Here is a 211894-nt window from a genome sequence, read left to right as displayed (position 1 = left end):
TCTATGCTCATGAATAAAAGGAGTTTTATGTTAGTGTTCTGTGCTGTGTAACAAGTTATCACAAACTTAGTGGTTTAAAACAACACACATTTTATTATCTTAGTTTCTGGAAGTTGGAGTCCAGACATGGCTTAGCTGGAATCACATGTTGCATTTTGTTGTCATGTCTCTTTAGGTCCTTCATCCTATAATAGTTCTTATGCATGTCCTTGACTTTCAAGAACTTGATACTTTTCAAAATTTCTGGCTAGTGATTTTGAAGAATATCCCTCAGTTTGAGATATTTCCTAAGATTCATACTACGCATTTCTAATATCACAGAAGTAATGCTGTGCTCTTTTTACTGCATTGTACTAGGTGCTACGCATTTTTTATTTGTCTCAATACTTGTGATATTAGCTGTAATCACTCACAAAAAGTGAGGTCTGCCAAGTTTGTCTACTGTAGTTACTTTTCCCTTTTGTAATCAGTATTTTGTAGAGAGAACTTTGAGACAATGTAAATGATCCATTCCTTATCAAACTTTCACAAACTAGTTTTAACATTAATTGATGTTGCTTGGCTAGATTAATTATAACTATGGTGGTTGCCAAATGGTCGTTTTCTAATGCCATTATTCCAACTGCATTCATCAATTGCTACCCTGCTCTAAAGAGAAGCTTTTTCTTTTCCCTGTTTATTCTTTTAACCAGTGTGGACTCATGAATTCCTACTTTATTCGATGGATTATAATGTTACCATTATTTATTTTTGATATACAAAGTGCCTCAAGATTAGCCAGCAGAGGGCTCTTCAAGATGTTTTCTGTACCTGTTTGACGGGTCCCCATCATTCTTTGAACACTTCCTTACTTTTGGCAAGTGAGATCTTCCAGACTTAACCTGCCCCAGTCCTAGAGTTAGTCATTTCACGAAGAGCCCTGGTTCCTTTTAGAGAATAGTATTTAGAATAGAGATGCAGAAGCTAGATGTACTCATGCTATTGAGGTGTCACAACCCTATCGTCTTCAGTGTTTCCTTATGTGATCAACTCCTCTACATGTAACTCATCTGTTGCTGCTACCCTCCCAACCACATACACCACACATACCTCATCCTCACCCTGCTTTTCTGACACCTCACACAAGGCCTACCTAAATTGATCTCAACTAATGGCTTCTAAACTAAATTGTGAATGGATAAAAGAAGGAAAAAAAGGGATCTGGCTCTGTTATTGCCTGCTTCCTTCTTTGATGGATTACGTTTTTAAAACTTCCCTTCCCCTCAGACTCTTCTTTTTCTTTCTAATTGTCAAGAGATTGCACATTGTTTTTATATTCTTGGATTGTTTCCTTTAAATATTTCAACAAATACTCAAGGAGCCCTTGTTATCTTAATCTATCTGGGTCTAAAGTTGGAATAGCAAGGGATACCATTATTATCCCAACATACTTTTTTTAAATGTTTATTTATCCTGGGGAAGGGGGAGAGAGAGGGAGAGAAAGAGAATTCCAAGCAGGCTCCGCATTGTCAGTTCAGAGCCCAACATGAGGCTGGAACTCACAAACTGAGATCACAACTTGAGCCGAAATCAAGAGTCAGACACCTAACCAACTGAGCTATCCTGGTGCCCCTTAACCTATTTGGTTTTTAAGATCTGGATGGCTTGTCATAACTCTGTGTGAAATTTTATTTGGTTCCTTGAGATCACATACTGAGTCAGGATAGCAAGGGTTACTCATGCTTAAAATTACTTTTTGATCAACTAGTATCTGTAACTTTACCCAACTGGATGAGATCTTTAGTGTGCTTAACTACCATCTTCCCCTGAATCTTCTTTTAATATTTAAAAATGTTTTATTCTAGTTTACTTTAAAATTTTATATCATGTATAAATATTTTCCAGCAAGCATTTGAATTTGTACATTTTATGAACATTTGCTTTTCTCTATATCTTTTTTCTCATGTCTTCCCATTTAGATTCTTTCTTTTTGATTGAGTAAATCCTTGATTAACATTTTCCAAGAAAGTGGTGAAATTTCTGAGAATGCCACCACATGGCTGGGCTCAATGTCCTCCCTTTCTCCTAACAATATTGTTTTACTGCCTCTTGGATACTATATGACAGATGAAAATTCTTTTGTCAATCTGATTTTTTTCCTTTATAAACATATTATTATTATTATTATTATTATTATTATTATTAGCTACTTATTTGCAGAGTTATCAAACTGTGGCCTGAAGTAGGTACTTCTATTTTTTTCCTTTCTAGGTCTTGCTTTCTGGAACTCCTATTAAATAGTTGTTATAGCTCATTCATTAGTCCAGAAAATATCTATTGTGCATCAGCTCCGTGTCGGTCACTGAGCTAGACGTTTAGTAGTGAATAAAATACAATTCTTTACCTTCATACAGCTTACAATATGTTGATCATTTGGATTTATTCTGCTTTCAACTCTTCCCACATATCTTGCATTGTTTTAACTTTCTTACACGTGTTATGATTGAGCACTTGTAAAGTTACTTTATTTGAATTATCTTGATGTTTTAGCTTTACATTTGTGCTCACGGCTACTTTTTACATCCTTTGTTCTAATTTCATTCTCAAAGTGAATCCTAAAAGTGCCTTCAAGAGATGAAAATGGAGCATACTTAAGCACTTTGGTGCAAATTATACACATCTACATATCTCATAAGCATGTGCTCATACTTTAACAGAAGAAGCTACAAGATAAGTTCTTTGTAAAGAAAAAATCACTCTCAGAACTTTCTGTATTCTCTGCCATGTCCTCCTTTCTTCATTGGAATTCCCAAGGTTAAAAAGGCAACATGAAGAAACCTATTATTTGAGTACATTTATGTGCTGAGTACTGCACCTTCACAACAATCTGAGATCGATATTATCAAAGAAGTTTGCTCAAGTAGCTGGTCACTCATGGAATAAGGGACAGAGCAAGAACGAAAGTCCAAGTCTATCCAGTTCCATTTTGCATTGCATACACAGCAGCTACAGAATTGGGAGACCCATAGATGTAGGACTTACCAGTACCTCATTTTTATTGCCAGATAATATTCTATCATATGGATTTATCACTATTTTACTTACCTGCTCACATGTTGTACACTTGGGTTATTTTCATTTTTTAGCTACTATCAATAATGCTGATATGAACATTCATGTATAAGGTTTTGTGTAGACATATTTTCATTTTCTTGGACATATACTCAGGTGTAAAACTGCTGTCATATGGTAACTCTAATTAACCTTTTGAGAAGCTTCCACTGTTTTCTTTGCAAAGTGTCAATACTACTTAAATCCCCACCAGCAATATATGGGCATTCCAATTTCTCCACCTGCTCCTTCTCAACACCTGCTGTCATCTTTTTGATTCTAGCTATCCTCGTGGGAGTGAAGTGGCATTCATTCCATTGTAGTTTTGATTCGAATTTCCCTGACGGCTAATAAAGACTTTTTTCATGTGTTTATTGACCACTCCTATGTCTTTGGAGAAATGTCTACTCAATCCTTTGCCCAGTTTTATTTTATTTTATTTTTTTAATTTTTAAATTTTTATTTATTTTTGAGAGACACAGAGAGACAGAGCACAAGTGGGGGAGGGGCAGAAAGAGCCTGAGACACAGAATCCGAAGCAGGCTCCAGGCCGTCAGCACAGAGCCCGACGCGGGCTCGAACCCACAGACTGTGAGATCATGACCTGAGCTGAAGTCGGACGCTCAACCGACTGAGCCACCCAGGCGCCCCTCCTTTGCCCAGTTTTAAATTGGGATGTCTTTTTATTATTGAATTGTAAGTTCTTTATACAAGTCCTTTATCAGATAGATTACTTGCAAAAATTTTCTCCCACCGAGTTGTCTTTTCCTTGTTGATAGTGTACTTTAAAGCACAAAATTTTTAATTTTGATGAAGTTCAATTTTACTTTTTTTCTTTGGTTGCTTTTGCTATTGGTGTCATATCTAAGAAACAATGGCTTACTCCAAGGTCACAAAGATTTACCCCTACATTTTCTTCTAAGTTTTATGAGTTGGCACTTACATTCAAGTTTGTGATCCATTTTGAAATAACGTTTGTATATGGTGTGAGGCAGAGGCTCAACTTCATTCTTTTGCATGTAGATATCTAGTTGTCCCTGCACAGTTTATTGAAAATTCTTTCCCCTTTGAGTTGTTTTGACACCCTTGTCAAGAATCAATTTACCATATATTATTTATATGTTGTAACACATGGTCTTGATTACTGTAGCTCTCTATGGGGAAGAGTATTTTAATAGCCTTTTTAGGTAATTGTGGATTCTTATTTAAGACAACACTAAAATCGGACAAGTGGTAGTTTCCTAAAGGTCAACTGCAGTATAGAATCTGAAATCTTATAAACTTTTCATACTCTGTTGGATCTTTAGATCATCTGGAAAATATTTGTTGTGAAGATTTCCAAATGTGGACATATTTCATTACACACTATCAAAAGTAACCATTGTTAAGTCAACACTGATTTCATTAGGAAAGTATTGGGAAGCTGTCATGTTACTGGTGTTAATAGGCAAGTTTTACCCAAATTCCAATTTTCTCTTGAAAACTCAAATTTTCGCATTAACAAGTACTATTATTCTTTGGCCAAATCCTCAAGTCTAAATACCCCTGGTTTGCCTGCCAGTCACTCTTTCAAAGTAGAAATGATGCGCAGTGAAAAAGTGCCTAGTTCATTTTCACTTAAGTGTTTTTTCTTCGAACAACCATTGCACTTCATTCTGTAGCAAAAGTTTTATGTGTTTCTCATTTTGCCTACTGATATTAAGGACATGTATTGAAGGGTCAAGATTAAGTAAAAATTAACTTATGACTTCAGCAAAGACATTTAAATGAAATATTCTTTTTTTTTAACTGTGGTGTTAGACTGAAGGACAGGACCACCATGTACAGTTTGGTGCTACAGCTTCAACTTGTGCTAAGACCCATCAATCATTTTGCCTCATCAGTAAAACTTTCAACACAGAGAAAAAGGCAAGTATTATCTTAGGATTATAGAATATATAGTATTATTTGACCTTGTGGGGCCCCTGAAAGCCCTATGTACATTCAGTGTCTGTGGTCCATTTCCAGAACCACTGACCTCATCAATAGATCCAGGTAACGACCGTCAAAAAGACAACCAGAACTGTGTCCCCTCATGGAACTAGACACCACCACCAAGGACTCATTCTCATCAAACACCTAGACTCTGACCAAGCCTTTAACTAACCATTTAAGGCATATTCAAGAGAGAAACACGTAAAATGGCACCTAAGGGAAATAATTAGCAAAATCTTGAATGTGAGAAACATTTTTTTTAAGATTTATTTTTGAGAGGGACAGTGCAAGTGGGGGAGGAGCAGAGAGAAAGGGAGGCATAGAATCTGAAGCAGCTCCAGGCTCCCAGCTGTGAGCACAGAGCCCAAGGTGGGGCTCAAACTCACAAACCGTGAAATCATGACCCGAGCTGAAGTCAGACGCTTAATGGACTAGAGCCACCCAGGTACTCCTGGAATACTTTTTAGAACAAATGATCAGATTCTTCGAAAAATGAATTGGGGGTGCCTGGGTGGCTCAGTTGGTTGGGCAACCAACTCTTAGTTTCAGTTCACCTGAAACATGATCTCGCAGTTCTTGAGTTTCAGCCCCACGGGGGGGGGGGGGGGGGGGGGGCCCTCTGTGCTGACAGTGTAGGGCTTGCTTTGGGATTCTCTCTCCTCCCCGCTCTGCCCCTCCCCTGCTAGTACACACAAACTCCTTCTCTCCCTCTCAAAATAAATAAATTGAAAAAGAAATGAATTGGTTGGCGGTGGTGGTGGGGAGTGGTTGAAGCCTATATATATCAAGAGACTTTAAAGACAAATAAAGATTAAATTACTTATACACTGCAGTTGTAAAGATAAATCAAACAACTGCAATATATAAATAAATCTTACCTGGGTCCTGACTCAACCAAACCGTAAAAAAATTTTTTTGGAGAACATTTTCTGAAATTGAGAAACTTAATTTTTGAGGTGTGAAGATATCAGTTCTCACACTTTAGAAACATACCAAGACATTTATAATTAAAATGAAAGAAAAGTTCCATGGATGCAGATTGCACAGAAATTCCAAGGAAAAGGGGCACCTGGTGGCTCAGTTGGTTGAGCGTCTGACTACGGTTCTATGATCTCATAGCTTGTGAGTTCGAGCCCCACGTCCGGCTCTGTGCTGCCAGCTGAGCCTGCAGCCTGCTTTGGACTGTCTGCCTCTCTCTGCCCTCCCCCACTCACTCTGTCTCTCTCTAAAATAAACATTAAAAAAGTTTTTCAAAAAAAGAAATCCCAAAGGGGGGGGGGGGGGACACCAGGGAGCTAAATGTAGGGTAGGGCAGCACACGAAAGCAAGCACGGTTACTGTGGAGTGTGTAGCTTTTCTGAATAACCATGTCCTCTCCCTCCCTGCTCTCTGTTCGTTACCACTAAGGCAGAATCATGGAATCCAGTTAGAAATTCTACTTTGAGGAATTTCCAGAGTGCAGAAGAAAAATATATTCCAGAGGTTCAAAACCATAGCTTGGGATTTTCCCTAAAAGGCTCACAGATTGTCTAATACTAGAAATATTCTGTGGTACACATACTTATTGAGCACCTATATTCTATACTACAAACTCCAACAAGGCACTAAGGGAAACACAAAAATAAATAAGACAGCTCGCGGTTGGTAACAGACCAAGTTTTGAGAGCCTCACATTGGTTGGGAGGTTTCACTCCAGTACATAATTACTGAACAATTAATTAAGTGCCAGTTGTGACTGATCTGAGGATCCAGGTTCCCCAAATACAGGTACCTTTGTGAAATCTAGCTGGGAAACAATGAGAGCAGAAGGATCATAAAAATGCCCACACATGGATTCATCCTTTTCTGCAAATAACTACTTGATCTCTGAGTGATAAATGACTATTTATTGGGTACACTTGCTTTGATTGTCTGCTTAAACACATAAGACTATATATATCACTGTGATCTATCTTCCTCAAGAGAAAGTTTGGTATTGTAGAAAAACATTTAAAAATTCATGTTTTGTTTTTTTTCAGTATACGTATCACAAATTATGAACTATGCAAGGTGCTGGGTGATATAGTAGTGAAAAATCCTAAAGGTCCTTTCCTCTGTGAAATGTACAATCTAATGGGGTATATATCTATAAAACAACAGCCCAATTTAAGGCTGGGAAACAAGGGTAATTTTTATATTTTTCTTTACATTTTAAAATATTTACAATACAATGAACATGCATTACTTTAAAAGTAATGAAGGCTCATAGATCCCCAGATAGATGAAGGCAAATTATCAGAGAACATCTATGTAAGACGTTTTAGGAAGTAATTTGGGGGACACCTGGGTGGCTCAGTTGGTTAAGCATCCGACTCCTGACTCTTGATTTCAGCTCAGGTCATGATCACAGTCCTGAGATCCGGCCTCGTGATGGACTCTGCTCCCTCTCCGTCTGCCCCTCCCCTGCTCATTTGCACTCTCTCTCTCAAAAAAAAAAAGTAATTTGGCAAAGAGATGAGCTCTGTTCTCAGCAGAATGACACTGAGAAGAAAATGCTAAAGAGATTATGCAAATGACACTTTCAGACCAGAGTAATAATGACGAAATTCAGTAATCTAAGGAAAGATCATACTTCTTTGGAATGAGAAATGTGGTCTTCGGGTAAACTGTTACTTTCCAGAATTAACAACAAAAAAAGGTTATCGGATAGATTTAGTTTGGAAAAGCAACCAGGAACTGGTACAGAAATCAATCATCACTATGCTTAAAAGTCAACATAACACAGGGCTCAAGAGCATACTCAAAAGCCAGTTTCCCGGGTTTGAATCCTAGTGCTGCTGCTACATTCTAATTATAAGAATCTTAGGAAAGTTACTTTATCTAATGCTTTTATTTTCTAATTGGTAAAACAAGATAATAACCTATATTTCATAAGATTGTTTTAAGGATTAAATGGGTGTAAGTACTTTAATATAAAGCAGTTAGAGTAATGCCTGGCACATATTATGTGCTACATAAACACTGGTTACTATTAACATCTTATGAAAATAATCAACGTAAAACTAAATTTCAAAAGATAACCCATATCTCCATTTTCTGACATAACAAGAAACAGATTGAAAAGAGAGAGAGAGAGAGAGAGAGAGAGAGAGAGAGGAGGAAACCAAGACCACATTAAACAATACACAGGACAGAAGATGAAAGGCGTACAAAATGGTTCATTTAAAAAAGCTGATACTCTGTAATTAAAAAAACACTATGAAAACATGGATAATTTTTCAGAATGATTGAACTCAGTAAACATCTGTAAACAAGAATAAATTTATTTAATTTCTTTTAAAGATTTAATGATATACAAAATGTATATAGTATAATATCTTTAATACACTTTTTCTTTCTTCCCCTCCCCCCCCATTAATATTAAACACTATTTAAACAGCTCATCTCTTCTTGCCTTGTCTGTATCTATGAGATACACTACTGAATACAAGTAAGATTTACACTGCTCCTTCCTAAATAAAAATTAAAATTAGTACCTAGGAAACAAAGAGAAAAAAATCAAAGCGTAAAACTTTAGTCAGATGAAAGCTTGTCTTGTTGTTGAGTATTCAACAGTATCTGGGGCAGTTAAAGTACATTTTATTGGCATAAAGTTACATTGCAATCTCCCGACATCACATAATGATAATCCAACTCAATTTCTTAAATAAGTACCACAAACAATACTCATGTTCAGGTGTTCCTACACAATTTTAAATAGAAGCAAGAATTTACGTTTACATTCTGATTTGGTGTACTGTCAATAAGATCTTTGGAGAAGTGTGTAGCTTCCAGGTTGTCACTACAGTTACAGATAGGAAAAAAGCACTTAAACTTTTTTTACAAGGTAACTTCTCTTGAACAACGAGTTAAGTTTCTCCTCTGATATATTTAGGTTAGACCAGTCTACCATGGCTTTCTTCTACTTAACAATGACTTGAAAAAACAATGTTAAAAAAAAAATAACACTAATACTTTTGCACAATTTGGGTTCTATTTAACAAAAAAAAAATTGGCTCCATCTTTAAATATGGAGCCTAATCCTGATTCATAAAGTCCCTCTTTGAAAATAGTTTTCAGCTCAGGCTTCTTGTATCCCTATGGATCTAGAGTAACAAATCATCTCCTTTTCCATGGCCAACAAGCATCTAGTTGGGGACTAGTGACATCATCACTCAACACACTAAAACATACTGAGGAAGACGTCTGCCATTTAACCAAAAGGCTGGGTGATTTCTTCATTTCACTAGCTGAATGGCAGGAAACCAGCTGCCAATAAAATCTACACTGACACTTAACTTTGGTTAATGGTATTGCACCACATGAGAGAGGGTGTCACCCTCATCAGAACAAAGTCAAATGAAATCTTCTGCTAAAAGAGCCCTTTAAAAAGTTATAAATACTAATTTTCCTTTACCTTTAAAATTTAACAGCTGCCAGCTGTATCCTATAGGGAGCTCCTGACTGACTAGTTTAATCAGGTCAAAAGAATACCGACCTTTTAACAGTGCCATAATCAGCATATTCATTTGCACACATTTTTCTCTATTACCAAACAATTTCCTCCTGAAGGAAAAATGACAAGGTAACATTTTTGTGAGGTGTAGGCAAAAAAAACCACAATGATTCAGTAATATTATAACATCAGACGAATAGAATTAGTTGATTCTGATTCTTTGGTGGAATTTCCAGGCTGAAGAGTCAAATCTGAAGGTTCATCCTGAGGAAATATAATTTTATCAGGTGTATAGTCATTCCTCTTCAGATCTATATTCACACCCCCAACAAAAAAAGAAGAAAAAAGTCAGTATTTCTTAGAAATGAAAAGTTAAGAACATTTTCTAAATCAATTTTCCTCTAAATGTGCCACATCTATTTTCTAGGAGGTAGTTTTTAATTAAAAAGTCACAAAATATATACACATAAAAATGAAATCATTCATTCATTCAACATATAAGTATTCTGCTCTGAGCAAGAGTCAATAACTCATGTAAGAGTGGCAACACAGCAATAAGCAAGGCAGACAGGTATGGTTCCTGCTCTCATGGAACTTATATTCTTGTAGATGAAGAAAAATAAATAGAAAAATAACAGAATTATTATTAGTAACAAATGCTTTGAAGCAAACAGTCTGGTGAGAGCCAGACAAGAGATAGTATAAGCTGATTCTTTTATTAGACAAGGCTGGGCTGAAGAGGCACAGGAGGTAATATTTGAGTAAAGACCTCAATATTGAGAAATGACCTATCAAAGCTCTGAGCAGAGGGAAGTTTAACTGCAGACCATAAAAAGGAAATGAACTTGGCATTTTTGAAGAATGGCAAGAAGACAGCATGGCTTGTACGTAGTGAATGAGGGGAAGACTAGTAGCAAATGGGGTCAAGCAACAGTTAAAGACCAAGGGTTATCAAAATATAGCCAGTGAGCCAAATCTCACTTGCTGCCTGTTTTTGTAAATGGTTTTACTGGAATACAGCTATGCTCATTTGTTTACAGATGTTCTGTGGCTATTTCCGCACTACCATCGTACAGCCAGGTAGCTGAGACATAGGCCATATGGTCCACAAAGCCTAAAATATTTACTACCTTGTCTTTTACAGCAAAGTTTGTTGACCCCTGATTTATGGGATGCAAGCTATGGTAAGGAGTACAGATTACAATGAAAATCTGGGGGCGACTGGGTGGCTCAGTCGGTTGAGCATCCGACTTTGGCTCAGGTCATGATCTCGCCGTCTGTGAGTTCGAGCCCTGCGTCGGGCTCTGTGCTGACAGCTCAGAGCCTGGAGCCTGCTTCAGATGCTGTGTCTCCCTCTCTCTCTGCCCCTCCCCTGCTCATGCTCTGTCTCTCTCTGTCAAAAATAAATAAACATTAAAAAAAAATTGTTAAAAAGAAAATCTGTTGGAAGGTATTAAGCAATATTAAGGAAGGAACATAATCAAATTTAAGTGTCTATTCTGACTGTCATGTGAAGTCTTGTTAGGGGCATTTGGCAAGAACACATGGAAGAAAGAAGTGGTGGCAACAAAGATTAAGAGAAATGGATAAATTCTAGGAAGATTTCAGAGCAGAGCAGACAGAGTTCAAAAGACTGGGAATGCAAGGTGAGAGAAAAAAACCAATTAACTTTTAGGTTTTGGTCTAAGCAACTGAGTAAACACTGGTTTACTCAGGGTAAAGCTGAGCTGGAAATGATGGGTGGGAAATGAGAGTCAAGAGTTGTGGAATGGATATACTACCTATAAAGATACTTTAGGGTAACCCAGTAGAGATGCAAGAAACTGAATATAGAAACAGGAGCTCAGGAAAGACAGTAAGTCTTCATTCAGTTAAACATGGTACTATCAGTATGCAGATTACACTTATAGCTATCGGATAGGATGAAATCATTTTGGGAATTATAGACAATAGTTGCAGAATTGGAAAACAATGCAGTAATACCAAGTTTAACTTAAAACTAACCACAGTCATGCACATATCCTTATGCTTTTATCTCCATATAAAATAGAGCTCAGAATATGAACTCTCAGCTGAGAATATGAACTGTTCATTTTGAGTGATAGCCTATATTCAACGATCCAAATACATATTTGCTATTGTATGAGTACATTTTGATAAATTTTAAATTTAAAAGACTGTGCCAGTGTGGCCTTAGGGAATGCAAATTAATTTGTAGTTGTATTGTACACCAAGAACAATGGAGAGAGGTATAACCATGGACAAATTATCTGACTTCTAAAATGTTCTGGAAAATGACAGATTTGGGTTGGAATGTTTTTTTTTTTTAATTTTTAAATTTTTTTCTTTTAACGTTTTATTTATTTTTGAGACAGAGAGAGACAGAGCATGAACGGGGGAGGGTCAGAGAGAGAGGGAGACACAGAATCGGAAGTAGGCTCCAGGCTCTGAGCCATCAGCCCAGAGCCCAGACACGGGGCTCGAACTCACGGACCGCGAGATCGTGACCTGAGCTGAAGTCGGACGCTTAACCGACTGAGCCACCCAGGCGCCCCGGGTTGGAATGTTTTTAAGGTCTCTTCCAAGCTACGAAATCCTGACTACATTAGTAATTTAAAAATTAATTTAAAAAATAGATATACTACTTGAAACATTATTAGATCCAAAACCAAATAAACATTATATCTGGGCTACCTATTAATAAATTCACCACTGTTATGTTCTAGTTCTGGCTAAAATGGACTAAGGATATTCAACTCTATCTCTCCCACTGATTAGAAGTAAAAACCCTTCACATAAGCATAAAGTCACTATCTCAGGCTCCTGAAAAGTTAAGAGCAGACATATTGAGGAAGGGGATGAAAACCTGAAGAATGGCCTAGCCTAGATTGGTGGTGAGTTTCCTGGGTTTTTTTCCCCCCCTCTCTTATTTTTCAAGTTTAGACTTACAGATAGCTGGCTTGATCTCAGAAATGGATAGTGAGCATGGAGAGAAAAAGCTCTAAGACTTTCTGACCAGAAGATCAGGAAGGGGGACTCTGTGGGATGGAGAATGTTGAGGGGAATGCCCTCTTTTTGCTCCTCTGGCCCTTACCTACAAGTCCCAGTCATGAAGAGGCACTTTTGAGGTGGTGGCACCTGGGCAAGCACCTACAATTCCAAGAGAAAACCTTTTTCTGGGACTACAAGAACTAAAAATAGGTATCTTTAAGAGCCAAAAAAAATTTTTTCCCTCTTTTTTCCTTACCATTTAGCATCAGAAATGGACTCAGTTGAAGGAAATGTGTGACAGCATAGGGAAGCCACAATCCTGACTTTCCAGGCAAAGTACCTTATCCATCCCCTGTACCCCCCACCCCTGTCCCGCTCTAACCAAAAAAAAAAAAAAAAAAAAAAAAAAGGGCCTTGAAAATCACAAAATATGGAATCATGGAAAGGAGGAAAATGGAGAGAGGGATACCCTAAATTTGTGTATGAAATCCCAAGTTCACCTTTGAGTGGCAAATATGTGAAAAGACAGCATAGGATGGGCTTTGAGGACTAAACTACGTGCTGACCTCCACTCAGTTTCCAGACTTGACCATGTTTGACACAGTGAGGCTGACCTAAGTAATACTGCAAAAGCTTTGAAAACTAAACTGACATTGGAATCACAGCTATAAAAGGTAGACTAGGACTTGTAAATTGAGCTTAAATGAGCTGTCTACTAACACAAATAAACAAAAATCAACATTCTCTAGAGGATTTTTAGTAAGAATGAGAATCTCCTCGTCAAAATATCTAGGACACATTCTAAAATTACCAGATACAAAGAACTAGAAACATCTCAAAGAAAAAGACAAGTGATGCCAACCTTAAGATTATTCTGATGGAATGATACAAGACTTTAAACCAGCTATTACGACCATATTCCATGAAGTAGTGCAAACAAACTTGAGATGAATGAAAAAAACAAGTTTTCAGCAGAGAAATAATCAGTATAAAAGAACCAAAAGGAAGTTTATAGGACTGAAAAACATAACTGAAACAACAAATCCAGTGTGCGGGCTTAAAAGCAGAATGAAGAAATGAAGAGTAAGGGAAAAGTCTGTGAACTTGACAGAGCAATAGAAATTATTCAATCTAAACAACAGACAAAAAATAATTTTTAAGGAAATAACCAGAGACTCAAGTCCCTGAGAAACAATATAAACATGTCTAATATTCTTTTTTTTTAATGTTTATTTATTTCTGAGACAGAGAGAGACAGAGCATGAGTGGGGGAGGGGCAGAGAGAGAGGGAGACACAGAATCAGAAGAAGGCTCCAGGCTCTGAGCTGTCAGCACAGAGCCCGACGTGGGGCTCCAGCTTACAAACCGTGAGATCATGACCTGAGCCAAAGCCAGTTGCTCAACCGACTGAGCCACCCAGGTGCCCAAAAATGTCTAATATTCTTATTATGTGAGCCTCAAAAAGAGATGAAAAGGGACTGATGCAGAACAAATATTTGAAGAACAGCTAAAAACTTCCTCAATTTGATAAAAATCATAAATTTACAAATTCAAGAAGCTAAGCAAACCTGAACCAAGATAAACTCAGAAAAACCTACAACTAGACATCTCATAATCAAACTGCTGAAAATCCAAATTTTGAAACAAGCTAGATTATAATGATACATCACATATAGGGGAAGAACAATTCAAATGACTGTGGAATTTTCATCAGAGATAACAGAGGCCAGAAAACAGCAAACATTTTCTATGCCCTGAAAGAAATATCAACCTAAAATTCTAGATCCAGTAAAAAATAGCCTTCGAGAATGAAGGCAAAATATACACATTCTTGATAAGAAGAACTAAGAGCAACCACTAAAAAAAATAAACATAAAGATAAAACAATACGAAAACAGAGTGGGGGGGGGTGGAAAAAGAAGGCATTAATCAGAAAAACAGTACAACAGAAGATCTGTATCTAATCACATCAATAATTATGTAAAATGTAAAGGGTCTGAAACACTAGTTAAAAATGGAAATTGTTAAGTAAAAAAAAAAAAAAACAAAAAACCACAAAAAAACAAATTAAACCTATGACCCAACTATATGCTGTCTGCAAGCAGCCCACTTCAAATATAATTAACATATATATAAGGGGCTCCTGGGTGGCTCAGTCGGTTGAGCGTCTGACTTTGGCTCAGGTCATGATCTCATGGTTCACGGGTTAAGAGTTCCATGTTGGGCTGTGTGCTGACAGCTCAGTCTGGAGCCAGATTTGGATTCTATATCTCCCTCTCTCTCTGCCCCTTCCCTGTTTGCATGCTCCTGCTAAAAAAAAGAAGAAAGAAAGAAAGAAAAAGAAAGAAGAAAGAGAGAGAGAGAGAGAGAGAGAGAGAAAGGAAGGAAGGAAGGAAGGAAGGAAGGAAGGAAGGAAGAAAAGAAAGAAAGAAAGAAAGAAAGAAAGAAAGGAAGGAAGGAAGGAAGGAAGGAAGGAAGAAATTTATTTATAGAAGTAAACTTTTTGTTAGAAAAGGCCTCAAATCAATAATCCAAGTATTTCCCCCCCCCCCCCAGGTTCATTTCTTATTATTATTTCTTTTTATTTTATTTTTTGTTAAAATTTACATCCCAATTAGTTAGCATATAGTGCAACAATGATTTCAGGAGTAGATTCCTTAGTGCCTCTTACCCATTTAGCCCATCCCCCCCTCCTACGACCCCTCCAGTAACCCTCAGTTTGTTCTCCATATTTATGAGTCTCTTCTGTTTTGTCCCCCTCCCTGTTTTTATATTATTTTTGTTTCCCTTCCCTTATGTTGATCTGTTTTGTCTCTTAAAGTCCTCATATGAGTGACATCATATGATTTTTGTCTAATTTCACTTAGCATAATACCCTCCAGTTCCATCCACGTAGTTGCAAATGGCAAGATTTCATTCTTTTTGATTGCTGAGTAATACTCCATTGTATGTATATATACCACATTTTCTTTATCCATTCATCCATCGATGGACATTTGGGGTCTTTCCATACTTTGGCTATTGTGGATAGTGCTCTATAAACATGGGGGTGCATGTGTCCCTTCGAAACAGCACACCTGTATCCCTTGGATAAATGCCTAGTAGTGCAATTGCTGGGTCTTAGGGTAGTTCTATTTTTAGTTTTTTGAGGAACCTCCATACTGTTTTCCAGAGTGGCTGCACCAGCTTGCATTCCCAAATAATCCAAGTTTTTACTTTAACAAAGAACAAATGACCCAAAGCAAGCAGAAAGACAGAATAAAGAGAATAAATCAATGAAATTGAAAACAGAAAGTAGAGTAAAACAATGTAAAGAAAAGCTGGTTCTCTCAAAGTATCAAAAGAACTAATAAACCTTAGCCAGAATGGCCAAGAAACAAAAAACAAATTATCATAAGAAAGGACTCACGAGATCCCAGACATTGAACAAATTAGTATATAAATAACCCTATGCCCATAAATTTGACAACTTAAGTAAAACAAACCAATTCCTTGAAAGACACGAAACTCACTAAAACTCAGTTTAAAAAATGGATGACCCTTCGGGGGTGCCTGGGTGGCTCAATCAGTTGAGCGTCCGACTTTGGCTCGGGTCATGATCTCGCAATTCGTGAGTTTGAGCCCCACATCGGGCTCTGTGCTGACAGCTCAGAGCCTGGAGCCTGCTTCAAATTCTCTGTCTCCCTCTCTCTCTGCCCCTCCCGTGGTCTCTGTCTCTCAAAAATGAATAAACATTAAATAAATAAATAATAAAAAAATGGATGACCCCAACAATCCTACATCAATTAACATATTAAACTGTTCCTTAAAAACCATCTGACAAAGAACTTCGGACTGAGAGAGTTTTACTTGACAATTCTATCAAACATTTAAAATGAGAAAAGTATCGATTCTATATAATTTGTTCCTCGAAAAAGAAGAGGTGTGAACATTTCTAACTTATTTTTAAGGTTAATATTATATACCAATATTAAGGTTATATTATATACCAAAAGAAGAGAAAGATAGTACAAGGAAAAAAAAAATACAAACATAGACCAATATTCTTCATGAACACAGATGCAAAAAGCCTCAACAACATATGAATAAAATGAGTCCAACAATACATAAAAAAGGGTAATATATCATGACAAAATAGTCTGTCCTGAATGCATGACTGGTTCAACATTTCAAAAATCGAGGCAATACAATGTACTATTAACCTATTAAAGAAGAAAACACAAATGACCATATAAACACATGCAGACAAAATATCTGACAAAATTTAATACCCATTCAGGAGAAGCACTTTCAAGAAACAAGAAGTGAAGAAAATTTTCTCAACCTAATAAAGTACATCTAAAAAACTCTTACAAGCTAGCATCATGTTAATGGTGGAAGACCGAAGGCTTTCCCTTTAAGATCAGGAACAAAGCAGATTCTACTTTCACTATTCCTTTCACTATTCAACACTGTATGAGAATTCCTTGCCAGTGCAAAAAGTCAAGAAAAAAGAAATAAAAGGCATATAGGTTGAAAAGGAATATAACTGTCTCTACTATCTATACAGAAAATTCCAGTAAGTTTACAAAACAAAACAAAAACAATTCCTAGAATTACGTTAGTTTAGTTGTAGGATACAAGGTCAACAAAAAACAAAAACAAAAAAACCTCCAAACAATAACAACAAAACTCAAACCAAACAAAAAAATAAACAAAAATTAAAAAAAAAAACCCCAAACCAAAGAAAAAACCCAAGGTCAATAAAGAAAGAAAAAAAAAACAAACACAAAAATTAATGGTCTTTCTGTACATTAACAATCAACAATTAAAAACAGTGGCATTGGGGCATCTGGGTGGCTCAGTCCATTGGGTGTCCGACTTCGGCTCAGGTCTTGCTGTTTGTGAGTTCGAGCTCTGCGTCAGGCTCTGTGCTGACAGCTCAGAGCCTGGAGCCTGCTTCTGATTCTGTCTTCCTCATAAATAAACATTAAAAAAAAAAAAAGTAGCATTTACATGCTTACTATGTGCCTGGCACTGTTCTAGGTACTTCACAAATACTAATTCATTTAATTCTAAAAAACAAAACAAAACAAAAAACCTATCTCTATAATGTAGGTATTTTCTGGACCCATGCAACCTGGCTCCTAACTCCAACCTCTTAACTACTGAGTTATCTATCAGTCATAATGACAGGGACATTAAAAAACACAGCTCAAGGGTTAAGTCTCAGGCAGAGACTTTTTTAAAAAAATTTTTAATGTTTATTTTTCAGAGAGAGAGAGAGAGAGAGAGAGAGAGAGAGCGCATGAGCAGTGGAAGGGCAGAGAAAGAGAGGGAGACACAGAATCAGAAGCAGGCTCTAGGCTCCAAGCTGTCAGCACAGAGCCCAACGCAGGGCTCGAATTCACAAATTGCGAGATTGTGACCTGAGCCGAAGTTGGACGCTTAACAGCTCAACCGAATGAGCCACCCAGGCACCCCTCAGGAAGCTGTAATTTTTAAAAAGTTTCACAGGGAGGCTGATACACACCAAAGAATGAGAACCACTGGTTTGTGCTATAGCTTAGATTCAATAACTTGTAATTTTTCAAATGTATAAATGAAATTACAATCCTGAGAGAATATATCTGAAGTTCTTGTTCCTGCTTCATGGGAATACTCCTCCAAGTCTTTGCCAGGCTAACTTTAAAGTCTATTTAACCTTCAGTTTTAGGCAATCTGTCAGTTCCTCAGGTAGCACTCCCTGACCTCTTACCTGCTTACCTGTTCTATTTCTTCTGTTTGGCATTAACGACAGTCCTACCTGTTAATCCTGTCAGTATCTAAGATTTGACTAAATTCCATTGAGGTCAGGGATCATGTTTGTCTGGTTCACAATTGTACTGTTAACATCTAGCACAATTCTTGGCAGCGAGCAGACACATAATAAATGTATTAAATTAATGAACTTTGTATTTTTAAAAGCAATTAAAGAAAACATAGATCCATTTATTAAATAATGTGTATTTATGCCCTCAGCTTTATGAAGAATTGTAGTAACCAAATGTGCTAACAATTTATACATTATACTAAGAAAATGTTTACCTGGAAGTTTAAGCTTTCTACAACAAGAATTACAGTGATGTTTTGCTCTAAAGTTTTTTATTGCATCTTCACCTAGATTTGCTGGGCCAAAAACCATATCACAGGATCTGTGGAATTGGTAGTTAAAAAAAGAAAAAAGAAAAAAAAAAAAAAAAAGACAGTTTATGCAAATAGAAATGTAGAATTTGAAATTATAAAAATATCTTCATGAAATTATTAAAACTTATTACCTCTTTTCTTCTGCTTTTATCACAGATGGATCAGTCAAATTTTCACCCACACCTTTATATGTATATATAAAAAAAGATAATTTATATCATATAATTGATACAAACATTGACATTTGCATAATAAAAAGTTATGAGAGATTTTATAGCATCAATTATTATGCAATGTTAAATTATTCAAGAGTATAGGTTTTCTCTCTTGGTATTTCGTAACTTGTGACCTTAACACTGCACCTAGGACAAACACAGCTCCCGCACCAGGAATAAAAGTTAATTGTCAGAGTTGGGAGATAGGCAGGTGGACTCCTGATGGCACTTCCTTTTGATGCAACAGGGACAAAGCTGGAAAACAAACAGTTTATGTAAACAGTTTACATGATCTCCCCCTTTTTCACCTTATTAGCAAAGAACATTTTGGAACACGAAGGCATAATTTATAGGCCATTTTTAAAGTGTTTCCCATTTTTAAAAATCATATACTACCACATTTATCTTCTTGCAAAATATTCAGGTTACATAAAGAATAAGATTGTGAACATCTTCCTTTACTTCCATTCCTCCCCAGAGGTACTAAAAGTGTAATTAAATATTTTCAGTCTTTCTTACCTATTTACTCATATAAAAGAATACCTAATTGACCTACTACTCATCAGATTGGTAAAGATTAAGAATATTTAGTACTGGAGAGTCCGCAGAGAAATGGGAACTCATATACAGTGCTAAGTATGTGTTCCTATAACCTTTTGGAAAAATAACCCAGTGGCTGTTAAAATTGCATTCATGTCTTCTTACTAAGCCAATTCAGAAATCTACTTAATGGAAATGAAAGTAGCAGTACATGAGTATATTTGTTGCAGCACTGTTTACAGTAGCAAAAAAAAAAGAAAAAAAGGGGGGGTAAATCATGCCACCCCTCCATACTATAGGTTATCATGCATGCATCTATTAAAAGCAGTAACTCAGATTTATCAGTAATGACCCAAAAGATGTCCATGATATATTGTTAGGTAGACAAAAACAAATCTCACACACACACTCTCACACACACACACACACACACACACACACACACACACACACACGAGGCATCATCCCAGTTGGAGGAAAATCACAACACAAAAGATTAAAAATAAGGAAAAAAAACCCCTCTATTTGTGTACAGTATTTGTCTTCACCAAAGTTAGAGAAATAATAAAATGGGAAAACTTTTTAATATATTTTCATATTGTTTGTGGTAATCGTGTAAAATATTTTTTTAATGTTTATTTTTGAAAGAGAGAATGCGAGTGAGCAGAGGATGGGTAGAGAGAGAAGGAGAAAGAATCCCAAGCAGGCTCTACACTATCCATGCAGAGCCCGTGGGGCTCAAACTCATGAACCATGAAATCATGACTTGAGCCAAAATCAAGAGTCAGATGCTCAACCAACTGAGCCACCCAGGCGCCCCTTGTGTAAAACAGCTCTATGAAAAATGGCTCCAGGAACACATTAATGTAATAATGTAATGTAAAGAACATTAAAACTACTTTGTTTACTGAAAATAAGTCCCATCTTTTATTTTCATTTATTTAAAGTTTATTTTTGAGAAAGAGGGAGAGAGAGAGAGAGAGAGTCAGGTGCTAGCAGAGGAGGGACAGAGAGAGAGGGAGACTGAATCAGAAGCAGGCTCCAGGCTCTGAGCTGTCAGCACAGAGCCCGACGCGGGGCTCAAACTCAAAGACTGCGAGATCATGACCTGAGCCCAAGTTGGAGGTTTAACCAACTAAGCTACCTAGGCGCCCTTATTTTCATTTATTTATTTTTTTTAAATAAGCTCTATGTTCAACATGGGGCTTGAACTCACGACCGTGAGATCAAGAGTTGCATGCCCTACTGACTGAGCCAGTCAGGCACCCCAACTCCCATCTTTTAAATTAGGAATTCAGATAAAATCTGTTTGGCTTTACCTCCTATGCATGTTTGAAGATAATTAAATGACACTATTTAAGAATATACTTAAAGATCTTTTTTACTTAATTGGATTGACCTAATAATACAGATCAGTCTTCACTTTATATACTATTAAATCATTTATGTAAAATGATGAACTACTGAAAAAAGGGTAGCTATTTTTACAGATTTTCTTTCTTCAGCTTGATTCCATGCCATTTGCTTTTCAGCAAAATCCTTTATATCTGTGACTATATGTAACAAAAGAAGTCATCAAGTGATAAACATTCTAAATAACTCTTCTTATGTATAGATTTTGAAATCTGCTCTATGTTGACATTTGAAATTAAGGCTGCTCTTTCGGGAAAAAAATCATGGAAGTTATAATAAGAAAGTACAACTCAGAGCGGGCAACCTGCTCAGTTTTATTTTCCTCTGACCCTGCAGACAGACAATACTCTAAGCAAATGTGCCCTCTCCAAGCCACAATTTCCATTTTTTTCTTTTCCACATATGACAGATTCTGTCTACAAAAATGGTTATGATCAGTTTTTCCTTCCTTGTATAGATGCTACTCCACCCAAGTGCTGGAATCCATTCCCCACTTCTTGAACTGGGCTATCTTTATTATCTGCCTTGATGAGTAAAATGTGGAGGAAGAGATGTGGGCCAGTTCTGGAACTAATCTTAAGAGTTTCTGCTTTTTCTCTGGAGGAAGCTAGCTGCTATGTAAAAATCTAACTACCTGAAACTACCATGTTATGACAAAGGTCACAGATAACTAGCCACATGGAGAGATCACTTGGTGGAGAAATGAGGGATTCAGATGTCAGTGAACAGAAACCTCAGACATTTGACTCTAGTCATGTTGTTCAAGCTTATTCTCCAGCCATTTGAACCTTCTGAGGAGACAGCAGAGATAAGCCATCCCCACCATGTCCCATCCAAATTCCTGAACCAAAGAACTGGAAACAAATAAAATGATAGTTTTAATCCCTAAATATTTAGGTAGTTTAGTTCACAATAATAGATAACATAAACACCAAGAACAGGAACACATGCTACTGTTTTAAATAAACAGTATAGTTTTAAAAGACTAAAACTACATATACATCTAAGAGTAGAATAGTGGATTGCATGTGTTTCTGCTCATCAAAAAAATATATATATTATGTAAGTAATAATCAAGGAAGCAAGATCCCACTATTCAGGGCCCTGATGGCTATATGCTAAGGCTGTTATTGACTTGCTTTTTTAACAGCTTTTACTAACCTGAGGTTTTACCTATCTATAAGTTAGAAGATGACCGTATATCATTCATAACACATGAACAGGTGAGAACCTACTGTACAATTTTACTTTAGCAATACTTTAATAAATTTACCTTGTAAATCAAGTACCAATAGCTCCCCTCTTGTATATTCATATGTCCAGTGGCTAAAGGCCAGCATGATTTCTTCCAGTGTATTAGTTGGTATAATCTCATCACCATTATTATTGTTGTATTTTCTAAATTCTCCAGTCATACATTCTTCCACAGCAAACCACTGTCCTGCTGAATGGCAATACAGCAGGAAAACTTCAAGGAACCTTATGAAAAACAGTTATAGATATTACTAGTAGTTTTGTTAATAAAATTCTAATTGAGCTTTTAAATGGGTAAATAATTAAATATTCAGCATTAATAACGAAGGTCAAAAGACAATGGTATCCAGATAAAACTGCAAGATCTCAGAAAAATTTCAAGATTTACCTTGGAGAATATGGTATGGATTTGGGTTTCATTTGGTTGAAGGCAAATGTGAGCTTTTGTGCTGCTCTCTGTTGCTGAATTTCCTACAGAACAACAACAAAAAAATACACCAAAAAAATCCCCTTGCTGAACACTGAAACTAAGAGGTTTTTTGGTTTAACATACTTTAGAAGACAAAACATGAACTCCAAATAATGTTCTACTGTTACGCATTCACTAGCACTTACTCTGAGACAGAGATGCAGAACTGTATCTTCCTTATAAATACTTGACCATGTGTTGACCACCTCAGGAAGAAAAGATTTGATAATATAAAGATGACCTGATTTGAGGATATCATGTTCTGACCAGGTACACTGTACTTTGACAGCTCTCCGTAAACCTCCTCCCATCTCCTCTTTACTTAAAAACTCTATTTTGGCACAGAGGCCAAGCTGTGACCAAGACGACATGCTGTTATTCAGTATACTGGGTGAACTCTCTTCCAAGCGATACACTGTGACAGGCTCACCTGCAAGATGAACGGACACAATTTGGGGTCAAATTATGACCCTTTAAAATGACAAAGTAGAATAAAAATTGGCAGGTATCTTGTTAAGATTAAGTAAGAAACAGAAAATGAACTGGACAAAGTTGTAATTTTATAAAGGAAGTTTAAGGGCAACAAATACTCAGAAATCAAGAATCTACTAATATTTCTAAATTTATGTATATTAGTAATAATAAGCATTTTTGAAATTATGATCATTTTCAAGAAAAACTTTAAGAAAGCAACTGTTCCACAAAATTTGTGATGTCAACTTATCTATGCTTTCTATACTAAACAATGGGTTAAGATCCTTTCTTAATTAGAATACACTATTACTTCTGGATATGCCGAAAATACAGAAATCTAATATTTCTGATCACTCCTTCTTCTATTTAAACTATACCTGACTCTTGCTAATTAAAATTTATATGAAATTGACACTTCTCAACGTGACCCTTCCTTCTATTACCACCCATGTTCTACATCACAGCTAAAAATCACACTATTAATAAAAGGTTTATTTTCTCCTTCATTTCTTTACTATTTGGATTTACCTCTTGGAGGCACAGGTGTAAATGGAATGCTCTGGGATAATCTCATCAAATTATTTCTTTCCACAGCTGCACAAAAATGAGAGAAAAATAATGAAATCCTTTCTAAAAGCTCAAAATAGTTAGATTTTGTTTTTAATAATACTGACCTGAGTAATAGTAATTTGTATCCATAACTGGTTTAAATGGAGAAGCGAGACCTAAAATGGCAAATAAACAAATGAAACCCTTTTAAAAGTACTAATGTGGTATAAAAATTTTTGCTCATTCTCATATAATCATCCTAAGTTCCCTTCATATAAGCTCTCTTCACTGAACAGAAAAAACAAATAGTAAAATACACTCATCATGTGCTTGCTCTATTATCCTTTTTCATTGTGCCAGATTAGTCCTAACTGTGCACTCAGATACCTGGAAGGGAAAAAGCACGTGACATTTCACACTCTCCTGTCATAAGCTGCGCTTTTCCCACACCCTCCACCCCCACTCAAAAAGGAAAAGATCTTTTAGTTTAGGAGCTGGAGCTTGTAACCAAGTAACCATTTTAGTGGGCTGACCATAAGAAGATGAACTTCTGGAATGTGAAACATACCCAAAAGCCCTTCCTCCATATTTAAATGTATTTGAGGATTTGACTTTTTAACTGTAATGAGAAGACTGGAGAATCAATTGAATTTGCCATGTGTTAAGTTTACAGAATATTAATGAAAAAGACCTTACTGTCTTGAGAAGAAAATCAGTCAATAGTTTTAATACTATGTAGGAAGTATAAAATATACACATTATATATATATTATAGGACTATATATACACATGTATATATGATGTATATATGTATGTATATATGTATATATGATGTATATATACATCATAGGACTATAGAGGAGGGGTACTAAATGCCTTCTGCTTGCAGAAAGGTTGAAGGATGTCTCAGAGAAAGAGAAGGGGAAAAAGAATAGTCTGGAAGACAGTGGTGTGGTCAGGGCAACATTTTCAGACACGGAACTGTTAAAGCACATGCTACACTTGAGAAACTGCAAGTTTTTTAGTATGAACAGAAACAGCAGTTTTCAAAACTAATTTTATACACATAAATATATATCACGTATAATAGATATAAATAAATTTATAATAAACATATATCAGAATCACCTGTGGGGCTTTTTCACTGTGCACCTACCCAGATTTCACTTCAAAAAATTCTGTAGGTGTGTGTCAGCGTAAAGTGATTCTCCGTAAGTACTTGGACATGTAACCAGGACTGCAAACTAACGAGCAAGAGTACAGGCACGCCTGTAGGAGGTAAAGCTACAGAATCAGGGAATACCAAATAGTTAGGAGCCAAATATGCCATGCTAAGAAAGGACACGATTTTACCCAATGACAGTGAGGAAAATGTAAAGCAGAGGAGGATCAGTTTGGTGGAAGAATAGAAGACAGACTAGAAGGGAGATTAAGTGGCACAACTCTAAAAACCTATGGGACAGTAACAACTAAATGTGAACACATACATACCCTACCACCTACAAATTCCAGTCCTAAGTACATGCCCAATAAAAAACAAATACATATGTTTACCAAACAACATGAATAAGACTACTCATAATGGCACTCATGGTTCATAATAATCATACAATGGAAGCTACTGAAATGCCTATCAAATAACAGAATGGATACATTCAATAGATTCATATAAGGAAATACTATATAGTAATGAGAATGTGCAAACTACCACTATACACAAAAATATTGATGAATCTTATAAACATATGTTAGGAGGAAAAAGCCAGACACAAAGTACATACTTTATGATTCCATTTATATATTCCATAAACAGAGACAAAACTATACATGTGTTATTCAGGGGCAGAGGTTAAAACACAAGGACACGAGGAGCTGGGATACTGGCAATATTCTGTTTTGTGACCTGGGTGCTGATTACAGGGGCATAGTTGCTTAGGGAGAATTCACTGAGAGGCTTATCTCTACCTTTTTTGTATGCATGTTATATATACTTCCAATAAAAGGTTTAAAAAATGATGAAGTGTGAACTGATAACAGCAGAATAATGTATAGTGGAAGATGGAGTCTTAATATTTAAGAAGTAAATACAACAGGACTTTGTGAGTGCAAGGTCAAGGGGGTCAAGAATAACTCCTCAGATTTTACCTAGTAGACTGAAAGAGTATCATTCACTAAAACAGGGTATACAAGGGAAAGAGCAGACTAGGTCACAGGGACGAAGGGGGGTAGGATGACAGTAAAGATGTATCATTCACATGGTGAGTTCATGTATATGTGAAACTACTATATTGAAGAGAAACTAGGTGAACAAAGAACTTTTTACCACCTTGGCTCTTTCAAACACAAAGTCTGAAGTTTCTTAGCTAGAATAATGTGGTATTTGCTATAACATAACATCATATATAATCCTCATTTTTTTGCATTAAATCTACCATATGGACTCACCATTTAACGTTCCTTCTTCAGATGGCCTAAAGAAAACACAAAAAATACAAGTTGTGACACAATCTTTGTTTTGGCTACCATACACTTTGTAAAATTATGATTATTTAATATAACGTGATTAAAGTAATTCTGAGATCTAGATTCACTTTTGTTTGAATATATGCCATTTCCCTTAAAGCCAATGCCAAATTCATATATGGATATAAATATATGTTTAATCTGTACTAAAAATCTCTTTCCAGCTCTTACCTTCTACCTAATATAAATATTTTATTATAGGAAGTATTTTGACCCTAGCATCATCCCTTTGCTGTTGATAAACTACTCTTTTCTCAGCACCCAAAAAGTGCTGACCAACTCCACCTTTCTGGGTACTTCTATGGCTCAACATTCTGTAAGACAAGGTTCTCTTGTTAGCTGAGTTAACATCAACTTCAGGTACCTATTCTGTATTTACATCCTATGGTTTTGGTTATAAAACACAGTATACTCTGAAGAGATCTGATTACAGCTTGATCTTCCAAGTGCCATACAAGGCCCAGAGCACCCAAAGAACTTGAACACTGCATACCCATGTGGCACCTGGTTTATTTTCTTCTCTATATATTCACATATATTTCTGATGCACAGAAAGCAATAGGGGAAACACTGTGGTTCCTTCTCAAATAGTCCATATCAGAAAGTAACTCTCCCATGCTGTGCTGACTGCTCAGAGCTCAGAGCCTGGAGCCTGTTTCCGATTCTCTTCCTGTGTCTCCCTCTCTTCTGCAACACCCATCCCCGGCCCCCCCACTCACTTTCTGTCTTTCTTTCCTTCAAAAATAAACAAACATAAAAAAAAAGATGACTTTTTCTTTTGTAAACGTCCTCTGGAATCCTAAAATATAGTAATCATAGCATTGCCATAATGATAGTATAACTATATAAAATTGTAATTTTATTTATTTATTTATTTATTTATTTATTTATTTTTAATATATGAAATTTATTGTCAAATTGGTTTCCATACAACACCCAGTGCTCATCCCAAAAGGTGCCCTCCTCAATACCCATTAAAATTGTAATTTTAAATGTATATATTAACTCATAATAAATGAGTTCCCCCAATCTCTTCTATGTAAAGACAAGAGATGTTAAAATAAATAATCATCACTCACAGATAAAAGAGTGTTTTAAAAGATGGTACAAAGAACAGAAAAAAACCCCAATAACTATGATACTTTTCAGGTTAACGATGAGAAAAGGCTTACTTACATTTCTCTGTTTGATGGTCTATCTTGTAACCAATCCTTTAGTCAAAAACAAACACAAACAAAAATTAAAGAAAAAAATCTCTCTAGAAGAAGCATAACTGTTTGTTTAACCCTGTTTTGTTTCCTATAGTCTGAAAAATTAATGTGAAGTCCTTATTTTATACAACTAAAAAAATAATAAATGGATATAATTACCATAAGACCATTCCACAAGGTAGAATAAAGAATTTCATGAGTGCTATTTCCTACAACATAATTACACTCTGGCTAGTTTCTTTACTTCTGATGACAACTTTATATTCTTATACATTTGTTTCTATGACTCTAAATAGTATGTGCTCATTGAAAAAGAAAAACACAACGAAGTAGAAAGAGTAAAATTAAAATCATGCATACTGTAAACAAATCACTAAAAACATATAAGCATATCTCATTGAAGTCTTTTTCTGTATACGTGCATATTGTTTTTATTCTGTATTTTTGCCATTTAATTATAACTCTATAATTATATTCTCATCCAGTTTAGTAATTCTCTGTTTGGCTGTGCCTAATCTATGTTATTATAACCCCCACTGAGTTACTTTTTATTCTAGATTTTTATGTAATTTTTCAGGACTTTCTGAGTAGTATCTTTTCTTTTTTTCATATTTGTAATACCTTCTCTTTTATGGTTTTAGTCACCTTAATCATATTATTTTATAACTTGTAACCAGTAATTCTAGTATCTCAAGTTGGTAGAGGTTTATTAATACTGTTTGTGTAACTTGAATCCCAGAAGTTCTGTAATTTCGCATTGTCAGGTCATCTTCAATGGAACTTACTTTGTGGCAAAATTGTGCAGGGTGTGTCCTTCCAAAAAGGAGGAATTGTTACTGTGAAACTGTGTTCACTAACCCCCTTTCCTCACTGAAATAATTTTTTTAATAACATGACTTTCCATAATATAATCTATCTCCTTATAGCAGAATGTAAATAAAATGTTCTTGATGATCCAGGCTAATTATGAATACTGATTTCTATACTTGACTATAAAGGACCAATTTTTCTACTTTCTCCCAAGTTATTTATCTTGATGCCAGAGTATGCTTTTAAAGAGTATTTGCGGGGAACCTGGGTGGCTCAGTCGGTTAAGTGTCCGACTTCGACTCAGGTCATGACCTCACAGTTTGTGAGTTCGAGCCTCGCATCAGGCTCTGTGCTGACAGCTCGGAGCCTGAAGCCTTCTTCGGATTCTGTATTTTCCTCTCTCTCTGGCTCTCCCCAACTCATGCTCTATCTCTCTCTCAATAATAAATAAACTTTAAAAAAAAATTTAAAGAGTATTTGTAAAATCAAATACTACCTCAATTGGCTGGGAATGACTACATACAACCAGTTTCAATACAAACAGAGATTCCTACCTTTCTTTTGAATAAATTTTTCTGTAAAATTTCCTAACTATTATGCAGACAGTAATCTCTCTGACATTGGCCACAGCAACACTTTTTTTAGATGCATCTTCTGAGACAAGGGAAATAAAAGCAAAAATAAACTACTGGGACTACATCAGAAAGTGTCTGCACAGTGAAGGAAACAATCAACAAAACTAAAAGGCAACCTACAGAATAGAAGAATATGTTTGCAAAAAACATATCTGATAAAGGGTTAGCATCCAAAATATATAAAGAACTTATACAACTCAATACCCAAACAACAAATAATGCAGTTAAAAGATGGGCAAAAGACATAAACAGATTTCTCCAAAGAAGACATCCAGATGGCAAACAGACACATGAAAAGAGGCTCAACATCACTCATCAGGGAAATACAAATCAAACCTACAATGACACAGCACCTCACATCTATAAGAATGGTCAAAATCAAAAACAGAAGAAACAACCAGTGCTGGTGAAGATGTAGAGAAAAAAGAACACTCTTCCACCACTGGTGGGAATGAAAACTGGTAGAGCCACTGTGGAAAACAGTTTGGAGGTTCCTCAAAAAGTTAAAAACAGAACTACCCTATGATGCAGTAATTGCACTACTGGGTATCTACCCAAAAATACAAAAACACTAACTCAAAGGAATACATGCACTCCTGTGTTTATTGCAGCATTATTTATAACAGCCAAACAATGGAAGGAGCTCAAGTGTCTAGTGATAGATGAATGCATGAAGAAGACGAGGTATAAATATAAATATAAATATAAATATAAATATAAATATAAATACACCACGGAATATTATTTAGCAATAAAAAAGAACAAAACTGCCACTCTGGAAAACAGTATGGAGGTTCCCCAAAAAATTAAAAATAGAACTACCCTACAACCCAGCAATTGCACTATTAGGTATTTATCCAAGGGATACAGGTGTGCTGTTTTAAAGGGGCACGTGCATCCCAATGTTTATAGCAGCACTATCAACAATAGCCAAAGTATGGAAAGAGCCCAAATGTCCATCAATGGAGGAATGGATAAAGAAGATGTTATATATATATACATATACATACACACATACAATGGAGTACTCAGCAATCAAAAAGAATGAAATCCTGCCATTTGCAACTACGTGGATGGAACTGGAGGGTATTATGCTAAGTGAAATTAGTCAGAGAAAGACACATATCTTATGACTTCATGCATATGAGAAATTTAAGACACAGAACAGATGAACACAAGGAAAGGGAAGCAAAAATAATATAAAAACAAGGAGGGGAAGAAAACATAAGAGACTCTTAAATATGGAGAACAGAGGGTTACTGGTGGGGTTGTGGGGGGGGGGATGCGCTAAATGGGTAAGGGGCATTAAAGAATCCACTCCTGAAATCATTGTTGCACTATATGCTAACTAACTTGGATGTAAAATAAAAAAATAAAATAAAATAAAAAAAGAATAAAACCTTGCCATTTGCAACTACATGGATGGAACTAGAGTGTAGTATGCCAAGTGAAATAAGTCAGTCAGAGAAAGACAAATACCATTATGATTTGTTTCACTCATATGTGGAACAAAACAAATGAGCAAAGGAAAAACAAAACAAAACAAAACAAAACAAAGAGAGAGAGAGAGAGAGAGACAAACCAAGAAACAGATTCAACTATAGAGAACAAACTGATGGTTACCAGATGGAAGGTAGTGGGAGGATAGGGTAACTAGGGGGTGGGGATTAAAGACTACATTTATCATGATGAAAAACATAACATGATAAAAACAAAAAAACATAGACACACATATACATACATACAAACAAATTCTTAACTATTCACACTACAGGAAGAAACTCTTTTCAAAGAATAAATTGCTAATATTCTAAGAATAAATGCACTAATGTCAGTTTTCTAAGGTAAAAATTTTTGAAAGCTAAATAGAACCTCAAATAAAATATCACCATCTTTTTTTAGTTCTTCTTTAATAAATATATATTTTAAAATACACATTTGTTAACTGAAATGTACAAACCGGTAGTAAAGCTGCTTTGGAATCTACTTCATGAGTTTCTTCTGTGGATGGCCTTCTATTGCTAGTTTCCACTTAAAGAAAATTAAAAAAAAAATTAGTTATACAACTAAAATGTTTTGATACCAACCAACCAAACACGAAGTGTTTCAACACACAGTGTAACTTTCATAAACTAACTTATCCTCTCCCCAACACTGCTGAACATTAATAGTTAACATGAGGCCCACAGGCCTCTTGGCAGGACACCAAAATTATTCAATTTATTTTTGTAAAAAAGCAGTAAGAAATAAGAGTCTGAAGGAAAAAGTCTTAGTCTTCCTATTTCCAAATTTCTTGTGTATTCATTCTATCATGGATATTTTTTGTGTATGTGTGTACAATCACCATTTTTTTTAACCATAAAAAGTAGAATAATATATATTTTAGGGTTTTTGTTGTTGGTTTAACTTTAAGCTTGGAGATCTTTCCAATCACAGAAAATTTCTCTATTCTATTTTGATGCTACACTGAACGTCATACTATGGCTGTACAGTAATTGTAGAGAATAACAACCAAACTCCTACTAACGGACATTTGGTATGATTTCAATCTCTTGCCATTCTAACATTGCAATTAATCATCTTATACATATTAATAGTCTTATACATACACTGTTTTACAATAATGGAAAAAATAGTTCATCTTTTCTGCCACGACTTAAAATGGCATCTGTCATATTTTGTTATTTTATCCTAAATAAATTTTAGAATTAAGCCTATTTTTAAAAAGTCAGGATGTTAAATTATTTTTTTAATTTTTTTTTAATGTTTATTCATTTTTGAGAGAGGGAGACAGAGTGCTATCAGGGGTGGAGCAGAGAGAGAGGGAGACACAACCTGAAGCAGGCTCCAGGTTCCAAGCTGTCAGCACAGAGCTTGACACAGGACTCGAACTCATGAACCATGAGATCATGATCTGAGCCGAAGCCGGATGCTTAACTGACTGAACCACCCAGGTGCCCCAAGGATGTTAAATTTTAAAGTAACTTATAATTCACAACTTTATGCACAGTAAAGAAAAACCTCAGAATGAATGAATGGTGATGGGAAATCTTAGAATGAAATTTGCATTCTAAGTGTAGAGGCCAAAAAAACCAGACTGAAGTACATTAGAAGAGTCTGGGCAAAACTTTTTCTAGATGATGAAACTGATAGCATTACGTATCTGAGTATCTTGAGGAAATGTAGCCCAACAGCAGAGAATCTACTGTTGATCTACCCAAAATTATAACTATATGGTGGGAAAGAATAAATGTGTGTGCATGGGCATGCGTGTGTTTGTGTCTTCTGGGAACAGGAGGAAGAGGAAAAGTTTGATCCTTGTCTTCTTTAGTGGGAGGTCAATAATTATTGTTTAAAACTGAAATACGAGGATGCAAAATTAGAAGTGTGTTAACTTCAGAAATAACATCCATGTTACTGAAAATAATTCTTTTTCTTCTGTCCTAACCATTCTACCATATCTTTTTATTTTATTTTTCAGTGAGAATACTAAACAGGGACGCCTGGGTGGCTCAGATATCTGACTTTGGCCCAGGTCATGATCTCATGGTTGGTGAGTTTGAGCCCGCGTCGGGCTTTGCGGATAGCTCAGAGCCTGGAGCCTGCTTCAAATTCTGTGTCTCCCTCTCTCTCTGACCCTCCCCTGGCTCATGCTCTCTCTCAAAAAAATAAAATAAATAAATAAATTTTTAAAAAGAGGATATTAAATAGGAATGAAAACAGCCAGAATCCTTGCCTTGGTTCCCCATCTGGCTTTCAACATATTATTATGAAAGAGAATATCTGTGATAATTTTCTGTAGATAACCCTTTATTCAGATTAAGGAGACTCTATTCTAACTTTAGGAAGAGTTTTAATTATGAATGGATACTGAATTTCATCAAATGCCTTTTCTGCAGCTACTGAGATGAACAAATGATTCTTCTCCTCTGTTACTATCATGCATCAATTTCATATATATATATATTCATGCATCAATTTTATATATATATATATATATATATATATATGTATATTCCCCTCCACCCCCAGGTAAGCTCTACACCCAACCCGGGCTTGAACTCACAACCCTGAGATCAAGAGTCACATGCTCTACTGACTGAGCCAGCCAGGTGCCCCTCATCAATTATATTTCTGATGTTAATGTTAAACCAACTTGCACTCCTGGAATATATCCAACGTGATACTGCTGTATACAAACAGAGAATGAAAGGGGAGATGATGGTGAGGGGGACATGGTAGTGATGTTTTTCTTAAGGAATCTTATAAAGGCTACATGTACATTAATGAAACGTTGACTAATAAATTTATATGCACATATAACCAACTCATAAAAAAGTATGTTATGGAAACATCCCCAGTCCATTTAATTCTCAAGTTAAAAATTGAAGGTGCAGAGCAAAATGTATGGTATGTTACTTTCTGTGTAAAAAATAAAAGGAAAGACTACCGTCACATACTATGTGTGTGAAACTCTACAGGATAAATAAAAATAACAGTGGTTACATACAGGGCTGGAATGAGAGGGAGACTTATTTTCAAAGTGCTTGTATGTGTATGTATTTCAATTTTGAACCAAATAAATGTATTAACTACTAGAAAAAAAATTTTTTTAAGTTTATTTATTTATTTTTTGAGATACAGTTGAGTGGGGGAGGGGCAGAGAGAGAGGGAGAGAGGAATCCCAAGCAGGCTCCACACCGCCAGCATGGAACCTGATGCGGGGCTCAAACTCATGAACCTAGAGATCATGACCTGAGCTGAACCAAGAGTCAGACATTTAACCAACTGAGCCACCCAAGCACCCCTGTATTAGCTATTTTAAAAGTTAAATTAAAAAAATATGTTGACTAAATGATAATACTGATTAAAATAGATTTATAAAAAGCAAGTCTTTATATTTCATCTTTAGGACTAAACAATTTGTAAAAAATATCAGAATACTAGAATTGTGTGTTTTATTCAAGGTTGCAGCAACAATGATGGACCAGAATCGTCATTCTCTGACTCCCAAAACATTCACTGCTTAGGTGTGTGACATACGTAATAATACATTTAAAGCTTAAGTGAATATGTTTGGTAACATAATTCACATAGTCAGAGAACTTACCTTGTTCTGAAGGAAGAGGAATAGAAGTTTTGTGACACTCAGTAAATCCAGCATGAGAACTCACGTGTTTCAAAGTGTTTTCAGAAGGAATATCATTCTGCATATTACACATATACATAATTTAAAAATAATCAAACTGAATTTCAAATAAATGTTCTAAGTAGTATAAGAGACTCTGTTTCTATTTAGCTCAATATACTTTAATCTACCTAGTCACCAAAGGGTATATTACAGGTTACAGTTAATTTTCTTCAATGACCTTCTCAAAAAACTGCATCAAAATATCCTACTTGCTTATTGTTCATAAATCCATCTGAATGGATCCTTTTTCATAGTAATATGATTTCATTAAAAACTTGGGAGAAAATAAAATATTTATCAGTTCACCCAAAAAAGAAAAAGCTATTTTACACTAATATTGATAGATTATAACAATTTGGAAGGTGGAAGAGTGGTTTTTTTGGGAAACCTCAGTAGGTTTCTTGTTGATTATATGAGCTGTTCATATAACCAAAGATCTATCTGCTCATTATTTGTCACATTTCAATTTTTTCCAAATTTGTTTTGACTTATCTATGATTTCCATTTTTTTGGTACTTCTATCTTTTCTCATCCTTCGTTTAATATCACCTCTTCCTCATGTTTAGAAAGCCCTCCTGGTTTTACTGACTTGGTATTACTATTTTCTTAAGTTTATGATTTGAGCTTTTACATTTAAAGCTAGAATTCATCTGGGCTTATGAAGTGACATGAGAACATAAACAGGCTTTTCCAAACGTGTACTCAATTATCCAATTTGTATTTACTGACAAGGCATTTCCCTTATCGTCAATTTCTAATCCAACTCTTCTTATTAAATTCTTATTTGTAAACAAGTTACTTTGTAGTCACTAAAATGTTTAGCTAAATATTCATGTTTCAACTGTTCTACCTGTGTAATATTTTATAGTCTAATTCTCCCTCATTTTCTTCTTTTTCCCTATATATTTTCCCAGATGAACTAACAAACTACATTAAAATAATGTGGGGACAACCCAATACATTCACACTGTTTTCTCTTTTCAACTATAAACAATTCACATTATGCAACTTTAAAATATTTCCAAACCTCTACCACCTCTCAGAAAGAATGAATTTAAAAATGTTACTACCAAAATAAACTATTACTTTCATTTAAAAAATTACTTGTATCTCAAGAAAAGTAAGTTTTTCTACCTTTGATGCTCTGCACTCTTCATATACAGCTGATTTATACAGCCAAGTGAGAGGGCTAACATTTTTTCTGTAGTTACAGAGCAACTCCAATTTCCTTTCTGATTTTAGTTGTTTCTTTTGGAACCAGTTCTAGCTATTTATTTGCTTAAGTATTTTCCACCTATGACACAAGTTCTAGTATAGGATTGATGGTGGGCTTCAAGGTATTTGTAAAACCCCATATACCTTAATAGATAAAATTTTGTATATGTCCATTTTTTGGGGAAGAGGGTCTACAGTTTTCATTTGATTTTCAAAGGGGTATATAACCCACAAAAGTTCAAGAACTCAAAGTCTCAGACCATCATGGGCTAGAACTCATTATTCTATTATTACAGTCTAAGTTCTTTTCCTCTAAGTTAATTACTCAAAATTGTTTAATTCAAAACACAGCCACAGAAACTTGTAATTTCTTCTTACTTTTACCAGGAAGTTATCTGCTCACTTCAAAATTTTCAGCGCACTCTTGCTTTAAGTTCATTTAAACTCACTGTTAAAAGGCAAAATCTGTGGGGGAAACCTTGTCAGGTACCCTTTCCCATTAAGAAATATCCATTTATCCTAAATGACTTCCTATGTATATCAAGTGCTTCTTTATAGCAAAACGATGCCACCAGAATGTGCTGATGTAATTTTTTTTCAACTGCCATTGTGGTACTTATGAAGATAGTTTAAAAGTTCAGTGATACATATTAGACAATGACAGCCTAAGTCAGAGTAATTGTTACTTGGATTGAAAGAAACAGATAACTAAAAAAATATTTAGGAAACAAAACAAGTTAGACTTGGCTGTTGATTGGAAGAGAGACAGAGCAGTGCAGTTTTGCTCTCTAAACTAAAATGCTGATGTTATTAACAGAGGCAGGAAATACAGAAGAACAAATATATCTGCTGAGCAAGAAGATGATGAATTTGAGTTTCTGACTGCTGAGTTTGACAACTATAAGAGTCCCAACTAGTTAGCTCTAACCTTTTACTGTGGTGTCATGTCAATGCTCTAGTCAGAATCTCTCCAAAGATTTACTTTCCCTACATCTCTTCCCAGCCTTCAGTTTTCCTGTCTAAAATCCAAATGCAGATATGGCTATAATAAAATTCATGCTATTTTCAACTCTATAGCTAAGAAATCATATTCTTGGTTTCCTCTTGACTCCTTAATCACTTTACACAATAGTTACTCTAAACCTTCTCTTTCTCAAGTACTCCCTTGTGGTTTCCATTAGTCTTACTGGAAAAACAAATGCCTTAAAAGATTCAACAAACTCCCCAGATTACTTTTTTATTCTCTTTAAGTTTTAAAAAAACTTTGTGTGATTTATATACAATGAAGCACACAGATTCTTAAAGAGTAAGTTAGAGAAAAGTTTTAGCATTCTTTCTCTCCAACCCAAAATATTTGTGTGACAATTCTCTTCTATCAGTCAGTCCTCCCATCTGAAAAAAGTTATACTTTTTATCTTAAGATTATCATCTAAGTGATCGATTTCACTCCATCTAGGTCTTTTTGCTTTTTTAAATTATAATTCCCAGTCAGTTCTTCCTCCCTGTAAGAAACTCAAAGATAAAACAAGAGATACAACTTAAAAAAAAAACCACTGGTTTCCCTACTGGTTCCTTTCCCTCATTTTAAGACTCTATCATTATGGGTATTTATGAAAGCAACAGTTAAGAAGTAACTTTTCACTCACTGTTCTATACATTTAAACAGTTACTTAACAAATATTTATTGAGTATCTTACACCTGCACATAACAGTGTAGTTAGGTATATTCAGCTTTTTACTGATTGCTAGATTCCTTGACAGACATGGTTATGTTCTAATAAACGTCTGGGCCTGGGAAAGAGTTGAGCTCTGTATTTAGTGAATGAGAAACGTATAGGGAGAAGCATGTAGAAAAAGAGAAATGTTAAATTGGTGTTTTTATGTTCATTAATATAAGTGCAAACTATTTGTATACTTTTCAGATTCGATTGTTTCTTCTTTTTAAATGATGTATGATTTAAATATTTGGGATCATCATGTTGGTGATGGTTTCTGCTAAAACTGCATTTTTATTGGAACGTTTAATTCTATTTTGAACTAAACCCCCAAATAGCAAAATAAAATTGAATTGTGCTGTAATAAAGATTTACTTACAGATAACATTTCTTTTATTTTGTTTGATGTTTCTTTGAACTTCTGTAAATAATCTATGCTATCTCTGTGTCCTTAAAGAGAAAAAAAAAGATTACAACAAAAATATTTACTTTTTATCAAAATAACGTCATTGCTTAAAGTCTATATAAACAAGTGATTCATATTGCTTTCCAAGTAGTTTTGAGGGCTCTGAAGTTTCCTATAGATCTTTTGATAAATACTAAAAATATCTGTCAAGAAGCTGGAGAAGATGAGTAATTCAGTTTACAGTAACAGCAAAAGCCTAAGGGCCTTCTAAAAGAATCCAACATGTGATATGAATTGCTTGAAATTTAAAAAGAGGGAAGCGATCATTTCTACTATTAATAAATATAAAAATACATGGGGTGCTTGGGGGGCTCAGTTGGTTAAGCATCCAACTCTTGGTTTCGGCTCAGGTCATGATCTCATGGTTCGTGAGTTCGAGACCCACACCAGGCTCTGCACTAACAGCACAGAGCCTGCCTGGGATTCTCACTCTCCTTCTCTCTCTGCCGCTTCTCTGCTCTGTCTCTCAAAATAAATAAACTTAAAAAAGAAAGTTAAAAAAAAAAAAAAACTACATATATGTTATACATATATATCCAAACTATATATACACAAATCATATATAAATATATAGATAACTAAATATATCCATCCCAATGGCAATATACTAACAGACTAAAAATGTGCTTTTACAGAATACATTGGGATAGATTTTATGTAGGCAAAGTTGTCTCTATAAATCCAGAGTAAACTGTATATAACCTAGCAGTAGAGATCAGTATGGTCTGTACCTAGATAACTTACAGGGTTGGCCTCCATGTGGAGATTTTACATGGACATATCATATTCTTTGACTAATCTCAATACATGTTCCACGACTAGGTAAATTTCTAAGCTGGGAAAGCTCAAATAAGTATTAAGACAAGGTTAGGATGCCACCCGATGAAAAAATTCAAACCTGAAGAGACAGAGGGCATCACTCATGCCTCAGAACACTCTGGTCATGTCCACAAACGACCCAAGTTATTTTTTTAAGAAAATTTTTAAAAATACTTTAATAAGCTAACAGGAAGACTCTTAGAACACTATATTCTCCCAAATGCAAGGAAACGTTAGCTCTATGAAGTATTCCCTCTTCATCTTTTCCTTCCATATGATACACTGTCAACATTTAAATATGCTTAGGTCTCTCCATCATTAAAAATAAAACAAGTAAGGGTCGCCTGGGTGGCTCAGTCAGTTGAGTGTCTGACTTCAGCTCAGGTCATGATCTCACGGTTTGTGGGTTTAAGCCACACATCAGGCTCTATGCTGACAGCTTGGAGCCTGCTTCGGATTCTGTGTCTCCCATTCTCTCTGCTCCTCCCCTGCTCACGCTGCCTCTCTCTCTCAAATAAACATTAAAAATAATTAAAAATAAACAAAACAAATAAAAAACCTTACACAAAAACCACATTATGAGTTCTTTCTTTTTATATTTATAGTAAGTTTGTTTTTTTTTTAATCTTCTTTTTTAATGTTTATTTTTTGAAGGAGAGAGACACAGAGCGTGAGCAGGGGACGGGCAGAGAGAGAGGGAGACACAGAATTCAAAGTAGGCTCCAGGCTCTGAGCTGTCAACACAGCCTGACGCGGGGTTCAAACCCACGGGCTGTGAGATCATGACCTGAGCTGAAGTTGGACACTCAACCAACTGAGCCACCCAGGCGCTCTGCCTTAATAGTAAGCTTTTAATTGCCCATCCCATCTGTAGTCTCCCTCTTTACATTTCCTCCTCTCATTCACACTTTATTTCAATATAATCTGGCTTCTGCCTCAACTGCTTCACTGAAACAGATTTCACAAAGGTCATTAATTTATTATTACTGCCAAAATAAATACATTTTCAGTCCTTATTTTACTTCAGCTAGCTGACGTGTTAAGAATGAGTCATTCCTGGGGCGCCTGGGTGGCTCAGTCAGTTAAGCGTCTGACTTCAGCTCAGGTCATGATCTCACGGTCCGTGAGTTCGAGCCCCGCATCGGGCTCTGTGCTGACAGCTCAGAGCCTGGAGCCTGCTTCAAATTCTGTGTCTCCCTCTCTCTCTGACCCTCCCCTGTTCATGCTCTGTCTCTGTCTCAAAAATAAAAAATAAAAACATTAAAAAAAAAAAAAAAAAAAAAAGAATGAGTCATTCCTTTCTGAAATGCTCTTCTCTCTGGGTATGTAAATGGGTCGACCATAAATCCTCCACTTTCCAAGCAGAGTCCTGGTTTTCCCTATTGCCCTAATGTAATTTACTGTACCCTGTCACTCTCAAAAGTGTACTAGTTGGGCTGAAAAATTATATGGTCACCCTATTTATAAGACACTGATCTTTTCCAGTTATTTCTATCTAGCCTCCTCTGTACCTTTCCATTATTCCCCTAATATTTAACGTTTATGAATAACTCAGGTTCTGTCAACTAGTTAACTGAATTCAATAGAAGAGTCTCAAATTCAAAAGAGCCCAAGTAAGTTTTACATACAACTGTTATTATAGTAAATTCACCAAAGAAGAATGTGCCAATAGAACTATTACAGCTCAATTTCAACCTATTTCCCCGACTTGATTCCTTTTAGAAATTTTAGAACTATACTCTATGAAAAGTAGTCCACTTATCATACAAGTTCATAGTTTTATTAATTAGCTACTTATTTTTATTTCTAAGGTGATAATTATAATTTTTAATGTTTATTTATATTTGAGAGAGACAGAGCATGAACGGGGGGAAGGGCAGAGAGAGAGGGAGACACAGAATCTGAAGCAGGCTCCAGTCTCCGAGCTGTCAGCACAGAGCCCAATGCGGTTCAAACTCATGAACCGTGAGATCATGACCTGAGCTGAAGTCAGAGGCCCAACCAGCTGAGCCACCCAGGCACCCCAGGTGATAACTAAAAAATAAATAATATTTATATACAAATGTTAGTTTGCCAAACTTACCTACAAATGCTCCAAATTCTACATTATCTCCTTCTGCAGCTTTAGAGCAAATAGTTTCTTGATCTTTGGTTACAGTTTCTGAGTGGCTTTTACAACTTGGCTGGGAAGGTGTACTAACAAAAAATTTGGTTGGTGGGGATGACAGATGTGGTATGCTATTAGATGAACTGCCTAATTTTTTATTTTTACTGAACATTTTTAACATTTCTACCCCATGTGGTCTCTGTCGCAGTTCTGGAGGAGAAATAGCACTTGGGAATAAGGCACCACAAGAGGAACCAGCCTCTGGGAAATTGAATTCTTTTCTCTGGGGTATTACAGGTAAATCCTGACCAAATATGTTACATTGGGTATCTTTTTCATCTTTCATAAAAATATTACAAAGAAAAGGATTAGTACTTTCAAGACCACCTTGAGGAAGAGAGGAGCTAAGTGTATTTACAACACTATGCTTTTTCCATACAGAAGGTCTTATAGGACCATCATCAATAAGGTTTTGAGCCAAATGTTTGGAAATACTCAATTCTCGTGTGATTTCATTGTGAACTTTGCTAGCTTCTGAAGCTTTCTGGGCAGTGAGTGTTTTTAATGTATCTACAGTCAGGGCTGAAAGATCTTGCAAATGGCCAATTTGAGAATCTAATGACTGTAATGATCTTTTTATATAGTTGACACGATCTCCAACTTCTTTAATTTGAATGCACATCTGCTCCACCCTGTAGGAGAAACACAGGCTTTTTATAAATGTTAAAAATTAATGTTTGAGAGATTCTTTCTGTAATCTCAATAAATGCCAATGGTAAAAAGAAATTTTACATGTACTCACACAAGGTAAGATATAAAATATGATTATTTATTTATAAAAGGCACACTTAATGTTTAAGAAGGATCCACTGCTAATTCTACTATAGTAAAATGCAAGATTTCATAAAACATTTTTGTTCCATAGGCTATTTATTATGATTTCTGCACATTAAAGTAACACACACACAAATATGTATAAAGCTACATATATAAAGAACTAACATTACCATCTGCTTCCAGAATGTAGCAAAGCCAATGGGAAAAAAAATGCTTTAAAACAATAAGGATAGTTTCACTTTTCTCCACTGACTCTTCACTGTCCTCTATAACAAGGTCAAAAAATAACAAGAAATTGACTTACACTAAGTATTAGAAGAACTGAATTGTCTTCCAATATGTAAAACTATTATTAAGTTTACTTATTTGACAAACATAAATTGAACAATGGGCATGTAGAAGACATAAAAAAAACCCACTCTGACATATCAATTATAATTAAAAAGCTTCTGAACCTTTCAAAAGTGACACGAATTCTCTCTTCACTCCCAGAATGGAATTTGTCATCTTTTTCATTAAAATACATCTCAACACACTGCTCTTCAAAGTCATGTAGTTTCTTTTGATCTTCTTCTGTTAAAAAAAGTTCTAAGCAGGGAAAAGAACAAAAAAATCAATGAAGACTATCAAGATATCAAATTGCAGTCATGGGTCTTATGAATTATTCAGGGTTCATAAGACTATATCCATCATCTATATACTTATTCTCTTTTTACTGTAGTGTTTCTAAAGCACTGGACAGATATTTCCTTTTTTTTTTTTTCTTTAGCAGAATAGTTTCAGGTACCTCGTCCTCTTCTGATTTTCATTTTCCTATTAAATACTCTTAACCCTATCTATCTTTCTCTTTATACCTCCCCCTCATTTATGTAGGTAGAGGAATTTAAGAACCAATTTAGTAGAGCAGAAAACCATTGTAAAATTAAAAGCAAAGTTTGGTATGATTAGTCTCATGTAGTATACAGAATAAAAGTATTATTGTTCACAGAGCAGCAAAAACGGTTTATAGAACAGCAAATGTTATGGTTTCCATTATCATTTTAATGAAAACAAACAGACATACCACACTCAAAAGGAAGTTTAGTACTAAATTCAGTTTTATAGACATTGTAGTATACTCAAAATTCTTTTATGTTCAGACATATTCAACAGAAGTTTTTATAGTAACATTAGCCAATTAAGTCTTCTGAACAAAGTTAACACTTAGCCTTCAGTGTAGTACTGATAAGTGATAAAACACAAATATTTGCCTTAATATATTTTACTTACTTGGCCCATCTGAAGTCTTATCTTTTTTTCTTCTTTTACATATGCAGCAGAACAGAGAAACTATATGGCTGAGAATGATAAGTGGTGGAGGCAGAACTGGTTTCTCATGATAAGCCATAATAAAATGATAACGCTGGTACTTCCATACAATATTGGAAATTGCCTTTACTTGTAAATACACATTACTTGAATAACAAAGGAAAAAAAATAAAACAAACATAGTTAATCATACTTTAAAGTTTTAAATACTAGATATTTTGTTATAATTCTGTTCTAAACAAGGATTCCAAAGAGTACTCTACCATACATAAACTAAAAGGCAAATGAGAAACTGGAAAAAATATATGCAGTAAGCATAAGGCACAAGTTTGATACTGTTGAAGGTCTTAATTATCAACTCCCAGAAAAATAAGCAGAAAATATGATCCTAAAATTTTAAAATTATATATAAATGACAAAACCATAATAAAATAATAAATCTTAGTAGAAGCAAAGTAAGCACAAACAAAAACAATATACTTTTATGTACTATCAAACTAGCAACCATTAAAGATAACAATACCTAGTGTTGGCAGAGATTTGAGGATGCAAGTCTACTTTAGTTTAAATGCAGAAAGTCCTAAAAATGCATATATCAAACAGCTCTACTTTTAGGAAAACATACTTAAGGATGGATAAAAATTTAACCACATGGTTTTTGAGAACAAAAAAATTATAGACAAACTCAACAATGTAACATATTGGTTGAAAAATTAGGGTCTATCATGGAATATCAGATATTCCTGAAACTGGAGTGGGGTGCCTGGGTAGCTTCGTCAGTTAAACGTCCCACTCTTGATTTTAGCTCAGGTCGTGATCTAACTGCTTGTGAGTTTAAGTCCCATATCTGGCTTTGCACTGACAGCTCAGAGCCTGCTTGGATTTTCTCTGTCTCTTTCTGTCTCTCCCCCACTCACTGTCTCTCAAAATAAATAAATAAACATTAAAAAAAAACTGGAGAGGGGTATTTATTAATGTTGAATAATAGTCATGTTTTGCTTAATTAAAAACAGTATACAAAATATAAGAACATTATTTCTGAACAGAAAAGTATTCACAAACATTCATAAAAAATAACAGAAAGAGGTACACCAAAAAATATAAATGAGATTACTGATGAATTTTCTATTTGCCTTTCTGTTTTATATACTAAATGCGTATTCCTTGGAAACATAGTAAAACTACCAAATCAAGGTTAAATTTATAAAAGAACTGCATGTTGATTTGAAAAAGCATGCCTTCCTATTCGTAATTTTCAAAGGTAATTTTAATAGTTTAAGCTCTACGAAGTTTTTGTATTTGAAATTTTGTACATATCCTTCAAAATGAAAACTATATATTAAATGATCTCATTATAATAAGCAACTACATAAAATTCTTACTTGAAAAATGCAATAAGAAGATTGACCATAATGATATACTGTACAAAGAGGTAGACCGCTTGAAGAAATGGAGTCAACCATGTCCCAGGACCACAGATTTGAGAGATAGTGGAATCATTTGCACACACTTTGGAAAGAAGAAAACAGTTTAGATATAGTATTCACACCAGTAACTATTTTAAATTAGTATTTACATACTTTTGAAGGAAGTTTCGATTATGTAGAAATCTGTTTCAGATTCTAGTAAAAGCTTCTGGGCAAGCAGTTGGAACACAAACTTAAAAATATTCCAACATAGGGGCACCTGAGTGACTCAGTTGGTTAAGCATCCCGCTCTTGATTTCTACTCAGGTCATGATCCCACAATCCTGAGATGGAGCCCCCCCATCAGGTTCTGTGCTGCATGTGGGCCTGCTTAAGACTCTCCCTCCCACTCCTGCCCTTCCCTGGCTTGCGCTCATGTTCTCTCTCTCTCATTTTTCTCAAAAAATCCAAAATAGAAAAATTTTGTGAGGGATGTGGGTATCTGTTCTACCACCCTAATCTAGATGAGACGGTATACAGTTGTATTATGTATGCAATTCAAGGCAGGGTTTAGTTCAAGGAACATTAAGTAGAATAAAATTCCCAGATTTAGCCACACTATAGCATTTCTGTAAGAAAAATAACAACTATAAAAGGGTATGGTAAACTCATAGTAAATTTACAAACATGAAGATTACTGAGTTTATCTTACTATGTCACAAAAGAAGGTTGAAAGAGTGGTTTAAGTGCCTCTCAAATAGATAATGATTAGATTTTAATTCCTTGGTTTTCATCAACCTCACCAGGAATGTTTCTGAAACCAGAACACAGCTGAATAAAAACAAGGAAGGGAAGGGTTTTAGTACCCACCAGGGTATTAAAAGAATAAAGCAAAATAATTTAAGTAGGGTAAGCATTAGAATTAAATAATCATGAATTAGTGACAAGTTTTATATAAATGCTTATAATTAGCATTTGTTTAGTAATCATTTAAAAATATATACACCACTGAAACACTCAAATGCACAACGTTCTTTTGGTCTTAAAAAGCGTTATGACTCTTGGGGTGCCTGGGTGGCTCAGTCACTTAAGACTCTGACTCTTAATTTCGGCTCAGGTCACTATCTCATGCTTCGTGTGTTTGAAGCCCGACTTGGACTCTGCTGACAGCAAGAGGAGCCTGCTTGGGATCCTCTCTCTGCCCCTCCCATTGCGTGTGTGTGCGCACGCGCTCTCTCTCTCTCAACATTTTTTTAAAAAAAAGCTTTAGGAATCTATTTCCATTCTATTCACATTAGTTTGACAAAGTAAGTACCCAAGGAAGAGAATGAAGGAGACTAAAAAGCTATATCCAATACTTTATAATACTAAACTAGAACTACATCAGAAAAAAAGCAGAAAATGAAAACCTGAAAAGGGCATTAAACAGGAAAGCATTAAACATAAAATTTGACCAGACTGGTAAAACCTCACAGTTTTAAGCAAAATCTGGTAACAACCATCCTCTAAATAAATAGGTGCCTAGGGAGCAACACAGGTATGGGGTGAGGGAGGAATAAAGATGAGACAGACTATAAAAGAGATCAAGAGCAAAACTAACAAAACAAAGATTCTATAATGCAAAATAAAGATTCTATAATGCAAATGGGGAGGTCTGTAGAACATCCCTGAAAGCTGGCAGCATCACCTATGTTCACAAGCTATCTAGCTTCATGAGCTAAAACAATTTTAAAAAGTTTATTACCTGTGCAGTTGAATTTTGTAATTCAAGAGTTTATCCACTACCATATTTGGATTAGTTCTAATCCTATTACCCTCACCCCAACTGTTTCGGAGATAAGCAGGATGAAGCCAATGTGAGCTAATGAGTTTGAAAGAACAGGTACAATAGGGGGCTTCTGGGAAAGGGACATTTTACCCTTAAGAGAACCAAAGAAAACACTCTCTTTCCTCTACTAGTGACAGTCTTCCAATCATAAAGGAAACCTGTATGAATCAGACATTGTGATTACAGAGCAGTGGGACAATAAAGAACAAATGTTAACAGCTATGAATTAACAAACTCCAAAGACCACTACCTCTGAATTCTGTGTCACATGAGCTAATATATGTCCTATTTTGTAAGCCAGGTTAGGCCAGATTTCCATTTATGGCTGAAAAAGTTCTAAAAATACTTTTTTCCAATTAATTTTTGTAGTTTTTTTCCTCCCCCTGGGCTAAACTAATGTATTTTGAGAGGGCTTAGGTTAGTAATATTTTGACTTGTGAAAATATGTAATATTACTGTAATGCAATCTAACTTTAAAACATAAAATAACCAAAAGATGAATTTGTAAACATAAACCCTTACCATCAATTTCATATGCGTAAACTTCACCAAAAATCATCCAGTATGGATGAAAAACTATATCTTTAGCAAGAGTCCAAGAAGGTGCTTCACGAGGATAAAGTATTGCTTTTCTGGGAACACCAAAACTAAGTAATACAAGAGCCATAATCACTACAATGTAGAACATATTGGCTACCTGTTAAAAAATGAACAACGTTAAAATATATGGGAATTTAAAAACAATTACAATTATTCATGTTAAAATAGTTTTTAACGTTGTAATAGACAACTAGAATCTTTTGTATTTCTTTTTATTTCTAGTATTAGCATTCAGGAAAAATCTCATCACTACATAAACCTTAATGTCAAGGAGATTATGTAAAAATTGATTTGTGAAGCTAGACAGGTTCAGATCATTTTCTATACAATGAACCATATCCCTGGTTCCAACTGGAGTCTGCTTATCTTGAGTCCATGAAGATTTAAAGAGGTATAGACACATGGGCAGATTCAGGGAATCAATTTCCATATGTGCTCTTTCTTAAAATTGTTGCATTGTTATACTGGAGGTTCAGACTCGCTCTTCTACCTCCCTTTGATATTCGTTCTTTGCCCACTTCATATACAAAAAGGTGTTTGTTCTCACCCATCTTGAACTCCACACCATGGTGCCTTATCCTACACTGTGAAAACCTCCTAGGAGCTAAGTAAAACAATAAACTGAATTATCAGCATGGGTGTTGAAAAAATAAATGAAACTAATAAATGGTTAAAAAATCCTTTTACAAATCAGGTAGTCTGCAATTCTTTAATTTCAACAAAGCTGAAAAAGAGCCTAATTGAACTATCACCTAATAAATCAATAAAAAAAAATTTACTGTTAAATCACAATGTGAATTTTGGTATCATTACTCAAGAATTCTAAGAATTAAGTGAAATCATTATTCAAGAATTCTAAGAGTTAATTTCTATCCACTTATCTAAGTGTACAAGTGCTCAGTATTTACATCTAAAAAAGTGAATACTGTCTTACTCCAACAACATAGTATTCATCCACAAATAATAATCTACAGGGGGAAGACCCACACAGATTAAGAGACTACATTTACAATAAATCTGTACTTTAATCTACTACAATAAATCAACCTAAATAATTATTATGACATTTGCATATATATGCAATAAATTAACAATAATTCTGTATCTCCCCCTCTCTCTGCCTTTCCCATGCTCATGCTCTGTCTCTCAATAATAAATGTTAAAAAAAATTTTTTTAATAAAATAAAATATAGTTAGATATAAATATTCTGTATAAGAGGAACATGGGCCCCATAAAATTATACAGCAAATAAACCTGATCTAGCAGAAAAAGATTAAAAAAACTCCCCTAAAAAAATCATGTTGGAGATGTGATCTGTAGGATAAACCTAACTTAGTCAAAAAAGCTAAGGATGTCAGTGTAGATAAGGGTAGTCATTTCTGGCAGAAAGAAGAACATAAGCTATGGTACCATGATAGGGACTATATTAAAAAAATCAGAGAAAAGCCTGTATGACTACAGCATAGTTAAGAGGTCAAAAACTGGTTAAGAGATGAGACTTAGACCTCTGTGATGGGTATTGAAGAGGGCATGTTTTGGGATGAGCACTGGGTGTTGTATGGAAATCAATCTGACAATAAATTTCATGTATTTAAAAAAAAAAAAGAGATGAGACTTAGAAAGCAAGGAAGATGTTTCTATTGGAAGAAACAAGGTAAAAAGTACATAAGATCTCTATCATTTCTTAAAACTGCATGTGAATCTATAATTAACTCAAAATTAAAAGTAAAAAAAGAAAAGCAAGAAGTCATACTGGGCAGGGTTTAAGGATTTCATTAAGTATAATGATCTCTAGGGGTAATGAAAAAGCTTTAGATTTTTTACAAAGTGGGTATGACATATTCAGATATGCATTTTGAAATTACTCTAGCTATAATATAGATTAAAGATAGGCCACAGTGGTTATGAGTAAATAGATTTTACTACATTACTGCAGGTGCCAGATGATGGACTGGTTTAGGGTAGTAGACGAAAAGAACTTCAACAATGGTAGCTAATAAACTTGTATTTTTCATTCTGATCTCAAATGCTTCTAGAAAGTAGCATTTAAAAACTAAAACATTTTAAGATAAAACAAAAAGAACGTGGTTTTCATAATCTTATCCCATCACATATTTTCTTCAAAAGTTAATATCTGGAGGAATGGCTGATTTGAAGTATGAAGCAAATAAAAATGAAGTAACATTCTCTAATTCAAGCAAAACTATGTTAGTAACAGGTTTTTATGATTTTAAGAAAACATATCAATAAATCCATGAATATTATTAGATGCCTCTCAACTTACCATTTTTCCAATCATCATTACATAAGGTCCTGCCTGTTGATTTACAGCTAGAAAGTCTAGCAAACGCACATACCAAAATATTATGTTAAGACAGTAAATTAATCTTCCAGCAACAAAAACATAATTATCATATGCATTCTCAAAGTTCCATTTTGCTCCAAATCTTAGTCCAAATCCAATGAAGAAAGAAATTATAGCAATTGTATCACTGATATTGAAGTAATCACTAAACCACACTTTAATCTTCTGGCTTATTTTCCCAGCTTCAGACATAAAGATCTAAGGATAAAAAAAAAAAAAAAAATCTAATTAAGCTGTTTAAGAAATCAGTTTCTTCCTATTAAAACATATACCAGCATTCAATTATAATATCACAGTAGAATTTTATATATTTTAATATTTCAAAGTATTTTTTTTAATTGAAGTACAGTTAACACGTTACATTAGCTTCATGTATACAACATAGTGATTCAACAACTCTATACCTTATGCTATGTTCACAAGTGTAGCTACCATCTGTCACCACACAATGCTGTTACAATACCAATGACTATATTCCAACTATGCTGTACATTTCAGCCCCATGACTTATTCATTCCATAACTACAAGTCAGTACCTCCTACTCCCCTTCACTCGTTTTGCCAATCTCTCCTCTCCTCCTCCTCCACCATCACTTTGTTCTCTGTATTTACAGGTCTGTTTGTGTGTTTGCTTGTTGTTTTTTTTTTTTTTTTTTTTGTTGGATCTCATATATAAGTGAAATTATACAGTATTTCTCACATGGCATTTGGCAAAATATGTTTGATTATCTTGGCATCTGATGATGTATTTGACCACTAAAACAATTCAGTAAGATATCAGAGACAGATACTACTTGTCCTCATTCCACATACATATATGTGTGTGTATATATAAACCCATATAAGTATGTATATATACCCACAAATAAATGACCTATTCAATCAAGGTCATCTTACTAATAATTTGAAAATCTCAAATTAGAACACAGTTCTCTAGAAAGTGAGATACTTCTGAAAGTTGTTTTATTTTTCATCGAAACAACAAAAGAATATCCTAGTAGAATCTTCCAAAGGTGTCTTCTTTGCAGAAAGTAAACAACTCAGTGGTTTAAGTACCCGTACTTATCTCTTCCCTTAAATATAAAAATAAAAAAAAATTTTTTTTGGGTGGGGAATGGTAATATATTTACAGCTTTAAAATTATAGTGTATATAAAAATAAGTACTGAAGGGGCGCCTGGGTGGCTCAGTCGGTTAGGTGTCTGACTTTGGCTCAGGTCATGATCTCATGGTTCACGAGTTTGAGCCCCACATCGGGCTCTCTGCTGTCAGCACGGAGCCTGCTTCAGATTCTGAGTGCCCTCCCTCTCTATGCTCCTTCCTGGCTTGTGCTTGCTCTCTCTCTCTCTTCTCAAAAGTAAATAAACATTAAAAAAGTAAGTATTGAAAAGTCTCCCATCCACTCTTGGTTCCTCAGCCAATTAACTTCCCTTCCGACTAGAGGCAACCACTGTTATTATAATTAAAGAATCCTTACAGAACTATTTTATGAATGTGCACTTAAAAAAATTCTTTGCAACTTACTTTTTTCATTTAACAATTTAATTTTTTCAAACATGTTTGTAAAACAACAGATTCCATAAATATATAAAACATGAACTCATGATCCTCAGATCAAGAGTCAGACACTTGGGGCGCCTGGGTGGCTCAGTCAGTTAAGTGGCCGACTTCGGCTCAGGTCATGATCTCGCGGTCTGTGAGTTCGAGCCCCGCGTCGGGCTCTGTGCTGACTGCTCAGAGCCTGGAGCCTGTTTCAGACTCTGTGTCTCCCTCTCTCTCTGACCCTCCCCCGTTCATGCTCTGTCTCTCTCTGTCTCAAAAAAAAAAAAAAAAAAAAAAAGAGTCAGACACTTAATCAACTGAGCCAGCCAGGCACCCCCACTGATTTCTATTCTTACGCCACAATTTTTAGAACAGTAAAAACATGTTCTATAATGTCATCACCTACTGAAATGATAACACATACACATACCCATACCCATATTCATACCAAAAAAACAAACAAAACACCTTCTACACATATAGTAAGTTACTGGTAGGAAAAACTAAAGACATACCTCACGGACTTTCTCGATAGCATAGGTAAAAATATAAGCAATAACAATCCATTCTTGAACTGAAGGTAATCGTTCCATTTGTACAAGAACCACAAATGTATAAAGCATCAGAAATCCTAAGTATGCCAGCTAATTAAAAAAAATACAAAATATAAATAGTATTATGAAGTAAAATGTTTTACTATAAAAATTTTCAAACACACAGAAAAAGAGACTAAATGAACCCCTGTGAACTATCTCCCAGCTTCAATCATTAAAGTTTTAGAAGTAACTCTTCAGTGTATACACTGCTTTTATCAATCAAAATACAAATGGTTCCCAGAATATAACTGTGTTGTTCTAGAACTTTGATGACTTTTCAGTACTTCACACAGGAGAAATTATACAAGATTTATGTTCTCAGCATAGTTCATATAATTCCATTTAACTTATACCTATATATTAAATATATTATAGAAATTCATCACTATCATCATCAAGAAACACATACTAACTGCTTCCTTCTTCCCCCAACCAAACAGCATTCCCAGAAATACAACTGGTATTTTCCTAACTCCCAGTCACTGTGGATTTGAATCCCAAGAAATGAAAACAGATAAGAAAACCATTTTCCTGGGGCACAGGGGTGGCTCAGTTGGTTAAGCATCCCACTCTTGATTTTGGCTCAGGTCATGATCTCATAGTTCATGGGATTGAGTCCTACATTGGGCTCTGCACTGACCTGATGGCATGGGCCTACTTGGGATTCTCTCTCTCCCTCTCTCTGCCTTTCCCTGCTAGCATGTCACTCTTTCTCGCTCTCTCAAAATAAACAAATTAAGAACAAAAAAAAGCATCTTCCCTAGGTAAGGGATCATCCCACTTGTGATACTCTTAACAGAAAAGATTGGGGTAAAGTGATAAGATCTATGTATAACAACATCTGAAGAGTCATTTCATTTCAGAGGAAACCCAAGACTTAGTTGACCCTTAAACAACTGTATTCAAGAATCCTCACATCACTCTCCTTGCCTCTCCAAGTGTTAAAATAAGCCATATTCATGATTAAAGATATGGCAGGGTAGGGAAGTAAACTCCAATAAATAAGAAGAAAGAGATATCTCTATTTGGCCACCAGGGCTATCCATTTTTAAATAGTCACTCACATGAATGCAAACGTGATGAAAGTGAAAAACAATAAAATAATAACAAAATACACAATTTAAGAATTTTTCTGGGGGGCGCCTGGGTGGCTCAGTCAATTAAGCATCCAACTTCAGCTCAGGTCATGATTTGCAGTCTGTGAGTTTGAGCCCTCCGTCGGGCTCTGTGCTGAGGGGTCAAGGCCTGGAGCCTGCTTCATTCTGTGTCTCCCTCTCTCTGCCCCTCTCCCACTCGTACTCTGTCTCTCTCTCTCAAAAATAAATAAACATTAAAAAAAAATTTTTTTTAAGAATTTTTCTGGGAAGGGGAATAAAAACTCATTCACTCAACCCATGGTTAAAAGTTGGGGCTAATCTCATATATTTCTTGAGGTGAGTCTCTCCCCCATGGACATATTTACCTGGGAGAAAAAACTGTTCTTTCAGAAAGCAAGAGAAAAGCCAATTATGTGTCAGATGATAAAGCATGTACTATAGTATGATTAAGGAAATAAGCCAATAAATAAAACGATATGAATGACCTACATTACTTCTGACCTTCAAATTAACACTGCAAAAAGGTTCATTTCAAAAAGTCTACACATTCTCTGCAAAATCCTAAAGCACAAAGACATGTCTTTCTGACATACTGACACAGTGTCTCTTCTGGTTAACTTTTGCCAATGTTTTTGGTGGACAATTAGTATTTGATACCCACTTACAAAGGCATATGGTTATCACATTTTTGCTTAGAAAATTTCTAGTTTCAATTTGATCTAAGATTTGTTAGTGTTTATCATTTTTTATGATGGCAAATGAGATAAAACTAAGTTAAACATGTGCTCTTTTAAATGGAAAATGGCTTGTCAGTAATCTAAGTTATGTCAAAGTTAATACGGACTTTAGACCAAAGGTCCCCTAAAGCCTATCCTTTAAAACCATTATGCTCATACAGCTTAAAAACATACAACATACCGTATTAAACCAGAATTTTACAATTGGTGCATGATAAAAGGCATAAAACTTTCGTGTAATGGGAAGCTTTTTTGATTTTATTTGTATCTCCATTTCATTCTTTCCTTCATTGCTGTCCAATATTCTTACTTCTTTAAACACTTCCTAAAATAAAAATAACACTTATCATATATTTATTCACAAAAAATTTATATTTACTTAAAAACAGTTTTCCTCCTTACCATGGGAATCTCTTCTGCTATGTTCTGAAAGTTGTTTTCGCTATCTTCCATTGTCATTTGATGGGCATCTTGAGATTGTGGAATATGAGACATTTCTGCCTTTGTTTTATATTCTAGCATTAATATGGCAGGCGGAACTAAAATGCTTAATATGACCTAAAAATTTAGAAACATGTAAGTTTACATTTTAAAATTAATGACCTTCAAGAATAAAAAGCTATTAAATATCTTGATTATTAGTTAGCCAGTTTGCCCCTGTTAGCATAGGGGGAAAAAAAACTCAAAAACATGACTTTTTACTTACATATTATATTTAAAGAGGCCCAGGTTGAATTATTTTAAGGAGTAACAAAACATGTCAGTATTATGATTATGATGATATAGAAAAGACTTAATAATTATTATAGAATAATTATTATAGATGTGTCCTTTTAAAAAAAACAGTTCATAATTTGTTCAGAAAACACATTTTTGTTTAAATAAAATTAAAGCCTTATGAAATTGCTATGTGCATAATTTTATCCTAAATCTCAATGCAAGTGTTCCATGTCATAACATGATTATTCAGCTTGTGCCTCTATAAACAAACAAGTTTATTTGTAAAATTTTATGTATTATTGCAAAATCCTAAAACACAAAGAAATTATAATTGTGTATCAGGTTTTCTATTGGTTAATCTTTCACCATTATTTTTATTAGATGATCAGTATTTGTTACCCACTTACAATGGTTAAACTACTTGCCTGATTTCTGCCTTCTACATTTCTGTACCTTATTTAAGATATAAGATAACGAAAAGGAAAGTTTAAAGTAGTATCTCTCACTGTGACGAACCCAAAGTACCAGTCAACATTTTATCCAAATTCTTAACCATAAAAACTAGGTACATCCAATATACTTCAAGTAAATTAAAAGTAACAAATTATTAAGTTAGTAGACAGGTCCTGAACTTGAGAATTTGAAATTATCTTTTCATAAAGAAGCAACATTTTTCATGCCTGCTCAGGGCTATAAACACCAACACTTCCATTTGTTGCCCTCATGCCTCTGGCTCAGAGAGAGGCAATAATCATTATACGTTACACTTGAAAAGGATTCAGAGTGAAGAATAGGGAGGAAAAAAGAGGCCATTTCATGCCACTTGAGATAAAACGCCAACACTGCCACCTCCACCACCCTCACAAATCGGGGCATTTTACTATGTATCTGGGCTAATTCCTCTGTTCTTTTTATCTAATCACACACTATATACCAAATTGTTTCTAAATATACCTTGTACCAGGAATTTTTCCTCATATTCAGCCTTCCCATCCACATATCAGATAACAACATTTGCGTACAGGTGTGGGCTACAAAGGGTCTAAGTCTTGAAGAAACTGCCAACTTGAGGCAGGTAGAGTTACTCCAGTTTTTCAGTTCATAAGTGAGCAATTTCATAGCCATGGTTTCATCTTGTCTGAAGGACTGTTCCAATAATTCAACTGCGAGTTGACCAAAATCACTATCAAAAGATAAAAACCAAAACATTCATACTACCAAACTGCAGTTTTAAACATTATTCTTAAATAATTTCGTAACATGTTCCCATTTTTAATAATTTCACACACACAATCAGGGAACTGTAAGGCATTAGAATCACAGCCCTATGTTTTCAGATATCTACTACTACGTGGATATCACAAAATATTAAAATATGTCATATTAAGAACAAGTCTGTAAAGGTAACTCTAGAGCACTTTCTCCTCATCTTGGAAATAAACCTGCAGCTTCACAGGAAACCCAAACTGACAATGTTCAGATGCTCTGTTCAAAAAGTCATATCTATATAGTATTTCAAACATAGAAAAGGGTTGATAGCCAGTAGAAAGACTAATGTGAACAGGGACTAACCTAATCATGAAAACACCTGAACCTTAGATACTCAGTAAGTAATTCTAAGATCACTTCTTGTTATTTTCAGTACAACTCTGACTCTCTTCCAAAGACAGTCCATTTTGGCAGAGGGAGGTCCTATTTTCTATCATAAAGTTTATTACAAAGTATCTTTTCAGCTTAATATTCTATTATTCCTCTAAGTGTAAACTTCTGTGAACTGTTTTACTCTTCAATATATGTAGTTCCACCTCTGAAATGCCCTTCCAGTTGAATTCATTTCCTTAGAACACAGTTCAAACCTCACTTTCTTCCTTTCCTTACCACTTCAAATGAAACTTTTCCTAATCGAATTAATTGCTAGTATGTGCAATTAATAAGATGACATATGGATTTCTTTCTTGCCAAAATATTTAACTCTTGAATTTAAACAAAATAATAAACCTCTTTTTACATGCATAAGCAGCAATGTTTCCTTCTGAATTTAAAAAAAATATTTTAATTGTACCAATAAAATTATATATATATATATATATATATATATATATATATATACACACACACATATATACCCACATAGTGCATGACACTATAACCTCCATTTAAATATGATCTTGATGTATTTTTTAAATGAAATGATAAAATCTAACTTACTTAGAATACTGTTTCAATTCTTCTGAAGTATCATCTACGAGATCACTCTGCTTTGCTTCATATGCCATTGAACGATAGATCTTACAGGCAACTAATGCTTTAGCCATTGATTCTTCACCATGCTGCCATAAAAAACGGGCCATGACCTGCCTCTTCATAAGGCAAGCCCAAATTAACAGTTCATTAAGTGGATAAGGAAAGCGCTTGGTTTCCGGATCATCAATGTCTACAATTTCATCTTTGGCTCTTTTTTTCTTTCCTTCTTCCACAGCTGTATCAATCTTCAAGGGAAAACAAATATCTAAGATTCATTATAATAAGGCCATATGACGTTAATCTCAGAATTTTATAAAATCTTCTTTGTACTGTTCAACTTCATACAACTGCACAAATCAAAATAGTATAAATTTTATATACTTGATTTTATTATAGCTCAAATTTTACCAAAATGTTATTTCAAAAAAAAAAAAAAGGTATTTGCATCAATAGACACTTTTCCAAAGAAGACATCCAGATGGCTAACATATATATAAAAAAAAAATGCTCAACATCACTCATCATCAGGGAAATATATATCAAAACCACACTGAGATATTACCTCACACCTGTCAGAATGGTTAAAATTAACAACTCAGGCAACAACAGATATTGGCGAGGATGCAGAGAAAGGGGTAAGCTTTTACACTGCTGGTGGGAATGCAAACTGGTGCAGCCACTCTTGAAAACAGTATGGAAGTTCCTCACAAAATTAAAAATAGAACTATCCTACCACCCAGCAATTGCAGAATGAGGTATTTATCTAAAGGATACAAAAATGCTGATCTGAAAGGGGCACATGTACCCCAATGTTTACAGCAACACTTTTGAGAATAGCCAAAAGTATGGAAAAAGTCCAAATGTCCATCAACTGATGAATGGATAAAGAAGACATGGTGTATATATATTCAATGGAATACTACTTAGCGATGAAAAAGAATGAAATCTTGCCATTTGCAATGATGTGGCTGGAACGAGTGTAATATGCTAAGCTAAATAAGTCAGTCAGAGAAAGGCATGTCATATGATTTCATTCATTGGTGGAATTTAAGATACAAAACAGATGAACATAAGGGAAGGGAAGCAAAAATAAGATAAAAACAGAGAGGGAGACAAACCATAAGAGACTCCTAAAATACAGAGAATAAACTGAGGGTTGCTGGCAGGATGTTGGGCGAGGGAAAGGGCTAAAGGGGCAAGGGGCATTAAGGAGGACACTGGATGGGATGAGCACTGGGTGTTATAAGTAAGTGATGAATCAACAAATTCTATTCCTGAATGAACAAATAATTAAAAAATGTCTTTGTAATAAAGTTTTCCAAAATTAAAGTGCCTAAATATTTCAATATCTGATAAAACATAATTTTAATGAAAGACAAGTTTGGATAAGACACATTGTCTTGCATGTTGTTAATCAGGTTAAAGTGGAATAAGAGGAGGCGGTTTAGCATTTATCAAAATATTTAAAAATTTTTATTATCACAGCTAAATACAAAAACTTAATAGAATTGTTAACTCATAATGAATATCTTTTTGTATATGGGAAAATAAATAATCAAAAATGTATCTACAAACGTAAGTTGATTCTTACTAAAACAAGCAATTTTTTATTTCATAAATACTAGTAAATTAGAAAGAACAAAATTCAGAAAGGGTAGTATTTATGCAAACATACCTTTGGTCGATAGGGTTGTGCTGTTTTAATGAAATGATTGTGTCTCATTTTTTCCTTTTTATCTGCCCTATTGCCAAAAGATTCATGACTCTTGCGCAACTGAGGAGTGCTGCTGGAGGTATTTCGGCCAGACCTCTGAAAATGAAAGCTTATTCGTTTTTACACACTTAAATATACTAATAGGCTATAAAAATTCAATAATCAATCCAAATATATATATATATACACACACACACATATACGTATATGTGTATATACACACACACACATATAAATGTATAAATATATACATATACACATATATACATAAATATGTGTGTATATGTATACAAAAATGATTTTAGATTTCGATTACAAAATATTTCTATGTATCTTAGTTGAAAAAAACCATTTTTAAGACGATGTTACTTCACTGTTCTTATATTTAGTAGTTTTAAACTTTTAAAGTGTATGAATTTTTAACTTACAAAGTGTATAAAGTACACATATAAACCACCCCCCCAAAATATTACATACCCGATTATTTCCACCAAGACTATTATAAATTAATCGAAAACGTTTCCGAGTGTAGGTGCATCTGTAAGTTCCTCCCATAAGATATTCAATAACGAGTCCTATATCAATTAGGGTGATCTTATATCCTGGAGGAAGATTTCCCTGGAAACAAAACATTAGTTTTAATTTTTTTTTTATGTTTATTATTTTTGAGAGAGAGAGAGCAAGCAGGGAAGGGACAGAGAGAGACAGAGACGCACAGAATCGGAGGCAGGCTCCAGGCTCTGAGCTGTCAGCAGGGAGCCCGATGCAGGGCTCAAACTCACAGACCACGAGATCATGACCTGAGCTGTAGTGGGCCACCCAAATGACTGAGCCACAAAAACGCCCCAAAAACATTAGTTTTAAATAAACAAGATATTTCTCAATATTTCCATTCATGCCTATAAAGACACCTACTCTCCAAAATGACAAATGTTTACTTGTTACAGGAAGCTGGGGTTGGTTGCAGCTATCTTTGCAGGAGAAGGGAGTAACTTGGTCCTCCATTTCCTCTGTAAGAAGAGATAATTCTGAAGTTCTGAAGTCATAAGGTATGCTCAGGACAGAAGTATGGCTTGCAGCAGCAGATCCTTTATCTTTCCACTGCTCTAATACTTCACACATAGAGGCAAAGGAACTTCTAAGAGCCAAGTATTCCATTTTCACTGTGGCACATACCATAAATTGCATTTTCCTGCAAAAATAATGCTATAATTGCTACTTATGTTTCCAAATAAGCCCATAAGTACTTATAAGTATTTTTTAGCCAAAATTATATTGGCTATATTATAGGTTACACAAGTTTTTATAGCCTCATCTAAGATTTAAACTACCACTTGTAACACTGTTTAGAACTAAGACTTCATTTCCCTAGGATATCAATTTACAAATAAACTCCTGGAACAGGAGCCATTTGTGAGTTTGGAAACACTGCCTGTTCAGAATCAAATATTTGGTTAATCTCATTAAATAATCTTAAAAGGGCTTAATCATAAGATGATTTACATATATCAACTAATTCTGCCCTTCTACCATCACCATTCTTTCAATTTTCCTAATTATCACCTCATGAACTTAGTACTTTAAAAAATGTTTATACCGTGGGGCACCTGGGTGGCTCAGTCAGTTAAGTGTCCGACTTCGGCTCAAGTCATGATCTCACAGTTTGTGAGTTTGACCCCCACATCAGGCTCCGTGCTGACAGCTCAGAGCCTGGAGCCTGCTTTGGATTTTGTGTCTCCCTCTCTCTCTGCCCCTCCCCCACTCATTTTGTCTCTCTCTCTCTCTCTCTCTCTCTCTCTCTCTCAAAAATAAACATTAAAAAAATGTTTATACCTTTTATAATTTGGTTTCATCTGTGAAGTTTTAAATTTCTAGATACTTATATTCTTTAATCTCCGATTTAAAAATAAAAAGTATTTTCATCTTAGGTGCAAGATTTTTGTTTTTGTCTTGAGCAACCTCAAAATATACTTTATGAGCAAGGATGTCATATACGATATTTTTATTTTTATTTTTATTTGTGAAGAGAGAGCATGCAAGTGCATGAGGGAAGGGCAGAGAGAGAGAGAGAGAGAGAGAGAATCTGAAGTAGACTCCATGCCCAGCACAAGCCCAACAATGGGACTGATCTCGCCACCTGAAATTATGACTTGAGCTGAAATCAAGAGTTGGATTTTTTTTTTTTAATGTTTATTTATTTAGTTTTGAGAGAAACAGAGCATGCAAGTGGGAGAGGGGCTGAGAGAGAAAGAGAGAATCCCAAGCAGGCTCTACACTGTCACCACAGAGCCCAATGCAGGGCTCAAACTCACTAACCATGTGATCATGACCTGAGCCGAAATCAAGAGTGGTATGCTTAACCGACTGAACCACCTAGGCACCTCTGTCTAATTAAAAAAAATAAAACTAAAGGGGTGACCAGCTCAGGTCATGATTGCATGGGTTGTGGGATGGACCCTGAGTATTCTCTCTCCCTCTCTCTCTGCCCCTTCCCCACCTGCACTTTCTTTCTCTCAAAATAAATAAATAAACTCAAATTAATAAATAAAAAATTTGACAAGGGTGCCTGGGTAGCCAGCTCAGTTGGTTAAGTGTCTGACTCTTAATTTCAGCTCAGGTCATATCTCACAGTTCACAAGACTGGGCCCCCATAGGGCTCTATGCTGAACATGGAGCCTGCTTGGGATTCTCTCTCTCCCTCTCTCTCCTCCTGCTCTGCTCTCTCTCTCTCTCTCGAAATAAATAAACAAACATTAAAAAATTAAAAACATAAAAACTTCACAAATGCCATTAGGATATGGTCCCATTTAAATGGGAAATAAAGTTACAGGAAATAATGCGAGTTATCTAAAAAAACAATAAGCAGTTTCTCAAACTATACAAATACTACTTATAACACTCAAGTTATTAATTTGAATTGAAAATAGTCAATTACTGGCTTTAGGATTTTTCACTTACAGAAATAAAAAAATTTGGCTTATTTAGTATAGCCACCAAGGTAAAGGTAGTGTATACTAAATCTCATATTTGTTTCTAGAATTAACAACTACAGTTCTTTCTGCTAACCCACGTAAGTAAATCATAACGCAAATGTGTTTTAGAAACTGCTGGACTGGCACCTGGGTAGCTCAGTTGGTTAAGCGTCCAACTTCAGCTCAGGTCATGATCTCTCAGCTCATGAGTTCGAGCCCCTCGTCCAGCTCTATGCTGACAGCTCAGAGCCTGGAACCTGCTTCGCATTCTGTGACTCTGAATCTGTCTCTCTCTGCCCCTCCCCAGCTCATGCTCTGTCTCTCTCTGTCTCTCAAATAAACATTAGAAACCCGTGGACTAAAGGTCTCTCCCATCACTCAAGCGTCTAGGAAGAAAAAAAAAAAAAGCTTTAATTATTTAAACAACAAAACAAAAAAACAATGTGAAATGTCCAGAATAGGCAAATCCAGACATACAGAAAGTAGATTAACAGTTGCCAAGAGCAGGGGCAGAGGAATAGAGAAAGTAGAGTAAGGAGTAGAGAAAGAAAACAGGAATGGAGAGGGACTGCTAATGGGTTAGTCTAAAATTAGACTGCAGGAGTGACTGGGTGGCTCAGTTGGTTAAGCAGCTGACTCCTGGTTTCAGCTCAGGTCATGATCTCACAGTTTGTGAGTTCGAGCCCCCACTGGTCTCTGTGCTGACAGCACAAAGTCTGCTTGTGATTCTCTCCCTCTCTCCCTACCCCTTCCCCACTTATGCTCGGGCTGCCTCTCTCAAAATAAATAAATAAACTTTTTAAAAATTAAAAAAAAAATTTATAGTCACAGTAGCACAATATACTGAATATACTAAAATCCAATGAACACTCTGAATGAATTTTATGACATGCAAAATTTTTTAATAAAGTTATAAGGGAAAACACCTGGAAAAAATTGAATTAAAGAAAAAAATATTTTTAAGTACAATAAAGTCTAAGTTTTTCCCATGGGAAGCTAGTTTAGTATTAAATAAGTGACAAAACACAAAAAAATCAAAACAGAAAATGACATTTCTATTTTAATTTTTCAGTTATTTAATAGTACACTTACATATACTAACAAGTAAAAGTTTGAAGAATTCTAGAAAGCATTTTAGTTCAGAAACTACAAAAATATTTCAGTTAATTAAATGAACACCTTTTCACCTAGGAAAATAAAACTACTGGATACCAATATTTTAAATGACTATAAAATTTTTAATAGATGTCTAAAACTATTAATTCACAAAAAATCCCAATAGAAGAGAAGGGAAATATTAGTACATCAAGTTTAGTCCCCACAGAATGGCTTTAAACCACATGACAGTGCTATATATTCCACCATGACCAATACTGAATATGAAAAGAGAAACCATGCACACATGAACACAAACATTTCAGCACTTTTGGCAAACTCTGCCATGAAGATCATCATCCAGTGTTTCCCTCAATGTCTTTATTCAAAGTCCTCTAAGGCCCAGGAAACAAATTTCTTCTGAACACAGACAAAGAAGACACATTTTATCAATAATCTTCCTTTATGGACCAATGAGCATTATGAAATTCATCACAGTCTATCTCAGATGACTAGAAGCTCACAAAACTTGGTCTGAATATAATTAACTTTCCTTTTTGTTGATTTCTGGTACACTATTCTCTTTACTTTTGTTACCACAAATGTAGCCCTTATTTTACCTTGTTCTAAAAAGTGTCACTTTATTGCTATTTTTGAGATGGACATTACTTAAATGTGTTTTAGGAACAGATGAAGTGTAACCAAATTTTTAAATTGCATTTTCAAAAACAAAAATAATCTCTTACCTGTTTGACATCCCGAACAAGATGAAAAAGCATTGGATTAGTTGGACCTTGTTTCTTTAAGGAGAAAAAATTAGAGCGAACTATTACTTTCTTCTAAAATAATTTAACAACTTCTCTTTTTGTTACTTACTGAACTTTATCAACCTTCTTGCCCAAATCATATTTTCAGTTAAATAAATTCTGTTCATAAAATGGAGCAAAGAAAAAGATATAATCATTTTGTATTGTCATATTTACCTTCATTAAGATGTGTAATTTATGTTGTTTTACTTATGCAGAACACAAATTTATAATCATGAAAACATTTAAGTGTCACAATTATATCTTTAATCTACGTTTCTTTAATTGGTAATGGAGCTTTACACTCTTCTTATTAAAATGTACCTTGTTTCTGCCACTAAATCAAGTTGCATCAATACTTTAAATATTTTGGATAATAAACTTTAAAAATTTATATATGTCATCTTAATTTCCACCTAAGGAAGTTAAAACGGAATACTTACATCCATAAATAACTTATTATCTTACTTCCACTTGCGTATACTATTAGACTAAACACAAATGTCATTTTTACAGTAATCTTATGTTGATGGTGTCCTGTATTTTGAAAAAAAACCCAGTGTGTATGTCCCCCATCAAGGCTGAGGTAAATGGACCAAAAATGTATCCTAAACTTTTTACAGTGGTCTGATCCATCTGAAACCTACTACAGTGAATTCTAGGCAGCATCACAAACAAGACACTTATTTTCAATATTTTAAATCTATTGTTTAAAAGAAATATCAAATCAAATTTTCCTCCCATCACTGTGTTATTAATTTTTAAGAGGTTATTATAGTAATCAACTCAATCTACTTGAACATTTTGACCACATATACTTGGTAATAGATTTTCAAATCTCAGTGGGTAAACCTCTTATTTCTTTACAAATACTTTCTCTTTTAATTATTTTTCAAATGTTTATTTATTTTGAGAGAGAGAGAGCATGAGTGAGGAAGGGGCAGAAAGAGGGGGGAAGGGAGACAATCCCAAGCAAGCTCTGTGCTGTCAGGTTTGTGTAGCGCTCAAACCCACGAACTGTGAGATCATGACCTGAGCTGAATACATGGGTCAGACGCTTAACTGACTGAGCCAATTAGGTGCCCCCCAAAATATTTTCATTTCAAAATTCTGTATAATATCTAAAGATGACTGTAACTAATATTGTGTATATTGTGTATTTAGCCTTACTTTGCTCTTTCTTTTTACAATATATTTTAAATTTTATTTATTTATTTAGAAAGAGAGAGACAACAGGGGAGGGGCAGAGAGAGAGGGAGAGAGAGAGAGAGAGAGGGAGAGAGGGGGAGAGGAAGAGGAAGAGAGAGAGAGGTAGAGAATGAATCCCAAACAGGCTCCGCACTGTTAGTGCAGAGCCTGATGCAGGGCTCGAACTCATAACCATGAGATCATGACCTGAGCCAAAGTCAGACACTGAACTGACTAAGCCACTCAGGTGCCCTCTTTTTACTATTTAATCTATCCATTCAGAACCTAAGTTTTCTCTGGCAATTCTTCCTTGTATGTTAATTTTTTAAAAATAAATACAAAGTATTTCATATTTTTAGGTATTAGCAAGTTTCATTATATTTTCTCTAACAGTATATAATCACATAGACATGCAATATTTAGAATTCTATTTTATCTTAATCCATTACTGTTTATTCATTATATTAATTTCTTAGTATAAAGGAAATATATTTTAATACAGCAGTTTTCAAAGTGTGTCCAGTTTCCCCTGATGGCCCCCAAGACTCTTTCAAAAGGTCCATGAGATCAAAAATATTTTCAGAATCATGTTAAGATATTTGCATTTTTTCATTCTCACTCTCTCTCAGTGGTTAGTGTTTTCCAGAGGCTTCTTGATGTATGATATCATAAGATTAAATTCAAAAGCAAATATAAAAATCCAGTTGTCTTCTATGAAGCCTGATACTAAAGAGAACTGTAAAACAGTATATGTATTCTATTCTCTTCACTTTTTTTTCTCGAAAAATATTTTTTGTGTTAACGTGACAGATTATTATTGTTACCTAAACACAAACTAATATTTTAAAAATTTCTTGGTTTTACATTCTGTAATATGGTAAGTATCGAGACACATAAACAAACCCTTTTAAGAACAGCTCTTTTGGGGCGCCTGGGTGGCTCAGTCAGTTAAGCGGCCGACTTCGGCTCGGGTCATAATCTCGCGGTCCGTGAGTTCGAGCCCCGCATCAGGCTCTGTGCTGACAGCTCAGAGCCTGGAGCCTGTTTCAGATTCTGTGTCTCCCTCTCTCTCTGACCCTCCCCCGTTCATGCTCTGTCTCTCTCTGTCTCAAAAATAAATAAAAACGTTAAAAAAAAAAAAATTAAAAAAAAAAAAAAAAAGAACAGCTCTTTTAAGTCCCCAATAATTTTTATGTAATAGGACACTGATACCCCAAAAGTTTGAGAGCCACTACTTTATCATATTATATAATCCCTTAACGTTAAAAAAATTTTTATCAGTAACTGATACTGAAAAGTTTATCTTAAAAATTTGAATTATACATTAAAAAAATTACTTGCCTTGCTAATGGGATCAATTTTTATTTTTATTGTTTTATATCTGGTTTATATTTCAAGGATAAACCTTACTTCAGCACAATGAATAATCCTTTTAATTTTTATATTTGTTCACTAGAAACAGAAGGTCATCAAAGTTCAATGTAACTGTGCTAGACATTATTAAAGATAAAAAATGGGGGAAAAATAAGGATATAATCCTTATTCAAAAAAAAATTTATAATCCACAGGGGAAGATACAATTGTCCTCAACTAACTACCTCAATGAGCTTCATGGAGGCAGCAGCATGGCATTTGAACTATGTTCTTAATAATGAATAAAATTCCAGTAAGTAGAGAGTAGCTGAGAGAAAAACACTGCAGTGTGTAAACAAGAACTGCTTTTTTGTTAAGTTTATGTTTTTGAGGAACAGTAGGAAGACAACGTAACAAACATTTATGGAAAGGTACGGGTGGGAATAAAAGGCCAAGTGAAAGAGCTATGACAAAATTTCAAAAGCTGGAGAGCTTTGAAAATCAAGCAAAGAGTTTGGGTATTATTTTATACACACTGGGAGCTATTAAAAGTTTTTTATTTAAATTTTACTTAAATGTTAGTTAGCATACCTTGCAGAATTGGTTTCAGGAGAATTCAGTGATTCATCACAAGTGCCCTCCTTAGTACCCATCACTCATCTAGCCCATCTCCCACCCACCTCCCTCTGTCAACCTATAGTTTGTTCTCTATCATTAAGAGTCTCTTGTGGTTTGTTCCCTCTCTTCTCTTCCCTTCCCCTTCCCTTTTATTCATGTTTTGTTTCTTAAATTCCACACATAAGTGAAATCATATGGTATTTGTCTTTCTCTGACTTATTTTGCTTAGCATAACACATTCTAGCTCCATCCACATCATTGCAAATGGCAAGACTTCATTCTTTTAGATGGCTGAGTAATATACCATTATATATATGTGTGTGTGTGTGTGTATATATATATATATACACACACACACACACATACACACCACATCTTATCTATTCATCAGTTGATGAGCATTTGGGCTCTCTTCATAGTTTGGCTATTGTTGATAATGCTGCTGTAAACACTGGGAGGCATGTACCTCCTTTGAATCTGTAGTTTGTATCACTTGGGTAAATACCTAATAGTGCAATTGCTGGATTGTAGGGTAATTCTAGTTTTAGTTTCTTGCATCCTTGCCAACATCTGTTGTTTCCTGAGTGGTTAATTTTAGCCATTTTGACAGGTGTGAGGTGGTATCTCATCCTGGTTTTGATTTGCATTTCCCTGAAGATGAGTGATGTTGAGTATCTTTTCAGGTGTAGGTTGGCCATCTGGATGTCTTCTCTGGAAAAGTGTCTATTCATGTCTTCTGCCCATTTCTTCACTGGATTATTTGTTTTTCGTGTGTTGAGTTTGATAAGCTCTTTAAATATTTTGGATACTACCCTTTATCAGATATGTCATTTGCAAATATCTTCGCCCATTCCATAGGCTACCTTTTAGTTTTGTTGACGGTTTCCTTCACTGTGCAGAAGATTTTTATCTTGATGAAGTCCCAATAGTTCATGTGTGCTTTTGTTTCTTCTGCCTTCAGCAACATGTCTATTAAGAAGCTGCACCAGTCGAGGTCAAAGAGGTTGCTGCCTGTGTTCTCTTCTAGGATTTTGATAGGTTCCTGTCTCACTTTTAGGTCTTCCATCAATTTGAATTTATTTCTGTGTATGGTATAAGAAAGTGGTCCAGTTTCATTTTTCTGCCTATCCCCATCCAGTTTTCCCAACACCATTTGTTGAAGAGACTCTTTTTTTTCCATTGGATATTATTTTCTGCTTTGTTAAAGATGAGTTGACTATATGGTTGGGGAGTCCATCTGTGGGTTTTCTACCCTGTTCCGTTGATCTGTGTGTCTGTTTTTGTGCCAGTACCAAACTGTCCTGATGACTATAGTTTTTTGTTTTTTTGTTTTTGAGAAAAAGAGAGAGATGGCGCAAGTGAGCAAAGGGAAGAGAGAGACAGGGTGCCGGTGGGGTGGGGGTGGGGGCGGGAGCGGAGCTCATGTTTTTTTTATCTGAGGCAGGGCTTGTGCTCACCAGAAGCAAGGCTCAAGCTCACCCGATGTAGGACTCAAACTCACGAACCGTGAAATGATGACCTGAGCTAAAGTCAGATGCTTAATGCCTAAGCCACCCAGGAGCCCGCCTAAAGCTTTGTAATAAAGCTTGAAATCCGGAATCATGATTTGTTTTTTTCTTTTTCAGTATTGCTTTGGTTATTTGGGGTCTTTTGTGGCTCCTTACACGTTTTAGGATTGTTTGTTGTAGCTCTGTGAAAAATGCTGGTGGTATTTTGATGGGGATAGCATTGAATATGAAGACTGCTTTGGGTAGTATAGACATTTTAACAATGTTTGTTTTCCAAACCATAAGCATGGAATGCTTTTCCATTTCTTTGTGTCCTCTTCAATTTCCTTCATAAGTGTTCTATAGTTTTCAGAGTATACATCTTTTACTTCCTTAGGTTTATACCTAAGTATCTTATTGTTTTGGGTACAATTGCAAATGGAATCAATTCCTTTATTTCTTTTCCTGCTGCTTTGTTATTGGTGTATAGAAATGCAACAGATTTCTGCCCATTGATTTTATATACTGCAACTATGCTGAATTCATGTGTTAGTTCTAGCAATTTTTTGCTAGAGCAACTAGCAAATTGCTAGAGCAATTTTTTGGTGGAGTCTTTGGGTTTTCTACATAGAGTATAACATCGTCTGCAAATAAATAGTGAAAGTTTGACTTCTTCCTTGCCAATATGGATGCCTTTTATTTTTGTTGTCTGATTGCTCAGACTACGATTTCCAGTACTATATTAAATAGTAATGATGAGAATGGACATCCCTCTCTTGTTCCAGACCAGAGAGGAAAACCTCTCAGTTTTCCCCACTTGACGGTATTAGCTGTGGGTCTTTTATATATAGCCTTTATGACACTCCATCTATACCTACTTAGTTTTTAACAAGAATGGATGCTATATTTTGTCAGATGATTTTTCTGCATCTATTGACAGGCTCATATGGCTCTTACCCTCTCTTTTATTAATGTGGGGTATGTATCAGATTGATTGATTTGCAAACACTGAACTACCCCTGTAGCCCAGGAATAAATCCCACTTGATCACAGTGAGTAATTCTTTTCATGTACTGTTGGATTTGATTCGCTAGTACCTTTTTTTTTGTTTTTACAATTGCTAGTATCTTGTTGAGAATGTTTGCATCCATGTTCATCAGGGTATTGTTTGTAACTCTCCTTTTTAGTGGGGTCTTCATCTGATTTTTGAATGAAGGTAATGCTGGCTTCAATGAGTTTGGAAGTTTTCCTTCCATTTCTATTTTTAGAACAGTTTGAGAAGAATAGGTGTTAACTCTTCTTTAAATGTCTGGTAGAATTCCCCTGGGAAGTCATCTGGCCCAGGACTCATTTGTTGGGAGATTTTTGATTACTGATTCAATTTCTTTGCTGGCTATGGGTCTGTTCAAACTTTCTATTTCTTCCTGTTTCAGTTTTGGTAGTTTGTGAGTTTCTAGGAATTTGTCCACTTCTTCCAGATTGCCCAGTTTGTAGGCATATCATTTTCATAATATTCTCTTATAACTGTATTTCTGTGGTGCTGATTGTGATCTCTCCTCTTTCACTTGTGATTTTATCTATTTGGGTCCTTTATCTTTTCTTTTGGTAAGTCTGGCTAAGGGTTTATCAATTTTGTTAATTCTTTCAAAGAACCAGCTCTTGGTTTTGATTTTTTTGTGTGTTTGTTTCTATATCTTTTATTTCTGCTCTAATCTTCATTATTTCCCTTGTTCTGCTGCTGCTGGCTTTAGACTTTATTTGCTGTTCCTTTTCTAGCTCCTTTAGGCGTAGGTTAGGTTATGTATCTGGGGCCTTTCCTGTGTCTTGAGATAGGCCTGAATTGCACTATACTTCCCTTTTTGGACTGCATTTGCTACATCCCAAAGGTTTTGGACCATTGGGTTTTCATTTTCATTTGTTTTCATGTATTTTTTAAAATTTCTTCTTTAATTTCATTTTTTAGTAGGATATTCTTTAATGTCCATGTATCTGAAGGCTTTCCAAATTTTTTTGCGTGGTTTACTTCAAGTTTCATAGAGTTGTGACCTGAAAATATGCATGGTATTATCTCAATATTTTTGTACCTGATGAGAGCTGATTTGTGACCCAATACATGATCTGTTTTTGGAGAATATTCCATGTGCACTCAAAAAGAATGTGTATTCTATTGCTTTAAGATGAAATATTCTGGGGCGCCTGGGTGGCTCAGTAGGTTAAGCGTCCAACTTCGGCTCAGGTCATGATCTCGCGGTCCGTGAGTTCAAGCCCCGCGTCAGGCTCTGTGCTGACTGCTCAGAGCCTGGAGCGTGTTTCAGATTCTGTGTCTCCCTCTCTCTCTGACCCTCCCCCATTCATGCTCTCTGTCTCAAAAATAAATAAACGTTAAAACAAATTAAAAAAAAGAAAAGATGAAATATTCTGAATGTATCTGGTAAGTCCATCTGGTCCAGTATCATTCAAAGCCATTGCTTCTTTGTTGATTTTCTGCTTAGATGACCTGTCCATTGTTGTATATGGGATGCTAAAGTCCCCAACTATCACTGTATTATTACCAATGAGTTTATTATTAATTGATTTATATACTTCGGGTGGGTCCAAGTTGGGGCATAAATATTTATAACTGTTAGATCTTCTTAATGGATAGAACCCTTAATTATGATATAATGCCCTTCTTCATCTCTTTACAGTCTGTTTTAAAATGTAGTTTGTCTGATTTAATTATGAATACTGTGGCTTTCTTTTGCCATCCATTAACATGATAGACAGTTCTCCATCCCCTCACTTTCAATCTGCAGGTGTCTTTAGGTCTAAAATGAGTCTCTTGTAGGCAGCATATAGATGTATCTTGTTTTTATCCATTCTGATACCCTACATCTTTTGATTCTCCAGAGAATTTAATCAGAGTGATTATTGAAAGATATGAATTTAGTATCATAGTGTTACCTGTAGAGTTGGTGTTTTTGGTGATGCTCTCTGGTCCTTTCTACTCTTTGTTGCTTTTAGTCTTTTTTCTCCCCCCTCCACTCAAAGAGTCCTCCCTTAAAATTTTCTATAGGGCGGGTTTAGTGGTCATAAACTCCTTTAGTTTTTGTCTGGGAGACTCTTTATCTCTCCTTCTATTCTGAATGACAGCCTTGCTGGATACAGTATTCTTGGCTGTGTATTTTTCCGATTCAGCACGTTGAAAATAAAAATACATTGTCACTCCTTTCTGGCCTAAGTTTTGTGGACAGATATGCTGTGAACGTGATTTGTCTTCCCTTATAGGTTAAGGACTTTTTCCCCCATGCTGCTTTCAGGTTTCTTTCCTTGTGTGTGTATTTTGAGAATTTGATTATGGTATGTCTTGGCAATGGCTGGCTTTTGTTGAATTTAATGGGAGTTCTCTATGCTTCTTGGATTTTGATGTCTGTGTCCTTCCCCAGATTAGGGTAAGTTTTCAGCTACAATTTGCTACACAAACTTTCTGCCCCTTTTTCTCTCTCTTCATGTTCTGGGACTCCTATGATACAAATGTTATTACATTTAGTAAATTGCTGAGGTCCCTAAGTCTGCCTTCATGATCACTGACCTTTGTTTCCCTCTTCTTTACAGCTTCATTATTTTCCACAATTTTATCTTCTGTATCACTAATTCCCCCTCTGCCTTGCCCATCCTCATTTTTATGGCCTCTATTTGGATCTGCATCTTGGTTATAGCAGTTTTTAAAACATTTATTTATTTTGAGAGAGAAAAAGAGCATGTGAGCAAGCAGGGAAGGGGCAGAGAGAGGGAGATAGAGAATCCCAAGCAGGCTCCATGCTGTAAGCACAGCCTGACATGGGGCTCAACCCTACAATCCACAAGATCATGACTTGAGCTGAAATCAGGAGTCATATGCTTAGCTGACTGAGCCACCCAGGCACCTTGTTGCTATAGCATTTTTAATTTCATTCCGTGTAGATTTCGGGTCTTTTATCTCTGCAGAAATGGATTCTCTAGTGTCTTCTATGCTTTTATTCCCCAAGCCCAGCTAATATCCTTATAATCATTTAAAAAAATTTTTAATGTTTATTTATGAGAAAGAGAGAGCGCGAGGTGGGGAGGGGCAGAGAGAGTGAGAGAGAGAGAGAGAGAGAGAGAGAGAGAGAGAGAGAGAGACAGAGACACAGAATCCAAAGCAGGCTCCAGGCTCTGAGCTGTCAGCACAAGAGCCCGATGCGGGGCTCGAACTCAGGACCGCAAGATCATGACCTGAGCTGAAGTTGGACGCTTAACCAACTGAGCCAACCAGGCACCCCTAAATTCTAGTTCAGACATCTTACTGCATTGATTAAACCCTTGGCTGTCATATCTTCCTGTTCTTTCTTTTGAGGTGAATTCCTCTATCTTGTCATTTTTGATGACAAAAAACAGTAATAACAGAATCAAATAAAAATTTAAAAAGTAAAAAAAAAAAAAATCACATAATGGAAGCTAGATCCTAGGTGTGTTTTGGTCTGCTTGTTAAAAGAAGCTTGGAAGACAAAAGAGAAAAGAAGAGAGAAAAAAATATATAATAAAAAAAAACGATAAAAAGGCCGCCTAGGGTGCTCAATCAGTTGAGAGTCCAACTTATTTCAGGTATGGCTGTGTTTCAAAACCCCACATTTTAGAGACCCCTATGGCTCAAAGCCATCCTCTGGGAAACGGTCTTGCTGTGCTATGTCTGGGGCCGGCTTGTCCCGGAAAATGGTTGCACCACGGTGCACTGGCACCAGCTCGAGTTTATGGTAAATAACAATACACAGCTGGTACCAGGGTTTACTGCCCTCAGCCACATCTCTGTTCCTATACAGGTGACTGAGGTGGCTTGAAGGTGACCACTGGGTGTTTTGCTTGTGGAGAGGCCATATCACCTCTACCAAACGCACTCCAAGCAGGGGAACCGCTTCTCCCCATGCGACCTAGGGGATCCTCAGACTGGACAGCCTGCTCCCAGGTCTCCACCCTGCTTCCTCACTGAAGTAGCACCAGGGGCTGACCTCTGAAACTTCAGACTGTGCTCCGCTGTTTATAAAAGACTGGCAGTAATGAAACCCTCTCCTTTTTCCCCCATTAGTGGTTTCAGGGAGTAGTTTTTTCTTGTGTAGTCCTCTGTGCATGTTTTCACTCCTTCTCTTCAGACGCTTTTATAGCGAGTGCTTTCTTCCACAAACCCAATGCACTGCTCTCTCTCCCTCTGTCTTTCTCCTGCCTGGGAAAACAGCTCCCTCCCATGTGAAGCACCACGGCTCTTCTATCCCCCAATTCACCTCTCCACACCATGTACCTGCCGTGTTCTCTCCCTCAAATTATTCAGATTGTTCTGTTACCCTCAGATCAATTTTCTAGATATTCAAATGGTTTGATGTCGATCTAGCTGTGTTCGAGGGACAAGACAAGCCCAGGGTCTCCTTACTACTCTGCCATTTTAAACCCCCACCCCCACCCCCACCCCCACGGATCTATCAAAAATTTTTAAATTGAAGAAAGACATGGTAAAATATATGATTATAAGAATAATTAGTTTAAAGAACTAATTTGAAGAAAGGATAAGAAGATTAGACTACCGAAGTAGTATGACTGCTATAAAGACAAGGTACAAAGACATTAGGAATGAAAAGGAGATAAATAAGTAGAAACTGATGAATGGACAGACAGCTTTGCAGAGAAGTCAGATTTAGAAAGCTAGGATTTGGTAATAGTGCACTTCAAAGTATAGCTCAATTAAAGCTGGCAACATGGAAAACCAATAAGATGGCAGTATTTACTCTCTCCAATGCTAGACATGTGAAATTTCAAAATGAATGATTTCAAAAGGCTTTGTAAGGGGGATAGTTTTCAGGAGCTCTTTAGAAAATAATGAAAAATGGTATGTAACCTAAAAGGGGGACACCACAAGGTCAAAATCATGAAAAACAAAAAGGATAAACAAAAAAACAATGTGTAATTTCTCTATTACAAAAGGCATCAATAAAAATTTAGTGTAACAAATGACGACCAAGAAAAAAGAAAAAGAAGGAAATACAATTATTCTGTAATTAAGAAGCTGATCCTAGAGTTTTAAAAAGGGGCGAGGATAAGGAAAAGACAGGCTTATTAACACTTTACCTTTTCCCTATGTTGCCACGATGACAGGGAAAATCTCCAGAAACAAGGAAATGGTTTCAGATTGTCATATAGCACACTAAGACTTACAGGACACTAAGACTGGCTGCAATTTTTTCAAGTAATCAAGCAAATCATTAAAGGTTTTAGCAGAATTGGATATGTTTAAGTAAAATGACATTTCCCAAAGATAACAAAACTTAGTCAACAAAGAATTTTAACACACACTTACTGTGTTGTAAAGTTCTTCCAGTCTAGGAATGGTAAGGAATTTATGCATGCTTACTCCATTTTCAATAAGTAGTTTTACAAATGCAACTCTATCCATTACAAGAGCATCAAGCATAGCTTGTTCCAAGGATCCAACCTAAAATATCAAAATTAGTGAATATATTTCACACATTCTAATTACACAAATAATTCTTAATGCAAGTCCTAGGATTTATACTTATTTGTTCTTGAATAGTTTTGGAACAAACTAAAAAGATGCAAAATAGTAAAAGGCTAGAACTTAAGGTATAAAGGGAATAGAAGAAAAGACCTCTCTATACTAGCATTCCCCAAAGAATACTCCATAAGCACTATTTCTGCAGGAGAGAAGTGTTACATATTGGGGGGGGGGGAGGGGGGAGAAAGAATCCATCATCAAGTAAATTTGGGGGAAAAAAATCTTAGAGCAATGGTTCTCAATGTTTAGGAAAGGTTTTTTGGACAGATCATTTCACTATTTGGGGGCCATTACTAACATTCAAAGGATACCAGATATCATGCACTACGCCAGACAATTTCACTCAGAAAGGACTGTCCGATATCTCACACAACTTTGTTATGCTGTTGGACTTTCATGTGTGAAAATGCAATAATTCTGCTTTACATATAAACACAAAGTATTGTCATAGTTTGTTTTGCAATGAAGTTTCCAAAAATACAACATCATATTAGTTACATAAGATGGTACTTAGTTTTCTTTAGAACTTTAACAGAAATTATTCACCATTAGAGAAAAATTACATCTCCTAATAGCAATATAATTTGTGCCATTTGAGTTTAATGTAAACCATGTACGTCAGCCAGTATTTTTAAGCTGCCCCTTTTAAGTTTTTAGGGACTCGTTATAGACTTCAACAGACTCTGAATCAAATGCTGTTAAATTAGTGGAGACACAAATATAGAAATTTCAAGTATCATTAATAGGGTATTATATTTTATTTAAGAAACAATTTTTAAAAATCATTTATTTTTGAGAGAGAGACAATGTAAGCAGGGGAGGAAGAGAGAGAGAGGGAGACACAGAATCCAAAGCAGACTCCAGGCTCTGAGCTGTCAGCACAGAGCCTGACTTGGGACTCGAACTCACAAACCGAGAGATCATGACCTAAGCCGACGTCAGACACTTAAACAACTCAGCAACCCAGGCGCCTCATAAAGGGTATTTTATTAATAGAACACATTGGGGCGCCTGGGTGGCTCAGTCGGTTGAGCGCCGACTTCGGCTCAGGTCACGATCTCGCGGTCCGTGAGTTCGAGCCCCGCATCGGGCCCCTGTGCTGACAGCTCAGAGCCCGGAGCCTGTTTCAGTTCTGTGTCTCCCTCTCTCTGACCCTCCCCCATTCATGCTCTGTCTCTCTCTGTCTCAAAAATAAATAAACGTTAAAAAAAAAAATATATAGAACACTAATATATTTAATATTAATGCATTTAACATTAATATATTTTATATGTATATTAAGATATTTTAAATATCTCATATTATTGCTTCTGTATATTTTTAATATTTTAGTACCATATGATAAAATAAAACTTTGTGGGGAAAATCAGTATCAAAATTATTGGCTGTTTTTGGGGTTTTTTTTTAACCTGTTGTTTTTCAATTTATTCTGATATTGTCTGCATAAGTTTACTAGATAAATGTACAACTTCTCTACAGCAGCTTCTATTACCATTTCTCCAATCTGTCCTCTATTTCCATCTCTTAGCAAAGGATCTGGTCACCAAGATCTTCTTAAGGATACTAACTAAATGCACACCTCATACATGATGGGATTTCAACATGGAAGATATGTTTTCTGCAGTTTTTAAGTATATTTATTTATTTTTTGAGAGTAAGTGCACAAGCAAAGGAGGGAGGGGAGAGGGGGGGGAGAGAGAGAGAATTCCAAGTAGGCTCCAGGCCATCAGCATGGAGCCAAACATGGGGCTTGATCCCATGAACCGAGAGATCATGGCCTGAGTGGAAATCAAGAATAAGATGCTCAACCAACTGAACCACCCAGGTGCCCATATTTTCTGCAATATTTTTTATCACTCAGCTCTATGTCACAACAAGGGAAATATTTTGACATTGCACTTAAAAATAAGGCCGAACTAATTTTTTTTTTTTTAATTTTTTTTTTCAACGTTTTTTATTTATTTTTGGGACAGAGAGAGACAGAGCATGAACGGGGGAGGGGCAGTGAGAGAGGGAGACACAGAATCGGAAACAGGCTCCAGGCTCCGAGCCATCAGCCCAGAGCCCGACGCGGGGCTCGAACTCACGGACCGCGAGATCGTGACCTGGCTGAAGTCGGACGCTCAACCGACTGCGCCACCCAGGCGCCCCAAGGCCGAACTAATTAATAACACTGTAAAACTTATTCAATTTCTCCTATTAATAGCCACTGATTTATCAAGGCATGCTATTCTTATTTTAGGATTCTTTCTCTTATCACATACAAATAATTCTCATATGTTATTACTTATTCTAACTACTTTTGCTCTAATTCCTATTTGTTCCTCTTCTTTGCTCTTTCCTTGTCCTGTAGTTGTCAATGGGTATTTTTCTGCTCCCCATGGAATTTAAGTTACCAACAACATTTCCATATTAGTGTGTACTCACAACTGCAGCATTTTACACGGATTCTACATAAAATAAGTGCAAGCATATAATTATTTATTATGCTATTTATGTTTCCATTCTTAAGTATCGTCACATTGAAATACCTATTTTTATTATAAATGACTTTCGTTTGTCTTTATCACAATATGGCATTATATTGTTTTTTTTCTTTAACATTTATTTATTTTGAGAAAGAGAGCACAAGCAAGGGAGGGGCAGACGGAAGAAGAGAGAGAATCCCAAGTAGGCTCTGCAATGCCAGCTCAGAGCCCAACACAGAGCTCAATCTCATGAACCGTGAGATCATGACCTGAGCCAAAACCAAGAGTTGGATGGTTAAATGACTAAGCCACCCAAGCTCCCCAATATTTTTTTATTTGTATAGTAAGTACTTGATAAAATTTTATTTTCATGTAATAAAAAGGGCATAATGAAACTTATGTTTTAAAAAAGAAGTGTTCTATCTGAATTGAGTTTATAACCACTGCCCAAAACAACAATAAAGCCTTACGAAATTTTCACATCTGAAGAAAAAAAGGTTTAAAGAAAAAGTATTTGCTTTGTTCCGCATTTCTTCATACACTCCATGCGTAACTCTTAACAACGAAGAGGAAAAACTGAAAAAATAGTGCTGCAAACTCTAGTATAAAGTAAAGCACAAAATCAAATAGGTAACATTGTGTTTAATAAATCCATGAGATAAACCATATATACACAGAAGATGACGGCTTTTTCCAAGTCTTTACACTTGAGATAAAAAAATTCAATGAAGCTATTCAAGGGACTAAAAGGTTGGTTTACTGTTAAAGAGTTTTACTACCGCTGCTGATCAACATTAATTTCTTCCTCTGAAGTCCTGTAAGAATGGAAGTGACTAAATACTTTTTTATTATTTATAGGAAATACATCTCCATGGTTTTAAAAAACGATCAAATACCAAAAATGGCATAAAATGAAACTTTCTCTCTTCTGCCCATCTTTATACAAACATATCTCATAGTAACAGTTTCCAGAAAGGTTCTATGACTACACAGTGCATGCAGATATGCCTGAATGTGTGTACATCCAAAAACAGAATTTGCTACAAAGAAGCTCATGCTGTGCATACTTTTCTCCACTTTGCTGTTTACGTTTCATAGAAAAGATTTAGCTCATCCTCTGTAAAGGCTGGATAAAAATTCAATGTGGGGATGAACATTCAATTTGCCAAATTTCCTATTGATTCAGACATATAACAAAAATTTATCAAGCATTTACTATGTGCCAGGCTGTGAATATAGGAGGTGAACAAAAATAGTCTTTCTTCTATAAAATTTACTATCCAGGAGTAGAGAGAGAAATAAATAGCTAAGATATATAAATGATTTCTCACATAGTGATAAATACTAAAGAAAAAAAATGGCAGAGAAGAACACAGAAAATGCTGTCATAGGGGACTTCTATTAAAATAGGGTAGACAATAAAAAGCCTACTTGAGGAGATGTTTGGTTAGAAACTAGAAAAAGAGGGGTGCCTGGCTAGCTCAACCGGGGGAGGATGCAACTCTTAATCTTGGGGCTGTGAGTTTGAGCCACATTGGGTGTAGAAATTACTTAATAAAACTTAAAAAAAAAAAAAGGGAAACCAGAAAAAGAAAACGAAGCAAGTCTAGGCAGGCATATAAGGGAATAGGATTCCAGACCAAAAAAACCCCACAAGTACAAAGACAGGAATATTATTGGTATGTTTTAAAAACAGTAAGAAGGCCAATATGGTTACATAAAAGAGTGCAAAGGGAATAGTGGTAACATGTAAAGTAAGAGAGGCAGTAATGGCGCAAATGATGTGAAACCCTATAAGCCATCATAAGGGCTCTGGACTGTGCTCTGCATAAATGTGATGTGATCCATCTTCTGTGTAATAGGAGAGGAAGAATGAGAGTAAGGAAACAAACAGGATGCTACTAAAACAATAAAGAAGAAGGGTGACAGTAGATTGAACCACGATGATAAAAAAATTGCATATTTTAAAGTAAATATGAAAACATTTACAAATGTTATTGAACTGGAATATATGAAAAAGAGAAAAGTAAGAAATGACACTAAGGCTTCTTATCTCAAAAACTGGGAAAAGGCTGTTGCCGTTTGGTTAAGATGAGAAAGACCACTGAAGGAACTAGTCTAAACATCTGATATAACACTATATTGAATTATCTTGTACATATAGGAATATTTCTTTTTTTTCCTTTCTTTTTTAATCTTTTGACCCCCTTCACCCATTTTGTCCCACTTCCCCACCCCCTCACCTCTAGCAACCACCAATCTGTTTATATATTCCACATATAAAAGAGACCATATGGTATTTATATTTCACCTAGCATAATGATCTCAAGATCCATCTATGTTGCTGCAAATGGCAAGATTTCATTCTTTCTTATGGCTGAATAATATTCCATGTATTCCATACAATTACCTTATCCATTCATCCATCAAGCCAGGAAACAATGAACAAAATGGCAATTAGTACATACCTATAATAATTACTTTAAATGTAAATGGACTAAATGCTCCAATCAAAATGCACACAGTGGTTGAATGGATTTAAAAAACAAGACTCATCATCTCTATGATGTCTACAAGAGACTCACTTTAGATGTAAAGTCATACACTAAAAGCGAAGAAACAGAATTAAGATATTCCATGCAAATGCAAACCAAAAGACAGAATAGGTATACTTATCTCAGACAAAACAGATTTTAAAACAAAGACTGTAATAAAAGATAAAAAGGAAGGGGTCAATCCACAAAAAGATATAACATTTGTAAATATTTATACATCCAACATAGGAGAACCTAAATATGTAACACAATTATTACAGACACAAGGGATTAAGAGACATCAATAATGATAGGATACTTTAATACACCCCCCATTATATCAATGGACAGATCATCCAGACAGAAAATCAATAAAAAAAAATTGGCTTTCGAGGCGCCTGAGTGGCTTGGTTGAGCGTTCAACTTCGGCTCAGGCCATGATCTCATGGTTCATGGGTTCAAGCCCCACGTTGGGCTTTGTGCTGACAGCTCAGAGCCTGGAGCCTGCTTCAGATTCTGTGTCTCCCTCCTCTCTCTGCCCCTCCCCTGCTTATGCTCTGTCTCTCTCTGCCTCTCTCTCTCGAAAATAAATAAATGTTAAAAAAAATTTAAAAAAAAATAAAAAATTGGCCTTCAATGGACTTAATAGATATATACAGAACATCCTATCCAAAAGCAACAGAACACACATGTCAAGTGTATATGGAACATTTTCCAGGATCGATAATATGGCAGGCCATAAAACAAGTTTTGATAAAATTATGAGGACTGATAATCATCAAGCATCTTTTCCAACCACAATGGTATTAACTAGAAATTAATTACATGAAAAAAATTGGGAAATTCACAAATATGTGACGATTAAACAACATGCTACTGAACAATGAATGAGTCAAAGAAGAAACAAAAAAAATCTTGAGACAAATAAAATTGGAAATACAATAAACCATCATTTGTAGAATGCAACAAAAGCAGTTCTAAGAGGAAAGCTGATAGCAATAGATGCCTATCTCAAAAACTTCTAAAAGTCTCAAACTTAACTTCATACCTCAAGGAATTAGAAAAAGAATAAACAAAACCCAAAGTTAATAGCAGGAAGGAAGTAACAAAGATTAGAATAGAAATAATGAAACATAAACTAAAATGACAATAGAGAAGGTCAATGAAATCAATGAAACCTAAGAGCTAGTTGTTTGAAAAGATAAACAAAAAGCTGAGAAATCTTTGGCTGCACCCATCAAAAAAAAAAAAAAAAAAAAAAAAAAAAGGACTCAAAATCAGAAAATAGGTGATGCTACAACTGATACCAGAGAAATATAAATGATTTCAAAAGACTACTATGAACAATTACACACTAAAAAATTGGACAACCTAGAAGAAATGGGAAAACTCAATCTACTAAGGCTAAATGATGATGAAATGGAAAATATGAACAGACCAATTACGAGTAAGGAGATTGAATCAGTAATCAAAAACCTACCAAAAAACAGAAGAGCAGGACCAGACAGCTTTCTGGTGAATTCTACCAACAATCAAATCCTTCTTAATCTCTTCCAAAAAAATAAGGAGTGAATTCTTCCAAACTCATTTTATGAGGCTAGCATTATCCTGACAACACAAGAAAATTACAGGCCAATATCCCTAATAAACAAAGATGTATAATAGGGCACCATATCTAAGATTTCTTTCAGTTCTAGGATTTTTAGTGATGTATACCCTATAACAAAGGTTTTATCATGAGCAAAACAGAACTTAGGAAATCCTAAATGGATCTGCATGTCGTAGAAATGTTTAGCTAAACCAATCTTGCATTTTTGGCAGACAGGTAAAATGTCAATTCAGATCACATTTCCAGCAAATACTTTGTTATTATGCAGTTTAAGTGAATTACATTGTGTATATATTTACATACCAGCCACTGCTGTCCATAAACAAACACATGATTTTTGGCAATGTCAACTCTATCCCATGCCAGTGTAAGGATAAGCTGGTCAAATGCTGATGCATTAGTGCCTAATTGAATAAAGAAAACAGTTAATAAGTTCAATTAATTAATCTCCATTAAAATGTGAACACTTATGAACCTTTCCCATTTCCTTTTAATTAACTTACACAGTTCATGTCAGCCACTGCTCAGAGGTAGCCGGTCTCAGAGAGATAAGGTTACCCCAGGGCTTAGGACTTTTATTTTCCAACTATAGAAAACACACAGCCTCATTTACTGCAAACACTTCAGAATGCAATAGGAATAAAACAAAAATTACCTGTTTCTATCACAAAGATAGTACTATGTTAGAATTATGAAAAATATCCTTACAGGTGCTTTCCTGTACGTATATAAATTCATACATATACTTTTAATTGTTCATGCAAAAGTACATCCTACGGTACAAAGTATTCAGTAGCCTACTTTATGTGTCTTAATATCATACCCTTAGTTCCTTATAATAGTACATACAGATTAACCTCATATACACATTAACAATACTTTTTAAAGGTGAGCTAAACTTGATTCAACAATCACACTAGTGGGCATTCAGGTTATTTTGAATTTTTTGGTGAATATATTTTTAGGTACATGTTTGTTTAAATAGGATGACTGTAGAAGCCAAAATGCTGGGAAGAAGAATACATACTTTCAAACTTTTAATATACTGCCAAAATATGTCCCAAAAAGGTTATAAGAACCTTTCAATGGTATAAGAATACCCAGTAGGAGTAAAATGCTTCTTTTATTAATATTTACTTTAATTATAATATTGACCATCTTTCCACATTTTTCCCAAGCATTTATATTATTCTGCTAACATTTTTACTTAAACTCAGACTCCTTTTCCCATGAGGTATTCATCACCTTACTATTAATTTATAACAACTCTTTGTGGTCTCTCCACAATCCTATTCCTTAATTTCCTCATCTATAAAATGAAGAAATAATAGGAAATCTGTCTCTTAGGGTTGTTATAAGATTAAATGATAAAGAACGTAAACCACTAAAACACAATGGCTAGCATAAAGAAAATTATATGACAAATATTGAGTTCTCTTTTTATTTTTTATATGTAGGCAATCCCATTTATTGATTTTTCCCTTTACAGTTTCTGAATTTCCTACTACTTATTATGTCTTTTTCCCAAGATGTAAATAGGTTATATTTTATTACAGTATTTTTCAAATGTTTAATCTATTGGCAATTTATTATGGTCTAATGTTTGGGAAATTCTTGTGAATGCTTAGTGCTCTTTTACTCTGTTCTGGCCACTTCACTGCATACCTGTGACTTTCAAGTACCCACCCAGATGAGACACAGTTTTAGCTTCTAATTTTTAGGAAGATTTTTCACCGTAATTCTGTTTGTTTTATGAGTTGGATGTCTTTGGCAAGATATGTGAGAGGACAACAGTTCAATGTGATGTGTATTAACTCTTTAGTCCTCAAATATACCACTAGTTTTCTTTCCAAACTTCCTTTCAGAATGAAAACAGCACGTTTAAGAACATACTAATTTCTATCAACCAATACCTTATTACCTTTAAACATATATTTTTCAGTCAATTAAAAATGTGACACATTCTTAACAGGATAATTAAATGGGTCTGGTGGCATACACCTTTCTAAAAATTAAAAAATTTTAAAAATTTCTGCAAGACAAAAACAAAAGCTCATTTGCTGACAAACAAAGCTAGCACTATTACCTTCCACAAAGAATAATTACTAAAAAATTCCCCCAAATTCAGCCAAATTAAAAGTCCTACCTTATATAAATAGGCTATGAATAAGATCTTACAAATAAAAAAATCTAAATCTTACCTTTCAGTAATGCAGTAAGTATTGCTACATCTATATCCTGATGTTCATCCGATCCAATATGGAAAACCGTGATCTATTTAAAGATCAATTCATAATATTATGCCTTTATATTTTCAAAGCTAAGGCATAAGGTATACAAAACAGAAACTAATTTCAAACCACATAGGAGATACAGTTTTTTGGGGTTTTGGTCAGAAATTAACTTCATTTCAACAAAAGACCCCCACAAAATTAAAAAATTTTCTCATCTACCAAATAAAAATGGCAAATATACTCAAAATGTTTAGTTTAATATTATATTCACTTTCTGACCTATTTTAGGTCCTTTACTACAATAAGCAACTTATGGCCTGAGAATATAGATTACGTATCTGAGTAAATCTTGACATTATTTCTACAGAATGAACATTTAATTCAAGTAATATATATGTGTGTTCTTGAATGAGAAATGTTTTATTTATTCAATTTTTAATTTTTTTTTTAATGTTTATTTATCTTCAAGAGAGAGGGAGACATAGAGCTCAAGCAGGGAAGGGGCAGAGAGAGAGGGAGACACAGAATCTGAAGCAGGCTCCAGGCTCCGAGCTGTGAGCACAGAGCCCAACATGGGGCTTGAACTCACGAACTGCGAGATCATGACCTGAGCTGAAGTCAGACGCTCAACTGACTGAGCCACTCAGGTGCCCCGATAAATGTCTTATTTAATCCTTGTACTGGAAATGTCTCTGAATTATCTGAAGTGAAACACCACTTGAGAGATTTTTATTTAATAACATTTTTCATAAAGTAAAAGATTATTATAATCCCGTATAATTTTTTCCTTTCAACTAACTTTATTGTGTATAAAAATGAAATACATGAAACGAAACAGATCAAACCATGTTATCATCTACCTATTATAGTTGTTAAAAATTTTATCTCTGAAAACTTAAGCCCATGTTTAGATGAATGAAATTAAGCAACACTGATCTTTAATTTGAGCACTGAGTCAGAGTAAAATAAAATCTTTTCTAAATTTTTTTTTTTAAGACTTTTTTTTCAGTAATCTCTAGACCCAATATGGGATCAAATTTACAACCCTCAGATCAAGAGTTGCATGCTCTACCGACCAAGCCAACCAAGAGCTCCTACAGATATATTTTGGAGAAACCATTAACAACTCTTGACAGTTCTTGCTTGATTCTAGATATAATCTGTGGAGGTCTAGTTACTAAACTTTTCCCAAAACAGAAATGCAAATGTATGTCTCAATACCATACAGAAACCATAGTCCTTCTATGATATCCCTCCATTTGAACAAAATAATAAATGACATCTTTGCATGGTTAAAAAATATTTTAAAATTTTAAATCCAAATTTAAAACAAAAGTATTTCACCAATTTATAATGTATTTTGAATGACATAAAGAGGGTTATTCTGCAAAATCTACTTACAAGCTCCTTTCTTTTCATGCATTCCATCAGTGTTTGAAATAAATGAACTGCTTCACTTTGGCCAAAGTTAAATGTTTTTTTGATCGTTGAAATAATATCAGGCTCTGCTGCATCAGGAAGATTGCTGGAGTGAAAGGAAACATAACTTAATTCACTGATTTCAATTTCTATTATTTGTAGAATCTAATATGAAGTATAGATGAATCTATGTTAAGACCTTTAACATACTGTATTAATATTAAGTACTTCACCCTGAGTGAAATATCCTCCTTCATGAGACTCCCAACTGCAAGCCATATGGGGGGAAAAACGGGAGTTATTTTTCTCTTTGTATTATTTCTTAATTGTTTTACAAGGCATGTGTTGCTATAACAGTACTCACATTTATAAGATACTGTATAAAGATAATTATAAGACATTATTATGTATTAAGCAATACTTTGCCAAGATATCTTAAACACGACCACATTCACATTTTCTCATTATATGGCTCAAAAATATAATGACATAAAACATTATAAAATACAAAAATGAAAATTCATAGTGAAAGTCTCCCACTATCTTCCATCTGCCCAGTTCCATCTCAACTGCTTTCCTCTTTCCATGTATATACTTTGGTAATCTTCCAAAATCTAGTACGGATACCAACCTTTCTCAGCCACAAACTGTTATGTAGATATACCATAATTTGTTTATCTAGTCCTCTTGATACACATTCTATTTTGTTCCAATCTTTTACTTTTACAAAAAACATTGTAATGAGTAACTTTTTATAATCTTGTGTATATCACACGTGTAAAAGTACACGTATACCAACAATTCCTAGAAATGGAACAAAGGGGTCAAAAGATACATGCCTCTGTATGTTTGATAGATCTTACAAAATTGTCCTCTATGAAGACTGTTATATTTTAATTCATTCCCATAATGTATAAGACAAGCTATTTCCTCAAACCTTAAAGGTATTATTAAACTTTAAATTTTCATGTTCATAAAATACTGAAATTAATCCAATATTCTAAAAACCATAAGTCTCTTTACATAGTTATTAAAATCTTTTTTGCAATCACATACTTACCCTCCTTCTTCTGTTTGTTTATGAATATAAGCCAGTAGATCTGCAGCTCTGCCTGTTCCTTCACAAACAACGACTGGAACAGGAGGGCTTTCCTGAAGGTATTCTAAAACTGTGAGGATGACATTTGGTCCACCCTCAAATATAAGTGCCACCACAGGGACACCTTGTCCAATTCCTTAACAAAGTAAAAGATTGCAAGATATCAGGCAAAACATAGAGCAATTTAATCTTATTTTTTTACTTAATCAAAACCAAAATAAAAATAAGCCAAAATATAATTTCTTATACAACTGTGCTGACTTCACTTTATGTATTCAACATGATACCAAATCTTGCATAAGTTAAACACCGAATACATTACTTTTTCATTAAATTAAAATCTGTTCTAAATGACAAAATTAGAAATACAACACTTCTATGATTAGGCATGCACTAGAATTTAGATTCACTGAAAAGTAAAATTTATTTTGTATATTTCACTAATTGGAACTCTTGACAAATAATTTATAACACCAATTTGTTTTTCTTTTTAAGATTTTTAAAATTTTTAAGTAATCTCTACACACAACATGGGGCCTGACCTCACAACCCTGAGATCAAGAGTTGCATGCCCCACCCACTGGGCCAGCCAAGACACCCCTAGTTTGCTTTCTAATACTGTGGGAGTTGAACTTCTAATGTATATTTGTTTTTATTCGTTTTTAAAATGTGTATTTCTGATTTCAAATGCAATGAGACACTAACATAAAAATTAATGAGTCAGGACTACCTAAATGTAACTGATAAAAAAAAAAATCCAAGACCTCTACAAGAGTAACAGAAAAGATTTAGTGAAGAATACCAATTTTTGTTTTTACAATAACTTGCAGTGAAAGAATCCCAATACACATAAATGTAGGATTCTAAAACATTCCTGAATTTTAGGAGAGGATATGACTCCAACATAATTTGAATGCACCCTTCTATAATTTTGTATTTCTATTTCACTTTGTCACAAAGCCCACCTTCTTGGTGTCTTAGGACTATAAAATTTCTTCTTTTTGAAAGAGAAATCTAGAAGTTGAATCAGAAAGTATGACCATGGTTGGAAAGGCAGACCAGTGTCAAGAATATCAATTTTTAAGACACAGCTACCAAAGAGTGATACCTATTCATGTTATAAACTTTAAACAAGATGATTCTTACTTTGCAATAAAGTATCTTTTTTTCCTTTTTTCCTCTTCAATCTTGAATTTCAAGTCATGTATTAGAATACATCACACATTAAGAATATTTCTGAATTCCTTGGGCTGCAAGGGGATTACAACAGCAACAGAGCTTCCAATGAACCTTTGTGGCTTTGGCCACAATATGTGAATACCCTATTTGGGCTCAGACTTCCTATTTGGCCTAAGATCAGTCCTTTTTTTTTTTTATTTTTTTTTAATCTTTACTTATTTTTGAGAGAGAGAGACGGAGAAGGAGTGTGAGCAGGGGAGGAATAGAGAGAGAGGGAGACACTCAATCTGAAGCAGGCTCCAGGCTCCAAGCTGTCAGCACAAAGCCCAAAGCAGGGCTCAAACTCATGAACCATGAGATCATGATCTGAGCCAAAGTCAGACGCTTAACTGACTGAGCCACCCAGTCGCCCCTAATGATCAGTCATTTTGGTTGTTCTGTATGTTGTCTTGCTACAAAAGGAAATAAACCCTCCGAAGAACCTTTTTAGAATCTTTTTAGAATCTAGCCTAGAATGATCTCAACAATAACAAACTTATAAATTCCCTTACTAGCATGAATTCTTTGCTGATTAATAGTTTTTTCAAGTTCTCTTCTCAGTCTGACTTCTGCCCCATACTTTCCAACAGTGCCATCATCCACCAATATGAAATGGGAATGTAGATTATTCAGAACATTCAATTTGCTCAGAGGGTTCAACAATGTTTGATAAGGAGCAACCACCTAAACAACAGCAAACATGAGTTAGTGGGCAGGATTAATTATAATATAAAGAAAAAATAACTTTGAAATAACCTATAAAGGCAAGTAAGAGGTAAAATTCTATTTACAATATAGTAACAAATAGAAAATGTCAAAAAAAAAAAAAAGGTGTCAAAAAGCACAAGCTTTTCTTTTTTAGGTTCATGGGTTTTTTTTCTCCCAACACTTTTTTTTCCAAATTTTTATTTAAATTCTACTTAGTTAACATACAGTGCAATACTGGTTTCAGGAGTAGAATTCAGTGATTCATCAATTACATACAACACCCAGTGAAAAAGTACAAGCTTTTAACCAACTGAAAATTAACCAACAATGGGTTGAACCATACAACTGTATTTCATCTCATTTCAGAATATGTATTATTTTTTAAAAGTTTATTTATTTATTTATTTATTTTGAGGGGAGAGGAGAGACAGAGAAAGGGAGAGAGAGAATCCCAAGTAGGCTCCAGGCTGTCAGCACAGAGCCCAACGTGGGACTACATCCCATGAACCTTGAGATCACGACCTGAGCCAAAACCAAGAATCAGACGCTTAACCAACTAAGCCACCCAGACGCCCCTAGAATATATACTATTTTATTACTACATGCAAAGGAAACCGAAAATAAATAAGTAGTGTGAATAAACTGTTAGGTTATTAGTGAATAAAGAGCAATATACAAAGGACACTGAATTAGAGCAATCAAATGTTATATTGCTATTTTTCTAGCCCTAAGTAGAATCTTTAAGTTTGATAATAGAAATATAATCACACTTGAAAGTGATCATTATAATTCAGTAATTCTTTTTTAGTAGTCTCTTGACAAATATTTATAACCAATTCACATGTCCTTAACCTATTCAAATAAAACACTAGCAACTGATTACTACTCTTAGTGACAATAAAATTAATTCTTAATGTCATTAAAAATTTAATTTCAAAGACTGGCGTGATTTGGAAGAGGTGTGAAATAGCTATACAAAACAGAAACCGAAACATACTAATAATATAATACAGGGCACCTGGGTGGCCCAGTCATTTAAGCATCTGACTTCAGTTCAGGTCATGATCTCATGGTTCGTGGGTTCGAGCCCCACTGTCAGGCTTTGTGCTGACAGCTCGGAGCCTGGAGCCTGCTTCAGATTCTGTGTCTCCCTCTCTCTCTCCCCTCCCCCACTCAAACTCTGTCTCTCAAAAAAATAAGTAGTAAACATTAAAAAAATTTTTTTAAATAATATAATGCCAATTACTTATATCTATGAATGCATTTTTGAAAGGATAGTAAGAAAACCTCAAGAAATTAACTTAAAAAACAATTTTTTTAATGTTTATTTTTGAGGGGGGGGAAGGGGCAAAGAGAGAGGGAGAGAGGGAGAATGTGAAGCAGGCTCCAGGTTCTGAGCTGTCAGCACAGAGCCCAATGTGGGGCTTGAACCCATGAGCCATGAGATCATGACCTAAGCGGAAGTCAGATGCTTAACTGACTGAGCCACCCAGGCACCCCAAGAAAATACTTTTTAAACATAATTTGAAAAGTATAGTATGATCATGAATAGTTTAAGTTGACTTGCACTATTCTTACTCTAGTTTTGTTTATACAGAAGTTGAAACATAATAAGTTTTTAAAATCATTCTTACATCTCTCCCAACAAGATCATTTCTGTTTTCAATCACTCCCCATGGAGCTATTCCAATAGTGCAAATCTTTCGAGATGATCTGGAAGCATGTTCTTTGAGGGCATCACCAACATGTTTTGCCACACCTGTTTATACAAAATTTATTTCACTTTATTTGAAAGTAGTTATTGTTTTCAGAATAATCCTGTGCTCAATCTATGACACTATAATTGGTGATATTTTTCTTTATACAAAGATAAAAAGCAACGAGGTCCAAAAGACAAACTGATGAAAGAAAACACAAGGACCAAAAAGAAAACAAACAAAAGAATCCCACAATGTCAAATCACTACAACTGCCTGAAACACACGTAAAAATAACTTTTACCATGTTGTTAGGCCTAGTCCTCTCTTAGATTCCTCATGTAAGTAACTGTAGTTTGTTATTGTTCTACACATCATCTAAAAAAAAATGAAGAGTATGGCTCAGGACCATAAGCAACACACACACACACACACACACACACACACACACACACACACACACACCAAGCAACTACAAAAGTTGTCCAACTGAATCAAAAATAAGGAAAAAAGTAGAAAAGATAATTCAAAAGAGCATATAACTCCTCATTATCACTTGTTATTGGCTGAACTGGATCTTTCCCAAAATTCTTATGTTGAAATCCTAATCCCAGCACCTCAGAATGTGACTGTATTTGGAGACAGGTCCTTTAAAGAGACTATACACTGTAAATGAGGCCCTAACCCAATCTGTCTGGTGTCCTTTTATGGAAAGGAAATTTTGGACCCAGAAAGAGATACCAGGAATGCACATGCACAGAGAAGAGGAAACAGTGAGAAAGTGACCATCTACAAGCCAAGGAGAGAGGCCTCAGGAGGAGCCAAACCTGCTAACAACTTGATCTTGGGACCTCCAAAACTGTGAGAAAATTTATTTTGCTTAAGCCACCCAGCCTGTGGTATTTTGTTATGGAAGCCCTAGAAAACCAATGCATCACTCAATTTGATTTTTAGAATGCATTAGATCTCCTTCCTCATCTGGATTATGGAAATAGCCTCTTCACTGGTCTTCCAACTGCTGCATTGCCTGTGCATAGTCTATTTTCAAAACATCATCCAAATGATCTTTGTTCTTGTCAACTCTCTGCTTAAACCTTCCCTTCTTACTCAGAGTAAATGTGAAAGTGCTTGCTTGTAATGGCCTATAAGGTTTTATATAATGATGTGCCTTTGCCCCTGCTATTCACCACTCTACCCCAACTCACCCCATCCCATCACCCACCATACCCCCATACCTTTCCAACCTCATCATCTAGCCTTCCTTATTTATTCTACTTACCTACACTGTACCTTTCTTACCATTCTTCCAACAAACTAGCAGTTTCTTTTCTTTTAAATACTCTGTCCCACACTATTCTTATCTTGCTCCCTCATTTCCTTCAATTTCTACTCAGATGTCACCTTATTAATGAAGCCCCCTCCACCATCCTTCACCATCCTTCCTCTATATTTCATATGTCTCCATAGCACTTATCATCTAACATGTAATAACATATTTAGTTATCTGTTTGTTATCTGCATCTCCCCTGCTAAAATATAAGCTCCACAAAGGTAAATATTTTCTTTGCTTTGTGGAATGGTAGATCTTTAGCATCCAGAAGAATGCCTGACATACAATGAGATTCAAAATCCAGCTGTTGATAATGAATTAAATGTCTGCAAACAGTAATAATTATATTTTACTTTGGACACTAAAGTTAATCTGCCATTTTTAGATCTAACTTATATATGTGGTAAAGAAGACTTGGAATGAAAAATTCTAGTATATTAAAAATTAATTTTGAAAGCTACTTCTTACCACTGCCTAGGCAATGGACTGCCATCCTGGGTTCAATTTACCAGTAGTCAGAGAGTGACAGGAGTAACACTTGGCTCTATAGTAGGGGTCAACAACCTTTTTCTGGTAAAAGGTCAAATAATAAACATTTTAGGGTTTGCAAGGTAAACAGTCTCTGTCACATCTATTCACCTCTGTTGTTATAGCGCAAATGTAACTATAGATAATTCAAAAACAAATGAGTGTAGCTGTGCTCCAATAAATCTTTATTTACAAAAACAATGAGTGGGTTGGATTTGGTGCCTGGGACCATAGTTTGTTAATACCTGCTCTACAGTTATTATTTTTAAGACTAAATGAAAATCAAATACTTCTACAATTACCATTTATACTTAGGAACTATATAAATTATTTAACAGAAAAAAATGAATATACTCATATTTGGTGTTGACTATTATTTAAAATATCTAATTAATATTATGAAACATTTATAAACACACTAAATAAAATTGGTATAATCATCACATTACCTGTATTTACTCCTCCAGTTAAAATCCAGGCTCCGGTTGTAACTGCAGCTTTAATAAGACCCTTTCCAAGCAGCTGCTTGATTCGTGGATGAAGCTCAAATTTCTGCATGCCTCCATGCACAGAGATAACAAGTTTGGGTAATTCCATTTGCCATTCTTTAAGCAGAAGTTGTAGAATGACTTCAGGTTTGGTGTCATATGATAGTCTCACATACTAAAAAAAGATTTTTAAAAGGACAAAATAACTGAATATGTTCATAGGTTTCATAATTCAACATTATACAACTTAAAAAAATGTTATTTAGATCAGATTATTATTAAATAGATTTGACAGGTTGCTTTTAATGTACTTAACATTCCTAGGAATAAACAATAACAAATGATTTTAAAGTTGGAAAATCATTCTGTAAGAGCTATAGAAGCAGGAAAATCATTCTGTAAGAGCTATAAAAACTCAAATTTTTAACCTTTAAAACATAAATATTTTCCTCTTTCTGTTTATATAAACTCAATTACTCTTTATCTATGCACAGTATTTAATGGTTTGGTGTAACTATGAGTATGCAGTAGTGGGAACTGCTAAGGCTAGCTACAGTGATGATAAAAGGGAAAAAGAGAAAAGAATAATGAAAAAAAATGGAAGCTTCTACAACTCTTGCTATAAAGAGGCAAATACTGTATTAACTTTGAAAATTATGCCAATGATCCAGTCTATTGATAACAGAATTTTGAATATGCAGTAAAATAACAAAAATATTTTTTTACTCAATATTTCAAGGTGTTCAAATGGATTCACAAGTTTAATTTTTGAAAAATTCTATAGAAAATAAGCTGTCCCATCTGTGGTATAATTTACTCTTGTTTGAAAGGTTAAGAAAATTGTCTTAAGTGACATCACAAAACTTACTTGCTATGACCACTCTAATTCATTTTCTCTAATGTGTTTGTATGATTTACTGCATAAGAAATCTGAAATATTCATATGTTGGAAGAAAAACATTAAAAAAAAGGTTTTTTAAAAATGTTTATTTATTTTTGAGAGAGAAAGAGAAACAGTGCAAGCAGAAGAGGGGCAGAAAGTAAGGGAGACACAGAATCCCAAGTAGGCTCCAGGCTCCGAGCTGTCAGCAGAGGGCCTGACACAGGGCTCAAATTCACGGACCACAAAATCATGACCTGAGCCCAAGCTAGACACATAACCAACTGAGCCACCCAAGCACCCCAGAAGAAAAACATTTTTAATCATCTCTAAGAAAGGTTCCTTGCAAAACAATATACTGCCCACTGCTTTACAGAGCTCAAATACCAATGAAAAATATTCTAAAATATCAAAATCCAAAATATCAGAATTCTACAAAAATGAGAAGACTCTAGAGAATGCAATGAGATTTGTTCTATACGAGGTCTTCCCACATTAGTTTTAAGTCATTATTATATTTGGGTACATAAAATAGTGTTTAGAAAACAAATTTAAAAAAAGATTATTTAAGGAATAAATAAGGAATTCCACTTTGGACAATGGTAGACTAGACTGTCTTGAATTAACTCTGCCCCTAGGAACAGAGAAGCTAGAAAATAAATAACACTTTTTTTAAGTTTATTTATTTAGGGAGAGAAAGCGCAAGTAGGGGAGGGGCAGAGAGAGTGAAAATCCCAAGCAGACTCTGCACCATCAGCACAGAGTCTGAGAAAGGGCTTGAACTCATGACTTGCAAGATCATGACCTGAGCCAAAGTCTGCACTTAAATGACTGAGCCAGGAGCGCCTGGGTGCCTCAGTCGGTTGAGTGTCCTACTTCAGCTCAGGTCACGATCTCACAGTTGATGAGCTCGAGACCCGCATCGGGCTCTGTGCTGACAGCTCAGAGCCCAGAGCCTGCTTCAGATTCTGTGTCTCCCTCTCTCTCCACCTCTACCCAGCTCATGCTCTGTCTCTCTCTCTCTCAAAAATAAAGATAAACATTAAAAAAAATTTAAAAAAAAAAATGACTGAGCCACCCAGGCATCCCATAAATAACAGGTCTGAAAGCATCAGAAAGCTACCAAGGCCATGAAAAACTGGGATCCAGATCCGAAAGAATAGGAAAACTTGGAGAGATGAATCCACCTTTAGCACTGCTTTTCCCAGCAAGGCAGGGAGTTAGAACAAAGAACAACCTGAAGGGTGAAATGTTGGTGAATCTAAACAAATAATAATTATGTTTGGGGGTTTAAAATTATGCCAACAAAAGCACATAAGTCATGAGAGAAATAAATGCAGTTAAAAAGTATTCTGAAGGTTCTTGCACTGTCCAAAAAGTAGTAAAAGGACTAACTTACAATAAATTAAAATGCATTTTGTAGTGTTTACTATAAGATTAATCTATAGAGGGGCGCCTGGGTGGCGCAGTCGGTTAAGCGTCCGACTTCAGCCAGGTCACGATCTCGCGGTCCGTGAGTTCGAGCCCCGCGTCGGGCTCTGGGCTGATGGCTCGGAGCCTGGAGCCTGTTTCCGATTCTGTGTCTCCCTCTCTCTCTGCCCCTCCCCCGTTCATGGTCTGTCTCTCTCTGTCCCAAAAAATAAATAAAAAACGTTGAAAAAAAAAAAAAAAAAAAAAAAAAAAAAAAAAGATTAATCTATAGAAAGGGGCACCTGAGTGGCTCAGTTGGTTAAGCACCCAACTCTTGATTTTGGCTGAGGTCATGATCTCACAATTCATGAGTTCAAGCCCCGCACTGGAGCTGTCAGCACAGAGCCTCCTTGGGATTCTCTCTCTCCCTCTCTCTCTCTCTCTGCCTTACCCCTGCCTGCTCATTCTCTCCCTCTCTCTCAAAACAAACAAACAACCAAACAAACATATAAAAGATTTAATCTACAGAAAAACAATGTATCAATAACATGCTAATAAAGAAGGAAATAATAAAAAAAAATACTTAATCCAAAGCATATAAGAAAGAAAAGGGAATAAAGAAAAAGTGCAACAGTAAACTACATTTAAAAATTATGTGCTTCTTAAAAAGAAACCTCTTGGGGCGCCTGGGTGGCTCAGTCGGTTAAGCGTCTGACTTCGGCTCAGGTCATGATCTCACGGTCCGTGAGTTCGAGCCTCGCGTCGGGCTCTGTGCTGACAGCTCAGAGCCTGGAACCTGTTTCAGATTCTGTGTCTCCCTCTCTCTCTGGCCCTCCCCTGCTCATGCTCCGTCTCTCTCTGTCTCAAAAATAAATAAACGTCAAAAAAAATTAAAAAAAAAAAAAAAAAAGTAACCTCTTAAACATAAGGAAAGGTTAAAAGTAAAAGGGAAGAAAAAAAAAAAAACTTAGCTATGCTGATTTAAGAAAAACCAGACACTGGAGGCACCTGGATGCCCCAGGTGATGATCTTGCAATTCACGAGTTTGAGCCCTGCATTGGGCTCTGTGCTGACAGCTCAGAGTCCGGGGCCTGTCTCAGATTCTGTGTCTCCCTCTCTCTCTGCCCACCTCCCACCCCCAGCTCGTGCTCTGTCTCTCCCTCTCTCTCTCAAAAATAAAAACATTAAAAAAAAGAAAAACCAGACTTTGTCAAAAAAAATGATGAGATTAAAAGACATTTCATAATGATAAAAGGTTCAATTCATCAAAAAGATATGATACTTCTATATTTATATGCACCTATACAAATAACTTCAAAATACATAACAAAATGGCTGAGACTAATTTCCTGACTTACTGTTACATAAATCTTCAGACAACAAATATATATTATTTAGATAACAAGATAAATGAAATTTTAAAAAATCAAGTATGTGACATACCTTAGCTCTATAGGAATGAGAACCGCCTTGAAAATTTATGACTCCATAAGCATCTGTTGGGCTCTGTTCTGTATGCTTTTCCACAGACCATTCTTCTAATGTCTGATTAAAATGGTCACCCAATTTCACATCTGAGTATTTCATGGCAAGACTTGCAGTAAAACAAGCATGTTGCTTGACCAAACGACCACAAAAACACCTGAAGTAAAGAAATTTTTAAAAGATCTTTCAAAAAAATTAGTCAATGGAAAACTGAATTAAAATGAACGAACCAATGAAGAGTATAAAAATAATTTAACTTTTTAATTTTACAATACCAATAAGTTAATACCTTCAACATAGCATGAAAATAGTATAAATACATTTGCTTTGACGATGTAGACCTCTAACTTTAGTGTGGGACACCTAAAAAATGTAGTATAACCACATAATAGAACAGTATTCAGCAGCAGAAAGGAATGAACCACTAATAAACACAATATGGATGATCTCAAAATTATCATGCTGCACGAAAGAATCCAGATGCCAAACAAAACATATTTCTATGATTTCATGTATATAAAGAATTCAAGAAAATACAAACTAACCAATACAGTGATAACACTGGTGACCCAGGACCAGGAGCAGAAAGAGCAATTGTATTCTACCTAGAAGCAATTATTGGACACTACTACATAGGAAGGCGGAACCCAGTGGAGCCAGTCAGTCTCAATGATTTGATAAAAAAATCTTAACTGCAGTTTGTAGAAACCAAAGGAGCTAGATTTGTAGGGCAAAAAACAAAGAGAGGAGGGAGCTACATGAGAGAGTTCCCGATTTTTGCAGAACGGTCTCCTTGAACGTGAATAAGAATAAACTACCCAAAGCAAACAAGAACTACTAGACAACAGTAGGCCAAATAACTCCGGAAGTTCATAAAGGGCAGGGAACAGTTTGTGTTGTCACCAGCCAGAGTACAGATCTCAATCAATATACAAGACCTATAAAAGGGTCATCAGAAGAGTAATGCCTATTAGAAGGGCTAAATTAGACCTAGACCCACATGTGCCACGACAAACTAGAAAAGCAAGACTTGAAATGATCAAACTGATCCAAAGTAACTTAATTCCCTGCTAAAACAAGCCCAAAACTCCCTAACAGAAAATGACAAAATCTAGCACCCTAAGACATAAAGTTCATAACGCATAGCATCCATCAAAAATTACAAAGCATGCGCAGCACCTGGGTGGCTCAGTTGGTTAAGCATCTGACTCCTGATTTCGGCTCAGGTTATGATCTCGTGGTTTGTGGCACTGAACTCTGTGTTGGGCTCCAAGCTGACAGCATGGATCATGCTTGTTATACTCTCCACTCTATCTGCCCCTCCCCTGGCTCGATCTCTCTCTCTCTCTCTCTCTCTCTCTGAAAACATTTTTTTTAATTACGAAGCATGCAAAGAAGTAGGAAAGTAAGTGGGAAACAAATCACTACATGAAGACCCAAAATTGTACAGACATGGTTGAATTAGCAGAAACTGAAACAACTACTATAAATAAACTCCATTAAAAATATGCTCTGGGAGGTGACCAGAATGAAAACATGACCACAACCAGGGAGGAACTGGAAAAAAAAATTTTTTTGAGAGAGAGAGAGAGAGAGCACGTGCTTGCGCGCGCGCGCGCACACACACACACACACACACACACACACACGAGTTGAGGAGGGGCAGAGGAAGAGAAAGAGAGAATCTTCAGTAGGCTCCATGCCCACTAGAGCCTAACTCGGGGCTTGATCTCATGACCGTGGGATCACGACCTGAGTTGAAATCAAGAGTAGGATGTTAACCAACTGAGCCATCAAGGCACCCATGTAAAACACTTTTTTAAAAAAGGCCGAACCGGGGCGCTGGGTGGCTCAGTCGGTTGGGCGGCCGACTTCAGCTCAGGTCATGATCTTGTGGTCCGTGAGTTCTAGCCCTGCGTCGGGCTCTGTGCTAACAGCTCAGAGCCTGGAGCCTGCTTCATATTCTGTGTCTCCCTCTCTCTGACCCTCCCCTGTTCATGCTCTGTCTCTCCTTGTCTCAAAAATAAACGTTAAAAAAAATAAAAAAATAAAAAAAATAAAAAAAAAAAAAGGCCAAACCAGGGGCACCTGAGTGGCTCAGTTAGTTAAGTATCTTACTCTTGATCTCAGCTCAGGTCTTGATCTCAGGGTTGTGAGTTCAAACCCTGCAATGGGTTTCGTGCTGGACATGAAGCCTACTAAAAATTAAATTAAATTAAATTAAATTAAATTAAATTAAATTAAACATGCAACTATAACATCTAAAAATAATATCTGAGCAATCCCTAACAAAATAACACCACCATTCTTCACAGAGCTAGAACAAACAATCCGAAAATTTGCATGGAACCAGAAAAGACCCCGAACAGCCAAAGCAATCTTGAAAAAGAAAACCAAAGCTTGGAGGCATCACAGTGCCAGACTTCAAGATGTATTACAAAGCTGTAATCATCAAGACAGTATGGTATTGGCACATAAACAGACACTCAGATCAATGGAACACAATAGAGAACTCAGAAATGGACCCACAAAAGTATGGCCAACTAATCTTTGAGAAAGCAGGAAAGAACACCCAATGGAATAGAGACAGTCTCTTCAGCAAATGGTTCTAGGAAAACTGGACAGCGACATGCAGAAAAATGAACCTGGACCACTTTCTTACACCATAATACACAAAATAAAATGGATGGATGAAAGACCTAAATGTAAGACAGGAGGCCATCAAAATCCAAGAGGAGAAAGCAGGCAAAAACCTCTTTGACCTCAGTCACAGCAACTTCTTATGCCACACCTCTCCGGGGGCAAAAATGGAACTACTGGGATCTCATCAAAATAAAAAGCTTCTACACAGCGAAGGAAACAATCAGCAAAACTAAAAGGCAACTGACGGAATGAGAGAAGATACTTGCAAGTGACCTATCAGATAAAGGGTTAGTATCCAAAATCTATAAAGAACTTATCAAACTCAACACCCCCAAAAACCAAATAATCCACTGAAGAAATGGGCAAAAGACATGAATGTCTTCTCCAAAGAAGACATCCAGATGGCCAACCGACACATGAAAATGCTCAACATCACTCATCATCAGGGAAATACAAATCAAAACCACAATGGGACACCACCTCACACCTGTCCGAATAGCTAACATTAACAATTCAGGCAACAACAGATGTTGGCAAGGATGCGGAAAAAGAGGATCTCTTTTGCACTGCTGGTGGGAATGCAAACTGGTGCAGTCACTCTGGAAAACAGTATGGAGGTTCCTCAAAAAACTAAAAAATAGAACTACACTACAACCTGGCAATTGCGCTACTAGGTATTTATCCAAGGGATACTGGTGTGCTGTTTCAAAGGAAAACATGCACCCCAAAGTTTATAGCAGTACTATCAACAATGGCCAAAGTATGGAAAGAACCCAAATGCCCATTAACAGATGAATGGATAAAGATATGGTATATATATATACAATGGAGCAATCAAAAAGAATGAAATCTTGCCATTTGCAACTACATGGATGGAACTGGAGGGTATTATGCTAAGCGAAATTAGTCAGAGAAAGACAAATATCATATGACTTCATGCATATGAGGAATTTAAGATACAAAACAGATGAACATAAGGGAAGGGAAGCAAAAATAATATTAAAAACAGGGAGGAGGACAAAACATAAGAGACTCTTAAACATAGAGAACAGAGTGTTGCTGGAGGGGTTGTGGGAGGGCAGGAGCGCTAAATGGGTAAAGGGCATTAAGGAATCTATTCCTGAAATCACTGTTGCACTATATGCTAACTTGGATGTAAATTAAAAATTAAATAAACTAATTAATAAATAATAAAATAAAAATAATATCTGAAATGAAAATGCCATAGGGTAAGATTTATAACATATAAGACACCACAAAGAAAGAAACCCCGTAAACTTGAAGAAATAGCAAAAGACTCTATCCAAACTGAAACAATGACAGAAAAGACTGGAGGGGAACAAAAGGAATAGAACATTAGCAACCTGTGGAACAATATTAAGTATCTCAACACACACACATAATCCAAGGCCCAGAAATGAAGGAGTGGAAATAAAAATTTGAAAACACTAGGCAAAAATCTGAAAACTATTTGAAAGACAAATTTGAGCAGTTCAATAACAACTAAGGAAAACAAGCTTAAAGAAATCACACTAGGGCACTGCTGAAAGCCAGTGATAGAGAAAATCTTAAAAGTAGAAAAGTAGCAAAAAAAAAAAAAAAAGAAAGAAAGAAAGAAAAGTAGCAGAGTACAAGTGTCACAATATGTGCCAAAGAACAAAGCTAATTATGACAGCAGACATCCTATAAAAAAATCATGCAATCCACAGTCACTGTGGTACAGCATCTTACTTTTTTTTTTTAAGTTTTATTTATGTAATCTCTAAACCCAACGTGGGGCTCAAATTCACAACCCCAAGATTAAGAGTTGCATGCTGTTCCAAGTGAGCCAGCCAGGTACCCCAACTTGTTTGCAAAGCATCGTTAAAGTAATAAAAGGAAAAAAAAACAAAACTCCTTATCAAATCAGAATCCTGTAAGACTGGAACAAAACTATCAGCCAACCAAAGTGACTGAATAGACATTTACAGAACACTCCACCAGCAAAAGAATAAAAACTCTACTTGAGTGCACAGGAAGTATTCACCAAGATTAACCATATTCTGGGCCACAAAATAAGTCTCAATAGACTAAAATAAGGATGGAAATCATATAAAGTATGTTCTCAGACTAGTGAAATTAAACTAGAAACCAATAGGGGCGCCTGGGTGGCTCAGTCGGTTAAGCGGCTGACTTCGGCTCAGGTCACGATCTCGCGGTCCGTGAGTTCCAGCCCTGCGTCGGGCTCTGTGCTGTCCGCTCGGAGCCTGGAGCCTGTTTCAGATTCTGTGTCTCCCTCTCTCTGACCCTCCCCCATTCATGCTCTGTCTCTCTCTGTCTCAAAAATAAATAAACATTAAAAAAAAATTTTTTTTAAACTAGAAACCAATAAAAGAAACATACTGGGAAAATCCTCAAGTTTTTGGAAATTAAATGACACACTTTTTATTAACTCATGGATCAAAGAAAGTCACAAAGAAACTAGAAAATATTTGAAAAAATGAAAATAGAAATAATATCAAAAAATGCGGGATCTAACTGTACAGTGTTTAGTATAAAAGCTAGTGTATTTATATGCATACTTTGCACTATAAAATATATAGGATAAAAATTTGTAATATATAAATTAGAAAACAAGATCTGCAAGCAATACTAATCTAAACTTCCACCTTAAAAAACTAAAAAGGGCAAATTAAACCCAAAGTAAGCAGATAGGAAGAAATAATAAAGAGAACATAATGAAATATGAAAAGAAAAGAAAAACCAATGAAACAAAAAGACCAACAAAATTCAACATCTATTCACTAGAAACATTTTCAGCAAACTAGGAAAAGAGACAACTTCTTCAACACAGATATCCTCATACTTACTAAGCATTGGCCATGAGTACTACTGACTACATCCTGAGTCCTGTGAGTCCTTCTAGCTAATCACCAAACCTCAAGGTCATCCTGGGGACACTTGACAAAAGTAGACAAAATATATGAGATAACTGTTTTTAACTACTGAACAAGAGGTACTGAGACTTCAATCCCTGACATGAAGAAAAATATATGAGGTGAGTCCCATAAATGCACCACACTGGGGCAGTTTCTCAACCATTATGCATTGAGATAATGCCCAGGTAAAAAATGGCAGTGTCAAGAGCTGAGGAAGGAAGCAACAAACAGAATTCCAGACTGCTGAAACAGCTAGAATTTGTAGCAGGGTACAAGAGAAGAGAGAACTATAAAGAGGGAGAAAAGAAACTTGCATGAGGAGTCACCATGGGTTCTTGGCCATACACTGAGCTGGATCTGTGTTAGTCAAGACTTTGACACCTAGCAGAAATCACTTGCTGTGGGTCTGAGAACGGAATCATAAAGAGCTGGGAAACACTGCAGTTTTAGCTCAGAGTGAAAAGCCATACTGGGCATACTGGGAATCCTGGGCATTCAGCTGAGATCCTAAAAAGGTTATACCTTAGGAGTACAGTCCACATTCTAAGACTAAGTTCAAAATAAAAATAGAACTGCCCTAACAAAGAATAAAATCAAGCCTGATAGGACAAAATAATCTGCCAATAATTTAATCACCTGTCAGAACAAAATTCAAATTCTTCAAAGGAAGACAACATAGCCCAGAACTCCTGAGGTGGATCATGCAAACACAGAACATATAATAAAAAATTACTATATATATTAAAAAGCAAAAAAAGTGACTTGCAATCAAGAAAAAAGTAAATTCAATAATTCAACAGAAACAGACCCTAAATGACACCTGATGTTGGCATTAGTAAAAAAAATTTTAATGCAGATGTTATAAATATGTTCAAAGACTTCTATAAATAGAAGATGATGTGATAACAAGGATACAGACAGGGCATCTCAGTAGTGACTTAGAAACTGTAATAAAGAATCAAAAATTTTAGAACTGAAAAATATAATACACAAAAAGTTCACTGGATGGGCCAAACAGCATTATTGGTGACTGCAGAAATAATTAGTGAAAGAAAATATACAAAGCTATAGTAATCAAAGAAAAAAAAGATCAGTGAATTTTAAGACATATCAATACAAATGTTCTACTTTAATCCGCATAATTTTAATTATGAATTTTAATTATTTAATTAAAATAAAATTTTAATTACAAAAAAAAAAGTAGGGCCTCAGTAACCCATGGAAAATATCATACAATCTAACAAAGGTATAACTGGAGTCTCAGAGGGAAGAAAGAGAGAATGGGGCAGAAAAATATTTTAAGAAACAATGACTAAAAACTTCCCAATCCAGTGATAGATATGAACTTGCAAATATTACTGCAGAGTATATACAAAGAGAACCACTCTTAGGCACATTGTATACCTGCTTCTGGAAACTAAAGATACAGAAAAAAAATCTTTAAACTAGCAGAGGGAAAAAAGATGGCATTACATACAGAATAACTACACTAGTGACAACTGACGTCTCACCAAAAACAAAAGCCAGAAGACAAAATAACGTTATCTTTAAAGTGCTGGAATGGGAAAATGGTCAACTCAGCATTCTACATCTAGAGAAAACATCCTTCAAAAATGAATTAAAAAAAAAACCCTGAAAAATATGAAAATACATTTTCAGATAAACCAGTTTGAGAAAATTCACCTCCACTACCTGCATTATATCAAACACTAAAGGAAGCTCCTCAGTCTGAGTGGAAAGATACCAGATGGAACCTCACATATAAAGGAAGGAATGTATAAGACTGGAAATGGTAAAACAACTCAATATATCTAAAATGAACTCACTGTGTACTTTTCTTCCTAGCCTACCTACCAGAGACCTTCTATTATTACTCTTCTAACCCTTCATCAGATCTTAATGAACATTACTATTTACTTAGATAAGTTAGAAATTTAGGTACTATCTTCAAATCTTCCTTTCTCTACACATTCATCAAATCCTATTGAGCTTATCTCATTCATCCCTTCAAATATGTCTACCTCTCTTCATCATCATAGCCACTATATTAATTCAAGCTCTGATTTATTCCAAAATTACTCCAAAACTTTCCAAACTACTTTTTTCTCCCAATAATCTCCTCAAAATGTCAACTGCTTTTACCAAAGAAGAAAAAAAAGAAGAAAACAAAATCAAAACTATGTGGCACAGTATATAGTTTAAATGATCTGGTCCCTACTTATTTCTCCAGCTCACATCTTTCCAATATCCATATTACATTCTACATTCTACAGTTTCCTGACAGAACCATAATCTCTTTCACTGTCAGGCTTTTCCACATCCTATTCTCTCTGCCTAAATCACTTTTGCTCAATCTTTACCCAACTAATTCACATCCAGCTTTAGAACTCTGCTCATGTAGTTTCACTGGAGTTTCACACCTTATCCTTTCTCTCCCAACTCTGAGTAAAGTAACCCTCAAACATAATAACCTGTGAGTTTTATCCCTTTTTATTCTAACTGATGCTTTTAATAGATTTGTTTTATTTTTCAAAATCTGTGCAACAGAGTTATGTTATTAAACTTACCTGACAAGTTGCTGACAAATTTGACATCCTGGAAGGCATCTATAAAACAAGGTAAATTATTTATTTCTTAAAAGTTAAAAAAAAAATAGTTTAAACTATATAAAATCTATGTAATAGTACAAAACAAAGGAAAATTACATACTTAGTTTAATTTTTCAGTACATATCATAGGTCATTTATACCTTGATATATATATTCAAATAACTATTTTTTTAACTCACATATAGTTTCCACTTTTTTTTTTTTTTAATTTTAGAAAGAGAGAAAGCACCAGTAGGGGAGAGAGTCAGAAAGGGGGGAGAGAGAGAATCTTAAGCAGGCTCCACCCTCAGCGTGGAGCCCGATGCAGGACTCAATCCCACAACCCTGGGATCAGGACTCGAACTGAAATCAAGACTCAGATGCTCAACTGACTGAGCCACCCACGCGTCCCTCCACATTTTTTAAATTGTAGTTGACATACAATGTTAGTTTCAGATATACAACATAGTGATTCAACAATTCCATACATTAGTCAGTGATCACCAAGATAAGTACAGTCACTATCTGCCACCATACAATGTTATTATAGTATTATTAACTATATTCCTTATGCTGTACTTTCCTCTCATTATTTATTTTACAACTTAAGTTTGTACCTCTTACTTCCCTTCACCTATTTTACCCAATGCCTCACCCTCCTAATATTTAAAATAGCTTCCATTATTTTAAATACAATTAGTTGTGACAAAAACCAGAAACTATAAGAGAAAAAGACTGATAGATTTAACTACATAAAAATACACTTTGTTACGTGGCAAAAATATGTCACTCACAAAGTCTAAAAAGAAACTGAGGAAAAAATAATTGCAGGCAAAAGGTTAGTTTCCCTACTATATAAAGAGTTTCACCAAATCTACATAAAAAAGGAAAATATATGGATATTTCATGGTAAAAACACATATGAAAAGGTATTTGATTAGAAAAGATTTTTTAACCTTTAAGACAGTATCTGGGAAAGAACAGAGATATGTAGACTCATGTTGGTGGGAGTACTGATACAATCTCTATGGAGGGCAATTTGGTAATACCCATCAAAATGAAAAAAATGTAAACTCCTTCTCAAATTCTAATACCAATACTAAAAGTATAGGCTAAAAAATATTTGTAGCAATATACAAGGTTGTTCATTCATTACAGCATTTTTTCCCTAATAGCAAAAAGAAAAACAGAATAGCTAAAATGTTCGTTAACAAGGGACTACTAAAACAAATTATAATCCAGATATATAATTTAAAAGGATGAAACAATTAAGAAAAGTGGTTACTGGCAAGATAATAAACACAGTGGGTTAAATGGTATGTAATTAAAAGGGGAGAGGAAGGAGTAAATACACATCGGCTAGGACATGCAAAGACCATGCAAAGACAGTATCTGGCTATCTCTGAAAGGTATTCCAAGAATTAGTAACATTGGTTTTCTTTAGGAAAGGGAACTTATAGTTAAGGCACAGTGGTAGAAAGGACCCTTTCACTTATAAATTTTGATATCTTATAAACCCATGTATTAAACCTATTTATATGAACAACTGGGTGGCTCAGTAAGTTAAGCATCTGACTTTGGCTCAGGTCATGATCTCACTGTTCATGGGTTCGAGCCCATGTCAGGCTCTGTGCTGACAGCTCAGAGTCTGGAGCCTGCTTCAGATTCTGTGTCTGTCTCTCCCCCACTTGCACTGTCTCTCACTCTCTCTCAAAAATCAATATTAAAAAAAATTTTTTTTTAATTAAACCTATTCATAAAAAAACTAATTTTAAAACTCAACTAGTGTAGGGATGCCTGGATGGCTCAGTCGGTTAAGCGTCTGACTTTGGCTCAGGTCATGATCTCAGTTTGTGAGTTCAAGCTCTGCATCAAGCTCTGTAAGGACAAGCTCAGAGCCTGAAGCCTACTTCGGATTCTGTGTCTCCCTTTCTGTCTCTCTCCCTCTCGAAAATAAAAATTAAAAATAAATAAATAAATAAATAAATAAATAAATAAATAAATAAATAAACCTTAAACAAAATTTCAACTAGTATAGAAGGAAATGACCAGCTATCACTGTTTGAAAATTATGCCTCATATGGATGGCTAAAGCCAAAGATACTTAATAACAAAATGAGACTTAACACCTAATGAGTACTTTTATTGTTTCTACTGCAAAATGAAATTAATGAATTTATAGGAAATAAACTCCATATTAATAATATAATCTACTTTTTTAATAAATCAAAAACATAATTTCCTCCCAAAGAAAGAACAATGTCTTACTTTGAAATGACACACTGAACTAAGGAGATCTAAATTCTAATCCCACCTTTATGAATTATTAGTCATGTGACCTGGGAAATGTCACTTCTGCTCTCTGGTTAAGAAATGTAGTATTACATTGTAACAAAACATCTATAATAATTAGAAAGAAATTCAAATTGATTCAAAAAATAATGACTGAAAGAGACATTAAGATGATCTGTTTTGGGGTGCCTGAGTGGCTTAGTCAGTTAAGCATCCAACTCTTGATTTCGGCACAGGTTGTGATCTCATGGTCATGAAAATACAGCCCTGTGTCAGCGATTCTCTCTCCCCCTCTCTCTTTGCCCTTACCCTGCACATATGCATATACTCTCTCTCTCTCAAAAAAGAAAAAAATAATAATGTTTTAATTATCTAAAAGACATTTACAGAACCTACAAAAAATTGAATATAAAAAGATAAAAAATGTTTTCTCAAAAATCAAATAAATGCAAATTTAAAACATACACTATTTTCTACTTAACACTTTTTCTTGAAGATAATGAAAAATGTTACTCTAATCAATATTTAATAAAGTAAGCATTCTTGTCACTACTGGTAATAATATATATTGCTTTAATCCTTTTAGAAAGTCTTTTGGCATTACATACCCTAAGAGGGGGGAAAAAACCTTAAATACAGGGGTGCCTGGGTGGCTCAGTCAGTTGAGCGTCCGACTTTGGCTCAGGTCATGATCTCACGGTTTGTGAGTTCAAGCCCCACTTCGGGCTCTGTGCTGACAGCTTGGGGCCTGGAGCCTGCTTTGGATTCTGTGTCTCCCTCTCTCTCTGCTCCTCCCCTGCTCACACTCTGTCTCTCTCTCAAAAATAAATAAAGATTTAAAAAAATTAAAGGAAAATAAAATTGACAAAACCTGTTTATTCTGATTTGTGGTAAGAAAAGAAATAAAAAAAAAAAAACCTTAAATACAAAAAAAGTTCTTTCCTCTAAGGTCTTCATTATGGCCTAATTTTACTTTATAATGGCTAAGAATTGAAAACCACCCAAATCTGCCCAACAGTGGAACAGGTATGCGAATTATGGCATATACACTAACAGAATATTAGTACTACCATTCTTATAAAATATCTGCAATATCAAAAAATATATTACTATAACATTTTGTTAAAGAGCATATACCATATTTTACAGACTAAATGTAGCAGTATTTTAAAACAAAACCTACTGAAGAAATATTAAAAGTAAATGCACCAAAATGTTATTAATAATGACTGCCTTGACATATTAAAACTCTGAGTACTGAACCAACTTTCTGATTCTCAAGTTTTCAAAATTTATCATGTACATGGCTCTTCTAACAGAAATTTGTTTAAGAGAGACATATATTCAAAATAGAGTTTTCTCACTGTCAAAGAGAAATGTCGAATTCAAACAGCAGGTTTATGAAATGTAACAAACAGAAGGTTTAGAAATTCCATTCAACAAATATTTACTAAATACCCACTATGAACAATAACAGTGACAGATGCTATAATTTAAAATACACCAGTTAATAAAAAATTACCCATTTCCCTATTTTTCCAAAAAGTTTTATTATTGATGTATAGTTGACATACCATTGTTATATAAGTTTCAGGTATACGACATAGTGACCAACTATACTGAAAATGCATACCACAATAAATTGTTCATTATAATATTACTGACTATACTCCTTATGCTGTACTTTTTTTTATCTCTGTGACTTATTCATTTTATTCATTTATTTCATGCATCTCCCCACCACACCCCTCACCCTCCACCCCATCTACTCTGGAAACTACCAATTTGTTCTCTGTATTTATGAGTCTATTTTTATCTGTTCTGGTTTTCAGAGTCCATATATGAGTAAAATCATACGGTATTTGTCTTTCTCTGTCTTACTTATTTCTCTTAGCATAATACCCTCAAGGTCCATCCATGTTGTTACAAATAGCAAGATTCCATTCTTCTTTATGACTAAGTAATATTCCACTGTATGTGTATACACACACCACACACCCACACACACACACACAGTATCTTCTTTATTTATCTATTGATGAACACTTATGATGCTTCCACAGCTGGGCTACTGTAAATAAGGCTGCAAGAAATACAGGAGTGCATATATCTTTTTTAATCAGTGTTTTTGTTTTCTTTGGGTACTAAGTAGTGGAATTCCTGATCAAGTGGTATTCCTATTTTTAATTTTTGACGACCACCACACTTTTTCATGGTCACTGTATCAAATTACATTCCCACAAATAGTGCAAAATGGTTCCCTTTTCTCCACATCTTTGCCACCACTTTTTATTTTTTGTCATTCTGGTACTAGCCATTCTGACTAGTAGGAGATGAGGATAGCTCATTGATTTTTTTTTTTTTCTTTCCATTGAGGCTTTGATTTTCATTTCCCTGATGATTAGTGATGTTGAGCATCTTTTCATGTATCTGTTGGCCATCTGTATGTCTTCTCTGGGACAATGTCTATTTGGGTCTTCTGCCTGATTTTAATCAGACCATTTTTTTTTTGCTGTTGAGTTATAGATGTTCTTTATACATTTAGGACACTAACCTCTTACCAGATATATCATTTGCAAATATCTTCTCCCACTCAGTAAGTTGCCTTTTGTTTTATTAATGGCTTCCTTTGATGTGGAAAAGACTTTCATTTTTGTATAATCCTAATAGCTTATTACTGCTTTTGTTTCCCTTGCTTGAGGAGACATTTCCATAAAAATGTTCCTAAGGCATATAAACAAGAGATTACTTGCTTATTTTCTTCTAGGAGTTTAATGATTTCAGGTCTCACATATAAGTCTTTAATCCATTTTGAGTTTATTTTTGTTTATGGTATAAGAAAGCAGTCCAGTTTTATTCTTTGCATGTAGCTGTCCATTTTTCTCAACACTATTTGTTGAAGAAATGGCTTTTTTCCCCACTGTATATTTTTGCTATCTTTCTCACAGATTAATTGACCATATAAGCATGGGTTATTTCCAGGCTCTCTATCCTGTTCCATTAACCTCTATTTTTGTGCCAGTACCATACTGTCTTGATTATTATAGTTTTGTAGTATATCTTGAAATCTGGGATTGTGCTAACCTTCAGCTTTGTTCTTCTTTCTCAAGATTGCTTTGGCTATATAGGGTCTTCTGTGGTTTCATATAAATTTTAGGTTGATTTATTATAGTTCTGAATTTGGCTATGTTTTGATAAGCGTCATATATCAAATGGAAGTAAAAGTTGCAGAGAAGTTAACTGAGCAGAGAAGAAGGTTTGGCAGGAGATGAGAAAGGTAAGAAGATTCAAAATTCTTTCTCAACTAATTTTTCCTAAGTGCCTGTAAAGAGAGGTTCTCTGTATGCTAGGAACCTCTCTGCATGACAGGAAATAACTCTATCTTTGATTTGCCCTTTTAAACTTTATTCTATTTTTATGCCTCAAAAAAAAAAAATTAAGAAAAATGTTACTTCAGTAAATACCTCAATAGGTCAACTTTTTCTTGAATTTTAACTAGCACCTTTACTTTAAAATTTTTCTATTACCAAAATCATTTTAAAGACCAAAAAGTCAATTAGAGATGCCTATAACCTCTGACAACAGGTTTTCTAGGAGATGCTGAGTTCTATCTATATTTTGGCAAACAAATACAGCAACTATTAGGTTTGCATTGGTTTCTTTAGCATGAACCACAGTGTTGGGTACTCAAAAGATGTTTAATAAATACATACATATTTTTAAGTTCTCATTATCAGTGAATCAGTTAAAAATGAGTCTTAACTGCCCTATCTTTGTAACATACTAGTATGATCTGGGGGAGTATAGGGATGGGGAAATACTCTGAAGAAGTAAATAAACATCATTAAGAACTCCAGGGTGCCTGTGTGGCTCAGTTGTTAAGCATGTGACTTCAGCTCAGGTCAGGATCTCATCGTTTGTGAGTTAGAGTTGCACACATCAGGTGAGCTTGAGCCCTGCACTGGGTGAGCACAAGCCCTGCTTTGGGTAAAACATGAGCCCCGCTTTGGCTAAGCCCCAGTTCTCTGTGTCTCTCTCTGCCCCTCATGGGATCCTCTGCCCCTTGCTCACTAGCCCCCTCTCTATCTCTCAAAAATACAAAAAATAAGAACTCCAGAATACTGATATTGTGCTAAGGATATCTCCTTCTCTCAATCTTAAATAATTAACAGCATGCACAAAAGTTAACAATAATTATAACTATTTTACTAATTTTGGCTTTTATCTGTACTGACAGCTCAGAGCCTGGAGCCTGGAGCCTACTTCTGATTCTGTGTCTCCCCCTCTCTCTCTGCCCCACCCTTGCTCACGCTGTCTCTCTCTCAAAAATAAATAAGCATTAAAAATAATAATAATTTGGTTTTTAATAAATAAACTCCAATATAATTTACAGCTAAATTTCTAGAAGAACCCAAGAAACAAAGGTATGCTTACCTGTGAGGGTCTTTGGAACTTGGTATAATATATACACATTCCCTCTTCGTCAAAGTGCTTTCTATCCAGGATTTCTGGGACTGAAACAAAAAGTTTTAAAAGATGGTTTATAAATTAACCCACCAATACTAAAGTAAAATAATGTAATGATAAATACATAAAAACAAATAATTTCATACTATTTAATTTTTTTCCCAATCCACTAAATATTTACCGTAAGTATATAGTAAAGGCTTACTGAAGATAGCATACCTAAAATATCAGAATGAGTCCATTCAAGTCCATTGTTATTTGGATTACTAAATCAACATGCTGTGAAGATACTATTGCTTCATATAATGTGAGGAGGAAAATCAAGTTTGAGATTCCCACTATGGGGCAAAAACCTCAAGAGGGGGCAGTATGATCCTGGGAAATGGATCATTTAAAAGCCAATTAAAAGTGACCGTCAGAAAAAGATATCAAACAAATCCTAAAAGAAAAATATCAGGAAAAATTGAGACTAAACTTCAATAGAGATAGGGCAAGTTATTACATGATTACAGATGTCTGATTCACCAGATTGCTGTAACAATCTTAAATCTGAATAACCAAATCAATAGTCTCAAAATATATAAAGTGAAAATTTAACAGGGAAAATAAGACAAATTTAGGATCACAGTGGAAGATTAAAAAATTCCATCAATTACTGTAAAATTTGAAATAATTTTTAAAATTTAAAAGATATTTTATTTTGGAGAAAGAGGGAGTATGAGTGGGGGAGAGGGGCAGAGGGAAAGAAAGAGAGTATCTTAAGCAGGCTCCACATACAGCATGGAGCCCGATGTGGGGCTCAATCCCACAAACCATGAGATCATGACCTGAGCCTAAATCAAGAGTCAGATGCTTGACCAATTAAGCCACCCACACACCCCTAAACGATTTTTTTAAATTAATTTTTTATATCACTACTTAAGCTTCTCCCTGGATCCTTAGACTCTTAGACTCTGGATCCTTATCCTGCTACTGGCGACTGATTACAAAAGGATGAGGCATTATGTACTGGGACAGACAAAACTCTATAAATTATAATAGATTAAAGACCATTGGTTCCATCCTCCATGTATCAGTATTAACAGGACAGTACAAAAAGGAAGAGCCCATGTTCTAAAAGGAAACCTCTAGGAGAAGAAACATAAGACAAAATTATGATGGGTGAAGTTTTGCAGGTTCCTCTCAAATCCTTCAGGGACCCTAATGATAAAACTTAGTCTGTCCCCCAATGCTAATTCTGGTACCAAAATTCTGTCTCTCCATCCAAAATGCCCATCTCCTAGGTCAATGGTTCTTTATTTAAATATACTCACTTAGGTAGGAGCAAATTATACCATAATCTCCTGGTTACAAAAAAACAGGATGACCGCTAGAAGTCAGGACACTGAATCAGCAAAATATCTTACATTCTAAAGCTCACTTAGCATAATCCCTCCACCATTGCCTAACTACTCCATAACTATTCCATAATATAACTAGACAAAAACAAAACAATGACCTCTAGTTTCACTTTAAAACCCTGACCACAGGGGCACCTGGGTGTCTCAGTTGGTTAGGCGACTGACTTTGGCTCAGGTCATGATCTCACAGTTCATGAGTTCGAGCCCCACGTCGGGCTCTGTGCTGACAGCTCAGAGCCTGGAGCCTATTTCAGATTCTGTGTCTTCCCCTCTCTCTACCCCTCCCCTGCTCATGCTCTGTGTCTGTCTCTCAATAATAAATAAACGTTAAAAAAAAACAAACCCTGACCACAAACCTCAAATGCTCCTTAATGATGCCCAATAATCGCACAATATTTCTCTGGTCCATTTTCTCATTCTCCTGTATGATTTCACAGTATTTCCTTCTTTCCTCAAACCTCTAACCCTCCTTTCCCATTCTTGATCTCAAAAGATGACCTCACTTCCCATTTAACTGAGCAAATTTAAGCAACAAGAACATGTACAACTTCCATCACATCTAGCCACTAATGAGCCCATATATTCTGCTTTCCTTCCTGTGACTATGTTTACTTCTATTTAAGTCCAACCACTCTTGCATCCTAGGTCCCACACACCTCACGAAGTAAAGGTCACTCTCTACCAATTAATTTTTTTTTTGTCCTTTATTAACTCATTCCCATCAACATGCAACATGCTACCAACTCTCATTTTAAAAAACAAACACAACAAACTTTTGTTTGACCCCACCTTCTCCTCAAGTTAACATTCCATATTTCTGCCTCCACCTACAGTACAGATCACAGGTAAAAGTTTTTCCCTCTTTTCTTTTCCTCCCATGCTTTCTAAACCCCACTCCAGTCAGACTTCCAAGCCAACCATTCTTTCTCTAAATCCAAAAATCAATTTTCAGGACTCATCTTCATTGATATATCAGCAGCATTTAACAAAGCTGATCATTCTCACCTACTTAAAACATCTTCATGAGTTAGTTTGGTTTTCTTCTCTTCATTGCTCACTCCTTCTACCTCCTTTGCTGATTCCTCCCTTTTTCTCCCCAATCTTTGGAGTTCTTTTTCCCAATTATATTCACTCACATCCAGTTTATTATCAATAACTAGATGACTCCCAAATTCATATTTCTACACTAGCTCCTTCCCTAAACTCCATGCTCATATATTCAACTGCCTACTCAACAGCTTTACTCTGATGTCCAAGAGGCATCTCAAACTTAAGATGGGGTATCTGGGTGGCTGAGTTGGGTAAGTGTCCGTCTCTTGATTTCAGCTCAGGTCATGACCTCATGGTTCATGAGATCAAGCCCCGTGTCGGGCTCTGTGCTGATAGCATGGAACTTGCTGGGCATTCTCTCTCTACCTCTGTCTCTGGCCCTCCCCTGTGTGCATGCTCTCTCAAAACAAACAAACAAACAAACAAACAAGACGGCCTAAACTGAACTCACCTTTCATTGAAACACTTATTTCTTATATCGTCTTCCCCATCTCAGTAAATGGCAACTCTATTCTTCCAGTTCTATTTTTTAAGGCAAAAATCTCAGTGACATTCTTGATTTCCTCTTTATCTACTTCCCCTATAAAACCCCATGAGCAAAATCTGTCAGCTTGCCTTCAAAACACATCCAGAATCCAGCCACTTCTCACATCTTCACTGCTACTATTGTGATCCAAGCCATTACCACCTTTTGCCTGGCTTACCAGAAATCACTCTATCACCCTTGCTACTTTACAGTCTATTCCTCAAGAGAGATAATCTTTTAAAAATATGTCATTATGTCACTTCTCTCTCAAGACTCTCCAATGCCTTCACGTCTTACTCAAGAGTGTTATAAAAGCCAAAGTCCTTACAATAGCATTTAAGGTCCTAGTGCTTTGCATCTCTGCATCCTGCTTCATCACTTTGATTCTATCACCTCCTTCAAGTATTTGAGCAAATGTCACTTTCTCAGTGAGGCTTACACTATTTAAAAATGCAATTTCCAACACCATCCCTCACAGTCTTATGGAACTACAGAGTAATAGGGCCATCATCCCCAGGATCACATTTAAAGCACTGTCCTGAGAACCAAAAGATCTGGCCATGTCAGTTTAAACTACCAGTATATTATTCCTAATCTAGACCTTTCTCCCACTCCACAACCATACACTGAAACTAAGGCAGAGCACATGTAACTGAAAAGACAAGACATTTCATGGAATTTCTGCTTGTAACTTAAAAAAAATATTTGGTAGTGCTACTCTAACATATGATGATGTGAGGCTGAACTTCTACCAAAACCAACTTAATTAACCTGCTGCTTGAAACTCATGAAATTTTCATTATGCTATTATTAAGAAACGCAGGATTCAGGAGTAGTGCTGAAATTACATTGTGATTTGCTTATTTAAAGTCTGCATCTCTTAGGGGCGCCTGGGTGGCTCAGTTGGTTAAGCATCTGACAGGCTCAGGTCATGATCACGCCTCGTGAGTTCCAGCCCCACATCGGGCTCTGCTGACAGCTCAGAGTCTGGAGCCTGCTTTGGACTCTGTGTCTCCCTTACTCTCTGCACCTCCCCCGCCTCCCTCAAAAATAAACATTAAAAATATATATAAAGTTTGCATCTCTTAGACAAATTGGAAATGGTTTGTAAAAAAAGAAAAGGCAGGTTAGTGATTGTACTTATTGCTATACACTTATTGCTTGTTCACTTATTAATATAATTCAGATACAGATAATATGGGAAAGTTTGGTCATTTTAAACATAAACTTACTATCACCCAGCAATTCCACTCTGAAGTATCTTTCCAAGAAAAAGAAAAACATGTCCACACACAGACTTGTATCTGAATGTTCACAGAAGCAATATTCGTAAGAGGCAACAAAATAAAATATCCATATAATAGTATACTACTTAGTAAGAGGGACAAGCTAAGGATAACATGCAACATTGCTACACCTCAAAAACATTACACTAAGTGAAAAAAGGCACATAAGATTATGTAACTGCATTTGCATGAAATTTCTAGAAAAAGACAAAAACATAGGAACTGTTAAGTTTAGTAAATGCCTGGGGCTAAGAGTAACAGCAGTGATAAACTGCAAACACATACTAGGAAACTTTGGGAGAGGACAGAAGTGTGCTAAAACTGTATTGTGGTGGTTACAAAACTAAATTTACTAAAAGCCATCAAACTTGTATACTTACAGAGGGCAAATTTTAGAGTATGTGCATTATACCACAATAAAGCTACTTGAAAGGCAGGGGAGGGTTAAGAAACATATAAAAACAGAATGAAGAGAACAAATGTATGTTTAATCAGAGTTCCAGAAGGAGAAAAGGGAAAGAATGTGCAAAGGCAATGTTTAAAGAAATGATAAGAATTTCCCAAAACTGATGAAAAACGATTTGCAGATTCTGAAAACCCAACATGAAGATAAAGAAAAAAGTTATTAAAAGACAATAAATTCAGAATAAGTTAGAGGTAAAATATTCCAGCAATGATCTTCTATTACAGTTACAAGTTTATAAAACACCTCAAGCCATATGTTTTCAAATACAAAGTGGTTGTTTTGCTGTGTTTTGCTTTGTTTTTAGTAATCTCTATACCCAACATGGGGCTCCAATTCACAAACTCCAGATCAAGAGTCACATGCTTTTCTGACTGAGCCAGCCAGGCATCCCTGACAGTGGTGTTTACAATTTGCTTTGTATAACAAATGAAGATCAAAGGAGTACAAACCCATGGGGGCAGGGGTCTTTCTAGGCTCAACCAGAAATAAAGACACCCCCCCCCCCCCAAAGACTCTCATAATCCCATAGCTACATTTGGCATGGCCTCTTATAAAAATAGATTGGGGTGGGGCGCCTGGGTGGCTCAGGGTGTTAAGCGATGGACTCTTGATTTCGACTCAGTTCATGATGTCATGGTAGTGAGATCAAGTCCCAAGTTAAGTACTGCATAAGCCCAGGGCCTGCTTAGGGTTCTCTCCTTCTGCCCTTCTCCTACTCACACATGAGCACTCACTCGCTCTCCAAATAAGTGAACATTAAAAAAAGCGGGGGGGGGGGGGGGTGCCTGGGTGGCTCAGTCAGTTGAGCATGTGACTTCGGTTCAGGTCATGATCTCACAGTTTGTGAGTTCAAGTCCCACATGGAGCTCCACACTGACAGTATGGAGCCTGCTTGGGAATCTCTCTCCCTCTCTCACTGCCCCTCCCCCACTCATGCTCTCTCACACTCAAAATAAATAAACTTAAAAAAAAAAAAAACAAAAACACTGGAGTCACAGACTACCAACAAGGCAGCATCAACTATTCCTGTTTGGTGGGAGTCTCTGGATCAAACATGCAACAGACAGCTTAAGTGCAAGGTGACAAGATACACAATGAGCAGGTACAGGATCTGCCCTTGCCTCATAAACCTCAAAAGCCAGTATCTCTTGTTAACAGCTTCATAGATGACAAGGTCCCCCACAAAGGAAATGCCCAGTACAGGAGTCACTGAACAAAGGGAAACCCAAAGCTATGACTTACTTTTCTATTAGCCAATATTTTTGGTTTCCCAATTCACATAAATTTACCCATATGTCACATAAAAAATGTTGCCTAAAAACACAGTTGACATTGTATCTTTTGTAAACCCTTTGCCCAAAGTGCATATAACAAGAGGTAACTTTAATTAGTAGATAGTGCATTTTTCAGGCACTGTTCTAAATGTTTTATATGCGTTAACTCATCCTATTCTCACAGTAATCCTATGAATTGGGTGCTATTAGTATTCCCTCATTATAGATGCACAAACTAGTTAGACACAGAAGTTAAGAAACTGCCCAAAGTCACATAGCTAATTGTTTGCCCTGACTCCAAATCCTCTACTGACTTTTCAAGAGAAATTTAAGATAAGCATTTCAAGATCACTTGATGATACGCTTTAAATAAGCCACTGAGTAAAAATACATTAATTACTTTAAAAGGGGAATGCCTAGGTTTAATTTTGTGTATAATTTTCTGAACAAGGATTGCTTCTTGGCCCTTTGACTAAGATCAAGGGTAATTTTCTGAACATGGGGGGGGTGGGTGGGCGGTGAAGAACAGAAGGGCTAACATACTTCTCCCAAAAGGTATTGTTAATTACTAACTACTGCTAACCAGTATTAGCTTTCCCCCTATTCTGTTCCTAGCCTGCCTAAAGCAACTTCAGCTATAGTTATTCAAACAGGGTTGGGATAGGGGCAGATTCCAACAATTTGGACTGCTCTACAGCAATGAACTAATGGCCCAGTTAAGTCTAAATGCTGGTTTGCAAAACTTTGGATATGTACCCATTGAAATACTCACAAAAATGAGTCACAGGTATATACTTTTCATAGCTATGCCTTCCTAACTAAATGTTAATAAAAATATTTCACATTTTTATTTAAGAGATGGTTCTATATGGAAAATAAGGAATCCCAAGTAGAATTTAACATTAAGAAATGATCAGAGCTCTGGATAGGAAGATTAATTAATTAGGGAGACAAATAAAAGTAAACTAGAGCCACCAGTACTTGTGGGAGGGGCAATGGGGTTCTGGACTAGTAAAGTAATGGATACAAGAGACAATTTCCAAATCCTTTACTTTAGCATGATGCCTTCGGGGTTTCTTTTTTTTTTTTTTAATTTTTTTAATGTTTATTTTTGAGAGAGAGAGAGTGACCACTAGTTGGGGAGGGGCAGAGAGAGAGAAGAAGACACAGAATCCAAAGCAGGCTCCAGGCTGTCAGCAGAGAGCCCTACGTGGGGCTGGAACTCACAAACCTCAAGATCTTGACCTGAGGTGAAGTTGGGCGCTTAACTGACGAGCCATCTAGGCTTCCCTGCACGATGCCTTTTTTAACAAAACTACAGAATGATTATTAATATAGTCCTGGTTTCCCATCTTTTCTTCAAATTCACTTCTACCATTATTTTTCAACAAACGTGTGCAACTTACTGGGTCCCTAATAAAGAGTTGCTTTTCAATGAGGGGGAAAAAAAAAAAGGTGGGACTGAAGAATTTTAAATGTTCATTAACAAAGTTATTTTTCCTGTAGGAATTTCAAAAGAAAAAACACTTAAAATAATCATATATTTATACATGTTGTATCATCTATAAATATATATAAATCATATATAAGTCCTATATAAATAAAATAAATGAAATAAATAAAAAAATACAATAAATCATATACAAATTGTATATATATAAAACAATAAACCCTAAACATCACTGAGCAAAAAAATCTAGTACTTTGAGTACATATACTAGTTTTTTTCCAGAAATAATGGTCTTTCCAATCACCATCAACCTAAGACACTTCAGCCACTTTTAGTATTCATTTTGTAACTACTCAAAATAGGAGTGCTACTGAATTTTAGGACACAACACAAATCTTGCTCACAAATTAGTTTCATTTTATCATTCTTTTTCTAAACAGATAGCCAGGGGCACCTGGGTAGCTCAGTTGGTTGAAAGACCACTCTTGATTTGGGCTCAGGTCATCCCAGGGACATGGGGATCGAGCCCCACGTCGGTTCCACACTCAACATGGAATCTGCTTAAGATTCTCTCTCTCCCTCTCCCCCACTCATGCACACACTCTTTCTCTCTCTGAAATAAAAAAAATAAAAAATAAAAAATAAACAGCCAGTGCTGTCCTTTCAAAACCTCAAACTTTCCATAGTAGTTTCTAATTGGCATATCCATCCAAAACTTTAGTGAAACTGTTTGCTAAGTAACTTAAATCGTGTCACTCTTGATGCTCACAAATTTTTACCAAATTTTGTGTCTGTAGGGACATCAATGACATTAGCATGTTTCAAGACTATCTCTTATAGCTTCCCCTAACTTTAATATTCACCAATTCTATTTCAAGGGCTTGCGGTCCACCTGAGAGTCACATACCCCCAGGTGATGGTTATAAATCCCTCCCAACGATAGGTTTATGCAAGTTTTGGAATTCTGAGTTTCTTCCCTGCCATCACATACCCAATGAAATGTGCATGGATTTTAAACATATATTTATTTCTATTTTTATACTTCTCTTCTCCTTGTTTTGCTGGGCTGCATTACTGAATTTTACCAAGAGGTGGCACACTATGAACACAAACCAGAAAATTCCTAAACTTAAATGTTTTAGGTAAAGTAAAAACTAACTATAATCACAGAATGTTAGCACTAGAAATTAACTTAAAAATCACTTCGTGATCTTCAGTAGTGAAAGAGCAGAAATTCTGGAGTCTGAGTAACTGGAGTTAGAATTATAGCTTTGTTGTTTACTATCCATGCAACCTTAGGCAAGTTTCTGACGTTGTAACCTAATAACAATACCTATCTTATAATGTCGCTCTGAAGATAAAACAAAATGATCCACGCAAGGCGTTTCAGCAGAATGCCTAACACACTATCAAATCTCAACAATGCTTCAAAATTCCTTAAGTTATAAATTCTTCCTGTCTACTAGCAATAAGGGGCGCACATACATTATAAATAAACCCTCTAACCTCATCCACTGTCTCCATAAATTAGTACCAGCATATCTCCTTCCCACCTACATGCTAATGGTAAAAATTGGGGGAAAAAATGAAAGACTGCTTTTTTCTACTTCAAGATAACAATTGGAAATCAATCTACTTTTAAAACTAAATACACTCTATGATTCTATATATTAATATTAAAAAGGAGCTGCTAGCTATGTTAGCTCTAGCAGACTAACCCTCCCACAAATAACAGCCATAAACTTTGGACAAAATAAAAACAAAAACAAGCAAACAAACAAAAAAAAAAAAACAACTAGTTTACATACTAAAGACCCAAAAGCAGGCAGAAATTCAATGGAGTCTATTAAAAATGAAAGGACAGCACTGAATGAGTTTTCCAGTTTTTAAGGCTTTTCTGGTAAGAGGCCCCACTCCATACCTACTGAACAGCTAAGACTCCAATAGAAATCCCAGAGTCTTACTGGCTTAAAAAAAACAAAATATCAAGCTCAAGGTGACAAAAGCAGTTGGAAAGCGATGGGAAAAGTCCTTCAAAGGAAAAAGTCACATAAAGGGTGCCCCAACCTATGGCCGACCCATGAAAAATGTATACACAGTACAGACTCCAAGCAGCCCAATTAAGAATAAAAGAACTGAACGGACACTTTGGCTGCCCACCATGAGACAGAGTTTGGAATCTGAGTACAGTCAAGTAAATCAACTACTATCTTAATCTATTCTGAGTGCCATAACAAATACCATAAGCTAGGTGGCTTAAGCAACCAAAATTCACTTTCTCACAGTTATAGAAACTGTAATCCAACATCAATCAAGGTTCCAACAGGGTCCGTGTCTGATAAAGACTCTCTCCTTGGGCTGCAGAAAACTATCTTCTCACTGTGTCTTCACATGGTACAGGGCAAGCTCTCTGGTGTCTCTTCTTATAAGGGCCTTACCCTCATGACCTCATCTAACCCTAATTACCTCCCAAAGACCCCATGTCCAAATGCCATTACACTGGAGGTTAGGGCTTTAACAAAGAATTTAGGGGAGAGTGGCACAAACACTGAGTTCATAACAACTACTTTAAAAAGAATCAAGTCTTCAGAAGGGGTATAACAGAACTCAAGAGTCTAAAAGGTAACATTCACAGTGTCTATTACACAATTCAAAATGACTAGACTTAAGAAAAAATAGGAAAATGTGACCCACACTCAAAAAAAAATTAAAAAGGGGTTTACATATTAATAAAATGCATATACTTAAAAATTAAATGACGTTACAGACCTAGAAATTGAGTTATGTGAAAAATTTGTACACAGGTCAATATGCCTGCCAACAATGGCACAGACAGTGACAAAGAAAAATTAAGGCTAGCCTAAAGCAAAATGTTGAAATAGGCTGGCACTCTGACTTCCTCTATCTTTCTCCCTCTATCTAGAGCCCAACTCATTTGACCTTCTGGCATTCTTAAAGGCCGTTACTCTAGAGTTCTGCTCTTATTCTTAATTGGCTGCCAACTACTTAACTAATTCACTAATAATTAGGTATCACTGGTAATTCAGATGTGAATTCTCTGAGAGGATCTTAAAGACACTACTGAAAAGTCTCTCTGGAATAACAAACAGTTGAAGTTTTATATATTAAAAAAATTAAACTGAATCAAATTCCGACTATAACTATGTTTGTAAAGAGAGTCTTATTATATCCAACCTTATTTTCTATTTTGCTTTCCTGCTGACCTCATGGAGATTGCTACTCTGGTTGTTTAACAGTCCAATATTACCCTAGATTTATGGAACAGAAAATGTTTGATGAAGAACTGTGAGCAGTTGCCATCATGCTATATCTTGGGAGTCTACGGTACTAAATAAATGAAGACAAGGCACAATTGAGTCTAAAATGTGGCCAACCTGAATCTAGCTCAAAGAGTAGTAATTTTTTCCTTATGTATTCTAGAAAGAGTCTTACCTAGAGTAATTCATTTTAATATAAAGAATTATTAATAAAATGAAAAGGGATCGACACTCATCAAGATAAAAAAGATAATAAGCATGTTGGCCAAGGGCCACCTGGATGGCTCAGTTGGTTAAGCATCGAACTTTAGCTCAGGACATAATATCATGGTTTGTGGGTTTGAGCCCATATGGGGCTTTGCACTGACAGTGTGAGGAGCCTGCCTGGGATTCTCTCTCTCTCTTCCTTTCTTTCGGCCACCACTGCCCATCCCCCCCATGAACTTAAAAAAAAAATAAGCATGTTGGCCAAAAAAACTTTTAATTTTTTGTTATTTTTTTTAAAGAGAGCGAGAGAGAGCACGAATGGGGAAGAAGGGCAGAGGGAGAGGGAGCAGAGAAAATCTCAACCAGGCTCCACACTCAGCAAAGAGCCTGACATGGGGCTCAATCCCACAACCCTGGGTTCATGACCTGAGCTGAAAGCAAGAGCTGGATGCTCAACCAACTGAGCCACCCAGGTGCCCTCACATTTTTAATTGTTTATGCTAAGTTATTTTACCTAGACACCTAAGAGTGCTAAAAAAACAAAATAAATATACCGACACAGGAACAGACAAACAGAACAATGGAACAAGTTGCTTGGAAACAAAAACTTACCTTGAAGGAAACTTTTGTTGTGTGATGGAGAGAACAATATGAATTAGGGGAAGATATGATTTATTCTGTGTATATGAACTATCACACTAAATCCAAAAATGAATACTACATGGGGGCGCCTGGGTGGCGCAGTTGGTTAAGCGTCCGACTTCAGCCAGGTCACGATCTCGCAGTCCGTGAGTTCGAGCCCCGCGTCAGGCTCTGGGCTGATGGCTCGGAGCCTGGAGCCTGATTCCGATTCTGTGTCTCCCTCTCTCTCTGCCCCTCCCCCGTTCATGCTCTGTCTCTCTCTGTCCCAAAAATAAATAAAAAACGTTGAAAAAAAAATTAAAAAAAAAAAATGAATACTACATGGATTAAAGTCAAAATGTGAAAAGCAAAACTTTAAAATTTCTACCAAAAAAAAAAAAAAATAGAATAACTTTATGACCTCAGGAAAATAAAAGGCACATGCTATAAAGAAAATACTGATAGGGGCACCTGGCTGGCTCAGTTGGAAGAGCATGAGACTCTTGGTCTCAGAGCTGTGAGTTTGAGCCCCCCATTGAGTGCAGAAATTATTTAAATAAAATTTTTTTTTTAAAAAAAGGAGAAAATACAGATAAATTATAACACTAACATTAAAAACCAATGTACATCGGGGCACCTGGGTGGCTCAGTCAGTTGAGCATCTGACTCCAGGTTAGGTCATGGTCTTATGGTTGGTGGGTTCAAGCCAACGTCAGGCTCCGTGCTGACGGCTCAGAGCCTGGAGCCTGCTTCAGACTGCTTCAGATTCTGTGTCTCCCTCTCTCTGTGTCCCTTCACCATTGCGCTTGGTCCCCCCATCTCTCTCTCTCTCTCAAAAATAATAAACATCTGGGTCGCCTGGGTGGCTCAGTTGGTTGGGCATCTGACTTCGGCTCAGGTCATGATATTGTGGTCTGTGACTTCTAGCTCTGCATTGGGCTCTGTACTGACAGCTCTGAGCCTGGAGCCTGCTTCAGATTCTGATTCTGTGTCTCCCTCTCTCACTGCCCCTCCCCCACTCACTCCCTCAAAAAAAAATGAATAAACGTTAAAATTTTTTTAAAATATAAACATTAAAAAAAATGTACATCAACAACCTAAAATAAGTAAATAGCTTACCATTAACCAAGTAAAAAGTTAAGAAATTTTTACTCTACTAGCCTTTTCTACAGGCTAGAAAAGATATTTGTAGCCATAAAGTACCACCCAAAAATATGCAGAATACATAAAGAACTTCTACAAGTAAATAAGAAAAAAATAATCCAATAGAAAAATGAGCAAAGACTATAAATAGGCAATTCATCAGAGACAAGTAAACCATAGCCAAAACTCATAACCTGAAATAATACTCAGTATTAGTGGTCAGTAACATGCAAATTAAAACAATGAGGAACTACTTCACATTCATGAGTCTGGCAAAATAAAAGAACCTAATCAATGAAGTGTGGCAAAGATGTTGGCAGAATTGGAAATTCTCATATACTTTATAGGGAGTATAAACCACACAACTACTTTGGTCAACACTTTGGCAATTATCTCTAAAGTTGAAAATGCACCCACCCTACGATTTACCAATTCTACTTCTAGATATATGCATCTTAGAAAAATTCTCACACTTGTACATTACATTAGATGATACATACATGCACCATTATTTGTAAAAAAAAAACAAAAAAAAACAAAAAAAAACACAAAAAACCCAAATGCCAAACAACAGTAAAATGGACAGATAGTATATTCTATAACGGAATAGTAAACAGCAGTTAAAAGAGGTAAACTAAAAAGCTGCTCTGAGCATGCACGGGGAGGATATCTTACAGAGAAGTAGTAATGTTAACTTTGAATGAGAACAAAGATAAAAAAAAAAGTAAATAAAAACAAAATGAAAGTGGTGAACTAGACCTTACCTGTATCATTAATATGAATAAACCTCCAAAACCTAATGTTGAGCTGTGCTAACAGCTCAGAGCCTGAAGGCTGCCTCAGATTCTGTGTGTGTCTCTCTGTCCCCTTCCCCTGCTCATGCTCTAAATAAATGTTAAAAAAAATTTTTTTTAAAAAGTCCATAAAAAGATGTACGTAATTACATATATATAAAACTACCAGGAACTACTATGTGTTATAATTCTATAATACATAGAGAGACAATACTACATATATACAACATATATAAGATATATAATATATATTTACAACTACAAAAAGCAAGCAAAGGAACAACAGGAGATAGTTATGCCTGCAGAAGTGGAAAGTGGAATGGGATTTTGATGAAGTACTTGGAAGTTTCAATTTTACCTCCAATATTTTATTTCTCAAGCTGGGCGGTAAGTACATAGACTGCTATTACATTACGATCACACTTTTATCGATCTGAATTCCACAACAAAAAACAATTACCAAAGAATTCAAATTATATACATTTATTTAAAAATATTATGTACCTGTAATCAAACAGTACAATTTAAATTCTTCACTTTTATTCCTGTCTCCTTGTTACCTAATATTTTTGCCAAAGCAACAGAATCTGTTGAATTAAATGGATCCATCACATTAATCTAATTCAATGACCACTGATATACTTTCAGATGATGCCACAAAAGTTAATCTGAAAAAGACAAATCTAAAGAAAACATTAGGACATTCTCTATTACAAAACTCCAGCCTTCATATTGTGAGTAAACCCTACCAATCTATTCTCTATCTCTGAGTATTTGTTAATACACTTATGTTAGATTTTCACAGTTTTTATGAAAGAGTTCTACCCATCACAGAAATCTACTTAAGGAATTTCCAATCTACTAAGGATTCCTTCTGACTAGTAAATCTCTGCACTTCGACAATGTATACAATGTATATGATGCATACAACTGAATTCTGAATAATTTATCTTAAGGATATTACATAGAAATTTGGTAATAAAGAAAATTCTAAGTTTTACAGCATATGAAGAAAAAATATGGTAAATAAATTTTTTTAAGGTAACACATTCTTCATGACCTTAACTTTTGAAGTACCTGGATGACTCAGTCAGTTAAGCATCCAACTCCTGACTTCCACTTAGATCATGGTCTCATGGTTTGTGAGTTCCAAGCCCCACATCAGGCTCTGCAATGACAGTGCAGAGCCTGCTTGGGATTCTCTCTCTCTCTCTCTCTCTCTCTCTCTCTCTCTCTCTCCCTTCCACTTAGATCATGGTCTCATGGTTTGTGAGTTCAAGCCCCACATCAGGCTCTGCAATGACAGTGCAGAGCCTGCTTGGGATTCTCTCTCTCTTTCTCTTTCTCTTTCTCTCTCTCTCTCTCTCTCTCTCTCCCTCTCTCTCTGTCCCTACCTTGCTCGTGCGTTTTCTCTCTCAAAATAAATAAACTTTAAAAAAAATTTTTTAATATTAAAAAAAATGACCTTAACTTTTTAATTAACATAACACTTGCCATCTTAGATCTCACAAATATACACGTCTCTGAGTATCAAGGTCCTTCTCCAAGTGCATAATTTGGTGAGTCAATTATCTACTGTACCACTTACTGGCCTAATGACCTTTGGTTGAGTGATTTTGCCTCTCTGTTCCTTCCATAAATAATGGAGAAAAAGTGCCTACTTCAAGAATTTCTTTTGAGAGTAATAATATGCAATAATATATGTAAAACATTTAGAACAATGACCACAGCTAAATGCTACTACATGTTAGCTAATATTATGAAAATCGGTCTAAAGCCTGTTACACACGTTTCTAAATCAAGAGTACCTTCTGGGTATTAGGTATTGTAAATTATACTCTTAAAGACAAGGAAGACCACTGGTTTATATACCCAAGGGTAATTTATAGACCTATATTTCTAGTCTAGTTAATGTTTATCCAATCTCCTTACAGTAATAATCTGCTTCTCAGATAACTTTCCTTCTATTCATTCCCAGCATACTACCAAATTGTCAGAGGAAAATAGGTAACTAAGCCTACTAACTTTCACTTTGCACATATTTTTCGATCAGTGAACTGTGGGCTCAGGTTGCTATATTCCTAATAATGATGTGGCTCAAAAGTGTTTTTCCATGAGGAGCTGAGTTTCTAAAAGTAGTGGTTTCCAGCAGTCTGGTAGCTAGATAGTTGAGGTGTTTAGTAACATTTTTTCATGATGCAAAGAGGGACAAATAGTGTCTCACAAACTTTAATCCTAGTATTCTCCTGATATCAAGTAAAGATTATCATCTTCTTTTTACAGACAGAGAGGGTAACAGCAGTGCTCCTAAAAGAGTATGATTTGGCAGAGATGCTTATGTGAAGAGCCAAGTCTACCAACTTCAAAAAAACTGCCTACCACCATACATCAAAAGCGTCCCAACTCTTGATGGTGGCTCCGGTCGTGATCGTGCCATAGTGAGATCATGCCCTGTGTTGGGCTCCAGGCTGAGCATGCAGCCTGCTTGGGATTCTCTCTCTTCCTCTCTCTCTAACCCTCCCTTGCTTGCTCTTTCTCAAAATAAATAAGTAAACTTAAAAAAAATAAAAATGACATATATCTAAGTTCTTTTATATTAACACACATTAAGTGACTCAGTTAATATCCCTACAGATAGCCAAATAATGCTCATTCTAAACTAATCTCAACTACTCTGAATTTGGGTACCTCCAGGTACCAAATTTAAAGCAAGCATTTAAGAAGCAGTTGTGAAAGGAAGGAAGGAAGGAAGTCAGAAAGAAAGAAGGAAAGGAAGAGAAAGAAAGAAAGAAGGAAAGAAAGAAAGAAAGAGAAAAAAAGAAAGAAAAGAAACTAAAATGTAATCATATACTGAAAGGTTACTACAAAAAATAAGAAAAAAGAAAAACCTAGAAAGAAATAACAGATCAATAGCAATAATCATCAATGGCTACTACTAAAACTATGTAAGTGTCTAACCAAGAAATTCACAACTGATCAGGCAGCTAACACCACCAAACCCACTGATCAATCCTAACAAGAGAAAGAAAAGAAAAGAAAAAAGAAAAGAGAAAAGAAAAACAATCAGAAAGTATGTGCTTCTTAATGTGATGCAATACAAGATACATAGCACGATCTGTGAAGCACTCTTGCCAAAATATCATACCACAATCTGATCAAGTCTTTAGATTAAGCACAGGAAATAGAGAAACAAGTTACATCACACTGTATAGATGTATCGAACAAAATCCAAGCTGTGGGAAATTCTACAGGACAAATGATCTGGATTTTTCTTATTAAATAAATGGTAAGTGATAAGACAAAAAAAAAAAAAAAAAAAAGGAGGGGTTACTAGAGACTGAAAGACTTATTTATCAACCAAATGCTATATGGAATTCTTTGGATTCTGAATTAAACAAGCCAACTGAAGAAAAACATGAACCAATCAGGGAAATAAGCTGAATATTTAATTATATTAAAGAATTACTCATTTTCCAGGTGTGTTAATAGTACTATGGATGTATTAAGAGCCTTATCTTTTTAGAGATACACAGAATGAAGCATTTATAGATATGTCCAAGATTTGCTTTTAAGTCATCCTATTTAAGGGGGAATGGGAGTGATAATAGAGGAAACAAAATACACATTTCAAACTGTCAAAACTGGTCATTGATATATGGTGATTGATTTTCCTATTATATTTCTGTATGTGTGAAATATTCCATATTAGAATGTTAAAGAGAGAGAGAATATCAGAGCACTAGACCAAAAATATCTGATTGGCGGAACTCTCAAACTTTTGCAAGTGCTTGTGCGTCAACAGACTTTTATTTAAAAATCAAAACCAAAAATGTACATTTTAAGTACTGCCTTTGAGTATTAATTTGCATATTTTAAGTAATGACTTCAACTATAACACATTTTCATTTTATGTCGCGTTCTTATTACTGACATTTGCCAATACACACATACTTTACTCCGCAAAGTAACCAAGTTCTGAATATTCTATCTCCTAAACATCTCAATCTGTTCCATCTTCTACTACTTCATTTCAAACCATTGACATTTGGTCGGAGTCTTGCTATTGCCTCCTCATGGGTCTCTCTTTTCAACTTAAACACACACCATTCACCTTCCATATTGTTTCCTTAAGTGGATCCCATACATCTCCAGCATGAAATCCAAACTTCTTCACATGACATACATTGCCCTCAGAAATCTGGTCCTTGTCTGTCTCCAGAATACTCCCACCAGCATCCCATACTTCACTCATTCATATCTACATAAAGTATTTGTACAGTAGTTCCCTGAATAAACTAAGGATTTTCTTCCCTCTAACCCTCAATTCCCTTGGACTAAAACCACCAATTCAATGCCCCTTCTATCTCCAGTTTAATTCCAATTCCTACTGCCTCTACAAGGCTCTAGTACTATCAGCTTTTGGGCAAACCCACCCAGACTTTCCTTTCTCTCCTTGATTACCCCGTATTTTCAAAGTAATCTATGCAATGGTATCACACTATCCTCCTAGTTTTTGCCTATCTGTACTGCCTTCAAAACTATTAAGGTATCACAGTGTGTGCAATACAGTAGACACTGTTTATGATGTATGCACCTTCCACTGACAACTAGATCTTTTATAAATAACTAGAATGTAAGCTGTTTGAAAGTGGAAAACTTGTCTAGCACATATTTGCCGCTCCAGTGCCTATGACAGTGCTTGGAATATATTACCCACTAAATAAGCGATTACCAAATGAATAAAACAAATTATTTCCAATAGCCACGGCAGATAATTTTGTACAAAATTTGATTCCACTCCAGTTTTTTAACTTGTGTTTCTTGGTATTTTGTTTTATATTATTTTATGGTTAGCTGATTAGTTTTAAAGCTTTTTAAAATGCAGAAAAATTTTGTATGCTTTCTTTTAGTGTCAAAGAAGAAACTGATTACCAGAAAGAAGCAAATGCTTTAAATAAGAATTTACAGGGGCACCTTGGTGGCTCAGTCGGTTAAGCGTCTGACTTCAGCTCAGGTCGTGGTCTTGCTGTCTGTGGGTTCGAGCCCCGCGTCGGGCTCTGTGCTGACTGCTCAGAGCCTGGAGCCTGTTTCAGATTCTGTGTCTCCCTCTCTCTGCCCCTCCCCCGTTCATGCTCTGTCTCTCTCTGTCTCAAAAATAAAGGTTAAAAAATTTTTTTTAAAATAAGAATTTACAGTAAGAATTATACAGTGTAGATACAAGATACTTCAGTGAATTTTCAGGTCACAGTGCTGACCTAAAATTTGAGGGGGCTCAACAGATTATTATTGGACAACCTCAGTTTTCAGTTTTCACTATAATTTAATTGGAAATTTAAAAAGAAAAAAAATTCCAGAACTCAATAGCAGTCAGGACTCAAGTATGTAAAAACTAAAATCAGATCCTAAATTTCAAATTTTTAAAGTGAGAATTTCTCTCTGTAAAATCAACAGGAATGTTAGCATGTACAACCAACACTGAGTTCACATTATGTGCCAAGGATGGTGCACAACTTATGTATACCAACATACCGTCTGGGGGAGCACATCTGCTATAAAAAGACTGGACATGAATGGAAAGAGAGCAGGAAAAGGAGAAACTCAGACCACATCTTAATTTTTGGAAGCTGGGTTTCAAAGCATGCAAACAAGACATTAAGAGGCTGAGTTTGAGAAGAGCATCTAAGGTAAGACTAAGAAATTATAAATTTTCACTAGAAAGTCATTAGAAACAAAGGTATCTGGTTGTATGAATAAAATATTAGGGAACAATGCCTTTGAAGGTGATGAATCATCTTAATTTCCATTTTCTAAGGTATCTAAATGTTTTTTAAGATACTGAAATGATAATGTTCAAATTTATACTATTTACCATAAAAAGAAAAACTAGACACATCACCGAAGATTCAGAACTAATGGTTTGCTTTTTTTCATACAAAAGGAACTCTCATTCAACCCCCACCCCAAAACATATTCTCTTAAAAATCCATGTAAGTAACAAGTTAAAAAATCTGGCATCAGTAAAGAAACTTAAACCCTTCTTTCAAAATTAGGAAAAAAAGTAAAACGACGTTTTTATTGACTTTACATTACCAAAGAAGGTGGAAAACAGTGTAAGGTGCATTATTTATTCAAAGTATAACTATATTCGTGGTTTCACTTTTGTATGGCACCTAAATTAACTTCTGCTGAAAAGTAAACCTGCCAGACTCCAGCAGAGGGAGAGTTGTTTGCACGAAACCAAGTTCAAGTACTGACCAGAAAAACACCTCGCTCTTCAAGTCCCTGTAAATTACTTTCTTCGTAAAAAAATCTTCAAATTTGATCCCTGGCCTTAACAACAACAACAACAACAACAACAACAACAACAACAACAACAACAACAACAGGCTCTAACGAAAGCTGCAATGCACCGCATCCCTCTCGCCACTCTGCACCGTAGGTTTAAAACACAACTAACCCTTCTCTAGAGCAACAGATGGGGTTGTTAGATATAAATCCAGACAACACATCGCCTCGATACCTCCAGCAGCGCCCCCAATAAAAATGTTTAATTCTTGCTAAAGAAAACTGCAAACCAGATCCACCGTCAATACCGTCAAACCCCTCCTCTTTGGCTCCAAAAGGGAAACGTACCTGTGGAGTATCTACTGCGCAGCAAACAAGGCACAGTTCCAATCCCGCGTCCTCTATCCCTTTTTTGTTCCCTCCCAGCCCTCCTTCCCTTTCCAAGCAGAACTTTAGCAGAGCATTTGGCTCCCTTATCTGCTAGCAACTGGCGCCAGGAGGAAGGCGCTCCCGGGAGATGCGGAGGTTGAGCCCTGCGTCTGGCGCGCTGCGGCCGCTCTGCTCATCCAGGTACTCCCTGGCTCGCGCTTCTGCCGCCTCGAGCGGTCCCTGGTCGGAGCCAGGGCTCCGCTGTGGGGATTCCCGCGGCGAGCCGTCGGGCGAGATTTGCTACCTGCTTCCTGCCCCTCACCCCCGAACGAACTGCACTCCCGTCCCGCCGGGGCAAGTCCGGAAGGCAATAGGGGTTCCTTCGCCCCAGGCAGCATGGCCCCGGACACACACTGGCCGGTCGGGTCCCCCCCCCCTCCCCCTCCCTTCCGCAACCCCCGGGACTATTCCCCCGCCGGGGCCTGCGTGGGTCCAGTACCATTCTCCTCACGGGGCGGACTCCGGAAGGGCAGCAACTCCACCTCCTCCTCCTCCGCGGCCTGTAGCCATCTATCGGGAAGCGTCTCCGGAGGCGGCAGCAGAGGCCGCCGGACAAGGACAGCCCAGGGAAACCTTCTCAGAACTAACTCAGCTCCGGCACTAGCAGCAGAAGCTGAGTCTTTCATAATTGTGCGACCAACTCCTCCGGGGGACTGGCCACAGGGACGCGCCCGCGCCCGCCTCCGCCGGCGACGGGGCTGAAGACAGACCACGTGAGGGGCGCGTCGTGTGCGTCGCCGCCCGCGGGCTGGGTCACGTGAAGGGCGCGCGCTCCCTCACTTCCAGACTGCCTCCCTGCGCGCCGCGCGCACGCGCTGGGCACGGGAGCTTCTAGCTCCAGCGCTGTGGGTTTCCCGGGAAGGGTCGGCTGTTCTCCCAGGGTCTCCAGTGTATACTTGGGCGGGACTCGCACAAACATCTGTGTCCCCTCCCGGGATGGAACTGAAGGAAGCAATAGTGGAGGATTAAGGTTCTGGGCCTCCGGGATCCTGCCTGGAGTTGCGGCGTAGTCTCATCACCGCTAGCGGGGCCTGGCCTCCCCCACTGCGCTAACAGGGCTTGGCCACTGCCTGTGCTCTGCTGCGTTTCCGAGCCCCTTCCCTGTGCGTTAGACAGGGGCCTTACTCTCCTCGTCCAAAATGCCAAATCATGTTCTCTCTCCAATTTACCCTGTTTCTGCCAGAAAAAATTCTCCCAGATTTAACTGTGGGCTGCATCCTTTCCCTCCGGAGATGTCGCCCACAGACAACTCATACAGCACGTGCCTTAACCAAAGACTGCAGGTTGCTCCTGAGTCTAATACCTCTCTGCCTTTTCTTTTCCTTTGCTAACACACCAGCCAAGGTTTGACAATTAGCGATAGTTTACTAAGTTGTTTTTTACACATGATTCTTCTCCCGAGGAAAAAATTGGTCCATCTGATCCTCTATTACCTGATTTTATCACACCTCTTTTTTAAAAACAGCTTTATTGAGGAATAATTGACATACAATAACCTACACATATTTAAATGTACATTTTGGCAAGTGTTGACATATGTATGCACTTACGAAATCACTATGACAAGCCAGTGAACAAACTCATTTCATTACCCCTCAAGGTTCCTCCGCAGTTTGTAACTATAGATTCGTTTGCATATTTCATGGTTTTATATAATGGAATCATACAACATGTACCTTTTTTTTGGTCTGGCTCCTTTCATTCAGCATAACTATAACTTAAACATTATGATCATGTTTATATATGTATGTTATGTATTATGAACATAATCTTCAACAAAATTAATCTGCCCATTGTTTTACCTAATACGCTTTGGCAGTTCTTGTGAGCAGTCTTCAAGTACTGTGTATTCCTTCCCCATCTGGCAGGTCCAGCAGGACCAAGGTTTAAAAAAAAAAAAAAAAAACACTCTTATATGTGTCATACCTTTCCTACTAGATTATCAGCCGCTTGGGGCAGGGATTTTGGCTAATTTATGCATACATTCAATAAATGTTTATTTTCTAGATGTCAGCTGGGCCTACTCACTTACTGCCTGAATCAAGTTTATAATCTAGAAAGTGGAGAAAAACCAGAAAATCAAAATACAATGAGATGAGAGTGCTTTGTTTTCCTCAGTCTCTGTGACTCTGGCCCTTTTTTGCACCCACAAATGCTTCATCCCTTGCTTGGATGATGTAGAAAGGTAATAATAGCTCCATGGCACTTGATCTCCAGAGCTCTTGCTAAATTGGAGCATTTAGTTCACAGTTAGAAATGAGAAATATAATTCATCTTTAATTGAACTAATGAAAATTAAGTCCTTAATTTACAGGTTATCAGAAGCCCTGAAGTTCAACATGCTGATTTGCAGTAAGTAATCAATTCCGGAGGACGAGTTAATTCTTTTAAAAAAAAAAAGTACTTAGGGGGTTCTGTGTGGCTCATCTGACTTGGGCTCAGGTCATGATCTGACAGTTTATGAGTTCAAACCCTGCATCAGGCTAGCTGCTGTCAGTGAGGAGCCCACTTTGGATCCTCTGTCCCCCTCTCTTTCTGTCCCTCCCCCTCTCGGACTCTCCCTCTCTCAACAATAAATAAACATTAAAAAAAAAAATACTGAGTTCCTAAGACTATATTAAGAATAGTCCTCTTTAATGTTCAGTGATGAATAAAGATGGATGTGTTCAGTATTTAAGAAAATGTTCATTAAATGCTCTCTTTCTGTCTCACTTCTTTCCCATAGGGGCTCTGTTTCCATTTTGGTCAATGACATCTCTAATTCCCACTCTCAATGAATCATATACTGATTCTCCTTCCTATCCTTGCCCAGTTATTTGCAACAATTCAACAAACATTTACTACTACACTCTTTTTAAAGCACTAAGTGAAGTGTTATACGTGATTTTTAAAAAATGGAAAAGCATGGTACCATACCAACTCTTAGATTTTTTATTTGTGTATTTAGAATGTTTTTCTGGGGCACCTGGGTGGCTGAGTCAGTTGGGCAACTGACTTCGGCTCAGGTCATGATCTTGTGGTTCACCAGTTTGAGCCCTGCATTGGGCTCTGGGCTGACAGCTCAGAACCTGGACCCTGCTTCAGATTCTGTCTCCCTCTCCCTCTGTCCCTCCCCCACTCGCACACTGTCTCTGTCTCTCTCAAAAATAAATAAACATTTAAAAATAAATAAATAAAAGGGTCACCTGGGTGCCTGGGTGTCTGAGTCGATTAAGTATCCGACTTTGGCTCAGGTCATGATCTCATGGTGTGAGATGGAGCCCCACGCTGGGCTCTGTACTGACAGCTCAGAGTCTGGAGCCTACTTGTGATTCTGTGTCTCCCTCTCTCTCTTCCCCTCCCCAGCTCGCACTCTTCTCTCTCTCTCAAAACTAAATAAACATTTAAAAAATTAAAATAAATAAACAAGGGGCGCCTGGGTGGCTCAGTCGTTTGGGCGTCCAACTTCAGCTCAGGTCATGATCTCGCAGTCTGTGAGTTCGAGCCCCGCATCCGGCTCTGGGCTGACAGCTCAGAGCCTGTAGCCTGTTTCAGATTCTGTGTCTCCCTCTCTCTCTGACCCTCCCCTGCTCATGCTCTGTCTCTCTCTGTCTCAAAAATAAATAAATGTTAAAAAAAATTTTTTTAATAAAATAAATAAATAAAATGTTTTACTTTGAGATAATTGTAGAATTATAGGAAGTTGCAAAGAAATGCACAAAGAAGTACAAATAAATTTCCCCAATATCCCTTTCCCCTCCCCCCAGCATCTCATATAACCACAGCACAATATCAAAACCAAGAAATTGACATTGGCAAAATCCACAGAGTTTATGCAGATTTCACCAGTTATACGTGCACTCATTTGTGTATATGTTTGTGTGTAGCTCTATACAATTTTGTCACATGTGTAGCCTGGACTAACCACCCAAACAATCAAGATGCCCAACTATCACCATGAGATCCCTCATGTCACCTCTTTTACAGCCACACCCCTTCCATCCCACTCCTAACCTCTGACACCCACCAATCTGTAACTCTAGCCCCATAATTATGTCATTCACAATTGTTACCTAAATGGAATCATGCGGGGCGCCTGGGTGGCTCAGTCGGTTAAACGTCTGACTTCGGCTCAGGTCACGATCTTGCGGTCCGTGAGTTCGAGCCCCGCGTCGGGCTCTGGGCTGATGGCTCAGAGCCTGGAGCCTGCTCCGATTCTGTGTCTCCCTCTCTCTCTGCCCCTCCCCCGTTCATGCTCTGTCTCTCTCTGTCTCAAAAATAAATAAAAACGTTAAAAAAATTTTTTTCTAAATGGAATCATGCAATATATATCCCCTTGTGGCTAGACTCACTAAGCATAATTCCCTGGAGATCCATCCAAGCTGCTGCTTGCACCAGCAGTTTATTCTTTTTCACTGCCGAACAGTACCTCATGCCATGGATGGACCACAGTTTGTCCATTTACCTTTTGAAGGACATTTGGGTCTCTACAACCAAAGCTGCTATGAATATTTGTGTACAAGTTCCTCTATGAAAATAAGTCTTCATTTCTCTGAGATAAATGCAATTGGTAGGCTCTTCATAAGTCCATTTTTAGTTTTTAAAGGAACTGGTTATATTTTGAAGATAGAGTCCAAGGATCACCTGACAGACAGGACGTGGGTGTGAGAGAAAAGAGAGGAGTCAAGGATAGTTTGAAATGAGCTCATATGTAGAACAGCGGTAGAACATAGTAGCAGCTCATTAAATGTTGGCTACACAAATGACCGCAAACACAACGCAAACGAAATGAGAAAATCCATGAGACACCATAAGCTACAGACATTGCCTTAGAAGGCATTAAGAGTCACTCTTGGGAACTTAGTGCATGGAAATCCCTTTGATTATTTGCATGAAACTGAAAAAGAAGAGTCCCACTTCCTCTTAGAATATAGAAAGCCACAAGAGAATGCCACATCCATTCTAATGAGAAAAAGGCAAATAAACCACAAAACTATGATTTTTAAAACTCATCAGAGAACTGAGGTCATCATAGGCAACAGAAAGAACTGAATTCCAAAGAACTGCAGGTGTCTCCTAGGAAAGACAAGACAAATGATGTTGCTTTGGGTGAGTGAAAGTGTCTGTGGGCTGGAGAGAGTTTACCACCACCTACCCCTTCCCCCTACCCTCCCACCCCCACCCCTAGTTCTTTCCCTGAAGGAAGATTGGAGGCAGTCAATCCTCAGGTTTTCAGCTGTCAGTCTAGTACATGCATTCTCAATGTCAAAAGGGGTGATATTATCTACTTCAAGGAAGTGAAAACTGATTCTTAGGGCAGGGGGTGAAAAATATTACTCTTTTTACATATAAAGCACAGGTGTACACATAGTACATAAATAAACATTACAGTTTCATGAAGGGAAGGATATAATTAGGAAAAACATGTCTAAAAAAAGACTCCATAGTGGAGTGATAATAAAAAAAAGGGAGGGTGAGAATGATCTAGATACAGAGATAGATACAAGCCTAACTCATAATGAAGATAAATGTTATAATCGCTGTGGTAGTCAACCTCCAACAGGGCCCTCAATGTTCTTCACTTGCTGGTATTCTCATCCTTGTGTAATCTCCCATATTGAATAGGACTGACCTGTGTGGCCAATGGAATATAGTGGAAATGGCAATGTGTCAGACTTCCAAGCCTTGGTCATAAAAGACATTTTGGCTTCCACCTTGTTCTTTTAGATCACTCACTCTGGAGGAATTCAACTGCCATGTCAGGAGGACACTCAAGTAGTTCTTGAAGATGTACAAGGGACGAGGAAATGATACTTCCTGCAACAACCAAAATTAACTTGCCAGCCATGTGGGTAAGCCATCCTGAGAATGTATCCTTCAACCCCAGATAAGATGTCAGATGACTGCATCCCCAACTGACATATCCTCATGAAAAACTGTGAGATAGAGTCACTGCTAAGCCATTCCCAAATTCCTGATTCTTGGGAACTTTGAGAAATGATAAGTGTTTTTTGTTCTTTCAAGTTATTAATTTGGGGGTTATCTATTATGCAGCAATATATAACTGATAAAAAATGTTATACAAATAAGGCACTATGCAGTGGTAGAATCTAATCACCAGCTGGGAATATTTGCAAAGCTTGGGGGCCCTAGAATATGAATTGAGTATTGTGGGAAGAATTGGAAAGGTGTATGTAGAAGTATAGTAAGGTGTTCTAGATAAAGAGAATCCTCAAACAGAGGCAGAGAGGTACAACCATGTCATATCAACCCTTTTAAGTGATAAAAGGCTTGGACTCCAGTAATATAAACCCAAACAGCGTCTTCCTTAGAATTAATTTAGTAAGAATGGTCCTTAAGTCTCTTCTGTACTTAAAACCCTTCAGTGGCTCTTACTGCTCTTATAACAGGTCCCAATACCTTAGTATCTGATCCCATCTTATTTTTCCAGTTTTATCTCTAGTTACTTCTCCTAGCCCACTTCCCATACCCTTCAAACGTACCTTATCAGTACTCAACTTGTAAATTCCTTCTTTCAAGATTTTTTTTTAAAATTTCCTCCCTACAGCACACCGAATCTGAGTTAGGTGCTCCTTCTATATGCTCCCATTGTACACTATATTCCTTGTAATAGCATTTCTCTCCCTGTATTCTAATTACCAACTTACATGCCAATCCCCTCACCTCCTGCCAACAAATGTTCAAGGAACCTAATCTTATCCGTCTTATTTACCAGTGTATCCGGGCTCAATGACACATATGGAGGAATCATCCAATAATATTTGTTGAAGAAAAAAATAAACCTACTGATAGGCCAGATTCTACAGATATACCTCAGTCCTTTGATTCAAGCATGCAGAGTTTTATCAGATTAAGACAAAGTGCTATTCTTACATAGGAAAGGGTTACAGGAAGTGGAGCAGAACATGGAAGTCTGTGTTCTCACAGCATATTTAATTCATCAGCCATCCATTTACCCATCACATTTGTTGAACATCTTCTGTGGAGTACACAGTGTGTGCTAGGTTACTTCTTGCGTGGCTCAGGCCTTGTGCTACTGTTTGTATCTCTTTCTTTAAATGTTTCATTCTAGGAGAACTTGGGTGGCTCCATCGGTTAAGTATCAGACTCTTGATTTCAGCTCGGGTCATGATCTCCTGGTTGGTGAGACCAAGCCCAGTGTTGCTCTCTGCACTGACAGTGTGGAGCCTGCTTGAGATTCTCTCTCCTCTCTCTCTCCGCCTCTCCCCGCCTCTCAAAGTAACTAAATAAAACTTTAAAAAAATGTTTTATTCTAAAACTGACTACACTGGCCTTAGTTTCTGAGTGTCCAATACCCTAGTGCACATGGTCTGTTGAAACAACTGAGATATCCTCTAAGAAGCTAGAAATAAGAAGGACAAAAAGAAGATGGAAGTAAGAGAAATATAAAATTAAATTACTCTTATGAAATCAACTTCCTAGACATCAATTCCCTTAATACTATCCATATCCTTGTCTTCATTTATCACCATGGATATATAAATATACCTCAGTTTGAGGACCACTGCCTTAGAATACTAACTCTGATTACCCCCATGATGATTAAGTTTGGGTGTCAACTTGACTGGGACATGGAGTGCCCAGATTAAACACAATTTCTAAGGGAGGATCTGTGAGGGTGTTTCTGCACGAGATTAGCATTTGAATTGGTATACTGAGTAAAGCAGATGGCTCTCCCCAGTGTGGATGTGGCTTCTTCCAATCTATGGAGGACCCAAATAGAACAAAAAGGCAGAAGAAGGCGGAATTTATTCTCTGCCTGACTGATGAGCTGGGACATCAGTCATCTCCTGTTCTTCACTGCAAATACGTCACCAGCCCTCTGGTTCTCAGAGCTATACCACCAACTTTCCTGAGTCTCCAGCTTACAAACAGCAAATAGTTGGATTTCTCAAACTCCATAATTTCATGAGCCAATCATATATATATCAGTTATGTTCTCTGCAGAATCTGGACTAATACAACCCATCTTCCATCTTACTGCTTCAATCTACTGATATATACACAATTTTATTGTACGGAATTACAATAGTGTGGTCAACAAAAGGTTTTCAAGTAAAAAAAATTTTCTTATGATAAAATGGTATCAGAAGTGAATAATTGGGGGCGCTTGAGTGGCTCAGTCGGTTGAGTGTCCGACTTCAGCTCAGGTCATGATCTCACGGTTCATGAGTTTGGACCCCACATCGGTCTCTGTGCTGACAGCTCACAGCCTGGAGCCTGCTTCCGATTCTGTGTCTGCCTCTCTCTCTCTGCCCCTCCCCCACACGTGCTCTGTCTCTCTCTGCCATTCAAAAATAAAGAAAACTAATAAAATAAAGAAAAAAAGAAATGAATAATTGAAATTTGAAATTAAAACACAATACCATTTACATTAGTACCGAAAAATGACACACTTTGGTATGAATCTAACAAAATATATATAAGATTCATATGAAGAAAACTACAAAATTCTGAGGAAAGAAATCAAATAAACTCTAAATAAATAGAAAGATACTCCATCTACGTGGGTAAGAAAGCTCAGTATTGTCAAGATATCAGTTCTTCTCAATTTGATCTATAAATTCAACATAATTCCAATCAAAATCTCAGTAAGTTACTTTGTGGATACCAACAAGCCATTTCTAAAGTTTACATGGAGAGGCAAAATACTGAAAACAGCCAGCACAGTATTAAAGGAGAACAAAGTGGAGGGCTGACATGATACTACCTAACTTCAAGACTTATTACTAAGCTACAGTAATAAAGACAATTTCTTCTTTGTTTTTGTAATTTAAATTTGTTAACAAATATATACAATACTTGGTGTTGCATTCACATTTAGAAACTTTCAGAAGCACATTTCACTGATTTAAATGCAAACATCTGCAGTGGGGATATTCTAAATATTAGCAGATTTTCTGAGGTTTTAGGGTATTTAACAATAAAGAGGCTTAATTTTAACCTAGAAAAAATGTTTCTAGAATATTCTGAGTTTATTGTAAGTTGTACTATATCTGAAGTAACAATAAGTAGTACAACTTCTGAATGATTAGTATCTGTGACGCTCATCAAGTTTTATGACTTCCCAGAATTCTTTTATTTAATGTTTATTTATTTATTATTATTATTTTTTAATGTTTATTTATTTTTGAGAGAGAGAGACAGAGCACGAGCGGGGGAGGGGCAGAGAGAGAGGGAGACACAGAATCTGAAACAGGCTCCAGGCTCTGAACCATCAGCACAGAGACTGACGCGGGGCTCGAACTCACGGACCGCGAGATCATGACCTGAGCCAAAGTCAGACGCCCAACCGACTTAGCCACCCAGGCGCCCCTGTTTATTTATTTTTGAATGAGAGAGAGACAGAGCTTGAGCAGGGGAGGGGTAGAGAGGAGGGAGGCACAGAATCCGAAGCAGGCTCCAAGGTCTGAGCTGTTAGCACAGAGCCCGACGTCGGGCTTGAAGTCATGAGCCGTGAGATCATGACCTGAGACCAAGTCATGCTTAACCAACTGAGCCACCCAGGCACCCCCCTATAATTCTTTAATACATGTTTTATAAACCTTGACATCCACACAAATATAGAGGTTTACATTCAGATGAATAAAGCAGGTTTACAATAAAACAATTTGAAAGCATCGAAGTCTTTACCTCCCTACATTGAATGGCTAGCTAACATTTGTGGAATGGTTTCTATTATCCAGTTGTTGTTCTTGATACACTTAACATGTATTAAGTCCTCTCAACTCCATCAGCTAGGTATCCTTATTATTGTCCTTCTTGTAGAGAGGAGGAAACTGAGGCACAGGACAGAGCCAGGAATACAACCAACACAGTCTAATTCCAGAGTTTATGCCCTTAACCTTTTTCTGTATTACCCTTTGTGACAATGAAAACAAAAACAAAAACTGAGAAATTGGTCACTAATAATCGAGAACAGATTATACTTGATTCAGTCTTTCACAAAAACTTTTCCTCAATCTATTTAATGAGCTAATTAAAGATCTTTGTTTTCTTCACTAGGTCCAAATAGCTGGCTTATATAAATGTTTCCACAGTAATCACGCTTTGACCTTTCCCTGAATGGATTTGCCACCAGAATAAGTCCCTGGGCAACTGAGAAAGAGACACTGTATCTCAAAACTGAAGAGGAACAACTTAGAATGCTGGCAACATGAATATAATTCAAATCAATTAAAGCATCAAAACAAAAAGACAGCCAATATATGAAATGTTTATTTTTTGTAAATTTTCCCTGTCACCTAAATTAGACACTTATAAATTTGGAAAATCCTTTGTTTATGTAAGCAGAGAGTGATTAATCCAGTTCCAACAAATTGTGTTGTACTTTGTATAGAGGATTAATGGATTTTCTTCCTGAGGCTTTCTTTCAAAAAAATTAACCTGGTTTGTAAGAGGAAAGCTTATATAATGGCAACCAAAAATACCTGGAATATTTCAAATATTAATCTCTAACCCCAATAGCTTAGTACAGTGCCTGGCATATCATTGGTATTCAGTAAATAGTTCTTGAATTATTGAGAGGATGAAAATTGGGCTTCTTGAACTTTATTACATGCAAATATGTCAATTAGCTACATAATATACAAGTTAATACATATTTTTTGTAACTTTTCTTTGGCCCTAGTTTATTTTTTTATTTTTTTAAATGTTCATTTTTGAGAGAGAGAGAGAAAACGTGAGTGAGGGAAGGGAGAGAGAAGGGGGACTGAGGGGAAGCAGGCCTTCCCTTCTGAAAGCAGTAAGCCCGATGCAGGGCTTGAACTCATGAACTGCAAGATCAAGACTTGAGACGAAGTCGGATGCTCAGCTAACTGAGCCACCCAGGCGTCCCTGGCCGTAGTTTATTTTTAAAAGAAAAAAAAAATCTCTTCCTAAAGCTTTAAAACCCTACCCCAAGAGACTGTATTTGGGCAGAAACTAGAACCAATTACCAGTAGCCATAGAGAGAAATTCCCCCTTGAGTTGAACAAAGCCTTTGTGTTGATGAGGAATGTTCTTGCTGGGACTGTATAAACTGCTCTGAAGTGTATATAAGTCTATAATGAACGGATGACTATCTGGGTAGAGTTTAGAGGGGTCTGAGACTAAATGTATCCAACGATAATGAACAGTGGTAATTTTCTTAAAACTAATTTTGATGTTGGAGCTACCCCTAAATCATTTGATTCAACTATTTCCTGAGAAAATAAAAACAAACAAACAAAAAGCACCCCAAACCAAAAACTATGAGGTTTATGTAAAAAATTAATCTTTGAAACAAACAAACAAACAAACAAACCACAAAAAAACCCTAATCTCTGAATTTCAGCCTTAGGCAGAGACTTACTTAATCACATAAAACTGAGAGATGAACAATCAGGTTTTACACATTAGTGACTTTGGATTTCAGAGATTATGAGACTGTGTTGTAGATTTTAATTTTCATGGTTAATGTTTAAATTATTAATTGGTGGTTCTATTAGTGAATTGCTATCCATTTGCATAGACATATCAATGTTTCTGAGCAAACCCAAGTAGTAAGATATATAAAAAGATAAGTCTGTTCAAACTCGATTATCTAGTTTGAAACAGCTGTTTGCTTTGATATTTATTCTGGTTTCTTAAAAAAAAAAAAAAGGTTTTATTTACATAGGATATTGGTAAAAAATTGAAAACAAGGAATCTCAAGAAAAAAAATCTCATTTTCTGATACTGGATATCATTATTTCTGTCCTATATTAGCATTGCTAACATATATATCCTAATTTAATAGCAATTAAGATTTTAGCATTTCAAACTCTCAACAATAGCCAAATTATGGAAAGAGCCTAAATGTCCATCAATTGACGAATGGGTAAAGAAATTGTTGTTTATATACACAATGGAATACTACGTGGCAATGAGAAAGAATGAAATATGGCCTTTTGTAGCAACGTGGATGGAACTGGAGAGTGTTATGCTAAGTGAAATAAGTCAGGCAGAGAAAGACAGATACCATATGTTTTCACTCTTATGTGGATCCTGAGAAACTTAACAGAAGTCCATTGGGGAGGGGAAGAAAAAAAAAAAAAAGAGGTTAGAGAGGGAGGGAGCCAAAGAAGAGACTCTTAAAAACTGAGAACAAACTGAGGGTTGATGAGGGGTGGGAGGGAGGGGAGGGTGGGTGATGGGTATTGAGGAGGGCATCTTTTGGGATGAGCACTGGGTGTTGTATGGAAACCAATTTGACAATAAATTTCATATTTAAAAAAAAAGATTTTAGCATTTTAAGATCATTATAGGAAGTTCCTGAAATGGAAGTTAAATATCATTAAAATGGAATTACTCTAAGTATATATGTCTGTTTATGTGTGTCAGTATGTGTATACTTGCCTCACTATTCTTAGGAGATTTTCATCTTGTTTCATGAAAGTCTCAAAGGGATAACACACAGGTAGCTAATCTTAACCTACTATACTTTAAGATCATAAAAGCCAATTATAGTATACATAAGACCCTAAGTAAAACTAAAACATGTAAAAACATAAAATAACTAGGGAAACCAGCTATTCACTGTATTAATTGACTCTGTGCTTTGAAAAAGATTTAAATATAACATAGGTGCGTAATACCAAATGATTATAAATATACAGCTGAAGAGTAAAAATATGAGGAGAGATGCACATGAAAGGAAACTGAACATACACCTAATTTTGCTCCCTCGCAATATTACATGAAACAGTTCTCCAAAGAAAAATGAAAATTTTTGATAAAAAATGTTATGCAGGTGGTGTGTGTGTGTGGGGGGGGATTTCATTCCTACACAAGAGTAGAAACAAACACCCATCACCCAGCTTCAATGATTATCAAGATTTTACTGCATTTACTTAATCTTCTTCCTTTTTCTTATTGTTTAGCTGAAGCTGATTTAACTTCTTTTTCTTTCTTTCTTTTTTTTTAATATTTATTTAATTTGGAGAGAGTGCAAGTTGGGGAGGGGCAGAGAGAGAAGGGGACAGAGGATTCCAAGCAGGCTCTGCTGACAGGCTGACAGCAGTGAGCCGATGCAGGCAGGGCTCGAACTCACGAACTTCGAGATCATGACCTGAACCAAAGTCAGACACTCAACTGACTGAGCCACCCAGGTGCCCCAAAGCTGATTTCACTTAAAGCGGATCATGGACATGATTTAATTTAAAGCAGCTCATGGATATCATATCATTTTGCTCCTCTATATTTCAACATACATCTCTTTTGAAAAATGGACTTCATGACATTATCATATCTAAAAAAAATAAACAATAATTATTTGGTACCGTCTTTTATCTGGTTCATTACCAAATTTTCCTAGCGGGTTCACAAATGTCTTGTTTAATTGGTTTGCTGAATTGGGATCTAAACAAGGTCTACACAGGGATTTGGGTATCATGTCACAGAAATTTCTTTTAATTTACAGCAGCTCCTCCTTCCTCACTTTTCTCCTCTATGCTATTGATTTATTACAAGAATCAATTCAGTTGTCTTTTAGAATGTTGCATATTCTGTATATATAAGTTTGCTCCCTTGAGTGTCATTTAACTTGTTTCTTCATCCTCCATATTTCCCATAGTTAGAAGTTCATGCTCTAAATTTGATTAGATTCCAGGTTATTATTTTTGGCAAGAACACTTCACAGTGCTTTGTGCTTCATAGTGTATTGAAAGGCTTATAATGTCTGGTTGTCCCACTTTTAGTAATGTTGAGATTTATCTATGATTTCAGGTGCTGACAGCTTACACCTTCCTTTTATCTAATGGTTTCATACACTGATGATCATTGCCTAAACCAATTATTTCATTCAGGGTTGCAAAATGGTTATTTTCTAATCCTGTCATTCATGAAGAATCACAGATCTGCTCCCCTACTTCATGTAGCTGGGCAAGTGTCCCTCCCTGACTCTGGTAGAAAAGTGGAGTTTTGATCCTTGGAGAGAGTAAAACAGGAGGTCTCTGGCCTTGAGGATCCAGTCACAATTGAAGGCATGCATAGGTAACATACTGGAAATGGTATTTGAATGAATGTTTACATAACGAATGCTAAGACTGTCAACTCTTTCCCCAACCACACGACTCCAGGAGATTGGAAGAGATTGTTCTTCAGGAATCTGATCATCCCAAGAGAAATACTTAAAGATACTAACCTCAGGCTTTCCCAACAGCAAAGCCAGTCAATGCTGGCTCATCCTACAATGTACCTTTCATTTAATAAGCCCCTCTTATCTGCTCAGAGTATCCAATGGGTTTTTAGTTTCTCTTAAACATAAGCAGAAAAACAAAGATTACCTTTCCTCTGAAGAAAACTTCTAATTTTTAACATACAGGATGGAGTTGGAAGAAAGCAATGGCTATACACAGATAACAGTTCCAAAAACAAGGAAGCAAACAAATAAAAAACCAAATAAACAAAAGCCCTATCCATTCATATTTTCAGAAATAAGAGAATATATGGCACCAATGAGACAGCAATTGGATGCTATAAAAAATAAAGTGTCAGAAAGCAAAAAAGAGCACTTGGAAATTAAAAACATGTTAGCAGAAATAAAAAATTCAAGAAAAGGTTAGAAGATAATGTTAAGGAAATCTTCCAGATAAGGGGCAAAAAGATAAGAGATAGAATATTGGAGAGGAAAGGTAAGACAAATAGATTAGTACGGAAGGTGCAACATCGAAATATCAGGGCTTCCAGAAAGAAAGAACAGAGAAAATGAAGGGGAGATAGTAAGAATGAAATTATTTTAAAATATTTTCCAAAATTGAAGGATAGAGGTTGCTAGACTGAAAGAGCTCATTGAGTGATCAGTATAATGGATAAAAATATACCCATACTGGGAATAAATATAAAAAAAATACACACACATCATGTATGTTCTAAGAATACTTTGGAATTCACTTACACTACAAAGTGTCCATTATTTATCTGAAATTCAAATTTAAATGGGCATCCTGTACTGTATCTGGGAATCCTACATTGACCTTGTCATTACCAGTATTGGCAATTCTTCATAATTATAATTTGTAACAATCCACTCAGATCACCACTGCTCATCTATTCAACTTCTGATATTCCAAACCCAACAATCACTCAACAATATAGGGACAAAATGCATTTATCCTAACACTTTTTCAGTCATTCATCACCCACTCAAATCTTCATGTCCTTCCTTACCCAGCTTAAATTTCAAAGGTAATAAGTTAAATTCACTCCTTCACATACATCCTATATTCCCTTCTTCCTCTTTAAACTTCTTGAATTTGCTTGGTTAAGTCACAAAGTGTGGTCCCTAGGCCAACAGTACCTATGTCACCTGGGAACTTGTTAGAAATGGGCATTTTTGGTTGGGTCCTACCTCAGACATGAATTTAAAACTCTGGGACAGCAGCCAAGCAATCTGTGGTTCAACAAGGCTTCCAGTTGAGTCTGATACATGGGGTCTCACATTTTAGCATGTGAAAGATGACCTGTAAAGCGTGATAAAAAACCAGATTGCTGTACCCAATCCTCGGAGTTTCTCTTTCAGTATAGAGTGGAGACAAAAATCTCACATTTTTAACAAGTTTCAAATGATGCTGTTGCAGAACCAGGAACTGCACATTGAGGTCCTGCCACTATAACAATCACTCTCTCACCTTTTAAAGATAACTTTTTCCTTTCTCTTCAAACTTTCAGGGCACCTGGGTGGCTCAGTGGGTTAAGTATCTGACTCTTGATTTCAGTTCAGGTCATGATCTCATGGTTTGTGGTGAGCCCGGGTGGCACTCCATGCTGAGAGTGAGGCGCCTACTTGGGATTTTCTTTCTCTCTCTCCCTCTCTGTCCCTCCCCAGCTCATGCTGTCTTGTGTGCATGCTCTCTCAAAATAAATAAATAAACTTAAAAACAAGCAAACTTTCTTCATCTCCTTCTGAAACTGACTCTCAGTTGATGATCCTGATCAGGACTTTGCTTGCAGAATATAAAAGCACTCAAAATAGAAATTCTCATGCTCCCACCAATCACAAATACCTCTCTACCTGCATCTGTATTCATATACACCACCTAATCTCCAGTTTCTGGAGAGGAACCCCCCATGTTCCTATCTAATGCAAGCCCTTCCACTTGGGCAGTAGATCCTATCACCCCTGGCCTACTTGAGATAAATTGACTTCATTCTCTGACTTCTTTCCTACATCATCAAAATTTCCCTTTCTACTGGATCCCCATCAACATTCAAACATGCTGTTATTTCTGCCTCTGTCAAACCACCCTTCCCCAAATCCAAACTTCTTGACCCCATTTCTCTTCTTTCTTTTAGAATAAAATTCCAGAAGGGAATCATCTGTACTCGTTTTTTCCACATGTATCTTTCCATTCCAAACTGTGAGTCCTAAACTGAGACTTGAAGGGTCTACACTGATTGTGTGTGGAAGGTGGGACTGTGCACCAAAGTTTCCTACAAAGAGGAGGGCAGGAATGGAGAAGAAAACGATGGGAGATTAAGCTAGATAGGCACAGGGGCTACACTAGCCAAGCTCTAAAAATCACAGTAAGGAATCCAGACTGTTCTGAGACAAATTTGGTGCTGTTAAAGGTTTTTTTTAAAGCACTTGAGTTGCATGATCACATATCCATTTAGGAAAGAGCACTGGCTTATGATGTCGAAGAGTGATTGATAGCAAAATTAGCATTTGCAAGACCAGTTAAGAGTTTGTTCACAGTATAGACGGATTAAATTGAGTTCACGGCAGTGGCGATGGTGAATACGAGGATTGAGAGACATTTGGAAGACGGAATGGAGACGACTTGGCAATTGCATTGGTCTATTTTATTTGCACTGATCAGGGCTGGAGTGGATTTTGTATAGGAAATAATTGGTGAGGCTTTAATTGAAAAATGTTCCAAACACATAAATTTGTGGATGAAGCATTTTTCATTTGTAAAAAAAATTACTTGGTTTTCCATAGCTAGCAGGGCCTATTTATAGGTAAACATTACTTAGAATCTGATTGTTACCTTTCCCACTTAATCTAGAGAAAAAATCCTCTGATCCAAATTGAAGTTTTTAATAGAATGACATGTCAAACCATACACTTTCATCTGCAACTAAGACTCTTAAGAACTCTTAAGAGAGCTGGTGAGAAATCAGTGCCTTACTACGGTTTACAAAGATCTCTCTCCAGAATTCTGCTAAGTTTGGCTATTGCTGCCAGAGCAGTGTCTATTCTGAGAACTCACATGCAGGCAGTTGAAATTTCCAAAACTTTTTTGCTAAGATAGTTTGTTATCATTAATGTTGCCTAGAATTGGTCATTGTTTTCAATTGCTGGTATTAATGCTTTTCATGATACATTATTTTTACCTTTATTTTTTTTTTTAAGTTTATTTTGAGAGAGAGGGGGAGAGAGAGAGAGAGAGAGAGAGAGAGAGAGGGAGAGAGAGAGAGAGAGAGAGAGAATGAGCAGGGGAGGAGGAGCAGACAGAAAATCCCAAGCAGGCTTCAACTCTTCAAGACCATGAGATCATGACCTGAGCTGAAATCAAGAGTTGGGACCTTAACTGACTGAGCCACCCAAGTGCCGCTGGAGTCTAGGTTTTATGCCTTTGCCTTATTTTAATTTGTTGTGGGTCATTTGGGTAGGGGCCACAAGAAATATTAAAGTTGAGAACTACTGATCTAGACTCTTAGGGTTACAGAAATGGAAATGATGTGAATATAAAATTTAGTCCTACTCCTATTTTCTAACAAAACAAAATGAACTTCAGGCTAATAAACATAATTTTTAAAGAACATAAATTAATTTTATTTAAAGACAAAAACTTGAGAGTTGGTTATTTTTTACTCCCACTATACACATTAAACTGTTTATAAGGCTAACTACCTAAAGAAAATATGAATAATTTATTATTTAACCATATGTTAGTATGAATACCTATTAAGAGTCAATAGACTTTCGTGATTTGTATTTTGAATCTTAACAGAAGCATATCATAGAAAATGCAAAAGGTGTTAAGAGTATACAGTGAAAAATAGATCTCCCTCTTAACCCCTGTGCCCTAGCCATCTTACTTGCCCTCTTCCTAGAGACAGCCACTCTTTCCAGTTTCTTATGCATCTTTCCAGACACATGGATATTTGGGCATATGGGATGAAACAAGGTTCCTCTGAGCAGGGCATGGAGAGGAATGGACTTCCTCAACATGTGGTAAAGACAAACACATTAGAGATCTATATCTGAGCCAACCACATCTGAGTTAAAAGAATAGTACGATGGCAGCGGGCATCTTAGTAATTTGTGACACAAATGCCATCAATGTTCATTTCAACAGATAGGATTCCTTGGTTAAAAAAAAAGTCTATAATGCATTTATTCAATAAATACTTATGAAGGGGTATTATGTATCAGTACAAATTTGCAATAAATGACACTTATGGAATCTAGATTTTATGGACAATTTGTCAGACTTAAATAACTATACAATTTCATAAGTGATGATTACCATTTATACTTTATGTGAACACGATCTGGTATACTTTTATTTCATTTTCAATTATTTTTCACCATTAAAAATAAAACAAATTTAAATTCTATTTTAAAATATAATTTATTGAACACCATAATGAATTCAATACATTATAAAATTGTTTTTCTTGTCAGTATTGGCACATAATGAAGTTTTAAAGCATTGCTAAATTAACACTTGAAAAAATTTTAAATTTTAAATCTGTTCCATAAAAAAAATAAAGACCAGTAGTGTTATAAAATTATTAATTTGCACCAACTTACATATCAAAGTGTTAAAAAAAGAATTCCACACTCAAACCATCATCTAAGAAGTAAAAATTCTATCATATGCATTTTTAAAAACGTTCTCATTTGAACAAAATACAAGAGAAGATATCAAATAGGCAAAAACTTTACAATGATTTGTCCTACTGGGAAATTTTACAGGCTAAGCAGATAAACTTTAGATAAAAAAAAAAAAAAATCCATACTCCAAAGGAATAGAAGTTGTTTACAGTATTTTTTATGTAATTTTCTAATCAAAGAAACATGACATTAAATATTCTACATTTGTTTCCTCTTTGTTGCCTCTTAATTGACAATGAGGACTATTCTAAAAATTTAGTTTAAAAATACTTTTTCCACCAATGAACATTTTCATAGATGCAAAGGCTGTCCTTAAGTAAGGGAACATTAAACAAGGAAATTTATATATATGGTCTTCACTATAATATGGCCTGTTTATTACTCTGTCAATCATTTTTACTCTGAAATTTTAGTAACCCAAACGATGAGTACTGCACAATTTCTTTCAAATTCCAAAAGGCTGAGTAATTGATTTAGGTCACTGGAATTTACAGAGTATCTTTCTTCCAGGAAGCAAAATGTACTTATATTCAGTATTTCGGTTTCATTTATATTACCCTCTCCATCCCCCTTTAAAATTGTCCTCTGAGATAAATAGAGCACTGAAAATAAAAAGTTTAAAACTGTAGAATAGGTTATTTGGCATCATCTTGAATAAATTCAACTTTTTTCCTTATTAATGGGAAAATATAAAACCTTTCAAACCAGTGCATTCTACTGGTCTGAAATGCAATTCCTGTGTTTTTGAAATCTCATTGGTGGAGATCAGCCTGAAATTCTAGAAATCAAGCCTAACTAAAATTAGTTCAAATGTCTTTAGTCAAAAAAACAAAAAAACAACTGTTTGCTTATACCTATGGCAGAAATCAAAAGAGCAAAGAAAAACTAGAAAGTTCATTTGTATTTACTCTAAATTTACCATTTCACCAAAATCTCTACGGACATGAAACTAAAATCTATACATGCCAACAGCAGAATTCTCTTCCTTCAAAAGTAAATCACAGATTCTACAAAGGTATTGCTAATCTAAAAAAATCTACAAAAACACAATGTATTAGAATATCAAGGTCTTTCACCATTAACCTCACATTTATCTTTGCTGGTCTAAATTAAAGTAAAAATCACCTACCCTACAATTTGAGATATTACTTTGTTTGATACGCTACAAAATGTTCACAGGGAATTTCTAAAAAGTATTATTTTTTTTCTTGCAATATAACTCACTGTTGTAAAGACATGTTCAGGAAAAAACCAACTCTCTTTCCCGACAAGTTATAGGTGGTGGGAAGATGAGAGAGGAAGAAAGGACACGCGTGGCCTTTTAAGGAGCAATTTTCATCTCTCATCCTTCCTTAATTTTGATTTCCAAAATAAAATATTTCCAGCTAGGTTGCTAGAGAGGGTCTTAGAATACAACATAAAGTTGACATCGAGAATGGAGAAACTTGGAGAATTTCACTCTGTTTCTTATTTTTATTAATCAATAGGATCTCAATAGCAAACTAGAACAAAGTTTTACTTTTTTGATAACTTACGGTTGGATAAAGTTGAATTTGTATCAAATAACTAAGATTTAAGATTTCTAGATGTAAAATGCTCTTCATAAAATGTGGTTGAGGCTTTAAAGTATCAGAAAGTTGGGATGAGTACAGATAATTTTACTAAAAAAGCTCTATTTTGGCAAACATCTTATTGATATTATAAATGAAAATATAGCTGGAGCTTTAAAATGGCACTTAATCTGTTCTATCAGAGTCTGCCAAATAAATTAGATTCTTTGGAAAAAATTCAAACTTGATATTATGGAGGCAAAATTAAGATTAACTCTTACTTGTCAGATACTTACCTGTCATATTGCCATAAACCAAAGGACCCATGAGTATACTAAGTGGAAAGAGGGGCTCATTGTTAAGGGAGCTGCTCTACCTACAGTTTACTCAGCAAAAATTAATTAAACAAAAGCAACTAATTGCCTCAAATGTTAAATTTACTTCAAACATAAATGCTTTAAAAAGCATTAGCTTTATCTTTTAATCAGAGAAATGGTCTAAAGATGAAAGATCAGACTTGTTCACAATCTTGTACATTACTTGCAGGGAAATGCAAAATCCTGTTGTTGCAGTCACTCATCATTTGGGAATTTTTTTTTAAATGTTTATTTATTTTTAAGAGAGAGAGACAGAGAGCACAAGTGGAGGAGGGGGAGAGAGAGAGGGAGACACAGAATCTGAAGCAGGCTCCAGGATCTGAGCAGTCAGCACAGAGCCAGACACGGGGCTTGAAACATGAAACGTGAGATCATGACTTGAGCTGAAGTTGGACGCTCAACTGACTGAGCCACCCAGGCACCCCTGGGAATTTCTCAAAGAAAATAAACGACAGTAGAAAGATACTTTGACTTCTGACTCCCAGGATAATGTTCAAGGCCACATTTGAGATTTGGCAAAGAATGAGAAAGATATTTTTCAAGTTGGAAGGTACCACCAGGTACCAGAGTGATTAATTGGTCTAAATTACTCATTTTGCAGATGAGAAAACTGAGATTACAAGGGTTTTAAGCTAAGACAATTTACTCAAATTCTTTTATTGTCATTAAATTGAGACTAACCCAGCCTCCTGTCTTTTGTCTCCAATTCTTTCCTCTGGAGCACACTTTGTATATTAGTAAGTCATCCTCCATCAAAATATTAAAAAATTAACAGTGCTTTCCTATGGGGAAAGGAGTGGGAATTAGGGGAAAAAAAGGTGGTGGATGAGGGGGTAAGAAGAGATGGTTAGGGATGTTACATTCACACAATGAGCCACATGTGTTAATATAAAAGTTGACTAAAAAATATTTTACAAAATGTCAAGCCTTAACACCAAAAGAACCAAATTCCAGAGGTAAGAAATACCATGGTGAAATTGAATGTTAGTGTAGAAATTTAAGCTACCTCTTCAAGAAAAACAGACCACTGAAAACTGAAGACTAGTTCTATATATTATGTTTCTTTATATCTGGAAAAATATTTTAATATAATACATAGGCAGACTAAAGTAATTCAGATTTTCAAGTTTAAAAAAAGACTGGGATTTTTAAAAAAACCTTATGCTACAAAAATACGCATTTATAGATATTCCCAAATCCTATTTTTCTAACCTCTGCAGTGAAAAGATCCAAAATTTCATCGCTGAACTGCCTTCTAGCATGATCTTAAGCAGTTATTTCTATAGAGCATAAAGTTAATGTAATTCTTTACAGTAAAATCTGTTCATAAACTCACCTTGACAGAAATACTTTTATCTATCATTAAGAGTTGAAAGAAACAGATTTTAGTAGAGGGGTGGGTCAAGACAGTTTTTTAGAAAAATATACTGTGTATAATAGATCTTGAAAATTACACAGACCATACGCTTTTATTTAATGTGAAGGCACAACTTTAACATGGTTAAAAGCAAATGTATTTCAACTATTTGATGTAATTGTCAGTACCAGATCTTTAAAAATATATATTTGCAAGCATATCATTGAAGCTTCTTTCAGACTGTCAATTCAAAAATCAATTTCAAAAGTCAAACTCTATTTGTAGAAAATCAATTGACAGGTCTACAAAATATTATTGTTGGACATTCTGTTCGCCAGCAGCCACAGGGCTTTCTTCATTTGTTGCATAGTCCAGGTGGCCCATCACCTAGGCACAAATAAAACAAGTTAGGAAATGCAAATTTTCAATTTGCCCTCAATATTCACTAATTTGGCAAAAGGATTCCCACTTTTTAAAAAGGACACAGAGTACTCCCTGGGACTGAGCACTCCTTTTGGAGCAATGTAGTGGCTCAACATCCATGCTCTAAGAATAAGATCAGGGTGACAGAGAAAGCCTCATCATTTGACTCGGAGCCAACCTGATGAACTCTTTCTTTAGATCTTCTACTATTTCCATTTCCCAATATGAATTACCCTTCATGGCAATGGGAACTCTACCACAAAAGGAAGATATTCCTGATGCTTAATCTAGGACACTATTCCAGGCAGTGTTCACTCCTAAAGGTAAAAAAACTAAAAATGACCCCACAAGTCACTTTGAGAATACCTGCTGGTTTGGGGACAGTGTAACTTGGTTGATGCCTTGAACTGACTGTAAGACAATTTAAGAATGATACTTGAGGGGTGCCTGGGTGGCTCACTTGGTTAAGCATCTGACTTTGGCTCCGGTCGTGATCTCACAGTTCATGAGTTTGAGCCCTGCACTGGGCTCTGTGCTAACAGCTCGAAGTCTGGAGCCTGCTTCAGATTCTGTGTCTGCCTCCCTCTCTGCCCCTCCCTCACTCGCACTCTGTGTGCCTCTCTCCCTCAAAAATAAATAAAACACTAAAAAAAAAGAATGGTACATGAAATTATGGAAACATTGTATGACAAACATTTCTACTAAAAACAAATATACTGAAGGTACTTAAAAGGTCAAATGAGTACCTGAAAATAAAATCAAGACTACATTTGCTATAGACTACTTTAGAGGAATTACCAGTTAAACTTTTCTCAAACGATCACTTCAGCTATGTTCCATATTCCTAAATAAATCTTTTCATATTTGGGAATGAAGGAAGAAGAAACTGCTTACATGTTTTCAGTTTCTTCTTCAGATAAACTTGCTTAAAAATAGAAAGAAAGTACCCACTGTCTTTGTGAAGATTGTCAAAGATTTTTAGATTAGTGATATATTTTCGGTATTGTGATGCACATTTTCCCTTCTTTATCAAGAATTAGAAGAAAGACCAGCAAGACAAATATTCCTATTTTTGTAAAAGGATTCTAAAAGCTTCAGTGTTTTTTGGAAAAGGAAGCAGAAGGTGGAGTCATTTCCAAACGGGGTCTCTGAACTTGCCAGACAAGAAGAACACAATATGAGCTGAAGCTTCTGCTGACAATTGTCTCAAGTAACAGAGACAGCTTATAAAACCCAAACCTGCCAGTACTCTACAAGTCATCTCAAGGCCAAAGCAGTTTTGAGGTCCTTTATTTGCTAAAGATATTCCCTACATTAAGATAGTTACATGTTCGTAGCACTTCGAGGGGGGGAAGGTCCAATCAAGAAAGGTTAACATATTTACCAAACATTTCACTAGATGAAACATAAGATGAAGTTGTTGAACTGTTGATTTTAGTCATAATTCAAATGAGGGACAGAAAGGAGAAGCATGTAAGATATATTTAGGCTCCTTTTCTTCTAGCAATTTAGAAGCTCTGAGGATAAGAGGTTGGAGCTGTGGGGAAAGAGAACTAAGTGGCCTCAGCAGAATGGGTGCTGGGGAAATCCTCTTTCTTCCCCAAGACCTGCTTACCCTGGCAATTGTACCCTAATGACAGCCTATACGTTACCACACACCTCTTCTTTCCTAAACCTCAGTTACCTCACTGGCACTATAATCTAATTCCTAACTACATAAGCAATGTATTAGATTAAAAGAAAAACTTTCAAAATCAACTTATTAAGAAGTAAACATCTGTACTCTTTATTTACTTTTCTTTACCGACTTTTCAATGAAAGCAAAGCAATACAGAAACATAAAGCATGACCTTGAAATAGGTTTGTATGTATGTATGTACGTATTTATTTATTTATTTTAATGTGACTTCTTTTTGAGAGAGACAGAGTGCAAGTAGGGGAGGAGCAGAGAGAGTGAGGGAAACACAGAATCCAAAGCAGGCTCCAGGCTCTGAGCTGTCAGCAAAGAGCCTGATATGGGGCTTGAACTTACAAACCGTGAGATCATGACCCAAGCCAAAGCCAGATGCTTAACTGACTGAGGTACCCAGGTCCCCCAGATAGGTTTTTATTTTTAAAAAACTTTGGGGGGGTGCACCTGGGTGGCTCAGTCGATTGGGCATCTGACTTCAGCTCAGGTCATGATCTTGCGGTTTGTGGGTTTAAGCCCTGCGTTAGGCTCTGTGCTGACAGCTCGGAGCCCGGAGCCTGCTTCAGATTCTGTCTCTGTCTCTCTGCCCCTCCCCTGTTCATGCTCACTCATGCTCTCTCTCAAATATAAAATAAAAAACAAAAAAAAAAAATTTTTTTTTAAATTTTTTATGTAGGCTTCACACACAGTGAGGAGTCCAGTGTGGGACCTGAACTCATGACCCTGAGATCAAGACCTGAGCTGAGATCAAGTTGGATGTCTAACCAACTGAACTACCCAGGCACCCCAAAATAGGTTTTTAAAAACATAACAAAAATTAATATAGATAATAAAATTAACTGGCAAAACTGGTATAGTTCTTCATAATATTTGTAAATAAGCAAGGTCGATTTGGAAAGCTGACCATTGGGTCAGCTTGCCTGGCATTTACTGATAGTTCTACCTATCTATAAGTGAACCAGACTCCAGAAACACTCTAATAAAACTATCATTAAAGGGGGAGAGGTAACCGGAGAGTTGTTGATACTAAAGCAGTGTTGTTCTAAGTATCTCTGTATTCGGACTTGTCAGTTACAGCTTGTGACTTCTAAAAATAATTAGAAGCACTAGTGACATTTAACAGAGACAAACCCACTGTTTACTGGATATCAACAAACCGAACACTTACTTCCTATCCAGAGTCAAAGAGCCCATTGGAGATTGCTGCATAACTCTAACTCCACTGATTTAGAAACAAACAAAAAAATCCCCTAAAATGATGATTTCTTTTAGTTGTTCTTTATGCCAAAGTAATTATGCCACTGCTTGATTTTTCTCTCTAGAGAAAAAACACCTTTATTTATTCTACACTAATTAGAACTTAAGACTTTGAGTACAATCACATGGAATTGAATAGTGTAACTCTTGAAGCATTCATGAGTTGAAGCATTAAAAAAAAAGCTGAAGTATTTTCTTGAAGCATTCAAGAAAAAAGTTCATAGTAAATAATAGTGTAAGTGGCTTTGAATTATAGGAAAATAATATACAATTAAGATCTCCAAATTAGTAATATTTTAGTGAAATCCTATAGAAATGTTACTTCTTTTGATCAGAGAAATTAATGGAAAGGGCTGAAAGACTCTAAGTAAAATACTAAAGTACTTCCATGAAGTCTCAGTTTTAGAAATAAATGGAGTATAATTTCCCCTTTGGAAAAAAGTATAAAAAGGCTAACCATGACATTTAAAAAATCTCCAGTGCACATATGTGGATCTTGAGAAACTTAACAGAAAAACATGGGGGAAGGGAAGGGGAAAAAAAGTTAGAGAGGGACAGAGAAAAACCATAAGAGACTCTTAAATACAGAGAACAAACTGAGGGTTGATGGGGGGTGGGTGAGAGGGGAAAGTGGGTGATGGGCACTGAAGGAGGGCACTTGGGGTGAGCACTGGGTGTTGTATGTAAGCCAATTTGACAGTAAATCATATATTAAAAAAAAAACAAAAAAAAACCCAGTGCAAAGGCCTGCTTTTTACCACCACTTTTTTTTTTTTTTAATTTTTAAAAATGTTTATTCACTTCTGAGAGAGAGAGAGAGAGAGAGGGACAGAGACAGAGACAGCATGAGCAGGGGAGGGGCAGAGAGAGAGGGAGACAGAATCTGAAGCAGGCTCCAGGCTCTGAGCTGTCAGCACAGAACCCAACACAGGGCTTGAACTTACAAACCATGAGATCATGATCTGAGCTGAAGTCAGATGCTTAACCGACTGAGCCATCCAGGTGCCCTGATTTACCACCACTATTCTTGAACCCACTCTAGTATCAGGTATTGGAATGAACTAAATGATTAATAGCATAAACAAGTATGTCACCACCTTAGATTCTGGCTTTATTTTATATTACCCGTTTTGTATTTGATTATGTCACAAAGTAGCAAAAACTGTTGGCACTTGCAAAAAGAAATGATTATATATAAAGATTGTAAAGATACTAGTCTAATTTAACGTTTAAAAGTGTCTCACTTTTAAACACAACAAACTTATAATAATTTTGGCAATTTTATGAGGGCTGCTAAAACACAAACTTACACACATACCCACAAAAGTGACTAAAGGTCAGTGGATTAAGGACTGAACATTACAGATGCTTTTCATGAAGAATTTCAATAACACTAATGGAGAATTTATAGTGTATAAAATATGTTATCAGCAGTGTGGGTTCCTAATACCTATGAGATAATAACTCACTGAGGAAGGTATACATAAATATCTACACCGTGAAGCAAATATTAATAAGTATTTAAAACACAAAATCCACAAAAAATATGGGGAAAGGTGAATCTAATTTCAAGTGGAGAACTCTTGGGTATCTGCTTGGAGAAGGAAGATTTTGAGTTGGCAATACTATAAGAGATATTCTGGAAACCATCTGGCAATGCTATGAAAATAATGGAGGCAGAGGGAGAGAAGGGAAAAGGTTATGACACTGCTAGCCTGAGAGATGAACCAGGAACTACCTGAGGGTTGATTTCAGGGCTGACCCTCAGGTGTATCTTACACTGGGTCAATACCTTGTCTCCCTCTGTTTTACCAGACTTTTTGAGGTTCCAGGTTGTACTTTCAAAGCCTCTGCCTAGCCTTACCTGATCTCATCCACTTGCCTACCAAGCCCTGGGTAGGCATAGCCCTGGGCTAACCCACCACTATGGATTAGATTTTCCCACCTGCCTGTAGATCCAACCTCATTTCATGGATGAGGAGACAGTCATAAGAGATGACGTGACTTGGCAGAACTGATTCCAAGGCCTATAATATACTGTTTCCCACAAATGTCAACATTCAAGCTAAATTAATTTTGAGTTTAGCTACTTTTTTTTTTTTAAATAGGAAACTGCTGTATATATATACATATATATATATACACATATATATATATGTATATATATTTAAAAAAATTTTTAAATGTTTATTTATTTTTGAGGGACAGAGAGAGGCAGCGCGCAAGTGGGGAAGGGGCAGAGAGAGAGGGAGACACAGAATCCAAAGCAGGCTCCAGGCTCCGAACTGTCAGCACAGAGCCTGAAGTGGGGCTCGAACCCACGAGCTGTGAGATCGTGACCTGAACCGAAGTCAGACGCTTAACCAACTGAGCCACGCAGGTGCCCCTGAACTGCTGTATATTTTAAAGTTTATTTATTTTGAGAGAGAGAGAGAGAGAGAGAGATTGAGCGAGTGAGAGAGAGACAGCAGGAGGAGCAGACAGAGAGGGAGGGAAAAGAGAATCCCAAGCAGGTTCCACACTGTAAACGCAGAGTCCAATGTGGGGTTTGAACTCATGAACCATGAAATCACGACCTGAGCCAAACCAAGAGTCAGACACCTAACTGACTGAGCCACCCAGATGCCCCTAATTTTAAGTTTAAAGGCTGGACAAAAGTAGTGAGACATTTTCTTTTTCACAATAATGGGGATAACTTTGTGAAGGCATTACATACTATAAGTTTCAAAAATGCTGGTTTTCTAAAAAAATAGATTCTCTCCTGGCAGCAGTCTGTAATATTCTGCAACTAACTTGCCTAAAATTTCAGCATGTGCCTTTTCTTCATATTTTAAAGTCTAGTGTAGGGGCGCCTGGGTGGCTCAGTCGGTTGGGCGTCCGACTTCAACTCAGGTCACAATCTCACAGTCCGTGAGTTCGAGCCCCGCGTCGGGCTCTGGGCTGATGGCTCAGAGCCTGGAGCCTGCTTCCGATTCTGTGTCTCCCTCTCTCTCTGCCCCTCCCCCATTCATGCTCTGTCTCTCTCTGTCTCAAAAATAAATAAACGTTAAAAAAAAAAAAATTTTTTAAAAAATAAAGTCTAGTGTACAGTGGGAAAATGACCACATTTAACTGATTTCTTTTTCCTCTGAGGCTTGTGATGGCTATCAAATCTTTTTGCAAACTGAGTTAAACGAACTAGATTTAACAAACACCTTAAGTTTTAATATTCAAACTGGGAAAACAGAAATCTAGTTAATGAACTGAAAAGTAACAGCCAAGCAACAAATAAACCAAAACAGAAAACCCAATTCCTATAAATAATAGCAGCAAATACACAGTGTTTATGATATGCCAGGCCCTATTCTAGGCAATGTGCATATTTGACAACAACCAACCCTCTGAAATAGGATGATTATTATTCTTTTTTACACTGGAGGAAACTGAGGCACCAAGAAGCTAAGTAACTTGTCTTAGGCCATGTAGCTAATAATGAACAAAATCAGAGTTCAAACTTCGGTAATCTGGTACCAGACTCCACACTTTTATTACTAGGTGCTATTTTATATTCTGAATATCTTTACTTAATAGAATGATGACATCACACTCCAAAAGTGAGAAGTGTATAACCAAAGTTGTCTTACTCTTTTTTCTCTTAATCTTTTTTCTTTAAAAAAAATCTTTTTTTAAGTTTATTTTTAAGAGAGAGAGAGAGAGAGAGAGAGAGAGAGAGAGAGACAGAAAGTGTGAGGAGGTCAGGGGCAGAGACAGAGGGGGACAGAGGATCTGAAGCAGGCTCTGTGCTGACAGCAGAGAGCCCGATGTGGGCTCGAACTCACAAACTGTAAGATCATGACCTGAGCCGAAGGCAGATGTTTAACCAACTGAGCCATCCAGGCACCTTTTTTCTTTTTTAATATAGTTAAACAGTAAAACAAAGTTAACAAGCTGCCTCCCTGTCCACCCCTCTCCACCCTGCAATTTGTTTTACCTTTTTGGGTATGTTAAAGTGAATTTTCCTACAACCAATTGTCTTATTTAGCTTCTATGTTATATGATTAAGGCCCTGGAGTCTGCCCTGCTGGGGTTATTTACTACTGCTTTGTGTCAGCTCTAGTGGTCTCCCCTTCATAGGTAGTTACTGTGAAGCAGAATTCTAATTTTTTTCAAGATCACTATTTTTAAGAATGAGAATGAAACTTGAATGGTCTAAGGCAGACGAGTTGTTCATAGGGAATATAAATGCATCCCTTGGTTGAATTCCTTCCTTACCTATCATCCTCTTTCCCCTCAATAAACATCATAGAGAGAAAGGAGGAAAGGTAATAAACCAGAGAGAAAGTGAGCTGTATTTTCAAAGAAACACAATGTTATTACATTCACGTATATGACATCTTTAAAATTCAAGTATTTATAGTGTGAGTTGGCATAAAAAGATCTCCACACAAAATGTTCAAAGTAGTTGGCCCTAAAGGAAGGGTGGGGCAGGTGGAATAGTTAGAAAAGGACGTTCTATGTTTACTTAGACACTTTTGTATTACTTGTTTAAAGAATGTAAACATGCATTACTTTGTAATTAAAACACACACACAAAAAAAGAAAGTAAAAACAGGATTAGGGTGTATGTAAAAATTTTAGTTCATTAATTTCCACTAATAATATTAACCTATTAATCATTATAATAGAACAAGGATAATCAGAAATCCTTCAATGAACATTTTTTCACATCAACTTTGTCCAAATGTTTAATCACTTTCTGGACAATCCCTTGAAGAGAAATTACTGGGTCAAAGGAAATGGTAAAATACAGTACATGTGTTTGAGAGTATTACATAGCCATTAAAATGATTTTTTTAATAAGGAATTTAAAAATGAAATAACACGCAGTGAAAAAAACAAAACAGAGAACTCTTTGGAGTATGGTATCATCTACCCACATATGCATTTATCCAAGAAGGCACACGAGGGAACTCACATAAATCTTAAGAGCGCCCACCCTCAAGGTGGTGGAATTATAGGTGGACTTCCTTTTCTTGTGTTTTTCTATATTTTCAAAATTTTCTGTAATAAGCACACATTTTTAAAATAAAATGCTCTAAAAGCTGTATTAAAGGGGAAGGAAAATTTTATAAGTAAAAATGCTGGTGATGAAAATAACAAGACACATACTTCATTCTGTAAGACAGTTATATGTGTTCTCATTAACAGTTCCGAATTTAAATTCTAACCTAAAAATTTAATGTCAACCCTAATCGAAATCTCCTTATGTTGCTCATCTTCTCTGTCCTGCTCTACCTCATAACCAGTGAATCAGATAGAAACTTCTTGCTCACAGTTCTGTCCCGAGCTGCTGCTTCTCCCTCTGTGTTCTCACTCGGTGCTTCCAAATTTCTGTCTCTAGCTAGGTCTGTTTCCTGCACATCAGGAGACATTCATTCATTTGCCTATTATTTCTCTCTTCTTGTTGGTCCTATAGGTGCTCTGAAATGTCCAATATTGAATTCATCACCATTTTCCTCAAACCTGTTGCCCTTCTTTATCTCTGTGAATGGTATCACATCTACCTACTCAGTTACCTAAGGCAGAAATCCTGATTCCATTTCCTTCTCTTCTCCCTATACTGACACTATCACTGTATTCCATTAATTATGACTCTAAATTTCTCTGGACTTCGTCCTCTTCTTTTGATCTCACTACTGTATTGATTCTGGCTACTACTGCCCCTGATTATAATAGCTGCTTTAAGTTTTGCTCCCTTCTTCAATCCATTTTGTAGATTTCTTAAAACCCTTAAATGGTCTATGTTCTCAAGATAAGAGTTCAAAGACCTCTTTGAAGGTCTTTGGCTTATAAGACCTTATGGGCTGTCACCCCTGTTTCCTTCTCCAGTTTTCATTTCCTACTGTTACTCAACATTATAGTCATCCTAAATTTCACTCAGTTTCTAGAATGTGCCATGCTCTCTTCCCTCTGAGCCTTTCAAGACATGGTTCCTTCCACATGGAACACATGGCTCAGGCTTCAAGTTTCAACACACAAATTTAACATTCTTTAAGCCTTCTCTAAATCACCTTTGATTCTGTCACAAAACCACAAGCACTGGGTATCCCATTGCTAGCTTTCATGGCACCCTATATAACGAATAAATACATTTATCATACTTTGTTAGTGACTATCTGCATCCTCCATAAGCATCTCACTTTCAAGAGGCCATGAGAGTAACACTGTTTCGAACTTGTTCATCTTTTATCACCAGCACCTAAAATAGTACCTGGCTCACAGAACTGCTCAATTAACATTTGCTATATGAAAATAAAACTATTCTAAGAAAATGGTTATGAAGAGCACTTTCTGGGATGTGGCTTTCAAAGGCTAGAAGTAGAGTGTATGTTGTAGGACATACTTTAATTTTTAAAAATCTATAAAAATAAAAAATTGTGTGGGTGCCTTCTTCATGTAAAAGTTACATGCTATTTTACTGGCTTAGTCAAGGGCCTTGTAGCCATAATTCCATGCGCATAAACATAAGTTGAGACAAAAGCATTGTGAGGTAGGCAGGGGAAGTATTATTATTTTAACCAAATTTCAAAGGAATTACAAGATTTACCCAAAAGAATTCTAGACCACTGCTTCTTCAAATTATAGTAGTCTAACTTAATGAGTTAATCACCTCTTGTTAAATAAAGATGATACCGTAGACCAACTGCAAGATGGATATGAACTTTGAACTGTTTACCTACTAACAGAATTGCAGCCACCCACCCAAAGTATCTCTATTTTTGTTCATGTGACCACTAACACACATGTATGAGGGTGGATGGAGGATGGTAGTTTGTTGTAATAGGCAAAGCAGAGCTTACTGCCTCATGAAAAAAATCAATGTGATGACCCTGACCTTAGTAAGCTAGAGTTTCCCAATCCCCTTTAATTTCAATGGAAACAAATTTTACTGGAATATCAAGAACATTTAGAAAAAGGAGAAAGGGGCTTAACTGTAATGAAGAAAAAATGCAAACATAAGAGGTTCTGATACCATGATTTCCTCTGCTCCAGGAATTTTACAGAAAGGTCTTGATCCATTAATCTGAAATGGGTACCCTATTGAATTTAGTTAGACCCTTTTAGGTACTAAAGAGAGTAGAATTTTTATCTGCAAAACCTTAGGACTCTACCTATATAAATAAATAGCTAATATCAGACTCAAAAATTCCGTACTTATAGTTTTATTTTTCATGAAGCCTACTTTCCTGTGCGGATTTGAAAACTTATGTTGAAATGCTGTTGTGGTTTTCCCTGATGCCCTCCCACTGCTTCTTGGTAGTCTCACCTGGAGTCACCAGGATTTTGGCATCAGATGAGATGAAAACTGATGGTGCAGCAGGTGGACAGTAAGGGAGTAATGGTGGAAAAAACTTGGGACATCCTGACAGATCCAAGGTAACTTCTGGGCACATAAAAGCTATATATATATATACGTATATATATATATATATATATATATATACATACGTATATATATATATATACATATATATATATATATATATACGTATATATATATATATATATATATATAGGCAGTTCCCAGCCAAAGTTAGTCACTGAATTACATCCTAAGATAACTTTGTAACCAAGATAGAAGCAGCACATACCTGATAGCCGTTACCTTTCCAGAACTTTTTCATTTCCTTACGTCTCCAAGCAACAACTGAGGCAGTAATAAGTGTGCAAGGAACTAAATAGAGGAGAGCAGGTTGCCCCTTTTTCATCAGCACCAGAACCACAAATGTAAGTATCATGCCAACAGAATAGGCTATAAGAAGAATACCAATTATCAGTCATTTCTACATGCTACCAAAGGCAGATTTTGACTCCCTCACTGAAGTGGTGGTTTTCAAATATTTCTAAGGATATTTTTGCCCTATGACTTTTTTCCTAATTTCATCATTTTCCTGGACAGCAATTAGGAGAGACATTCTACAGAGCTTTTGAAAATTTGGAAACTAGTTAGTATTTCAATTATAATTACCCTAATCATCAATCATTGATAAAGACAGTAATTCAAGAGTCTCAATTAGTCACTGTTAAGGATGGTAAGTCATTGCACATTTTGGATAACTAAAATCTGTACCAAGGGGTACTAAAAGTTGCTTTGAAAAATCTTCCTAATTTTAATTATATACTTCTTGGGCTTCAACAAGTGCATACCAAACACCATCTGATCTTTCCTTAATGACTGAGGGTCTCATCATGAACATGGGATCTCAGAACACTGGAGCTAGAAGAGCCTTGACAGACAATTCAGTCTACCTCCTGATTTTATAGATGAGGCAATGGAGGACCAGGGAAGTTAAGTGAACTTCCCAAAATTATACAGCACAATGGACAGAGAACCCTGTAATCTGCTTTTCATTGAGTGTTCTTTTATTCTATCACACTGACTGGTGCTGGAGTTTAATATGTTAATGCCCTTAGACAGTATCATTCTTAATATCCTTAGACTGCTTTTCTTATTTCTTTATGTTTTTTTTCTTTTTGTCATCATTTCATTCACTTAGCTGTTCTTTCTTGCCGTCAGGTACCTGTTTCTAGTAATACCCTTCTCTATTGCTAGTGTACATTCTTAAGTTACTGCATTTAACTCCACTATGGAATTGAAAACCTTGCTAGCACAGTATGTAAATGGCTCTGGTACAGGCTGCTTACCTAAGAATAAAGAACTTTGGTGTATGAACTTTGAGATACCTGTTTGATATGCTTAGAAGTATTTTTTGGCTTACTTCCTATTCTTGTCTGTTCTCAATAATGGAAATAAAGGGATAAATGACAATTACTTCTGCTGTCCTAGGTTAGATGTTATTGTGCCATAAATTCATTTATATACATACACATTTATTCATATAGTATTTTAAGAAAATCTAATATTATACAATTTATTGATTACTGATGTGCCATATGCTCTAATAAAGCATGTAAAATATGCCTATATCTAATAAGCTAATAAAGCTAATAAAGCATATAAAATATGCTTATATCTAATATAAAACCTACTGATTTACTTTCATATATAATTTTTTTAAACCTCAAAAACTTTATGATATAGGTATTAAAGTATTTTTCCTTTTTGATGGAAAAACTTGTCTTATTAGTTAATGATGAAGAATTAGAATCCCGGACTCCTTATTTTGACACCTCTACCTTTTCCTACAGACAATATAATTCAAACATAATAGAAAAAAACAGAAGTTTACCAATTGTGGAGGAAACATAGTATATAGAAGAAGAACCAGTCTGAACATCAAATCTTCTACAGTATGCAACCAACAGTCCTAAAAAACAAAAAATAAATTAAAAAAAACAAGAAAACCCAAACTCCACATTATTTTCTTAAAACAGTAACAGCAACACAAATTTAACTGCAACAGCACACACTGCATTATATTTAACCTTCATTTTTATACCATGAGAACATTAAAGTACCCACAAATTCTGGACAAAATTATAAACGCTGATTTTTTTTTAACTTAATGCCATTTTTAAACATTTTTCCAAGCCATTAAACAATCTTTAAAAACATGATTTTTTATTAGCTGCTTAACATTCTATGATATGGAGAAAATTTTTTATTATATTTCTGTGGTATCAGTTGTACTGTCTCCTCTTTCATTTAGAATTTTAATGATGTAGGTTCTCTATTTCTTAGTCTAATTGAAGGTCTGTCATTATTAGCTTTTTAAAGGACCAACTCTTAGTTTCATTAATCTTTTCTACTGTTTTCCTGTTCTCTATTTTTGCTGTATTTTATTATTTCCTTCTTTCTGCTAACTTTGGGCTTAGTTTGTTCTTCTTTTTCTAGTTCCTTACGTGTAAAGTTAGGCTGCTTATTTGAGGTTTTTCTATTTTCTTGATCTATGTGCTTATCACTATAAACTTCCTGCTTAAACTGCTTTTGTTGTATCTCATATGTTTTGGAATGCTGTTTCTCTTATCATTTTTTTTAAAGTATTTTTTAATTTCTCTTTTAATTTTTTCTTTGATGCTTTAGTTGTTCAAACTATTTTGTTTAATTTCTATGTACTTGTGAATTTTCCAGTTTTCCTCCTGTTACTGATTTCTAGTTTCATGCCACTGTGGTCAGAAAATATACTTGGTATGTAATTTCAATCTTCTTAAACTTGCTAAGATTTGCTCTGTGGCCTAACATGTGATCTATCCTAGAAAATGAACTAAGAGAGTTGCTGCACTGGTCTCTGCCATACCAACTCACACGGCAGAGCTGTTAGCTTCTCTCTATCTGGCTTTACTATGTAAACTAAAAGTCTTTTTCAGAAGCAGCCGTACTTTTTACCCTTCACAGGCACTTAGTACAGAGAGACTGCAAGAAAAGCGAGGAAGGACAATCTCTCAGCTGATTAGCAAAGACTTCTAAGTCTTTTACTTCTAAGCTATATTATTAATGGGCTGGGATTAAGTTTACACTGTAGGTTGCCCAGTGAGGAGAATATGCAGACCTGCAACAACTATCAAAGAAGACAGACCATATGCTCTATTTTTTTGGTATTATAATGCCATATAACTATTATTTTAAAATAGAAGTAATAGAAATTACAATACACTTCATATTATTAAATTCAACTTTTGAACAGTTTTATTATAAACTTTCTTGGGGAAGTAGGTCAAACTGATTCTAGGTGCTTCCTCTAAGAAACTTTTTTTGAGCCATGGGAGATATCTTTGGTTGTTACCATTTGGGCTTTTTCTTCTACCCCTTGAAATGCCTTTTTTTTTTTTTTCCTATCTTGGTCATTGACCCAGCTCTAGCCATAGCTACAAATACTTAATACAGAGTAGGTAACTTTCAATAGATAGTAAATGTTGGCGATTTTAAACCATCAGTATATTTGTACTGAAATTGTTACTATTGCTTACCTGGTACAATAATGTCTCCAAAACCCAGTATTGAAACTGGCATGAGGCACACACTCATTACTGAGAAATAGGCCAGCTTTGGTACCCTGATGACTACCGGTAACTGTAATTATGGGGGGAAAAAAAAGGCACCAATAAACTTCTTAGGAATATTTACCCACATCTCTTAGAAAGGGAAGGATATGAGAGTAATTGTTTTAAAACTTTTAAATAGACACTTTAGAAGAACTTGAAATCAGAGAACATAAACTATACATATATACTCTGAATCTAAAGAAAGGTTGAAAGAAATAGATACACAAGTTTGGAAAAATGAAACCCAACACACATAAGGTTGACGGTATTAATCTAGTATCCCCGCATCTAACCTTTTTTTTTTCCCTTTTTACCAAAAATCGGACTGAGGCCTTGACATAGATTTTTTAAAATTTTTTATTATTTTTTTTTTTGCAATCTGGATTTTTTCCCCCAAAGAAGAATCTTGTCTCAGAGGGTATGATTTAAAGTCCAATGAACATATCTGAAATACAATCCTTACTTTCTCATGGGGAGCTGAGGGTTGAGCAGTGGCTTCCACCAAGTTTCCATCATTCTAGGATGAAACCCAAGTCAATAGGTATTTAATAATTTAGAATAACTAAGAAAAGGGCTATATTTTGTGAGAAATAAAGTTTTACAATACCTTAACATGCACTACATGACCAATGAATTATACAGGAAGGCAAAATTATTAACTGGACACACATATATACGCTGGCAGCCGTTTCTATTTAATTGCCATCCCTACCTTTTCATTATTTCCAAAAGGTCCAGCTGCAAGTTCAACCATGATGCTCTCGCCATTCTAAAATTGAGGAGGAAGTGAAAGAAATTGCCCAATCACTCAAAGAGAACAATCTACCAGTATTCAAAAATAATTTGACCCCATGGCTAATGGCCTACAGAAAACTGATGAAAAATGGGCTGTAGAACACTTTTTTCCTAAAAGAGTCTAGCAAAAATTGGAGCCACCTAAAACAAAATTCACCTAACATATGGCTTCACACTATTAGAGCTCAACAATGATCAGAAACTAGCAGATAAACCACACACAGATTATTCAAGTGAAGCTTTGGGCAGTGATCTGTACTGACAACTAACAGCTACTAGCATTTTTAATAGGCTATAAATTTTAAGTGCTTGTAGTTACATTATGTCATATATTATGTGCCCTTAGTCATTTTTAGCAATAACAATGAATAGGGACACAAGAAATATTAAAATCTGATTTGTAATAAATATTGGTAACTTTCTCTGAATAAAAAAGACTTTTGACCTTCTGCCTACTTGCCATAATAACAATGAAGCCAAACTTGAAAAGACCCAGTCCTAAAGAACTTGAGAAGCATCTTAAGCTTGTCTCCTGTCCAGTTTCAGCCTTGCCAGCTTTTTATGTCCCAATCAAAACATTAACCTTAGCTGAATTTCATCCATGGTATCTGGCTAAGGCCTTTTTATGTGGGCTGTGTGAGGAGTTTCTTAATAGTTCCTTCCTGATAGCCAAGTCTGTTGTGAAAGGGAAACATTTGGAGGTAGCAAATTAAGACTGCTAGAAGCATCCATCTATACTTTACATTATGATGAGTATATCACCAAATAGGTAGTGGGAAGATAAATAAATGCTGCATAAGGAGAATTTGATCAACTAGTTATAATATTTTCCATGTGGGTGGGGAACATTGGAGAAATCACTTTAGTGTTTTTAAGAGGACTTCACTGATACCTGAGCTGAGTAGAAAGGATACAATCTCTAGCTACAGAAATCTTTTCCTCATGTTAAGCTTCAGGTTACAGAAGGGTTAAGTGTCACAGGAGTTTAGGAAAATAGACTAATATTAAATACAGTTCCTTATAGCAAATTACCATAATGTGATTTAATTTCTAGACAGAGTACATTTTGGTTCATTTTCTGTTATTTTAAACACTTAAGTAAAGACCATCACTGACATCCTCTCCTACATTCAAAGATATCTAAGTAGTATTTGTAAGATACTATACCAAGTTACAGGGTGGGTGGAAAAAAAATGAAGACAGGTTCTTATAGCCGGCCTGTTCAGCTTACTCATTAAAACTCTACTAACACCAGAGTTGAAAAATAGGTTTCAAATGTCCAATGTTTAATCCTTAAAATTTTCAGTTAAAAACAAAACCTCAAAAATCAGAAATTATACATGTAATTTTTATTTTGAGTTACCTACTAAGGTAAGGTCTACAGCCTTAATAAAAACAAGCAAACCAAACTCATAAGAAGGTGTTAAAGTAAATCTGCACTAGTGAACTTCAAAGAGCACTTCTAATTTTTTACACCAGGTCAGATTACTACAAATCACATTCCTGATCAGTGGGAACTAATATGGAAAAAAAAGAAGATGAAAAATTCTCTAGGCAGAGAATAAACAGAGAGGGCTCATAGACACCTTTATTATTATCCTGTATCTTTAAAATTCTGAGACTCCAGTATTAAAACTGAATGGGAAAAAATTTTAAGGGTTTAGTTACAGTTCATATCTATATCCACTGTGTAATAAACGTGTCATATGCTAGGATTATCTGCTGATTTATGAGAATGGCTTTGTACAGAAAATGCTTTACTTTCATTATGAGACCCCTTTAGAGTGACTTACAAAAACATTTTTTTGAACCGAATAAATTGATACAAGATGGGATAGCTATAGATAGAACTTAAAAAAATGCTTTCGGGTGCCTGGATGGCTCAGTTAGTTAAGTGTCCAACTCTTGGTTTCAGCTCAGGTAATGATCCAATGGTTCATGGGTTCAAGCCCCACACTGGGCTCTGTGCTGGCAGTGCAGAGCCTGCTTGGGATTCTCTGTCTCCCTCTTTCTGCCCTTCCCTCATGCTCTGTCTCTCTCTCTCTCAAAAATAAATAAATGTTAAAACAATGCTTTCATTAATTGACATTTTTTGTTAAAATCCATAATACTAATTCTATGCTTTAAAAAGGTTACTTTTGCTCAACAAAGTCACTGAGTCAAATGGCTCATCATTAAGGCACAGAAAGATTCTAGTTAAAATGGTCCAGTTAGCTCTAATTTGGGGCAGTTAACTATGTTTACTACCTACTTGCATTTTAGCTCCCAACAGGGCACATGTTTGTGCCACGTATTTATGCTATTATAGAAAATAGTAAAAGTGCAATTTTACAGTGATTTCACAGATGACAGGGGCTAAAGAATAAAGAACTAATGGGAAAAAACATAGTGATTATAATATCAGATATTGAATATGGGAGAATGACAAAGGATAAAGAGATGATATAAAATTACAAAATAAGACTCAACATAAAATGGGGAAATTGGGAGAACTGAGCAATAAAATACTCACAAGATAGGAATTGAGATAAGGCAGAAAATCATGACAAGTAATGAAGGACTACCACACTCACCCAACACCTCTCCCTTATTCTGGGAACGGCAATGCCATTTTATGGAAGAGCTAGTGGCAGGGCTGGTTTAGGTGAACCAGGAGCTGTCAGCTGCTGATCCTAACCTCATAGAAAAAGCCAGTCTATGACAGTGAACAAATGGACAGAAGTGGAAAGGAAGTGTATATGCCCCTGGGTCTAGTTTCTCCTGAGGCCCAGCCCCACCCTGGCCTCTGGTGGATAGAGGAGGGGTCCTTTCTGATATAGAAAGGTTACAGTGGGTTCTGTCAGTTCTGCCCAAAAGAATTCTACTGACGGAAGAGGAAGGCTGGAATGCTAGCCAACACTCCCTCATGGAACGGATTAGGAAACAGAAGCACAAAGTGCTGAGTGACCTGCCAGGGTAACAAGGTTACAGAGCCTCACATTAGGTGCTCTTTCTTAGTCTCAAATTAGGGATACAGAAAGGAAAGCAGCAATGACACATTTTCATTCTTTTTGCTGTTTATATTATCTATGGCAAACACTTATTGTTTTATAAGAAAAGTTACTTTAAAATGAGTAGGAAGAAAATTTATGTTCTCATGATTACCCAGGAGATACTTTTCATTTAGAATAACTTAAAGGCTTAAAAAAATCCCCTAGTAAAAGGCCAATTTCAATGACAATTTTTTGAAAGAGAATTAGAATGCACTCAATGGTAAATACCTGCAAAATCAACAATCTAAGAGCAGGTTTAAGATTCTCATCTTTTAGCATGTTTCTCATGGATTTCGAATATCATACCTTTGTGATGAATGGTGTTATGAAAACAAAAAATACATCATAGAGGAGGAGAAGGCCTAGCAGTATCACACATGACTGTTGAAAAAAGAAACAAATGTAAAGGTCAAATTTTCAATATCTAAATTAAGAGATTATACTATTTTGCAAGTACAAATAGACACGTGAAATTACATTTGAACACTAGTTTTTGAAATGTATTTAACAGTTATTTTATTTATACTTTTATTCTACCTATCACATTAAAAATTTTATCTTCTTTATCCTATTCTTTAAAAAAAAAAATGAATCACTAAGTCAAAGAAATGCTCTTCGTTGATATTTTGTCTATAAGGATTTTGTGAAACTGACATATTATACAAATGATTAAAAATATTTTAGCTACCAAATCAGTGGTTGGCTGAGGCTGGCTATTAGGACTGATAGCAAAAGGGCAGAACAGAGCTTTTGAAGAGATGAGGAATGTTGTATAATTAAGACGGTGGCTACAAAATCATTCATTTGCAAAACTTTAATAAACTGTACACTTACAATGGGTGCATTTTATTGTATGTAAATTATACATTAATAAAGTTTTTTTAAAAAGAAAAAAATATTTTAGCTAGCAAAGTAGTATACTTTACCTTGAAGTTGGGTAACTTCAGTGTTTTAATTAAATTCAGACAGAAAGCAATCCCCAAGATATCCTGTAAAATCCAAGCCCACCTAAAATCAAAAGAAGTTACTTTAATTGGTTTATGTAGTTATTTTTAGATGGGACTTTTCAAAAGAAATAGATCACCAAAGTGATATCATCCAACTGCTATGATTTGACTATTTGATTACTAAACAGCAATTATAATGACCAAAAAACCTCTCATATGCTCCATATTTATCAGTTTACTGTCCTAGAATAACGAATACCACTATACTAAGAAAAAGTTGAAAGGCTACCTCAGAATATATATCAGATATAGTGCATACTTATCTTTAACCTTTGAACTTATACACAGGTCCCTTTTAGAAAGGTAGCTCAAAACAAAGGATATTAGTGTTAATATACATCCAGAGAGCTACAATCTAAAGGAAATAAGATCTATGTAACAGACTCTACAAGGAATTGATATGCATAATTATCAACTGAAGCTGCCTAAAATTGTATACGCTTTGCTTCCAAATTTTAGGCTATAAGTGGTTCTGGGCTTTAATAATTTTATTAATAAACCATTAAAAAGTTAAAATTTTTTCTGGTTATCCTTCCTGCAAATGGACAGATATCTGTGTATTTCCTCTCTTACATAAAAGATGGCATACTCTAGATATCCTTTTCTCACTTAAAAATACACCCTTAGGGGGCGCCTGGGTGGCTCAGTTGGTTAAGCATCCCGACTCCTGATTTGGGCTCAGTCATGATCTCACAGTTCATGAGTTCAAGCCCCACACTGGGCTCTGTGCTGATAGCACGGAGACTGCTTGGGATTCTCTGTCTCCTCTCTCTTTGCACCTCCTTCGCTTTCTTTCGCTTTTTCTCTCAAAAATAAATAAATAAATAACCATAAAAAAAAAAAATACACCCTGGAAATCACTGCAAATCAATTCATAGAGATCTTCATCCTTAACAGCTGCATTGTACTTGTGTGGGTATACCATAATTAGGTATATTTTTGAAGCCTATTTCAGCTTAGATGTTTAAATCATAATACATATTTCCTTCTCTATATGACCTTGAATCCATTAGCATAAGATCTGTTTATTTAAGTATTTATTTAGCTTGTTTCAAGACTATGGTATTCTGGGATAAAAGCAAAAAAAAAAAAAATCCATACTAACCAAAATGCATAATTATCATGCAAGATATAAAATAATGTATTCTTAATCTAAGAGCAAATACACTGAGTAGTCATACCTATCTTCATTTCTAAATACAGCCCAAACAACAGATATTGCTACGCATAGTCCAGAGAGAAAGATAAGTCTCACTTCAATGCTTTTGCCACGAAATGTAATCCTAAAAAACAGATCAAAATAGGTTAGTTTACTCTGTAGATGAATTACAATGTTCATGTAATATGAGAAATGGCAAATGTTAACCACAGTCACAAGAAAGTTATTAAAATATCAATTTAAGTTTTAAGTACAACAAATGATACATCAAAAAATCTTTTATCAGTTCAACAGAATTGTCTGTGATGATGGAAATTTTTCAGATCTGTGCTGTCCAATATAGTAGCTACATGTGGTTATTAGCATTTGAAATGTGGCTAACGAGACTGAGGAACTGAATTTTTAAATTTATTTAATTTTAATTAACTTAACTTTAAACAGCCACATGTATATTGGATTGCACAGGTTTAAAACAGCACTCCTACTTTTCCCTGTATCATTTTAAATTACAAATACCAACATTATAGAATTCCTTGTAAGAGATACATACGCGCATTGTCCACAGGGTATCTTACGAATTAGTGCAGCAAGACAGTTGTACAGACTCATTGCTGATGCTATGCAGAAAATTGCTATCATAACATAAACTAGAAAAAAAAAAACAAGACACTAAGTTATATGAGAACAAAAGGAAATGTGATAAGAAAATATTTATACAAGCAATATTAAGGTTTAGCTTTCTTACTGAAACACGATACTTTCAATGCAGTGACCATACTATAATTTGATAAGGTTACTAAACTGAAAATATTTACATCTTGAGTTTCATTGAAGAGTGGGTAGGATTGCTCAAGGGCTGAAGCTGTCTCTACGGTTTCTATCATTCAATGATTCAAACTAACATGTCTGTTAAAGATGTTTACAAAGTGAGTTGTAGATATTTCTAAGTATTTAAACGTAAGGAATGGACAAATTAAGAAAACAATATATGGTGCCTGGGTGGCTCAGGTGGCTGAATGTCTGACTTTGGCTCAGGTCATGATCTCTCGGGGTTGTGAGTTTGAGCCCCACATTGGGCTCTGTGCTGTCAGTGCAAAGCCTGCTTTGGATCTACTCTCTCTTTAAAAAATAAACATAGTATATGTATAAATATAGTATAAATAGTATAATAGTTTAAATAGTATAAAAATAGTATAAATGTTTTTAAAAATAGTATAAATAGTATACTATTTATAGTATAAATGTTTTTAAATAGTATAAATGTTTTTAAAAATGCAGGTTAAGGATGAGAACTGACACTTACCTTAGACATTAACCATGCTATCTATATTTTCCTACGGTGGAATTTATCTCTAATAACTTGATCTGTGGTAAAACCAAATCCATTTAAACAAACTCTGTTATGCTATGAAACTAAGGTAGTTAAAATTCACAATTATTTTTCTATATTAGCTATAGTTATTTGACAATTATTTAAAATTACATTTAATCTCCTTATTCCTAAACAGGGGAAGAAATGATTGTACTTTAAAATAAAATATTCACTTTCTTAGCTTTCTCAAAATTTCACAATGGAAATACAAATTTCACCTGAATTTTTCAAGTTCCACTAAATTTCAGAAAATTATAACTCTGTGTAGGTGAGAAAGAGAGTAATCTAGAGACAGTAAATCAATCTTTCTTCTTCTTTTTAACCAATACAGCTTCTATTGCATCTTTAGAATGTCACAAAAAAGCCTGAAAAATCACCTGGCATCTTGCTGTTTCTGTAGCTGGACAACTTAGATCTTGTTCACGAGTCTGCAAAACTATTCCTTTTTTAGAAACATAGCTACCATTCCCCAATTTTCTGATATCCTTGTTTTCAACTATTGGCCCCTTTCTAATTGGTAAACTTGGACAAATTACTTTTTTAGTTCCTTGTTATTTGTTATTACTAGTTACATATGGTAATGTAAGCAGTAAGAAAGACAGTAAAAAATTGCCAAGTTATGTTTGGCAAATCATACACCAAAGGTTGCCCACCCAAGTTTTAAAACATAGGCAGAAATCATGCTCTTGAGACCCAGAGTTTTAGGTATTATATTCAATGCCTACTATACTAAGAAAATGATTAGGCATGGGAAAGAATCTGGTTAATATAACAATCTTTAGTTACTTTCTTGAACATGACTTAACATTAAATGGTAAGGGGAAACCTCACAATTTGATACATTTCATATATTAAAAATGGCAGCAACTTTAGCCAAAAGGAACCATAAGGAACCAAAATAAAAATAAATTTTGCAATATCACATAGATTTAGTCAGTCATAATTAAATCCCATGTCCTGGAATAAACCATGAGATTTAACGATCTCCCTCTTACATTAAAAATTACATTTATAGGGGTGTCTTGGGTGGCTAAGTCAGTTGACCGTCTGACTTGATTTCAGCTCAGGTTATGATCCCAGGGTCCTGGGATTAAGCCCCATGGTAGGCTCTACACTAAGTGTGGAGCTGCTCTCTCTCTCTCTCTCTCCCCCGCTCTGCCTGTCTCCCCTGTTTGTGTTCTCTGTCTCAAATAAAATTAAAAAATTAAAAAAATTACATTTATAAACAAGGCTTTTTAAATACCAATAAGTTTAAAGAAATTTCTCACCAAAAATGAAAACATGCTTTAGGGTAGGGTAGAGGAATCCCTTTTCAAAGGTCACTAATTAACTGACTTTGGGTCAGACGCAAACTGAAGGCTGTGTATTAAATTAGAAATATAAGCTGCACAATGACAATGTAATAGAAATAACTTTCCTAACATCTATTCTCCCAGCAACAGATTGAAATAGGAGTGACATTGAAATAATTAATTTTTCTTTCATGTTTTAATGTTTATGGGGGGGGGGGGGTGGCGGAGGTAGAGAGACAGGAAGAGAGAATCCCAAGAAGGCTCCATGCTCAGTGCAGGTTTGATCCCACAAATCGCAAGTTCATGACCTGAGCTGAAATCAAGAGCCAGATGCCCAACTTACTGAGCCACCCAAGCGCCCTGAAATAATTCTTTTTTCTAATTGGAAATATATGTCATAGTAGACAGGAGAAATTAGACAATAAGCTGAAACTAACCTCAGTTTTCTAGTCCAGAAAATTGTACTAATATTCTCTAAATAAGCACTACAGTCTGTAGCAGTTTTTACGAAGGGTTTTTGCCAATTCTTATCAGGCACACTGCCCTATATCCTGGTCCCCTCCTCTTTGTGCTGTACATCAGCCAGAGATGGCAAATTTCCATTCTTTCAGACTACTAGCAAGATAGTCCAGGGGATGGGCAAGACCATACAGTTCCTACCCCTACCTTCTTAAAGGAAAAGTATCAGTTACTATCTAGACCACAGGCAAGTCCTTGCATGTTTGTATGTCTTTAGATGTAGTATAATCCTGACTGTTTATACAAGCAAAACAAAATATGAGCAACACATCTTGATTTGCAAGCTGACAAAAGAACAAACTACACTTTGGGAGTGAGCAGAGGCAAATCAATTAGCAATTCAAATAAACTTCAAATTCAGTTTAATAAACTTTTAATAAAGTTAAAAAAATAAAGTTTTAGTGTGCTGCTTAGATACTGGGCTATCAAGCTTTATGTGCAGAGAGGGAAACTTAGGGGTCACAGCAATTCTTTCAAGTCATATGAAGTAGTGTTCTTATCTGAAGATGTAGTATATTTTCAATCTGAGTATTTTTTATCCCAGAGTAATGGGGATCCTAACACTTCTGATAGTTTAAAAAGTTAGTATCACTTTTTAATTATTTGCTTAAGCTTTCCAGGTAGAATACCTTAAAGGAAATCTGGTGAAGTAAATGAAAAAATTGTATGCTGAAAGTAGCAAATATAAAATAGGATTTCTTACCCAACCATTTGTAGAAGAAATAAAGTAAGACCATCATAACACAGCAGATGACCACAAATATTACAACTGTTAGAGGACTAAAAGTTAAATATTCTTCCTTCTTTCTCCTCATTTCTCTATCTTCAGTGTTTGTCACGGCCTTCATGTTCTCCCTGCATAAACATACACAGGAACTTGAGAAAATCTCTGCCAGGTACAGTTATTTTTAAAATTGACCTCCAATACCAGCTTAAATTTGTTTCTGACTACAAAGTAATATACTTTAAAAAACTGCACACCAAACAAATAGAAAATACTTAATCTAGCAAGTAAAAGGTCCCTATTAAACTCTGTGCTCCAGAGACGATCTATTATTAATCACTAACTTCTGAAACAACACTTTTTTCTTTTCTGGAAGCAAAATTATTGACACAGATGATATTTATCACATAAACAAATTAATGTTTGTAGATGTTTATACTATCTAATTTGAAAACTATATTGATGTAATAAATTTCTGATGATAACCAATTCTTTTAACATACTTATTACCAAGTTACAGACAGTAAAGTACTTCTAAAATTAGCTTCTCTTACAGGTAAACATTAAATTCTTCTTTCAATCAACTCAGTATTTACTGTATACCTGTTCTGTGCTCATCAGGATATTACAAAGCATTCAAAAGAAGTTCAAGACATAGCTTTCTCCTACCTTAACATAGCAACAACCCTTGCTAAGCCACACAGCTAATAAAAGCAGAGATAAAAGTTGAAGAGGGGTCAGTAGTGTCCTTTGTTGAGCAGTCTCTGTTCTGTCATCTTATTGTCTCATCTCAGTTACATGGAGCCCTCTATATACTTTTTTACTTCTACTCCCTTCAGCTCTGATCAACTAAACTCTCATTTCCTTTGCTTACACCCTGACCCTTCTCATCAGGTCTGGCTCAATACAAACTTCAGGTTAAAAAAAGTTTACTTCTATCAAATTGTCCACTTGCCAGACTGCTTATTTACCAACATACCACTTTCTTATTAGAAAACTGTTGACTAGTATGGTCACTACATCGAGTATTTGTGACTCAAGGGAGGCTGCCTGGGAAAAGAGCAGGGAAAGGGTCTGGGGACAGCCACACCAGCACATTCTGGCAACTGCAGAGCTGGATGTGAAGGTATCAACAGAAGTATCAATAAAAGTGGTATCTGAGTGGTAAAAGGTGCCAACCTTTGGTATCTGTCATTGCAAACAGATACACTTAAAGCTATTTTTATCACAGTGAAAGATATATATATTCATATATAGCACAATGAAAGATTTATATATTCCTATTCAGTAAACCAGTAGAACACTTTAAAGGAAAAGATAAATATGGCAAAGTAAAAAGCACCAGGCAATTTTTGGAAAGGAAACATATACTAGATTTATATCATATAAAATACAACAATTCATCTTTTAAAACACTATATTCCTAAGTAGCTTAAGAGCTATGTATAATGAAAAGCTAAGCTTTTTTTCATGCCATCTTGAGTTTATGGAGCTTGAGAACCAATGATTTCATTATAATAAGACTTTAATTCTCAGTTTTAAACTGAACCAAGGCATCTTTCCCTTCTGCATAAGGTACATCTTTCATTTGGCAGGTAATTCTGACTTATGAATTCCTGTTCTGGTAAATTTTCCCTTTCCTAAGTTTTATTCTCTTTCCCCTTCTCTTTTAACTCTTTTTACTTGCTAAATGACAGTCCATATGTTCATTTTTAAAAATTAAGATCTCATTGACATATAATATTAATTTCAGGTATACAACATAATGACTTGGTATTTGCATACATAACCAAATGGTCACAATAGGTATAGTTAACATCCGTCACCACAGTCACATTTTTTTTCTTGTGATAAGAACTTTTAAGATCTACTCTCTTAGCAACTTTCAAATACACAATACAGTCTTACCAATTATAGTCACCATGCTGTACATCGCATCCCCAAGAGTTACTTATTTTATAACCAGAAGTTTGTACCTTTTGATAACCCTCATTCATTTTGCCACCCTCACTCCCTGCCTCTGGGAACCATCAATCTGACTCTGAGTCTCTGAGTTCCTTTTTTGTTTGCTTCCACATATCAGTGACATTATACAGTATTTGTCTTTCTCTGTCTGACTTATTTTACTTATAGCACAGTGCATTCAAAGCCCATCCATGTTGTTGCAAATGGTGCTAATGTTCTTAATCATTCTACTTTTTACAAAACATTTTTCCCTTTGTCACTGATTCATCTTCTCTTTCTTGTATTATAAGGTCAGGCCCCTCACCCACACCCACACGTACACTTAGTTCTATCTTTATTTTACTCTTAGAATCAGCCATCTCAATTTCAAAATTCATAATCTCGAAAGAGAGAATTAAAAAAAATTTTTTTAGTGTTTATTTATTTTTCAGACACAGAGAGACAGAACATGAGCAGGGGAGAGGCAGAGACAGAAGGAGACACAGAATCTGAAGTAGGCTCCAGGCTCTGAGCTGTTAGCACAGAGCCTGACATGGGGCTTGAACTCATGAACCATGAGATCGTGACCTGAGCTGAAGTTGGACGCTTAACCGACTGAGCCACCCAGGCGCTCTTTGAAAGGGAATTTTAAAAGCAGCAAGAGAAAACATTTATGTACAAGGGAAACCTCATAAGGGTATAGGCTGAATTTTCAACAGAAACCTTATACAGGCCAGAAAAGGGTGGCATGATATATTCAAAGTACTGAAAGGAAAAAATGTGCAACCAAGAATACTCTATCCAGCAAGGCTATAATTCAGAATAGAAGGAGAGATAAGGAAGTTCCCAGACAAACAAAAGTTAAAAGAATTCATCACCACCAAACCTGCTCTACAAGAAATGTTAAAGGGGACTCTTGGAGTGGAAAGGAAAGACCATAAGTGGGAGTAAAAAAAGTAGGAAACACAAAAGCAGTAAAAAATAAGTATATCCAAAAAAATCAGTCAAGGGACCCACAAAATCAAAAGATGTAAAGTATGCTATCATATACTTAAAACCCGGGAGGTGGGGAGAAGAGTAAAGAATGGGTTCAAATGTAAGTGACCATCAAGTTAACACTAACTGCTATATGCAGATTTACATATAAACCTAATGGTAACCACAAATCAAAAACCTTGTAAAACATATGCAAAAAAAAAAAAAAAAGAAAGCTGGGGCACCTGGATGGCTCAGTCGGTTAAGTGTCTGACTCTTGGTTTTGGCTTGGGTCATGGTATTACAGTTTCATGGGGTCAAGTCCCACATTAGGTTCTGTGCTGCCAGCACACAGCCTGCTTGGGATTCTCTGTCTCCCTCTCTCTCTGCCCCTCTCCACTCACGCTGTATCTGTCTCTCTCAAAATAAATAAATTAATTAAAAAAATAAATAAAAAGAAAGGAATCCAAGTATCTCACAAAGAAAGCCAACTAATTGTCAGAGAAGAGAGCAAGGAAAGAAACAGAAAAGAACCAAAAAAACAATCATAAAAAGAGTAACAAAATGACAATAAGTACGTATCTATCAATAATTACTTTGAATGTAAATAGACAAAGTGTTTCAATCAAAAGATAGAGGGTGACAGAATGGATAAAAAAAAGAAGAGCCATCTGTATGCTGCCTAACAAGAGACTCATTTCAGACCTGCAGACACATGCAGATTGAAAGTGAAAGGAAGGAAAAGCATTTATCATGCACATGGGTATGAAAAGAAAGCTGAAGTAGCAATACTTATATCAGAAAAAATAGACTTTATTATTTTTTAATGTATATTTATTCTGAGAGAGAGAGTGGAGGAGGGGCAGAGGCTGGATGGGGCAGGGAGAGACAGAAAGAAAGAAGAGAGAAAGACAGATAAAGAGAGGGAATCCCAAGCAGGCTCCATGCCCAGGGCTGGGACTCAATCCCATGACTGTGAGATCACGACCTAAACCAAAATCCAGAGTCAGACACATAACTGATTGAGCCACCCAGGTACCCTAGAAACAAATAAACTTTAAAAACTGTAACAAGAGACAAAGAAGGACACTATATAATAATAAAGGGGACCATCCAATGAGAAGATATAACAGTTGTACATATTTATGCACCCAACATGGAAACACCCAAATACATAAAACAGTTAATAACAAACAAAAAGGAAAGAAATGAGAGTAATACAATAATAATAGGGAACTTTAACAACCCACTTGCATCAAAGGACTGATCATCCAAACAGGAAATCAACAAGGAAATGGTGACTTTGAATGACCCATTGAACCAGGTGGATTTAACAGATATATTCAGAACTTTCCATCTTAAAACAGCAGAATACACATTCTTTTCAAGTGCACATGGAACATTCTCCACAACAGACCACATATAAGACCACAAAACAAGCCTCAATAATTAAAAAAGATAAAAGTCATACCAAGCATCTTTTCTGACCACAATGCTATGAAACTGGAAATCAACCACAAGAAAAAAGCTGGGAAGACCACAAGTTAACATGGAGGTTAAATAATATGCTACTAAACAATGAATAGGTCAACCAAAAAAATAAAACAAGAAATAAAAAATTACATGGAAACAAATGAAAATAGAAACAAAAAGGCACAAAATCTTTGGGATGCAGCAAAAAAAGTTTTCAGGGAAGTTTATAGCAATACAGGCCTATCTGAAGAAGCAAGAAAAAAATCTCAAACAAATAACCTAAGCTTACACCTAAAGGAGCTAGAAAAAGAAGAAACAAAGAAACTCAAAACCAGCAGAAGGAAGGAAATAACAAATAACAGAACAGAAATAAAGGAAACAGAAACTAAAAAACACAAAACAATAGAACAGATAAATGAAACCAGGAGCTGGTTCTTTGAAAAGACCAACAAAATTGATAAACCTTTAGCCAAACTCATAAAAAAAAAAAAAAAAAAAAGAGGGGGGGGGACTCAAACAAAATCACAAATGAAATAGGAGAAATAACAACCAACACCACAGAAATACAAAGAATTACAAGAGAATATTATAAAAAATTAAATGGCAACAAATTGGACAACTGAGAAGAAACGGATAAATTCCTAGAAACATACAATCTCCCATAACTGAATCAGCAATAGAAACTTTGAACAGACTGAGGACCAGCAATGAAATTGAATCAGTAATCAAAAAACTCCCAACAAACAAAAGTCCAGGACCAGACAGCTTCACAGCTGAATTCTACCAAACATTTAAAGAGAAGTGAGTATCTATTCTTCTCAAACTATTCCAAAAAATAAGAGGAAGGAAAGCTTCAAAACTCATTCTATGAGGCCAGGAGTACCAAAACCAGACAAAGCCACCCCCACAAAAAAAGAGAACTGTAAGTCAATATGTCTGATGAACATAGATGCAAAAATCCTCAACAAAATATTAGCAAACCAAATCCAACAATAAATTAAAAAAAATTCATTAACCACAATAGACTGGGATTTTTGTTCAGGATGCAAGGGCAGTTTAATATTCAGAAATCAATCAGTGTGATACATCACAGTAATAAGACAAAGGGTAAGGGGCGCCTGGGTGGCTCAGTTGATTGAGCGTCTGACTCTTGATTTTGGCTCAGGTCATGATCTCGCGGTTTGTTGGATTGAGCCCTGTGTTGGGCTCTGCACTGACAGTGCAGAGCCTGCTTGGGATGCTCTCTTTCTCCCTCTCTTGGCCCCTCCCCTGCTCATGTGAGCGTATGTGAGCACATGTGCGTGCACACACGTTCACTCTCTCTCTCAAAATAAATAAACGTTAAAAAAAAAAAAAGAAATTACAAATAAACTTCACTTAGTTGCAAATAAGTCCTTTTTAATGGAACCTACAGACCAATTCACAAGATGAGTATACTGTCCTTTACGCATAAAATAATATGATCGAAGCACATTTTTAAATTCAGAGTTGTAAATATGAACTGATCCTTTTAAACAATGTTGCCTGCTTTAACCCAGAGCCAAAGAAACACAACTATAAGAAGATTGGTTTCAGGTTGTTACTAAACAGGAAAATCTAAATTTTATGTACATTTAGAATTTCCATATTTAAGTAAAATGTGAACATGCTTCATATCCTTAGAATTCCTAAAGCATTAAACAGAATGATGAAGTCACACTGTAATGACTGAACTCAGGAAGAGCTAAAACCCCAGCCCTACCTTCTCTTGCTTATTTTCTTTCAATCTAAATAAATAGGCACATTAGGACACTAAGTATCTTCATCTTTTCTGTGAGAGATAATTAAACATTTTAATTTTAAAAAGCCTTTGATGTAATTTCGATGTTATCCTACCAGCAGAAGGGTTAGAGGAAGCTATGACTCCCTTCTTCTCAGTGAAAAGTTAAATGTCCTACAGGAGGACAAACCTGCAATCTTATCTCATTAGCACTATATTCTGAGGTCAGGTAAATTTTAAATGTTGTTAACATGATTGAAATGATTATCAAACAATAATTTTTTTAATCATCTATCACAAAAACACTGAAGTTTAGTTAAACTTACAATTCAATTAGACCACTCCAATAGCCTCCTAATGCCACAGTGAACACAGCAATTACAAAAATAACTACCATAGTATAGTCAAAGTTGGGCCACGATGGAGAATACATTTTCACAGTAATGTTATCTCCAAGAGTCTGAAAGGCAAAATAACAGTTAAAACATCAGAATTAGTTTTCTTTCTACTACAGCCTATGGCAGCAATACTCTCATTTCACTCTGAAAATGATACTATACGTTACAAAATCCACAACACTAGACCCATTTTTGACAACATAATGTATTCTCTTGTCATAACTATGAGGCTATACTTCGGTTTATTAAATCTTGAAAGTTCAGTGTTCCACACAATCACATCTTGTCAGGGATTTAAAACTACGATAAAGGATATAACAGAGATTATTAAAAAAGTCAAAACAAATCACTATCTTTTCTAAAGTCAGGGCTCTGAAGCACCTTGTGCTCACTGGGAGATAAACATTTCCCAAATAAAGACCTGATTGGCCTTTATAGCTTCTTGTTAGCAAATGGAGCATACATAATTTAAATTTATTATCAATAGTTAAAAGTAAAGAATTGTACTATGTATAAACTTTGTATAATACATAATTACTAATGTACCTGCTTCATATCTTTAAAATCTTTGTAGTTTATAAATGCAATCACTATTTTCACATCATGAAATTCAGATTTGTTCCCTGAGGGAGGAAACTGAAAGAAAAAAACATATTATGAAAACTTTTGAGCTACTAGTATATTTACAGAATAAAATACACATTATTCCATTAAATATAAACATTATATCTTTTTTTTAGTTATAAAACAAAGTTTCATATGTTCTTTCTTGATATAATAGTAAGAGTTCTCAAACTGGAATCCTTTTAGCATAAACTTAAACTGACTTATATGTAGGTATATCATATACCTACGTGTGTGTGTGTGTGTGTGTGTGTGTGTGTGTGTGTACACACATACACAGACATGTTTGTACCTAACGAATATGTTAGGACAAAGTCTTGTTCAATTTAGGAATAGAAAAGAAATTACAGGGGCGCGGGGTGGCTCAGTTGGTTAAGCGTCTGACTTCGTCTCAGGTCATGATATCACGGCTCGTGGGTTCAAGCCCCACGTCAGACTCTGTGCTGACAGCTCAGAGCCTGAAGCCTGCTTTCAGATTCTGTCTCCTTCTCTCTCTGCAGCTCCCTTGCTCGTACTCTCTCTCTCAAAAAATAAGTAAACATTAAAAAAATTAAAAAAAAAAAAGAAATTACAAAGTTTTCCAGTTCAATGCCTATCATTGCCAGAATATTTATTTTAAAATAACCCTATAATGGGATTATTCAAAACTTGGCCCATAAATTACATACCAAAAAGATAGTTCAATTCCTGTGAAATTTGATACCATGAGTTCAAGAGTTACTTAAGTTTTACAACTTACTAGGACACTGTTATTGGCAACCAATAATGCTTCAGCACCTCCTGTTTTTGCAATTCTGGCTTTTTCAAGAAAATGGCAGGTTCCCCACTGTACCACAACTGCTTTGCTCTTTATTCCTTCAGGTGGAATATCAGAAAGATTGCACAATGGTGTGGTAGTCAGATTCATCAAACTGATGGAAGTCTGAAAAGATGAAATGTCTTTAACATGATAAAGATCATATTTCATAATAAATGCATTCAGTGACAAAGTATCAATATTGGTTTAATACCAGGTTCTTTTAAATTAGAAATATTTTATGACAACCAGGCTTTGAGTTAAGTATTTTAAAATTCCCTAACTTGTTTTTCCCACAGACAGAAAAACATGTAAGCCAAAGCAAAAAAAAATAATTAATCATCATATATTACAGCTAGTTCACACACTAAAATATAATACTCATTCTTGCCTTTCAATAATTCTATGTTTACAAATAAATATTAACTGTGATTTACTTACTGCATTTTCTAGGGTACTTGGAAGATCTGTCCAACGAGGGTTATAGAGCATGCAGTAGTCCTTAGACGGTACAGGTTTGCCATCTCCAGACGCATGCAGGATTGCTTCCTGAGCAGCTGTCTAGGACACGAACAATAATTTTTACACTGGTAATAATCTGGTTTGCCAACAACAAAACACTTTAATAATGCTATTTATACATAAGGTTTGACAGTACTTCCTTAAGAGGGAAGATCTTCCAATGAATTTATTTCTTATTTGAGGAAACACTTAAGTTATACACATTTGCCCAGAACACATTCTTTTAAGGAAAATAAGTCACTTTCTTACGGGGACACAATTATGACCTTGCTATAAGAGCTATATCCCACAGAGGATTCTTGTTGTGTGATAACTTCAAACTCCCTTCACACCCTAAAACTTTCTTCCTCAATCTCTTATGAGTTATTACTTCATTGCTTTTTTAAAGTTTCCTTTTTTTTATTTTGAGAGAGAGGGAGAGAGAGGGAGATGGTGGGAGGGGCAGAGAGAGAAGAAGACAGAATCCCAAGCAGGCTCCGTGTTGTTAACAGAGCCCAATGCGGGGCTTGAACCCACAAACCGTGAGATCACAACCTGAGCCAAAGTCAAGAGTAGGACACTTAACTGACTGAGCCACCCAAGCACCCCAACTTCAGTGTTTATGTAGTGCATTTAATATTCCTCAACCTGCCTTGGATGTCCACTCTCACCATTGTTATTTAACACAGTACTGGAAGTCTTAGCCTCAGCAATCAGACAACAAAAAGAAATAAAAGGCATCCAGATCGGCAAGAAAGAAGTCAAACTTTTGCTATTAGTAGATGACATGATACTCTATGTAGGAAACCCGAAAGGCTAGACCAAAATATTGCTAGAACTGATACACAAATTCTGTAAAGTCTCAGGATACAAAATCAATGTACAGAAATCTGTTGCATTTCTATACACCAATAATGAAACAGCAGAGAGAGAAATCAAGAAAGTGATCTCATTTACAATTATACCAAAAACCTAGGAAATAATCTAACCAAAGAGGTAAAAGATCTGTACTCCAAAAACTATAAACACTTATGAAAGAAACTGAAGATAACACAAAGAAATGGAAAAACATTCCATGCTCATGGACAGGAAGAACAAATACTGTTAAAATGTCTATACTGCCCAAAGCAATGTACATATTCAGTGCAGTCCCTATCAAAATAACCACCAGTATTTTTCACAGACCTACAACAAACAATCTTAAAATTTGTATGGAACCACAAAAGACCCTGAATAGCCAAAGCAATCCTGAAAAAGAAAAGCAAAGCTGGAGGCATCACAATTGCAGACTTCAAGCTATATTACAAAGCTGTAGTCATCAAGACAGTATGGTATTGGCACAAAAACAGACACATAGATCAATGGAACAGAATAGAAAACCTAGAAATGAACCCACAACTATATGGTTAATTCATCTTCGATAAAGCAGGAAAGAATATCCAGTGAAAGTCTCTTCAACAAATGGTGTTGGGAAAACTGGACAGAGACATGCAGAAGAATGAAACTCGACCACTTTTCTTACACCATACACGAAACTAAATTCAAAATGGATGAAAGACCTAAATGTGAGGCAGAGAACTGTCAAAATCCTAGATGAGAACACAGGCAGCAACCTCTTTGATCTCAGCCACAGCAACTTCTTACTAGACATGTCTCTGGAGGGAAGGGAAACAAAAGCAAATATGAACTATTGGGACCTCATCAAGACAAAACTTCTGCATAGCGAACAATCAACAAAACTAAAAGGAAACCGCTGGAATGAGAGAAGATCTTTGCAAATGACACATCTGATAAAGGGTTAGTATCCAAAATCTATAAAGAACTTACCAAATGCAACATACAAAAACCGAATAATCCTGTGAAGAAATGGACGGAAGACACGAATAGACATTTTTCCAAAGAAGACATACAGATAGCCAAGAGACAAATGAAAAGATGTTCAACATCACTCATCATTGGGAATATATAAATCAAAACTACAATAAGATACTACTTCACACCTGTCAGAATGGCTAAAATTTAACAACTCAGGGAACAACAGGTATTAGCGAGGATGCAGAGAAAGGAAAACACTTTTGCACTGCTGGCGGGAATGCAAACTGGTGTGGCCACTCTGGAAAACAGTATGGAGGTTCCACAAAAAGTGAAAAACAGAACTACTATGCGACTCAGCAACTGCACTACTAGGTATTTATCCAAAGGATACAAAGACACTGATTTAAAGGGGCACATGTACCTTGATGTTTACAGCAGCACTCTCAACAATAGCCAAATTATGGAAAGATCCCAAATATCCACTGACTGATAAATGGATAAAGAAAATGTGGCATATATACATATATATGTATGTACATATATGTGTATATCCATATATGTATTATATATGTATATGTATGTACGCATATACATATACACATACGTATATATATGCATGTACGTACACACATACATACATACATACACACCATGGAATATTACTCAGCCATAAAAAAGAATTGAATCTTGCATTTGCAACAACAAATGATGGACCTAGAGAGTATAATGCTAAGCAAAATACATCAGAGAAAGAAAAATACTGTATGATTTCACTGTTATGTTGAATTTAAGAAACAAAACAGATGAACATGGGGAAAGAAAAAAAAAGAGGGAGGCAAACCATAAGAGAAACTGTTAACTATAGAGAACAAACTGAGGGCTGCTAGAGGCAGACGGGTGGGGGATGGGCTAAATAGATGATGGGGATTAAGGAGGGCACTTGTTATGATGAGCACTGGATATTACATGTAAGTGATGAATCACTAAATTCTCCTGAAACTAATATTACACTGTATGTTACCTACCTAGAATTTAAATAAAAACTTGAAACATAAAAAAAAAAGAAATACCTCAACCTGTCCTAACTTCCATATTCTACCAGTAAAAAAAAAAAAAAAAAAAAAAGTACATTATTATTTCTAAGTGCTACCTGTGAAAGAAATTCTGAGAAACTACAACTCTCAAGTTTTCAAGATTCTGCAACTGCCTATTCAAAAAGACCAATCCAGAGTTCAAAGAGAGGAAAAAAGAAGAAATGAAAAAATGTTCTGTCCTTTGCCTCATTTCCCACTACCTGGGAAAAAAGGCAGAGAAGAGCCAAGAAGTAACTGAAAAGAATAACTAATGCAGATGGGGTGGGAGTGGAGAGTATGAAATGAAGAAACACCCTGAGATAATTAGAATACCACATCACATCACAATTCCCTTCGAACCTGAACTGATCCAAATCCTTCCTCTGTCCTCCTCTGAACAAATCTTTCTCTAAATCTTCTTAAAATTTTTAAAAATAATGTTTATTTTTATTGTAATTTTTGAGAGAGAGTGTGCACGCACACGCACGAGCAGGTGAGAGGCAGAAGAGAGGGAGAGACAGAATCCCAAGCAGGCTCTGCGCTGTCAGCAGAGCCCAACGCAGGACTCAATCCCACAAACCTTGAGCCATGACCTGAGCTGAAACCAACAGCTGGACGCTTAACCAACTGAGGCACCAGCCACCCCTGAACAAATCTTTCTCTAAAACGTACAAGAAAAAAGTCTGCTTGGCAAATAAAGATAATGTACCAAGGCTCTACCACTAAGGCATGCATTAGGCTGAACTACATAAAATTGCTATTTGACCATTTTTGTATATAATTGGTAATTTTGTCACAGGTCAATCTAAATTTATACAGTACAAAAATACTCTAATCCATGCTCTCCTACCTAAAATCTCCTCTGAACATTTGGGATTAGAAGGACTTCTGGCATATTTGAGACTTCATTAGCTTATGGATCTAAGCAAGTGTAGGGAATTTATAAAACATACTATCACATTACACGGAATAATGAAGACAAGGAAATTATTTGTGGAAAAAAGAAATGTTGTTTTCATTCAGCTGTTTCCATGTTGGTCATGAATGGATTTATTCGACAGCAGAGGTGAACCAATATCCTAAATTCTTACTATACACTAAACTATTTGTAGGTTACAAACTATACAAACTAAACAGTATATTTAGGTTTTTGCACACATATCTGATCTACTATTACTGTTTTACTAGTGAGGACTCTGAGACTTAGAGAAGTCACTAACATAACTTACATAAGTTATACAGCAGAATAATCAATTCTAACTATAGAGAGTAACCCTGCAGATAATCGTGAGGGATGATTAAGTTTAGGTTAAACATTTTTTTAAAAGAATTCGTAACTGAATTGGGTACTTCTTTTTAAAAAAAAAATTTTAATGTTTATTCATTTTTGAGAGAGAGAAAGAGACACAGTGTGAGCAGGGGAGGGGCAGAAGAGAGGGAGACATAGTACTCAAAGCAGGCTCCAGGCCCCGAGCTGTCAGCACAGAGCCTGACACAGGGCTTGAACTCACAAGCTGTGAGATCATGACCTGAGCTGAAGTTGAATGTTTAAGTGACTGAGCCACCAAGGGGCCCTGAATTGGGTACTTTTTAATGAATCCAACAAAACAGCACATGATGTCCTAGGATGTCCTGGATTAGTGATGTTGAGTTTGATTATTTGATTAATGTAGTAACTGCAGGATTTCTCTAGTATAAAGTTATGTATTTCTTTCTCTTTGTGACTGGTTAGAAAGTAATCTGTAGCACCATGTAAACAGTTCAACAACCTCTCACCTAGTTTTAGCCTCCATAATAATCCATGCTTGAATTAAATTTTACATATTACATTGGGGGTTGAGAAATGGTCATTGTTTTTTAATACTGTAATTCCTTCTGCATTTATTAGCTAGTATTCTTTAAAAAAGAGCTTTACTCTCTCCTTCTACTACCTTTTGCTTGGTATCACTAGAGGTTCACTGATTTTTAAAAATTTAATGTAATAGAAGCATTTGTTTGATGTTCAAATTGTCCCAAATTTGGTCATCAGGGCCTCTTGCAGCTGGCTCTTTGTATCCTTTGACAAGACCCCATTAGTCTTTGAGGACTTCCTTATTTTTTGGCACAAGATGTCCTAGGCTGACTTTATTCTTTACCTGCCACAGGTCCCAAACCAGTCATACTACTAAGCTCCTTGTGGAGAAGAATGGTATTTAGATAAAGATTTGGGTTCTAATTATGCACAAAGCTGAAGTGGTGCAGCCTTTAAATAGACAATTGGTAGTATCTATAAAAAATTTTAATACATAGAATCCTGATTCATATCCTACAGATGTATTATAGAGAGCACAGAAATAAGCCCACGTGTATATGGTCAATTAATCTATGATAAAGGAGGCAAGAACATACAATGGGGAAAAGATAGTCTCTTCAACAAATGGTGCTGGGATTACATGGACAACAACAAATGGGCAACTACATGCAAAAGAATGAAACTGGCCATCTTTCTTCCTTTCTTTAACAAATACCTGTTTATTTAAGTAATCTCTATACCCTACGTGGGAGTTGAACTCATGACCCTGAGATCATGAGTCACATGCTCTTCCGACTGCGCCAGCCAGGCACCCCCAGACCACTTTCTTGTATCATACACAAACATAAACTCAGAATGATTAAAGACCTAAATGTGAGACCTGAAACAATAAAACTAGAAGAAAACACAGGCAGTAATTTCATCATCAGTTACAGAAATATTTTTCTACATACATGGCATTTTGGAATTTTGTTTGTTTGTTTATTTATTGGGTATGTGAGAGAGTGAAAGCAGGGGAGGGGCAGAGAATCTGAAGCAGGCTCTGCACTGTCAGCACAGAGCCCCATGCAGGGCCTGATCCCACCAACCATGAAATCATGACCTGAAACAAAATCAAGGGTCAGTCACCCAACCACTGAGCCACCCAGGCACCCTGTCATTTATAAGCTTCAACATTCTCAACTTTAACATAGAGTTGTCATGAAGATTAAGTTGGATGATGCAATTATTTGCACATTAAGCTCTTAGTAAATGGTAACTATTAGCATTAGTAAATGGTAACTAATAGTAATAACTATTCCCAATTATTAGTGGGAAGTGGGGATAAGAGGTGATAGCTAAAGGAAATGGGGTTCCTTTCTTTTTCAAAAAGATTTTTTAGATCAGCTTTAGGGTCACAGCAAAACTGCGCAGGAGTACAGAGTACCCACATACCCATGCCACACACATGTACAGCCTCCCATTATCAACATCTGCACCAGAGGGGTACATTTGTTACAATAAATAAACATACAATGACACATCATTTACATTTAGGATTTACTCTTGGTGTTGTACATTCTACATTTTGACAAATGTATGCTATGTATCCACCATTACAGTATCCTATGCAATATGGAATAGTTTCACTGCCCTAAACATCCTGTGTGTTCCACCTATTTGGTTTCTTTCTGAGGTGATGTAAATGTTTTAAAATGGACAGTATTAATGACTGCACATATCTGTGAATACACTAAAAGCCACTGCATTGTACACTTCAAATAGGTGAACTGCACAGTATGTGAATTATAGCTCAATAAAGCTGCCCTTCTCCAGAGAAACACTACACAAGAAATTACAGTCTTACCAGGAAGATTGAAAACAAACCTGAAACAGATAAGCAAAAACATAATGTGATTAGTCAGTCTCTAATAAAAGCTTTAGTGTTCCTATGGTGTTAAAGATGTAAATTCTTGGGCCCTATTCCAGATCTACTGAATCAGAAACCCCCAGGCAGTTTATTTTTACAAGCCCTTCTGGAGATTCTTTTACTTGTAAAAGTTTGAGAACCATAGCTACAGGAGCAGTGCTTAAGATTTATTATACATACATATCACTTAGCAATCATATTAAATGGCAGATTTTGATTCAGTAGGTTTGGGTGGAGTGTGAGTTCTGCATTTTTAACAAGCTTCCAGGTGATGCTGATGCTGCTGGTATATGGACCACACCTTGCTTAGCAAGGCTCTAAGAGAACAGAGTAGTGGAAACCACATTACTGTCAGTCAATTAGTAGGGAAGCATAAAGAAAAAGGCTTGAAACTCAGTATCCCCTTAAGCATTACAAACACCAAATTAGGTGAGACTTGTGGTCCACCCACATGCTACTGGTGTTAGATCGCTTGACAAAGACCCTACGGTGTAAGGGCAGAATACCTTCCTTCACATCTTCCAAGTTAGAGACATGGTGCTAAACACTGAATTTTCCTTTGTCATCAACTGTGGTCTGGCCTTCTATGACTTTATTCATTCAACCTTTAAAAATTATGCTTGCATTTTTTTATTTTTAAGAACAGAAATTATCTTACAATTCTGAAGGTTACAAGTTGCACACAGATCTCATTGGGCTAAAATCTGAGTATTGACAGAGCTGCATTCCTTCCTGGAGCTCCTAGGGACAAATTCCTTTCCTTGCTTTTTCCAGCTTCTAAAGACTGCCCAAGTCAGTTGGATCATGGCTCCTTTTCTCTGTCTTCAAAGCCAGCAATTTTGTTCTCTCTGATTGTTCTTCTATAGTCACATCTCCCTGACTCTCTTCTTCTACCTCCCTCTTACAGTTTTTTTTAAAATTTGTTTTTAAAATTTACATTTAAGTTAGTTAGCACATAGTGCAAAAAAGTGTGGACGAATTTGCATGTCATCCTTGTGCAGGGGCTGTGCTAATCTTCTCTGCATCGTCCCAACTTTAGTGTATGTGCTGCTGAAGCGAGCGCTGTATTTGCATTTTCAATCAGTAATGAAAACATTCTCTTAGTAAAAAGCTGAGTATCAAGAGCTTGAAGGGATTTAGACAAAATATTCTAGTGTCTTCATTTCGTGGCTCAAACAGGTCCCCAACGACCAAAGTGAAGTGGTCTCGGGGGCCAAGATTAGAACTGGGCTCTCCAACACCCAGACCAGCAGTCTTCAACTCTGCTACCACTTCAGGTTCCCTCATGCAGTTACATCCCCAAGCACCTCTTGGCGCCCAACTATCACTCTCCAGCTTTAACACTGGTCACCGGGATGCCCGCATTAGCTGTTAACTCCCTCTTCCGTGATACTGGTATGGGTCTTCTACCACCACTCAAGCTCCTCTAATTCCCCATTAGTTCCTCCCACATTCTAAATATCTGAAACTCTACGTCATTTCCTTATAGTCTTCCAAATAACCCCAGTTCTGGGGCTCTGGGCTTCATGGAATTCCTTTTCCTACGACAACTTCTTACTGTTCGCCCTGTATGTTCCCTCTTCACATCAGTTCCTACAAGTACCGGTTGTGGACTCAAGCTTTCTTCAGGGCAATCAAATCATCTATTTTATACCACTGTTGCTCTATACTCACATCTTACTTGATCCTTACCACAAGGTAAGTAAGTTTACTAGCCCATGGTATGAACTGGTGGTCCCTTTTTGGACTCAAATTTGTCTCCAATAAAACTTCATGGGATTCTCTGTTGCTCACGAACAGTTCCTATTACTTTATCCAGAACACCTGACTTCAAGCATATTCACTATCATCTTTTCAAACCAAAAACTAGTGATGTTTAAGTGTATCTTGATGTTACAGTTACCTATTCCTTTGCTTATTTAAATAGCTTTGGCTATGACAAGTGTCAAATGATTACCAAAGGTCTAAAAAAGAACAACTACAATGATGTATATACTATACTCACATCCTTGCACATGTATTAGATCCCCATTTTCTGAGACCAATCAGACCTTAAACAAAGGGATATGTATAGGAGCTTTTATTTCATCAGTATACTTACAGCAAGTCAGTCTCGCACTGACCTTCATGTCCCTGTCTCTTGGGAGTACATCCATGCTTTACATTCTAGTCTCTAGGTAGTTCCAACCATGGGCATTTGAATTCCTAGCCTCTGTTCCAACAGCCTCCTGATGCTGACTCACCAGCCCAGTATTAACCTACTGAGAACAGGCCTGCTCTACTCCTGTCCAAGCTAATAGCGCAGTTCAAGGATTCTTCTTCGACCCTGGTTCCCAGGTTTTATGTCTTCCACCTTTCTTTCTTCTTCAAAAGATATCTTCTAGCATTGAATCTATTTTCGAAACTTAAGTCTTCACATATGCCTTTGGAAAAGAACAATTCTAGCTAAAAATTTATCTAACATACTACCACCTACCCTATATACATGTCATTCTTTGGGTCTGCCAGAGCTCTGTACCTTGGCCCATTGTCACCTGATCAAGTATAGCTCTAAATAATACAATGTTAATCTTTTCCCATGTGTATATTTAATTCCCTTAAAAAGCCTCAACATACATGTCAAGCATGGTTCTTTTTTCCTGGAGATTATGCTCAGTATTCTGTGCAGCAATTTCTTTCCCTTTATTATAGGTCAGTGCTTCTTGAACTTTAATATTCTTTTTTTGAAAACTTTTTTTTTAGTGTTTACTTATTTTTGAGAGAGAAACAGCATGAGTGGGGAAGGGGCAGAGAGAAAGGGAGACACAGAATCTGAAGCAGGCTCCAGGCTCTAAGCTGTCAGCACAGAGCCCATCACGGGGCTCAAACTCACAAACTGTGAGATCATGACCTGAGCTGAAGTCAGCCGCTCAACCAACTGACTTTTTAAAAAAATTTTTTTAATGTTTATTTATTTTTGAGAGAGAGAGAGACAGAGAGCATGAGAAGGGCAGAGGCAGAGAAAGACGGGGACACAGAATCCATCTCAAGTCGGCTCCAGGCTCTGAGCTGTCAGCACAGAGCCCAACACAGGGCTCAAAATCTAGAGCTGTGAGATCATGACCTGAATAGAAGTTGGACTCTTAACTGACTGAGCCACCCAGACACCCCTTAAACTTGAATGTTCTTATTAAAATGCAGATTCTGATCCAACAGCTTTTAGGTGGAGCTTGTAATCATGCATTTTGAACAAGCTTCCAGGTGATGCTCTGATACTGGTCCACAGAGTACATGGGTGCATACTTCATCATGAATAGCAGTGAAACTCACAAGTCTTCCAGACATTACTGAGATCCTCCTAGGAATTTTCTCAAGAGGTGAGTCACACTGTACCTGCAGTCTGCTGTTATAGCCAATGTTCATATTTTGGCCAGTAGTTCCCCCATCTCACCCAAGAGTTCCTTCAAAACTCTTCAGTATATGCATCACTGGGTCCCAGCTTCCCCATCCCTTTCTACATCTGTCAATTAAACCAGGCTCATGTTATTTGTATTGTTATCCATTAGATATATGCAACCCTTCAGTTTCAAGGGTCAGTGTGTGAATGTAACTGTAATTCTCTCTCCAATTAACCCCCTGGCAATCTTCCTACATAAAATCTACAAATTAAATTATTTCTGTATTTTTAGACACCAAATACAAGAACTGGGGCTTGGGAGCAAATTTTGTTAATAAATAGAATTTATCTATAATGAAAATGAGTAATTAAAAAAAAAAGCTACATTCCTAAACCAGAAGATATAAAGTTGCAATGTAATCACTGAACGGTAAATGCAATAGGAGCAACAGTCACCTATCACCCTTAAATCACTGCAATGTAGCGGGTATCTCTTTCTTTATAAACATCTTTCTCTTTACACAGTTACATAGTTAATAGCAATACAATAAAAGAGCTGAAAGGGGTCTCTACAGGAAAGATAGAGTTGAGGTTGTGTGTCTTGAATGACACACTCCGAAGTTAGGCCTAAATAACTTTCTAATCATTCACTATTATATATTTTCTATGCCTGTTTTCTCCCTGTTAAGTTATATAATCAACAACCTACATTGTTTCCATTCCTACTTCCAGGATTCAAAGTTTAAGGAAATGATACACTGGAAGTGACTAGACCCATACCCATAAAGATTAAGCGTAATCTTAACTACTTATTTAGTGGCCCAGTGGGTGCTAGGACATTAAATAGGTATTCACAGGAACTCAGAGGAGTCTATGGGCCATGGTAAAAGTAGAGCCAGCATCATTCCTTGCACTCAGAGAATCTGGGGATACGTAATGTTTAGGGGAAGAGGTATTAGGTATGGGAGACATTCATTTATTTGATACTTTGCAGTCTATGAGATGCTAGGGGAGACAGCAGAGAATGAGTCCAGTAGAGTTTCTCCTTCATGGGGATTATATTTTACTTGTTACCTAGATCTATCCTTCTGCTTGGTTTTCCCTAAGTAATCTTAGTACCTAGTGATATAACTCAACTGTTACAGAATTTATGATTTACACTAGAATTCACAAATTCAAGTAACTACAAGGCCAGGCAGGTAATATAAGTGCATAAAAAGTTGATCTAAGGCCATAGTGCATAGTAACATTTGGCAAATTCTGACCTAAAAACAAAAATTTTTAACAAAACTTTAGTATCTGGGGATAAGGGTCTGTACCTGGAGACTTTATGGTCTAGAGTTTTGTAAACAGACCCAATCTCAGGTGATTTTTAATCAAAAAGGCGATCAAATATATAATAAATATGACTTCTATCTTTAAGCCCTTTCTTATGAATAAATTTACAAATTTATCTGATTAGTCTTCTGATGTATTTTTGATTTACAAGAAAACATTAATGACCAACTTAGTGGAAAAATATCAAGGAATGTCTAGAAATCCTGGGTTCTACTTGTCTTTTTCAGGCCTTTCTGTATGAACTAGGACAAGTCATACCTTCTTGAACCTTCTCAGGATTATTTTGAGAGGAGATGCATGTGTAGATGTTACATTTTCACAGCCATCAGTGACTTAGAAAGTAAAGAGTGGGATGCAGAATCCTCAGAGATAGCTCAGAGGAAAGAAGGCAAAAAAAAAAAAAAAAAAAAGTTGTGAAGAATCTAAAAGAAAATGTCTAATATCGGGCTAATATCGGGCTACCATAACAAAATACCACAGACTGGGTGGCTTAAATAACAGAAATTTATTTTCTCACGGTCTGGAACCTAGAAGTTCAAGATCAAGGTGCCAGCATAGCTGATTTCTGGTAAGGGCTCATTTCCTAGCTTGTAGATGGCTGCCTTCTCACTGTGTCTTTACATGGCTGGGAAAGAGAGCAAGGCAACAATCCCATCATAAGGGCCCCACACTGATACCGCATCTAAACTTAATTATCCCCCAAAGGCCCCATCTCCAAATACCATCACACTGGGGGGTCAGGGCTTCAACATAAGAATCTGGGGCACAAAATCCAGTCCACAGCATTTTGCCTCAGGGCCCCCAAATTCATTTCCTTCTTACAGGCAAAAAAATACTCATTTCATCCCAACAGCCCCCAAAGTCTTAACTCAGTCCAGCATCAACTCTATAGTCCGAAGTTTCATCTAATATCATTTAAGTCAAATATGGGTGAAAATTAAGATACAGTTCATTCTAAGGCAACATTCCTCTCCAGCTATGGAAGCAGACAAGTTATATGCTTCTTTTTTTTTTCTTTTTTTAATGTTTACTTATTTCTGAGACAGAGAGAGAGCATGAGTGGGGGAGGGGCAAAGAGAGAGAGGCACACACAGAATCTGAAGCAGGCTCCAGACTCTGAGCTGTCAGCACAGAGCCTGACGTGGGGCTCGAACTCACAAACCGTGAGATCATGACCTGAGCCGAAGTCAGTCGCTCAACTGACTGAGCCACCCAGGCGCCCCAAGTTATATGCTTCTAAAACATAATGTAGACATTAGCATTCCAAAAGGGAGAAATCAGAAGGAAGAAAGTAGTGACAAGACTCAAGCAAGTCCAAAACCTAGCAAGACAAATTCCATTAGGTTTTAAGGCTCACGAATAATCCTTTCTGGCTCAATGTCCCACCTTACAGGCCCACTGGGGTGGCAGCATCACCTCCATGGCCCTGTGGAGTCTGGTCCTCAAGGCTTCCAAAAGAAGCCATAAGGGCTGTTGAGACTGAGGCAGTGGCCTGATGGTATCTGAATTGCCTTTGGGGTCATTTCTCCTTCTTGAAGAACAATCCACGTTCACAACCACAGAGCTCCATCATCCCATTTTGTCAAATCCAAGAAGTCCAACAGCCTTTCTTCATTTTGTCCAAAGTCTGTATTTAGTTCAAACTGGCAGTATGTTTGCTCAAAAATCCTGAAACTCTTTATCAGATGGTTTTCTAGCCACACAGTATTCTTTGCAGAACAAGCTTCATTTTTTGCAATATGGATGGGCTGAGAAATTTTCCAAATCTTCAAATTCTAGTTATTTTTTCCTTAACAATTCCTTCTTTAATTCTTCTCTCTCCATTTGCATTTTACTATAAGCAGTCAGGAGGAATCACACTGCTCCATTAACACTTTGATTAGAAATCTCCTCAGCTAAATATCTAACTGCACTGCTCACAATTCTTCCTTCTACAAAACACCACAACACAGTTCAAAGTTCTTTGCCATTTTATAACAAGGATTGCATTTCCTCCAGTTTCTAACACCACATTCCTCATTTTTGAGACTCTACCAAATTGTCCTATTTCTGGCAAGCATCTCAAACCTCTTCTAGCCTCTACCCTGTTACAAAGCTGCTGACACAGGTTTAGGTATTAGTGAAGTACCCCACTCCTGGTACCCAAATCTGTCTCAGCTTGGGCTGCTATAACAAAATACCAGAGTTGGTACCTTGAACAGAAATTTATTTTTCTCACAGTTCTAGATACTAGAAGTCCAAGGTAAAGGTGCTTTCAGACAGACACTTTTTTGCTGTGTCATCACATGGTGTGTGTGTGTGTGTTGGGGGGTGAGTATTAGGGGAGAGAGAGAACAAGCTCTCGGTTGTCTTTTACTTACAAGGCACCAATCCTTCACAAGGGATATACCCTCTGACTTCATCTAAACCTACTTATCTCCCAGAGGCCCATTTCCAAATACCATCACACTGGGGGGTCAGGGCTTCAACATATGTTTTGGGAGTGGTGGAGAAGGGATACAATTCAGTCTACAACATAACAGCTCAGCATGTCTCTGATAACTTGGGTAGCAGAACATACTTCCTTTCCTCAGGAGCATGAGAGAAGAGGGCAGAAAAGAAAGAATTAAAGAAGATTCTTTGACTTGGTGTAGTATACCAAAGGAATGCAGATTTCAGCAAGAGATTTCTCTGCTGGGGATCCTGATTATCACTTCACTGTAATAGGTTCAAGATGTAGCTATGTAATACTTCAAATTCTTTGAAGTAATGAAAAAATGAACAGAACTTTTGTAAAAACATGGAAAGGATTCAGGATTCTTCAGAGAACTCTGAAGCAATTTTAGAAAAGAGATCCAGGCTAAACTTTTCTGATTTTCTTTGAAACATAACTCTGTGACTGAGTCCAAACACTGTGAAATAAAGGCCTAATAGTTGTGGCTAGGGATGGGGCTTGGGCTGGGGAAGCATGACTGCGAAACAGAATCATGGCAAGGCCAAGAGAGAACTAACTATCTACCACACACTCTTCATTTCTAGACTTAACAGGTTTAAGGGTTTAGAAATCACCAAAACATCAGATGTACTGAAGCCTGAGTTTCACATACACAGTGAGGTCACAAAGATGTAAAGAGGACAAGATGAGGAGGGTAGGCTACATGATGGCGAAAGGCCTTTCCAATACTAAATCCTCTGTGTTTTCTACAAGGATGCGGCAGTGGATTCTGGAGATTATGTGCTGCTATTTTGTGCTGCTTGTGGATGAGGATAGTGTCCCTGTTCTTACATAACTAAAGGGAAAGATGGTAGCAGTGCCAGCTGCAAGAGCCCAGAAAAGAGAAATGAAATAATTAAACTGGCATCACTAATTCAAATGAACTCAGAGAGGCCACCTAGAGCTGTAAGATTAAGGAAGAGTAATAAACTAGGGCTTCAGGGAGAAAATGGTAAGAAGAAAAAAAATCTGTAAGACTTCAGACAGTGTTGGAGGAAAGGAACTAGGTATCCAGTAAGTAAGCAGAAAGGAGAGAGAGTGCTCCTGCTGTGGAAAAGTATACCAGATTTGAGTTCCTCAGAAAAGGAAAGAGATTGTTTCAGGAAATTAAAGGAAGAAAGGGTCAATAAGAAAACAAATCCACTGAAAAAGGCTTTACATATCAAAAAGATCTCACCAATGGATGCAAAAATCCTCAAGGAGATATTAGCCAACCGGATCCAACAATATATTAAAAGAATTATTCACCACGACCAAGTGGGATTTATACCAAGGATGCAGGGCTGGTTTAACATCCAGAAAACAATCAATGTGATATATCACACCAATAAAAGGACAAGAACCACATGATCCTCTCAACAGATGCAGAGAAAGCATTTGACAAAATAGAGCATCCTTTCTTGATAAAAACACTCAAGAAAGTAGGGGAAGAAGGATCATACCTCGAGATCATAAAAGCCAAATATGAAAGACCCACCGCTAACATCATCCTCAATGAGGAAAAACTGAGAGCTTTCCCCCTAAGGTCAGGAACAAGACAGGGATGTCCACTCTCACCACTGTTACTCAACATAGTATCTGAAGTCCTAGCCTCAGCAGTCAGACAACACAAAGGAATAAAAGGCATCCAAATCGACAAGGAGTAAGTCAAAACTTTCACTCTTCACAGATGACATAATACTCTATTTGGAAAACCCGAAAGATTTCACCAAAAAACTGCTAGAACTGATCCATGAATTCAGAAAGTCGCAGGCTATAAAATCAATGCACAGAAATCGGTTGCATTCCTATCCCCCAATAATGAAGCAACAGAAATAGAAATCAGGAGAATCAATCCCATTTACAACAGCACCAAAAACCATAAAATACCTAGGAATAAACCTAACCAAAGAGATGAAAAATCTCAACACTGAAAACTACAGAAAGCTTATGAATGAAATTGAAGAAGACACACAAAAAAATGGAAAAATATTCCATGCTCCTGGATTGGAAGAACAAATATTGTTAAAATGTCGATACTACCCAAAGCAATCTATATATTCAAAGCAATCTCTATCAAAGTAACACCAGCATTCTTTACAGAGCTAGAACAAATGATCCTAAAATTTGTATGGTACCAGCAAAACATCCCGAATAGCCGAAGCCATCCAAAAAAGAAAACCAAAGCTGGAGGCATCACAGTCCCTACTTCAAGATGATTACAAAGCTGTAATCATCAAGACAGCATGGTACTGGCACAAAAACAGACACACAGATCAACGGAACAGACTAGAGAACCCAGAAATGGACCCACAAATGTATGGCCAACTAATCTTTGACAAAGCAGAACGAATATCCAATGGAATAAAGACAGTCTCTTCAGCAAATGGTGTTGGGAAAATTGGACAGCAACATGCAGAAAAATGAACCTGGAACATTTTCTTACACCATACACAAAAATAAACTCAAAATGGATGAAAGACCTAGAGGTAAGCCAGGAAGCCATCAAAGTCCTAGAGGAGAAAGCAGGCAAAAACCTTTTTGACCTCGGCCACACAGGGGGCACATGCATCCCAATTTTTATAGCAATGCTATTGACAATAGCCAAAGCATGGAAAGAGCCCAAATGTCCATTGACAGATATACATACATACACAGACACACACACACACACTGGAGTATTACTCAGCAATCAAAAAGAATGAAATCTTGCCGCTTGCAACTATGTGGATGAAACTAGAGGGTATCATGCTAGGTGAAATTAGTCAGAGAAAGACAAATATCATATGTCTTCACACATATGAGGAATTTAAGATACAAAACAGATGAACATAAAGGAAGGGAAGCAAAAATAATATAAAAACAAGGAGGGGGACAAACATAATAGACTCTTAAATACAAAGAACAAACTGAGGGTTGTTGGAGGGGTAGGGGTAGGGACCCAAAGGGTAAGGGACATTAAGGAAGACACTTGTTGGGATGAGCACTGGGTGTTATACATAGGGGACGAATCACTGAAATCTACTCCTGAAATTATTGTACTATATGCTAACTAACTTGGATGTAAAATAATAAATAAATTAATTACATTAAAAAAAAAAACTATCTTTGGTGAAGGATCAGTTTTGTTTCTGCGATTATGAGTGCTTCTCTCCATGTTTCAAGGACTGATCCTGCTGTAAAAATACAATAAAAATAAATAAATAGAAACAGGAGGGGCGCCTGGGTGGCTCAGTGGGTTGAGTGTCTGACTTCAGCTCAGGTCATGATCTCACACTCCCTGAGTTCAAGCCCCGCATCGGGCTCTGTGCTGACAGATCAGAGCCTAGAGCCTGCTTCGGATTCTGTGTCTCCCCCTCTCTCTGCCCCTCCCCTGCTCATGCTCTGCCTCTCTCTGTCTCAAAAATAAATAAAAACATTTAAAAAAAAAACTAGAAACAGGAAATAAAAATAGATGTACAAAATAATACAACAAAGGATGCCTTTTTGCTCATTTTGCTGTTTGGGGGTGAGCAGGGAGAGGAGATTATGATGATTAGATTATGGAAGTCCAAATTATTTTTATTCCTACAAATTATTGCCTGAATATCTAGCATATCTTTATCCTCTGCTTCTTCCTCCTATAATTCTTTCCCTTGTCCTCCCCACATAGATACAAAATCCTGGAAGAAAAGAAATATACCAAGTCCTGGTTTATGATAAATTTTCACTGCAACATTACTTACATTTTTTTTTTAAGTTTCCTAATATAGCCTTGTAAAAATTCTTTAAGCTCTAATTATCTTACATAAACATTCTAAAATGAAAAAAAAAAAGATTTTGTCAGTATATTCGCAGTCACTGGCACAGAGCCTGGCATATAATAGATACACATTAAATATCTGCGGAGGAAAAGACAGTTGCCGCGTCCCACAACAGCCCTGAAAAAATTGTAGGCTAGCTACAATTTAGAATAGGGACGACCTTTAGATTTGTTAAGCCCTTGAAATTACACAAAAATTCTGCTGTCATCTTTTAGTGAGAGGGCTCAGGGGCTTTTGATAAGAACTTCAATGTGAGTTATAAGCAATTGATATATTATTAAATTAATTTTAGTGTTGACAAAAGATTAGTGGGAATGTGATATATAAGGTATATTCCTAAAATTAGCTGAAGTGGCTCAAATGAAAATTTGCAAGAGTGCAAAAACACGCAGACAAGTTGTATATCTAGGTTATAGTTTTATGTGTATTTACATACTACCTGAATTGTTATCTTTTAGACATACCATACATGGCAAACTACACCTCAAAGCTTCAGACTAACACCGCCACTTTATTGTTCTTTTTATATTACACTTCCCCTCCACCTCACAAAGACAATTTTTAGATACATTATCTTCCATGTTCCTCATGTTGCCTAGCAAAGTTATGAATACACCAAAGGCACTTAACTATTTTACGTTCTGATTTTGGTTTTTTAATAAATGTTAAAGATACTTTTGTATTAAATATATTCACTAATAGTAATTCTTTAAACAGCAGAGGATGCAAAATACACTGTATCAGAGAAGTTACATATTCTAATGGAAAGAACTAGACAGGCACACACTATACCAATTCTGTGTCGATAAAGCTCCCAGAAGTTTCCAACCTGAAAATCCCTAAGTCAAATTTCCAAGAAATATAAAAACTGAAACACCAAACACCAAACACCCCGTCCACCCACCCAGGAATCAAATGAGGCGTAGCAGGAACTACAAGAGGAGGAAGACCAAAAAAAAAAAAAAAAAAAAAAAATCATCTGTATTCGAGCAATTAAACTAAAGTGCAGTCTTTGAACCGCTGAACACCCCGGGGTATAATGTTTTTCTTCTTCCAGAGGGTAAAAAAGAGCAAGATGCTGTAAGACGGGCTACACGATAAAACTCAAGAGGTCAATTTAAAATGCCCGGAACAGAGAAAAACTATAGACAACCCCGAAGGTCAAAGTAGCAGGAGGGGTTCCACAGAGAGCTTTCTTGGGGTGGGTATTTCGAAGATTTCGAAGGACGGGAATGGGGGTGGGGTAGGAAGGCAGGAGAAACGAGGCTGAAGAAGGGGCGGCTGGAAGGAAAGAGAGAAATGGGAAGGGGGGCAGGCCGCTAGGGCGCACGCACTGGAGACGCCGGGTAGCGGCCCGGGGGTGGGGAGGAGAAGGGGCAGGGAGACCCGGCCCCGCCCCGGGGAGGCCCGAGCGCCCGGCCGTCCCCCTTACCAGCGGGAGCAGGAAGCCCCAGAGCAGGGCGGTCGCGGCCAGGGGCAGCGGCTGCTGCGGCCCCATCGGACTGCTGGGCGCCCGGCGGCGCGGCGCTTCTCGGCTGGTACAGTCTCCGGGTCCCGCCGCGGCGCTGCCTCTGGGGCCGGCACGGACGGGCGCGGGCGGCGGGGCTGGCTGGGCAGGGGCCGCCGCTGCTGCTGGGGCCGCTATTGCAGCGCCGACTTCCTCTTCCGGCCCCGCCCAGAGGACGCGGAAACCCCCGCGCGGGGCACGTGGAGTTCGGGTCCGCGCGCGCCGCCAGTCGGGCGGTCTCCGCGCTCTGCCGTCCCGGTGAAGGCAGGCAGCCTACTGTGGGTCTGGGCGTGTCTCTTTCCAGCTGCCTGACCTGAACTCTCTCCAGAGTCCGGGGAAGGGGCGGGGGGGTGTGGAGGGGGACACCGAAGCAACTTTTTCGATACCCTCTTCCTCGTAGGAGTCGCCGTGCGCCTGCTCTATACCCCAGTACCGACGCGGCTGCCAGGGCCAAAAATCTACGTGCGCTGAGCCTTAAGGCATCTGCTTACCTGCAGGTCCCTGTCACTCACACTTACATCCCCAGTCCGTCCACTGTCTCCAAAACCGCTGCGACCTCCGTATCCAGGCCACCGACCTTTCTCTCCTCCAAACTGGTCTGTTTACACGCTGGGCAGTGTAAACATAGCAGTCCTAGATGTAAATCAGATCATGTCACTCCCCATCACGCTTGGAACAACATCGAAACTCTATTCTGTCCTACAAAGTGTACATAATATGGTTCCTGTCTTCTCTGACTCCATCTTCACTACTTTCCCACGCTTGCTTTACATCCACATGGGCCACTTTTTCTTTCATCTTTCGTACTCTTCTCAATACCGGTTTGCTGGCGTTCAGTTATCAGTTTAAATGTCACTTCCCCAGAGGAAACTTCCTGACATACCCCATCTAATGTAGCCATCCGGTCCCTTTTATACCACATGGCTTACTTTAATTGTCTGCAAAGCACTTTTCACTCATATTCTTATGTGTCCATTTATGATGTCACCTCCCACTTACTAACAAGGAGTGTCTTTGCTTTGTTAACTGCCATATCCCTTGTACCTATAATATCAGGTATAAAGTAGGTCCTCAAATATTTGTTGGATGAATAGTTAATACTGAGCACTGAATAGGATGCTGTCCCTGCCATTCCACTGCTGAGTTTAGCAAGGGACACAGATGTGTGAGCAAACATAGTTCAGGGTGAATAGTGACTCTTTTGTCTGCACAAGATGCCTTGGGAGTATCAAAGGAACACATAAAAGGGATGCCAGGAAAAGTTCCAACCTAAGCTGAGTCTAGAAGGGTGAGTTAATTTTAGCCAGGCAATGGGCAGGGAAAGGGGGAGACTTCCAGGAAGAGTGAACCATTAGTGTCAAAGCCAAAGGTGACATTGGAGGAACTGCAAAACTTGGGCTTGGCTGAAGTTATGAGTGGTGAAAGATGAAGTGAGAGAAGGGGGCAGAGGCCAAATCACAAACAGATTGGGACGTCCTGCTTGGGATTTAGGCTTCATCCAGTTGTTGGAAAACAGATTAATAATAATTAGAGCAGTGACAACTTCTGGTGTAGAAAGCTCTCTGTGATGGCAGGCAGAGTGGCAGTTGGATTGAAACAGGGCAAGAGTAGGATCCAGGAAACCTGCTGGACAGCTGTGTAACCTAACCCAGGCCAGGGATAGTGAGGGCCTGGAAATGGGGAGAAGGAGGTGGATCAGAAAGATTTGTAGCAGAATTTGGTAACTGAGACGACATGGAAGATGAAGGAGAGGGAAGATTACTAGGATCCTGTCCTGGGCCATTTATTGAGATGATTGCCATGGGAGTTCGGTGGGGGTGGAGGGGAGATAAATAGTTTGGACATGTTTTGAAATACTTGTGGAACATCGATGTCAAATGTCTGTAGGTTGATGGCTAGGTAGGTTGGTCTAAGCTTAGTAGCACAATGAGGCCAGAATACAGGTCTCCTGCCCGTCAATCCTTAACTCTTTTTACACTTTCTAGCTGCTGAGGGCAAGTGAGTTTCCTCTTTAGTAAAATGGCTATGATGGACTAGATGACTTCATCTCTAAATATTCCCTCCTGCCCATAGTGGCACTTTGCCTAGTGAATCTCCAGCGTGGCTCCTGAGGCTGTCTAAAGATCTCTGGTTTTCCTGTCTACGTTTATGCCCACTTTTCCTTTTCAATTGGAGAATATTTTGTGCTTGCAGCCAAAGAAACTGTGTTATAGGCTAGTTCTTTGTGCAGTCTCTCTTTGCCTGCTTTAGTTTTCTCAGCTGAGAAATGTGGACAGTAATACCTGTACTGCCTGCCTCACATGATCGTTGTAAAAATTACATGATTTGTAGTGTGAGTAAAATTAACTCTGAAAAAAAAATTTTTTAAGTAGAAGGAGGAAAGGGAGAGAAGAAGAAAGAAAAGAAAAATAGAAGCTATGTTATTGCTGTTGCCCAAAGTATCAGCACTTATGACAAATCATAATTCTTCTGCCAGAATGGTGTCTTCTGGGTCAAAGTCCCTATGCGGGATGAAGTGAAGAAAACTGGGAGAGTTAATGGAAGATTAAAAGATTCTTGTGTGATGACTACTGGAAAGGCTGTTAAAAGTTATTTGGCATATACTTCTGTAACACATGAATCTCCCTGCAAGTCTTATGTATGATAAAGAGTACCAAGATAGGGGTGCCTGGGTGGCTCAGTAGGTTAGGCATCCAACTTCAGCCCAGGTCATGATCTCACGGTTCATGAGTTTAAGCCCCACATTGGACTCTGTGCTGACAGTGCAGAGCCTCGAGCCTGCTTCAGATTCTGTGTCTCCCTCTCTCTCTGCCCCTCCCCTGCTCATGCTCTGTCTCTCTGTCTCTCAATAATAAATAAATGTTTAAAAAAATTAAAAAAAATCAGTTATTTTAATTTGCCTAGAAAACCTGAAGTTCTCCTCACTGGTTATAGGAGAAAGAAATTTAAGTTGCAGATTCAATATTGACATGATTCTTTTGGGTCATAAGATTATTAAACCCCAATATATATATATATGTATCTATATACATATATATAGATACATATATACATATATATACATATACATATATATATACATATATATAGATTTTTTTCCTTCTGGGTTATATTTTGCACTAAAAATGAATAAAGATAACTTGGTACATAAGATAACATTATAGATAGACTGTATATATGTGAATTCCTTGAACAAGTGTTTTATAATAAAGTTTCTAAAAGAAAATGTATTATAAGCCACAGTTATATTGTCCCTGGTGTTGAGGCATAACAAGAGGTGCTGTCTCTCCTATGAATCAGTGTGACTTCGGGGAGCAGTAGTTGATTTTAGATGTTGCTGGGAATGGCAAAGCCTAGCCCGTTTCCAAGCTTCCCAGGCAGAACAGATTGAAATCACATACTGCTAAAATCCCTTTCTGGCTTCAGATGAATTAATTGACGGTTTTCTTGCTTGGGTAGTACAATATTATCTATTGGCATGTTGAGACTATTCTGGGCTTCTAAAACCAAGTCGTTATATTTATAGGAGTTTCCAAATTAATAAACTTTCACCTATGGCAAGTAAATACGGTCAGATCTTTTTGATGTGCAAAGATATTTGTAAGATTCTAAGGCACCATTCATTATACGACAGAGTACTTTCCACATGACTTTTCTGGCTCTATTTTTCTATGAATCTATGAACTATTAGCTACTCAGGGGAAAACAGACTTGGGATTTTTGATGAAGAGTGTAATTCAGGAAACTAGATTGAGCTATTATGTGCTAGATGAATAAGGAAAATTTGTAGTCATAAACCAGTGCTTTGCTTTCTCCAGTTCAATTATGACAACAATTCATAAAAATAGATTAACATCTTAAATCATTATTTTATGAATCTGATTTGGCAGGAATGTTAAATTTATAACAATGTGCAGGCTAACCCTCTTGAGTTTTCTGCTGAAAATATAAAGTATATAATTATATTTTCTTGTTAACAAGCCTTGACAGTATTAAGCTTTCCCCTTCTTTTCCATGTTTTTCATTAACCTACACCTGGTATTCTGTGTCAGGTGTACATGCCGGAGATCGCAATGATAGGACCATGTGATATTGCCAGGCCAGTCTAGGCATTAGTGTGGGACCCAGTCAGCAACTACAGCTGGTCATTTCCAGCCACTCATATCAGCTGACATGGGAACATCAATTTAAAAGAGGCTGGTGACCCACTGTCACGAGATACAGACTTAAGGCCATGAGTTAAAAATTCAATAACGAAAGAGAAGAGCACAGGAAAGAGAGAAGAGTGAGAAAAGTATTTTACAATTTACAGATAAAAGAGCACTATATATTCTTCAACTTAAGTTTTTATTTAAGTATAATATACAGGCCGCAGAGTGCACATATTGTAAGTATACGCCTTGATGAGCATTCACAAACTCCACACACCTGTGTATCCACAACATGATCAGAAACTGAGCATTACTCGCTCCTCAAAAGTCCCTCTTGGGTTTCTTTCCAGCGACCATTTGCTCCCAAGAGTAACCGCATTCTGATTTCTTTTTTCCCTCAGCGTTATTGAGATATAATTGACATATAACATTGTGTAAATTTAAGGTGTGCAATGTGATGACTCAAAATACATATATATTGTGAAATGATTACAATGATAAGGTTATAGTTATTTTGTGTGTGTGTGTGTGTGTGTGTGTGTGTGTGATGAGATCATTTAAGATTTACTCTCTGATCAACTTTCACGTATAAAATACAGTATTGTTAACTATGGTCACCATGCTGTACATTAGATCCCCCAAACGTATTCATTTTATAAAAAGAAGTTGTACCCTTTGACCCTCATCTCCCCATTTCCTCCATTTCCCAGCCCCTGGCAACCACCATTCTACTGTTTCTGTGAGGTCAGCTTTTTTAGATTACATGTTTAACTGAATTCATACAGTATTTGTCTTTCTCTGACTTTTTTCACTTAGCATGAATGTCTTCAAGTTTTATCCATGTTCTCCATGGCAAGATTTTCTTCTTTATTATGGCTGAAAAATATTCCATCATATATATGTGTATATACTTACGCATTTTCTTTATCCATTCATTTATTGACAGGTACTTACATTGTTTCCATGTCTTGGCTATTGTGAATAGGGCTGCACTGAACATGGGAGTGATTTGATTTCCTTCAGGTATACCAAGAAGTGGGATTGTTGTTTTCCACAATGGCTGTACCACTTTTTATTCCCAACAAGAGTACACAAGAGTTCTCCTTTATCTGCATCCTTGCCAACATCTGTTTTTTCCTGTTGTTAATTTTAGCCATTCTGACAGGTGCGAGGTAGTATCTCATCATGGTTTTGATTTGTATTTCCCTGACGATGAGTGATGTTGAGCATCTTTTCATGTGTCTGTTAGCCATCTGGATGTCTTCTTTGGAAAAATGTCTATTCATGTCTCCTGCCCATTTGTTCATGGATTATTTGTTTTTTAGGGTGTTGAATTGATAAGTTCTTTATAAATTTTGGATTTTGGATACTAGCCCTTTATCAGATATGTCATTTGGTAGTATCTCCCATTCCCAACAATTTTGTTGATTGTTTCCTTGCTGTGCAGAATCTTTTTATCTTGGTGAAGTCCCAATAGTTCATGTTTGCTTTTGTTTCCCTTGCCTCCAGCGATGTATCTAGTAAGAAGTTGCTACTGCCAAGGTCAAAGAGGTTGCTGCTTGTTGTCACCTCTAGGATTTTGATGGTTTTCTGTCTCACATTTAGGTCTTTAATCCATTTTGGATTTATTTTCATGTATGGTGTAAGAAAGCGGTCAAGTTTCATTCTTCTGCATGTCATCGTCCAGTTTTCCCAACACCATTTGTTGAAGAGACTGTCTTTTTTCCATTGGATATTCTTTCCTGCTTTGTCACAGATGAGTTGTGGGTCCATTTCTGGGTTTTCTATTCTGTTCCATTGATCTATGTGTCTGTTTTTGTGCCAGTACCATACTGTCTTGATAACTACAGCTTTGTAATACAGCTTGAAGTCTGGAATCATGATGCCTCCAGTTTTGCTTTTCTTTTTCAGGATTGCTTTGGTTATTCAGGGTCTTTTGTGGCTCCATATAAATTTTAGGATTGTTTGTTCTAGCTCTGTGAAAAATGCTGTTGGTATTTTGTTAGGGATTGCACTGAATGTGTAGACTGCAGTGCAAGTATAGACATTTTAACAATGTTTTTCCAATCCATGAGCAATAGATCTCCATTTCTTTGTGTCATCTTCAATTTCTTTAGTTTTCAGAGTAGAGATCTTTTACCTCTCTGGTTAGGTTTATTCCTAACTATCTTATGGTTTTGGTGCAATCAGGATTGATTCCCTCATTTCTTTTTCTGCTCCTTCATTATCGGTGTATAGAAATGCAACAGATTTCTATATGTTGATTTTATATCCTGCGACCTTGCTGAATTCATGCATTGATTCTGGCAATATTTTGTTGGAGTCCTTCGGGTTTTCTATATAGAGTATCATGTCATCTGCAAATAGTGAAAATTTGACTTCTTCCTTGCCGATTTGGATGCCTTTTATTTCTTTTTATTGTTTGATTGCTGAGGCTAGGATTCCAGTACTATGTTAAATAGAAATGGTGTGAGTGGATATCTCTGTCTTATTCCTGACCATAGGAAAAAAGCTCTTAGTTGTTCCCCATTGAAGATGATGTTAGCTGTGGGCCTTTCGTATATGACCTTTATTATGATTTGGTATGTTCCATCTGTACCTACTTAGTTGAAGGTCTTTATCAAGAATAGCTTCTATATTTCATCAAATGTTTTTTCTGCATCTATTGAGAGGTTCATATGGTTCTTATCCTTTCTTTTATTAATGTGATATATCACATTGATTGATTTGTGAATATTGAACCACCCCTCTAGTCCAGGAATAAATTCCACTTGATCATGGTGAATCATTCATTTAATGTACTCTTGTATTTTATTTGCTAGTATCTTGTTGAGAATTTTTGCATCCATGTTCATCAGGGATATTGTTCTTTTTAGTGGGGTCTTTGTCTGGTTTTGGAATGAAGGTAATGCTGGCCAGTAAAGCATTGTTTTAAACAGTAAAAAACATGGCCTGAACTCATTCCCTGAGTCTCAAGTCTTATCCTTTGCCTGATATCACTGAAAGTTCTAGTCACTCCTGGTCTTTGAGCATTCTGGAACCTGTTTGCCACCACCTATGCCTTTTTCTGGGTAATAACCACTCCTCTGGGCCTCAGTTCAGATGGCACTTCTTTCAGAAACCATCCCCCTTCCCCTAAACTACTATCCTTCTGCATTTCCCATTTACTTGCATGTGTCCCCAGGAGACTGTGGGCAGAGGCTGTGTCTTACTATGTATACGATCCCCAGTGTGAACCCAGGTTTGGTTGAAGATATTTATCTTTTTACAAATTAATAAATAATCCAGTGATAGACATTCATCATTGTAAGACCTAGTGAATTTTTGTAGACACAGAACACGATCTGGTTATTATATAATTTCTCCTCAGTTTTAATAAATACAGAAATTGAATGTGAACATTTTCAAAAGGAAAATGTTTCTTTTCAAACATCATTGTTGAAACGTAGCCTTCTACACATCTTGCTGTTTCAGTGGTATTTTATATTTGTTGCATTAGAGAAATAGGACCATTGTTAAGCAAGGTTCCACATGTCTGCAGTGTGTCCCCATCTCCATGTCCTCTGGGAAAAGAGGGACAAGCAGGTGTGCTGAAGGGTCTCAGGAGTTTTCCCACCTGAGTCTGTCTACCTTTGTTTAGATAATAGGCTGGTTTCTCCATCTCCTCTGGCCCAAGGCTGCTCTTTAGGTCTGGAGGGACTAACCTGAGTTGGAAGATGGATGTGGACTGGGCTAAGTTGATGATAAGAAGCACTTAGGGTATTAGTTTAAAAATATAAATTCTCCATTGCCATCCCAGATCCTCTTAATCAGAATCCCCAGAGGAGGGGATTATCTAGGCTTTAGCCTGGTTAAGTTTTAAGAGCCCCAGGTGATTGTTATCAAGAGCAAAGCGTGGGAAATGCTGTTTGGGAATTTTGAAGTGTCTTAGGATCTGGGACTTGTAAAGTTGGTGGTGTGCTGGAGCTGTGTTGAAATGAGAGCTGATTGTACATATCTCTTCCCAACTCCATGTTTGGTAACTTCTTGTTGATAGCTTTAAATTTGTCACGATAGGAATATTTATACCACAAATTTTGGCGAATGCTACAAATCAGGGCATCCCTTATCCTCCAGAGAGGTGGTTGTTAAAAATTTATGAGCACACCACCAACTACAGAAGTGAACCAAACAAATGAAAATCCTTTCCTTCATGGAACTCACATTCTAAC

The 211894-nt window shown here is 36.3% G+C and overlaps 2 protein-coding genes, 1 long non-coding RNA gene and 1 pseudogene across 5 annotated transcripts; 1 reads left to right on the top strand and 3 right to left on the bottom strand.

Moving 5' to 3' along the window:
• Nucleotides 1-8350: 8350 nt before the first annotated feature.
• On the bottom strand, nt 8351-130139 carry TRPM7 (transient receptor potential cation channel subfamily M member 7). Of its 3 annotated transcripts, XM_019442135.2 has the most exons (39): nt 130032-130139; nt 109351-109430; nt 102604-102642; nt 94434-94632; nt 90662-90875; nt 88293-88417; nt 86463-86634; nt 84694-84868; nt 83616-83739; nt 82182-82254; nt 80284-80384; nt 73154-73288; nt 62108-62161; nt 57772-57912; nt 57256-57390; nt 55545-55825; nt 54291-54519; nt 53019-53174; nt 52798-52941; nt 50702-50830; nt 48565-48843; nt 46202-46376; nt 43828-43954; nt 42407-42591; nt 41593-41725; nt 40277-40992; nt 37288-37358; nt 33898-33994; nt 30748-30818; nt 27308-27342; nt 26054-26079; nt 23734-23784; nt 23588-23653; nt 22732-23015; nt 22505-22587; nt 22136-22341; nt 18826-18877; nt 18596-18702; nt 8351-9849 (listed from the first exon to the last, which is right to left on the bottom strand). In XM_019442135.2, the coding sequence occupies exons 1-39, from the start codon at nt 130032-130034 to the stop codon at nt 9719-9721; spliced, it is 5604 nt and encodes a 1867-aa protein (XP_019297680.1). In that variant the 5' UTR covers nt 130035-130139; the 3' UTR covers nt 8351-9718. The 3 variants fall into 3 exon arrangements, with proteins under 3 accessions (XP_019297680.1, XP_019297681.1, XP_019297682.1); XM_019442136.2 differs by lacking the exon at nt 62108-62161; XM_019442137.2 differs by lacking the exons at nt 18596-18702; nt 18826-18877.
• A 1761-nt stretch (nt 130140-131900) lies between these two features.
• LOC109262616 (uncharacterized) lies at nt 131901-140223 on the top strand. Its single transcript, XR_002077839.2, has 3 exons — nt 131901-131944; nt 135299-135423; nt 139619-140223. It is a non-coding gene; the product is annotated as an uncharacterized LOC109262616 (long non-coding RNA).
• A 7952-nt stretch (nt 140224-148175) lies between these two features.
• Nucleotides 148176-203705, bottom strand: SPPL2A (signal peptide peptidase like 2A). The gene is made up of 15 exons (XM_019442134.2): nt 203458-203705; nt 184408-184527; nt 183910-184092; nt 183093-183182; nt 182475-182608; nt 175977-176128; nt 172641-172737; nt 172113-172214; nt 170851-170932; nt 170231-170305; nt 166810-166866; nt 166023-166125; nt 164345-164422; nt 162746-162906; nt 148176-152131 (listed from the first exon to the last, which is right to left on the bottom strand). The coding sequence occupies exons 1-15, from the start codon at nt 203521-203523 to the stop codon at nt 152057-152059; spliced, it is 1575 nt and encodes a 524-aa protein (XP_019297679.1). The 5' UTR covers nt 203524-203705; the 3' UTR covers nt 148176-152056.
• LOC128773156 (U6 spliceosomal RNA) lies at nt 192019-192119 on the bottom strand (annotated as a pseudogene).
• Nucleotides 203706-211894: the final 8189 nt, after the last annotated feature.

Source organism: Panthera pardus, unplaced genomic scaffold, assembly GCF_024362965.1.
Source record: "Panthera pardus isolate Hobbes unplaced genomic scaffold, ASM2436296v1 HiC_scaffold_24, whole genome shotgun sequence".
NCBI lineage: Eukaryota > Metazoa > Chordata > Mammalia > Carnivora > Felidae > Panthera > Panthera pardus.
The sequence above is the reverse complement of the archived record's forward strand: the minus strand, read 5'-3'. Positions and strand labels throughout refer to the sequence as shown.

Bases quoted from the DNA above. Each gene is read 5' to 3' on its own strand.
- SPPL2A (XM_019442134.2), bottom strand. From the start codon at position 203,523: ATGGGGCCGCAGCAGCCGCTGCCCCTGGCCGCGACCGCCCTGCTCTGG. The intron at 170,306-170,850 runs GTAAAGTATACT...TTTTTTCAACAG, and splicing joins TGAAGTTACCCAACTTCAAG to TCATGTGTGATACTGCTAGG. The intron at 162,907-164,344 runs GTAAACTTCTGT...TTCTTCTTATAG, and splicing joins CTATGTTTCCTCCACAATTG to CCTATTCTGTTGGCATGATA.
- TRPM7 (XM_019442135.2), bottom strand. The intron at 46,377-48,564 runs GTAAGTTGAGAG...ATTTTTTAACAG, and splicing joins TAATGATGATTGGAAAAATG to GTAGCCAATATGTTCTACAT. The intron at 23,016-23,587 runs GTAAATCCAAAT...TTCATCTTGCAG, and splicing joins TACACCTGTGCCTCCAAGAG to GTGAGCCTGTCACAGTGTAT.